The sequence below is a fragment of the Coffea arabica genome, chromosome 3c (assembly GCF_036785885.1).
Source record: "Coffea arabica cultivar ET-39 chromosome 3c, Coffea Arabica ET-39 HiFi, whole genome shotgun sequence".
In the NCBI taxonomy this organism is placed as follows: domain Eukaryota; kingdom Viridiplantae; phylum Streptophyta; class Magnoliopsida; order Gentianales; family Rubiaceae; genus Coffea; species Coffea arabica.
Window position 1 is genome coordinate 4,279,803 of NC_092314.1, and position 217,714 is coordinate 4,497,516.

A 217,714-nucleotide genomic window follows, 5' to 3' on the forward strand; every position below is an offset into this window, starting at 1 on the left:
GGTAACCTTCTATAGAAATCCAAATACATGCATTAGCAATTCGCACAGAATGCCATGGGAAAAAATGTAACTTAGTGAATAGCTGATACTTTCTGGGCGACTAAACATTAGACTAAAGCCTTGTTTGATAACCTAATTCGCTTAAACTTAATAGATTCAGATCTTAATATGTTTAAATGCGTTTGATAACCAAAAATTGAACATCTGCATTAATTAAGTGGGTGCTAAATTTCCTAGGCAAAACTTGCTCCAAAAAAATAAGTGATAAACTATTCATTTATCACTGAATGTGATATACACTCAAATATATTTGATTTAACATTTAACAATTTAATAACTTAATGGATTCAAACTTCATATTTCAGATTTCATTTTTCAAACTTCAGTTTTATCAAACGCACCCTAAGTATATCATCTAGTGGCTTGGTCTGAGGACCATAGGTCCATTAAAAAAGCAATGATACCTGAGCTTGCCCCTATGAGTAGTTAAAAGCCTAAGAATTCTATTCGTGCTAAAGCCAATGGAACCGAACCATGGATTACACAAAAGCAGTTCTTCTTGAGACCACTTTCAAAGAAAAGAGGATCTATGTGAAGCACAAGATTAACAAAAGAATTGCAGGAAAAACAGAACTTAAATGAATAAATTAGTTGTATCAAATTTACTCTTTTCAAAAAGCTGACTCGATCCTGTAAGCTCTCAATAGCTTTTTCATTGCCATGCTCGTCGACATCTCGAGAAGAGGAGGCCCTAAGACCACCTTCTTCAAGGTCATCAAACAGAGCAGCCCTGGAGGATCTCTGATCCCTGCAAACATGAAAGATGATTTTAGATCAATTGGAATATAGATCAATGAGCATGATAAACAGGAAAGTATCTCAAGCACTTGCTGATAATGGTACTAAATGTTTAAGCTGAAGTGAAATGGTGAAGATGTTGAGGAAGTGTTGCAGAAACTGATGCCGAGACTTCTCCTAGTAGAATTGATCCAGTCGATAGAGCTACCCAATGTTACTACCTAACACACTGTTTGCAGGACCAACCATTCAAGCTTCTGTGTGATCCCATACTTCAATCAATAAAACGAGCAAAGCAGATTAACGGAAAGGTATGTTATTCACATAATGAAAGGAAGACATCCATTTCATACAAGGCTTCAACCAATCATTTCACTTTAAAGCACTTTTTGGAGAAACTATTTGCCTCTCCATGTACCTTATCTCAACATGATCCTCTTTGGATCAAGTGCAAGGTGACCTCAATGGAAGCAGTTGGCCCTATACATCCAAAGCTGAACAGCTATTCCCTTTTCAATTCTACTTGCGCGCATTTAAAATCATTCTGTAAAATAAATGGAGGGAAGTTCCACTAGTTGTATTGCCTCTATGATATCTGCAGTACAAAATTTGATTGAACACATCAAGCTACAAAGTAAAACGACAAGAAATAGGTTTTGAACCAGATAGAATGTACTTCATGACAGTCCGTCAAGCAAAAGGATAAACTTATGCTGTAACACTATCACTTCTTCAGGTGCAGCTCTTCCTTTAACTGGATTTACACAATTCAAACCTCCCCCAAGCCCTATATAACTAAACATTCTTTTAAAACCTCTGTACAAATGTTCCCCCCCCCCCTCCTTCTTTTCCGAGGTTCAGACTTATCCTCAGCCCCATACGCTATGGGGAGCCATAATCTGTTCAAATCCAACCACAGAACTTGATCCAACCATAATGCATATAACCTCATTCAAAGTGCATTATCATCGACTTCATCTCATACTTCGGTACTGATTCAGAAAGTGAAACGCCCACTTAATCTTCTCTAAAATGGGATTGCCCTAAACCAATAACGGCTTACTTCCCTTAAAATCTCCAAAAAAGGACCTGCAATTGCTCTTGCATTTCCTTGCAAAATCATTCCTTTGCCTCAAATTATGTTACAGAAATGTCCAACTTCATTATACACAATGCAATTAAAGATTAAACGAGATAAAAAATTAATTTTCAAAAACAAATCCTCATAACTTAAAAGAGAAATTTACAAACATGAACTACAAATTCTCATCAGAATTGAGTAAACCAAAAAATATTCAGCCATGAAAAATCCTATTAGATTCCTAAGCAACTTGAAATGCACTGTCGAATTAACGGCATTGTTTCGGACATAAAACTTCAACCAAAATCACACAAGATAATAATATTCAAAAAAAGAAAGAAAGAAAGAAAGTAATGTAATTAGCACAGAAAGAAACTGATAACCAACCTTCGATGACTCATTGCATTTGCTATTTGTGGCTTCGCTGATGATTCAGTCGAGGTCGAAAAGTAAGGAAGGAAATTCAAGTGAATTGGTGAATTTTAAATTGATGGAAAAAAAAAAAAAAAGTGTCCAGATCTAAGATATACTTAATAATAAGGGATAATTTTGTAAACCTCCCCAAGGTTTCTGATAATTGCAGCCACTCACCTAATGTTTGAAAAATTATACTTACTTCCCCTGATGTTATAATAAGACTATGATAGCTTTTACAAACTTTACAAATTTTAAATGAAAAATGAGTTTAAAAGAGAAAAATGGAAATACTTCTTCATCCTGAAACTCTAACTTCATCTAATTTAGTACATTCTACTTTATTCCCAAATATTTTTTACTAGATTCATTAATCAATTTACAAAAAGTTGACCAACCAATTAAGGAGCCATTTATTAAGATAAATATTTCCAAAAATTACTTACCCAAAAACAAGTCCAATATGTCAAAATACGTGGTTTAAATTTTCTTGTAAAAATTTATTTTGAAAATTTCACCAAACGGATAATCGTGATAGTTGAACTTTTAGCATTTAATTTATTTTGAATATCAGAGAGGGATGATATTAGATATTAATTAGATTTTTATTTTTACTTACATCATTAATTGTTACCAAGACGTATATTTTAGGGAAGGTTTTCACAATTTTTTAAACTTTAAGAGAGTGACTGTAATTATTAGAAATCTTAAGAGAGGTTTTTGAAATTTTTCTTAATAATAAATTTTTAGGATAAATTTAAAAAAATAAAAAAAATATTATAGTAAAAGAATTGATCGGTTGAATTGTGGAAGAGAAATGGGTTGGATAGTTTGAAAAAAGAGAATGCAAGTGAAAAGATCCAAGTTCGGAGCCTCCCATCTAATATAAAATAAAAACTTTAGGGTAAAATATAAAAAAAAAAACCCCTTGATTAAGCTAACCTGTAAAAAAATCTCTTATGATTTCAAATCATACATTCCAACCCCTCATTGTTTGAACAAATTTGAAACAACAATGGGTCCGTTTGGATTAGCTGTTTTTGGGGTTGTTTTTCAAAAACAGCACTGTAGCATTTCGTTTTTCAAATACAAGTCCATTTGGATTAGTTGTTTTTGGGGTTGTTTTTCAAAAATTATATAAAAACTTTTACTGTAGATGTTTTATGGATTATTTTTAGATGTATTTTTAAAACATATTCTCGAGTATTTTTATAATTTATAATTTTTATATTTTTACAACAATATATAATTATACATTTATAAATATTTATAAATAAATAAATTTATATAAAAATATATAAATGTATTATATTATATATAATAAATAATATAAATATATTTATAAATGTATAAATTATAAATGAATATTATATAAATGTATAAATTATAAATTATAAATTTTATATTTTTATATTTATATACATTTATGCATTTATAATACATTTATTAATATTTATAAATAAATATATTTAAATATTTATAAATAAATATATTTAAATATTTATAAATAAATATATTTGTACTTTTATAAATAAATATATTCATATATTTATATATAAATGTATTATATTATATATAATACATAATATAAATATATTTATAAATGTTTAAATTTATATTACTATAAATATATAAATTATAAATGAATATTATATAAATGTACATTATAATTTATAATTTATAATTTATAATTTTCATGTTTTTATATTTATATACATTTATGCATTTATAATACAATTATAAATATTTATAAATAAATATATTTATATATTTATGAATAAATATATTTATATATTATTCTAAATAATTAAGTGTATTATATTTATAAATAAATTTATATATTATATATAAATAAATAAGTGTATTATATTTATTTATTTATTATATATTATATTTATAAATAAATATATAAATGTATTATAAGTGTATTATATTATATATAATACATAATATAAATATATTTGTAAATGTATAAATGTATATTATTATAAATGTGTATAAATTATAAATGAATATTATATAAATGTATATTATAATTTATAATTTATAATTTTTATGTTTTTATATTTATATACATTTATGCATTTATAATACAATTATAAATATTTATAAATAAATATATTTATATATTATTTATAAATAAATAAGTATATTATATTTATAAATAAATTTATATATTATATATAAATAAATAAGTGTATTATATTTATTTATTATATTTATGTTTATAAATAAATATATAAATGTATTATATTTGTATTTTATTATATATAATACATAATATAAATATATTTATAAATATATAAATGTATATTATTATAAATGTGTATAAATTATAAATGAATATTATATAAATGTATAAATTAATATATTATAAATATATATTAATACTATGTATAAATGTATTAATGTAATAAATATAACTGTATACATTTATTAATATTATGTATAAATGTGTAATTAATATTATGTATATCAATATAAATGTATAAATATATTATATTATACATAATACATAATATAAATGTATATTATAAATATACATAAATATATATATTATGTTTAAATGTACATTTATATAAATGTTCAATATATATAATATATATTATGTATGTATTAAATATATATAATATATAACATTTATATAAATGTATAATAACATATTTATAATATATATAATTTATATAATATATAATATTTATATAAATATATAAAAATATATTTTATATAAAGTAAAATATTTATAATATGTATAAATAAATATATTTAAATTAATATAATATATATATCCTATACACAATTGAAATATATAAGTTGAAATAAACATATTAAATATGTATTTAGAGTTGTTTTTGATATATTGTTTGGATATTGGTGTTTTTGGAGTTGTTTTTGAAATACACATTTACTGTAGCATTTGGATTGTGAAAAACAATTTTTTAAAAACAGGCCCAAAAATAAGAATCCAAAAATAAGAATCCAAACGGACCCAATGAAAATTGTCAAAACTAATAGAGGTGCACGAAATGGCACAATTACCCTAATATATATGGGCAAAAAAGACCGTAACAACCATTCTAGTTAAGCAAGAATATGGAAAAACACTTTATAGTTGAACAGACCTACGGAAAAACCCCCTATGATCACCTATTGATGGCATCACCATTCTCCACCTTCCGCCGCCACTCTCTTCGTCACCCAAACCCCCTCCCCCTTCTTTTTCCTTCTCTCCCTCTTTCTTCTTCTTTCCCTCTCTTGCACCCGCCTTCCCTCTCCTTGCAGCCCTTTTCCCATGCCTCCTCACCTTCTTCTTGTGACTAGATCTGTTGCAGGAGAAAGGGAAGTGTGGACGGGGAAGGGATGATCTGGTTGCAACCTCTTCCGCGCACCTCCTTGCCTCTCTCTCCCGCCACCAACTATGGTCATTGAAAGGAAAGATAGTGTAGGGAAGTAACCTTGAGGAGATAAGAAGGAGTGGGATACAGGGGAAGAGGAAAGGGAGATAAGGAAGAAGTAGAGTGATGATGGAAGAAAGAGTGGCGGTGGAAAGTGGAAAGTAATGGTGGCAAGAGATAGAGGTGGAGGTAGTGGTGGAGGAAGAGATGATGGTGGTATTTTATTTTTATTTATTTATTTATTTTATGTATAGAAATAAGGTGAATTGTATTTGGGAGTTTTTATTTATTTATTTGTGTACAAAAATAAGATGAGTTGTATTTGAAAATTTTTATTCATAAATTTTGCGTAATAGGTATATTTGAGAGTATAAATTTTGCGTAATAGGTATATTCATAAATTCACAAAAATAAGGTAAGTTGTATTTGAGAGTTTTGGATAGTTTTTGAGAATTTTATGAGCTCTGAGGGGTTTAATAAGTATATTAGCTAAAAATTGATTTAAAAAATTATTTCTCAAGTCAAGCACTTGCAATACAAGCGCATTTATCTCAAACTCGTTAAATTAAATGATTTTTTTTTATCATTTTCACATTAGTTCAAACCATTAAGTATCTGATTAGATGATTGGAAACCACATGGGACATTTTCTATATGTTTGCTTGACCACCAAAGCCTTTTTCTGCATTTTACCCTTTTATTTAATTCTAAGGGTATAATAGGTATATCAATTGAAAATTTATTTGTTTTCAGTACAAATACTAGCAAAAGAGGTGTGTGTACGTTAAATGTGTTAATTCACACGATTTTCGTCACTTTTTTAGATTAGTTCAAATTATGAGACACTAGAATGTATATTTTAAAAATATATGGGGCTTTTTTTTGTAGATTCGCTTAACCACAAGAAGCTTTTCTATATTTTATCCAAAAATTAAAAAAAAAAATGGGGTGAAGTTATTTTTCTGATGAATAATTTGCTCAGAGAAGGCTATCTAACGAGGTCGTTTTGCTTAAGAACTTCAACTCAGGGGGTGTGACTTTTGGGCTTCGCTAATAGCCTAGTAGAAATTAATTATCATGCTTAAACTTCATTGAAAAACCTAAAGAAAAATGAAAATTTGCTTAAAGTAAGTCAAAGTATATTAAAAATAAAAGAAGAATCTGGATATATGATCCGTTTGGATATCACAATCTAGAAAAAAAAAAAAAAGTTTTAAAGATTATTTTATTTACATCATAAATATAATTCTCAATTATCGTTTTATCTTACATACATCACATCATAAAAAGTGTTATATTATTATTTTAAAACAAAATTTTTCATATAATCTAAAACTCGTGTTTAAAATTTTTCAAAACTCGTTGTCAAAACAGTATAAAACAAACGATGTTGTTTTGTCCTTTCCAAGCATTCAATTCCAGCAATCCACCGCATTGAAGAATTCTTTTCAAAAGAGAAAAAAAATAACGCAAATTGCAGGCAGTTAGAGTATTTCTCCCTGACAACGGGTGAAAGAATAGTAATCTGTAGTGTATAATTCCCACCTCCTGCAAGCTATTAACGAAGTCTCTCTCATCTACTTGCTGACTGACTCAGCTCGACAGTTTGGGATAAAGAAGAACCTCAAGCAGAAGATTTGTGATTCTAATGGTCAATCTCCATGCTGCATATCCATTTCTAAACACCTGAGGCTGTAAACCACAAGAAATTCTTGGCGCATCCGACAATGTATTGTATGGATATGTGCAATATTGAGTTGTGGTTGCAAAAGTCAAAAGTGTAAATTCCTTGTAATTTGATTGTCATACTTGTAGTTTTTTGTGGTCTGACCTCACAAATATCAGAAAAGCAACCAGGAGATGCAACTTTAAAAGAGTTGAACTCAAGAATCAGAGAACAGTAGATAAAGAAGGAATATCCACTTTTATACGCAAAAGCTGCTACATACATCAAAGCTAAAGTACTTGAAAACAGACTTCCAATGTGGACCGTCATACATGTGAATCCGTTACTTGCTCCATTTTTGGGATTCATATTTTCTTTGATATTCACATCTGTTAAACTATCTTATACTTGTATTATACAATGCAGAAAGTTGAGAAATTACCACCTAGCATTGTACAAGTCAACCTATACTCAAGATTGAAAAGAAGCCCGAAGTTGCATTTGCCACTCCATACAGTCCTCAAAATCGAAACTGCTTGCACAATCCAACAGAGCATTTTGCTGATGCTCATAGCGGCATATGTAGTTCAAACCAACCAGTAGCTCACAGATTGCAGCCTCCGTCTTTGCCTGGTCAGCAAAGTACAAGGTTTGGAGCAACAGCACATTTGTCTTGGTAACAATCTGCTGCTGCTCAAAATTACGTTCGCTTTGCCACCTGATCATGTTATGCGCCATGGGGGCAAGCCACTTCAGTATCTCATCAAGCCTTTCCTTCCAATCATGGGCCAGAGGAGCATCATAGATAGCTAAGTCTTTCACATAAGCTTTCAGTTTACTCTTCAAAGTTTTTCTTAAGCTTGTTGGCAGCATCTGATAGAGGTCATCCCTGGCTTCCTCACCAACCAAATGTGGATAACGGAGCAGCTTCTCTATCACGATGATAACATTTGCATAATGCAGGGCTAGAGCAGAGCCTCCAACAGAGCAGTCAGGTGCATAAACAAACAGCTTACTTTTGGAGCCAAATTTTGCACCATTTGCCACATTACTTTGAAGTTTCCTTGGATCTCCACTGACGGACCAACTCAATAAACCCGAGAGTGCAGGATGCTCCCTCTTCAAACCATTTGCAACACTGCAACAGCTGGAAATTTGACTAGATCGATCGTAATTAACTGTATCATCATCGTCATCATCTACTTTTGAGGTAGAACTGCTCAAGCTAAGGCATTCCATAAACAACCTTCCAGGCCCTATCCCACAAGTGAAGTTAAAATCCTCAGGACTAAATAAGCCAGCTTCACTTCGCTGCATTCCAGCCTTTGGCCTATCATAGTTGACACCTTTATTCTCCAACACCTTCTTTTCCATCAGTCCAGAATGATGATTACCAACGCTCTTGCTCAAAGTTTGTTTCATCAAGTCAGTCCCTACCTGAACACCACACTCACCGTTTATCTGGCCCGATTTTGCTTCATAATCTTGCTTCATATGACGCAAACTCCCACTAAAACCAACCTGTGGCCCTGAAACTGTACCATTCAAAGAATCCCTCCTTAAAATCGCATCCCCAAAAACCAAAGCAATCCTTGCATAAATTGTACAAACAGTTCTAGCCAACAACTCTACAACCTTATCATAAGTCTGATTCCAAAGGGACACATCCTTCATATGCCTAACATCCTGTTTCTGCCAGACTAACTTCTGCTCAAAGGCCTTCCTACTCTCTTCATGTTGGTTCTGTTGAAACTTCTTAGTGGCAATTTCCAACTCATTAAGAACCTCCATTTCATGGTATAAATTAGCTGTAAAACTGACATATCTTTCCATTTTCCTCACTCTTCCCTCCATATCCTTAACCAAAAATCCCAATTCCTTTACATCAATCACCCCAGACATAATATCCCCATAAACATGCTCAAAACCCTGCAGAGCAGGTATTGTACATTTCTTTCCCAACCTAGATACAACACTAGCAACCCTTTGCAAATCATCAAGTTTTTCAACCAGGGCTAATTCTAAAAGCCTTGTTTCCTTATCAGAAACTAGTTTCTTTATCCCTTCAGAATTCAAGATCTCATTTTTAAGCTTAAAAATTTCACTATCAGCTAAAGATTTGTGAAGATAAATAATCTTAGACATCACATTAGCAACTTCAAATGAAAGAATCCCAATAATTTTCTTCTCTTGCTGGCCTTGTTTTTTATTACCAGAAGATGATTTTTTGGGATTTTCCAGAGCTAAAGAATTCTTGAAACTGCCACTTACCTGATTTCCCATCTTTATTAACCAAGGCTCCGCCACCATCTCGACCAATCCTTCTTCTGGAGAAGATCTACAAGCTCAAGTTTTTGTCTTTTAGATCTGACCAACAGCCCTCACCATTCAGAGGCTTCAAAATGTCCAAAAACAACAAATTCATGGACACACCTTTAGTTGGGGCTTGAAAAAAATGCAACACAGAGAAAAAAAAAGTTGGGATTTTGTTGGGATATAAGGAAGAAAACAAACTTATATTCAGAATGCTGAAAAGGGTCAATGATTTTGTGCTTAGAAAAGTGAGGACAATGCTCATAAGTAAGCAATAGGCATGGCTTCAGTAGTAGTACAGTGCATTCTTGCAAGCATGGTGAAGGTGCAATTGATTGATGAATAGAGAGAAGGAACTGTGGGAGAAAATGGAGGGAAAAGAAGTAAGAATTGATTGGCTTTCAGCAAAGCTTCGGTCTATATATGATTCTGGGTGTAAATTTCATGGATATGTCATGATGTTTTCGAAAAGGCAATTGGAAGTGTTTGAAGGAGGCCAAAGCGTTGTTTTATGGGGGTACCCGTACATCACGTCTGCACCTTTCGTTTTTGTTTTTGAGTTTGTCTTTCTGATTTTCCTTTACTGTGATTTTTTTCTGTTTTTGAGTGTTGGCTCAAATCAAATCTCTTTTATTGAAGGGCGATTAGTGTTCCTTGCGAAATTCTCCATTCAAAGTTTTTTCTGTAAAGGAGCTCCTTTCAAAGTTTCACCACATTTGTGAGGGTCAAACTTCTCGTGTTCAAAGTTTTACCACATCTGTGAGGGTCAAAATCCTAGTGGTCAACACTTTAACCAGGATAAAAAATTTTGAACCAGGACGCTGTTCGGGCATGCATTAATGAACACATGGTGAACTTTAAATAGGGGACTTGATAGGTTGGCCTATACCATGTTGTTTGGAAGTGACCAAGATTTGGAGTTAGTGAAGCGTTCATTGTATTTTGACCAAAAAAAAAAAAAAAAAGAAGTGTTCATTGTAAAAATAGTGAGAGAATCTCTAGGTGATGAGGACTTATATCTCTAGGTGTTGGAGGTTAGTTATATATCAAATTTCAACCCATAACTGACAATAATTGTTCGATAATTTTCACTTGTCAAACAAAAACAGACTTAATTGATATTTGTGTATATTTAATCACGTAGCTTCTGTCATTAGTACAAATTTTAATGAAATTATGATATTTATAAAAGTAAAAATAAAAACGGACTTTTTGATAAACCCTTGTTTGGTTGGCTCTTTCTCAATTTGTAGTTTATATGTTAATAATCAAATTTGTGTTAATTGTGAATTCTTAGCTATTTAGGGGCCATGAGTGTGAATGAAACCTAACATTCGCCTGGTATAGACCATTATGCAATGATGTCTTAAATGTTCTTGGTGAATTCTAGGCAGAGAGACATGTATGATGAAATATGACGAATTTAAGGTCATTCAGAGGCTGGAAATCTCTAGTATTTGGTTGGTAAGAGGGTTGAAAATTCTGATGCGCTTCTATTCTTTTGGGCGGGGTTGAAAAACATTCAATCACAAGTCCAACAGTTGGAAGAAGGTTGGTTCCAATTCCAAAGTCAAACGTGTACGCAGTTTTATCTTCTTCGAGAAGGATACTTTTTTTTTAGAGGGGGGAATTCCATCACGCAATCAACAAGAAGGTTAAAGAGTCCAACGGGTATCCCACGGGCATGCGTAGTTGGATTGGAGTGGCTGAGAAGTTGATGAATACATCCCTCTTTTTATTTCTTGTGAAATTTCCTAAGAAGAGAACCAAAAGCTGTTTGTTCCTAAAGAACGTGGAAAATGCTAGCTAGAACATGTTCGAATTAATGTTGAGGAGGAGAAACGAGATGTGAAAGGATGGAAATGGAAGGAAAGACTTTTACATCACTGTCAAGATTTTACCTTGAAAAGTATAGAGTAATTATGGGTGTGATTTTGGTTTTGATACTCAAATGTATAATAAGAGGAGGAACCAACAAAGAATAGATGGTAACAAGACTTTTAAGTTATGGGATGATTTTGTCAAAAGGTGACCAAAGTTGGAGTTGGTATCTTTGTTCTATATAACAAAGACAAATCTTTCTTCCAACCATGCACTCAAGCAAGAGATCCAAAGACAAAACACAGGATGACGAAAAGAAACGACCCATCCACTACACCAAGGGCACCTAAGCCAATTATCTCTTACTGTGGATTCGGATCAAACATCATGAGATGTACGTGTTTAGATAGACCCGGACAGAACATGCATTTTCGTATCCAGGCATGTTGACCGGTATTTATCCTACATGTTTAGAACAATAAATTAAGAAAATGGAATCTGGAAAGCGAACAATGTAGAGAATCAATCAAATGGAACCAATCAATTCAGTCTTGATTAGTACGTAGTTCCTTTTAACGTTTCATTAGTTGCTGCTGAGGAGCTTGATTGATTGGAATCAGAACATCTACTCTCTTTCGATCATGGGTCAAAGTAAAGAGGAATGTTGGAGTTGCACTGATCAAAGAAGGCTAGTAAATATATCGGCTCCACTACAGTGGGAAACCTGCTCTGTTTGGAAGAAAATTTTTTGTTCAAACTATAGTCGTGTTAAAAATGAGAAAAACGATGCTCAGAAAAGTTTTCCAGAGTTTGTTTATGTATTTTAATTAATTAAAATGCATCCCATTTTCTATCGGTAACATCTTAATTGAAGGACTTATAACTACCCATTAAAGAGGGATAGTGGAGTGGACTATCTCCTAAGTTTCACTTCACCATGCATATGAAATGGTATGGAATGAATTTTAAATCTTTCTTCTTTAATTATGATTCGCAGTGGTAGAGTGATATATTTCCTTTTTTGTTTTAATCAATTGTCAACTCCTACTCAACTCGATCCGTACTAGGAGAGAGCTCAGTTGCGTCAAAACAAAATTAGAAGGAGACGATCCTACCTCTAAACCAAAGAGATGCATTATTTCATATTCTTAAATTTTGCTACAGATGCAGAGATTTAAACCGCTGACCTATAGTCAAGCCTGCACCTTGCACTTCACCTAGGGGTAGAGCTGAACCAAGTAGCTCGGCCCGAGCTCGCGAGCTACTTGGTCAGCAACTCGAGCTCGAGCTCGGTTGACTAAGCTCGATCTCGAGCTCGAGCCGCTCGTTAGAGCTATCGAGTCGAGCTCGAGTTTGGAAATATGATACTCAAAAGCTCGACGAGCTCTATCGAACTTAGTTATTTTGTCTCGAGTCCAGCTACTCGACTCGACTCGACAGCAGCCCTAACTTCACCTTATTTCAATTCAATGTTTCAAGTAATATTCCCCTTCACTAATGCTCGAGTGCATCGACATTAATTTGGTGGACGCCTTATTGTAGATTTATGTCATTTGTATAGCTTGTAGCTATTGCAACTAACTACGAGGGCCTCAAGAGAAAATATAAAAAAAAAGTCTCAAGGTATGCAAAGATTAATTAATAGTTAAAATATAAAACATTTTTTTTATTACTTGGACCGATTTTATATTGAAAAAAAAAAATAGGGCGGCGAACCTAAGTATGTGATGTCAGTCAATGAATTATGGCCGTCTTCTACAAATCAAAATAGTAGTTAACAAACTTACAAGTACTAAGGAATGAAGAACACGATGATGGTTGAAGCGGTTTCCCTCCAAATATGAATGTACGTTTGCAGTTGGAATCATATCCTGAGTGGAGAATATAGGAGAAGGCTGTTGGGCTTGCCCCACGAGTCCTTTTTATGCCTCTAAAATATATACTACTAACTAATTTACAAAGCCTTGTCCATGTCAATATCGGCATGGAATTGGAGGGACGGTTGCTTTTGTTCTTATGTGTTTTGAAGTTTTATGTCTTGCTTTTTGACCAATTGTACAGCTTAAAGATTGATACAAAAAGTCATCAATTTGCCAACCACTATGTACCAACTAGTCAGTAGATAATTCATAATGGTAAACTTAAAGGATATGAAAATGTTGCTTACTTTGTGGGATCGGTTTGATTGGTTTTCAGATTAGCAGACGTCTTTTGATTAAAAGGTTGGACGCTTAAGTTGGCGTCTAGGACTAATTCGATGACAAAACAAATCAGCATCACGTTCGTAATCATATAAACCAAAGCTTCTATTCTTGTCCATGAGTATCAATGCAAAAGGTTCTAGCTAGGAATCCCCAACTTTTCTAAAAGAAAAACTCCCTCCATGGAGCTATAATAACCCTTGCACAGCTTTTTGCAGCATTTCAATTTTGAATTGCTAGCAGTGAACAACTAAGAAACATTAAATCAGAATATGTCACATATATATATATATATATATACATACACCAAGTTGTAAAACATATTAATTAAAATTAGAGTTGAACCAAAATTGGGTAATCATGTTGTGCCCAATGCTTCAGCTCAGGCTGCAATAACTAGCTTCTTACTTTCACCAACCCCTGAAAACAGCCTAAAGTCCTAAACTGCTGCTTTTAAGACCTTTTATGAAGTGGTCTCTCAGCATAGCATATATAAAGTTCCTGCCATCTTTTCTTTTCCTGAATCAAAAAAGCCAAAAATTAATACACAAAACATTACGAGACCTGATGTATTTAGGTATTATCTAGATGCAAAATAAAGTAAAAGGGCTTACTGAAAATGATGTAAAGCAGAAGAAAACAAGACTATTTAGCATTTTGAAGACCACCACCATATATATGGTCGGACCAGTTGGAGAAAAGAGATTTCAAGTCGGCCAGCACATGAATGTAAACTCCGGCAAAAACATGGCATGCCATGGTAATAGAACTCGTGTATATTTCGGAATGTATGTCAAAAACATGGCTAGAGCTTTCAAAAAAACCTATCAGGCAGCTGACCTAAATCAGAAAATTGCTTTCACCTACTGTTGGTTGCTGTCTAAACTCTAATATGATGGCCACTACGCCTGTAGCTATTTCTCTCAGCTACCTGACTGGTAAGCCCACCATTACGCTTGCATGTTCGAGTAAGTATCAAAAGGAGCTTTCAGATACAAACTTCTGATCAGCTTTCTTTTTATTTTTTAAGTAGAAGGTTTTGAATTCAGGAGTTTCTGCGTACAATCCCTTCTACTTTACTGCTGAACCCAACCCTCTTCCTTCTTGATTATCTTGCAAAGTTTACAGAAAAACAACCTCAATTATTTAACTTGGGGAGTTTTGGGTGGGGGGGGGGGGGGGGTGGGAGAGTAGGGAGTAGTTGTAAAGCTGTGCCAGGGGACATATCTTCTTCATTGACATTATTAAAACCAAACAACAAATTAAACAAAAAAGTGATCAAACAAGGGTACCAAAACAAGTATGAGACTATTGCGTAAGTTGACAAGGTCAAAAATTGACACAACTTTTTATTCTTTTACACGTTTTTTCTATTCCCTTCTATCTGATGCAGCCCATGTCGTTAAGTTTATTGTAAACGAATCTCATAATTTTATCAAGCTGTTAAGGGGTGATGCAATTTAGAATACAAAGAAAAATATGATTTTATTTGTTTGGACAAGAGATTATTTGCAAAATATTATTTGATTGCGTCATAAATACATTTAATTTATAACCACCTTTTTATATTTTTAATTATTTTTTTATCTCACATATATTATATCATAAAAAATAAAATAATACAGCGCTCATCCAAAATATTATTTCAAATAATCTCCTATCCAAACAAACGGAGCCTATTTTCAGACAATTATCCTGTGCTGTCATTAATTGGGTGCAGTTGCAAACAGTCTGACCCAAAGAGTCTGACCCAAATATAAATCCTAAACATCCCAAACACGCAGTCTGGACCAAATGTTAAAAATAATTCACCCGATCTTCCGAGCCCATCTTCGATATGAGTGACCACTTGCGTGTTCGTGGACCTTGAATTTCTGGCTTGCTGTCGATTGATTATTTTATTTGATTATAGATTCTGATTTTAAATAATTAATTTTGATAATATTTTAGTTTACTTGTGTATTCAAATTAAAAAATTTTTAATATCAAAAAAAATCTAAAATACTTAGTTAATCAAAGAATAACTTTTACTAATTCTGATTATTCTTTATAATTAAATTTTACAAAAATCTAAAGCAAACGAATTGCATCTGTTCAACTTTTCAGTTTGCCCAATATGTTTTTATTCTTCTATGGTTAGGATTGCCATAATTGAGATATATAATCATAACATCAATATGTGTGATCAATTTGTGATGTACAACGAGCTCAATTTTAATGTTCAAACAATTGAGACCGTGCATGAATATGAATATGAATATGAATATGAATACGAATACGTAGTAGTCCTTGCTTTTAATTCTTGCCTAAACTATCTCCTCCATTAGTGACATTCTAGGTGGGTAGCCTTTTTAATTTCCTAAAACTTAATTTTTCTTTTGGATGAATAATATACTTTTGGCTAAAAATATATTAAATATGCAATAAATTTAAATAGATTTGAAAATCAATTTACACAATAGATCTTAAAAATCAATAAAGACAACATTAAAATTCCAAAATATTTTGCTTTGAGAAAAATTTTGAACATCTTCTTTTGCAAAATCCTACCTGAATATTAATCAGACTTAACAATCCGAGACCTATTTAGTCTAAGGAATAATACCTCAATCAACCCAGTTTTAACTTTCTTTCATGACCTGAAATGTGATAATGCAGCATTTCCATCCATGGCTTTCATTAGGAAGCATTTTGTATACTCTTCAATGGTAGTCTCCCTGTAGACTGGAGGGTTTTCTTCTGACAATAGCTCCTTGATAGGTCCATATGGTCGCGAAACATACCCTTCACCGTATTGTGGCCTGAGGAAACTTGCCACCGAAATTCTAGGTCCGATCTTATTGGCGAGTACTCTATGACGAACACTTTTGAATTTATCATTTGTCACAATCTGCATCAAGAAGGTACCAGTTTTTTTTTTTTTTAATAAAAAAAATTGTGTAATTTCTCCAAATACTAAGCTATATTGTGGAGTAATTATGAAAGCAAAACTTGCCTGAAGCATGTCTCCCAGGTTAATTACTAAGGCACCGGGCAAAGGAGAGACATCAACCCATTCATCTTTATGTAAAACTTGAAGGCCGCCATGTTCATCTTGAAGGATTATGGTCAGAAAATCATTATCTGTATGATCAGCAGTACCAAAAGTCAGTTCTGGTTCAGGACAAGGTGGGTAGTAATGCCCCTTCACCACAAGTCCTTGAGCACAGCCAATGTTTTCAAGGAGCGTAGCATCGACTCCTACAGACTCTGAGACCAACCGTAACAGGATAAGGGCCAATTCCATCGCGCATTTCGAGTATTCAATTGATGTATCCCTGCAGCATAAACAAGTATAGTTAAAGCTTCAAAGAAGTCAAAGATCTGGCATACACGTAATGAAAAGCGTACATGCTGTATATCTATACATTTGTCTATCTCTAGAGCACATATTGATCAAGTGCTAGTAAGATTCCTAAAGTGTACAAGTTGAAGTAAATGTTATGAATATTTGTTTATAGCTTTGATCTGCAAATAGATTGGACTTCAGTATCTGTAATGGCCAAGTGAAATTTAGTACATAACCCTTGATTCCTCTTGTCCCAATGACTAGGAGTTCGTAGCATGACCTAAAATTTTAGTGGATCACAAGAGTGTCTAAAAAGTAGAGGTCGGATGCAAGTACAATTTAAGGATAAAGGAAATGGAATACCTTAATTAGGTTTGGGAGAATTGAGAGGTTGAGAACTCTTTGTAATTTTTACAGTCACGCCTGTAACTTTCTACTTTCCTAGCGTTGTGATAGGTTGAGGTCTTGTTTGGTAACTCAGTTTAACACTTAAATTTAATAAATTCAGATCTTAACATATTCAGACCGTTTGATAACCAAAAATTGAACATCTAAAATAATTAAGTGATACTAAATTTTCTAGATAAAACTTGTTTCCAAAATTAAGTGATAAACCATTTATTTATCACTGAATGTGATATGCTCTTAAATGTATTAGATATAACATTTAATAATTCAATAATTTAATAGATTTAGACTTTAGATTTCATATTTCAGTTTTATCAAAAGCACTCTTAAAAGCACTCTGACTCTCGAATGTTTTATAGTACTAGAGAAAACAAACGGAGCAAGAGATGCAAACCTGCAAACCAAGGGAATTTCTTCAGGTTCTGGTGGACAAGGAACCATTTTGAAAGTAATGGTATCTTTCCATACGGCTGCCTTTGAATAATACAGATCAATGTTGCTGTGATACACAACTTTTTTTGCCAGATCCCGGCTATAGTATTTCCTTTTTGCCTCAGCTTCTTGTTCGTGAAAGAAGCGCACCCCTTCCAGCATATTGCCTAGTGTAACTTCTGGTATTCCATGATTGATTACCTGAAAGAATCCCCAGTTTTCACATGCATGGCGTACCTGATTAACAATCTCGGAATGGTTAGTACCTCTCATGTCAATCACAGGAACGCGATAATCAAGCTTACTGCTACTGCCGGATTTCACTACAGGAATGTTGTGCTCATGGACAAACATACGAGGAACCTTAGTAACTCCTGCGTCGAATAGTCCCTTGACGCCGGCTTTGGAATCATCAAAGGCTTTCAATTCCCTTTCGCGATCATAACTGGGGAAGGCATGTGATTCATCTTCTCTGCCGCCCGCGACAACCATTTTGTTCCGCTCTTAAGCTGGGGCCTGCAAAGGCTGGTTAAGCTAGAAAAAATCAAAAGCCTGATTCAGTTTCGAAGAAATGTGAACAGGGATGTTGATCGCTGAACTTCAAAGTTCAAAGAGAGAGAGAGAGAGAGAGAGATGACTAGGCTTTGATGATTCATCGATCGATTAAATGCACAAATTGATCTGTCACACAATTTGATAATCACTTGTTTAAACACAAGTCTTGTCGTGCTTGAATCATGCATGTGGCCAAGAAATGGAAGGGGACTAGTCCTTTTTCTCGGTTAATATTCACCGTCTAAAAGTTACTCGTACCCCTATTTTAACTTATTCTGGGAGGATTGGATCACGAGAAATCAATAAAGATTAAACTATACCATCATTGTATCGTACCGACGTATTACGCGCATCTGAATTTAAGAAAATGCATATTATGTGGCAACTTTGATGAAAGATAAGATTTGAACCTTCATCTTCCGCACCACAAAACATACGAGGGCCACCTACTCTAGAGATAGTTTATTAGAAAGGGGCTAGTAATCGAAGATCCAATAAAACATAGAGATAACCATCTTACGCTACTGATGATAGGGCAGACGTTGTAAGCCCAACTAACACTAATTACACAACGCAAATAATCAAAGGAGACAACTGGAGCTTGGAAAGCCATGTTGCTAAGGTCGATACAATTTATGTCGATGATTATTTCTAATTTCTAGTTGATCCAGGACTGAGAGCCTTGAAATTTTTAGACCAACCCGGGCCTGTTGTTGAGGAGAGACACATGTTACAAAAAAAAAAAAAAAACAAATGTGAATATTACTACAACAAATCTGGTCAATAATCAGAAATTTTGTGCTATATACAGTTTCATTAGTCCAATTTTAAATTAAACGTGTCGGAATCATAGACTACACCATTTTCTAACAATTGGATAGTTACTCAATCCAGTTGGACGAATGGTCACAACAATTTGATATTATACCCTATTTTGATTGCACCTATAACAATAATTGTTTAAACCAGTTTGGAAGAATGGTCACAACAATTTTTGTAATATTTTATTTCACCTCTAACATTTTTTTTTTTTGTTTAAATCGACAAAGTACCTGCAATAGTGATGTCATGGCTATACCTATGAAGCCCAAATTTGTTGGCCCAAATAATTGTCTTAGGGCTATGTCTATGAGGCCGTTCCAACTTCTGGTGGGCCAAAGAAGAGGAATTGCTACAAAATTTTCTCTCCGAATAACTTCCATCTTATACACGAGCTTTTGTTGAAAACAAAATTCTTCAGTCTTCATATTATATGAACAATGCAGTGTATGACTTTAAGGTAAAACATGGTTCACAAACACCAGAAAAGGCCAAGCGTATAAAATGATTGAAGTAAGTGAACGATGTGATGTAAACAGTACATGATTGGCTTAAACAAGAAGTATGTCATATTTTACCTTCTTTTTACTATCAACCTTCTCTCCACTATTGTTCTTTCATAGGAGGGAATCTTGATTTCAAATCAAGGTCTTCCTTGCTCGTACTCTGTTGCTTTTGTTTTACGTTTAATAAAGTCTTTCTTAGCGTATCCTAATGAGCGTTTTTTATCTCTTAGTATTTATTAGTGAGAGTTTTCTTCTTTTTTAGAATATCCTAATGTGAGTTTTGTTTAATTTTTTGTTATTTTTACTCAGATCTAAGAATTTTTTTTTTTTTAGATCCATATGTTTCTTGAATCTTTTCATCAGATCTCAACATCAGTTTTAAACTTGAACTAGTTGGATAGAAAATTGAGAGAATAGGCATGCACAAATATTTATGAAGCGACTCTTAGTTAGATGTGATAGTTCGTAATTTACAATGTAATTTTTTATATTTTGTATCTGTTAAATCTAATGATCTTATAGATCAAATATATCTGTGATATGTTTTATGTATGTTGTCCATTAGTGCAACTATCTTTGTCAAGCAAATCATACGTGTTGAAGAATTTTAACCTAGTTTACTAATAATATTGACTTTTGTTTCATAAAAAATAAAAATAAATAAAAAAGAGGGATGTCATTTTTGGTAGAAGGAATTGTGAATAGGAGTTCAAGACCTCCCACTTACAAAAGTAAATAAATAAAACAGGTACATCATTTTATTTACTAGTCATGTAAGGAAAAGAATAGTTGTATTGTCTTGAAGTACAATGTGGAGGAACTTCCAAATGCTAGATAAGTGTATTGCTTTAGAGATTCAACACCAATCGTGTCAACTTGAAAAACCATTAATCAGATAGATAATTTTCATTAATCTGGTTGGGACAACAAATCTTAATTATCCATTTTTTTGCTCGGGCTTCAAATTTAGCCTTGTTTGGGAATCTTAATGCTGTTTTTTCCTTTTGTTTTTATTTTTCTTTTTTCCATTTTATTCTCAGAGCACAAAATGGGAAACAAACAAAAAAGTTTTTTTTTTTTGTTTGTTTGACGTTGTATGGGCATTAAATTTCTGTTGGCATTAAAACTGCAACATCCAACTCAAGTTTTGTGTCAAATTCATCTCATTCAAATACTGTTTGACCCGTGAGGCCATGACCTTCCCAAATTGCTTTTGTGAGTCAACAACAATCTTTAACATTTCTCCAAACTTTCCCGTGAATACGCTCAGTTACCAAACTCAAATCCAGGTAAGGTTGCTTCTGGGGTTATTCTTATATAGATCAGGTCTATATATATGGATTGCATCTCCAAAAAAAGAAAAAAGAAAAAAGGGTTTCATGTAGATTTTACGTGTGAGACGAGACACACAACATATAAAACAGGGTTTACGTAGATCGTTGTCCATGTGGACTGTTGCAGAGGCAAAATACAATATTCGTTGCACCAATGCATCCATGAATTGTACCGTGACAGATATTGGACTATTTGGGCTACATAATCCACAAAAGCATATTATAAAATTAGAACCAGAAGATCACAAGTCGTTGTAGCCAGAAAACAGCCATGTGAATCCTACCAAACAACTTTATCTGTTCTGAGAAAGTTTTAAAGAGGCCAGAGTCTCAGTATTCTGAACTTCCTTTGAAGATAGTGCATGACAGATTACGGCGTTCAACGTTGTAGTGCTATTTAGATTTTCTTTACAGGCAAAACACGTTTTGCATGAGTTGTTCTTACTGGCATTTTAGCCTTAGACCATTCAAAACCAGCAAAAGAGGTAGACGTCTGATATCAGTGCAATTGTTACTTGTGTGGAAGGGCGCTGTTGGCATGCTCTGCCGGTGGATAATGGGGCTACTTTTTGTTTGTCTAATTTAACTCTTTTTTTCTCTTTTGTCTCAATAAGTATGGATCTTTCATATTGGATTTACTCTAAATTGATTATTTTAGCTGATTATAGATTTTGATTTTGGATAATCGGTTTTTTGTGATATTCTCAATTGGTTTTGTATTCTAATTATAGATTTTCTAATGATTAAAAAGCTAAAATCTATAATCAGTTCAAGATCTAGTAGTTTTTGTTAATTTTGATCATTTTAATAATTAGTTTCTATAATCAGATTTTGTAAAATCAAATAAGGCCATTGTGTTGAACAATGTATCGTTCATTGATGTTTCACATTAATTTGGATATAGTTTATGCAAAAGTAATTGAATATAATTAAAATTTCCTACAACAATGAATGGAAACTTAAAATTCTTCTAAAGAGAACGTAAATTTCAACTGTTGGCCAAAGAAAAAAGAAATCAAGGGTAACAATCTTTGTGGAACAGATAAGGTCAAATTGTACAACTATTGCTAGGAATCATCCCTGCAAATCTAACAAAACCATCATCCCATGAACCAGAGACAAACCATATGAATCAGCATTGTGCCCTGTCCCAAATAAAGGTTGCAAGAAACTTCTCACTTCCCACTGATAAAGTAGGATCACTAGCAGAAGAAGATGGATGTCGTTATCTTCTTCTGTTGGTTACTGTATCTGTGGATGTGGAGGACAGTAATGGTGTAGGATAATGATTTTTTTTTTTTGTGGTAGGATAATTTTGTGGTTTAGTCTCACTCCTGAGCCAGATTAACCTGCAAACAAAAAGTTGATTGTGATATGCAGAGGTGATAGCTACGTTGCCTTCTTGCGTTTGGATTGCAATTTTCCAAAGAAAATTTGTTACGTATTTTTCAAACACTTTTTTACTTCACATATATCAAATCGTTGCAGTAAATTTTTACAAAAAAAAAATTCAGAAAAATGTTTCTTCAAGTGGCGGTACCAGTTTTAATCATTTCTTCAAGGTTACTAAGACTGTCGTATAAAATATAAGAAAATTATAGAGACAAACTCAATAGAAGACCTAACAACATAAAATTTTCGATTGAATTCTTGGAAATTCACGTCTTAAGGCTTGTAGCAGCGAACGAACAATTGAATATATGAATCAGAATATAATTTAAGTTTCAACACAACAGTTTTCCGGAATCTATTGACTTGAATTTAGACCAACTAAAATTGAATGTAAGTTTGAGCAGCTCAGCAAGGCTGTAGTCTCCCTCATCCTAATTAATAGAGATGGCAATTAGAGCAGGTGCCTGTATTAAGAGTGACGGGGCGGGGAAGATTTTCTTTCACCTATTCTTAAATAGAGCGTCACCCGTCCCATCCCTACATAAATAAATAAAATATAAAAAAGCATATATATATATATATAATAAAGTCGTATTCTCATTTTTATCATTTCATATTTTCTCTTTCTTACGTGGTTTAACGATACGGCAAGTAGTTTCACCACGCTCTATAAAATGACCTACCCTCTTCCATTTCTTTCTTCTGCTGTCTTTGTTTTCTCTTTCCTACGTGACTTACGTACTTTAAGCAACTTAAATCAAGATAAAATTACTTTTAATATTCTTATCAATATTTCTTTATATCCTTATCAATTCTTATTTCTTATACCTACACTACATGTAGCCTCTAATATATGAATTTCAAGCATCAAATATTAAAACCGTCCTTATCATCCAAGTATGACTTATAAAACCGTCCTTAGCATTTTGAGGTCTTTTTGTTGCGGCCCATTATCATTCTATCGTAATCATATATTTGCGGCCGATTGCTGCTCCTTTTGTTTGGATGTATATCAATTGTTATTTCCTATAAAAATTCTTACTATTATATGATTCTTACTTCCTACCCAAAGTTACATACTTTAAGCAACTTAAATCAAGATAAAACTACTTTTAATATTCTTATCAATATTTCTGTATATCCTTATCAATTTTTATTTCTTATGCCTACACTATATATAGCCTCTAATATATGAATTTCAAGCATCAAATTCATAGTTAGGTATTTTCAGTGCAAGCGGTTGGCACATTAAAACATCGATTTTGAGTTTCCACTCATCTTGATTATCAGGTACATCTTCCTTCAATATACATTGTTTTAAAAAAAGACATGTTGATCTTCAATTGTAAGAGCTTAGTAACATATCTTGAATTATAATTTGGAACAAGGTAGTAATAGATTTACAGTTACTAGATGGTTCCACTGTGATCTCGGAAGGAAAACGCATTTCATGCTTTCTCAGGTAATGTGCAATAAATGTCTCTTATGTTTCACATATTATATCTCACATAATATTTTTGCCTTTAATTTTGATAAATCATTATCAGATTGGTGGGAGCAACAACCAATACCAACCTAAAGTATCTTCTTCCCATATCCCAATTAGTATAACAGATGATTCTAATCAACAGCATTGCAATACACGTCATATGAATCATTCAACAAAAACTACAGAGGAAGGGAGTTCTCATAAAAAGATTTGCATGAGGAGGTAAATTTAATATACTATTTTACTTTCTTAAATTATAATCTTTACGTATTGTAATACACAACTTTAAATGTGATAAATCATTTTTTTTTATATTTGGTTATCCTGCTTTGCTATCACGCAGTGATAATGAAAAATCAATAAATGCTGATTTGCACAGACAAATCGAGAAGAATGTTCAAATAGAAAAAAAAAATGTTTCTGAAGAGTAGAATATTATTTGATACTATTTACTACACTTTTTATTTATTTTCAAATTTTTGAATATTATGGTATTGTTGAATGTTATTTTTTTCATTTTTGAATTATTATTCACTGAATTAGATGTTCACATTTATATTATAAGAATACTTTATATTACAATACGCACATAGTAATATACTTAAGACATGCTATAATAAATTATATATTAAGTTTGTATTTTATATCGACATTTTTATAAAATTGACTAAATAGTTTATTATTTTTCAACGATTCTCGTTCAACGAACGGGTGCAAAACTAGTTATACATACAATATAGTAATGAATATTATTATTACGCTGGCTTAATTACACCGACTCATATAATATACTCCCTCCGTCTTCCAATCATATAATCATGTTTGGGGAGTTCAACTTTTTAAAAATTGTGATTTAATTGTGATGTTTGTGTTTCTCTTTTCAATTTTACCCTCATAAATTCAAAAGTGAAATTTAAATAGCAACATGTATATGATTAGAAAAAGGGTTATATTGGAAAGAGAGATTAAAAAGTGCTTTGATATTTCTAACGTGACTAATGTTTTGAGACATCAAAAAATGGAAAGTACGACATTTTGAACGGCACGGAAGTAGTAGCATATATATATATATATATATATATATATATATATACACCCCTGCGGGTTTAATTACACTGGACACTAATGATTCAACTCAAAACTTTCGGTGCTTGGTTTTGCACAGGTCACTGGGTTTAGCCTTTCTCCTTTGATGATACCAATGCAGGGTGCAAAATTTTTTCAGTTCGATTGCAGTTTCTCGAAAAAAGTAGAACTGCAAAATATTTGGAGCTTTATCTGAGTTCATATGTTTTTGCATGTGATTAGGAGATAAGATCTGATAGTTATATATATATATATATAGATATTAGCTTGGATTCTCAAGTAAAAATGTGAGATGTTCAAATAAAGGTAATTTTCAAACCATGCCTGCATTTCTTTCCGGAAGCTTTTCTCCAACATGTCAATGCGTGTATTGGTTGCCATTACTACAGGTCAATTTTCAAACCGTCCTGTTGCCGAATTGCCATTCCCAGTAATCAGTAGTGTTGCTTCTTTCTTTCGCCTTCTTTTTATATATTATTTTCTTTCCTGACAAACTACCCTATTCAGACTTTCGATTTTGAAAAATAAATTAATTAATCACAACCAAATGCAATTCCTGTGTTGAATTGCAGAATGGGCGGCCGAACAAAGCAGCAAACAGTAGACCGGCGGCCACCCGACAAACAACTTGCGGTTTGATGAAAATGGGAAGCAAAGGAAAGTTCATTCAGACAGCATTCTAGGCCTATGTATGGTCTTCACTCCTCTGCATATCATCCTCATCCCAATTTTCAGTTTCTAGGGAAAAATTTGTATTGAGTTTGGTTGGCAATTAAAGTGTTGGAATTACTTACTGTATTTGTTTGCTGCTGTTGTTTTCATCCCAAACAGTCCTCAAAGTTAGTATAAACCTCTGTTTATACTCCAACCATTTGTGTTTTCTCATCTTCAAGTACCTGAGTGAGTTTTTCCCCTCCCCACATCACACACACACACACACACACACGCGTAAAACACAATAATTACACTAATTGTTGCACATCAAAGTTCTTCACTATTGATGTAAAAAAAAAAAAAAACAACAACAATCTTCTGAAACTGCAATAATAACCAAAACTAATCACAATTTTAGAAGGGGCAACAAAAATCAGACACCATGTATAAACTATTATGTCCAGTTAACACCACAAAAAATATACTTGCAAAATCACCCCTGCATTTATCCCCACTATAGAAAGTAGTATAACTCTTGACTCCGTTAAATATTTATGAACAAAGAAATGGTTAAACTCCATCTACTATGTCTATTCCTGCTATCTATCTACGCCAAATCCCGCGGTACAAACAAACGGCACTAACGGAGCTGGCTCATAACAAAACGGAGCTGCCGGATGCTGCCATTTCTTGAACGACGTCGCTGCACTAACGCCGGGCTGCAGCTTTTCCTTCTTCTCCGACTCCTCTACGCCACCACCCGATCTAGATTTAATCTCAGCCGTTAGATTGGTTGACCCGGGCGACGTCGGTGACGTAATCAACGGCGACAATAGAGGTATAGCGACGTTCCAGTCGGTCACTCTATTAATCTGAATTGACGCCGGAGCTCGCCGTTGTAACCGGCTTGGCTGGCTCCTGTTGCCGGAGCTGTTTCTTCCTTTTCTGTTATTGTCCGCCATGGCGGAGAGCACGGGCAGTTTGGGACTTTTGTATTGCTGAGAGAGAAATGGGATGGGTGTGAACGGGAAGGCTGGTTCAAGCGATGGGGGGCGTTGTAAGTTATAAAGGAGGGGCGTGTGGCGGACACGCGGTTGGTGAGGGCGTGCGGTTGTAACTTAAGTAAGTAGATTCAATCAAAGGGAGAAGGGGAGAAATTTTCTGCTTGTTCTAAAACGGCTCGGCTTAGCTTGAGCTGATTTTGAACTTTACTTCTTCATAAAGAGCTATCAACTCCGAATTTTTTCCATGGTTATTATTCACCCCCTTATTCATATGGAAGCAGCTAAGGCAGAAAAGCAATAGGATCATGATATTGTCCATCTAAGGATAATGGAGGAATCTTAAATAAAATTAAAATTCTAACATGTTAAGTGTCAAAACGGTTCACAATTAATTCTATGGTTGACACAAAATTACATTAAAAAAAGTCACTACTGTTTGGTTACAAAATTTGTATGTTATGCATGTGTTTCAAAATTAAGATGGTATCTACACCATCAATTTCAAAAATCAAAATGAAAGCTGATTTTTTTAAACATAGGGATGTATTAATAAACTTGAAACCAATGAGATGCTATTATTAAATTTACAATAATATTGATGATGCAAATATCGTCAAATTGACAGATAATTAGAGAAAAGTGAATAATAATAAATCCAAATTCTATGGAAAAAATTGCCTAGCTTTTTCATTTTTTTTTTGTGCCTCAAGTGAATTTAATTATATAAGTATGCTGAACCAAGAACAAATGTTGTGTCCAATTACTTTTCTTCCTTCGTTCTTGTTACAAGAGTTTCATTCTGCCATGTTTGTTGGTTTCCATTTTATAATTACAAATCATAGTGAAACTTCAAACTCTTCAATTCTAACACCTAATTTTAATTTTTTTTTCGATAGAAACATATACAGTTTATGTTATTAAGAAAGATCCACAGCAAGCAAGCAAACGCAGTACGAAATGAGCAAAAGATAGAGGGGAATCTCCACTCACAATAATTAGTGTGTGACTATCTTTCGTTTGGCTTCTTCATGCCAATTTTGTCGCCTAATTTGTCTTCACCTGTGGCTCAAATCACATTATTATCTTTAAATATTAGGGTTAAATGTAGAAAACACCCACGAACTTTCATGGAAGTTGCACAAAACACCCAGAAATATGTTTATAGGCATTTTGCACCCTGAAAAAACGACCGTTCACACATTTCACTGTAAAACAAAACGCGTGGAAGTCACTTTCTGTCCGTTGAATTTGCTGACAAAATTGCCCTCTTTCCAGTGAATATAAACGAGAACAACCTACCATCACTTCTCATTTTCCCCACTTATTTCCTCTTCTTCACATATACACAATTTCTACTCATATGGAACACAGTCCAGGAAGTTGCAGCTCAAGCAATGCACACCATGCAACAAACTTCAACTCAAGATGCAGGTGTGGAAAAAAAGCACCCGTACGCACTTCATGGACCATTCAAAATCCAGGAAGAAATTTCATAGGATGTTCCAATTATTCGATAAGTCCAAATCTCACATACAATTTTAGTGAACCAAAGGCAATAACAGCCACTTATTTTGGAATTTTGTTTTAAACAGAATAGTAATGCATGCGGGTATTTTAAATGGGTGGAACCTGAAACATGCAAAAAAGGAATGGAAATTGGGGAATATTTTCATGGCCGAATGGAAGAAATGCAAGCAAGGATTAACCATTTGCAGCAACAGAATGAGCAATTACAAAGAGCATCTGAAAGAGTGAATGATGCAAGAGTTGTTACTATGCTTCAAAATAACCAGCTAGTGACCAAATGTGAAAAATTCAAAACTATAATCCGGTCATTGCAAGAAAAAATGGCCAAGTATAAAGGGGCTCTTAAAGAAAGGAGGAGGACTGACTCCAAAGGAAGGAAGCTGATATATGTAATTGTAGTGGTGCTTGCTGTAGTAGTAATTGCTATAATGAAAGAAAAGAAAAAGGAACAAATGTATTTTCTGCCATGAACACCATGTAACATGAATCATTCAAGTTAGTATAAAATTATGGTTTGTCATATAAGCTGGCTAGTTATATGAGAGAGAAAAAAAAGCAATGTGAAAAATATAATCAGCAAAACAATGGAAACAGCAAAGCTAGTAACTTCATAAACTAGTCCATAGTTCATTGCATAAACTACCAGGAAGATCATCTTCCACTTTATTAATACAAAGTATGAAAATAGCATATCCTAGTGTTCAACCAAACAAAAAAAGCATGTTTTGATGCCCTTCAAAAGCATGTTTCCATTACAAAAGAGGAACATATCCTTTACGGGCTATATTATCATCCTAACAGTTAGATGAACCTTCATTAGGTGGTATCCGAGAGTCTTGATGCACATGAGTCCTTGTGCTGGAAGATTGACTGGAGAACAATACATCACCAAATCTTGTTGAATGCCTTTGGATCTGGTACAAATAAAACAAGTTATTGGTGATGTATATTTACTTTATCTTGCCTATGAATTGTATATGAATTGCAGAACAATATATACCTGAGTAGTGGGTATACTACCCTCATTTGAACTGGTATTAGTGCTCAATTGTGAGCCTCCGGTCAGGGGGTCATTTGTCCACTAGTTACACATGACATTAGTTAGTTCAAATGCAGCTGAAATTAAGCAAAAGTGTATAAAAATACAGCTGAAATACTTACCATTTGAACTGTCCGGGTTTCAGAAGTGTTATGAGATTGCATGGCCATCATTGCCACCTGTCATTAATGAGAAAGACATTAATACAAGTTAAAAATGAACCAGTTTGGAAATATATACATAATGCCTAAGATAATATTGAATCACCATAGCAGATGGGATGAAATTTCTGCCATCAGACATGCCAATTCCATTCCAATTTCCAAATCCAGAAAGCGGTGAAGGACATCCTGAAAATTCACCTCTCCCTCTTTTCCCTCTTGCCCCACCTCTAATTGAGGATTCCACTCCCCTACCATTACCTCTTCCCCTACCATTACCTCTGCCCCTTCTATTACCCCTTCCATTGTCACCAGTCATATTGACATTAGCATTCTGTGTGTTCATATTAACCGTTCTCGATCTTCCACCAACATTTTTTGGAGGGGTTGTACCTCCTCCCTTTCTTGTTTGAGTGGCACTTTCATCCTACAAAAGTAACTAAATTAGTAAATAAACTAAGGAAGGAAATTATTAAACACAATTTAAGGCATCATACACAACCTGTCTTGGTTGCTTGCATGTCTTCTTATTATGACCAGGTATATTACAGTTGCTGCAGTGGGTTATAGTACCCTTTCTGGTTACCACATCATTATTCACAAGCTCATCTGCACTTTTTCTTCGTAGCTTTCTTGGTCTGCCAGGTCTTCTCCTTAGTTTTGGTGGTTGAATAGGCAGGCCACTTGTTTGAACCCATAGACCCTTTTCTGGAATAGGAACTACCATACCCTTATAAGCTCTACAATAGTACTTTATACTATAATATGGATGGATAAGGTCTGCTGGTTCTTGATCAGAATCTATAATTGCTGCACATGCATGTACACAAGAAACACCAGTTATATCCCATTCTCTACAAGTACAAGTTCTTGCATTCAGGTTAACAACTCTGTGCCCTGCATAGCCTGTGATCTCCCATATGCCTTGACCAGCTTGAACAGCTTCATATTCCATTGCTCGTGCCTTAATTTCCTCCACTTTATCATGGATTCTTGGACAAATTTTTCCTTTGACTTTAGATATGAACTCTCTCTTTTCTTGGTATCTACACATAATCAGTCTACTAATTGCTTCAAACATAGATAAATTTGGCTCCTCCCTTGCCTCTTTAATATACTGGTTGAAGGATTCACTAACATTGTTACTCAAAAGATCACACTTTGATCTTGGATTGAACATGCACCTTGACCAAAGATTAGCTGGAATAGCACTCAACCAGTCATAAGCTTCCCTATTAGCAACCTGGAGTTCTCTCATCTTTTGTGACCATCCATCTGTCTCATATGCTCATGCAGCAGCCCACATGATATCCCTAAGTGTCTTGTCATTAAACCTCAGTTTAAAATTGGCATACATATGCCTAACACAGAACCTATGTTCCACCCCAGGAAACAGCACATCAAATGTCTCAACCAGACCCTACAAAATAGCAACATTATCAATCAGATTTGGTTTTATTATAGCAGTAATAAACTCATATATGAATGTTGGAAAAATTTAATGGCAAGTTTACCTTTTGTCTGTCAGAAATGAACACCCAATTCATGTCAGCTGATGATCCAATATGAGTAGTCAGAAGTTCTAGAAACCAATGCCAGCTTTCCTTACATTCAGATTCCACGCATGCCATTGCTATAGGATACATCTGATTATTTTCATCCCTCCCAACAGCATGCATTAGATGTCCCCCAAGTCTTCCTTTGAGATGGCAAGCATCTAAACCTATAACTGGTCTGCAGCCACTTATAAAACCATCCTTTTGTGCCCCAAACATAACAAACATTCTCTGAAATATGGGATTGACAGATGCTGGAACAACTTCTGTCATAACATAGGCTGCAGAACCAGGATTTTTCAGCATAATAGTTGCACAATAATCTCTTAGTCTGGCATAGTGTTTCTTATGATCCCCAAACATTTCAGAATGTGCATGTTTCTTGGCCCTATACACCTTCCATCTAGAAACTCTTAATTTGAACTTTCTTTTAATTGTCTTTCGAAATCCCTTAAGTTTCCAGTCAGGATCATCAGCCAATTCCTTTTTGAAGTGTTCAGCCAACCATCTTGAATTTGCACTAACATTCTTATAAGACCAAGGACATCTATGAGGGGTGCCTTTCAAGCTCTTCACCTGCATTGCTTTAGTTTTCCTATAATAACTCGCATATATTCTCTAACCACATTCTCCATTGCATATTGCAATGATTTTGTTACTATCATTCTTTTGGAACTTCAACTCAAAACCTTTAAGGATGGAATACATTCGAATTGCCTTTCTAAACACATGTGTGGTTGGGAAAATGAGGCCTACCACAATTTTATGATCAACCATGTCTCTTTCCTCATTAAATTCAGAAAATTGTTCTCTATTTTCGTCATCATCAGACTGAATGACAGTTTCAAGTACTTCAGCATCAACAATATTTTCATGCTCAACAAACTTACCCTCTTTCCTAGCCTTAACAAAGGCTCTATAATCACCACTAATTAATTCAGTATATTGTTGGTACTGTCCTAAGTTAATATTGCTATCCAGCCCACTAGTTACCTCAGTAGTATTATCACCAATATCACAGCTATCACTTAATGTGTCCCCATCTAAGAAATAATCAAAATCTGAGTCATATTCAGAAGATTGCTCACTTTCAGGTGTGTATGAGTCATCAGATTCTGTTTCTGATTCATTCACATCATGATCAACCTCTGGTTCAACATTATCATTCACCCCACCAACCCCTAAACCATCATTACCAGTCCCAACTCCCTGATTAGCATTTATATTGCTATTACCTACAGCTTCAACACCATCTTGCTGATTCCCATTATTATTTTCTACATCCCCATTATCATTTACCTCTCCAACATAGATATGAATGTATGGTTCATCCCTAAACATCCCAAACATATACATGACTGCTGCTTCACTATTAAGTAAGGCAAATTCATCATCTGGCATTTTAAAGCAAATTTGAGTGTTTATGGGCACGTTCAGTCCTTTTAGCAGCCCCCAGATCTCAAATCTTGACATATAATCTGGGTCAATATCATTGAAATGTTTTATATCCCCACCCACATATGTTAGTCCTGGATTTTTTACAAAATGGCCCCCATAATGGACTTCGAACGAGAACATACTTTCCAACAGTGATGACCACACTGGTACGTGACAAAAAAACAATAAATCTGAGTGAGGGACCACAAAACCACCTTTATTGAACTTAATTAACATACTGTAATTAGCAATAATAAACTTAAAAGACACTACCAACACCGACCCATGCTCAACAGACTAGAATCTTGTAAAGAAACCTATAAACAACACAATTATTGCATGAAAAGGACAGATAAGAAAATTTGGTCGCAATCGGCCCGACATGGAACCAACATAACGACCACATGCAATATATATTTTCCATCACAACCATACAAATACCCATTCTAAAACTAAAGCCCACTGCTTTGGGCATCCAGATCCACACAAAAAAGGGTAAAAGTCGATTAAATAAAGAAAAAATTAGGGTTTTGCATATTACCTGATTTGCTGAGATATTCTAAATATTCTACTTGTTTTTGGATTCTTCAGACCGTCTTTTGCTTTTGTCCACTTCTAGTTATCCTCTGCAGTCATTCGGCTTTGGTTCTTCCTCGATCGCAAGAAAAAGGCAAAAAATTTGGCAAACTCAAGATCAGCTTTGCCTTGTACTTTCTGCCCGACATATTGGGTTTGGAGGAGACGAAGGGTGATTTTGTCCGTTCAGTTATTATTTGAGGATAAAGTTGTCATTTGAGTCCTAAAATAAACGGTGTGTAAATATCCGTTACTTTTCAGTGGACCTTGGGTGCGTTCTGCCTATAAACATATTTAGGGGTGTATTGTGCAACTCATATGAGAGTTCAGGGGGTTTTCTGCATTTAACCCTAAATATTATGATACTAAGATGTTTGGTCATTAATTTTAAACATTGCGACTATAGAACTTAGGGTCCTTGGCAAAGCCAAACTAAGCCAAGCTTAGAGCTGGCGAGCAAAGCCAACCAACCCAACTTATATCATAACTACTTTCCAACCGAAAGGCTAAAACGTTGCGTCAAAGACCAAACTAGATCTCTACAACTACTGTTGACTGTCCTCTTTTGTTTAATCTAATCTTGTACCGCCTCCCGCCGTCAATTTCAACGGACCACCGCTAACCGAAGAAGAAGCCCATTCATCAATTTACCCACACCCATCTCTGACGGTGACAGACAGGTAGCATCACCTACTAGCCACTCAACTGAACCCACGTGTCATCATAGTCTTCTGTTCTGTTCATTAGTCCAACGGCCACGATCGAATTTACGTGGCCCTTCCTAATCCCATAAAAGCAATTCAAAGGTTCTTTTTTTTGTCAGAAACGCACGTTGGATCGAGGCCGTCTTTTTGCCCCTTTCCATTTCTTCCTTTGCTGTCTCTATTGTCTTCTCCTGACTTTTGTGGCATCTAATAGGCCCCCGGAGGACCAAGAAAGTTTGTCCTATCCTATGGGCCACTTGTCGAAATTTGCTGGTTTTGAGGCTAGAATAGTCATTTGGATATTGAACTTTCAACCCTTTTCTTTTTTAATTTCATTTCCTCAAGCAACCAAGCATGGCAACTGAACTTTCATTCTAGAGCCAGTCAAAAATGAATACTACTTTCGAACCGCCTTTGACAAGGAATATTGTGGCTGGATGGACTAAGATGACATAAACAAAAGGGGGAGAATCAAATCAAGAATGTGTTGTTGTTGCTTATCTTGGACCTTTTTTTAACAAAAATTTGAGGTCGTGAAATTGGCTTTTTTCATGCCAAGAAGAAAAGTCGTCTAGCCCTCTATTTAATTCTAGCATAGCATAATTTGATTTGATTCCCTTCCATGATTAGCAGTAGTAGCACTACTACTTGTATTGTATTTCACAAAATCAATTATTCAACGGAAGAGCATCTTGAGTTCTTCGATCCTCGCCGACCGGACTTCCTCGTCGGTGAGGGCTCCGGCGATCATTCTTTGTTTTCTGGCTTGGACTTGTTGCAACCGTTCTTCCACCGTCCCCTGCATACATTTCAAGCCATCAGCCATGTGGTGGTGGTAACTAGGTCAAATAATTCAGCAAATAGGAGGGATTAATGAGGATAGTAATTTGACTTGAAGCAAGGTAGTAGAGGAGATTATCCTTCTTATTTTAGTTTGTCAGTTCTTTGTATATTCATTTTTTGTTTCTGGTTAAAAAAAAGAGGCCAATGTCAAGATTTGAAAATTCATTTTTGCTTGAATAGTCAAATGCTAGTAGCCAGGGTCCCTGTTATCAGGATTGGATTTCTTGAATCCCTAAACTTTGATTAGAATTGTGACCAGATTTGAGAAAAAAAAGGCCAATCAATCAAATGATTTAGATGCTCATTGAGGAAACATATGCAGAAGGAGGCGTTTTACCTTGACTATAAATCTTCTAACTCGAACGGTCCTCTTTTGACCAATGCGGTGGATACGCATGATTGCTTGCTCCTCCACTGCAGGATTCCACCATGGATCCTGTATTTGATTGATAGGTTCGGATGCCATTCAAGAACTATCACACCGCAAGAGTTAAAAAAAAAAAAAAAAAAAAAAAGAGAGAGAAACAAGGAATGTACCATAAGGAACACATTAGAAGCTGCAGTTAAATTGAGGCCTACGCCACCTGCTTTCAGTGACATCAGTAACACCTGAAGAACATTGAAACAAATTTTAGATCCAGCAATTATGTCTGATTGAAGGATCAAGTGCATTGTGATCATCTTGAATTTGATGACAGCAAGCAAGAAATGCTTACCATCTTCTCTCCAGTTTCATTGAACTCCCTCAAAACGATTTCTCTCTGCTTCTGAGACAATCTTCCATCAAATCTCAAGAACCCAATTCTTCTCCTTTTCAAAGGTATCTCCAACAAGTCTAGAAATGAGGTCCACTGGCTAAAAACGATGCTTTTCTCCCCAGAACCTGACTTCCTTAGCCGTTCCAAGCAATCCAAGAGCTTTGAGACCTTTGAAGACTCCTTCCAGTTCTTCTCAACATCAACTCTGAACCGATTCTCAGACGGACACGTGATTATCTCAGTCTTTTTAAACACTTGCCTGCAAATTGGGCATGCCCCAGCTGTTGGAGATCGCCAGCTTGACAGAAGACATTCTCTGCACATTCTATGTGCGCATGGTGTGAGCACAGGGTCATCTGCAGACTCCAGGCATATGGGGCACTCTGCGTTTTCACCTTTCCGAATACCTTCAACAACCTCCTCAACATATGCTCTAGAAGGGATCTTCTGAGTTGCAGAATCAGGATTTGTGTCAAGGAACCTTCTAGCAAGCTTATTCAGGTCTGCAAATTCTTGTGTATCACTCCGGCTGCCAACGGTAGAAATTTGAAATTGTCAGATAAGATGAACTGCAAGAGGCAATTGAAAGGTAAACAGATTAAGACACCATTCTCACCTCATCACAAGAAAGGGGTGGTTGCAACATTGCCTTAATCGAAGTAACAACTCAAGGATGTTTGCATAGTTGTGAAGAACTTTGCCTTGTGCTACAAACTGGTCAAATTGAACCTGTCCATATTGCAAAATTTTGTGAAAATCCCATCCAAAGACAAAAAAAAACTATGTAATGTCTAAATTAACAATACTTAGCTTATTTTTAAACGATATTTAGTTAAGAGAACTCGAATAGTCAACCACAAATAACTAATTAGAGGTCCTAATGTGACAGACAATCTCCGTTGCTGCATGAGTAACACTAAGCTCACCTTAGATCTCCTAAAGAGGGCATCATAGAAATCATGCTCAGCTTCTGATTGTTCACACTCTATAATTTTGATATCAGTCGGGGGCAGAACCAGTATAGGCCTGATGATGGAGGCATAGAGCATGAAATTGTCACAAATATAAAAACAGGTCCAGTCTAAGAGAACCAAAAAAGTAACAAAGAAAGAAAGAAAGAGCAGTAATTACCTTCCTTCTTTGTCTTTTGAATCCTTTGTTCTCCTCAGCATTAGTGGCCTCAAAATAGCCTTGATCAGTTTCATCCCTCTATAATCACCACTCTCATATGGCTTCTGAATCAGTTTTTGCCACCTATAAGCAGTAACAAATTTCAGCATATGGGAAGAGCGAGGGAACAGGCTCATTTGCATCATAATGTTTGATTAAAAAAATAATAATAACAAAAAAAAATATTTGACCATCTTTAACTCTTTGAACAATTTTCCTGGGAATTGTAACGCAAAAACTGAATAGTAACAACTTGTTTTTCAATCATCTCAAGCATCAGCCATAAAATTGTCAACAAACAAAATTAAGCTCACCAAGCCCAGTTGCACCATGGTTCAACATGCAAGAAGCAAAGTAGGCTATAAAGGTCTTCCAACTTGTTCTGCAATAATTGATAATGACTTTAATTGATACATGCTAGACAATAGCTAGTGGTTTAATACCAATCAGGAAAACATTACTAGGGCATTTGTTCAACTAATGCCAGAATTCTTTGCTGCTGCCATACCTGAAGAGGGGTACCAGTAAGACACCACCTGCAATAGGATGACAATTTGAAGGCAGCCTGGGCACCTAGAGTTTTAGAGGACTTGATGGTATGAGCTTCATCCAAAACCACTCTGTACCAGTCAACTCTGTGGAAAATGCTATTCTCCCCATCCTGTGTTGAACATATAAAAATAGTAATCATTAACAATGTTTCGACAGGGGAAAAGAACAAGCAGCATTCTGGTGCTAGTAAAGCAATTGGATTTAAGTGGTGGAAACTAAAAAAATGGAAATGGCCAGCTTTTCATTCTTATTAGCTGCAAGTAAATGGATTTCAGTGGTGGAAAGCAACAAGAAATGGGAATAGCTAGCTTACATTCTTATAAGCTGCCGTTAAGACACCGTATGTGGTCAAGATCACGTCAGGTTCAGCAATCACTCTAGGGTCACTGCTCCTATCCCCACCATAAAAGACAGAAATGGAGATGCTATCTGGTTTTGAGTGTGTTTCAAGTTCGTCCTGTTCATTCAGAAAAATTCTTATTCAGAGAAGATGACAGTATATCCTTGTGCCCATTCATTAACTAACATACGATCAGAAAATCAGTAATGCAGTTTTAGAATGGTGTAGCTAAATCTTTTCAGAAATCAGAACGCATACAAACTCAGAAAACTTCCTTACCCTGGCTGAATCAAATATATTATAGGGACTCACCTTCCACTGGCCAAGCAACGCCATAGGACATATAATGAGGGTGCCGCCTTTCACTTTTCTAATAACTTTGTGATCAGATTCCTTTTTCTTTTTCTTGATGTACTCTGTATCACCCTCACTTTTGGCAATCGATTCTTGATCCTCGGGGGTACCTCTGCCTCGCCTTGCAAGAATCAGAGCAATAGTCATCACAGTTTTCCCAAGCCCCATTGCATCTGCCAAGATCTGCAGAACATTATACGACTTAGAATATATAATAATTAATGTTGATACTCAAAATGGACAATCAGTAACAGTAGCAAAAGAAACTTGCCCCTCCTCTTGCCATCTGTGTTGCTGTTGGAAGTTGTGTTGTAGCTTCCCCAGAGAAAATGTTAACATATATTGCGGAAGCCCTCCTGTAACAAATGATCAAATAGTAGCATAATCAAACTCAATGCAGTTAATGTCCATGGATTTTATAAGCAGCTGTTCCTTTTAATATTTCAAGGACAGAATACATACTCATCATATATACGATATGCTCCCCAACAAGGATGAAGAGTTTTTGCTGCTTCTTCAACATCTACTCCCTTCTCAGATTCTGTCATCCAAAAAAGGGCTTGCTTTTGGTACGGTCTGAGATCACACATAAGGGTTTCTGGGGGCTCCATTTCCTAGAAAGATCCAGTAGTTAAAATAGTTAATGTAACTGCAAAATCATCTCCCCTGTACCATAAAGTTTAAAGACAAAAATAAGGACAAGCATCCCTATGACTTGTACCTTCAAGTCATACGTATCTGCTGCACCAACAAGCTTATTCAAAGATGATTCTGAAAAAGCTTGCTCATCCTTGTTTTGATCCGGAAGTTGCGGGCAACCCTTTCTTCGTTTTAATGCAGGCAACATTCCCACACTTTCGTCACAATCATCCTGCTAATTTATAAAGATTTAAGAGGTTTCTTAGTCTAGCAACACACAAAAAAAAAATACCTGTCTTGCCATAATGCTAAACTTAGAATCCGAGCGTCAAGGTGGTAAAAGTGGTACTAAAGTTCAATTACAAGTTTCATCTAAGAAGCAGAATGCGCAAAGATTTAATTAAAATGTGAATTTTTATGTCTCTAAAGTGAAAAAAATGCATGTCTACTCTAAAATGAAAGACCAGATGAATTCGAAACTTTAGTGGAAGATATCTAAGAACGAGACAAAGAAATAGAAATGCACTCACTCCTAACTTCAGCGAGCGTTTTCGGGAGTCAAGTTCTTCTGGGGTAAATTCAGCCTGTAACATAGCAACAAATTAACAGGGCAAAACAAACTAGCCATAACTAAAAATTTTATCATTCAATTCACAATCAACTTATATTGTGAGTGGCAAAATATGTCATACCTCCTGAAATGGCTTCATTTTCAGCAACTTAAACAGAGTCAGCAGAGGATATGTCGTGGTGTCAATATCTGATGGAGAATCAAGCTTCCAAGAAGACTTATCGCCTTCTGTAAAGACTGAATGATGAATGTAGAAACTGCCAAATAATATGAAAATGGATGAACTTTTTACTATCAAAAGGAATATATACTCATTGCAAACATCTCAAGAAATAGGGAAAATACAAACCAAAGAAGTTCTTTTTGTCTGTTTTTTACCTCAAATACAGCATAATCTCTTGCATCAAGTGAAGATTTGTAGGGGCAGCTATAGATCGTCCAAGAACTTTAACTTTTGAAGAATTTACGAGTGGAGTGAGGCATTTTGACCATTCCATTGGAAGACGGCCAATCTAATTAATTCATTTGTTCAACACAAAAAAAGTTTAGTAACATATCATTCTCAATATTCCGATACCATGAAGCATTTACACAAAATCTAAAGTACTGTAAAAATAAGAGTTTACCTCTCCATTTCTTATGGTGGAAAAACGAACAATGGCTGACTTGATCCATGAAGTATTTCTGTCAGGAAATGCAATGTGCACAATCTCATTATTCTCAAGTTTCCTTCCCTTAGTAGTCGAAAGCCCCATGATAATATGCCTCCCAACCAACAACCAGTCAGGCTCTTCTGGAAAATCCCCATCTTCAATTAGAGTTGTGCACAGCATTCTATCCTCAACCTTCTCCTTCTTCGCCACCAATGACTGCCCAGTATCATTACCATTAGTACTCATTTGAACCCTCCGGAACTCATCATCAGACATTCGCCTAGCAGACAACGGTTGAACACACATTATCTCTTCCACCTCCTTTTTCACCATCCCTTTATTCTCATTTTCCATCTTAGGCACATCCAATCTCACGACAGCCTTATCATCAACCACCACATTTGGCTCCTCTTTCACTCTGCAGAGTTGAGAAGGTTTATTCTTTTCTTGTTCTTGAAGCCACTCTTCAAAGCTCAATCTTGATCTCCCTACCAATCCATTCGACATTTTACCATCGGAAATCACTTTCTTTTCATCCAAAACCTCTTTTTTCTCAAAACCCACATCAGATTGATCAAAATTCTCCACCTCCTTTTTCACCATCACTTTGATTTCTTCGCTGTTTTCCTGCTTAATCTGGGTTAAAATCCTAGCACCAGTGCTTGTAACGGTCCTCTTAACTGTAACTGGTGGCGATAAAATCCCAGGGGTGTCAATGAGGTAATTGATGGCTCGGGTGACATCGTTGTGGCATTGAGTAAGAGCATTGGAAATCTCCTCTTCCGATTTTTCAAGCCCAAAAACTGATTTGATCAACTTGACTTCCCTCCCTTCCTCTGCTTCAATTGGTCTTGCTTCCATAGCTCTGTTTAATTTTCTTTCTTTCGGGGTAACAAAAGAAGATTGTTTTACAACAAATAAAACAGAAAGCTGTTGAAAAGCAAAAATAAATAAGGGAAAAAAAAAAGGACTGAATTTTTGGGTTGTGCCCAAGAGAGATTTGAGGATCAAGAGTGGATTTTACAGGGCAAGTAACAGAGAAAATTGTAAGAGAGGGAGGAGATTATAAGTACGAAGAGGGAAATATTTTGGCGGCAATGGTTTTGACTTTTGAGGCTTGTTAAACTTGGCGCTTCCATTTTTCAATTGCCTCCAGGAATTTGTTTACCGTAGGTTGATTTTGGAAATTTTGGCGCGAAATGGTGGGTAAATATTTGTGGTAACAAAGAATTTTCACCACAGCAAAATCTTGTAGCTGAATTTTCAATTTTCATGGGAAATCTTGTACGAGACATACATTTTTGTAGTACAAAACAAAAGAAGTAATACACAGGCATCAGACGGCCCAACTTGAATCATGAATTGTAGTCAGATATAGGACGCTAATTTCTTAGATTATAGCCCCCCCCAAAAAAAAAAAGGTCCGTCAATTGTGGCTAATTCCTTAAAATATACGTATAAAAAAAAATTATCCGTCAAATGCACGTGTGACTGAGGGACTTTCTTATTCTATACAGGCCGTGCTGACTCAGCACGGCCGGATCACAAAAAAATCTAACCGGTCAACATCCAATTTGGGCTGAGCATTTGTGTCAGCGGACGTGCTGACTGGGCACGTCCGCACCTGACACAAACCTGTCAGCACGTCCCTCAATCTCTCGCTTTCTCTGTCTCATGTATATCATAGCAGCTCCTCCTCTGCTTGCATTCGTTCCTTCAGTTTGGCTTCGGATTCATACAGGTTAGTAATTTAAATTATTATTACAACATTTATTAATTACATTATTTATATTATGTTAATTAAACATGTTAAGTAATTATGTTAGTTATTTATATTATGTTAATTAAACATGTTAAATAATTATGTTAATTATTTATGTATTTACATGTTATATTATACTGTCATCAAATGACATTAATTAAACTTGTTTTCTGCATTGTGTGTTGTTGTTATAGTTTATTAATTAATAGTTAATGTAAAGTGTGATAATTTATTTATAATTTTACAATATTGAAGTGTTAAAAAAGAGTTAACTAGTGTATATAGTGATATAGTGTTGTCGACTACGACTTATTGTTTAATCGTATAATTTTTGGCCAATTACTATGTAATATAATTCATATAGAAATACTAGAAATAACTAATTAAAATTATTGCTTTTTACATGCATAAAATATATTAATTAACTAAACATAAGAAATTTTTGGATTGCATAAAAAAATGAAGTAATCTGCAAATATTAATAAAAAAAATTTTGGATTGATATTGATGTAGATGAATAATTCATGTACGTAGTAGGACTTTTGTAAGATATCATATATGTTGCGTGCAAGGTAAAAATATAGTTAAAATAATTATCCAAAATATAGTTAAAAATGTAGTTAAAATATAATAAAAATATAGATGCAAAAACGTTGTCTCGAAAAAATAATTATCCGAATTGGTTGTATTATTATGTATGCCAATCACAATCACAAAGTGATTATAATAATTAATTCCTGTTTATTAGAATACATGAATCGTTCGTTAATTAACAACTATTAAGCATTTAATAATGATTTAATAATAATACATGTGGAAAAGGCATCTAGGGACATGAATCATGAGGTTAGGTTAATGTATTTATTTTAAATATTAATGAAATGAAGTATATTTAGGATTACGGTTAAAATTTAGTTTAATCAGGTTAATTTGAAAATTAAAGTACCAAATTAAAGTACCCTAACTCTAAAAATCCTAAAGCCTAAAACTTTTTTTTTTTTTAATGTTATTGAGTCAGCACGTCCGCTGACACAAATGCTCAGCCAAACTAGATATTGATCGGATAGATTTTTTTGTGATTCGGCCGTGCTGACTCAGCACGGCCCGTATAGAATAAGAAAGCCCCTCAGTGTCAGACGTGCATTTGACGGATAATTTTTTTTATACGTATATTTTAAGGAATTAGCCGTCAATTGTTGCTTTAGTAGATGCATGTTCTCATATTATAAAAGCACGGCAGCCTTAATTTTTTTTTTTTTTTTTTAAGGTAAAGGCTAAGGACGGCATGCAATCTTCCCATTTGCTAAAGCTTTTGCGAAGGCTTCCCAAATGCTAAATTGGAAAGAATGGGCAACATGCGTTGGGAATCTGGGAGCTGGGAATGTGCCCAAAAAAATCAGGCTAGGCTATTCCCAAAATTTTTTTCAATTAACTTAGATTCCTAAGCAAACAAACAAATTCTATTTTTCTTGTCATGTCATGCAAAAGTTTAACTTATTGCTTGAATATTTCAAATTTTACATAAAAGCGTTATCAATACTTATTTTATTTTGCAAAAATAGTTTGAATATTTATATATTATCCATGAACATATTTTTCACATCTTTAGTAGCAAAATTTAAGTACGCAATTTCTCAAAAGATGTTTTCATTTCTTATTAAGTGAGCCAACACATGTTGATTTCTAATACTTATCCAATGGCTTGGTCTTTATTTGAATTGTTAATTTTTGTGGAAAAATTTTACATTTTTTGTGAATATTTCTTTTACATATTTTTTTTTAATCATTTTTATATCTCGTATATATTACATCTTAAAAAAAGTGTTATAGTAATTATTTCTCACATTTTTTTATAAAAAAAAATCTAAATAAGTATTTGCTAAATGTTATAGGTAAAATGGAAAGAAAATTATTGAGACTAGGCATGGGGGAGTTTATACTTTATAGTGTGCAAATAAGACTGACATGAACGCTTCCTTGTCTGTCTTTATTTCTTTTTAACTCTCTAGTTATATGGCTAATTTCTTAGAATATACTATAGTTGTCGCGCCTAGTCAGTATGACAACAACAACAAAAAAAAAAAAATTAAGTTGCAGGCTACCGTGCTGACGGTACATGGTGGGGGATTTTTTTTTTTTTTTTTGAGAGTCAGGCAAAATATCCCCTATTTTGAATAGTTATGATATTTCGAGAATCTCAAAGTCTACCTTTGTTCTAAAGTACTACTACTTTCTTTTCTCAACCAAACTAACTTTTGCCATTCTTAGTAATTAGATCCTTTTCTTCTTCTTTTTTTTCCTTTTAGGTCCTTTTCTTTCTTTAGTATGCTAATGACTTCTTTGAGAATGAAGAAGTGCTTGTACCGTGAAAACCAGGGCCGAGCTATACTTGGGCATATTGATTGCATGTTTACCCTGAAATTGAATTGATTGAAAATGTAATCAATTTATAAGACTTGCATTAATCTACTCGAGAATCACATTTTGGAGTTTCAAAGAATTTTCTCCCATCTATTATATATGTTTTACGTTTTGATGTATTTATTGTCATTAGTTTTTTTTTTTTTTTTGAAAAAAAATGGATGGCACTTTGTTCCCACTTTAAGGTTTTGATTTAAATTCTAATTTTGATGTTAGACATTTGAACAGACAAGAAAAGTTAAAGACGGAGAGCTTTCTCTAGAGGTTCAGTGGAGACGAAGATGAAATGGAAACTGAAGAAAATAAATCAAGACCATGGTTAAAAAATCTACTCAAAAGCTTATTCAAATTAGGGGATATTTGGTATGACTCTCAAAAAAAAATCTCCTACCATGCACAGTCAGCACGGTGGTGGACAACGACTGAAACCAAGTGGACAACGACTGAAACCAAGTTCTAGACAATACTACAGCATTTTTTTTGTTTTCTCAAAATTGCACTTGCTACCGTGCTGACTGTGCACAGTAACAAGCGGCCTTTTTAATAAAAAATTCGGCTGCAGGCAACTGTGCACTGCAACTTAAATTTTTTTTTTTTTTTTGCTGCTATAGTTTGGTACTAGGATCTGTCAATGCACATTTGATGGACATTTTTTTTTTTCAGGTATATTCTAAGAAATTAGCCCTAGTTATATCAACTGCAAATCCGGCAAGAATTTTCCAATTTAGCTTTTCAACTGCATCGTGGTTTCTCTTTTTCATATCAACCATGCGACATTAACGCTTGTTTCCCTTTTCCATTTTTTTCTTGCCACCTTGGAACTACCACAACAATCAGAACTGAAGAATATAACCATTAAGGCTACCGTGCTTTGTAAGCATGGCGGGCTTAGTTGTTGCAATTATTGGCATATGTGCTTAATCAGCATGGTAGCCTTGGCCTTTTTGGGGGAAAAAAAAATTTGTGGGTCACCTGCTCCGCTTAATCAGCACGACAAGTATAGTTTGAGAACATACATGTCAGAGCAACAATTAGCGGACTTTTTTTTTTGGTTATAATCTAAGAAATTAGCCGATATATCTGGTGCCTTTTTTTTTGTTTGTATAATTCACAGGTATTCGCATTCGTTCTACGGTCTACAACTAATCTTGTTCGAACTGCCTTTTTGGGGGAAAACTCTCCCAATGTTGTCTTTTTCCATTTTCATGGGTTTCAAACCTAAAATCTCATGGTTAAAAAATATAAGCCCTTTTCACTTGTACCAATGTTTAAGAGGAATTAAATTTTTATTTTTTAGGATATTCACGACAAAAAAATAAAGATGATACTTAGGTGGGAGGCGCAAAAAAAAACATAATCTTACTTGTTTTTGGCATTAAAATGGCATTATAGTTATATGAGTAAAAATTGCTCTAATAGGAAAATTAATTAGTTCTCTGATAATATCGCTAACCTTTGAAATTATACAAACCTAAGTGCGGATATATTTTTGTAAAAATTATGTCAAAATGTTGAGAAGCCCAAAATATAGAAAAACCAAAAGGAATTGTTCAATCCAATGTTGTTAGACTTGGACCAAGCCAACCTGTTCGATCAGTCCGACTGTGAACCAGCATTCTTCTCGAGAAGGTTTGTAGTACAAAATCAGCCAAAACTATAAAAAATCAACTAAATCAATGATCCGGTTCAACTGGTTGATCCGATTGTCAAATTTTTCTTTCTTATTTTCCGCAAACATAATTTGAGCTTGCTAAATTGTAATACTTTCATTTTAATATGAATGAGAAAACACCATCCACTTAGTGTAAATACAAAATCACTTGCTTTTCTAAATGATCTCTAAATCAAGATGTTTTCATCCCTATCACTTTAGCAATTTAGCATCAATAATTTCAACTTGTATTAATTTGTTTTATTTAGTTTTTCGTGTAGTTTTGGAGAATGGATATATTTTAATCATGAATTCACATTTTTATATATAATTATTAAGCGTATATTTGATTGCAAGTCTAATATTTTTGAAATATTTTTTTATAATTGATTGAATATAACTAAGAACTTAATTTCAATATTCCTGAAACTTGTGAAAAGTATGAAATAATTATGACGTCAGGTTGATATCAACAGATTTTTTTTAGATCGATCCAACCAATTGACACATAATTAAGTAGTTTAGCCGAATCGCTCTTCGACCCGAGTTTAATAACATTGGTTCAATTGGCATCAGGGAGGACTCCACATCCATCAAGCAAGTCAACTTATCCCAAATATTATTTCGCTTGCATCATAAACTCATTTTCTAACCCAACTTTTTTATATTCCCAACCATCTTTTATCTCACATACATCACATCACAAAAAATGCTACAGTAATTATTCCAAATAATATTTCAAATAATACCCTATCGAAACACTCCCAACGTGTGACGCGCTTTGATATTTGAGCGCTTATAGCCTTATACAAGTCGTTTGGCCTTAGAATAGTCAGGATTTGCTTGCTTGACCTTGAATCATGTGAAAAATTGCAAGTAGAAGGTAGGTAGGTGAAGTTCAAGGTGCAAAGCTCCATTTCCGAATAGTTGAGGAGTACAATGTGCATTTAACCCTTTATTTTTAACGAATCCACAACAGCTGAATACTAACAATTTAAGAAAAAAAACTCACATACAATAAGAGCTGAACTTAAAACTTGTAAATTCTAGATTCGGGATTATATAATTTATATTACAGTTGGGACTTTTAATTCGACTTTTTTGGTCTGCATGAAATTATGAACTTATTCGATCGATTGATATACACACCAACTTGGAAAAATTGAAGGATTGTTACTATATGAGAAGTGTTCAGGTTATCTGTTAAATAATAGAATTAATAGATATGAATAAATTATTCATAATATATTATTCAAACGTATACATTCACATTGTTTCTCTCTTCTGATATTTAATTAGTATTTATTTTGATTTTAGTCTTTTTTTTTTTAGAATTCGTTTACAAATGCTGAATTATTATTTGGATGGATAAAACCTATAATAGGATCTACAAAAATATTAGTACGAGATAAAGAACTTGGAAACAAAATTATAAAATACTGCACATTAAGAACACCACTGAAGAATTAATTAAGCAGTGAATAAAATAAATCTTAAAGGCTGCCACTGCCAAAAAAAAAAGAATAAAAAAAAGTCTTGAAGGTGGCTACAATTCCACCACTACCGGGCCATGGAGAATACGACTATATAACGCTCTGATCCCATTTCCTTCTCAAAGCTACCCTGTTTCGCACATCCCAAAGCAGCTTACATATTGTCCCGCCGGTCGGCCGCCGACCAACTTTTCAGCCGGTGATATGTGCACCTTAGAGAAACGCGGCAACATCTTCTTGTTAACGTTAACAGGTGATGACGAGCACCGGTTGAACCCGACCCTCATCGCCTCCATCAGGTGGGCTTTAGCTGAAGTCAAGTCTCAAGCCACCAAAGGCTCCGTTCTTATCACATCGGGTCAGGGCAAGTTCTTCTCCAACGGCTTTGACCTCAGGTATTTTCATCATTATCAACAAAGTAAGAAGGAAAAAAGAAATAAAAAGCCTAGTGGATAAAGTATTGGATTGTCGTTAATTTTATCATTTTTTTTTCTTTAGCGTGGATTTATATTTGGTGATAATTATCTTCTATTGATCTTGTACTAAATCAGTAGATCGTGTTATCAATCTATTCTTATGTTTAGAGAATGATTGTTTGATTTTCCGATTTTTAATTTATTTGTTAATATTCGATATAGATTTTTATTCATACTACGAAAGTGTCCCATTTTTCTTTTCCATAAACTTGATTGAGACCAAATTATGATGTCTACCATTTACTTTTTGCGTTGTCCGTGTCCAAAAAGGTTTTGGCTTTGTACAAGCGAACCATGTGATTCGATTGAAACGCTAGAGTAACAGATTCACCGTTTCGATGTGATTAGATTAGTGAAGTTTAATGAAGAGGAGGAATTGATGGATACAGTACAATTTAAATGTATGTATATATATGCACATCAGGTATGCTCAAGCTGCTGGTTCAGTTCAAGGTGCTAAGGATAGGCTTATGAACATGGTAGAGATCTTCAAGCCGTTAGTGGCTGATCTTATCTCACTTCCAATGCCTACAATAGCTGCCATCACGGGCCATGCTGCTGCGGCCGGCTTGATGCTAGCCGTGAGCCATGACTATATCACAATGAGATCAGACAAGGGGGTGTTGTACATGAGTGAGCTTGATATAGGAATGACTTTGCCAGACTATTTCAATGCCATATTTAGGTCAAAGATCGGCTCCCCCTCGGCTCGGCGTGCATTGCTATTGAGGGCTTCCAAGGTGAGGGCGGAGGAGGCGGCGGGGATGGGAATCATAGACTCGGTTCACAGTAATGGGATGGAGACATTGGAGGCTGCAGTGCGACTAGGGGAGGATTTGAGCAAGAAGAAGTGGGAAGGGAAGGTGTATGCTGAAATAAGGAAGTCATTGTATCCTGAACTTTGTGGCATTTTGGGATTGAAAGATGAAAAGGTTCTGCCTTCACGGCTTTGACAAGCAAAGAAACTACAATTCGTGTTTTCCTGGTTCACCTGAGATTCTTAAAGTCTTGCTATTTGTGTCTTTACTTCAACTAATTACAGGGCTTTGGATGAGGCTAAGCATGAAATTGAAGAATGACTGTCTTAACCCTTATGAGACTCTTTTGTGCAGTTTGGAAAGCAAACACGAGACAGAAGGACCATTTTGTTCAACATAAAATGTTATCCGTACTACTTTTTGTTTACTCTGATTTCAATAATGTAAAATGTGAGGAATACCGCGTATGTTAGAACTCATTATAGTAGTATAATTATAGATGATACGGTGCTTCTTTTGGCTTGCTTTTGAAGTTATCAACGTGACCTTCCAATGTTATTGATCATGGATGCACCTTGCATGAAAATTTCTTAAGAAGAACTAGAGCTGAATTTCGATTATGAGCTTGATGTACTATCAAGTTACCAACTACCATGTTGGAAAGAGACCTAAAACTAACACACAATGACGTTTCATAATCTGCAAGTACACCACAACTTCGGCGTGTTGCGTAGGTGTTGCCCTGTGTGATCATGTTTGGAATTTGGTCCCCTTGGAGTGTGGACCATGTGCTATCAAGTACATAACCAGTTCTTTGTTACCCAAGATGTCAATTTTTGGCATTGCAAATTTTCCAGGCAAACCACCGAACTTTGGTGTAACGGCCATAAAAAAGGGATTAAATTCTTCTTTAAATTGTGGATCCGGAGTTCGAACCAGTTCTTTATTATCCAAAATGTCAATTTTTGGCATTGCAAATTTCCCAGGCAAACCACCGAACTTTGGCGTAATGGCCATCAAAAAGGGATAAAATTCTTCTTTAATTTGTGGATCGGGAGTTCGAGTCTCATATATGTAATTCTTTAAATAGGATAAATTAGGTTAAATTATACAAATATATGTTACCGTTACAAAAAAAAAAAAAAAATTGCCCAGATAAATTGGCAATATGTCACATTTGGTCCCCCTGGCCTGAACTGGTCCCCGTACTGGTGAAAACTTCCACTCTTGATTTTCCAGAAAGGGCCTAAACTTAAAGACTTGAGAATGGAGGGTCGGCCAAGCGAGCCAACCCTACAGGGCTCCACAAATTATGTCGGCCATATGTCTTGATAGCCATACAGCTCTCACCAACGCGGGTAAGAGTGGCATATTTAGCCAACCGACCCTTTTAAGTTTTCTCCCGTTCCAACCCGCTTCATTTTATCTCCTGCGCCTCTGAATATACTTCTTACATATTCCGATGTGGGACGAGGAGAATGTTGCTCCATTAGTTCTACTAAATTCGAGTTAGACCCTGAATTTTGATTGTAATTAATTTTTTTGTTTTTTTAAACAGGTTATAATTTATCACAGATTATTTGTGCAAGTGTTTAATAAGAATGTAATGTTCAATTACTATTCACGTAAATTCACACATATCAATTGTATCATATTTAAATCGTAGTATAAACTGTACATTTTTTTTTTCTGACATTTTCTTAAGAAAACTTAAGAATTCGGCAATAAATCTACTTCCCCGAGTAACCTTCAAAAGCCGGCAACTTTTGAAGGCACCCGAGGGACTTATAACCCAAGCCACAAACCTCCCCAGTACCGATGTGGGAAAGAACCCCCACAGGGGCAAGCCCAGCAGGGCGGCTTCTACTAAGAGCTAACTAACCCCCACCAACCCCGGTATGACTACCCCAGCAACGATTTTTTTCTTTCTGACATTTTCTTAAGAAAACTTAAGAATTCGGCAATAAATCTACTTCCCCGAGTAACCTTCAAAAGCCGGCAAAAATTATTTGCACAGCAATTCACCATCAAACCGACATTTGCTGCCAACTAAACCATTCATTATTTTCGCTGTAGAAAGGTTTCTGTTGTTCCTACAAAGTTATTGGTATCTTAATTACAGCTTATAATTGGTAACTAATTTTCACCATGGAGAGGTGTTCTTTGTCATTGCCCCGAATGACCCTCAGACTCTTGATTGGGACGCAAGTGCCAAAAAGTTTCTCGAATCAGAGGATGTTAGACTGGTGTGATGTTTATTCGACTAGGGATGTTCAGCCGTCCCTTTTACTACTTTCAGCACTTTTACAGCAACCCATATGGTCCGATTCAGTTCCCGTCAGTTCCCCGTAACCTTATTGAGCCACTCCCTAGTATAGGTTAGAGTAAAAATAAGACTAAGTGCAGGTGTAAATGGTGACAATAGACCAAAAAACAAAAAGTAGCAAGCTAAACACCGTAGCATATCTTTGCTATCTGAGTAAATAGAAACTCCATTTCATAACAAGTGGTTTACCATTCTACCAATCTCTGCTAAACAGATTCAGAAATTCTGAGGAAGATTTCAGGGAAGGTAAGGAGAAGATTTAAGAGGGATATTACCCAGCTTTACAAATAAGTCCAAATTCCAAGCTGTCTGCTGCTAAAAATGGCGCTAGTGTGTTAGGTCATTAGTAAGGCAAGTGCTGCACGGAGTAGACTGCCTCCATCTCCTCAGGACAAAGGGTTTCATGCTTCTGATGATAACAACAGTTACGTGCTTTATTTCACTTTGAACGTTTGTTTGTCAGCAAAAATTCCACAATTTACTCAGTACTTTCACAAGTCTTGATACTCGCAGCTTCAAGCGTTAGTCTTTCTAGTAAATCAAAGTCCCATTTACAGCATGACGTAAACCTGCATGCAGGCCAGAAGAGTGAAAAAAAGGGTAGGGCAGAGGTTTCTGAAGATCACCATGTTTCACAATTATGATTACCGGAATGTCTCTTATAAACACTGTTTTGTATCAAATGCCTTGAGTAACCAAAATAAACAAACAAACAAATATCCAATAATGAATGTTCCATACCATGTTTCAGGAATTTATGTAACACATTGCTTGTGCCTGGAGGAAATAAGAGTCCTTGTATTTTCTGCCACTACCAATGTGAATCCCACTTCGAATCCAGTCTTCCCGATGTATCCAGGCATCTCGGCTGAAATCAAGTACCCCAAGTATCTACAAAGAAGGTGAATGCCATGAAAGTGAGAACCTTAATTTCATCTCTACCAATGGAGCTTTTGCACATACCATGTGCTTAAGATACTTCAAAATCCATAATGATATCAGAGAAGTAGACTTAATGATTCAACTACATGCAAAACAGTATTCTGAGTGGCTAAGTTATGTATTCTAAACTCATATGGACAAAATTATCAGAGTCTTCGCACTATTGTTAGAATAGATAACAAGAAGAGAGATCTACAGGGAAGTTAACCATAAGATAGCACCGTAACAGAAACTTACTGCTCCACCCTTCCATGCAACAAAGGTTGGATTTGTCCTTGATTGCAAAACCTAGATATGACAAAAGACAAGCAGAAGTCAACAACATGATGAATCATTAGGAACTGGAAAACCAGAACGATATTATAGAGCAAAATATCAAAAGACAAATCGAGGTCTTGAAGTCAGAAAAGCACATAATGCAACGAGATTAGGGTCCAAAATATGCTTCAACAATTACATGAAGCAGTGACATTAGTTAGCATTACCAAGTTCCACCATGCTATGGCATAGGAAACAAGACCCAACACAAGTACAGGTTACCATTTATAAAAAAAAATTATTTATTAACTAAACCAGAAAAGTATGAGATGCACACCTCCACAGTATCAATGGCTTCATTTGGGGGAATCGCATGTAACACCCTGCCCAGAAAAATATCAAGATAGTTGGATAAAAAAAAAATATGAAGGTTTTCCTGCCATGTACATAAATTAAGAAGAAAGCGTCCACCACAGAATGATAACAGTGCCAAATAACAAATATGACTCACAACAATTTCTTGCTTTCTCATTTAAATATTCAGCTTCTCCTGCTACTGCATGGCAATTTAAGTATAAATTTCACGAGAAATGAAAAACTATGATTAAAGTAAATCAAAGTTAACAACTTAGATAAATAATGATTGTTTTGTTTGAGTGGCTGCTCTTAGTGCTCTATCCCCATAAATCATATGTCAGTGCTGGGGCATAATGTGATCCTCTAGGCATCTACATCAGCAAATACTAAAGTAACCGCTTGTTCTTTGTTCACACTACTACATTTTGCTGTAAGTTAAGGAGCTTCATCACAATCATGTATGTTGTCAAGATTGAGAGAAGATTTTGAGAAGGAAAAGACAGCAGCTGGAACAGGAAAATAGTCTGAAAAAACATGGTCTACTTTAGATAACAGAAAAGAAGAATTTCAATCCAAAACATGGATTGCCAATAAAATGCTTCGGGACAGGATTGCAGATGGTGGCAAGTCCATTTGAAGCATAAATTGGAGAATAAAAATGATTGCAATAATTCTGAGTTTGGAAAGATGTACAATTTCAGCTGGGAAGTGCAATTAACTTCAGTAAAATTGTTATATATTCTATTTGCTTCTGGGTATTGCATATTATCTTTTCCGCAATTGTGTTAACAGTACAAGCCTGTCTAGGAGCAATTCCTCTAAGCAACTATGAGCCTAATCCATTTGTGTGTGTGTGTGTGTGTGTGAGAGAGAGAGAGAGAGAGAGAGAGAGATAGAGAGAGAGAGATTGAAGCAAACCTCTCCTCCATGGCAGGAATGAGCCCATCAATCAAAGCCACTCCACCAATCTGTATCATTGAACCATCTAAAATTATCGATTGACATAAACATTTGCGAGAAACAAATTGAGTATTTAGACCAAAGCTCAAAACTTGCCAGTTGCATGCTACAAAACAATTTCCTCTGCAGGTCTATACGCCCTGGGGCAAATAATGTGGAGAGGTAAGAGAAAAAACACATAAAGCTTTAACAGAGATAACTCAAATACCAAGTCAACCTGTTGAGAGAATGCTTTTTGTAATAGCTTCCGCAAGACCAATATTGTCCTCTTTCTTTGGCCTTGCCTGAAAAATTGGGTAGCTCTCCCACATTGGGAATGCAGAAGCACCGCTGGGGAAAAAGCCCTCAGTATGCCATGTATCTTCCAACATATCATCATAATCCTTGAACCTGGTGAAGCATAATACCATTTTGGGAAGTTAGATAATGTGCGAGGAGTTATTTAGTCAAAAAAATTATCAATGATTGGAAAGTATCCTCACCATGTACGGGGTGGTGGAGGATAAACATCTGGAACCAAAAGCATTGGGTAGAACAAACCCATTGGTGGAACCTGTTTAAAAACAATCAGAAGTACTAGTCAATCTAAACATGTTTTACTGTTGTGACAGTAAATGCAAATAGTTACAAGAAATAATTGCTGAGCCAAGCATTTAAAACTCAACCTTCACCGCATTAAATGACCAAATGCCTAGCTTAATTGTACTTGCAGAACTTCAAATTATTAGTCTACAGGTAAATGCATAAAAAGCAAATTATACCAACACAGAAGCATTAACTGAAAATAACTTTTTGGAAACAATAAAGGGAAATTTTGATCAAGTTATACATTACTTACACTCCCGACATTATCCTCTAGCTTTTACAGCTGTTATGTTAGCACCAACATATGTATGATCCCCTAACTCAATCTAAGAAAGACCTGAAGCCATTGGCACATTTAAAGACATCCCTTGTTGTATAGAAAATATTTGTCAAATTCATCGTAACTGTCATGTCAAAAATAGGGTAACTGTGCTTGGTAGATTTTTTGAAATATAGAAGTTAAAGAGATCTTTAACTTTTGCATCTTTCTTTATATTATATTCCCTCTTTTTTTACATTTTTTTTTGTGGGTTAATGAGAATGCATATCTATGTTAGAGCCTTTACGAAACCTTTTATACTGTAGTATGCTTCAATCTAATGTAGCAAATTGAATATTGGCAACATGAACTATTGTTTAATAAAGGGAAAGGAAGTTAAATGAGTTTTGATTATTAGAGGCATACATTCAAAGCAGTCAGCCTCGTCTTATGAGACCCAGGTGGCATGCCATCTTCATAAGAATGAACAACTGCAACAGTTTCAAGTTCTCCTTCCTGAATGTATAAAATATACTGTGTCAATGTATAAATGTCATATAAAAGGTCTCAAATGAAAATTTAGTAAAATCCAAGAAAAGAAAGCCTACAAATTATCAAATAAAAGTTGATAAACCACCAATTAGAAATCACAATTGTAACACACTTTCTTAAGGAAAGACAGATACAAATAAGTAATATTGGCAAGCCCAAGATAAAAGTTCAAAAATTTACTCAGCTTAAAATATATTCAGAGAACGCCAACCTTAACTGATGTAGTGGTGTTACACATGGTACATTAACAAATTACCAATATTGCAAGATGGAACCCGATAATTAACCACCCAAACAGCACGGTAGAAGCAGAAGACAAAGAAGGGTCCATTAACTATCATATTGCAAAAGCTAAAGAGATTTAGCTTCATTGAATATCAGCAAAGGCATTGTTTTATCAACATTGAGATTATGTGAATGTAAATTAACAATTACACCTGTACTCACACTGAGGAAAAGAATACTTTGCTGCCGGATAAAACAGATAAGCTGAACATGACATAAATACAGCATGCGATAGAGAAACAGCCAAAGCACTATAGAAAAGAGAAGTTGACAGAACTAAATAGTCGAATGGGTTATATCTGGTGACAAGGTTGAGTTCAACTACAAAGTTCAGTAAACATTGACTAAAGTAAAAGAGATACTCTAATATTTAGGACCATATTGACTAGAAAAATTTAACTTTTAATAAAAGAAATTAGATGACTCACTCTAATCGAGCAATGCAACTCTCTAAGCCTGTTCAACATCAACAAATCTACAGGCTTTGTCAGGGCATCTGTACGAACTGGTGGCCATGTTTGATGATGCCTTTGTGTCCAAAGCAAGCATCTTGATATATCCTGAAGTTGTTTCTTACCAAGTCAAAACATGACCTTTGAAAAGAAAGTGAAATGTTTGAAAGCAAACAAAGAATTGGAAAGGTCAACCTTAAAAAGAAAACAAATGCCTGTTAGTTCACACATCAGAGAGCATTTCATTGCTCTTTCAGATTCCTATGTTACGCTAAAAATGGTAAGGCATAACATTCAACAAAAACATTGAACAAGTTTAGACATAGCATTTCATTGCTCTTTTGCTTCAAAAGTTTTACTGTCCTTAACACACCAATTAATCACAAGCTGAAGCATAATTGTTACTAACTGGAGAAAAATCTATGGTAACTAGATGTCACATGGACTTCCTCACAGTGATAAGAGCTGCATAAGAAGATAGTAATCAAGTTGAAGAAAGGAAGCCATAACCCTTACCTCTCCACCATATCGCAATGTCATCTGTGTTGTAGGTAGGACTGCTCCATCCTAAAGATGAACAAAACTTTAAGTGTCATGGAGATTATCTACAAATGCAATGCCAATTTTCTCAAGCAAGATAAATACTTTGTCAATCCCTTCTGTTACATCATGGCAAAAGGAAGCTTAATCTCAGGAAGCTACAGATGAAAACCTAAACTGAGTGTTTTTCAAATGGCACTCAAAGCACCAGAATAATGTGTGCCAGAGGACTGGAGAAGATTGTGGCAAGTGATGCATTGTGCTGGTGAAGAAATTCAAAGAATTAGAAACTTCGGCACCAGAATTTACAATGAAAGTAGAGAAGTTGACAAAGGAATGCTGGTGGAAATTAAGTTGTTAGTCCTGTTAAGATGGTATTTTTCCAGCAGAGCAGTAATTTTTGAGGCAGTATAAGCAGTGGAGCTACCACAGGCAGTCAGTAACTTGGTAATCATGATTCTTTCTTTAACATGATTCGCATGAAGATCCAGATTCAATTCCTCTAGAATGATATTTGTTTGAAAGTCTTTTTCCTTCCATTGACCAATTATTGGAGTCTTCCAACTTACACCCCAGATACACTTCAAGAAATCATTTTGCATTATGAGGTAAAACAGCTTAATAAAAACATTAACTGAAAGAACCGAATTTCAGAAATATATAGAATATACCTCAACACATATTACCGATGTCACCTGGGCACCCAGATTTATGATGCATGCTGTTGACATACCATTTCCAAAAGCTGCAGCAAGGCCTTCCTGAATCAATTTGATATAAGCCATCTCTGACAAGGAGAGACTCAATGCATATATGGTACAGGACAAAATGCAAATGTAACACCACATTAAGGTTAAATTGATGCTACCATTTAAATTTAACCTAGAGATAGTTCAAAATTATAAGACGGAAGAGAACCACCTGGTGAACTACCGCTGAGCTGAAGTGCAGATCTCTTAAGACAATAGACAGCATCTCCTTTACTTCTGCACATCAAAAAAATCCAAACGGTCAAGCTGGTCACAATAAAAAACCAGCACGTTAAGTTTCCCATTTACATTTTCATAAACCCAAAGAAACACTTGATTTACTTATATCTTTAAATTGACGGATAAAATAGAGTTAGCACACAGAAAGCAAAAGGAAAGAAACCTAGATTTCCTAAAGTTAAAGGCCATATGTTGGGCTTATATACAAATATAGTATTGTCTTCCAAACAAAAGCTTACTTTTCTACTAATAAATGGAAAAGGCTCCGTTTTAGTATAAATCCATTCCTAAAATTTTCAAGTACATCAGATTTTTTCAGTTATAATGTGTCATTTCTCATCAATCTCTTGAATTTATCATTAGTATATTGTGATCCTTTCCAGGAAATGCAATCCATGTTTGATAGTTGGAACTATCTTTTAGCTTGTAAGATCACATTCAGATACTCAACAAATTAGACATGATTAACGGCCTTCTTAACACCTCCTGCAGGAAAGTCAACTTCATAATGCCAACTACTGGACAAGTCAGGCTTGAGTATATGTTGACCAAAAGTTATATTTTGGCTATTGACTCAGAAATTGACTTGACTACCAAACTCCAAGACAATATCAAGAAAAAGTATTTGCCAACAAGGATAAGCAAGCATGTGAATGATTCTAACAGATGAAATAAAAATACCCTAGAGTACACTGTCCAATTTACACATCAAGGCTCTAAATGCTTAGATTTTTGAAAAATACACGTCATTCACTGGGATAGATCAAAAACATTCATCATTACATTATTGTCCAAAAATCCTATTAACACTGAAAAAATCTTTAAACTTCAATGCAATGCTAGGCTTCGGCAGTACTGGAATTTAACTTAAGAAACTGGTCACGTTAAAGAACTGTAATATCTACCACAACAGAACTTGGGGCGTGGCTACTTGGTTTTAAACAATTGGTAACTTTATGTATAATCTACAATGTACAGATGAGTATGTGCTATAGATACATCTTAGCTCAATGCAACTGTAGTACAACTCTAAAAGTTGTAATGGACTTAGTTTAGTTAACTACTTCAACTACTATATTACTCAATTTGAACATCAGCTATTTAAGAAAAAAATAATTCTGTGGCTCATGATCTAATTATAACCTTTCTTAAACACCAACCAGTAAAATAAAATTACTCAGTTTCAACGTTGACAGATTAGGCAAACAAGAAACAATAATTAGTCACTTGACTAAAATCCGGCATCTGGAACAAAAAACAGGAGCATATAGTTACCACGATTGTCAAATGTCTCAGGAAGAACAAGAATAGCAGAGAATATAGTCCTTTCACTCAAGGGGATATGAAGTTTCTCGGTCAAAATCCAATCCCAAATTACATGCAAGTCTTCTAATACCTGAAAGATGAGCAGAGAGAAGTAAAAAATAGAGGAGTAGAATACAGACCCTGGCTTATCAAAAAAAAAAAAACTCTTATTTTACTTAAATATAAAATGCATTATGATTCAATAAGCTTATGCTACAAATGACGATTTGATATTACAGCAAGAGCCGCAAAAAGAATTTTCTTTTCAACAACTTCGTACGTAATTAAGATAGTACCTGCTGCATAGGATAATGTTGAGAGATGTTAAGATGACCCCTGCGGATAGGACGCCGTAAGCAATATGGTTCAGTTGGAGAGATTCTCAGAGCTTCCTCACCAAAAATGCACTCCCTATATCTTGGTTCACTTGAATTGTTCTCTCTATAATCGTGACCTTCCTTCTCAACAGAGGACTCATCATTTTGGGCATTTCTCAGTGGGTCTTCAGTTACATCAAAATAGAATTCAGCAACTTGAATGTTGATGTAACATTTTAACCGAATTTTCATTAATTTTATGCAACTGAAAATCATAATAAGAAACGAAGTCCAATATGAATAGCTTATAAACGGTGCTCCGATGGGCGGTACTCAAAGTATAGGAGAAGAAAGACCACACATCATTGAAATCCAAATCTTTCAAATAAGTTGGCTTACACAGGACTAAAGCAGAGTAAAAAGGTCTAAACCTCCCGCAATACCACAGTTGGGTTACATTCGATTGACCAGATTCATTTCTGACTCTCGGAAGTAAGTGGCATGACGTACAACTAATTTGTAAAACTCTTTGAAACCAAGCAAAAAGAAGGTCCTGGATCATGATCATGGACAGGTAAAAAGAACTTGATATGGCTGTGAGTTGACATCCCAAGCCCTAACATGTATCTAATGATACTTCGATCAGAAAAGACATGAGATTCAATGTCACAAGCTCATATATTCAAGATTTTGATTGCTTCCAACACTAGCAACATACCAGATGCAGACGATGGAATTGTCTTCTCATATACATCAGTCCAACTGAAGGCTGTCTCTTTCTTGTTAGTTTGAGGAGGGTATACATCGATACGACCCATCTGCATAGCAGTCAATTTTACCGAAACAAAAGATAGAAAACTCGATAAATGTGCATTCAACCATGCCAGCTATAATAATAAAGCTAAGATCATCTAATTCTGCAATATATTACAGATTTGGTTTAGCTCCTACAATTAAAAAAAGAAGAAGACGAAAGCAGCAAGAGACCAATTCTACCTTTCTGGGGAATGCATTGTTAGTAACCTCTTCATCCAAGAATGGAATTTTCAACAGGGATGCAATCTGGCAAAAAAAAAAGAACCATTTTTCATTTTAAAAATCAAACTAAAATCCATACTTGAGAAAAGCTTCAAGTCCTCTAAACTCACAATATCATATGCTTTCTCACGTTCCATGTGCTGCGCTGTGGTAACCTGAGAATTAAGCCCCTGAAACACATAAAATCACAAGGGCCCCCATAAAAAGAAGGGGATAGAGAAGGAAAAGAGACGAACAGTTTCATCAGCAAAGGAAAATTTTCTCCAAGCACATAAAGAATAAGTTAAAATTAACCAAAGAATGAAAAGTAAACCTGGTCTAGAACATTTTTCTTAGGGAATTGATTGGCACCAGTGGTTCTTCTAGCAATACAATGAGGGACGTTCAACGGGGCGTCTTGTCGAGCTAATCCTATTCTTATATTTGCAGAACCTAAACAATTCAAGAATCCCACTTCACAGATTAATCAAATTTCACCAATCACCAACAAAAAAGTAAGAATGCAACTAGAACTTTATATGCTGAAAATTGGCATACACAATTGTTGGCTAAAAGATTAGTAGTAAGGTGGGAGTTGAGAGGGACCTGGATTGATGACAACAAGATTGGAGCCACGTTCAGCAAGAAATTGAGAAGGGACTATTGTTTTCAGATAATCCTGCAAAATTAACAAACACAATTAAATAAAAAAGTTCACAACTTTAAACTATTTTCGTTAGAGATAATTACTGTGTGAGTGTGTGTGAAACAGAGTGATAGAGCAAGTGTCTACCATTGGGAAGCAAAGAGTTGGGAGGGCTCAGAGCAGTCAGCAGAGAGAGCCGAATAATACTCCTACTAGAAAAGAAAAAGTTTTTCCTTCGTGGGTTGGCTTTGTTGTCGTCTTTAAGCTTTGGAACTTCGGCCTTGGAACTGAATGAAGTCTTCAAATTAAAATTAGAAAAGGAGGACAATCAATGGCAAGAAAACCTACGCACATTATGGGCGCAAAAGGTACGTAAATAAACAAAGAAATGAATAATGTAACATGTAGTAATTTCATAAACTTAAAAATGAATTGCATTTTGTCATCAAAACTTCAAACGAAACTTCTTTGGTAGATGGGAATGATGAGAATTGACTTCTCGTCTTAAATTCTACCAGGCTGACAGGAGGTCGTGTTTGATTTTTCATTTTCTTTTTGTTGCATTAACATTTTTAATATCTATCTATATTATATATGAAGGTTGACAAAGGAATTTAGAATTAACATTGAAGTTAATATTTATCGTCACTTTATAAACTTTCTATTTTGCCCTTAAAAAAATTATTTTTACTTTTAACAATTTAAGTATATGCCTTTCCAACATAACTATCCCTAAATATTGTAACTACAAATATAAAATTATTTTGTGAAAAACATTAAAAATTGCTTCAGTAATAAATATTTTATTTAAACTATATAGGCATAGATATTATGTATTTTTTTTTTTATTATTGCACGCACATTGGGTGTGTATTGAGCACTACTAGTATTGACCGTAGATTAGAAAGTTTTTCTAAATGAATATCTTTTTTTCTTTCTTAACGAGAAAGGTCAAATGGTTGATTTTTTATCACTTATAAATTTATGTCAGAAAATGGCTAAATTTGGTTTTACCCAAAAATGTAGGGAAGGGTGAAGATGATTTATGATAAAGCCTACATTTACAGCAGTAGTATTTTGCATCTGATGACAAAGGAGTCTAAATTGATGGCTCATCGTCTGTTTTTGTAGCTGAGGCAATCATCAACCGGAAAAAAGGGGCGAGTTTACCAAGCTTATCATCCTCGAATAATAAGAAATGTACTAACTCTCATCGAATAGGAGCAAGAATTTCAGCACAAAAATGCATTTCTTACTGATACAGGAAAAACATCAAATGTTGTAATCCATGATGACCTTCTGAGCTTTGCTCTAATATCTCTCACCGGCTAAGGGTGGTTGGTCTCAGCAATGCGTCTCGTTTAAAGAGAGTATTCAAAAACAAAAAAAAAAAAAAGAGAAAGGAGATGGCCGGCCAACTACAGTGGAAGATCAAAGAAAATTCTCAAGAACTCCCAAAAGCCAAAAAAAAAAAATCCATTGTACGGATCCCTGGGAACTGTCTAATCCTCTGCAGCTTCTGCTCAGATAAGGCTAAGCTGTCTTTGGTTTGGGGGTCTTTTTCTTGAGCTGCTTCCTCAAAATTGAGTTCTTCATCCCAAGGAAAAATAGCAAGGCTCCAAAAAGAGCCACGCACTGCCAAACAATGCAAATCATCATCATATTAACCAAAAAACTCTATTCACGGAAAATAATAATAATAATAATTAAAAACCACAAGGAAGGTCAACCTGCAAAAAATCCTGCAGATGACTGAAAAATTCTGGTCCACCAAATTCATAGTTGTAGAAGTCATAGAACAGGGGAGTGGTGTACAGCAAGTGATACATCTGAATTTTAGCAAGAAACCAAGAACCAATTGGAAAATTGCTTCATAAGGTTAGCATCTGTGATTCTATACATCACCTGCTGAACAGCAAAGAACCAATAAAAATTCAAAAACATTAAACTGAAATGCAAGTTCAAACCAGTAGGTAAGCGCCCATTTTGCTACCAAACACAAATAGCAAGCCTCCCAACCCCTTCAGAGCAATTGATCCAGCAACAAAATGCCTAACCTGCATAGAGCACACCCCCCCCCCCCCAACATTATGGTGACAAAAACGTCCATTACAATAAAATGCTAAAAATAGAATATGTCACCTCAATCACAGAGTAATTAACAAACAGAACCACATCCTTACATCGATATTTGGCCCCCCTTCTCCAAACTTTGATTTCAGAAACTTCTGGATGGGAACCAATTTAGGAGCCCACGCCCTGGCTGCAGGCCCTCCATCATCACCAAATTCATTGAACCTACGACAATATACGGGTACTGAGATTTTGCAACACAGAGTTCTAATGCTACGTGACAATAAGTTCAATGATACGGTTGAAAGGTGCATCTAAATAGTTTTTAAGACAAAGCTTTTGTACAAGCAATACATCCGCACAACCTTAAAAGTTGGCAAAACTAGAATTTGCTCACAGCCGGGTTCTTAATCAAAGTTGACCTAAAAACTGATAGAAACCTTCTATAAATCCCCTCAAAAAGTATAAAGTGAATGACTATTAAAACTTCCTTGGAACAACATAAAGTGAAACAAGCTATATTATAAACCCATTTGGGCAATGCAATAATGAGTCCCATTGGAAGTCAATGCAATATCCAACGTTTGATACCGGTTATGGTAGCAACCAAATGAACCATCAAACACCTGAAAGCATAAAAGGTCAGAAAAAGAGAAAAGGGACAAACTTCACCACTCTAACTTAAAATATGCTTCTTTATATACAACCTACCTATAAATTATTCGCAAAAGGAGTGGGTGATGTGTCAACCAAATAAAACCATCAGCTAAGAAAATAGCAAACAAAACTGTTAAAACCAGTCATACAGAATGAATCTAATGTTTTGTAATAAAATTAGGAAACAAAACACAGATTAGATACCCCTACAGGCCACAACACTGGAAAAAGAAGGTTCAATTTCTAAACTAATTATAAAATACATGATAAAAATCTAAGACAACTGGAATACTAAATTGGTCAAATTTCAATGGCTAAGACAAGTGAAACCTCCACAAAAGCATGACGCTGCCATAAATTATCTCGTCTGCCAAACATATATCAATTACATTACTTTCAAAAACTTGAAAATAACGAGCACCCTCAACCTTGTGAGATACTAAATTACTAGTCCTATGTGTATTATTCATGATACATGTAATGTACTCTCCGCTACATTATATTCACAACGTTTAGGGGTAAAAGCTATCATTGAATCCACAAGGCATCAGCAAGCATACTCCTCACTCTAATGGTCTTTGTCATTCATACACTGATAGCAAATTCGAAAACCCCAACATTGTGTTCGTCATTTTCTCAATAGCCTCTTCGAAAAGGAATAATTAAGTGCATCCCCTCAAAGCCTTCAAACTGTTTAACATGGCCAAAATGCCATACTTAATAGAAAAGGACAAATGCAGTGATCCACATAACTTTAAGTACTCTAGGAAAGGAGGACTTACACATAGTGTTGGAACTGAAGAGGCATAATACCAATCCAGTTTATTATCTCGTTAAAATCTTATGTAGATAAAAATTCATACTCAAAATCTGCATGAACTCTCCGGGGCAGATCTTTATATGATTTCTTAACATAGCAATACAGTTCAACTAGAGCAGCTAAATCATTGTGGCATATAAAACTCTACTATCGAATGTTCAGTTGCGATAATTGGCCAACTAGTAATTCGTTAGCATGATATCATGCATGCATAGTAACATTATCATCATATCAGAATCTACTGGGCACAAATATCATGAGTGACGCTAGGAAGAATTTTTCTTCTTCATTTCTCTCTACTATGTAACAGAGGCAACATATGCCAAAATATCTTAGCTGCTTCATTCTACAATCTTATGGTGCATTGGCTCCAGAAAGATGCAACAACACTGAGCATTGGCAAAAAATATGCACAAAAAAAAGTCAAAGGTAAAAAGCTGAAGAAGTTAGATACTGTCCATGATTTAGCAATTAAAACTGAAATGCAAGACCAAGCTTTCCAACACTTGGCACAAAACCAATCAGAACTGATCTAATAGCCTTATTCTTTTACCACCTTATTTCAAAATTTAGACAAACAGATTTAAAGTAAGTCCACTGTTCCATAAGTACATCAAACAAAAGACAAAATAACCAAGGAGGTAGGTGGGGTCAAACCTTCCCAATCAGAACGCTGATACTAATTAATTAGGCACTGACATCAAAACTTAAGCTAATAAATCAATTCAACAACTAGAGGCTAAGCTAGATAGCATTCAAATGCACGACCCAGCCAAAACCAGCCAATCTATGAAATTTTGCTTGCAGAGAGGAAATATAAGCACCACAAGAAAAGTCGACCAAGACATCTCACCCAACAAACTCTACATATTCAAACTTTACATCAAGAAGAAAAAGGATGGGACACATATTCAAAAATGGATCACTTGACTTCCAATCATAGAGAAATCCCAGAATCCGCGTGACTCTACTACCTTTGAGGTGCTCCCAAGCAATAGCTTAACTTCAGCCCCACCCCCCGAGGGGCAACCCAAGTGAGCAAGTAACCAAAGTGAATACATCATACCAAAATTATCCATCTATTATGATTATCCAACTGCTTAGGGCATACACCAAAAGTGCAGTATGGGTTTATGCAAAATTGCAAATGCATCATTCGTACGAATCAACAAACATATTAAGCTAGATCTAACAACACACAAAACAAACTAACAGTTCTAGGGAAAAATGAATTACTTCCACTACTTCACAGAGACTACTCATTCAACAGATCTACAAGATTAAAACTTTGATGAGATGCAGTAGAAACATACATTTGCCAAGCAGCGAGGATGAAGATGGAGGCAAAAAGCACTCTTCCCAAGAAAGAAAAGAACCCCATATTTTGTTCTTTTTTGCTGACTGACCCTTACAGTAATTTTATCTGGGCTCAAAATTTTGCTTGAAGTAATAAGAGGCGGGAATGGATAGAGAGAGCGAGAGCAAATCTGGTGGGTTTGGTCTCGCTCTGTTTCTCTGCTTGTCTGCCTCTTGGGGATTGTGAGGAAATTGAATTTGGCTTGGTGGAGTCTTTCGACTTTGAAGTTGGTGAAATTGATCGTGTGTGGTTTCTTGGGTAGGGAGCTCTGAAGTAATGCCTATGGGGATTATGGGAACAGTACCATTGTTGTTCTTTTTTGGGTTTTTCTTCTTTAATTTGTCATGTCAACAATCTAATTTACACTTACTTTTACTCTTGTTTCTACTTTAGACGAGAAATGAGTCTAAAAAGACTTGTACAGGATTACGACAACCCAATCCCATCAGATCAAACAAGTACATTACTGTACTTTCTACAGAAAACACGCATATTTCTTGACCAATAAATCAAACAAGTATTACTGCACTTTCTACAGAAAACACACCAGCATATTTCTTGTATGATACACTAGGCACGGTTTCAACCTTTAATCTACTGCATGGGAAAGCAGGCGGCCATTGGACCAAGGTTGGACAATAATTATGGCCTTGTTTGGCAGACAAGTTTTTTGCGTTACAAGTTTTTTTATAATTTTAGTTACAGTAACCTTAATAAATTTATCAAAATTTTTAAACTATACACTTCAAAATATTAGAAAATTTACACGGTTCAAAAATTTTTTTTTAAAATTTCTACAGTAAGTTACAGTAAAATTTTAGACAAAATTCATAATTACATTTTTAATAACTAAAAAAATTTAAAATCTATAATCACTCAAAAAGTAGTTTTGTTTAGTCTGATTATCCTCTGTAATCACTTTTCATAATCAGATTTTACAAAATCTAAAGCAAACGAGAACAAGGCTCGGTGTACTTGTTAAGACCATGATGAAATTATATATAATTTCTTCTATTTTATACCCCAAGCACACTCATAAAGTTGTACTCTATTTAATGTGAGGGTATTTTAGGAAAATAGCAATCTAAATTTACTTTTCCAACAAAGTTAACTACTTTTTCTTAAATTATGTTAAAAAAGAAACAAGACTATCAAAGTGGGACGGAGGGAGTAGTTACTAGGCATAACACACAGTAATATCACATTTATGTGTTTACATTAATACATTAGAAAACATGTGAGTCTGATACATTTCAATTAAGAATGCATGGCTTAAGATCTAATTATATTTTGTTAATTAGTGTTCGTCTGAAGTAAAATGATGTTTCAAAAAAATTGTGTGTTTTTTAACCATATTGACAGTAGTATTAAAAAGTTGTTGGAGAGTGGTAAAATTTTATGCGCATTCCATGACCAATAATGCTTTTTCATGCTCTTTCTTTCTTTTCGGGCAGCGAACATTCCAATTATTTTATTGGCAAATGCAGGATAACTTTTTGACAAAATGTGGTACGAAAACAGGAAAAAGAAAAAGTTTAGAGGTTAGATTAGACTGCAACAAACCAACCTTAGACGACAAGATTGACTGTGTATTTATTTTGTAAACTTCAAACTTTAGTCACCGTCGTTTACTGCTATTTCCACAAACGACAAATGGCATTTCTTTTTCTATTCTGTCATTTGGGTTAATGAGTAGCGTGTTTCAATGGAAATGATTTGAAAAAAATAATAATTTGTTTCGCAAATGCCAATCACCTTTTTATCTTTTCAATCATATTTTTATTTCACATACATCACATCATAAAAGGTGCTACATCAATTATCTCAAATAAATCATCCAAACAAACTCCTATCCAAATTACTACTTTGGCCTTGTTTGAAACCCGAGTTTTTTGCCAAGATTATCTGCTACAAGTTTTTTAAAAATTTTAGTTATGGTAATCTCAAAAAATTTCTCAAAAATTTTAAACTATACACTTCAAAATACTTAAAAATCTACGCATTTCAAAAATTTTTTAAGAAAACTTCTACAGTAAGATACAGTAAAATTTTAGACAAACTCCCAAAAAATCACATTCCAAACGGGGCTAAAGTTGCTATAGAAAACCGGGTATTCATAAGCAATTGAGTTAACTAATTTTTTGAAAAAATATTATAGTAATTTTTTGATGCAATGTGTGTAAAATAAAAAGATAGTTGAAAAATATATTGATAATACAAGCAAATAAACTAAATCAATAGTTGACTAGCTAGATATTGTCTAAAGTTTTGATCATTCAATCTCTTGATTATCTCCCATAACCAGTATTTAATAGCCAAAGCTATTACGTTTCAAAAAGATAAAACACAACAAAAACCCAAGTCATTTTATACTCGGAAATATACTTTGACCCGTGCATTTTGGTTAAATTTGTGGTTTTGACTAGAAAAGTTGTTCGAACATGTAATATTATTATTATACATCAAGTTCATTTTTCATACTTATTAGGTACCCACTATTTGAGTTCTATACTGCTTGGATTGTTATTTTTAGAAATTTTTATAAAAAATACTATAATTATTTGATATATGTAAAGTGAAAAGATGATTAGAAAATATGTTCACGAAAGCATAAAAAAAAATTACGAAAAAACACAATCCAAACAAGGAGTTTTATCTTGCTCCTTTTTGAAAGAGCAAAAGTTGGCTTAAACAATTATTGCAAAAAAATTGTCAAATAATCTTCTATCCAAAAACAAAACAAAATTTTTTTTTTGGAACAAAACAAATGTCTATTACACGCAATTGGTCTGCATTGGCTCATGAACATATTGGCAGTTTCTTGGAAGCTTTGTCTTGAATTTCTTAAATATGCTGTTTTGCATACACTACTGTATTAAGTAATTATTGTAGATCTCATCCACCAACAATCTCCTTCAAATTGAGCTGTATTCTGTTATTTGCAGAAAACAAAGTACTAATGATAGGAATAATTAGACAATAAACATGTGATTCCCTGGCATGCATTAGATCAGGGAAAGGAATAAAGTGGAAGAAAAGGTTATAAAACTGCGTGCTTGCATATGACATTATTTCAATTTACAATTGCAAGTCAAGCGTCTCATCAACTAATTTATGCTTTATTAACACCTAGGGGTGGCATAATGAGAGCGTTGCCACTCTACTTAGTGACCCTTGATTACCATTAAACCTATTCTATTACAGTTAAAACTCTTATCTTTAACTTTAAGTGGTTTAAATGAAGTTGTTCATATTCATCGTTGGACAAATGAAAACTCGTGGGGTTGTATACTAAACACTCATGAGTATAGCAACAAATGAGAAATGATTGAGAAATGATTTATGAAGTTTATGCAATTCTTCGAAGACAGGAAAAAAGGAAAAATTGTAGTGCAATGCATTCGTTTAAAATCTAGGGCCTGTTTGGCAAGTAAGTTTTTTATTAAATTTGTCTGTTACAAATTTTTTAATATTTCTAATTAAAGTAATATAAAAAAAATTTCATAATTTTTAAACTATACACTTCAAAATATCCAAAAATTTATACACTTTAAAAAAAAATTTTTACAACTTCTTTAGTAAGTTACAGTAAAATTTTAGACAAATACAAAAAAAAAAAAGTAAAAGCTTATCATTTACTCTTCGCAATTGATTGGTAGTATAAAGCTGCGTAATTCAAGCAAGGAAAGCTATTAGGACAACATGTTCAATTGTCTCCGGAAAGTTATCTTCTTTTCATGCAAATTCTGTAGAACGTCGAAAACCAATTATGTATAGTTGCAATTAATAATTTGCGTAAGCCTAGACAATGCCATCCAACACAGTAATGTTGAAAAAAAATGAAAAATTTCCATTTACGAAATCAGAAAAATATGCTGCCACGTCCGCGCCTAGTAGATTTTGTCAATGCATTGTGAGCTTGTGATTGGTCCGCACGACGTGTCCCCCGTCAACTTCAACCTATAACACCACTATATTAACCAAGAATGAAAGGGTAGAAAAGTAGATGGTTTGGACTTGTTTGGATTGCATTTTTCTGAATTTTTTAATAAAAAATTTACTGTAACGATTTGATATATGTGACGTAAAAACATGATTGAAAAATATATTCATGTAAAATGTAGCAAATTTTCTTTAGAAAATTGCTGTCTGGATTAATCTTGATAACAGGATGTCCAATTTGAAGTAAATCACAAGGATAGGTAAGGTTATTTTTTTAAACAAATGGTAAGACCTATATTACACTAGTTTGGATTGCCATTTTCAAAAAGTTTTTTTACATTTTTTATAAACATATTTTTCAATCATCTTTTTATCTCAAATATATCAAATCGTTATAATATATTTTTCTATAAAAACTTAAACAAATAACAATCTAAAAGGGTTCAAAAGAACCTTCTAAACTATAGTCTACTTCACAATTGTTCAGAGATTACGGGCCTGTTTGGAACCTAAGTTTTTTGAGAGTTTGTCTAAAACTTTACTGTAGTGCACTGTAGAAGTTTTTAAAAAATTTTTGTAGAAGTTTTAAGGTGAAAAACTTTTTTGTAAGGTGGAAAAACTTTTTTTCCTTTTCTTTTTTTTTTCTTTCTTTTTCTCTTTCTCTTTCCTTTTCTTTTTCTTTCTTTCCTTTTTCTTTTCTTTCCTCCCCTTTGCTTCTTCTTCCCAGCAGCAACGCAACAACAACACAACGTAGCAACGCAGCAGCAACCTCCCAGCAACCCAGCAGCCTGCTCCACCTCCAGCACCTCTGCCAAGGCCTCCTCCAGTCCCTCCTCCCACGCATCCACCTGCTCCACCTCCGGCAACACCACCAACGCCTCCACCAGCCCCTCCTCCTACTCTCCCGCCTGCTCCACCCCCAACTCCACTACCAGCCCCACTTCCTGCACCACCACCTGCTCCTCCACCAGCACCTCCTCCACCGCCACCCCCCTCTGCGCCTTCGCCCTCTGCCTCGCCACCCCCTCCCCCGCCACACCCCCTGCAAATGCTCCGCCTCCCTCTCCCTCTGCCCGCAACCCCCTTCCCCCACCCCTGCAAAAGCTTCCCCGCCACCCCTCCCTCTCCCTCTTCCTCTGCCGCCACCTGAGTTTTACACATGAGTTTTGCAGCAACAAAAATGATTTTGCTGGCATGATAAGCAGCAACAGCCGAATGTAATTTTTTTTTTTTGTTGCAATTTTCCTTCTCCTCAAGCTGCGGGAGGGGGAAGGTGGCGGGGAAAGGCAGAGGGAAAGAGGGGAGGGGGGAGGGGGGAGGGAGAAAGAAAAAAAAAAGAAAAAAAAGATCTTGGAAACCAACATATCGGTCAAAGGGGGAGGGGAGGGAGAGAAAAAAAAAAAAAGAGGAAGGCCGGCAAAAGTTGGCCGGAATAGTTATCGGCGCCGGAAGCGGTGGTGGAGGTGGTGGCCGGTTGGGTAGGAGAGGAAAAAGAAGAAAAGTTGAAGGGAAAGTTTTTTTTGTATTGTTTTGAGGTTCCTGTAGCAAAAGTTATTAAAAAACTAGTAGCTAAAAAACTTGGCCAAAAACTTCACTTCCAAACAAGCCCTACAATTTAGAACAAAATGAAGGCAGTGTATTGGCAAGAATGTTAGACCATAAAGAAGTTATTATACATCTCATTTAAATTGGGTCAGCCTCTTTCTGAGATTTCATATTTCAGGTTTATGTTCATAATGATACCATTCTTGCCTTTGACACGAGAAGCAAATCTTGATCGAACCTATATTTTATGTTCATGATGATACCATCCTTGCCTTTGACACGAGAAGCAAATCTTGATCGAACCTGTATTTGCTCACGATAAAACTTCATATGGGTTTGACGTACTTTTATCTTGAAAGAGCGGGCCAGCATTCGATGCGGGATGAAGTTTTTTAATTGCAAGAAAATTTAAATCCCTAATGGCAAACTTGTCAATGTATGTTGATAGGCTCATTAGCTTCCGCCTTGTGTAATTTCGAAACGCAAAGAGACAAAAAAAAAAAAAAAAAAAAAAATCAAATGCTAAGGCGGCAATACAAAAGTTCACTTGGAGGAATTTCAAAAATTAAACCACGGTAAAAAGTTGTAGTAGTAACAACTTGTATTAAGTATACTAATTTTACGATATATCCGCATAAACTATACTTTTTTACTTCTTACAGACCTCTTTTACTACTTATTTTATTTTTTATTTGAAAAGTTCATTCACTATTTAATACTAACACAAAATTTTTATTGCGTGGAGGATAAAATAATATAAAACTAATAAAGATGATTAAGTACTACTACTAATTTTTCCGGCAATCAAGAGAGGAGTACAACACTCTTCCGGTTTCACCTTTCCGAAGCATTATAATTATAAAACTGGTCTACCATTAGTCCTCTATTTACGTCCAATACAAATTCCCGTGGTCCTGGGATTTGAATCTGTTTTCTCTGTCTTGTCCCGTATATCTAGAGAGAGAAACCCAAACGCGGCAGGCGCACCTGTAGAGAGAGAAACTAAAACCATTCCAGAAGCTGCCCGTACCATCACAGCAATGGCGTTGATTTCTTTCGTCGGAAGGCTTCTCTTCGTCTCTGTCTTCGTTCTCTCCGCTTACCAAGAGTAAATCTTTTCTCCCATTGATTTCAGATCTGCCCTGTTTTTTCTCTTTTTGTTTTTGACGCGCACTAGACCACTCTTACTGCGTGTTCTTAGATTTTTAGAAGCTTAGTTTATTACTGCTTTTTACTTAGTTTATGTTTCTGGGTTTTGTTTATTTTTTAGTATTTGATTTTTGTGTGATGTTTAGCTTGGATCTGCTGAAGTTGAATGCTTGGGAATTGAACTACACCTAGAATGCGATTTAATTTTTCTCACCCTGTTCTTGCCGAGGAATTCTTCTTCTTCTTCTTGTTTTTTTTTTTTTTGGTTTTTGTCGATGGAATTTGGGGTTCAGTGGTGAATATTCTTTACTTGGATTTTAAGTTACTAGGATCACTTGAGGTGAAAGAAAATCTGGGTCTGGCTTCAAAAGTTTAAATTTTTCTGTGCAGGTTTAGTTTTGATTCAAGTATTTTTTTGGCTTGTGTTTAATAATGAATCTGATTTTTTTTAATAATAAAAAAGGCCTCTCCCCTGATTGGTATGGTATGTGTTCATCATTGTTTGTTTTTGAAATTTTGACTACGTACACTATTAGATTTATGTTGATCATTATTGGATTAACTAAGGATTTTTGTTAGAGTGATCGCCTAATTCAGTTTAATGTGTTTATGCTGTTGGACTTCATGGTTGAGCTTGTAATATGGTGGGAAAGCCCATTGGATTTGGAACAAACATATGATAGTTGTTTGTCACAGATAAGCTTTCAATTGCTGGAGAATCATGCGTGTGGCTTTTGTATGAATGTTCAATATGTTGAGGCATAAACTTTTAAAACTAGTTGGGTTTCTGTGAACAAGAATATTGTCATTCGTGATGCTTTTGCAGCTTAAAGGGACCTTTTCCTTGATTTGTAGTAGCTATCATTGATCTTGTCTGTCGCTTGAAGGTATTGGAATGTCAGGTTAACTTAGCAACACTCTTTTTCACAGGAGTTTCTTTTGATTTTAGTCTTTGTGGATTGTGACCAAGTCATTGTGAAATATGTGATAATACAACTCAATTTTGGTCATATTTTTTTCAAGTGACTGTTTGAAAGAATTTTTTGAGTTACCTTTTATGCATGGTTATGTTTCCTTTTCTGTTATTGCTCTTTTTGGTAGTCTTTGCAGATAGATTAAGTTTTCAAATTTTCAATTGGCACTGCAGATGAGTTTCTAGGCATTGTAACTTTAGGAGGTGAAGTTGAGTTACAGTAGGATGATGTAGTAAGCTGAAGGCTTTATAAGAAATTTTTTGCTGCTAATTGGGATACCTTCTTGTTAATTGTCCTCACCCCTGCTGTCTTGTGATGAAGAATATAATTAAGAATGCTGCAATGCGATGAACATGTTGACCTTGGATAAAGCTATATTTTTAACATGATGTGCATGTAGATGGCTATTTTAAGTCAACATTTGGACTGATAGGATAAAAACTTAGTTTAACATGCCATACCTTGCACTTTTTTCCCCATAACGATCTGTAGGTTTCTCTGCTCTTTGAGTTACTTTTCTAAGTTGTCCTCTCTTCATCATAGGTTTTCTGAATTTGGCGTAGATGGTGGACCAGCAGCAAAGGCACTGAGCCCGAAGTTCAGTGCTTTCTCAAAGCATGTTACCAGCCAAACCGGGCTTCATTTGCCCCCTGTAGAAGTAAGGAGTACTTTAATGTGATGTCAGTTTTGAATATTGTTACCTATCAACTACATGTTACTAATTTGGAGATTTGTTACTTACAGATGAAACATTTAGTGTTGGGTGCTATACTCTTGAAGGGATTGGGAAGCTTTCTGTTTGTCTTTGGAAGCTCCTTTGGAGCTTATCTTCTGGTTTGAAATCAACATCCTAAGCATTTACTGAACTCTAATGTCAATTAAGTCATTGTAACAAATTTTCACTTCATCTGCTTTCTTGATGCAGCTTTTGCATCAGGCAATTGCTTCCCCTATCTTGTACGACTTCTACAACTATGATGCTGACAAGAAAGAGTTTGCTCAACTATTTGTCAAGTTCACCCAGGTTAGTCATTTACTTGTTTGTATGTTATGAAATCCTTTGAGTCAATGGTCTTTATGCAGTGATTCAAGATGAATGTTTTTGAAAAGTAATGTTCGTCTCCTAAGATGTTAAATTTGGTTCAGAATTTGGCTTTGCTGGGGGCACTTCTCTACTTTATTGGCATGAAAAATTCAATGCCGAGGAGATCAGCAAAGAAGAAGGCTCCGAAGACAAAGACAGTTTGAGAAGGGGTTCAGAGTTGCTGTTCTGTTCGGTGGATCATAGCCCTATTACAGAACCTACAAGCTCGCTGAGGGTTTGGTAGAATCGTATTTTTGCAGCTATACGCTCTAAAGCTTACGTCATCTTGTTCCTTCTCCAATTCAACATTTGTCTTACCTTTTAGGTTACTTTCAGATTTGAATATTTTTGATCTTTTGGAATTCCTGAAATCTGAGTTGCAATGCTGAAATTTGATTTATTATTGAAGCCCTGGTAGTTTACAATTTTTCCTGCTCATATTTGTTGAGATGGGAGCTTGCTCATCATTATTTTGCTGTTTAAGCGCGTACAATGGGATGGTAGGAGTAAGGAGCAATCTCTGTGAAATACTCACAATGGAAAGTTCTCTTGGTTGTCCTAAACTGCATCTGGGTATGTTTACAAGTACATAGGTATCTTTGTTGTGGACTTTGGTATGTTTACAAGTACACAGGCGTCTTGCCAGTTTGAATTTGAAGTTCAAGATTAAACGTCACCAATATCACGCGTCTTGCTCTAGGCAAAACATTTCCATGAAATTACATTTCCATGAAATTGTTCGAAGACTTCTTGAAAAGCTATATATTACTACAATTTTAGTTAGACACTTCCTTGTGCTTTTCTCCAAACATGTGGGGCTTGCACGTAGAAAGCGCAGTGGCCCCTTTTGGGTTGGAGAATTTCTTCTTGTCCTTGTCGTTGCTCCTATAATTTTGAAACAGAATTTTGTTTGGGATCTGTTTCCTTTTGTTTTTCAGTGAACAGCCACGTTATCACTTTTTCTTGCTGACGGGTAAAACTGTCGGAAAACAGATGCTGCAGGTATTTCTTGAAAGTTGAAATGGGTGTCAAGCACAGAGACTTAGACTACTTTCTTTATAATTGTTCTGGGGTGGAATATGGGTTTAACAGGAAACCCTCCCAACACGATGATGTTCATTTAAAATTCAATTTGTGATTATTTGTAAATTTTTTTTTTCTAGGATGGCTAAAGAAATCCTAGGCCAAAATGCTGCTAAGCTTGAATAATGAATTTTGAATTCCTGCTTCCAAGTTTTCCTCTCCCAAGTATCTTTGATCATCGATCACCAAAGATTGCTAGTTACGTGTGGATACCAATTATGAGAAGTTCCATCCATTAGTTGTTTGGCAAGTGGAACTCATACTGGAATGGTATGAAGTAGAGGTGGCAAAATGGGCGGGATGGGCGGGATTTGCTTGGGTTTGAGATGGAACCGAGTCATATGGGTTTGGGCCCAACCTTACCCATATGTGTTTTGGGACTAACTTGGGCGGGATCATTTTGGGATGGGTTTAGATTGATCCCGCCCAATACCCAAATTCATTTTCTACATATTTTTTTCCCTTTAATTCTTTTTTTATTTTTTTATATAATTTTAATATTTTTGATTTATTAAATTTCTTTTAGTTTTATTAAATAAACATGCAAGTGCTTTATACTCAAGATTCCCACCAAAAATTGGATTAACAAATAAAGGAAAAGATAGATATACAGCCATATTCCAACATATATCAAGATGGCCAAGGTCCTTAGGATGTTGAATATTTATCCTCATCATTGTCCAAGGATGACAGGTCTAAACTAACTGAAATGCTGGAAATTCTTGTGGATAATGACTAGAAAGACTACTAGATTATATTCGTTGGTATGATTATAAAAATTGTTAAAGATAATTTTTGAATCTAAGACTCCGTTTGGATTGACTATTTTTTCAAAAAATAAGTTTTTCAAATACAATGTTACAGTAATATACAATAACTCAAGAAACATCCCATCCATATTAGTATATCAAATATTTCAAAAAAATTTTATAGTAAAAATTTTTCATATACACGGCTACAATAAAATATTTCAAAAACACCTACCAAAAATAGCTAATCCAAACGGAGCCCTTGCCATTTGAGCCCAATGGGTACTGAAGTGTTTCCCATTCATTAATGGGTATAGTTGGGATGTGTCCCAACTTAAACCCAATACCAAATTATAATACCCATCCCGCCCAAAGTTCCTTTGGGCATGGGTAGCCCATTGGGACTTGGGACAAATTGCCAGCTCTAGTATGAAGGTATGCCTAAATGGATTTCATACAAGTACATTTTAGAATGATTGTATCAAATCCTTCAATCAATTCTTCCGATAAACGAAATGATTTTAAATTAATGCTTTTAACATTTAAGAAATCCTAATAAGTTTGTAGAAGTTAGAAAAATAAAAAAAAAATCCTGACGCTACTGGTTGGTGGAGTCTGCAGCAAGAAGCCAATAAATGCTCTCCGGTCTTCATGCCGAGGCCAAATCAGAATGGTACAACTTATACAAGACGTGCCAAACAAATCAAGCTAAGCTAAGCTTTTGCAGAGGTAAATAGTGAATTTGAGATCGATGTTTCATGAATACTGTTACCAGCTAGGGATGGACAAATAGCCCTGTATGATCTTTTTTTTTTTTTTTTTTTTTTTTTTTTTCCTTGATTGGTCAAGGACTGGGACGTCATTGCTTGGTATTTTCTTTTATCTCCTTTTTTTTTGGACCATTGTAATTGGTGAGATCAATCAAGTTTTCTTGACCAAATATTGAAGGGGGGAGGGGCAGGTCCCGGCAGCACACAAAGGAAATGAAAACAAAAGATACAACAATTAGTCAGAAATGAGAAAACCACCAATCTTTGTCAGACATCATAGCCAAAAGCTCAACGGAACCAGCAGAGTCAACTCTAATGGCCGTCCGGCCGGTAAGTTTTAGATTCTTTGATTTCCAGAATCTACAAATATTACTATAATATAGTCTAAGTCAAGACATTCATTGGTCTGGGATTGTGGATTTAAAATTCATAGTTGCGTCAAGATGATAATCACTATTAGTATATTGTGTCAGGCATCTAAGCTGTAACAACAAGAACGCAAATTTGTACCACTTTGCATTGTCCATTTTGCGCTCTAATTATCTGAGTGGAGAAGAAAATGGCAGCCAACAGCGTAGCTGAAGTTGAAGCTGAAACCACAAGCCAGCAGAACTACGACAGAATCAGTGAAATTAAAGCTTTTGATGAGACCAGAGGTGGGGTTAAAGGGCTAGTTGATGCAGGAATCACGAAGGTCCCCAGGATGTTTTATTCCCTGCCTGATGACTCTGTCAAGGCTTCTGATAACAGAAAGGCTGATGTTGGTATTCCAGTGGTGGCCCTTGATGACATAGATGGAGATCCCATTCATCGCAAGAAGGTGGTTGACATTGTTAGAGAGGCATCACAGAAATGGGGTTTCTTCCAAGTTGTAAATCATAGCATCCCAGTTGAGGTTTTGGAAGAAATGTTGGATGGTGTCAGGAGATTCTATGATCAAGATACTGAAGTCAAGAAACGATGGTATACAAGGGATGTTTCAAAAACGGTAGTGTATAATAGCAATTTTGACTTGTTCAGTGCACCATCAGCTAACTGGAGGGATACCAGTTATGTGAGTATGGCTCCAAAGGTTCCCAGGGCAGATGAATTGCCCAAGGCATGCAGGTATGACTTTTTTAGTTATGCTGCTGGTTTTTATTTTTTTTTGGGGGTCAGCCCTGCAAATTAGTCAAGTACTCGATTGATCTTGAAAGACCTTATTTGACTAAACAATAATGATCTGGATAACCTGAGAGAATTTTCTGAAGTCTCCTATATGAATCTGCAGTGATATTTTGATCAAGTATTCTGAGTACATCAAGAAGTTGGGTCGTTCTTTATTTGAACTACTGTCTGAGGCTCTTGGGCTCAAGCCAAACCACCTAAATGATATCGGCTGTTCAGAGGGGCTTGCTGTACTATACCATTGTTATCCAGCATGTCCAGAACCAGAACTTACCCTGGGAGCAACCAAACATGCTGACTATGATTTCATGACAGTACTACTGCAAGATCATACAGGAGGATTGCAAATTCTTTGTGAGAACCAGTGGGTTGATGTTCCTCCTGTCCCAGGAGCTCTGGTGGTCAACGTTGGAGATCTTTTACAGGCAAGATATCAATCAGTAATCTGCACCTGTTTTAAGCATATTATGTTGCTCTATGATGCACAATATCAAATTTGTTTATGCAAAATTTAAAAAAAATTTGTTTAATCACTACATGCTTGATCCTTAACACAAAATTGCATATCAAATTGGCATGAGGTGCTATACATTTTGTAGCAAAGAAAACAAGAATTCATCCCATCCTTGCTTTTGAAGGAAATGAAGAATGTTTTATACCTTTTGGACTGGAAAAGTAAATCATAGGTAGGAAATGAACTAGGATTGAAGTTTCTCACATCTGTGCCAGGACAAGAATATCTGTTTCAATAATCAAGCAATTGTACTTGATTTGAAAAATTTCAGCTGATATCAAATGACAAGTTCAACAGCAGTCAACATAGGGTATTGGCAAACCGTGCTGGTCCAAGAGTATCTGTGGCATGTTTTTTCACAACTGGACTGGCACCATCATCAAAGAGATATGGACCAATTAAGGAGTTGTTATCAGAGGACAATCCCCCAAGGTACCGCGAAACTACAGTGAAAGACTATTCGCTTCACTACAATGCAAAAGGACTCGGCACAACTTCAGCCCTGTTGGACTTCAGGATTTGAATTCGGGAAAATAATTATGTTGCTATCATTTGGTGGACGATGAAACTACTCATTCCTGTGTACCTAAGTTTCATCTGTAGACCCTCAGACGAAACTCATGGATACACACAAATCGAAAAGCATTAAATTCTTTTTTCTTTTGGACAAATTATGTACTCTGACAATCCAGGAAGCTTGATATGCTTATGGGGATCCCATTTCAGTACCAACTCAAGATATGCTTATGGGGCTCTATGTATTAACGAGCAGGAATCATCGAGGTATTTGTGTAAATAGATATAGTCCATGGAATTGCAGAAACTATCAAACTAAAAAAAAGTGACAATAACAACTATGAGTATATGAAAGAACCTTTTTTTTTTTTGTAATTCCTATGATGCAATTGGAACTTATCGTCAGAAACGAATCAATTTAGATAGTCTTTTGTGGTTCCAGTGGCGACTAGACCAACGCGTTATTACTTCAAGAGAAATTCCCGTTGAAGTTCACTATGAATATTTAGGAATTTATTATGAGATTTATGGACACTATCTAATAGTAAAAAGTACAATATTATAGATTTGGATGGTAAAGCGCAAGGAGCTTCAAGAATAGTGATCATTCCACACTTATTTTGAATGTCCCCGCAATTTTTGTCCTTCCTCATATTAGCTTGTCCTCAATATATTCTTCCTCTCCTATTTTTATTGTATTCTCTAGTGGAATGACCTGCAGATTATGCTCAAATTGTAGTCTGAAAGGAAGACATTTTAGTCTCCTCCTCTGAACTTGGTGTGAAACCTACTTTTTTTGTTTGAAAGTCAAACGTACTTTTGTGCGTGCGTGTGTGACTGTGTGGCGGAGGTTGGGGGTTACATCCTTAAGACACAGAAATTCTCCATTGACTGCATGGCATGCTCAGAATCACAAAATCCACCAAATCAAATCAACCGGTGGTTGATACATTATAAGTCTGGGTCAACTCCCAAGAGCAAGAAGCTTGATCTACATAGTTCCTTCATTGTTTGCCTGATTATTTACAAGATCCAATTCTAGTCCCCCAAGTTCTGAGTAACCTAGGGTCGAACAATGGAGGATGGTCTAACTGAAATTAGGGATACAAACGAACCAACATATGATCGGCGGAGAGAACTTGAAGCTTTTGATCGCACCAAGGCAGGTGTTAAAGGACTTGCTGATTCTGGGATCACCAAAGTTCCAAGAATTTTCCATCATCCACCAGATGAAACTAGAAATATACCCAAATCTGTGAAGCTCCAATCTGCTATTCCAGTGATAGACCTTGCTGGTGCGGGAAAAGCACCGATCTTGCATAAAGAGATAGTTGACAAGGTTCGAGAAGCATGCGAGAAATGGGGTTTCTTCCAAGTGGTTAACCATGGTATCCCAATTAGTACTCTCGAGGAAATGAAAGCTGGAGTTCATAGGTTCTTTGATCAAGATTTTGAGATTAGAAGCCAGTGGTATACTCGAGACGTCAAGCAAAGAGTGGTTTACAATTGCAATTTTGATTTGTTTAGTGCACCAACAGCTAATTGGAGGGACAGTATTTATTGTGTTATGGCTCCTAATCCTCCAGACCCACAAGAATTGCCTCTGGCCTGCAGGTATCTGACATTCCTTTCTCAATAGTATTTGTTTAGTGGCTGTGGATGTTTATGAATGAGCCGTGCTTTTCTCTGATATTGCTTACTTTTGATAAGAGTGAAGAAGTCGTGGTCCATTTTTTGTCTTGACTGCTCAGTGCTCTATAAGTTATGTAGACAGCGTGAAACAGCCCGCGCATGTCTCTGAGCAAAAAATTTAAGGGTTAAAAAGAAATATCCTCATGACCTTCAATTAATTGTTATGCGTGTAATTTTAGAAGAACCTGATGTGTTAAAAAGAAGGGGGCCATCATCATGACTTTGAATATTTGCTGTCATTTCCTTAGTTGAGAATGAAAGTTGTCATTTCCTCACCCTCAGATCCTCTCTTAAATTTGCAGAGATATTCTGATAGAGTTCTGTAAAGAAGTCATGAAATTGGGATCTACTTTGTTTGAAATATTATCCGAGTCCCTTGGACTTGATCCCAATCACCTGAACAGTATTGGCTGTGGTGAAGGCCTTGCTTCCCTGTGCAATTATTATCCTGCATGCCCTCAACCAGAGCTAACTTTAGGTACCAGTAAGCATGCTGATAGTGACTTCCTGACAGTGCTGCTACAAGATCATATCAGAGGCCTGCAAGTCCTGCATCAGAACCAATGGGTTGAAGTTCCTCCAATTCCTGGAGCTCTAGTAGTAAATGTCGGAGATCTTCTCCAGGCAAGTCTATAGGTTTCTATTAAACCATAGACATTATGATCCTTAATCTGCTTAATGATGGATAAATTGTTTTCTTTTTTGATGGGTTTATCTTGATTTCAGCTCATATCAAATGACAAGTTTATCAGCGTAGAGCACAGAGTATTGGCAAATAACGTTGGGGCAAGAGTCTCAGTGGCATGCTTTTTCAGACACTTTGATATGTCACCCTCTGCGAAGTTATATGCACCAATTGAGGAGCTACTAACAGAAGAGAATCCACCGAAGTATAGGGCAACTACTGTAAAAGATTATGTGAGCCACTTCAACAACAAAGGGCTTGATGGAACTTCTGCTCTGTTGCATTTCAAGCTCTAGACTTGCAAACAGAACAATAAGACTAGCGTGTGGATCTGTAAGAGAATATCAATTCATGAAGCCTTAAACTGGGAGTTTATTATGTCTGTTGAATGCATTGCATGCACCAGAAATTGGCAAAATAAATTCTGATTGATGTAATCAAAGTTGTTTAGTAGATGTTTTCAAGCTTATGCCATGAATTCACGGAGTTGAATTCCTCTGTATGATCTGTTTCCATTTCCCTCTTCAGACAATATGTAACATGAATTTCAGATAAGAAAATCAGAAACTTTTATTCTGATGAACAACTTATTAATCTTTACGAAGTTTCTAAGTATTGCATGGTGCTATAGTGTTATCTACTATAAATACCAAAAGCTAATCATGTGGAACAACTACTAGAATTGATTGCTTAACCACCAACGATTGCACATTTCAGGAACCTCTGCTCTACCAGATTTCAGAATTTGGAATCTCCAAAACTTTCTGCAAATAATTAGGAGATTTCTTATGCTTTACCTATTCCTACAGCTTTCATGATAGACGCACGCAAACATTCTCGAAAGCAATTTGTCTCATTCCTAAATTGGATTCCTCATATATGTCAGTTAAAAATCTTAAAATTCTTAAGAGGGAATACAGACACACCAATATTGTGTGGCTAAAATCCTTCAAGATGCCAGTCACACGTCATGTATTTTCTGCTCTAGTTCGACTCAACCTACAAATATAAAGAATATGACTTCTAAAATTTACTTTCACATATTACTTCCTTCAACATTTTGTCTAAACTTGTGTAATCTTCCTTTTGAATCATCCCCTTCTCTTAGCACAATGAAAAAAAAAAGTCTTGTTACTTTCTGCTTTGAGTACCTAAAAGTGGAGCCATTTTAAAATTTGACTACTAAAAAAATTCAGTATGTTGATATATCCTACTGTATGTGTATATGTAAAATGTATACTTTTCTTATGTCCCACACTCAATAATATCTCTTTTCGCTGAACTTGTGGGTTTTAGCTCAGCCATGTGTTTCTCATCAAACAAGTCTGCCCCTTTATACAGTAGCACACCACTTGTCCTGTATTATGAGGTTGTGGGATATTGTTAAAGCTTGAAGATATCCAGCTGCACAAAACAGTGAGAATAGAGAAACGCTGGCTACCATCAAATGTGAAGTTGATCTGATTGCACAAATTGAACCAACATTGGAGATCTTTTGCAGGCAAGCCTTCGATTTATTGATTTCCTTTTTTGTACTGCTATTTTCTTGAAATAAGGTTGTAACTAACAAGTGCATTATGATGCGGCCTGTTATGACATCATTTCCATTGTTTCGGTTGGTAGATTTTAGTCTTTGGTTGTGAGTTTTCAGCTCATATCCAATGACGAGTGTTGAACATAGAGTTCTGGCTAGCAGAGTCAGTCCTAGAGTATCAATAGCAAGCTTTTTTGCTACAAAGGTTTATGGACCTATCAAGGAGTTGTTATCAGAAGGGAAGGAATATACAGATTACGTCCGTGCCAAAGGGCATGATGGCACTTCTGCTCTTTTGCATTTCAAGCTTTAAACATGTAAACTAAACGACAAAGATTAGCCTGTGAATTTCTAAAGAAAGAGATTGTGTCTATAATAAAGATTGTCACTTCATAGAAACTGCCCACTTTGTGTGCTCTAGTAACTTTGAGTAAAATAAAAAAGTTTCTTGTTTCCAAGAAATTTTTTCGAGTTTATATAAAGTTCATAATATTAAGTTTCTTTCTCTCAACCGTACTCGTCTGTTACCCCATCCAGACACCTTTTTTTTTTTTTTTTTTTTTAAATTTTTTTTTTTACAGCAGGTTGGGATTTCAGAAGCAAGGAGAGGGCAAGAGGATTTGAACCCAGGATTCTATTTTCTATTAAACCAAAGATATCGTGATCCTTAAATCTGGTTATCGCGGGGCTACGTTGCTTTTAGCCCATATCAATGACAGGTATTCAGTGTAGAGCACAGTGTAATGGCAAATAACATTGGCCAAAGAATATCAGCTGCATGCTTTTTCTTTAACATTGATATATCGCCTTCTGCAATGTTACAAGGACCGATTGAGGATCTACTAACAGGAGAATTCAAGAAAGTACAGGCCAACTAACAACAAAGGACTTGATGGAACTTCTGCTCTGTCACATTTGAGGCTTTAGGATAGAAAAAGGATTCAGTAATTAGTATATTATATGCACAGTTTATGTGCGCAAGATTGTTAAAACTCTTTATGCTTCTTATTCATCCTAAAATAGTAAATTTTGAATGGGTATGACCTTGTCAAGTTCCTTTCACACATCACTTTCCCTCTCCTCTTCTGATTTTCTTGGTATGCAGACTTCCTTTGTCTTTATTTCACTTTGATGTATAATAAATTACTCTATTCTATCCAACTTGTAGCAGCTATGCAATCTCTTCACGGCAACAAAAATGAATCAATATTCACTATTATATTCTCTATCTTGCTGCTTACGCAAGCTAAATCACAGAAATAGAATAAGAGATTGTGTTTGTTTATTTGTATTCTATCAATATGAGAGTGCATTTTTACCTGCTCCCACTATTAAAGTTCTAGCTACTGCTACTTTATATGCATGATCTTTTCTCATGATCACGACAAAGGCCAATCTCTTCCATGACGTGGTCGCCCCACATTTGGCATAAATCTGAGCCTGAGAAACTGCAACCTTCTCAAAAGTAGAAGAAACTTCCCAAAGCAAAGAAAAATGGGGGCAACCAGCAAAGATGAAGCTGAAGTTGAGGGTGCAGTGGAATCCCAATATGATCAAGAGAGGAAATACGAGCATTTGATGAGACCAAGGCCGGGGTTAAAGGGCTTGTCGATGCCGGCATTAACAAGTTGCCTCGGATGTTCATTCATCCAGAAAGCAGCTTGGAGAAGAGTATCAATGCCAGGGAAGAAACTTTTAGCATTCCAGTGATTGATCTGGAAGGTATGGATAAAGATCCAGTAAGACGCAAAGAGATAGTTGACAAGGTAAGAGATGCATCTGAAAGAGGGGGTTTTTTCCAGGTGGTAAATCATGGAATTCAAGTCAGTGTCCTGGAGGAGATGATTCATGGTGCACGAAGATTTTTTGAGCAAGATACTAAGGTTAAGAAGAAGTGGTATACAAGGGATCGTACAAAGAGGGTGGTGTACAACTGCAACTTTGATCTGTATAGTCCAACAGCAGCTAACTGGAGGGATACAACTTATTCCGTCATGGCTCCTAATCCTCCAGCTCCAGAGGAATTGCCAATGTTTGCAGGTATTTTTGTGGCTGAACTCTTTCTGCTTCAAATGCAGCTATTTTGTATAAATTATAAATTTTTTAGCTATAGCAAGAAACTTAGTGAATGAAAAAAAAAAAAAAAAAACTCAGCCACCCATTTGGTGAGGGGGGTATCAGACTTATTAATGTTACCTATTCTTGATGTGCCTAAGTTCTTTGTCCTGCAAAAATGTCAATCTTATTCGACATTTCATAAATTTTTCTGCAGCGAAATATTGATAGACTACTCGAAGCAAGTGATGAACTTGGGTTGCTTATTGCTTGGGTTACTGTCAGAGGGTCTTGGACTCGATCCAAGCTACCTCGAAGGCATTGATTGCGGAGAGGGGCTTAGTGTCCTATGCCATTACTATCCGGCATGCCCCCAATCAGAACTTACCTTTGGCAACAGCCCGCATTCAGACAATGACTTCTTCACAATCCTTCTCCAAGACAATTTAGGTGGCCTCCAAGTACTTCATCAGAATCAGTGGGTTGATGTTCCTCCAACACCTGGAGCTTTAGTAATCAACATTGGAGATCTTCTACAGGCAAGCCTTTGATTTATTGATTTTCCAACACTTTTGGAATGCATAAACAATCTTTGTTATCTGGAGATTTTCTGGAGGTTGTTTTGAAGTATTTTTGGTTCTGATTTCATTTGGCTTATTAAATTTCAGATTATATCAAATGACAAATACAAAAGCAGTGAACATAGAGTTCTGGCGAACCGTGTTGGTCCTAGGGTGTCAATCGCGAGCTTCTTCACACCTGATGTAAGGGCAACTGGGAAGCTTTATGGACCCATCAAGGAGTTGTTATCAGAAGAAAATCCGCCAAAGTACCGCGAAACCACAGCAAAGGAATATACAGATTACTTCCGTGCCAAAGGGCTTGATGGAACTTCTGCTCTGTTGCATTTCAAGCTCTAAGCTTGCAAACAGAGTAGTAAAGACTAGCCTGTAAATCTGTAATAAAAACAACTATTCAGGAGGCCATAACTCATATTTGGAGTTTATATGCTCCTGTTGAATGTATTGCATGCTTTCCAAAATGTGAAGGATTCTGTCAAACTACATTTTGATTTGTGTAAACCGTGTGCATTAGTATCCGGGAGATGTTTTTGAGCTAAAAAGTCACTGAGCTGAATTTGATATAGCCAGGCATTATGGTGTTTAATGATTGGCATATCATTTCTCGGAATTGTCCATGTCTCAACTGAAACTGTCTCAACTGAAAAATTTTTCTTTCTCAAAGAAAAACACAGACATACCAATATTGTGTGGCTAAAATCCTTCAAGATGGCAGTCACATTAAGTATATGCTGCATTAGTTGGACAAATCCTAGAGACGGGATGATTATGACTTTTCAAGTTACTTTCACATATTGCTTTCTTAATCATCCTGTCTAAACTTCTAACTTTTTTTTAATCAGATCCTTTCTCTTACCACCCAAAAAAAAATAAAAATTAAAGTCTTGTTGCTTTCTGCTTTTAAGCACCTAAAAGTGGAGCTATTTCAAAATTTGACCACTTGAATAATTGAGTTTAGTTGATATATTTAACTGTATGTTTTTTTTTTCAACAAACGATATATTTTACTATATGTGTGTATGTAAATGTGTACTTTTCTGATGTCTCACAGTCAATAATATCCATTTCGTAGAAGTAAAGGGGAAAGGAGGGAAAAAAAAAAGACAAAATTTGAAAATTTTTTCTATTCAAAATCATAAAAATCATAGCAAAGATCATGCCAAAAAAGATGATTAGTCTATTTTACTGAATCTTGTGATCATTAGTATAGTTTTGTTGCTTTTCTATGTTATCTAATTTATTGAATGTGAACTTCTTGAGTGGCAAAATGTGTGTATTAATTATTCTAACTTTTAATTATTTTTATTTTTTTACTAATATAACTTATATAAATGCATAAGGGGTATTTATGAAATAAAAGTTTCATCTTTCTGTTTAAAGTACTTTTTCTAATTAGACTAATTTTGTTATCAAAACATTAACTTTAGAGGAGGTTTGAGTAATTTTACAAACTTTAGGAGTGGTTTAAGTAATTTTACAAACTTTAGGGGAGAATAGTGAAATTGTTAGAAAACCTCAGAGGTGGTTTTGAAATTATCCCTGTCCATTTTGGTTGAACTTGTGGATGCTAGGTTAACCAATCATCAAGCTAATATAATAACAAGTCTCTCTCCTTATAGTCCTCCACTTGTCCGTTAAGTTGGCAATTTTCAAACTTTGTATTTAGTGATTCTAGGATGTATATGCACGTATTATATTATGAATCAAACAATTTTAAAATGTACATACGTTGTGATAAATGTATATTCATTCATGAATTTTAAAGTATCATGAATATATTTATGTATGTGGAGATCATTAAATGTAAGGATAGATTCATATTTTGTTATTATAGAAACATGTGATGCATGAATTAAAGTACATGAATTTGTATACAATATTTTGAATCTATTCATACAAGTATTTATTAAATTTATTTATTTCTTAAACAATCTCTTTTATATAAAGAGATCAAGTAGAGAGTGATTTGCTGCAGAAAATTGTTTTCCTACTACTATGAATTCTCTGAAAAGCACTCCTTAGTTCAAGAGAGTTTGTCTTATTTTGTGCAAGAGTTTAAGACAAATAAAGTTTATCTCATCCTAAAAAATATTTATCCAAGATTTATTGCACGTTATACTGAACAAATAAAACTTAAAGAAAAGTGATATATAATCACGATTTGAAGCCAATTATTGTTACTATATTTGCCAGTTGATTGTAATACTCCCAACACTTTATTACGAGCTTCTGAAAGTTTGAGATACTCCAGCTACCTAGAACAGTTAGAATAGAAATATGGTGGCTACCAGTAAAGGTGAAGTTGATCTGGTTGCAGAAGAACCACATTATGATCGACAGAGTGAACTACAAGCATTTGATGAAACCAAGGAGGGTGTTAAAGGGCTTGTTGATGCTGGCATTACCAAGGTGCCTCGGATATTCATTCAACCACAATGTAGCTTAGATGACGGTCTCAATGGCACCAAAGGAATCTTCAAATTTCCCGTCATCGATCTGGATGGTATTGAACTATTGATACAGATCCAGCCAGGCGCAAAGAGAGAGTTGACGAGGTAAGAGATGCATCAGAAGTATTTAACGTGGTAAATCATGGAATTCCTGTCAGTGTCCTGGAGGAGATGATTCAAGGTGCGCGTAGATTTTTCGAGCAAGATACTGAGTTTAAGAAACAGTGGTATACAAGGGATTATACAAAAACAGTGGTGTACAACTGCAACTTTGATTTACACATTTCACCAGCAGCCAACTGGAGGGATACATGTTATTGCTACATGGCTCCTAATCCTCCAGCTCCAGAAGAATTGCCTGATGCTTGCAGGTAGATTTATCCGGGATCTTCTTTTCTTTGCCTTGTATGACAAATGTGGTCTGAAAATTACTAGAATAAGGGGCCAGTGGCTACTATTCTGGTGATTAGATGGTAGTAATTGACAATGAATCTTTAAGAGATATCTAATTTCTGGTTATGAAGTGGAAAAAGATTGAGCTGCTGGAAGTTACAATTAACTTAAATCAACTCTTGTTCCTGTTAAACTATATCTGATTACTCATTTGATGAATTCAACTACAGTGAAATCGTGATAGAATACTCAAAGCTAGTGATGAAGTTAGGCTGCTTATTGCTCGAATTTCTGTCAGAGGGCCTTGGACTCAATCTAAGCTACCTCATAGACATTGATTGTGCAGAGGGGCTTGCTGTCCTATGCCATTACTATCCACCGTGTCCACAGCCAGAACTTACCTTAGGCACCAGCAAGCATTCTGACAACGGCTTCATCACAGTCCTCCTCCCAAGGCAATTTAGGTGGAGTTCAAGTACTTCATCAAAATCAGTGGATTGATGTTCCTCCTACACCTGGAGCTTTAGTGATCAACATCGGAGATCTTTTGCAGGCGAGCCTGTGATTTATTGATTTCCTGTTTTGTACTGCTATATTCTTGAAATAAGGTTGTAATAAACAAGTGCATTATGATGTGGCCAGTTATGACATCATTTCCATTGTTTTGGTTGGTAAATTTTTAGTCTTTGGTTGTGAATTATATATTCATATCTAATGACAAGTAAACCTAGAATTTTGGCTAACAGAGTCAGTCCTAGAGTATCAGTAGCAAGCTTTTTAGCTACCGGTCCAAGGCCAATAACAAAGGTTTATGGACCTATCAAGGAGTTGTTATCAGATGACAATCCACCTAATTATCGAGCAACAACAGTGAAGGAATATACAGATTACTTCCGTGCCAAAGGGCTTGATGGCACTAATGCCCTGCTGCATTTCAAGCTTTAAACATGTGAACAAAACAACAAAGATTAGCCCGTGAATTTCTAAAGAATGAGATTATGTCTATAATAAAGATTATCACTTCACAGAAACTGGCAAAATAAATTGCTGTTTGAGTCAAATAAAAAAGTTTCTAGTTTCCAAGAGATTTTTTTCGAGTTTATATCAAGTTCATAGTATTGAGTTTCTTTCTCTCAACCGTACTTGTACTTGTCTGTTACCCTATCCAGACACATTCAAAAAAAAAAAAAATTTTTTTTACAGCAGGCTGGGATTTAAGAAGCGGGGAGAGGAGCAGACGATTTGAACCCAGGATTCTTTTTTCTATTAAACCATAGACATCGTGATCCTTAAATCCGATCTGCTTATTGACAGATAAATTGCATTTTGTGTGCGCGGGGGGATACATTGCTTTCAGCCCATATCAATGACGAGTTTTCACTGTAGAGCATAGTGTAATGGCAAATAACATTGGTCGAAGAATATCAGCGGCACGCTTTTTCTTTAACATTGATATATGGCCTTTTGCACTATTACATGGACCGATTGAGGACTTACTAACAGAAGCGAATCCAAGAAAGCACAGGGCAACTACCATGAAAGATTATGTGATTTACTTAAACAACAACAGACTTGATGGAACTTCTGCTCTGTCGCATTTCAGGCTTTAGACTAGAAAAAAGGATTCAGTAATTAGTAAATTATATGCAGCGTTTATGTGCGCAAGATTGTTAAAACTCTTTATGCTTCTTATTCATCCTAAAATAATAAATTTTGAATGGGTATGACCTTGTCAAATTCATTTCACGCATCACTTTTCCTCCTCTCTTCAGATTTTCTTGGTATGCAGACTTCCTTTGTCTTTATTTCACTTTGATGTATAATAAATTACTCTATTTTTATCTAACTTGTAGCAGCTATACAATCTCTTCACGGCAACAAGCTAAATCTCGGAAACAGCATAAAAGATTGTATACTTGTGCATTTTTACCTGCTCCCATTATTAAATTTGTAGCTGCTGCTACTTTATGTGCATGATCTTTTCTCATGATCACGACAAAAGCCAATAACTTCAATGACGTGGTAGCCCCCCATTAGGCATAAATATGAGCCTGAGAAACTGAAACCTTGTTAAAAGTTGAAGATACTTCCCAAAGCAAAGAAAAATGGGGGCAACCAGCAAAGATGAAGTTGAAGTTGAGGGTGCAGTGGAATCTCAATATGATCAAGAGAAGGAAATACGAGCATTTGATGAAACCAGGGCCGGGGTTAAAGGGATTGTTGATGCCGGCATTAACAAGTTGCCTCGAATGTTCATTCATCCGGAAAGTGGCTTGGAGAAGAGTGTCAGTGCCTGGAAAGAAACTTTTAGCATTTCAGTGATTGATCTGGAAGGTATGCATAAGGATCCAGTAAGGCGCAAAGAGATAGTTGACAAGGTTAGAGATGCATCTGAAAGAGGGGGTTTTTTCCAGGTGGTAAATCATGGAATTCAAGTCAGTGTTCTGGAGGAGATGATACAAGGTGCACGAAGATTTTTCGAGCAAGATACTGAGGTTAAGAAGAAGTGGTATACAAGGGACCGTACAAAAAGGGTGGTGTACAACTGCAACTTTGATCTGTATAGTCCAACAGCAGCTAACTGGAGGGATACAGCCTATTGCTTCATGGCTCCTAATCCACCAGCTCCAGAGGGATTGCCAGACGTTTGCAGGTATTTTTTTGGCTGAACTCTTTTTTTTTTTTTTTTCTTCAAATGCAAATATTTTGTTTAAATTATAAATTTTTTAGCTGTAACAAGAAACTTACCTATTCTTGATATTTGGAAGAGCTTTAGTGAAAATGAATCCTTTGGTTTGATTTACCAAATCCATGGGTTTAGTCATTGGCACAAAATTGAGCATCTTAACTTTTTTTTTTTTTAACACCACCATAATGACTTTTGTGGAAGGCAGAACGGTGGACTTTCTCTCCTTGCAATTGCAGTGAATGCCATTTATACCCAAGATTTAGTCACATCAGCTCAGTCCGATTTGGGCTAATCATTTCATTTTTTTTTATTTAGAAATAAATGACGTAGATGGGACCGAGCTTATGTAGTGCGATTGCACCCATGATTCAAAGTCACGGTCGCGGTCGCGGCCCGGAACGTTTCACATCGGTCTCGACATATCGGTCGCGGTTTCGGTGAGATGCAAATTTTAAAGTATTTAATATTCTAAAAATTATTAATAATATAAAAAAGTATGCTAAATAAAAATAATTAAAAAATAGCAAAAGAAACGGCCAAGTCAATTCGTCGCGGTGCGACTCGGCTGATTTCTTGTCTTGACTCGGGATAACTCGGAGTGACTTGATGTGACTCGGCCGAGTCAATCCGTCGTGGTGACAACACGACCGATTTCTTGACGAGTCAAGTATTTCGGTATCGTTTCGTCACGGTGTCGTATCGGTAGGGGCCGAAACGGTGACGACTCGGCCGAGTCGTCTCGATCTCGGCTGAGACTTCGAACCATGAATTTGCACCTGCAAAATTTGCCACCCCCTCCACCTAGGCTGCTGGTTTTAGTTGAAGGTGGGAGTCCAATAGTTGTAGCAGAGTATTAACCACTAGGCTATACTGCTTGTAGGTAATTGCTTGTATCCTAATCACCTAGTTGATAGCTGGTATTAAAAGATCTTTGATTCTTTCTATGGTTTTAAATTTTGTGATATTGTCAAAAACGAATTCTAAGGTAATAAACTCAAATGTACCTGCTAGTAAATCTTATTCGACATTTCATAAATTTTTCTGCAGCAAAATATTGATAGAGTACTCGAAGCAAGTGATGAATTTGGGTTGCTTATTGCTTGAATTGCTGTCAGAGGGTCTTGGACTCGATCCAAGCTACCTAGAAAGCATTGATTGTGGAAAGGGGCTTGCTGTCCTATGCCATTACTATCCGGCATGCCCCCAACCAGAACTTACCTTTGGCACCAGCCCGCATTCAGACAATGACTCCTTCACAATCCTTCTCCAAGACAATTTAGGTGGCCTCCAGGTACTTCATCAGAATCAGTGGGTTGATGTTCCTCCAACACCTGGAGCTTTAGTAATCAACATTGGAGATCTTCTACAGGCAAGCCTTTGAGTTATTGATTTTCCAACACTTTTGGAATGCATAAACAATCTTTGTTATCTGGAGGTTGTTTTGAAGTATTTTTTGTTCTGATTTCATTTGGCTTATTAAATTTCAGATTATATCAAATGACAAATACAAAAGCAGTGAACATAGAGTTCTGGCGAACCGTGTTGGTCCTAGGGTGTCAATCGCGAGCTTCTTCACACCTGATGTAAGGGCAACTGGGAAGCTTTATGGACCCATCAAGGAGTTGTTATCAGAAGAAAATCCGCCAAAGTACCGCGAAACCACAGCAAAGGAATATACAGATTACTCCCGTGCCAAAGGGCTTGATGGAACTTCTTCTCTGTTGCATTTCAAGCTCTGAGCTTGCAAACAGGATAGTAAAGACTAGCCTGTAAATCTGTAATAAAAACAACTATTCAGGAGGCCATAACTCATATTTGGAGTTTATATGCTCCTGTTGAATGTATTGCATGCTTTCCAAAATGTGAAGGATTCTGTCAAACTACATTTTGATTTGTGTAAACCGTGTGCATTATGATGTTTAATGATTGGCATATCATTTCTCGGAATTGTCCATGTCCATTTCCTTTTTCAGACGAAGTGTTATGTGAACTCTTTAAGGAAGTTTCAAAGTATAGCACGGTGCTGTAATATCCTCTAGAATCAATGCCAAAAGCCAATGATGTGCAGCAACTACTAGACTAAAATGCTCAACCACCAGTAATTTCACACTTCAGGAACTTCTGCTCTACAAGATTTCGGACTTTGGAAATTGGAATCTTAACAAATTTCTGCGAATAATTAGAAGATTATATATGCTTTAACTATTTCTGGGGCCTACAGGCTACCTGCAGCATGAAATTGTTTCCACAAACATTTACCTTTATTCCCAAATTGGATGCCTCGTATTAGTGATCTTTTCCACTGAAACTGTCTCAACTGAAAAATTTTTATTTCTCAAAGAAAAACACAGACATACCAATATTGTGTGGCTAAAATCCTTCAAGATGGCAGTCACATTATGTGTATGCTGCATTAGTTGGACTAATCCTAGAGACGGGATGATTATGACTTTTCATGTTACTTTCACACATATTTGCTTTCTTAATCAGTCTTTCTAAACTTCTAACTTGTTTTTAATCAGATCCTTTCTCTTACCACAAAAAAAAAAAAAAAAAGAAACAATAAAAAAAATAAAAATTAAATGTCCTGTTGCTTTCTGCTTTTAAGCACCTAAAAGTGGAGCTATTTCAAAATTTGACATCTTCTATTGTAAGTGTGTATGTAAATGTGTACTTTTTTTATGTTCTACAAACAATAATATCTATTTGGGATAATTTTAAAAACCTCCCTTGAGATTTCTAACAATTTCACTAGCCTCCCTTAAAGTTTATAAAATTACACAAACCTCCCCTGAAATTAAGGTTTTGATAACAAAATTAGTCCAATTAGAAAAACAACATTAAAAAGGTACTCTAAGAAGAGAGATAAAATTTTTATTTCATAAGCACCCCTTTTACATGTATATAAGTTGAATTATTAAAAGAATAAGAATAGTTAAAAGTTAGAAACAGTTAATATACATATTTCATCACTCAAAAAGTTCACATTTAATATATTAGGCAACATAAACAAGCAACACAACTACACAATGATCATAAGATTTAGCAAAATTGATTAGTCATCTCTTTTAGCATGATTTTTGTTATGATTCTTGTGATTTTGAACAAAAAAATTTTCAAATTTTATCTTCTTTTCCCTCCTTTCTTATTTACTTCCACGAAATTACTTTACAACTATCACAGTTTCAAGAGTAAAAAAAAAAAAATCCTTATGAACAACACTCTTTTGCTCTATATTTTTTTCTTCTACCAAAACCAAAAGCCTTCTTCTCACATTGCGTACAACTAATTTTTGGTTATTATCAAATTCTATCAATCACAAAATAGCATCATATGAATTGGTGTTATTTTATAATTGCAAGTCATCTTCATCATTACAGAAATTTTCAACAATTTTTTTCATTAATTAGTTATTAATAGTTAATTAATATTCTAATTACTTAATCATTAGATATTATTAAAGAAGAAAGGAGGGAAAACAAAAGCAAAAATTTGAAAAATTTTTCTATTCAAAATCATAAGAATTATAGCGAACATCATGTCAAAAAAGATGATTAATTTGTATTGTTGAATCTTGTGATAATTCGTGTAGTTTTGTTGCTTCTTTATGTTGTCTAATTTATTGAATGTGAATTTTTTAAGTGGTAAAACGTGTGTATTAATTGTTTCTAACCTTTAATTAGTTTTATTTTTTTACTAATACAACTTATATACATGCATAAAGGATATTTATGGAATAAAAGTTTCATCTCCTTGTTTAAAGTACATTTTTAATGTTGTTTTTTCTAAGGGTTAATCGCACTTTATCCCCTTTAAGTATGGGTCATTTCTTACTTTACCCCCCAACGTTTATTTTTCTTCAGTTTATCCCAAATACTAACAGTCAACTCTAACGGAGATTAACAGAATAATGAAAAGACAGTAATATCCTTAAGAAAATAATGAACAACCCAAAATACCCATATGTCAAAGGTTCATGTCTTCATGAAACGGATAAAAACAAATTTCCAAAATTGCCCTGGAACAATGGAGGAGGAAATTTCCCTCCATCGGGCACATGGGACAAGAAAAGGGAAACCAGAAGACAAAAGGTTTCCTTCCTCTTTGTCATTGTCGGTCAAGTCTCTCTCCCCTCTATCAGCCTCTTTCTTCTTCTGTATTCCTTGCAAAACCTCCAAAACCTCCATTAAAGAACATGAAACGACACCAGAAATAGAAACGGCACCTGCTTGGCGGGTCGGACCCAGGTGCAATTGACCCATCGGTGGTGAAATCTCAATTGGAAAGGAGGAAAGTGAAGTTCGTCGAGTGGATTGTGAAAGGTGACGACGAACCTCAGAAGAGAGGGGGACTGGGGCTGCTTGTGGTGGTAGTGGCGGTCGGCGTTGTGGTGCTGAAGAAGAAGAGCGGTGACGACACCAGTCCACCAGCCGTCCCTATAGTAGGCATCGACGACGTCGCCTAGGTCGAAATAGGGTTCAGAAGAAAGAGGGTCAGGAGGAAGCACAGGGCGGAAGAATTCGGCATTGACGTACTCGCGGAGAGGGACGTTGGAGCCCTCCTCGACGACGAGGGTATGGTACTGGACGTAGGCCTTACTATTGGAGTGGAATTTGAATTTGCGTTTCTTGGCAGAAGAAGCAGAGAAGGAAAAAGAATAAGCATATAATTTTTTGAATTTTATGTTTGTGAGAAAGCTTCTTGCACGTTTACTGGCTGATGCTTAGGTTAGTTTGAAACATCTGTGATTTCCTAATGGATAATTTCCTCCTCTGTAATTTTTTGCTCATATTCTGCTTTGCTCTGTTGGATTAGTACTCGTGGGTCTGCTAGAATAATCCAAACTGTTTCTAAAGGCTTTGAACTGTCATGTTAGCCTGAGGATTAGTTAAAGTTCACAGTATATTAGATAGCTGATTCACTCTGCTGTTCTTTGAAATCAAACTTTTTATGTTTATTCAAAAAGTGATAGTCTGAATCTTTGGAAGAAAAAAATCTCTTTTAAGGAGGAAAAAGTGCTAAGCAACTTTTTAAGTGTTCAACTGATGAAATTGAAAGAGTGAGGGTAACTAGGTGCTGGAGGAAGGAAATACTTAAGAGATTGTGAAAGTGACAATTCAACAGAAATATTATCAATTAGAAAACCATGCACCACCTTGAACTGCTGATGAAAAATGCACACATCCAACTCAAAAATCAATTTGCAATAACTACAGAGCCCTATTAACTACCCAATGGCAATTTCGGCATCTTGAAGTTTTTAACGTGCAATTGCTGACGGATGGGATAAACTGAGGAAAAACAAACGTTGTGGGGTAAAGTGAGAAATGACCTATACTTAAAGGGGATAAAGTGTGATTAACCCTTTTTTCTAATTAGACTAATTTTGTTGTCAACACATTAACCTTAGGGGAGGTTTGAGCAATTTTGCAAACTTTAGGGGAGAATAGTGAAATTGTTAGAAACCTTAGGGGAGGTTTCTGAAATTATCCCTATCTATTTTGGTTGAACTTGTGGATGCAAGGTTAACCAATCATCACGATAATAACAAGTCTCTCTCCTTATAGTCTTCCACTTGTCCTTTATTATGAGCTTCTGAAAGTTTGAGATACTCCAGCTACCTAGAACAGTTAGAATAGAAATATGGTGGCTACCGGTAAAGGTGAAGTTGATCAGGTTGCAGAAGTAGAACCACATTATGATCGACAGAGTGAACTACAAGCATTTGATGAAACCAAGGCTGGTGTTAAAGGGCTTGTTGATGCTGGCATTACCAAGGTGCCTCGGATATTCATTCAGCCGCAATGTAGCTTGGATGACGGTCTCAATGGCACCAAAGGAATCTTCAAATTTCCTGTCATCGATCTGGATGGTATTGATACAGATCCAGCCAGGCGCAAAGAGATAGTTGACAAGGTAAGAGATGCATCAGAAACATGGGGTTTCTTTACCGTGGTAAATCATGGAATTCCTTTCAGTGTCCTGGAGGAGATGATTCAAGGTGCGCGTAGATTTTTCGAGCAAGATACTGAGTTTAAGAAACAGTGGTATACAAGGGATTATACAAAAACAGTGGTGTACAACTGCAACTTTGATTTACACATTTCACCAGCAGCCAACTGGAGGGATACATGTTATTGCTACATGGCTCCTAATCCTCCAGCTCCAGAAGAATTGCCTGATGCTTGCAGGTAGATTTCTCAGGGATCTTCTTTTCTTTGCCTTGTATGACAAGTGTAGTCTGAAAATTACTAGAATAAGGGGCCAGTGGCTACTATTCTGGTGATTAGATGGTAGTAATTGACAATGAATCTTTAAGACATATCTAATTTCTAGTTATGAAGTGGAAAAAGATTGAGCTGCTGGAAGTTATAGTTAACTTAAATCAACTCTTGTTCCTGTTAAACTATATCTGATTACTCATTTGATGAATTCGACTACAGTGAAATCGTGATAGAATACTCAAAGCTAGTGATGAAGTTAGGCTGCTTATTGCTCGAATTTCTATCAGAGGGTCTTGGACTCAATCTAAGCTACCTCAAAGACATTGATTGTGCAGAGGGGCTTGCTGTCCTATGCCATTACTATCCACCGTGTCCACAGCCAGAACTTACCTTAGGCACCAGCAAGCATTCTGACAACGGCTTCATCACAGTGCTTCTCCAAGACAATATAGGTGGACTTCAAGTACTTCATCAAAATCAGTGGATTGATGTTCCTCCTACACCGGGAGCTTTAGTGATCAACATTGGAGATCTTCTACAGGCAAGCCATTCAAATATTGGTTCTCTTAACTTGAACTGCAAAATTCTTGAAACAAACGTAGTTGCACCGTGTTGGGGCCTTGTTTCAACATCATTTCCATCGTTTCCGTTGGTGATTTTTTAGCTTTTGGTTGTGAATTTTCAGCTCATATCCAATGACACGTACAAAAGTGTTGAGCATAGAGTGAAGGCAAACAAAGTCGGTCCCAGAGTATCAGTACCAAGCCTTTTCAGTACAGGTCCAAGACCAACAGCAAAGGTTTATGGACCTATCAAGGAGTTGCTATCAGCAGAAAATCCACCCAAGTATCGAGCAACAACAGTGAATGAATATACACAATACTTCCGGGCCAAAGGGCTTGATGGTACTTCTGCTCTATTGCATTTCAAGGTCTAAACTTCTGAACAGAAACAATAAAGGTAGCCTCCGAATTTCTAGAGCAAGAAATGAGTACGTCTATAATAAATATGTCTCTTCTCAGACGATGCCCATATTTCGTGCTCTAGTAAGTAGTATCTAGTGAATAAGTTGCTGTTTGAGTGCAAAAATAGTTCAGTGTCCAGTAGATGTTTCGAAGTGCGTGTCAAAATCACGGGTTCAATTTCTCTCTCAATGGTACACGTCTATTACCCTATCCTGATATATTTCAGCATGAATCTAATATAAGAAAAACAGAACATTTCATTTTCCATGAAAGAAATAGTACCAGCTCCAAAACTTGAACCTGTGGAACAGCTATAGGACTTGATTTACACCAAAAAGTAAGCAACTGGGCATCAGTTCTTTGGCTAGTTCACTTTCTTGAACCACTACAATCTCTTGCTGCCTTTTTCTTTGTACATTTTCCCATCATTTTTACTTCTTCTCGTTTTCTTCATCTCCACTCAATGTTACAACTTTTAGTCTAATTTTCGAAAGCTTTAACAACTACCGGGATCCGTAATAGCAGAAGTAGACCTGTAGATCCTGGGCACCACTTCAATTCATCGATGAAGAATATAAACCATTTCTTGAATTCAAAGGGAGCAACTTAGAGTGAAGTTGAAGGGCATTGGTTGAAGTTCACTGAGTTCACTCACGCTATGACCTTATGTAAACTTTTTTTACTCCTACTTAGCCCCCTAAGTTTGGTATCGTTTGCATTTTTTCACCAAACCTTAAATTTTTTTTCTTGAACTTAGTCCTCCTAAACTCTTTTTCGAATTAAAATCGTCATCTTCATTGCACTCAGACTAACTGACTGCTTATCTTGGGTTAAAAGCACTTAGGCTCCCTAAACTTTTTTCATTGTTGACGTAATAGAAAGTTCACAAAGTCATGATCTATTACTTCCTCATGCTGATATCTTTTAAGTGAAAAGAAGTACAACTGGAACAACATAAAGTTAAGGTGGAATGTGAAGGAACTTTTTTGGCGTTATTTAATCACCAAAGCAGCATTTTTAACACTAACGTCCTTTTCATTGGACAAAAATTTAGTTTAATTTATACTTGTTGTTTAAGTTTGTTTGTTTGTTAATTTTAAGGAGTTCAAAACTGTGTTTAAATTTGGCTTGTTTATTTATCCAAATGAATCCAAATAAACTTTTCTCAAGTCAAGCATGAGTCGAACTCAAATACCTTGAGTTTTTGCTATATAAATTTCAACTTTTAATTGATCCGAGCCTAACTCCACACTTTATTGAACATAAGAGTGTTATTTATGTTCGGGATGATTACTTGGCGATCAAATTTGAACGGATTCCTACCAAATCAAACTCAATTCGAGGATCAAGTAACTTGTTTGGTCTTTCATCCCGTGTTTAATTTGACAAAAGAGATGGTTCTTCATTAGAAAAGTCAGTCCACTCTTAATGATGATTGACTCTGGATCCGGTACACATTTAATTTGGTAAAGAGACCTAGAAAATTTACTAATTGTGTCTAGTTGCATTGAGGAGTAATGAATGGTACAAGACGTAACGCTTGAAATTGCCATTAACATAGTACATATACCTAATTTCTTATTAACATAAACCTAATTTGTTTTAATTTCCTTTCACAATTTAAGTTTTCTACTATTGACCGGGAGAAAAAAACTGTTACATGATGCAAGCAGAAAAAGTAAAATAGAAGGCGAGCAATGTATGAAGCTGAAAGAGAAATGAAGTTCTAATAGTCAGAGGGGAAGGGAGGGGCAAAAAAAACGAAAAAAGTTCCAAACTTCCAATAGTCAAAAGCTGATCTCTGCTTTGGGGATTAAAAGATTGTGTATTACTAGAAGTTAGTACCTTACTTGCAGGCTCTGAAAACAATCCCTCTCTGGACAGACAAACGGGCCGAAACATTCAAATTCCCATCTGGCCCGTTTTGAATATACCCCAATTGGATCTGGAACTTATCCAGCTAAATGGATCAACCACCGATTCCACGTATGATCTAGATCGGAATGTGTTGGAGCTAATTAGCTAAGCATTTAGAGTAGCCGAGATATGTTATGGTCACGCATTAATATAAAACACATGGGATTCTCAGTGTCGCATTTCAGTGGCAACTCAATAGTAAGTGGAGATGACATTGAATTTGACACTGGACAGTGATATTGACAATCCCAATTGTACATAAAAAGGTATAGAAATCCTTCATTAATGAGTAGGTTTTGAATCTTTGATTTTCTTCTTCAACAAAGACTATTTTCTTGCTTGATGTTTTAATTGGCTCAAGTTTTCATCCCCCACCAAACGAGCAATTCTCACATGGATAGTACATCCCTTGCCTTTAGAGCTGTTAATTGAACTGGATAGCTCGCGAGCCGAACTTGACCCGGCTCAATAAGAGCTCGACTCGGCTCGTTTACTGAGAGAAACGAGCCAAGCTCGAGTTCATCTTTAGGCTCGTTTAATAGACGAGCCAAGCTATGCTTGACTCGTTTAAGTTTGACAGGCTCGAATAGTAGGGTCATTAGCGTCATTTTATTGTATATTTGATACTTTTACCTAATCATTCTCCCGTTTCTACCCCTAATTTTTTCTTTTCTCTTTCGATCTTGCTCTAATGTTCATCTCCCAAACAAGCTCGAGCTCGAGTTTCGAGCTCGATAAGTTCGGCTCGATTTTGAACTCGAGTTCGAGCTCGAACTCGAGTTTTCGACGAGTACACCGAGTCAATCTCGAACAGTTTGTGAAGCTCGAATTACTAATCAAGCGAGCTTGAGCTAACTCGATTAGAGGTTCGAGTCGAGCTCGATTATCATGTGCTCGAGCTCGACTGGGCTCGATTAACAGCTCTACTTGCCTCGATGCAGCTAGTAGGCCTAACGGGATATACTATAATATTGGGAGTATGCTTCTCATGTTTCATATATTTTAGGAATAATTTTAGAAACTTCCCTTAAGGTTTCTCACAATTGCAGAGACCTCTCCTCAATTTTATTAAATTACATCTACCTCCCTTACTTTTACTGTTTATATAACAATATAGGTCCAAAAGGCTATATTTGTTTCTCAAAAATCCTAAACTACCCTTTTTGTACAAAAATAAAACAAAAATTATATTGCCAATTGCTTTCTTCCATATTTTAATCAAACTAACTATACTAACAAACTAGCCTAATAAATAGTCTAATTTCAAATTCTAAACCCAAGCAATTCCATTATCATAGTCATAAAATTGTTTCTTCCAAAGCATGCATTCAATCTTGAAGATTCGTTCCATTCTTCAAAAATATTCTCACTATATGGTTCCATGGAATGGTCAAATTCACAATTAACTGTCTTTACGTTTGAATAATCTTCAGCATATGATGCCATGATTTGGTTCCATATAAGTGGTTTAACTCCTACTACATGAGCCACATTATGGCCTTGAAGAAAATCCTTAGGCGAGATTTAGGCATGGATGTGATTAATCAAGTTTAAGAGAAGGAAAGATATCATTATGACTACAGAGATCTTCAAGAAATTCATTTTACCAAAAATAAAAATTCTATTTACAACTAATCACACCTCAAACTTCAAACCCAATGCCTGCACCTTCTTAAAACAAAATAATCTAACTTACCATTAAATCTCTAAACATGTTATCATCTTAAATACAGAGAAGAACCTCTATCTCCATAGCAAAACCGCAACCAACAATTGTCAAGTATAAAAAGAAATATAAATGTACTTATTAACATCTTAAAAAGTTTTTTGGGTGAATGATAGACAAATTATCAAATTTATCAATTTTAGTCCCTCTTCATCTTTGGCCAATGATTGCATTATTTGTTCCATTATTATTGTGTGCTTCTTCATCTCCTTTTTAGTTTGACTATGAAATCAGATTTTACTTCAACCATCAAACTAATCCCTCAACTAAACTTGTGATTTTGCAATTCCGAAGAGAAGAAAGGAGGAATAGGAATATATAATAGAGTTTAATGGATCACTTGTGGTGTGATTGATTGCAATTTTAGACAATGGTTGGTGGTAATTTGAGAGTGAGTTATAGGACGAAGGGGTTAATCCGTTGATGGATGAGAATAAAATGATAGTAAGTGAGAGAGAATCGTCGTTGGTTGCAACTTGTAAACAGGATAGACGAAGAGGTTAAGTTTCTTTTTCTTTTTTTAATCTCATATTATTATACTGTGAATTATTTATTAAGTGAAGGCCATTATAGTCATTTTATTGTGACAAGGGAGGTCAGTGTAATTTATAAAACTTGTGGGGAGCCAAGTGAAATTGTCAAAAATCTCAGGGGAGGTTTGTGAAATTATCCCTATATTTTAGTAGCAATTTGCTAGTAATTAAGCTACTTTAATTTGTTCAAGTTGTGAAGTGCAATTCAGTTTATTGGGATCCAGGTTTAGGGTTGACTTCAGAATATTTAATATCCGCATAATGAATCTTGATTGTTAAAAAGATTATTGGTGTCAATTTGTCTAAAAGAACTTGGATCAAATAGCAAGAACAGGGCCATATTAGAATCAACTAGCAACTTGCTTCTCATTCAATCTCCAGTAGTAACTATATACGGCATTGAGCATAGCTTTGCATTTCCAGTACTCACGTGCAGCACGTCCAATCTGCTCTCGCAGATCATGTTTCGTGAAGAAGATTGTTGCTGTCAAATATGGCAGAGAAATCGGGGTACCAAATTCATCACCTTTTTGCTATGATCGAGAGCGAGAATTAAGAGCTTTTGACGACACAAAAGCTGGAGTGAAGGGCCTATCAGATTCAGATCAATGGAAAAAGAGCCATCTAATAAAGAAGAAGCCAAGGATAATGAATGTGCAAAAAATGACAATAAAAGAAGTTTTTAAATAAAATTATTATTACATTAATAATTTTGAGTTTGTCTTTTTATGTTTTTCATGGAATATACATATCAATTGTACTTGTTAGTGAATTTATTTATTATTTGCTCAAAAAATTAAAAAAAGAGTAGATAAAAAATTTTAGTATTATTTGTGCCCCACTAAGATTTTTTTCTGGCTCCGCCCCTGGATTCAGGTTTAGCAAAGCTGCCTCGTATTTTTGTCCATGACAAGATTGACCAAGAAAAGAAGTCCCGGAACGGCAGGCTCCAGTCTAGTATTCCTGTCATAGGTTTGGAGGGTTCTGAGATCACTGACCAAGTTCGCGATGCATGCGAAAGATGGGGAATTTTTCAGGTTGTTAATCATGGAATTCCAGACAGGACAATGGACAAAATGTTGGAGGGGATTAGGATGTTTCGCGAACAGGATCCTGAGATTAAAGGGGATTATTATACGCGTGATTTCACAAGAAATGTTGCGTATTATAGCAATTACGATCTGTATGAATCAGCAGCAGCAGTTTGGAAAGATACAATTACATGCAAAATATCTCCTTAGTGTTCAAACCAGGAAGAACTGCCTGTAGCCTGCAGGTATGTTATGAACTCGAGCTTAGTTCATTTAATCCTAATCTTACTTTATTGGATTAGAAAACAAGACAGACGAGATGCAACTTTACTAGGAAACATTTTTTGCTTTTCTTGCAGAGATATCATGGTGGAATACTCTAAGTTTGTCATGGGATTGGGGGAGAAACTGCTTGGATTGGTGTCGGAATCTTTGGGACTTGAAGCAAGGCACTTGGTAGACATGGGCTGTATGGAGGGGCTTGGAATCAGAGGGCATTATTATCCAGCTTGTCCAGAACCAGAATTGACCTTGGGTATCACAAACCATACTGATTTTAGCTTCTTGACAATTCTACTGCAAGTTCAGATTGGTGGCCCTCAAGTCCTCCATCAAAATGAATGGGTTGACGTGCCTTGCTTGCCTGGAGCTCTAGTGATTAACTTGGGAGACTTGATGCAGACAAGCTTCTGCTTTCTGTGATTAGAATTTGTCCACGAATTACATGTCTTTACCATTCTACTTCTGGGGTGAATCGCATAATTGCATTGACTCTTGAGGTGTGGCACAATTTTAATTAAGAAATCCTTGTTTTTTTTTTAAAAAAAAAAAATTACCTCTCTTCAGTTGGGCTAATTTTATTGAAAGAGTCTATAATGCACTCTCTGTATGGATTGCTTCCATTTGGAAGAGCCATCAAAGCCTCCTCCCCTTTTGGCAGTCTGCAAAATATAAGGATTGCCCCCTAGGACTGGGAATTATATCATCCTGTGGAATTCTTGTTTTTTTGATAAACAACAAGATAATTTCATTAAAGAGCGAGATATATGTAAGGTTTGAATAATTTAAATTTTAAATTTGAATTCATATTACTTGATAATAATGTAAATTTATTAGTGTAAAAAAAAAAATTGTACATACCCGTAACACTATTCTTTATTAGCTTTTTTTTTTTTTTCCTGAGTAGGAGATCTTGAATCCATAACTTCTTATTTATAATTTTTTTCTGCACAAGTTAAAAATTTTGATTAATAGTTTCATCGGCAACCTCTCACTATTTTGCCTGTCACAAGCTAACAAACATTCTTTATCTGAAATGTTTAATATTGGCATGGCTTCTATACGTGTACTCCACCTAAAAATATGATTGAACAGTTTACTCTTAAAAATATGATTGGGTTCCCTCTTAAAGTCTTAAGGGTTAATTCCACTTTGTCCCCTCAAACTTTGGACGATTACCCACTTCAGTCCCTAAACTTCAAAATGGGACACTTAAGTCCCTAAACTTATAAATACCTCCCAATTCAGGAAAATTGTTGACAGAATCCTGAATGCCGTTGGTGGTCGAAGTGTCCCATTTTATAAGTTTAGGGATTTAAGTATCTCGTTTTATAAGTTTAGGGATTTAAGTGTCCCAATTTATAAGTTTTAGGGACTTAAGTGTCCCATTTTGAAGTTTATGGACTGAAATGAGTAATCGTCCAAAGTTTGGGGGTACAAAGTGAAATTAACCCAAGTCTTAATCCACATTAGTCTAATAGTTGTCCCAACATTAAAAACTTGGGTCCAAATTTCAAACCGACTATCCTGTCTAGAATTTTATGTTTGGTCTTCAGAGCCAGCTAGAGAATTACTAACATTTTATATGCACAAGAACAGAATTGATCAATTGAACAAAGAATGTCCCTTCAATTCAACAGTTACCTTTCTTCCAATGTGATTCCAACTAATATTTTCACTTGTTTGGTACGTGATTCAGCATTCCCATAAAGAACATTTTTGTTTACAATTGATTTTTATGAGTACTCATGTACGATGATTATTCCACGGTCTTATGCAATTTTTTTTTTTTTATCGCAACGGTAGAATTCTTATAATCTAATCTAAGAGAAGAGGGAGGAAGACTCGATGTGAGTAGAGACTCCATAGTCATATGCAATTGCAAACAACAAACTCGTGTTGTAAGCTGTGAAGTGAAAAGTAGATTAGTTTTCGCTTCAATGCACAATTTATGCTTTAGGTGTTAATACTAAAACAAGAAACTTAAACACAAAAACAAATATCTTCAAAGTCAATTCCGTCCATCCAATTTTAAATTAAATAAACGAATTTTAAATCCTAGTGAAATGTAACGTGCACAAGAGAAGAAATATACACTTGACTTTTTAGTACATTTATTTAATCAGAGGTCAAAATTTAGGTTCCTGAAACAGGAAGCAAGAGATTCGCTACAACCTTAGAATTTTGAAGGAAGACTCGTGCACTTCATATCTCCATTCCAAACTACTTGCAACTTTTTCTTCCGTATAATGTTCAACGAGGGTTTCTTGACTGAATCAAAAAAAAATATATATGCTGCAATTTCAACATCAGGATTCACGACTCTAAATTTGAATTTATCCAACTCAGTACCTAGTCTTCCAAAACTATTTTATACTTATTATTATCAAACAAAAGTCACCATTATATATAGATATATATGCATACTTGGTCGCTTATTTCTAACATCTCAATCCGTTCTTTGACAAATATATATATATATATACACACACACACACACACACACACACACACACTCATCTCTATGCATTAATTTATAAGCTTAAGAAACAAGGCATATTCAAAATCGCAATGTCGGCAGCCTTGCATCTCCACTCATATACTGCTCAGTTATTAGTTATTCATAATAACAAATGACTTTGAAAATCAATTCTGTCCATCCAATTTTAGATTAACGAATTTTAACCATTGGATGCACTTTAGAGGCCATGATCCTAGTGAAATGTAACGTACGCTAGTAGAAATATACGCTTGACTTTTTGGTTCTAAGAACCACTTACATGGACTTAATCACAGGTCAAAAGCTGGGTTCCTGAATGAGAAAGCAAGAGATTTGCTACATCGTTTAAAATTTGAAGGACGGCTCCTACCCTGAATATCTCCAAACCCTTCCAAACTGCTGGCAAGTTTTCCTTTCGTATAACGTTAGACGATGTTTTTTGACTGAATGTAATATGCTAGAATTTCAACATCGTGATTCATGACTCTAAATTTCAAGTCATCCAATTCAGTACTTAGCCTTCCAAAATTTACTTTATACTTGTTATCAAATAAAGTCACCATTTTATATAAATACATGCATACTTGCTTGCTCATGTCTAACATCTCAATCCGTTCTTCAACAAAAATTCCTCATCTCTATGCATTAATTTATGAGCTAAAGAAACAAGGCATCAAAATGGCAATGACCAGAGCCTTGCATCTCCACTCATATACTGCTCGGTTAATGAACTCCACACGAAGAAAAAGTTGCATAAGCAGACAGCACGTTATTAAGGTCGTCAAATGCAACAAAGAAGGTCCGATGATAATCTCGTCGGATCAAAAGATTCGAGAAAGAGAATTAAAAGCTTTTGATGATACAAAAGCTGGTGTGAAGGGACTACATGATAAAGGGGTGGCAAAGCTTCCTCGTATCTTTGTTCATGATAATGACAGACAGGAGGAGAAGTCCGGTAACAGCATGTTTCAGGCTAGCATTCCTGTCGTCGACATGGAAGGCGTGAATCAATTAGATCCCTTTTTGCGAGCCAAGATCGTGGATAAGCTTCGCGATGCTTTTGAAAAATGGGGATTTCTTCAGGTTGTTAACCATGGAATTTCAGTTGAGGTTATGGAGAAGATGATGGAAGGAATACGCATGTTTCATGAGCAAGATCATGAGGTGAAGAAGCAATACTATTCGAGGGATTCCACGATGAATGTCTTGTATAATAGCAACTATGATCTTTATGAGTCGACAGCAGCGCTCTGGAAGGATACCATTACTTGTAAAATGGCTCCAGTTCCTCCTAAACCAGAAGAACTGCCCGTCATTTCTAGGTAATGTATAACACCTTTGCTTCTAGCAGTAGCAGCATAATTATGCCTAAGTTAGATGTTATTTTATAATATGTGCTTAGCATGAACTAATTAGGTTAAGGACAGGGAATAGAGACGTACGATTGGTGGTCATGATGTGGGACACAAATTGATGTGTACAGCCTATTTAAATAGTACCTAAATATTACATTCTTGTTATTAAATTGTATATCTTTTCTTTTTCATGATGAATTACATTCTTGCTCATAATCTTTGATTAACTAGTACTGTTACTGTGGCAGAGATATTATGCTGGTATACTCAAACGAGGTTATGAGGTTAGGGATTACACTACTTGGATTGCTGTCGGAGTCTTTGGGACTGGAAACAGACTACCTTGTGAACATGGGTTGTGCTGAGGGGCTTTACCTGAAAGGACATTATTATCCACCTTGTCCACAGCCTGAGTTGACTTTGGGGATTGTCAACCACACCGATTTCAGCTTCCTAACAATACTCCTCCAGGATCAAATTGGTGGTCTCCAAGTGCTTCATCAAGATACATGGGTTGATGTACCTTGCTTGCCTGGAGCTTTAGTCATTAACGTGGGAGACCTCTTGCAGGCATGTTTCTACCAACTCAATCGGCTTCATATCCTTCAAAAAAAAAAAAAAAACACTTTAGCACTTTGTGCTTTAGTTTTTTTTCCCTTTAAAAATATAATCTTCCCATATTTTTAAAAACTATACATAATCCCCCATATTTTGAACTGAAACATCAAAGTGACAGATTATTTTTTGTGTTAAGCAGATGAAATATGAAGAGTACCCTTAGGTCTAGACATAAAATTTTTGTTAAGCATGGAAGCTTTATGTGTAAGTTTTGAAATTATGAGAGGGTCATGGGAAAAAGAGTTAAACTATAGAAAACTATAGTGGATCTGTTTGGACACCATAATTCGGAAATTTTTTTAATATTATTCTACTTGTTTCATAAACACAATTTTCAACTTCATTTTATTTGATATATATTATATCACAAAAAGTATTACATTGTTATTATAAATGATTTTTTCCAAATAATCTCCTATCAAAACACATCCAATGTGATTCGCCCTAAATATATACATCTTAATCACCGTAGTCATTTTAGTTTTTACATCAGTTTAACACTTCATTTCAAAGCATAATATGTATAGATTTTGAAACCATATACGGATAATGTAAAAAAGCGTAAAATTGTGAGGGGCTAAGTGTAATTTATCCAAAGTTTTAAAAAGTGAATGGTAGGAATTTTATCTTTTCGGCATAGTCTTGTTGTTTTAATGAAGGGAAAATGGTCAGTTTCATTCTTCACATTTCACAAAAATATTCTTTTCGTCCCTCACTTTTAAAACGAAGCAATTTCATCTTTGACATTTAAAAACTGAAGTTCCTACATCCCTGAACCCAAATTTCAATCTGAATCAAACCACCAATCAACCTGATTACAAATTTTGGGAGTGTAATTGGTAGATCATTTAGTTAACTCAACTTGATATTCATGTAAAATTTAATGAACCAAAAAAGAAAAAATAAAAAATTATAACATAAAAAAGAAAGATTAATCTTTCCTACATTATCATTGTATACACTGATGGTTTAATGTACCGTCATATCATTTCAATTTAAATTTAAACACCAAATTTTATATTTATGATACACATCTAGATTCGCAAGTGGATATACTAACGGTGTATTAAAAGATTTACCAAAAAAAAAATCCCACTATTCCAAGACAAAGAATGGCCTTTTATGTTATAACTTTTATTTTTTTGGTTTAATAAATGTCATGTGAATATGATAAAATTGACCGAGTGATCTGTCAATGCTATTTCCGAAATTTATTACTGGACTATTGAATGGTTTGATTCAGATTGAAAATTAGGTTCAGGGATGTAATAGCTTTAATTTTTAAATGTCAGGAATGAATTTACTTAATTTTAACAGTGAAGGACTAAAAGAATATTTTTGCGAGATGTGAAGGATGAAACATGTCATTTTCCCTTTAATGAACTATGTCCTCGCGTATTATTCTATCTCAAACATATTCTTTTAAGTACATCTACCCTCGAAATGAAATGGGCTCATATGTCATGTTTACTGGACTGTATATTATAATCAATAGATCATCGTTATGAACGGTACATAGAGATGCAATTTTCATTTTTCATCATTTCACAAAGGTTTTAAAGCTTGGGAAGCATCTTAATTTTTCACTTGGTTTTTGTGTTGAGTGCAGTTGATATCAAATGACAGATTCAAAAGCGTGTATCATAGAGTGTTGTCAAAACGGGAAGGTCCAAGAATATCAGTGGCAAGCTTTCTAAGACCACATTCTGGTGCAGGTTTTTCAGCGATGCTATATGGCCCAATCAAGAAACTTTTGTCAGAAGAAAATCCGCCAATCTACAGAGGGACGACGATAGAAGACTATGCAAAATACTTCTTCAAGAAAGACAAAGTTGCAGTTCAAGCTTTAAAGTATTTCAAGTTATGATTAACATTTTAAGGGTATCAAAAATAAATCATTGCTGAAACATATATCTTAATTATTCATCTGTTTAGTATTTCTTCCCGTTTTTTATTTATATCGGGCCTCAATGACTGGATTTTTTCGAGTTTTCTTCCCGTTTTTAAGTGGTTGTTTATCTCATCTTGCATGTTCGTAGTCATTATAGCCTCCACTGCACGTATTTGGAATTGGCTTCTGACATTTAATTTCTTAAGAGTCAGGAGGGAAATTGTTGAGAAGGACGAGATGAAGTATTGTGGTTGATTGAAGACTACTGCTGATTTGTTACAACTACTAGCAGTTTTTCCCTTCTGCGTTCATTGCAAAAATAAATACGGTCTTGTACATCAGAATTTGCACTGTACTCGAGCTTCTCTTCCAGCTAAGAAAATAGCAGTTCCATGACTCGGGCAGCTGATCACGAATGAACAATGACAAGTTCAAAAGTGAAAACCACAGGGTACTCGCGAAACAAGAAGGCCGAAGGATTTCAGTAGAAAGTTTCTTCGGGACACATTTTGATCAAGAAGGAAGTACATCAAGGCTCTATGGACCGATCAAGGAACTATTATCAGAAGAAAACCCACCACTCTACAGAGAGATTACAGCCAAACAGCTGCTTACACAGCGTTACAATGATAGCCTGCACAAAGCTCCACTTTTATCACATTTTAAGTTGAATGCAGCTACTTGGGAACCATGAAATATGCCGTTTTTGCAAGTTCAGTGTTTTCCTAAGCCTTTTGCGGCATTCAATATGCATCAATAAATTGATGATTTATCATTTGTATCTGTATGAGACGTGCTACTCTTTTTTCTTTTTATGAAGAGGATCAACATTGATTTCCTATTTATTTTTTTTTAATGACTCGAATCCATGATTTATCAGTTATAGGTGAAGCATCTTACCAATTAAGTTGCGTTTCATTGTCATGCTACTCGATCGATATTCAATATTGCTGATTATTAATCTACTTCATTGTTAGGAGGTTCTTGCTGCCTCTTCCACCCCCCTCCCTTCCCCCCAAACACAACACTAGCAAACTATTCATGCTATTCTAAGAAAAATATATAGCCTTACCATTACCACTGAAATGGGTGAAGTAGTTGGCCGGAAAAGAGAACACAACAATACTAGACAAAACATCAAACCAATTAAAATAGCCAATCAGCACTACACCAATGATTCTTTATTGATTACCATGAACTTTTCTGCAGTAGTTTGGCCAGCCATAAGTCGTTTTCTGACGCCAATTTTCTAGAGTCATTTGGCCAACCATTACTTCCTTTTCCCTGCTACATTTCTTCAAAGTTACCTGGACAGCCACAAATTTATACTGATTCCTCATGAACAAATTATGCTTTCAGTTCCAAAGTGAGTCAACTCTAAATATAAAAAAGAGAGGGAATATTGCCCAAAGAAAAATTAAGAAGACATACATGGTTAGCTTCTTCAATTTTCAACACAAGGGAGAATTTGATGTTACTAGTAGTATCAAAAACTATAGGCCCAAGAATGCCCAGAGAGAATGCATTCAAGCTTCTTGGGCCGATCAAGGAGTTGTTATCGGAAGACAGCCCACTAGTCACCCGAGCAACCATGACCCCAATAATAGAGATACCCCTCGCTATAGTGGCCCATTATTATCACAATTAAGCTGAAAAACACATAACAACCTTAAACATGTAATTTAAGAAATTGATGGTTTTCGAGTTTTGGTCAACTTATTATTGTCAAGATGGATTGTGCCTCCTGCAAAGCTTGCTAAAACTATGATTGTGCTGGAGTTTATATATATTAGTAAGAGTAAATTTTTTTATATTCTGTCAATGTATAATTTTTTTTATATTAAGTAAATTTAAATTGTACTATATAATATGAGTTCAAATTTGAAATTCAAATTATACACATATGATAATGATATGCATCTGTAGTTATAGCGTAAAAAATTTATTACACTATCGATGTATGAAAAGTTAGGATTGATCTTTCTTACATTGTCAGTGTATACACCGACGGGGTTGAATAAATGCCACATTAGTTGAATTTAAACATCAAATTTTATATATATGACATACATCTAGATTCACTTATGTATACACTTGTCAATACATAAAAGATTTATCCAAAAAATTAATCCTACTCATATTAATATTTCTTTTCATATACAAGGGTGAGATTCGGTTAGTGGTATTGGATTGCTACTACATATGGGAGTGGTGTAGCGCTAAGTGCTACATCGGCCTAAGGGTCGGAATTAACGCAAGAATTCGTACATGCTATCTTTAAAATCCTCCACAATTGAGTGGATGGTCTAGGTCATGACATTGGGTTGGACTTTGCGAGGATGCAAAGCCTAATAAAGAAGGGTGAATGTTATATTTTATTGTACATTGAAAAAGTAAGTGTTATAGATTAATACTTAAGTACAGTCTAAGTATTCAAGTTCCATTTTGGACGAACGAGAACGGAGTCCAAATATTGGGATTCGATTGCTAAAACTTTGGCCAATAAAAAATGTAAATAGTAATTTAGGATAAGTACGTTAGTATAACTAATCAATGATTTGTATTAGTATAAATATATAATTATTAATAGGATTAATAATATTATATATACATAATCTGATACTATATATATATATATATATATAGGCAAGTGATGAGACTGGTGTAGAATTCCCCATCCCTATACAATTTTTTAACCGGAGGAGAAAATGAACCCGCGCTGCCACCTCATTCGTATCCCGATCCGGAACGTGAGCTAAGCTACCGCTTTGTGGGTAGACTCTTCAGTCATTTTATCACACAAGGAAAGGCGTAGATTTGCTAGATGTCTTTTGCATCATCACAAAAAAAGAAGAGAGAGAAAAAAATCACTACAAACTGATGCCGGCAATGATGAAATTAAGAGAAGGGAAAAAACACTACAAAGAAAGAAAAGGGAGAAAAAGGGTCCAGATTTGATTGATGAGTTTCGCATCATCACAAATGAAGAAAAGGGCAAAAAAATCACAACAATGTTACGAACTGTTGCCGGCAACTAGGATTGCAAACGGATTGAGAGTTCGATCAATATCGAGCTCGAGTTGGCTCGAGTTGAAATCGAACTTGAAATCGAATTCAAAATATTAAGTTCATTAGACTCGCGAGCTCGAGTATATATATATATATATATTTTTTTATTTTAAGTATATATATATTTTTTATTTTAATAGTAAAATTACATATATTTTTTTTAATATTTTATTATTTATTAAGAAAAAAATATTATTTTATTTATTTTTTAAAAATAAATTTTTTTTTTCGAGCTCAAGGTCGAGATTTAAATTGGCAACTCGTCGAGCTCGAATTCAAGTTTGAGTTCAATAAAATTAAGTCAAGACTCAATTTAATTAGATCAAAATTCGACTCAACTCGATACGTTTGCAGTCCTGCCGGCAACGATGAAATTAAGAAAAGGGAAAAAAGGCCTATTCAGTCATAAAAAGAAAAGGAAAGGCAGAGACTCTTCAGTCATTAATCACATAACTAAAAAAATGTCCAGATTTGCTAGATGTCTTTTGCATCATCACCACGAACCGATGAATCCAAATAGTTAGATAGCTGATGCCGGCGATACCATGGAATCCAAACATAAAGTCAGACAAGAATGATGATGGCATTAGCAGGTTGGCAGGAGGAAAGAAACAGATCCAAGCACGTCTTGTCTGGTTGTCTATCATTTTGTTAGTCAACATTTAGAAATGCTTCGCTTTGCATCTTTTTTCTTTTTTTGGGAATTAATTGCATGGGAAATTAGACTAATTAATAGAACAAAAGATAATATGCTGTAGTAGATACATAGTAACTGGTTGGTTGGATAACTTTTCTTCCCCTGAAACGTTAGAAATTTCATTACACTTTAGGAGCAAAGGCTCCAATAAAGTTTATACAATCTGTGCACTTTAGCACTGAGGATTAAACCACTCCTCGTCACAAAAGATGTCTAAAGCATAATTACTAATTATTCTACTTCTATTTAAACGGCCCTACTTTGCTAGACAAAATGAGCAGCTCTGAAACTAGGAACTAAGGCTACGTTGGATAACCACTTATAGGAAGACCAACCACAGTAACAGTCTGTCCCATGTGTTGAATTTCGAGATAAATGATTCTTTCTGACACATCAAGAATCAGAATTTCACTCCAGCTTCTCTTCTAGCTAAGAAAATGGTTGGCTCAAGCAAGATTGAATTTCAGAGAGAAATTACTCCTGAGAATGATAGACAAAGTGAGGTTCAAGCATTTGATGAGACAAAAGCTGGTGTGAAGGGGATATTTGATGCTGGAATTACAAAGATCCCAAGAATATTTGTCCTTGAGCAGCAGCAGCAACAGCAAGAATTTGGAACAGAACCGATTTCAGGCATATCACAGGACAGAATCCCAGTAATAGATCTTCAAGGCCAGCGAGAAGAAGTTATTGCCAAAGTAAGTAGTGCTTCTGCAGAATGGGGATTTTTTCAGATTGTCAATCATGGGATTCCTGCAAGTATCTTGGACAATATGATTAAGGGTGTGCGCCAGTTTCACGAACAAGATACTGAGGGAAAGAAGCCGTACTACACGCGCGATACGACAAAGAAAATGTCATATAACAGCAATTTTGATCTACATCAAGCACAAGAAGCTAGCTGGAGGGACTCGATTTATGTTGTTATGGCTCCTGACCCCCCTGAGCCTGAAGAGTTGCCCGAAGTGTGCAGGTGCGTAAGGAATAAGGTGCTATGCAAATTCTAATTACTGGAATTTTCGGTGGAAGTAATCAAATTAAGCAATAGCTCAAGATGCTAGCCTTTTAACGATAGAGTGCAGTCAAAACTCAATACTAGATCAGCATAATAAGCAGCTATTGAACTTGTATCAACGTCTTAAATCTCAGGCCACATATATGCTACTTTTTATGGATAAATCTTTAAAGCTACCAGTTTTCTATCAACTTCGATGTTCATTCATTTCTCCAATCCTCAATTTAACACTTCTTCGGTACGCAGGGATGTAATAATTGAATATGCTGAGTTTATGATGAAGTTAGCGCATATTATGTTTGAATTGCTATCCGAGGCACTTGGTCTGAAGCCAGACCATCTGAAGAATATAGATTGTGCTAAAGGACTTTTCATCCTAGGTCATTACTATCCTCCATGCCCTGAACCAGAGTGCACCATGGGCTTAAGAGACCACACAGATAGTGGCTTCTTAACAATACTTTTGCAAGACCAAATAGGTGGCCTCCAAGTCCTCCATGAAGATCAATGGATAGATGTACCTTTCTTGCCTGGTGCTTTAATTGTCAACATTGCAGATCTTCTGCAGGCAAGTATCTCGTGCATGAATCACCAACCTTGTTCTATTTGCATTACTTTCGCAATGATCTGATTTTAACCAGCTATAACTTCCTCGATAACTACCCCTCCCTTCCTCCCCCCGAAGAAAACTGATTCCTTTTTTTTTTTTGTTTTTAATACTGAAACAATAGATTGTTATTGATTGAGAGCTAAACTGTACAATTCTCGAGCATAGGCATGTTGAGCTTTACAAACATGTACTAAGACACGGAGGAAACCAGCATTCCTCATCTTGTGTTAAACAAACAGCATAATTGCTAATCATTCTACTTCTTATACTACTCTCATTTGAGGACAGAATAAATGAGCATTTCAAAAACAGCAATCTTAATGTATGGATGTCCTCCATTTGAGCAAAAAGTCTAACATCCATAGTTTTCTTGGTCTTCAAAAGATGTAGTAGTAGCTTATGTGATGAAATTTCCAGTTTGACTGCCTGCCAGTGTTGCTCCATTGCTTTGCTCAGTGCCAGTTTAATGGCTTGTGCGTAATCCAGCAGCATCTCGCCCGTACTTCCTTCTCGCAAGGCCCAAACAACTTGTGCATTATCAGCCTTCGAGGCAATTATGCCTATCACTACCTATCCCTAGCACCTTGTTTTCTTTCTGGCTGCTGATTTCAATGCTTATGGACATGCAATTGCCATCATCAGTGTTTGTCTGCGCTTCCTATTCCACTGTTGTTGTTTTCTAAATGCTTACTCGTTTATCCATTTCCTGAGCTGCTACAAACTCTATCCATTCTGATTGAGCTTTCTGTACAATTTCACAAGGGTGCTGGTGTTTACCGTTAAAAATGCTATCATTCCTTGCTTTCCACAGTTGCCAAAGAATGTTGACTGTAAGCACTATGTGGTCAGCACCTCCCGTTTTGCTTTTAGCTTCAAACTGATTCCTCCCTTTTGCTATATTTTGGTTCAAAACTAAATTTCTCTTATTGAATATACTCATTTTTCCCATGACTCATGCAGCTGGTCACCAATGATAAGTTCAGAAGTGTAAACCACAGAGTTCTCGCGAAACAAGAAGGCCCTAGAATTTCAGTGGCAAGTTTCTTCAGGACACATCTTGATCAAGAAGAGAGTACGCTAAGGATTTATGGACCAATTAAAGAGCTATTATCAGAAGAAAACCCACCACTGTATAGAGAGACCACAGCCAAAGAGATGCTTACGCACCGTTACAACGATGGCCTGAATAAAGCCCCACTTTTATCGCATTTTAGGTTGAATGCTACCATGAAAACATGAAATTTGCTATTGTTCGTAAGTTCAGTGTTCTCTTAAACCTTTTGCTGCAGTGAAGATGAATCAATATGTTCTATTTTTTATCATATGCATGTCACTTACTACTGTATATTAAATCTTGATGATTACAACGACTTGTTTCTTCTACTGCATATCTAGGAGGTTCATGCTGCCTTGCTTCTCCTCCCCATTCGTAAATTGGCCATGCTATAATGGATCAAACGATTAGCTTGAAAGGCCAATCGTAAAACACGAACCAAGAACAATAAAGATCAATATCTACTACATTGGTTCGAATTTACAAAAGCAGAAATCTACTTCAGCGAAATATGAAACCGACTAAAATTAGCTTATGATCACTAGATCAGTGGTTCTTTTTTCACCATGAACCTGTCTAGAGTTGTTTGGCCAGCCTTTAGTCCTTTTTTTATCCCACACTTCTCCGGAGTCACTTGGTCAAGCATTACTGGCTTTTCCATGCCACATTTCTGCAGAGTTGTTTGGCCAGCCAAAAGTTTATACGGATTCTTCTTACATCTTCCCTTAAAATGATTCCACAAACCACTGGTTCCATTTTTGTTAGAGCAACAAGCATATTCAGCTCCACAATAATTGCAAGCAGCCTTGTTCCTATCAGATTCCAATCTAGTAAAATGAAACCATATCTCACTCCTACTTTTCGGATATACCTTCATCCTTTTCAGGGGTTGAGGAGGCAGAGGCGGTATAGGCCTGTCCCTGAACTTTGAAGTCGTTTGAGTACCTTCAGTTGAAGCAGCTCCAGTATTTCCTCCAACATTTGCACAAGAATTCTCTGAACTGCTCTGCCCATTCAGTTTGTCAACGTAGCTATTTATCTTTCCCTCCAACTAAGAGAAAAATATTCCATATGACAAAAAAAGAAATAAGTGGTTATGAAAGGTAATTGGCTTGAATAGCTTTGCATAATCAAGTGTTCAAACTCATATCCAAATTCCATTCTACCAAAAAGGGGGAAAAATCCAATTTTTATCCTATCAGGAGGAAGGGGGGGTGATTCCAGTAAGGAGAATTGAATAATAAAAGAAGGGCAAAAAGAAGAAGAAAAAAGACCCCATTTCTCTTGTCACTTCTGAGACGTTTATTCTATAATTGATAATTCAAGAATTTCATAGGATGCAAATGGTTAGCTACCAAGAAGGGAAAAAAAGAAAAAGAAAAACATTAAAAAATGAGAAGGTACCATTGATGGGGGGCTGGGGCTGAGACTGATACCGGCGGGAGATTCAGAATTTGACTTCTCTAGACTACTCATGATTCAGTAAAAGCCTTAATACGTCATTTTTCCTTGAGAGAGAGAGAGAGAAAGAGAGAGAGGGGAAGGAAGACGGGCGGTGGCGCTCGCCAGAGAAAGGGTGTCTCGGAGACTTGGCGGGCTGGGTTCAATTGGAAGTGAAGTTGAAGAATGGAGACTTGGCATTTTAGCACCTCTATGTCTTGAAAAAGGAAGAGAAACTTCGAAAAAAACGTTTCTTGAATCCTGAAAAAAAAAAAGAAAAGGAGGTTGTTCCCGCCTTTTCGCGCCAGTGTGGATTTCATTTCATCATCGGTTCACGGTTCTCGGTCTTCGGTTACCCGGTTCCGATCATATCATAAAATTTTGTAAACATCAACAAGTTTCCCGTTTGGCCGTTTCTGCATGACAACCACGAGAACATCCCTTGAGTAATTCTTTCCCTGCCAGCACAAAAAGACTCAACACCATGGTATGCATGAACAGCAGGGGAGATCATTCTTCAGGTTCAGGCAAGTTTTTGTTGGCAGTTAATTAGTAGTTCAAAAGCCATCTTTCTTTCTTGCTTGTTTATTAGTACTTTGAAAATGAAAGAGACACCAACAGGGGAATCCCTTTTACTGCCTTTTTATCATAACCATTATGCTGACGGACTAGGCAGCTTATATCCTCTCAAGGTATTATACTTTTGATGCAATTAAGAATTATCGTACCTTGACATCTGATTGTATGCCATGTGTCTTTCTGCAAATGCAACCTGTTAAAATATGATAAAGGGATCCAAGCCTCCAGGCTCCAACTCTTCCGTTGATGATCAAATAACTCATTTTGAGGTTAGTCAGATTGACAAGGGAATTCTTAATTTTGGAGAATTAGAAGTGCATTAGAAAAACAGTTGATTTTAAAGTTGAGAGACAAGCCAAACATTCTGAACTTTTTCTTGATGTTTTCACTGAATGACGACATGCAGTGGAACCTGAATCATTTTAACATCTTAAATCAAATGCTTTGGACAACATGAATTGGCTTAAGACTATTTCGATACAATGATAAGACAATTGAATAAAATGGCATTTACTACCTAAACTTTGGTTTTGCTTTTTGAGATTTGGAGCTTCCATTGAATTGTGAATGAACAGACCATTTTTATTATTTTGTACATAGATTAAGAAGTTCTTAGGGCTTTTCTTGGAGTGTTTGCTGGACAATACTTAAAGTTTGAACCTTAGCTTTTGATAATCACCTCTAGAAAAACAGTGAGAAGCGAGAAATGTTTCCACAATGTGAGTTTCATCGTGTAAAATTATGCTATTCTAAGTTGCTACAGCCTGCGGGTACATATTGTTTGCTCGCGAAGATTGTCCCTGAATCTTACTTGAAGGTTTCCTCAAAAAAAAAAAAAAAAAAAAAACTTGAAAATTAAAGTAGAAATTTGTGTTTGTTGAAGCATATATCTTCATAGAGATATAACCAGATCAGACCACTTGTTTCTTTATTTTTATTATTATTATGATCATGTTTGTTGTTGTTTCTTGTCAAAATTGATTAGCAATGCTAGTTTCTTCGTGGAGAATCCGCAGGTTTATCAAAACCTACTGTTCACTTTACTACAGAAAAATGCTTGATCGAACATCACCAATTGCCACATTTCAAGGTGTCTAAACGTATCACAGTATTCTCTCAGTTCCATTGAAAATATCATACTTTCCATTTTGAAATGTTCCTAAACAATTGTCGTGTTAAAAAAGTTAAAACACCTTTTAATCTCTTTTTTTAATACAACCATTCTTTCTAGAGATAATTGTACAAACCTCTCCTGAGGTTTCTAACACTAGCACTTGTCTCCTCTGTGGTTTAAGAAATAGCACTAGCACTTGACATGTATGTAAAAATTGAATTTCAAATTCAAATTTTATATAGTTGTCATTCATCCAACGCTGATAGTGTATATATTGTCAGTGTAGAAAAGATTAATCCAAATACAAAACCTATCAATTTTTCTTTCGTAAAAATATTAGTGTAATGCTTTTTCAATTTTAGTTACAAACATTTATTTATTTTGCATAAATTAAATGATTCAGAATAAAATGCCCATAAAGAGCCGATATTTTGTTCATGTAATGAAGGAAAGTCATAAAGAATTAATAATTTATATTCCATTTCTTTTCTTCTTTTTTTAATATTTAATTTGTATTAAATGGATAACCTACCGGTTTCCTTTTTGTAAGAATATTACTGTAATACTTTTTGAATTTTACTTACAAACATTGATGTATTTATCATAAATTAAATATTTGAGAATAAAATGCCCATAAAGAGTTGGTACTTTAAATATGTAATATCCATTTGCCCATAAAACTACACCCCTTAAAGTTTATTAATTGTTAATTAATTTGTATTGTTTTGTCATTCCTTTGCTAATGCTACTTGGCATGTAGCACAAAGGGCAAATCTGGCACAAATTTCACATCTCACCCCCCAAAACAATATTTTAATGGCGCTTTTTCTAACTTGGACTAAATATGTAAAGAATCAATAAGTTCAAGGGAGGCCAATGCTATTTTTTAAATCACAGAGGAGATAAATGCTAGTGTCAGAAACCTCAGGGGAGATTTCTGCAATTTTCCTTCCTTTCTAATCATATTCATGTTATCATTCAAATTTAAATTTTGAATTTGTGAAATTAACTTAGAAAGAGAAATACAAATATCACAATCAAAGTATTATTATTAAAAAATTAATTTTTTCAAATACGACTAAATAAATGGAACGAAGGGAGTATTAATCAGCACAACTACAACCGACAACAGCATTAAGTTTAACGCAAATTAAGAAATAATTGTACCAAATCCTTTTTCTCGAGAAATGGTTTTTCCCTCGAGATTTGGAGCCTAATCAGTGGACCAACCTTTTAATACTCTTTTGACATTCTTGCGGCTTAGCTTGCAAACAAGCAGATGATTTGTTGGCGTTACTACAGCGAAGTTGGCTACAGCCTACAAGTGCTACTGCAGCGAAGTTCGGTCTACCGTATTCATGACAACTTGCCTACCTCTTTTACTTCTCCAAACCAAAAATTATGTCATCCTTTCCTCATGGATTTGTCTAGCTATTTCATTCTAAAATCCAACTTCAAAGCCAAAAAGTGAAAGGGACAAATTACACCTCAGGGTATAATGGATCAATACAGGCTTTGATGACCTAAAGTTTTGATATTTACACCTTTAACATTGTCATGGAGTAGGAAGGAAATACAGAAGTCGTGATCCAGAATAACGGAAAGGCGTGTTCCAGCTTGAAGGAAGAGGAAGGCGTGTTCCAGTTTGTGTGAAAAGCGCAACTGCTTAGCTAGAAGAAGAAAGGCGTGACTTACAAATCACGCCTTCTACCTGATATAACAGAATTATGCTTCTGTTATGCGCAAGTGGAGCTGATGATTCCAGAACTTCCACACAGCCTCACCTGATTAGCTAGTTTAGAAGTTAGTTAGTCTGAAAATGCTATAAATGGCTGAAGAATCCGAGAGTTAGATTAGATTTTTGAGATATTAATTTCCATTGTTTGTAGCAGAAATTGGCTCTGCCAATTTCCCTCCCTTTTCTTTTTCAAATTCCTTCAAATCTTTCCTCTTCGATCCTATATCCGTGGATTCTATCTCTGTAATTGATTTACCAATTGTCAATCAGAATTGAAGTTCCAATATTCATTACCAATTCCTGTTCAACCAGAATCATTAAGGGTTAATTCTTCTTCTGCTGCAACTAAATCTGTCACCATTGCTGTAATTAGGTTCAATACCATAACAGTGGTATCAGAGCTTAGCTACGAGCCATTGGGATGTCAAAATCTCAGGAGGAGGCGTTAAAGAAGGATATCTCTGAGCTAGGCAGTGTGGTCAAGGTGTTGGGACATAGACAAGAAAGCACAGAAAGAACTCTTAAAAATCTAGACCAAAAATATGAGAGTATGATGGCTATGATGGCTCAGATGATGGCAAAATTTAATGACAGGGACAAGGAGGCAGAAAGCAGTAACTCCATCGAGGGACCTAGCAAGTTAGCAACACAGGAGGAAGGCTGTGGCAGATCAGAGTGGAGAGAAACCAGGTCCTACACCAGAATGCCTAAAGTGGAGTTACCTAACTTCACAGGAGACAATCCCAGGGAATGGATCCGTAAGGCTAACAAGTTCTTCAAAATCAATGGAGTGGAGGAAAACATGAAATCTGAGATTGCTGAGCTATACCTAAGGGACAGAGCTGATACCTGGTTCCATGGAGTATTCAGTGGCAGGGGAACCATTCCATGGACAGAACTGGCTACTGCTCTGTGCAAAAGGTTTGGGGAGGGTACACCAGAGGAAGCTATTGAAGAATTCAACAAGCTTAGGCAGGAAGGATCCATAGCAGACTACCTGGAAAGGTTCGAGCTACTCAAAGCACTGGTAGTCAATGAGGAAGGAAGAGAGACTGAACCTGAAGTTTTCTGTGATTGCATTGAAGGCAAAATTGGGGATGAACATATGGAAATCTCCATCAATGCTCTAGCAGGAGGTAGTGAGTACAAAACTATTAAATTAAAGGGGTTAGTAAAAGGGAGAACTATCACTGCACTTATTGACAGTGGTAGCACTCACTGTTTCCTGGATGCACAACTGGCTAGCAACCTGAAACTGGTTAGTAGTGGTCCACCCCTAGTTGTTAAGGTAGCCAATGGGAAAAAGGTTCAGTCCAGCAGCCTAGCTAAACCTGTAGTGTGGAGGATGCAAGGCTATGAATTTCAGCACCAGTTCAATACACTGAAGCTAGGAGGATGTGATATGGTGCTGGGAGTAGACTGGCTGGCTAGATTCAGTCCTATGGAGTTTGACTTCAAGGGGCTTAGTGTGAAGTTCAGAAAAGGGACACAGCAGGTGGAACTGAAGGGGGAGAGGGACCAGGTGCAGCTGAGGTTGATCAAAGGGAGTAGATTGCACAAATGGGCCAGGAAACAGGCCTATGGAATTATAGCTCAGCTCAGTGCAGTCCAGGAGGAGGTACAGGCCAATGCTACTACACCCCCAGAGTTGGAAGAGGTACTGCAGGATTTTGAGGAGGTATTCAAAGAACCTCAAGGGCTGCCCCCTGAGAGGGGTCATGATCATTCCATTACCCTTCAAGAGGGGTCCAAACCTTTCCAGATCAGACCGTACAGGTGTCCCTATATTCAAAAGACTGAGATTGAGAAGCTGGTGCAAGAAATGTTGGGAAATGGTATCATTCAGCACAGTAACAGCCCCTTTGCATCCCCTGTACTTCTGGTAAAAAAGAAGGATGGCACCTGGAGATTCTGTGTTGATTATAGGCAGTTAAAGGAACTGACAGTCAAAAACAAATATCCTATACCCCTTATTGACGAACTTTTGGATGAATTGTCAGGATCCAAATACTTCACCAAGATAGATTTGAGGGCAGGCTATTTCCAGATCAGAGTAAAGGCGGCAGACACTCCCAAGACTGCATTTAGAACTCACCAGGGGCTCTACGAGTTCAAAGTGATGCCATTTGGGCTCACCAATGCCCCTGCTACTTTCCAAAGTCTGATGAACCATGTATTCCAAAAACAGTTAAGGAAATTTGTGCTAGTCTTTTTTGATGATATCTTGATATATAGCTCAAGTTTGCAGGAACATTTGAAACATGTCACAGTAGTGATGAACATCCTCAGAGAACACCAGCTGTATGCCAAAAGGAGCAAATGTGCCTTTGGCCAAACACAGGTGGAGTACCTGGGACACATCATCTCTGCTGAAGGAGTAAAGACTGACCCTGAGAAAATTGCAGGTATGGTGAACTGGCCTAAACCAGCAAATGTGAAACAACTGAGAGGGTTCCTTGGCCTAACAAGGTACTATAGGAGATTTGTCAAGGGTTATGGTAGTATAGCTCGACCTTTGACTGCACTATTGAAGAAAGACAGCTTCCAATGGGGACCAGAAGCAGAGGAGGCATTTCAGAAGCTCAAAGGGGCCATGTGTGACACACCTGTCTTGGCTCTACCTGACTTCAACCAGCCCTTTGTAGTAGAAACTGATGCCTGTTACAATGGGATAGGGGCAGTATTAATGCAGAACAGGAGACCTCTAGCCTATATCAGTCAAGGATTAGGGCCAAGGAATATGGGGCTATCTATCTATGAGAAGGAACTATTGGCACTAGTTACAGCAGTTACCAAATGGAGGCACTACCTGGAGGGCCAGCACTTCATCATCAACACGGATCAACAGAGCTTAAAGTACCTATTGGAGCAAAGAATCACCACTCCCTTGCAGCAAAAGTGGTTGACCAAGCTCATGGGGATGAGTTATGAGATCCACTACAAGAAAGGTAAGGAGAATGTGGTAGTAGATGGCCTTTCCAGGAGGGGGGATCCAGGCCTGGAGTGTACTGCAATAACTACCATAGTACCGGAATGGATCAAGGAGGTGATTAATAGCTACCAAGGAGATGACTGGGCACAGAATATCATCAGGGAGGTTTTACTAAAACCAGACCTGATTGCCAACCACAGCTATCAGAATGGTATACTAAAGTTTAAAGGAAGGGTAGTAGTGGGATCAGGAGGGGAGATAAGGAAAAAGCTGATCAACACCTTACATGACTCCCAATTGGGAGGACATTCTGGGATTCAGGCCAGTTTCATGAGGGCCAAGCAGTTATTCTATTGGCCAGGCATGCACAGAGACATCAAAACAGCAATCCTGGAATGTGATGTCTGCAGGAAGTGTAAGGATGAGCATGTCTCCTATCCAGGGCTCCTACAACCCTTGCCAATTCCACAGTACCCCTGGAGCCACATCACTATGGATTTCATTGAAGGATTACCTAACTCTGAAGGGAAGGATACCATCATGGTAGTAGTGGACAGATACACTAAGTATGCTCACTTTCTGAGCACCTCACATCCTTATGATGCCCCAAGGATCACCAGGATTTTTCTAGATGGAGTGGTCAAGTTGCATGGAATACCCCAGAGTATGCTATCAGACAGGGATAGAGTCTTCACCAGTCAGTTCTGGAGAGAACTGTTTACATTCCTGGGAACTACATTGGACCACAGTACCGCCTACCATCCACAGTCTGATGGCCAGACTGAAAGGGTCAATCAGGTCCTGGAAATGTACCTCAGGTGTTTTTCACATTTGGAGCCACAGAAGTGGAATCATTGGCTGACTATGGCTGAATGGTGGTATAACACCAGCTACCATACAGCCATCCAAATGACCCCTTTTGAGGCTCTATATGGGCAGGCACCCCCCCAGTTAGCTATAGGGCCTTATACTCAGGCCAAGGTAGCTGTTGTTGGGGACTACTTGAGGGAGAGACACAAGGTTGACATCATGCTGAAGCAAAATCTAAAGCTAGCTCAGGAGAGGATGAAAAAGTACGCAGACGAAAGCAGGAGTGAAAGAAGGTTTGATATAGGTAATTGGGTATACCTGCGGTTACAGCCTTACAGGCAAAGTTCAGTAGCCATGCGAGGTAACACTAAGTTATCAGCACGCTACTATGGGCCATATGAAGTAATAGAGAGGATGGGGGAGGTTGCATACAGGCTCAGATTACCAGCAGATTCCAAGATTCATCCTGTTTTCCATGTCTCTCTGTTGAAAAGGAAGGTTGGGAACCAGACCACACCTGTCTTACAACTACCAGAAACAGATGGGAGGGGGCACCTAAGAATCAAACCAGTTGCAATGCTAGAACGAAGAACAGTCAAGAGGAAGAATGCAGCTGCTGTTCAATGGTTGGTACATTGGTGGGGAACAGATCCAGCAGAGGCAACATGGGAGTTTGCAGACGAAATTAGGAAGCAATTCCCTCATTTCCAATCTTGAGGACAAGATTCTTTAAAGGGGGAGGCTCTGTCATGGAGTAGGAAGGAAATACAGAAGTCGTGATCCAGAATAACGGAAAGGCGTGTTCCAGCTTGAACGAAGAGGAAGGCGTGTTCCAGTTTGTATGAAAAGCGCAGCTGCTTAGCTAGAAGAAGAAAGGCGTGACTTACAAATCACGCCTTCTACCTGATATAACAGAATTATGCATCTGTTATGCGCAAGTGGAGCTGATGATTCCAGAACTTCCACACGGCCTCACCTGATTAGCTAGTTTAGAAGTTAGTTAGTCTGAAAATGCTATAAATGGCTGAAGAATCCGAGAGTTAGATTAGATTTTTGAGATATTAATTTCCATTGTTTGTAGCAGAAATTGGCTCTGCCAATTTCCCTCCCTTTTCTTTTTCAAATTCCTTCAAATCTTTCCTCTTCGATCCTATATCCGTGGATTCTATCTCTGTAATTGATTTACCAATTGTCAATCAGAATTGAAGTTCCAATATTCATTACCAATTCCTGTTCAACCAGAATCATTAAGGGTTAATTCTTCTTCTGCTGCAACTAAATCTGTCACCATTGCTGTAATTAGGTTCAATACCATAACAAACATCTTCTTTCTACACCTTTTTTTCCTTCTTTTCTTCAAAATAATTTTTGAATCATTTGGTTTCTATTGGAAACTCTTCAAGAAAAAGTAATAAGTACTGCAATTTTCAAGGAGAACATGTGGGATGAGCCATATTACATTTTTATTGCAATAAGAGTTTTAATCTTGTGACAGGAGATTAGCTTCCAGTAATTGCCCAAATGGATATGCCATGTCCCTTTAGTTCCAATTCTTAAAGGAGGAAAATTTCAGCCTCTGCTAAGCATCTGCACAACTTAGTCTGCTGCTTTCTCAAGTTTCTTTCATCAATAAAGATAACAACCCGCAGTTGGTTTCTTTCCAATTCGCATTCCACTCCAGAGTTTCCAAGTTATCGATAGTCAAAAACTGCTGCTACATGTGACAATCTCCTTCAGTCCAAGTTAACTTTGAAAGATAAGTTAGCGGTCCTTCAAGATTATGTGTAGCTTTGCTTCAACAAAACAAGTTAGACTCTGTGTGTTTCTCCCCTGAGGTTCATGACGATTTCAATGAGCTCTCCCGTGGTTTGCAAAATTTCACCTATGTCCCTGATTTGATAGTTTTAGTAACCAAAACATTAAAATAATATTGATTTGGTTAAATTTTTAAATAAATATGCAAAATACCCTTGTGTAATGAGTTTTAATTTACTTTCCTATATAATTGTAAGATTATCTTGCATAATTATAAAGAAAAAGTGCCAAAGTTTTAATGTCTATATCTACTATTTTGAGAAACAACTATAATGATAATCTTATCACTTTGATCGGATACTTTTGATAGTATTTTATTATGAATTTAGATTTATATGGCCGAGAATAAAGTATTGAAATAATTGTTTTAGAGTTTGTGACTTTTTTGAGCAGTGAAATTATCATAATTTGGTAGCGAATTTGGATCATTTCTTTTTTATTTATTGTTGATTTTGACACAAAAAAAAAATAGAAATCAAAGATTTGGAAAAAATTGGATCACATATAAAGTTAATTCATCCAAAAAAAAAAAATTACTAGCTCGACATTTGGTAACAGTAAAAGTTAGATGTACTAATGGTAATTCTATAATTTTATTGGTGAAAAATGAAAAAGAGGACTAAGAAGGAAAAATAATAAAAATATAATTTTAAAACCCATTCTTAGTATAAGCATACCAAACAAGAGAATTTCATTAAAAAGTTTAATGATTGTATTGTTATTTTAAATGAAAACAGAGCTACATATAATTTTTAAAACTTTGAGGTTCAAGTGAAATTATTTAAAACCTCAAGGGAAGTTTCTCAAATTACCCCTCAAATATATCATCCTCCCATAATGGTTGACTCAAGCCATATCGAATTTGCAGCAGAGGCGATGACAGAATATGATCGAAGAAGTGAACTAGAAGGGTTTGATAGTACAAAAGCTGGAGTGAAAGGACTTGTAGATGCTCAGTCAACGAAAATACCGCGCATATTTGTTCATAATGAGCTCAAGCTTGAAGATAACTCAAGTCATGGGAACTGTCAATCGAATGTTCCTGTAATTGACTTTGCAGGAGTGAATGAAAACCCAGATTCTCGCAGCGAAATCACCAATAGAGTAAGAGAGGCATGTGAAACTTGGGGCTTTTTTCAGATCGTCAACCACGAAGTTCCTGTAACTGTTATGGATGAAATGATTGATGCTGTTAGAAGATTCCATGAGCAGGACATCGAGGTGAAGAAGCAATTCTATTCACGCGATGTAACCAAAAAGTTCTATTACAATTCGAATTTTGATCTGTACCAAACTTCAGCAGCTAATTGGAGGGACACTATATCTTGTATATTGGCTCCTGATCAACCTGATCCTGAAGAATTGCCAGCAGTCTGCAGGTAACATCTCCTGAAACAATTTTGAGGTTACTGCCTTTGTCAGATTTTCACTAGCAATGTTCATTTTATTGTGGTGGCAAACTACACAGGCAGCCTGTCTAGTGCCTACTAATTTGATTGGCTTACAAATTCGTCTTATTCATATCCTCTGGAAGTAAGATCACTACTTTTATGCAGTCTTTTTCTTCTCTTGATGCATAGTAATACAGGACGCTTTGGTTGGATGAATGGGTATAATAGCTAGAAAGCATTTTCTATACCAGGGAAGATCACTCTTTCTCCTCCAAATGCATCTATCCTCTGTTTAAGTCAGGAGAAAAACAATAACCAAGCATTTTCAATGGCCACATTGTTTTCTAGGAAAGCATACTCCGATTAAAAAGTTAACTTCAGCCCAAAGATGAGGAGAAAAGAGAAAATCAAAGGGGTTCTTTAACAATGACAAAGGTTGGGGTCTGTAATACATACTTCGAAGGCAGCCACAACCTATGCTAAAGAAGTTGTAAAACTTAAGTGCACAAAACTGGACGAGGTACCATAGAGCATAGAGTTAAACCAAAATATGCAAAAAACAAGACTAAGAGCATCACAAGACATCTGGAATTTGTCATTCCCTGTTAGTATAGCAAAACCATCTGAATAATCTGCAACTATTCTGTACTTGTAACTAATGGTTTCCAAATCTAACGGGTATAGATTGTTGTCAACACTTCCCTACTATGCATAATGTGGGTCCCAAAGTATACAGCTAAGATCACAGATCACCTACAGAGCAACAATTTTGATCGACTCATCCATCATCAGAATCATCTAGGTTTTGTTCTTATGAATTGTGCAGAAGTATTTAAATGCGATATGTTTTGTTGCAGAGAGATCCTCCTTGAGTATTCGAAACATGTAACCAAGCTTGGGCAAACTCTGTTTGAATTGCTGTCCGAAGCACTTGGTCTTAAACCGGGGTACCTGAAAGATATTGGTTGTACTGAGGGACTTTTTCTTGTTGGACATTACTATCCAGCATGCCCTGAGCCTGAGCTAACACTTGGTACTAGCAATCACACAGACAGTGGTTTCCTTACTCTGCTTATACAAGACCAGGTTGGTGGCTTGCAAGTACTCCATCAAAATCAATGGATTGATGTCCCTCCCTTGCATGGAGCTGTATTAGTAAATGTTGCAGATCTTTTACAGGCAAGTTTTGACGTATTAAATGGCTTAAAAACCTTATTCAAAAGACTATTCTTTCATTCTATCAATCCTTAGAGTTTCTTCTTGTTTTTTTGTCTCAGCTAATCACCAATGACAAATTCAAGAGCGTCAATCATCGAGTACCAGCAAAAAGAGTAGGACCTAGAATTTCAGTAGCAAGTTTTTTCAGAACACATTTTGGCGAAGGGTCTGAACAACGCATATATGGACCAATAAAAGAATTGATATCTGAAGAAAATCCTCAAATCTATAGGGAAATATTTACAAAGGACTACCTCTCACTTTACTACAAGAAAGGGCTCGATGGGACATCACCATTATCATACTTTAAGCTGTTGAAGTAGTGAGAGCCATGTTTCTGAAATAAAAGTCAGCTTTACAAGCTACTAGTTTCAGTTACATATGGTCTGTCCTGAGAAAGGATCATGTTCCTCAAACTTGATGTGATTTCCACAGGGTGGTGAGTATACAGCCACTCATCCAATTCTAATAACTTAAATATAGAGGTATGGTGGCTGTGTTTATTGCACTAGCATATGTGTGATAGCAGATTTTGGACTATGAATATATTTGCCTTTTCCCCGTGTCTCAATTACCATGCCTTTAGCTTCATTTTTTCCTTGAAACGTTGGGGCTTGATTTTATCTGTAATGATGTTGTTGCTTCTAATCCAGAAACCCATAAAAGTTTTCTGGAACTAAGAAGGAATACTTAATGGAGAACTGATCATTAGACCTTCATATCAAGTAATCCTAAAATTGTGTTTTTAACATAACAAGGTGGGGCTACAATATATCAATTATCAAAGCTAATATTTGGCAGATTTAAATGTTAGTTCTCTTTGAATATTACTAGTATAAGAGAACGTGCCTTGCACGCTGCTTGGTATCTTGCTTAGGGTTAAGTTTATAATTTAATAGTTATTAATTTGAAAGATTATTGTGTGTATACAAATTTTTAGGAGATGCAAAAAGAGATACTTGAAATATAAATTCCATTTTATAACAAAAAAAAAGGCAAAAATAGATGAACAATTAGTGTAATTAGCTAATTAGGTTTGTTTTTTCTTAGCTAACCATATATTTTAAAGAAAGCATATGTGCAAGTATTGTGCATGAATTAAATTATAGAAACACCTCAGAAGACCAAAAGAAAGTTATGGTTATGCTATTGATGTTATGCGCATATTAGGTTGGATCTTTTCTCTCCTTGATTTCATATTATTAAAAATGATAAAGTGTATTAGCATAAATAATTTTGCAAGATCAAGATTTTATTGTGATTTCACAATTTCTCAAATAAATTTCGGTTAAAGAATCAATATTCTCATGTTAGTCTACTTGTTTAATTCTTGTTTTAGATTTCAGTCTTGAGTTTGTTTTGAAGGACAATGTTATTCATTTTGTAGCTTACATCTGCCCAATGTAATGATATTTTTAATTAGATATTTGTTCTATAATCCTATCAAGTATGTTAAAACTAAACAATCAAAAGAATTGAACTTCATTTTTATTAGTAGTCATACATTAAAGATTTGGATGTCAACAAATTCAGCAAGCTTATGATGCTGACAAGCATTACTATGGTTGTAATAATGCAGTCGGTAATGATGCCGGGTCAAATTGTAATACTAATTAATCCATTTTTTTTATATCAGACGTCCCCAGTTGGTGCTGCACTGCTATTTTCTGCCTCATGGCTACATTAGAGGGACGAAGTTTCTATCAAAGTTTTTGGTTTTTCACAAATTGGCCCTCATATCTGATAGCACAATGCCCTGCTATCCAAAAGCAGGTTTAAGGATCCTATAAAATTTTGGTTCTTAGTTATATGTTCCAATCTCAGCCAATACGATTTTCATACAAAAGTTTCAGAATAAATTCATTCTGAAGTGTGAATAAGTACAATCATAGTAATTTGCTAATATGCCAATTTTTCCAAATACAAACGGGTCAAATTTGAATAAAACTTCAAACTCGTCAAAATTATACCCATATTTGGCACACTTTTGTTGATTATTGAGCAACTTATTCGATATGTTGCTCAGTGATGCCTCAGTTTACTTGTGAATTTCCGAACTTTGAGAAAAGACTCAAAGAACAGCCCACCTCAATAGTTCGTCAATCCTAGCACCTCTCTGGAGAAAAAAAATATGGTGGTCACAAGCAGTGTTGGAGAAGTTCAACCCGTGGTTTCACCTGACTATGATCGAGAACATGAATTCAGAGCATTCTTTGATTCTAAAGCTGGTGTGAAGGGAATAATCGATTCAGGTGCGACAAAGATTCCTCGAATTTTTGTCCACGATTTTGATAAGCCTGAGGACAAGCCGTGTCCTGGAAACTCCAATCTTTCCATTCCCGTCATAGATATTGGAGGCATCAACCAAGATGCAGATACGCGCTCAGACACTGTTGATAAAATTCGTGCTGCATCTGAGGAATGGGGGCTCTTCCAGGTAGTTAATCATGGAATTCCATCAACTGTGATGAACAAAATGGTCGATGCAGTACGCCAGTTTCATGAGCAAGATGTCGAGATCAAGAAGCTATATTGCACCAGTGATCCAAAAGCTATGTTCAGATATAATAAGGGCACTTTTGATCGTTCCCAAATGAAGAAATCAGTTGCCTGGGGCGATTGTATTTCTTGTGAATTTGATCATCTTCCAGCTGACTTTCCAGAATTGCCAGGGGAGTTCAGGTATGTGAAAGCTCTATTAATTACTTCACATCACTTAAGTTTGCCAAGTCAAATTTTTAAGGCAACGCTTTTGCCTAATAAATTCTTATGATGAATAAGAGTACACAGAACAAGATATGAGGATCCAACCCTTTTGTTTTGCTAGTACATCATTTAACATGTTCATTGCTTCATATAGTACAAGATGACTTGCAGATGTTTCTTTTTGCCCCGGCCTTATCAGATTACTGTTTACTGGTGCAGGAATCCAATGAGCGAGTACATGAATTGTGTTAATACATTAGGTATGACTCTATTTGAATTGCTGTCTGAGGCTTTGGGTCTAAGAAAAAGTTATCTGAAAGATATTGGCTGTGCTGAGGGGCTTTACTTCGTTGGGCACTACTACCCACCTTGTCCTGAACCCGAATTAACTCAGGCGGCTATTGCCCATAGTGATTTAGCCTTCCTGAATATGCTCCTACAAGATCAAATCGGTGGTCTTCAAGTGCTTTACCAAAATGAATGGGTTGATGTCACTCCCTTGCCTGGAGCTATGGTCGTGAACTTTGGAGACATGATGCAGGTAAAGATTTACGTGTACTTTGAGCTCCAAGCACAAGAAATTTTGTAATTGCATATTTAAACATGATTCTATTCAAGCGTGTGTATAGATTGAAGATTCATAGCATGCCGTACACTTTGGCTAATCTTGCTGTATTTCCCAAGTGCAGCTGATCACAAATGATAAATTCAAAAGCAGTAAGCACAGAGTACTGGCGAAAAAGGTTGGCCCTAGAATTTCAGTGGCAACCTTCATGAGGCCCGCGAGAAGTGAAGCAGTTACATCGCGAATGTATGAGCCAATTGAGGAGTTGCTATCAGATGAAAATCCCGCAATCTATAAAAGGACAACGATAAAAGACTGCATGGCCCAGCTCTACTCGAACTTAAGCGCCGGTGATGGGAGTTCTGCATTGCTACATTTCAGGATCTGAAAGGCAGTGACAGAGGAAATTTCTTTTGCTGCGTCTTGCCATGTTGATTGTGTTCGTGAAGATAACGACCCGTGTGAAAATTTGGGTTCACCTAAAATAACGATTTTAGCTATACGCTTAAACGACATATACAAACATTGAAATTCCTAGAAATAAAAGGTGGATTATCTTGTAATTTATATCTATTGTCGTCTGTTGTCTGAAGGATTTGTTGTGTTATTACAGGTGTATCATACCTGAGAACTTGTGGTATTCCTACAGAAATATATGCCCAAAAAAGAGTTGCTTGATTTTTCATTTCCCTCGTACAAGTAATAGTAGTAGTTGAAGCAAGAAATGAGTGAGACCCTCTACAAAATTCGGCCATGGCATTCTGTAAATGGTCATATATCAATGGATTGGCATTGGATCGTTAAGTTATTATCTACGGAGTACAAGTAACCTTCCAATCCCTCTTCCCGAAGATTAAAAAAAAAAAAATAGAGGTTTTATTCCTTCTTTTAGGTTAAAGTCATTTAGGCAAGAAAGTCCCAAGATAGTAGAAGTAGCTGGCCTTGGGATTTGTACCGCTGCTTCAGTCTAAAATATTTTTGCTTCCAAATGAGCTTTCTTGAAATGCCCGTCTACTCTAAAAGAGTTATCAGAGCGCTTCTTTGATTTAGTCAGTTTCTTATAAGTGCTGCACCAAGTCTAACACAAATTAGTACAACTATGTGATACTAAAAGTTAATATATCGATATTTCTAGTTACTTCTTTTGCTTTTCCTTTTTCCATGAAAAATAAATTATGATAAAACCACTGAAATTGTTTGATTTTTAATTAGCTATATGACCAAGTTTTAAATTTTCTTTTCGAGTTTGATGGTCTAAATTTGAGCAGTAATCAAAAATTAATTATTTGCTAGCCATTGCGGTTGGCCCAATGACTAAGAGAAGGCTATTTTATTATGTAGTAATATTCTCTCCGTCTCATTGAGAATATCCTACTATCCATTGCAGGATGTCCTAAAATATGTGTCCTCTTTAAAAAGTCAAAATGCCTTTTAATCTTTCTTTCCAATATATAATCCCTTTCGCTAATCATATGCCTGTTACCATTCAAATTCAAATTTCGAATTTGTGAGAGTAAAATTAGAAAGAAAAATACAAACATCACAAACAAAACCACTACTCTTAAAAAGTTGGATTCCTAAAACAAAGCCAATTAATTAGGGATTGAGGAAGTACTAATGATGAACCATTATTTTCTTCTAAATCAATAGATATGATATAACGAATTTCAATCATCATAATAAATTAAAAAAAGCATAATTTGAAACTTCAATCATTAATTATTAAGGTATAATTGAAATAACAAAATCTAAAATTACAATGATGCTATGGATAGGAGATTATTTGAAATAATTACTGTAACACTTTTTATGATGTGATGTATGTGAGATAAAAAATTAATTGAAAAGATAAAAAAGTATGTTGAAAATTATATTTATGATGCAAGCAAATAATTTGAAGCCAAAAAATGGCTATCCAAACATTACAATTATTTTATGAGGAACTCTATAATGCAAATTTGTCGTTTCTGTATACCCAAGATCGATGGCATCACGTTTCAATTGCCGTTTTTGCATGCCCAAGATTGGTATGCCCAAGATCGATGGCATCACGTTCCAATACTGACAGATTCATTATTTACAATTTCATCGAGGGATAATTTGAGAAACCTCCCCTAAGGTTCCTATTAATTTCACTGAGGCCCCTGAGATTTGAAAAATTACACATACCTCTCTTGTCATTTAAAATGACAATACTACCCTTAAATATTTTAATGAATTCCCTTGTTTGGTATGCTTATACTTAGAATGACTTTAAAGTTATTTTTTCATTCTTATTCCTTTTTATTTTAATTTTTTGCTCATAAAATTGTAAAATTACCACTATTATCTCTAGTTTCTATTATAACCAAATGTCGAACTAATGATTATTTTGATGCGTTAACTTTATACGTAATCCGATATTTTTTTGCTAATCTTTGTTTTTTATTTTTTGGCATTAAAATTAACAATAAATCAAAAAAAATTGCTCAAAATCACTGCTAAATTATAATAATCCCACTACTCAAAAAATTCTTAAACTCTGAATCAATTATTTCAAAATTTTATTTTCTATCTTATAAATCTAAATTCATAATAAAATACCATCAAAAGTATCCTATCATAGTGATAAAATTATTATTATAGTTATTTATCAAATAGTAGGTATAGATATGAAAAATTTGCCACCTTTTCCGTATAATTACATAAGATAATTTTATAGGGAAGTAAATTAAAACTCATTACACAAGAGCATTTTTGGGTATTCATTTAAAAATTTGACCAATTCAATTTTATTTTAAGGTTTTGTTACTAAAATTATCAAATGAATGGAGGTACGTGTAATTTTTCAAACTTCAGAGGAGTTCAATGAAATTATCAGAAACAGCAGGAGAGGTTTGTGAAATTATCCCTTTCATCAAATGCAAATTTGTCGTTTCTGGATGCCCACAGATCCAACACGCTTCAAATTTTCTATACTGACAGATGCATATTATTTATTTATTGATATCTTCCCCAGCGGCAACGACTGGCCCACCATGATGGACTACTTTTACCTGTCACGAGCATTAGAGATAGAAGCAATGTTTTAAAAACCGGACCGTTAATCGAACCGGTGAAGTGAAAGGGTCGAGGTTCAACCGGTCAGACCGGTTCAACCTCGGTTCAATGAATTTTTTAAAAAATAATTTATATAAATATATATGTGCACAAAATAAGACATGTAATGGATAATTTAATACTTTATATGATGAAAAGTTTACTATTTTTGAATAACTTGGATTTTTAAAAATAAATTTTTTAAATTATAAGTTAAAACAAATAAATTTCATCTCAATTTCAATTATATCTACCAAAAAAATCTTAAATATAATCCAAAAATATCACAATATTTGAAATTATACAAAATTCACGTCTATGAGAATTTAGACATTGTGAACTTAAATTTTAATTTACATTTTGGAATTTAAATTTACAATTTAAAAAAGGAAATTTGGAGTTCGAAGAAAATCAAGAGAATTGAAAATAGAAATGCAAATTTGATAAGAAACAAAAAATTAGATAAAAGTGAGTGGTTGTGGTATTAAATAAATTGGGTTAAAGAAAAATAATTCTTTTTTAACTTTTTTAAATTTAATGGACAAAAACAAAATTAAAATATGGAAGAAAACATCAATAAATTAAAAATAAAGAGGTTTGATTAAAAAATGAGTGGCAAAAGAAAAGATGATAGAGAGAGAGTGTGTGTGTGTGTGTGTGTGTGTGTGTTGAAGATTAAAAAGAAAGAGTCATGAAAGGATGATATTTTGTGAAAAAAATGGAACAAAAGAAATATGAGTGTTTATTTTATATAAATAAGTTATCAAAAAAAACTAATAAGATGTGATAGTGCAACGGTTACTACATTGGTCTTCTATTACAAAGGTCTTGAGTTCGAATCTTGATAACTACATTTTGCAAAAAAAAAAAAAAAAAAAAAAAGGAAAACTCAAAAACCGGAAATAACCGGTTCAAATCCGGTTCAACGGTTTAGCGGTCCGACCGGTTTTTGACCGGTTTCTTGACAAAGTCAAACCTGGCATTGAACCGGACCGGAGCCATGGCCGGTTCGCGGTTCAACCGGTCGAACCGGCCGGTCCGGTCCGGTTTTCAAAACACTGGATAGAAGCATGACAGCAACAAGGCTAAAGTAACAATGAAATAATTAGTCACATTCCTCCCAAACAAAAAAGGAAAGAAATAACTAGTCACAATGCCATGGACCACAAATAGAGCAATTCATATTTAGTTCAACATTGACCCACATCATAAAATTGTTTACACTCAGACCAATAAAATCATAAACGTTACAAGAGACTTGTGTGTAAGGGACTAGTCGGTACAAAAACTTGAATACACCTCCTTGAATTTTTGTCATTGCAGATAAAGTTCGAACTCCCGATCTAATGTTTAAAAAAAGAGGGACTTAGACCCTTTTTAGCGGCCATGACCCAAAACTGGTTGCAGGGCATTGTTTCCTGGCTGCAGCCCAAATAGATTCCTGGCTGTAGGGCATTGTTTTCCTGTTTGCTCTAACCGGAGTGGGCACTGATGTGGGGACATAATCTTCCTTACTATTTTTGGTAGAAGACGAAATTGGAGGGCTCTGGTCCATCAAAATTAACCGACAAATTCATTATTGGTCCATGTTCAATATCTGGGGAAGCTAGAGCTTTATTTTTTTTTATTACTAGTAAAATGTGCCTTCAGCATATATATCGCATCTCTTCTTTGTTGTTTTTTAAACAAACGCACGCAACTTGGTAAGCTGCCATGTTTCTTGTCTCTCTTTTTGACTAGAAATTTTGCAAAGGCTTTAGAGACTGCCAATTAAACTCAAAATTCATTTTTTTTATAGCTCGAGGTTCTGTTTTCTTTTCTTTTTTTGAGGTTCATTCACCATTGCATTTTAATAGTAATATTAATTAAGTAAATTCCTGGCAAGCATTGGGTGATCTGATCTGAAACTATGGTTACATATAACCATTCTTTGAGAAAAGACTCAAGGAACAGCCCACCTCAATAGTTCGTCAATCTCTGGAGAAAAAAAATATGGTGGTCACAAGCAGTGTTGGAGAAGTTCAACCCGTGGTTTCGCCCGACTATGATCGAGAACAAGAGTTCAGAGCATTCTTTGAATCTAAAGCTGGTGTGAAGGGAATAATCGATTCAGGTGCGACAAAGATTCCTCGAATTTTTGTCCACGATTTTGATAAGCCTGAGGACAAGCCGTGTCCTGGAAACTCCAATCTTTCCATTCCCGTCATAGATATTGGAGGCATCAACCAAGATGCAGATACGCGCTCAGACACGGTTGATAAAATTCGTGCTGCATCTGAGGAATGGGGGTTCTTCCAGGTAGTTAATCATGGAGTTCCATCAACTGTGATGAACAAAATGGTCGATGCAGTACGCCAGTTTCATGAGCAAGATGTCGAGGTCAAGAAGCTATATTGCACGAGTGATCCAAAAGCTATGTTCAGATATAATAAGGTCACTTTTGATCGTTCCCAAATGAAGAAATCAGTTGCCTGGGGCGATTGTATTTCTTGTGAATTTGATCATCTTCCAGCTGACTTTCCAGAATTGCCAGGGGAGTTCAGGTATGTGAAAGCTCAATTAATTACTTCACATCACTCAAGTTTGCCAAGTCAAATTTTTAAGGCAACGCTTTTGCCTAATAAATTGTTATGATGAATAAGTACACAGAACAAGATATGAGGATCCAACCCTTTTGTTTTGCTAGTACATCATTTAACATGTTCATTGCTTCATATAATACAAGACGACTCGCAGATGTTTCCTTTTGCCCTGGCCTCATCAGATTACTGTTTTACCGGTGCAGGAATCCAATGAGCGAGTACATGAATTGTGTTAATACATTAGGTATGACTCTATTTGAATTGCTGTCTGAGGCTTTGGGTCTAAGAAAAGGTTATCTGAAAGATATTGGCTGTGCTGAGGGGCTTTACTTCGTTGGGCACTACTACCCACCTTGTCCTGAACCCGAATTAACTCTGGCGAATTTTGTCCATAATGATTTAGCCTTCCTGAATATGCTCCTGCAAGATCAAATCGGTGGTCTTCAAGTGCTTTACCAAAATCAATGGGTTGATGTCACTCCCGTGCCTGGAGCTATGGTCGTGGACTTTGGAGACATGATGCAGGTAAAGATTTACGTGTACTTTGAGCTCCAAGCACAAGGGATTTTGTAATTGCATATTTAAACATGATTCTATTCAAGCGTGTGTATAGATTGAAGATTCATAGCATGCCGTACACTTGCTAATCTTTCTGTATTTCCCAAGTGCAGCTGATCACAAATGATAAATTCAAAAGCAGTAAGCACAGGGTACTGGCGAAAGAGGTAGGTCCTAGAATTTCAGTGGCAAACTTCATGGTGCCTGCGAATAATGAAGTAGTTACATCGCGAATGTATGAGCCAATTGAGGAGTTGCTATCAGATGAAAATCCCCCAATCTATAAAAGGACAACGATAAAAGACTGCATGGCCCAGCTCTTCTCGAACTATATCAGCGGTGATAGGAGTTCTGCATTGCTGCATTTCAAGATCTGAAAGGCTGTGACAGAGGAAATTTCTTTTGCTGCGTCTTGCTATGTTGATTGTGTGTGTGTAAGATAACCACCCGTGTGAAAATTTGAGTTCACCTAAAATAACGATTTTAGCTACACGCTAAAACGATATATACAAACATAGAAATTCCTAAGAATAAGAGGTGGATTATCTTGTAGTTTATATCTATCGTCGTCTGTCGGATAAGTCTCTGTGTGTGTCTGAAGGATTTGTTGTGGAAGTGTATTGTGTTATTACAGGTGTATCATACCTGAGAACTCGTGGTATTCCTACAGAAATATATGCCCAAAAAAAGAGTTGCTTGTTTTTTCATTTCCCTCTTACAAGTAATAGTAGTAATTGAAGCAGGAAAAGAGTGAGAGCCTCTGGAAAATTCGGCCATGGCATTCTGTAAACGGTCATAAATCAATGGATTGGCCTTGGATCGTTAAGTTATTATCTACGGAGTAGAAGTAACTTCCAATCCCTCTTCCCCAAGAAAAAAAATAGAGGTTCTATTCCTTCTTTTAGGTAAAAGTCATTTGGGAAAGAAAGTCCCAAGATAGTAGAAGTAGTTGGCCTGGGATTTGTACTGCTGCTTCAGTCTAAAATATTTTTGCTTCCAAATGAGCTTTCTTGAAATGCCCATTGCAAGATACAATCCACTAATATGTTTCCATAATCATTCTGCTGCTTTTCTATGAGTGATCAGGTGGGTTTAATCATATACAGGAACTTCCAATTCTGCTACTGAATATGATAAAAAGAAGAGACTGATATGATGCCTTCTTTTTCACTTCAACGAGCTAGACTCTGTTTTAATTCATTGTCAAAGAAGAAATTTGTGTCAATCTGTCTTAGTTTGTATTTAGTCTATTGTAGCGTGTAACAACTTGGGCCCATTTAGATTCATGAATTTTCTTTCAATTTGGTCACTCCACAATTATTTCAAAGGGCTGAAGCATTCAATATTCCAACTTCCACAACATACAGGAATGACTACTAGAAGACTTTGATGCAGAAGATGTTAACTATAATTTTGGACTTTTAAAACTTCTTAAGCGAAAACAATTAACAAGTAAAGAGGTTCTACTGTTCCATGTCTCTTGGTTGCTTAAAAAATGCTCGTGGATTATATACTTGATTCATGTTACATACGAAAAAATTTAATTCGCAAAATGATTAATACATGAGCAAGTATTTATGCTTGTTGTAAGCATCTGGTTGTCAATCTTTTGTCTTCAAAGCAATCAATACCAAGTAAGGAAAATTTTTTGTTTATTTTAGATTTCTTAATCATACATATTCAGTTTGCTTCTGCGTGAATTATTGTTGCAATTGATGACCTATAATTTCCTCAAAAGGCTTGCAATATTTGTCTCTACTGCAAAATACTAGCTGAAAGGTTTTGAAAATGCGAAGTTACACAATTCAAGTTCGTCAAGTTCGAAGGTACAGAATCCAAGTAGGCCTGTATCTCCGCCCTGTTTCGTTGGAAAATTTCTCTCTTCTGCAGCTGATAACAAATGGAAAATTCAAGAGTGCTGATCATAGAGTAGTGTCAAATGGAACTTTAGTGGCGAGCTTTCTGGGACATCAGCACGGGGAAGTATATAAATCACGAATATATGGGCCAATCAAGGAGTTGACATCAGATGAAATCCCCCAGTTTACAAGGAAACAACTTTGAAAGACTACACAGAGTTCTACTACTCAAACCTGAAAAAACAAGGATGGGATTTCTGCACTAGAACACCACGAGATATGAAAGGTTTTGGCCACAAAAGAAGATCCATTGCTGCTTCTGTAAGAATTATATAACCCGTGATAGCTGCTCCGGAATTTCAAAGTCTGCAGCTTAATCTACATCTAATTGTTATTATTATTAATAAAAGTTCAGACGTGTGTTCAATTTGATGTTTCTTCTTCCATGGAGCTATGCGTTATTTGCAAAAAAAAAATATATATATATTAATAATAAAATAAAATGCAAACGATTGTGAGGCTCTGAGGGTTTGTACTTGATATAGCGAGCCCTCATGCCAACACAAGGCCTAGAAGTCACAAAGTAGGGTAGTGCTCAGACTTTTGAATGCGACCTTTCTTCAAGAAAGTTCAGAATTGAAGGTCAAATTCTGTACAATATCTTCTAAAGTTATTAACATGTCTCATTATCTTTCTTTCCACAAAAAAAGAAAAGCAACCAATCGAATTAATAATTTGTTTGACAATGGATAGTAACACGTGGTTTACAAATGAAGAGTCCAGCCAAAGGACTTTCTGTGTTTTTCCCGAACGGATTTCAGCCTAATTACTATCTTGCGTTGACGGATAACACACGGCCATTTTTCGTAGAGGCCCGTGTTCAGAAGGGTTTGAATTGTTGAATTTGGTTCCTCCACAGAAAAGGATTGTTGAATTTGGAAAACTTATCCAATTTGGAAAACTTTCCATCACCCACCACCACCACCAGAAAAAAGAAAAAAGAAAAAAAAAACAAAGGGAGGGTTCTGTCATGCACTGATCACTACTAAGCTTGCTACCAGTTCTCCACATGGAAGTCGAGCAAACGCCTAATTTTGATAGATTACAGCAGCTCAAAGCCTTTGACGAGTCACAAGCAGGAGTTAAAGGTGTAGCGGACGCCGGAATTTCAAGAATTCCAAGCATTTTTGTCCGGCCGGCAGATGAGCTCGCCGGAGACTACCCAGTATCGGAAACCAATTTGCAAATTCCGGTGGTGGACCTCGCTGGCCGGAGGGAGGAGGTGGTTGAGAAGCTGAAGACGGCTGCCAGGTCCATGGGATTTTTCCAGGTGGTGAACCATGGAGTTCCCGCGCGGGTGTTGGAGGAAATGCTGAGCAGGGCGCGCGACTTTCACGAGCTGCCGCATGAAGAGAAGCGCGTGTATTACACGCGCCAGACAAGTAAGAAGGTCCAGTACACCAGTAATTTTGATTTGTACAAGTCTAGGTCTGCCAACTGGAGGGATACTCTGTTCTGTGTTATGGGACCTGAGCCCCTTGATCCTCTTCAGTTGCCTGAGGTCTGCAGGTACTGATGTGCTCTTGCTTATGGTTTCTATTTTTGTATTTAGTCATGCATTCACTGAAAATTAGTTAGATTATTCGCTGAATATGTGATGTTGTTGATTCAATAGTGTTACAGTTTCAAGAATATTTCAATATCACTCTGTAGATATGACTCTACAAAAGTGGAAGGCACGGTTTTTTGTAAAATTTGCAAATGTGGAAAGTGGTATTCACTGAAGGCACCTGGTAGATTAGATTAGAACTTGGAATAAAAAGTATGATCAACCATGATGGGTAGAATAATTGTCCTTAATTTGCCTAGGCTCTCTTGCAAATTGTCGCATTAGCTATGAAACTCATTGAGGTCTACGGCTCGGAATACAAAATTTTCTTGCTTGACATGGTAAATTTTGTACTGCACCAGTCTTTCAAATCGAATGATCTGGCCTACTTGCTAATAGAAATACTTGGCGTGATGCTGCTTGCTGGAGTTGCTTAATTATCAATGGAAGCTTCATGTGTGAATGTAGAAATGTAGCCACCAATTTCAAGCAATTAATGTGTATTCTTTTGCTCTGTGTTTTCTCCTCGATTGTTTCTCTGCTCCTGCAACAAACTTTGTTTTATCCTTGGCAAGAAGGTAATCTTTTTGTAAACGTTCATGTTCATTTATAGACAATGCCTATATCCAAAAACCTAATTCTGCTTATCTTTGTAGAGTAATGAGCCACTAAAGGATGGGGGAAAGCTTTCTTGCTTCTTTAGCATGTTTACATTATCAACATCCTTAAATGTGCAACTTATCTAGTTTCAACAATTGAAGTTGTTGAGTTGTTGGATTTTGTGTTTCACGTTACGAGTAGAGACATACTCATGGAGTACACTGAGCAAATGAGAAAACTTGGGACTGCTCTATTTGAACTATTGTCGGAGGCACTTGGGCTCAAAAGTGATCATCTCGTGGGCATGGATTGTGCAGAGGCGCAGGCAGTCTTGTCTCACTATTACCCAGCTTGTCCTGAGCCTGAACTTACTATGGGCACTAGCAAACATTCTGACCCTGATTTTCTTACAATTCTTCTTCAAGATCATATTGGAGGACTTCAGGTACTTCACCAAAACCACTGGGTGAACGTTCCTCCTGTAGCAGGAGCTTTAGTAGTGAATGTTGGTGATCTCTTGCAGGTATGCTCTAGTCACCTATCATATTATCTTTCAGCATCAAGTCGATTTCGTTTTTGTTGTTGCATGTGCTATTTGTCTACATTGAACTGTTTTACTTGGTTATTGTGATTCCCGCATTTATAGTTTCAAATGCTAATCTTGTGGATAATACATCCTCTATGCGTGTAAATGTATTTGTTTCTGTAATACATCTATTAGAAAAAGCTTGATGGGCATGATGGAGTAGTATATGTGAGCATAATACACCATTTCTTAGCAAAAAGGGAGTAGCATACATCTCCCTTTTATACTGGAGAATGGCTTCCTTATAAATTTGTGCATTATCCAGCATCAGAAACACAAAAAGGTTAAAAAAGAACAATGAATAGTCGGAGAAGTAAGATTTGACATTAGAAATCATGTACAACAAAAACACCAAAGAAGGTTAATAACCTTGCCCATTTTCTACAATTTCTCACTGTAAAATCATTGGCATATGTTCTTCTGGAATGTGATCTTTCCAAAGGGTTTGCTATTACCGTGAGAGACTATCTTGTTCGAGAATTTCTTAGCATTTTTTAATAACCGCCCCCCCCCCCCCCCCAAAAACCCCCTTGCAGCTTATTTCCAATGATCAGTTTATAAGCGTAGAGCATCGAGTTCGAGCAAACCACGTCGGGCCAAGAGTATCCATAGCATGCTTTTTCAAGCCACATCTTTACCCATCAACACGGTTGTATGGACCGATGAAGGAATTATCGTCAGAAGATAATCCTCCAGTTTACAGAGAGACAACAATGCAAGAATTCGTTGCCTACTATAATTCAAAGGGACTGGACGGTGTTCCTGCTTTGCTGCATTTCAAGTTGGAAAGAACATGATGAAAATTGTACTAATTATACTGATCGAAGTTATCAATAAAGGGTTTGCTCTGCTTTCAAGTAGTAATAACAAGGGGTAAATGAAATTCCATGTTATGCTTTTTTGTACTGTCTTGATGATAGTTTGCATTTTACCCCATTTATTCTGTAATTTATGTATCAGATGTTACATCCCTATAATTCTCGAATATAAGAAGTTCTTTAGCTTTCCTTGTACCAAGTTCTCGTTTTCCAGGTTGTGATGCTACCATGGGTAATAGGATTGCAAATGAATCTTTGTCCACAGAACTAAAATTTGTTGGGAACTAAAGCGAACACTTTTTATTTGTTAGGAACTAAAATTGCGCATTTTGATTCTGGAGAACTAAAATTTCACATTAGTAACCTATGAAGAGTGATTAGTGCAATTCTTCTTTCAGTTATCTTAAACCAGACTGTAAAATATAAAGTCACACTTCTTTCCAAGCGTTAGAATATAAGCAGTCTAAAGGTGATTCATTAAAGTCAAACCTCCAGGCAATTGCTGACTAGAAGCCGACTCAATGGATCTTAAACACTCGCACTTCTAAAATATTAAAAATATAGACTGGGTGCCTATGCTGAGGTCATGTAGTACAAGATTAAAGTTGGTGAACGCAATTGTATCAGAAAACGGTATATTTTATCGAAGCATCATAAAACCAGTCAATTGCTGGTGCATATCCCTATATGATTTCAGCATTGTTCATGCCTAATTAAGGTCCAATCTGGTTGCGTTTGCGTCCATTCCCATGCTACATGGCAAATGTGGATGCCTGAAGCATGCACAGGCGTCAAGTATCCATTTTCGTTTATACGGATGAATACTGATATGGTTGCGAATTCAAGCTCGGTTTATATGTTTAATTGATAGAGAAGGCATGATCTTTAATTATAAGTTTAAAATGGGATTTTTTTAGTGTTTTGTTGTAAGGAAAAAAAACAAAGAAAGTTGTGATAGGTACTACTGGTTAATATATATATATTTTTTTGTTGGGTGCAATGAGAGGTTGCAAACCTAACACAAAAGGGAAGGAGGAAAGGAAGTGATTGATGGTCAAATAGGAGATTTCGAAATTACTTACCTAATGTTCTTACAAATTAAATTAGGTTGTGAGTACCAAGATATGATTATCTACCATTTAGAATATTGCTGCTAATCAAGAGGGTGATACAAATTTAAAAAATTTTAGAAAATCAGAAATCTTTGTCCTATATAGAGATGCAAGTTGACCAAACCACTCGACTTGATCTCGCGAGGAACTCAGTTAACTGCACAATCTGAACCCGATGTTGATCGAATTTGAGTCGAGTTTGAAGTGCTCAATAATATGTACAAGTCGAGTTCGAGTATTATATTCCTAACTTCATAGGTTCAACGAGCCCAATCGAACTTTCAATATATATACACACACACACACATACATATATATATATATATATATATATATATATATATATAATTTTTATATTTATTAGTGTGAAGTGTCAATTATATCCTATTTTTAAAATTCTTATTAGGTGAGTTCAATTAGACTTGACCTCGAGTAAGGCGAATTGACGTCGTGTTCAGGCTCGACTTCAAAAAACTTGACGTGCTTAAGTTCAAACTCAGTTTTTTAACTTAGACCGAATTCGAGTAATGTACTACTCAAACTTGACTTGAATATATCCATAGTCCTATATCCTCAAGGGCGTTGAAAAACATAAGAAATTATTTCCGTTCACAGTTCATATGGAGTATCCCCTATTGTGGTAAAAACATTTTGTTGGCAAAACTAGATTCATCTGCTTCTAGTTTTAAGCATAGAAAAGACATTTAAAAAGAAAAACAAAACAAAAAAATAAAGGAAAGGACAAACAAGAATTCAAAACAGGAAAAATGGACATACCCTGATTGCTCAAGACATTCAAGTAGTCAAACTGGAAGATTCAATGGGAGCGATAATTGTTTTAGGCAGTGCAATCTAGCCCGTTTCTGTTCATAGGGTTTCTTGCAATTTATGCTAGAAGTGAGTGGAGTTTACTAGAGTCCTCAAACTCATGATTTTCATTTGAAAATCCCAAAGGAAGATCCTAAAATTAAGGTATATGTTAAAGAACCAAGAACTGGTTGACATTGTAAAATTCCTTACTTCGCGTTACGATCATGAATAACTTTAATCGGCTTAGTTCCTTACTGCAGTTTTTCACCTGAAGAATTGTCAAAGCTGCCGTAGTTTTCAACGGAAATTAAAAATGCCTTCTGCAACTGATGATGCATTTGACAGAATATTTCTAATCAGTGGCCGCCCGGAAACACTTAAAAAATATGTCTATTCAGTACTATGGTTGGAATTGTACCGTATTGTAGACAGTTAACATGTTAGGCTGTAATGAAGAAGTATATATACTTGAAGCCCGAATTGGAACTATCAAAGAAATCTTGTTTGAGAAAAGCTTGATTTGCTTTGACCTGGAAAGGATGGATAACTCGAGTGCCAAAGATATTGCAAATCATTTGGCTGCAGATGGTGATCGCTTCAAAGAACTCAAGGCTTTTGATGATTCGAAAGCTGGTGTGAAAGGACTTGTTGATGCAGGGGTCAAAAGTCTACCCAAAATCTTCATTCGGCCACCTGAAGAACTCCTGGAGGAGCTAAACCTTGGCCGTTCCCAGACAGAATTTCCAGTGATAGACCTCAGTGGCATACAAAGTGGTCCTGATCAAAGGAAGAGTGTTGTTGATACACTAAGGCGAGCATCGGAGGAATGGGGGTTTTTCCAAGTGGCAAATCATGGGATTCCAGCAAAACTGTTGAATGGAATTGTACATGGTACCTGCGAGTTTCATGAGCTAGATGCTGAACTGAAGGAAAAGTACTATTCTCGTGATCTGTCGAGAGTAGTGAGATATTCTAGCAATATTGATCTGTATCAATCAAATGTTGCTACTTGGAGAGACACTTTGACCATTAACCTGATGACTACTTATCAAGTTGAACCCGATGAATTGCCTGAGGTTTGCAGGTAAGCTTCCCTTCATAATCTTGTCAACTATTAAATTTGATAGGATTGTCCTCTTTATCTATATTTTACTTTCTGCATACGAGAAGTCTAATTGGCATTCCTATTCCAAATGACAGAAATGCAGTCATGGATTACATAGATCATGTAACCAAGCTTGGAGAAACTCTGTTTGAGTTGCTATCAGAAGCTCTTGGCCTAAAACTAGATGACTTAAATGCCATGGAATGCGCAAAAGCCCGCAATTTTGTTTTGCACTACTATCCAGCATGCCCAGAGCCAGACAAAACTCTAGGAACTAGAAGGCATACAGATCCGTCCTTCCTTACCATTCTTCTTCAAGACCAAATCGGTGGCCTCCAAGTCCTGCGTGATAACCAGTGGATAGACGTGCCACCCGTCCCAGGAAGCTTGGTGGTTAACATTGGAGATCTTCTTCAGGTTTGTTTAAGCAGGATTTAATGTGACTCTGTTAATAATCAAAACCCCTCCCAAGTCCCAGCCCTCCCTTTTTTAATCTGGCAACTAACTTTGTAAAATGCAAATATTGGTCAGATTGTCTCGAATGACAAGTATAAGAGTGCAGAGCACAGAGTCCTGGCAAACCGTATTGGACCTAGAATATCAATTGCTTGCTTTTTTTCTGGTGTAATTGCACCTCCAAAGATCTACAGTCCAATCAAAGAACTGGTTTCAGAAGAATGTCCAGCACTCTACAAAGAATTCCAAGTTGGAGAGTATCTCAAGAACTTCTACTCAAATTCACTTGATAACTCCCGCCTTCAGAAACTGAAAATCTGATGAGCCAGCAAATCCATAGCTCTATTCCATACTCTATGTGGAACACACTACACTAATAAGGACCATGTCATGTGTACTTGTACTTGTTTTGTCATTCCTAAATCTCTGTTTTCCAAGATAGCAGCACCGTTCGTGCTGCCTTTATTTTGCTAAGTTGAACTTCGTTTTTGGAATCATAATTTGCAATTTAAGTATTCTGAGAAGAAACTGATATTCACACACTCATAGATCATGCACCTGGTTGAAAAATGAGCCTTCCATGAAGTACAAGTTAATGGTGGCTTAAAAAAATTGAAAAGCAAGGTTGCTCCTGGCTGTAAAGGCCCGTGGACATACTAAACAAAGTGAGATTTCTTGCATTTTCAACAAATAATCATAAAAAGTGCAGAACAATTATCCGATCAGCCTAGTTGATGATTATCTTTAGTCCTATTCACTACACAATTCAAAATCCAAAATCAAATCACTAGTCAATTCAATTGGCTTAATTAATCTAGAGCCACTGAAAAACAAACTCGACTAGGAACACACCTTCCTTTTCCTCTCTCTTTTTATTTGATGAAATTTCGAAATTAGAAAAACTACTGAAAATATGTAATCCTTCCGCCCCATCATTTAGCTTTCTGCAAACTTGGGACAACTTCATTTGTAATTTTCACACCAAGACAGTAGAATGTAATAACAGTGTGTGGAAATGGGAGAAACTTTACTAGAAACACTTGATAAGAGGCAATAACATCGCAATGACAAAAAACAGGAAAGGATAACGCCAGCTATTGAATACTAAACAAAAAGAGAATCTTTTGTTTTCCTTCAATTTTTTTCTCCCTTCTTGATAGCCCTGAATATTTTTTGTTTTGAGACCTCTGTTGAATAATTTTCTTTCTTATAAAGGCCTGAATATTTTATGTTTTGAGGGCTTCCATTAAGGAATTTTCCTTCTTTGCTCACTTGATATTAACTAGTGCCCCATTGTCGAAAGTTGAATGAGATTACCATACAAGTTGTGTCAGTACATTGGATGGTCAATACCCTCCACAGCTGGGCATTGGCTCTTAAATAAGGTGAGTAGAAGAATTCTTTTTCAATGGTTTTTCTTTTAAAAAAACACTTCAAATATTTCAAAGTTATTAAGAATGTCAAAGACTTGTAGGTAAGGTACTCCCTCCGTAAAACACTGTAATCCAATTATTAATTTTCTGCTTCAAAGCAATTTGACTCAGTTTATATTACTGAAAGCTTATGAGCTTATGACATAAAAGTTCTAGATAGGGCACTTTGCAGGTACCATTATACAGTTTGCAGTCTAAAGTATGGATGAGTCAAGTGTCACAGAGACTACAACTCAATCAGGTGTAGATGATGGTAGAATAAAAGATCTGAAGGCCTTTGATGATACAAAAGCAGGGGTTAAAGGACTAGTTGATGCTGGAGTTACTAGTCTTCCTGAAATCTTCGTTCGGCCACCGGATGAGCTTGTTGAGGAGTTGAACCATGGCCATTCCCAGGCAAAAGTTCCAGTAATAGATCTCAATGGCATAGAAATCGATGATCAGCGCAAGAGTATCGTGGATGGATTAAAGCGGGCATCAGAGGAATGGGGATTTTTCCAAGTGGTTAATCATGGAATTCCATCCAGTGTCTTGGATGGAATGATAGATGGAACCCGCAAATTTCATGAACAAGATGCAGAGCTGAAGAAAGAGTACTATTCTCGTGATCGAATGAGAAAGGTAAGATTTGATAGCAATATTGATCTGTATCATTCAAGATCTGTCAATTGGAGGGATACTTTGACCATCAATTTGCTGTACTATAATCAAATTGTACCTGATGAACTGCCTGAGATTTGCAGGTATACCATTCTCCTGCATAATCACCAATTTACTTGACACATTTTACTAGTTGACTTTCATTCAAAGGCAATCAAGATTCCAGCTATAACAAATCTCCTTCGTACTTGTATATCAAATTGCAGAAGTTCAGCAATGGATTACATAAATCATGTAACCAAGCTGGCAGAAACACTATTTGAGTTACTCTCAGAAGCTCTTGGCATGGAACTCAACAACCTAAGAGCCATGGAGTGCGCAAGGGGCCGGTCATTTGTGTGCCACTACTATCCAGCGTGCCCTGAGCCAGACCTAACTCTGGGAGTTAACAGGCATACAGATCCTGCTTTTCTTACCATTCTTCTACAAGATCATATTGGTGGCCTTCAATTCTTGCATGATAACAATTGGACAGATGTGCCTCCAATCCCGGGAGGTTTGGTAGTCAATATTGCAGATCTTCTTCAGGTAGGTCTCCAAAAGATAATTTAGCATCTACATTAATTAAACCCCCCAACTCTGAAATGAATCTAATACGGCAACTAACACTTTTCAATCCAAATATTGGTCAGATTGTATCGAACGACAAGTTTAAGAGTAGGGAGCACAGAGTGATTGCAAACAGAATAGGACCTAGGATTTCAGTGGCATGCTTTTTCATCGGTGTTGCTGTGCCTGAAAAGATCTATGGTCCTGCCAAAGAGTTGACAGCAGATGAAACCCCTGCAGTTTACAGGGAGTTTACAGTTAAAGAATATATAAGTGGCTTGTTCTCAAGGCCAATTGACAAGTCAGGCCTTGACAATTTTAAGATCTGAGCAGCAGTGTCCACAAGAGTTAAAGAATAATCTGCACTTCTGTATCTCCCGCAGCATTGTTTTGCAAGAGAACATCACATTCCTGTTGCTAATATGTTGCTTCTTCGTTGATTATCATCAATGAGAATAAATAAGTTACAAAATTATGCAGACTGAGAAAGTGGAAAGCAGTCGCAAAAGATGTATAGATTCATAAAACGTGTAGCCTAAACATGAAGTCATGAACCAGTACCTTAACTAATTGAATTGGCATATCTCAACATCTTTTCTAGAACGTATGAAATAACACATCCCTGTAATTGAACTTCTAAAATGGCTACTTTACTAGAGAAATTCTTTACCTGCATTTAAAGAAGGGAGGGGGTGGGGTGGGGGCGGGAAGAATACCTTTTACCTGCATTTACAGTTTCAAATAGATAAATTGAAGCTTATGATGAATGAGAAGCTACTGAATATAAAATGATAATTATGAAGAATACTCGTGGTTTAGTTGTTTCATGTTCGCCTACTGAAGAGAAATTGAATCCTAGCCTTGTCAATTACGTTTGGCAGCTGAGACTGGAGAATTCTGTCTCTCCTTGTGTAACATTTGGGTAGACCTCTGTGTTTATGTTTGCTTCCAATGTAGATAGATACATAATTTCACGTTGAGTAGATGCTGGCCCGCCTGTTTTCTTGTTCTTTTCTGAGGTGCAAATTGCTTCCCACCAATGATGTGGATAGACAATGGGGTCAAAATGAAACAAACATATAAAGACGAGGTTGATCAGTACAAGCAAACTCAGTGAACGTTGTCTTCCTTTGTTTGGTGAGAAGTCCTTGTGATAACAGAAAAAAGAGCTAGAGGGAAACAAAGGTTTCTGCAAGCACTTTTTATGTAGTACTTAAAAAATAAATGAAAACAGAATATATTCATATCAGGGTTCCCTGACTGAATGCCCACAAATCTTCGAACAAAGTATTATATGCACTAAAACAAGCTCCAAATTGGGCTGCACCACCAAAGCCAGTTCAACCGAGCATTGACTATGGACAATGCTAAGGGCCAACTGCCAACCATCTCCGCTTCTCACGCTAGCTTTGAGTATTTGACCATTACATGTTGGGTCCGGTGGACATTTAATTCTCTTTGACAATTGGCAAATGATTGTTCCACCCACCCGTTAACTTGCGTATTTCATCATTGCTCTGTTACACCTTTTTTATTTTCTTTAAAACCATTGGCAAGATTGGCATTTTCTTTTTCTGCCCCTAACCTCTTAATTTCATCCCTTACCCATCTGAAGGATTGCCAATATCAGTTTACTGGACAAAAATTTTGAACAAAATTAACAAAGAGATGGGATCGGCTAGTGAGAGACTCATCCCACAATCGAACAAGAAATGAAGCAAAATGAGTGCTCTAGTACTGCTTTTGGTCTCCTTGCTGTTGCACGTATTCCATCATAGTCCCTCACGTTTTAATTTGGTGAACCTCAATGTAGCAGTATCACACTTCAAAAGACTTTTGGAGAAACTAATGTAGAGATTGGAAGCAATAATTATGCCACATGGACGATATTAGCACCTTACAAATAAGCAATTGATCAAAATTATTTGTATTTATCATTTTATTATGTTACAAAACTCTTGTCGCATTCAGTAATATACTCATTAGTGTTAGAATTACTTTCATATAGGCTTGTTTTGTTAAGTGGACTATATTAGTACTATCTTACTACAAATAACTTGAGAATCATCAAATCTCCCCTTTTTTCAACCTTGCTTCTTATATTTTACGTCTCCCCCCATTAGGAAAATAAAATTCGAATAAAAATAATTTGGGAATCAAGATGGCAAAACTATCAAGTGATGAAACTGTGGGGACTAAAACGGCAATTTGCTCTTACACCAATAAGCGTTAAGCAAATTCCCATTATGTCATTTTTTTTAAAGGAAAAAAAAGGAAGAAGAGAAAAGGACGGAAGAAAAGAATTTGTCACAAATTTTCTTTGATCATTCCCTCCTAACTGGGGATGACTTCTCCTGCCTGTATCAGAACTGAAAGTGGGTCAACAAAAAGATCTGAACTTTTTGGCTTGCTCCTGCAGAAAAACATAACTACTGCAAAATCCCAATATTCTGCCTTTTGCTGGGGAGGAAATTAAGGTGGCTCTCTTTTTCAACATTTTCTGGTTTCTTCAGCTTACAGAAGATCGCAAGTAATGATTTTTCCAGTGTTGTTTATCAGGAAGTACATTTTTGGATGATTGACTTAATGGTTGTGCTAGCCCTTCAAGATTCTCAAATTTGATAAGAGTAAGGAGGGATAATGAAGGATTTTGCAGGGACTCCTGGTACTTTGACTAGTTTTGTTTTGAGAGTAGCCCAGTGTTTCTTTGCAGCTGGTTCAATTACTTCTATGGCAACCACAGAATCCTTCTTCAATGTCACAGCTTTCTGGTTTTCCTTCTTTCCATGTCTCAACTGAGCTTCATATCTTGTACACTATATATTCTTTAAGCATCTTTAGCTTTTTAGTTTAATAGCAACTGTGCTCTGATGGCTGGGAATTAGTTGTCTATTTAGGAGTGTATTTGTTAGTAATTGCTTCATTTGACTGGTTTTGGGATTAATGATGATGACCAATTTTAAGGTGATCTGATTTACTGGAATTGAGTGCATAGTTGAGAACAGGATTAAATAAATTGGCTTCAAAGAGAGTGGTTTTATGAGGTGGTTATGCAAAAGACTGAGTGATCGGTTTGGTTTTTGTAGCTTGGCATTGATTTTCAGTGTGGAGCTGTTGATGATTAGATATCATCAAACAGGTTGCTACTTTCAAAAAACGACCATTTTTCCTAAACTGAGCCATTCTTTTGCTGAATGAAGTACGGAAATCTATTTCAAAGTCTAAAATCAACTGAAGTAGCAACTTACCAAAAGCTATGTGTTATGCAGCCAAAGCACATTTTATTTATTCTCTTGTTCTAGGAAATGGGACAAGACTTAATGTTCTGCTTAGCTTCTTAGGAGAAACCTTGCTTGTCTCTGTTTTGCGTTATATGCTACAACCGAAAATTTGAAGTCCTGTAAAAATCTATCCTTCTCTGATTCTCTCAAAGACTGATAGATTATGTGAGGCTGCCCGAGGAGCTGGCCAATAGGACTTTATGAATCATGGAGGTCTAAGTTTACTGTATTTCCTGCTGAGGTGAAACTAGAGCATCTATTTCCTGATTTTTTCTACAATGTGGAATGTTGTTCATATGTAAAAAGTTGGTTTATCTATTCTGTGATTGACAAGAGTAATCTGAATGAAAAGCATACTGCAGATTATGCAGACTGGTAATCTACATTTGTAAATTTCCCTCGAACCATTAATTTACCCTTGAACCTAAATTAATCTTACAACAGGGGCTTCAAAAAATTGACAGAGAAATCATTAGTCTCTTTAGGCCTCTCCACTGTTGTTACCTTGCTAAGGCAGTTGTGCTGAATTCAAAGAGTCTCAACCAATTATCTGAGACAGTACTGCAAAGACTGTTCCTTACAGTTTGGCATGTGATCCTTTCCCTTGAAAGAGAGCCAAGAAGAATGTTTTGGAGCATTTGTAATGAAATCCATATTTATTTTTCAATAGTACCTTCTCTAGCTAGAGTTTAACTCTTTCATATTTATTTTTCAATAGTACCTTCTCTTGCTAGAGTTTACCTCTTTACTGCTGCTGGTTGGGTCTCATGGGTAACTCTTAATAAAGTCCTCCTCAAACAAACCTTTACAGCTACAGATATTTATTACTAAAAGAACAGCTAATAAGGAAGAAGATAAGTAGTGGAAGACAGGAACAACGTTAAAATGGAAAGAAAGAAAAGAGAAGAAAGTGAGATCCCATTCCTGTTGTTCAACTGGATTCTTCTTTAGCAAGCCCTTTTCCTATGTCCTTAAGACATTTTAGATCTCTGTTTGTTTCATATATTTCAAATATAAGTCATGGGGCTTTCTAGAGTGTGTATTTGTACACCTTCATAATTGGTTTTCTAGCTTAGTTGACCTATTGGTCTTATCTCCGTATTCTGAAAACTTATGTAAAATTTAGTTTAGGCCCAAAGTTTAGTTTCAATTCACATTCCATTATTATCTCATCCAAATGTTTAGCTGAGCAAAGAATTAGAAAGAGCTTTTTAACACACATATTTACTGTATTTCAAAATAGACATTTTTGTTATTTATGTTATGTTAGGATCTCTGATGTGGCTGGCATACCCTTGAGTAATTGCAAATGTGTTAGTATAACATAATAAAATTTTAGGATGGTGCCTCAGCTTGTCTTGTTATTACAGCTACTTAATTGCCTCAATGGGTTTGCAACTCATCTGGAGCTTTGGACTTGCTTTGTTGGATGGCTATGCCATGGCTAGGAAGAAGATTCCCCATAAACCTGTTTTAGTGAGCCTATTTGTTGTTGGTGATTGGGTCAGTATACATATGTATTCATTGGTTTTCGAAGCAAAAAGGACGTTCTGTTCTTCTTTATGGATAACCTTTTCTCCTTTTGTTATAGGTCACAGCAACACTATCGCTTTCAGCAGCAGCTTCTTCAGCCGGTGTTACTGTCTTATACTTCGGTGACATGGGAAGGTGTAGTCTTGGGGAAGAATGCACAAAGTTCCAAATGGCTGTGGCTTTGGCCTTTCTGTGTTGGATAACAATAGCCATATCCTCTATAATCATGTTTTGGCTTTTGGCAACAGGTTAGGCTAATTGCCAACTGAGGTTACGCTTATGTAATTAGTCAGTAAGATTCTTTTATGACCTTGGAAGTGTGAATATAAAGAAAATATAGGGAAGGAAAAACAATACAAGGATGCTTCACACAAGCTCTGTGTTCACATCAAACACGTCAAACTGTAGTTGTAATGAAAGAAAACTCGGATTGAAACAATTTTGCTTTCCTCATGACTCGGTGGATCGTACAATAACTTGCTATCGAATTCGAATAAGAAATTCAAAACTAGGCTTTTTGGTTGGGGATGAACCATTTATCTGTCTTCACATCTTTAAAATTCAGCTGTTGCAAATTTTGTCATGTGAAAGTCTATAATTGTTGGTCTGTGGTTCTGTTATAGAAAACTGGCTGTTTCTTGAAAGGTTCCTTCAAGGCGACTGCTTGGCAATCTTCTGTTTTATAGAGTCTATAAGAACTTGGCTCATATTAGCATAAGAGAGGCTGGCCTTTTATTTTTGAAGTTCCACCTTATGCTTTCCGTTACAGTTAAATATATAATGATGGATTTAATAGTTTTCCGAAACAAGTGTAGTTGACAAGTCCATCTTCTAAAGATGGACTTAAAAAAAAAAAAATTCAGTCTCTTCCCCTATCTCATGGTGACTCCACAAATAGAACCAGCCCCACCATGAATGAGTGCAGGAATCGAATTGCAACCCATGGCCTTTTCTTATAGTTTTTGGCAGGGAGTTTCTGTACAAATTTTTATATGCTGATTGATAGGGCTTTGAGATGTAGTCAAAGTTGTCTCTACAGCACATCTAAGAAGAAGGCGGTATGATGCTTCACGAGTTTCCACATTTGGAATCATGTTGGAAGTTCCAAAAACTATTTGGGTACTCTTAATCATGATTTATGTTTAACATTGGTCCCTGGTGATTATCAGGATAATTCTTTTTGATTGCTTTGAATGTTTCTGCAATTGAACTCTGTAGTTCTGATTAAGATTGTTCTGACTTAAAGTCTAAAGATCGAGTTTTCTGGTTTTGTAAAGCTAATAAATCCATCAATATTAGTTTAATTTTCTTGTAAAAAACCCCAAATTTTGAGTAAATAACCCATGTTGCTAGAACATGCTGAGTTAATTAGCTGTCTTGTCCCTTGTTAGCATGTTTACGATGATCACAGGTTCTATGAATGAAAAAGCTGTTTCTTGCTGATGTATGAATGAAAATTATTGCTTGTCAATGTCAACAGTTTGATGTCTGATCTTGTCTCCTATTTATATTCTATGAAGTGGGAGTAAATTGGTGAGGTGGATCATTTCTTTTGAAAAGTTAAAAAAAAAAAAAAAAAGAACAAGAATCTTGGTTGGAAATGCTTTTTAGCCATTTACATGAGAGAATAGATTTGCTGGATTCCTTCTGCTGCAATGAGACTCGGAGGAAATAAGATTCCTGATCTCATGCCCCTGTCAACTGCCAAGATGAAGAAGTTGATGACAAAAAGCAGGGCCATCACAGATCAATGGTCCTCAATTGGTTTTCAAGGGATAATGGACCGAAACCTTGCTGATAAGTATCATTTAAGGGTATAGTAGAGCTAGGACAACTGACCAAAACCATGAGATACCATCTTGAAAATGAAAATGAATGGTTGGCTAAGGTTAAAATTTCAGTTTTCTTCCTATGGCTGTCTGCAGAAGGAATCATCAAATCCTGCCCAGAATTCCCAGTAGAATCTGTCAAATCTAACAAACATTCTGATTGGACGAAAAGATGCCTCACAGTCTGTAACTACACCAGCATTACCAAGAATATGTATCTTCCGGTTTGGGAAATTCTTCTTAGCGAATAACTGCATCAGGACTGCCCAGCCCGGATCATTAGATGAGAAAACTATTATTACCATTGGACACCAGATGAATGCTTCCATATCCAGAAAAGAATGTGCTTGTTATTCTCTGTCAACTTGTAGTGATAAACAATATTCCAAGATGCCATAATTTAGTACGTACTCTATACATACCGTCTGTTATAATATGCTCTATTCCAAACGAGTCCATCCTCCTCCACTAACTTTTTCCTTAATATTAAATCCTTCACCATTACTCTAACTTTAGACCTTTCTTTTTCTTTTTGTACGAAATGGTAACAAGTAATGGAAGACGCATCAGTAAAGCTAATTTCTTTCATGTTTTGGGCCAAAACAGCTGAGGGGAGATAAAAGTTTGGCGTGATCATGAACTCCTCTTTGCGGCTGCCACCAAAAAATGACAAAAATGAATATGAAATCCACACTCAACAGAAATAGGAAGGAAAAAAGATACCTCGTGGTGAGTTCTGCATGGTATTTGTAATAGATTCAAGTCCCATTGATAATAAATCGAGTTTAGCCAAGTAATCATGGAATTGCCTGGGTTGTAGTGTCGCAAATACACCTCCTCTGCAACGGCAAAACAGAATCAAGTCAATCAACAACGTCCCACCTGGGAAACTTTTAGTGAACTACACTATCAAATTTTTTAACCCCTCTATCTTTTGAGCGTGTTTCGACAGGAAATTATTTGAAATAATTAGTGTAAACTTATGTAAAATGAAAAGGTAATTAGGAAGATGAAAGAGTGTATTAGAAAATGTGTTTGTGATATAAGCAAATATTTTTTTTGGCAAATAACTGTTATCCAAAACTCAGTGAACTACACGTCAATCAATTACCTTTTAATATACCAATATCTTGAGTTGATCATGTATGCAAATTTTGGGACCCCTTGTCAATGCATGCAATAGCAGAAAAGGAGGGATGAATATGGAAATAGTGTGCCAACTAGGGATGAGTGTGATCCAATTTGTGGTCTTGAAGCAAAAAGTCTTTTAGTCCCGAGCCGGATAAGGAAGGGGGTAAGTGCTTGGCAGAAACAAACAACACTAACCATATACATAAGAAGCTAAAAGCACTTGGCAGAAATTGAGGGATGAGTGTGATCCAATTTTTGGTCATATAAAGTACTTAGCAAACGGCACTAACCATTTACATAAGAAGCAAAAAGAAATTTCGAAAAGAAGCGAAGAGTTAAAAGTAACACGTTTGAATTGTTTATATGTAGTCAAGTTTCAAAGAATCACGCGCATATAAGCATATATTTCAAGGGAATATTTTTGTTTTTATTCTCAGTTTCTTTCCTTTGAATCTGTTCCTGTTTCAGTTTACTGTCTGGCTATCCGTGGGGATATGATCCACAACATGACACCATATCATAAACATGCTATAAGAATCAAAACCCAATTCTTCAATGTTCCTTTTCTATATTAACTGGCATGCTAAGCAGCCAATTCAGTTTCTATAGTAGTAGAAAACATTCCTTTGCTATGGCAATGAAGTTATGTTCCCTTGTGGGCACCTGCAGGCGTTTTCAGCCTCACATTCTTATGGTTTTAGCGCAGATTGTCTATTCTTTTCTGTATTTTATAACAGAAGCTTCGTTTGATCATGGCATGAATCCTCATGTTTACATTACTTACAGACATACACTGGCAGGAATTATGATGCTGCCTTTTGCGTACTTTCTTGAAAGGTAAATCAATCAACATTGCTTCCTGTTGCGTACAAGTTACAAACACACCAAAACTTTTCATAAGCATTGATAGAGCAATATTGATATGCAGAAAAATAAGGCCAAAGTTGACGGTAGCTCTTTTCCTGGAGATTTTTGTTCTCTCTCTTCTAGGGTAAGTTTACATACATAGCTCAATACTCTTTCTATCTTTTTTGTCCGGCAGTTTAAGTAACACTCGTTCAATAATTCATTTGCAGAGTCAGTTTGACTTTGAACATGTATTTTGCAAGCTTGAAGTTCACCTCTCCTACATTTCTTGCATCAATGATCAACACCATAGCTTCCGTGACTTTTGTACTAGCAGTTATCCTCAGGTATTGTTAGAAAAAATAAAGTTAAATTTATGAAAAGAAATGAAGAAAATCGTGACAACATTTCATTCGTGAATCTTGAGAAAGAACCTGATCTTGCAGGCTGGAGGTCATCGAACTTCGAAACCCTCGTGGTATAGCCAAGGTACTCGGAACTTTGGTTTCCTTGGCTGGTGTCATGACCATGACTTTATTCAAGGGGCCTATACTGAAGAATCTCTGGCGCCCTATCATCCATCTGCAAGGAGGCAACACAGTCATCCAGGATGATTGGCTGAAGGGATCTGTTTTAACTGTATCAAGCTGCATAACATGGTCCATATGGTATATAATGCAGGTCTGTTGGCTCTACCTCTTACTGATGTTCTTGCTGCATGTGATGTGACTAATCTGTGAATGTTATTCTTGTATAGAGCATCATGTTCATCTGTGGTAATGAATATTGGCAGGCATACACATTGAAAAGGTATCCAGCACAATTGTCGCTGACTACATGGATGAATTTTGTTGGAGCTGCTCAATCAGCAGTATTTACAGTTATTGCACATCACAAGAGAGCTGATTGGACGATTGGCTTCAACATTGATTTCTGGTCTACCATTTATGGAGTAAGTAGGCTACAATGATCAATGATCTAATTGCAGATTTTCTTAATCATGCTTCGTTTCTTTAGTTAATTAACTTTTTGTGTCTTAGTACAGGGGGTTGTCATTTCTGGTATGGTGACCTTGATTCAGCTGTGGTGCACTGGACAAAAAGGACCGGTTTTTGTGACAATGTTTAATCCACTTTCGACATTATTGGTGGCAATTCTGGCCTACTTTGTTCTTGGAGAAAAGTTGTACCTAGGCAGGTAAGTTAAAGACCAATCAACCATTTTGCACACTGCAAAGCATCCTAATGCACCATTATCTGCATAACGACAATCTTAATGACAATCGAGCTTCCAATTTTACATTCTAAAAACTCCTAATATTCGTCATTTTCAGCATAGTGGGTGGAGTTATTGTGATTTTTGGTCTTTATTTGTTGCTGTGGGGCAAAAAAAATGACCATGAAGCACCAATGTCCGCGGATGAGGAAGGCATCCCACAGCTGGAAGACCCAAAGAAGCTAAACTTCTCTTCAGAGGCAAAATACGTAAGCGGAGAACCTTAAGATTACTCCACTTCCTCCAGGGGAAAAAATAATTACACGCTGTTATAGCACAGACAGATGATTCAAATGCTAGGAGGAAGATAGAGCATCAAGTACAGGAAAGAGACTTCGACAATGGAGGCTTCCCAAAAAAAAAAAAAATGGAATTTTACAATTTAATGAAGCAAATCTCTTCGACAGATTCTATCTCAAGAAGCCAAAGAGAATAAAAGACTTTCATGGCAAAATATCTGAATAACCTCCTGATAATTTTTGCCCCTATGAGCTAGTCTATCTCACACATGAAATGAAAGATCTTGCTTAATTCTGAACACAAGTACTGCTGTGTCATGCCTGCTCTGCTTTGTTCCATTTTTCCTTTTCTTGCACCATAATCTATGCACTGGCGATGGGCTGGGGAGGTAGAGAAGGGAACCGAGAGAGGGGTTTTTAGCGAACCTGCCATAATGTAACCTCAATGTATCACAAAATGGTCCGTCCAAATCCCTGAAAATCTAAGCATCCCAAGTCAGGATTGTGATCATCAATGTCAAGTAGACAATGTCTCTCAAGCCTTACTGTATTCTTGTTTCATGTTTACCTTCACAAAGTAATGATGTTATACTACTTTCGAGATATCTGAACCCTATCAACTTTTTCCAGTCAGGTCAATATGTAAGTTTATCAGCAATGCCTTAAATTTGTATAAATTTGTACCATTTAATGAGAAATTAAAGCACTAGAAGCAAACGAAATAAGAAGGAAACTTCTAAAAACATCGCGTCCAACAAATTTAATTGTTTTTCACATCATCATCAATGTAGCCCTTGATGAGAGACTGAAGGTGCTGGTCAAAAGAAGGAAATAACATAAAAAGGCAACTGGACATGTCATAAATATTTACAAATGCAAGGGTGCAGGGTGTTGCTCAATTGCATAACAAAGCTTCTAAATATGCTGTATGCCTTCTTGCAGGCATGTTAAGCAGCAGGAGGCCTGAGCTCATGATCTTGAGATGTATCACGGGCAGATGGTGGGAGATACTGCCACATTGGCACAAAACTATAACCAGGGAAAACAGGCATCTTGTTTAATCCAGGTTGATAAGCCGCTGGATGAGGTGCCATATACCCTGGAGGTGGAAGAGCCATGGTTTTCAGTTGTTGCTCCATCCTCTCTTTATCTGCCTTCAGTACAAGTTTCTCTTCACGAAGTTCATTCTTGTCTGCCTGTTTCAGAGATGAAAAAAAAGTCAAAACACATAGTGTACAGTGGATTCCACAAGGGACCAAAAGAGCATACAACAAACTTCTTTTGTCTCTTACTTTTACATCACTGGGGAAAGGGGAGGCAGGAAAGCATATAGAGTGGCACTGAAAGTTTTCGAGTCATGACTTGAGGACCTGATAATCTCTGGACAGAGTAAAATAGTCCAAGATAACATAGAAATGACCCCAAATGGATTTCCTATATAACTGGCGTGGGTCTTCAAATATTTTACCATTGTCTTAAGTTGATAAAATTGCAAAATACAGAAAATTTTCTCTCTTATTCCATAAATTAGTTTCACAGAATGCATTAACACTTCATAAATATGTATTATTGGAGCATACAGGTCAGATCCAATTTTATCATTTTCAATTTGCTGTAGACATGGATCCAGCTCCACATATGAGCAGATTCTGCAATCAAGATCTAGATATTGAACTTTTGATCATAATGCCAATCAACAGTAAAGTTACATGTGAATAGAACTAAAACTGCTGTAAAGCGAGCAGAAATTCAGCATTCAATTGTGAATCAAACAATACAGTGTGGAAGATAATCTTGTCAATCTGGCCATAATATTTGTCCGATCTTTTGCTTTTTAACATTTTGAGGATACAAGTATGATCTTTTACTTTTTGAAAAACATCCTATGAACTTTGGACAACACCAATATAGAGAAGCTCTGAAAACCAACCTCCCATTATTGAAGAAACCAAAATTGAATAACAAACAAAAGAAGTGAGATAATCTAAATGTCACCAAGGATTAGAATCTATCTAGTCTTGGACTTGCAAAATAAACACTAAAAAAGAGGTTATCATAATCTGTGTAGTGATTATTCAACATCACACTGCAAAGGGTTTATCCCCAATTCACTTTGAACATAGAGATAGAACAGATGTAATAACTACATGAAAAACTAAAGCGGGGAAAATAATAGACATGCTGCAAAAGAACATGTAGAATCAATGGAGGAAAGAAAAGGAACCAACAAAAAAATCTCATGTCACATGCTGCAAAAGAACATGTGGTATCAATGGAGGAAAGAAAAGGAACCAACAAAAAAAATCTCATGTCATACAAGTGATCCTACAATTCATTTTGTATAATTTTGATCCTCACAGACATGATTCTCATTTGTCTGCCACTAGAAGCAAACTCTTTGGTCAAACTATTCTCAAAAATCAAAGGTGGAACTCTTCAAGAAAGAACAGGAAAAGAGCAGTGGCTATCTTACGCAATATCATATTCCATTATCAGGAGGCTCAACAATTTTTTATACCCAATATTACCACACACAAACCGAACATCGCACAAATGTTTTATAGGACCATCTTGTGCTAACCTTCAAAGTCTTGATCTCTTCTGACAACTTCTCATTCATCTCTTTATACTCCTGAGCTTCAGACTTTAGCTGGTTCAAAATTCTAATTGCGTCACCAAGAATTGCTAGTTTATCAGTTTTCATAGGTCTCCCAGGTTCCAATATAGAACAAAGCTCTGCAAACCTGCGAGGAGGACAGGAAAAGGCATTTTCCATTAGAAAAGATTTCCGCTTACCAACTGCTAGTAAAAATAAAGCATCTTTGTAATAGCTTTCATAGGAGTTACAATTTAATGAGGTTAAGGGGAGATGATTTCGAGTGGCTGCATGAATACTATAGAAAACGTTTTAGAATTCTGTTCCCAAGAACTATTCCTTAATAGGATAACCTGTCATTCAATTTCTCTCGCCTTAATCTCTCACGGCAAGCTTTGCTTCCAAGTCTGCTGCAAGAGTCAACACGTCCCCTGTTCATCATCCGTTAACAAAAACTTCATTAAGAATGTGGAAAATCATGGATTTAGTTGCATTTAAAGTGAGACAGATTCAGAAACTACATTTACAATCTGCCACAAGACCAACTTTTATTCAACAACTGTAAGTACATCAAAACAAAGAGTAAAACCTTTTATGCCCTTCATCATCTTTTGCCAAATTCCAAACTAGTTATTTAAAGAATCATATTTCTTTTCCATATATCAAGATGTCAATTCTGTCATCCCCCAGCTCATTATAATCCACCCCTTTCTCTACTGATCTCCGCCCTAGCTTTTGTGTTGACATCTTTTTTATTTCCCTTCACCTTGAGGTCTCAGCGCACCATGTACCTTTAATAACTGTGGGCAGTCCCTCCAATCAATTCAACAAGGAATCTCGTCTCAAATATCTTAAATTCAAGTTGTAGTATCAGAAGCATTTATCATAAGCATATCAAGATTATTCCAGAGAAGAAAATAAAAAAGTGTAACTCATGACATATAACTAATTCTGCTTCAGTAAACTGATATAAAACTAGTTCTGGTTCAGTAAACAAAGCAATAACAGGAAAGCACCAAGTCAATGACGTCAACAGAAAAATTTGTGTTTTCTCAGCAACATAAATATCAAACTCCTTAAAAAGATAAGATAGTACAAGTTCATAAGCTTGCAGAGAAGAGGGACCGAATAGCTATTCTAAAGAACACAATTCTATAGTGAAGCACCTCTTTCTCGGGCATTCTACTTCCGCGCATTCCTTTTCTTGGGATGTAGCACAAGTAAGTGATGCATCAAGCTCCGCTCCAGTGCTGCAAGCAAGTAAACATGCATAAAGTAACATTCCAGAATCAAGCATTCCTCGTGGAAAATGCATAAATCCAATTAGCAGGTTCCAGGTGGAGAATGACAAAAGAAATAATTACTCATATTTGCAGCTACTTTTTTTTGGGTAGAAAAAGAATAAAGATCAGACATACCTCGTGGAAAAAGTATTCATCCAATTTGCAGATTCCAGAGGGAAAATGACAAAAGACTGTGTATCGCTAAAACAAGTTATTACTCATATTTATCACTACTTTATCATAGATAAATTCGGCACAATTGCAAACTCAGTGGACGAGGGTCATATGGTGAGCTATGCTGACACTTGTCTTCATACGTAACCAAGAAGGTTATTTTCATCTCCTGAACCTCCATTTCGAGGTCATATTTGAAGCACCCAACTAACTTTAAGGCAAAAGCAAGCAAATCCTTAAAAACTAAGAGGCTCATCACCGTTGCACACCTTTCCAGTCACACATATCAGTCTTGTAGAAGAATATACAAAAAAGAATAAAAAAGAAGCATGCAATAAATTCTTTTCCGCTCTGTTATTATTTTCCAATTTGCATTCCAATCCAAAACAAAGTACAGCTACAAAACTTCCAAACAAAACTCAGATGAAGTCATTAAAAGTCATAAAAGACTCAACCTTTGAAAGCACTAAACCAGATACCAAACCTAAATCATACTAATTCCTAATAATTTAATATACATGTTCCTTAATAAAGTCCACTACTAACAAGCCATCAATCAGTCCAAAGCCCACAAACTAATCCCAAAAACCCCTGTTTTTCTCTTTTTCCCATTTTTCCCTAGGTCTCCTTCCTCAAGATGAAATTGCAGAGGCTCAAAAAAAAAGATAAAAAAATAAAATTGCAGAGGCCAGATTTTATACAAAATCGCAAAAAAAAAAAAAAAATGCCACCAGAACCCGGAAACATTAAAAACAATATGAAACAGCATCTCCATGGCCTAAAATCAGAATTCAATCACGAAAGTACATGCAACATTGCGTGCCATATAACAAAATAAAAACCAAACAAGAAGAATAACAAATAAAGGGATTCAATGAAGATTACCTTTGAGGTGGCTGAGGCTGATTCCAATAAGCATAAGGATGATCAGTGTTAGCCAAACCAACATCATCAATAAAACTGTTGATATCTATCAAGTCAATATCCTCCCATGCATTACAGCAATTATTAATGCTATTCCTCTCCATCTAGACAAAAATCAGATTAAATTCCTCAACCGAGCTGTGATTTTTGCCACGCTTAAAAAAAATCCAGATTTTTATCAACTAAGACTACAAAGAATCAAGAAAAATCAAATCGTTGGGGGTGGGGGGGGGGGGGGGTTTTGACCCTCTTTATTGGTGGGCTCAGCTCAGTTTTCATTCATTCATTTGATTTAGACTGTTGCGCTGACGCAAGATTCTGTTTTTTGGGAAAATGAATTGGACTCAATAGCGGGGTGGAAAAGAGAGAGAGAGAGAGAGGGGGGGGGGGAGTAAATAATGCTGTACAATGATGAAGAGAGCGAAAAATGGAGGGTCACGAGGTTGGATTCGTAGGTGAGGAGGCTGTCCAATGAGAATGAAACACGTGGGAGAATCTGGTCTATTTTGATGGCTTCCGTTGTTAGTGCTCTTTACAAGACTTTTGTACTGAGTGTCGCCGCAGTGATGAGGTGACGGGTGGGATCTTTGATAATGACGATTTAAAGGTCCGGATATACGAATAACAGAAATAATTTATCTAAATATTTTGTTCAACAAATCATATTAATTGGTAACTTACTAATTTTAGAAGAGCCCTTTTGAATTGTTATTTTTTGAAGTTTTTATTAAAAAAAAAAAAGTACTGTAATGATTTGATATATGATAGATAAAAAGATAAATTGATATATGTGAAATAAAAAATTAATTAAAAAATATATTCATAAAAAGTGTAAAATTATTTTGAAAAAAAATGGCAATTCAAACAAGATTCAGTGTCAACCATGAAAATAGTTTTAAAAACTTGGAATGATTTAATTGTTTTGGTCTATCCAAAAGTGGGCGAAAACGGAGGAGGGAAAGAGCACCTCTTTGTGTGGCAACTCTCTCCTTAAGGGTCATAATCATCTAAAAGATTTGTTCAAACAAAAAAAACATTTATTTTTTTTTCTCCTGAGGATGAGCTTCACCAAACCCCACTTTCTGTGGTATTCTTCTACACCCAGCCCTGTAGTTGTACAATTCCGACTCCAACTGCTACTATTTCCTCGCATGTGGAAAACAGCTATTAAAAGAAAGAGGGTCGCCAATGGTGGGCAGGCAATGTGGAAAATAACTTCTAAAAGTAAAAGGGTGGCCACCATGAGGCAGGCAAATCTGATCTACCATCTGTCTGTCAGATGATTAAATTTAAGTGTTGAATTTGATTATCAAACAAGGCCCTGATTAATCTCAAAGCAAACAGACTCCTGTGATATAACAGTAGCAGTAAAGCAAACAGACTCCTGTGATATAACAGTAGCAGTATTCGTTTTTCTGGCCCTCTTACACGTTACAGAAGAATGTTCCTCAAAGACTAGCTGCATTGGTATTTTGCCAGCAGCAACAGAGAGGCACTATTAGATGAACAAATAGAGATCAGATTTTTAGTGGAAAACAACTTCCAGTTCATCTGATGCCATTGATTGCATGGAAATCATAATTCCATGAACGGGGCTGGCTACAAAGATTGAAGAATTGTTACCAGAAATCTAAGATCACAGAACTTGCACATTTAACGGAAGCTTTTCACTGTACAGAAGATACGATTGATTAAGAAGGAAGAAAAGGGACTGTTAACTGCTGCCCTCAGATTTTAAGACGGAGCCTTCAGCCAATTACTGTCGCGGAAAGCGATTTAACATCATCAAACGACGCGTGCTTCATTCTTAAGCTTGTCAATCAGCTCATCTACAGAGGACACGAGAACTCCCGTTTTTCTCTTAGGAGGTTCAGTTACTTTAACGACCTCTATATCGGACTTGATCTCGACTTTCAAATCCTCTGGAGTAAGTTTCTTTATGACCTTTGACTTTGCCTTCATTATGTTAGGAAGCGTTGCATATCTTGGCTGGTTCAATCGCAAATCAGCACTGCAGAAGGGAGAAGTAATGCAAGTGTTCAGAAGCAAGGACAAAACCAAGTGATAAAATGTTGGCAAGCACAACCATGGTTCATATGAAGTTGAACGGTATAATGATTTCCCTTCATCTGTGTTAAAGGCTCTAAAGTACAGAAACTGCTCAAAGCGATGATGGAATAGCTTTATAATTGTGATAGAGTATGCCCTGATTCCATGAGCAGAACCAAAGGATATAATCAGCATAGGATCACGACCTGTGACCTGTCATGCACTTCAGGATTAAAGAATTAAGCGCATCTGCCAGCAATTCTTTCTTCACACTAGTCTAGAAATGCTCCATCGAAAACAAACAAGAATAAACATAACAAACTGAATCACGACAAGTCAGTGTTTTCAGCTTTCCTTTGGAACTCCTGTCAGTTCCTCTAAAATGATTCACAGAAACAGCACAAGTTTCTCCTTTAGGACAAAAAACCGCAGGAAAACAAAACACACACACACACACACACACATAGACATACATGTGCTTTTCGTTTGTCATGTGAAACTATTGTGTATGGTCCTTTAGAAAGAAGTATAAATTATAATCCTCAAGCCACTCATAAACAGCTCATTTTTCTCATAGAAAATTTCCTCTTATCACCTCACAATTCAACCATGTGGCAGCTAATTCCAATTTGTCACAAAGAACAGTAAAAATGCTAGAGCACCAATGCTGACACTTCAATAGAAGAAAACAAGGAAGTTTGCATACACACCCAAATGACGTGAAGTTAAAAAACAAAAAAAGTGGAACTTCAAACAATAAACGGCAGAACTACAAGAATAAGTCAATCTGCATCTTTGGCAACCTCAAAACCCTTAATCTAAATTTAGTTCACGCCTTTGTGGAAACTATATTCATCAGGCCAATTAGCTAAATTATGAATTCTATCTCTGCATGGGAAGATTACTGTTCTTTGATCAACCACAAAACAACTTTATTGCAGCATCTACTGTTGAAAATACGTATTAGCAAAAGAGAAATGAACTGTATCAAGATTGAAATGCCATCTTTGTAGTTTAAAATGCTTGAACTCCTTTTCATTAACCATTTAAGATTCTAGAAAAAATGCTTTTTCCATTTTTCATCTGCAACACATATTCCTATGAGTCAAAAAAAATGAATTTTCATAGGATTCAAATATCATCAGTATAAGGGGTAAGTCGAGTTAATCAGAGTAATACATAATCTTCAGGGAAATTATATTCATCAGCATCTAGGGATGGTGGATGAATTTAACACTCAAGGTCAACATCTTCTATCTTCTTTTTTTTTTCTGGGTCCATCATCAATTTTGACCTCTCATACAATACATATCCTAAGTCCATAAACGCGATCAGACATTGTCAGTTATGTCCACCAAAATTGACATAATGTTATACTGATACTCAAAGCTTTAATATAGGCCAATGCTACCCAGACTCGGGTAGGAAGTCCCACCAAATATGGCTACTCTAGTAGTGCAAAAGAAAGAGCCAAACACGGGTACGACAGGAAAGTGAAAAGCCCGGGTAACACAGCTTTAGCGAAATGAAGAGTAAAACTAACTCACGTGATCACTGCCGGCAAATCCAAACACAAGGTCTCAAGGCCACCATCCACCTCTCTGTCCACTACAGCTGTTTGTTTTTCCTTGTCCAGTACAACCTTGGGGAAAAATAAAAAAGCATCAGTTCGTTGAAATGATATAAATCAGCAAGTACCGCACAAGGTGACATCAACAACAAGAATGCCTAAAGAGATAATTTCAAGTATAGTAGAATGAAGGAGATGCACATTATGGAGAACAAGGATATAAAGCAGAAAAGCATGCATTCTCATGTTTACTGCCTCAATGATGGATGAATACCAAAAATTTCACAGCCAGACTTTTTGTTGTGTGTGTGTGTGTGTGTGTGTGGAGGGGGGGTCAGTATCAAACAAGGAAACAGGTGAGTGAAAAGTAAAAGCTAACATCACAGTATATTGCATTCCAGAACTAGTTCTTTTTGCTCTAAGCATTCTAGAAGTTCATCTTGTCCAGCAAACTGCACATACAAACAAAGAGTTATTGCACAACAAGGCCAACCTTGGAAGCAAAGGTCCCCTGTGGCCACTTGAGAAGCCCCGCAATCATTTGACCTGTCTGGTTGCAATCATCATCAATTGCCTGCAAAAGTTTATAATTATCAACTACTACAATCCTAGAGAAAGTTATAAGTTCTGCAAATGTATTAATTTAATCCATGATTTCAATTATGATCACCAATTGACATGGAAAACATATACAAGTGCTTAAAATTCACCCCTAGCAAAAGAAACAAAAGTAAGAACAACCACTTTCTATGCAACAGTAAATAATCAATCTAAAAGCACAGACAACAAGATTACAAGTAACATTTCGCTCCATAAATCAATTGCGAAAAGTCTTATCTGATTGTCCCTCCACTTCAAGACTATTCTACTTCAACAGCAACTTGCTATTTTAAAAAAAAAAAAAAAAAAAAAATTGCACTATCATTAGAGCAAACATGCTCGTATAATGTTATTGTGCGAAATGTTTCTTGATCAATAAACAAAAATTGAATCCAAGGTATCAATGGTAGTCCCATAGAACCAAAATCTTTGCCCAAGAACTCGGACAACAAAATTCAGCCTAAAGTTAAATGAGTAAACAATCTACCAAAAATCAAAATAAGCATCCAAAACAACTAAGAGGAATAGAACCTGGCTAACGAAATCATACTCAGCACAATCAAATTTTAGAACATCACACTTTGAACCTATATATTACCCGAAGTCCATCAAAATAATAGCATTCTAAAAATAAAAAATAAAAAAAAAAAAGCTAAAAACACTCGTCAAATACCCCAAAATCCCGTTTCAATCCTTCAACTTATCTCCTGTTAAAAAAAAACCCAATAACAAACTGAAAAGCAGGATATTACTAAACAAAGATGGCATTTTTTTAACTACGAGATGAAACAACGGATGAAAAGCAACAAAAAAACCTGTTTGCCGAGAAAAATCAGCCCAGGCTTCTCAATTTCAACAAGGGCTTTAAGAATTTTTGCAACAGACAGAGGATAAAGAGTTCCTGGATAGTCCACATGGATAGCCCGATCAGCACCCATCGCTAAACCGGTTCTAATTGTATCCACAACTTGGGTTGGACCCATGCTGACAGCAATGACCTCTGAAGCCAGACCCGATTCCTTTATTCGGAGCGCTTCTTCCAATGCTATTTCACAAAATGGGTTCATTGACATCTTTACATTATTCGTCTCTACACCGCTCTGCAAATGATAACAATCAATCGAATTTGACAAGCAAAATGGACGAATTTAGGATTGAGCTGGTTTAAAAAATTTAGGTAGTTTTCTATTTCTTTTTCCTCTCTTCACTGACCTTATCGGGTTTAACCCGGATTTTGACGGCATAGTCGATAACCCGTTTGATGGCTACCATGATCTTCATGGTTGCTCCGCTACGCTACTCTGCCTGTGCCTGTGTATTTTACAGTACTCGACAGTTGTGACCTTGACGAGGACGGTTGGTAAATGCATGGCGGGCTTTTTACGGTCTAGATCGAGCCACATCAGCAAATCAGCCGGTCATGACCAAATTTGACTGCTGAGGAGAAGGGAAAAAAATATTTTTGACTTTGACAGTAACTGGCCCCAATCCAAACGATTAACCGTAAAGTGCAAACAATTAAGGGATTTGATGATGGTTGATTTCTTGAAATCTAATCATGGTTAATTGGTTATATGCCCACAGTTCCACCTGTCCATGGTCCAGTTTAGGGGCGAGGGAAATTTAGGATGGTATCGATTAGGTATTTTTGAAGGTATTTTTTTTTAAAAAAAAAGTATATTATATATTTTAAAAACTCTTCACTATTTTAGGGGGTTTTTAAAATTTGAAATTTTATTGAATATTTTTTTAAAAAATTATATAATCTTTTACCACCACTCATCATACTGCATCCATAGCTACCATTGCCCCTTCCTACTCCTTCCTTCTTCCACTTTTCCCCTCTTTCTCCTATTTCCAACAACCCTCTTTTCCTTTGGTCGTTGCGACCAATTGATCAATTATTTAATCAGCATAATTAGGATATAAATTTGAGAAACAAATGATGTTAGAATTACCAAAAAAATTTAAAGCACTCCATTTTGGCTTTAAAAGGAGGATGGAGTGCCTCAAACATTTTCAAGAGTGCCAATATCCTCTATATATATATATATATATATATATAGGAATTGTTGTATGATTTGGGTGATTTTCATCTGAGATTTGTGGGGCATTTTGGAAATGGTAAAATTGTAATAGCATTGATTAAGCAAAGCGCACAGTGCACAAGTTTCTGCTAGCTAATTTCGCATGGTTTACCTACTATAAACTTTGATGGCTAATGGTTTGGCTGCTTTGCCATTGATTTAGCAAAGTGCACAGAAAAAATGAAATGAACTTCTCTCAAATATGTTCAGCTAAATTGACTTATGCAAATTAAATGCATGTAAGACAATATTAGTACGCTAAAGGTAAATATGAATGCTTGAATTGTAACTGTAAAAAGACTGTCTTCTTCATACTTAAAGCTCAAGAACCATTGGTTTAGCTCTTGCAACAAATGGCACTTATTTGAATAAGTAATTGCAGCACGTTGATGAGACCATTAAAGTGTGAAAAGTGAAAAATCATTTGGGGTGAATGTTACAAGAGTAACTTGAGGACCTCCTATCTTCTTTAGTATTTGCTCATCAATTTGTAAAGTAGATTACAATAATGGCTGTTGTTAAGATACAAGATTATGGATTCATGGCGTTGTTACACAAAATCATAGTTGGGTTTGTAGATGTATGCTGAATTTTGCTCTTGCTTTCTGGTCTATAGGGTGTATAACTTCCATTCAACAATCGAAATTGTGAATAAGCCTCTGTGCTTGCTATTGTAGGAGGGTGAAGTATGGAGAGATTTTGCTCTTAGATTTTGCACTTTGTAACTCAAGGTATAGGGTAACTCTATATTCCCACTTGATGCATGTCATTTGTTGATAAAATGTGATTATAAGTGTACTTAATCGACTTTGAATTGTGTGCTCCAATAAACAAGTGTGTGAATGATTGTTCCACTTTGAAAATTATATTGCAATTGATGCAATTTGTTGGTTCAATAGTTAAGTGACTCAGATGTTGTGTGTGGATAAAAATTGCCATTTGAATAGACAAGTGGCTATATTTACATGCTCAGTTATTTTTGTACTGAATTTCGTAGACTTGATAATTGCTTGATACAAGTTAGTGTTTGTAATGAGAAAAATTAATTTCCCCTCTAATTATTTGTAGATGCATGTTTTGATCAAAATAATGATTTTTAGTTGTAGTAGTTAAGCAAACAAATGGTATATTTAGATTTCTTATGTTTAACTTAAGGGCACGTGGGTTGAAATTTAGGATGGATCGAACAAACAATATCGATAAACTTAATGCTAAGAAGCAACTTCAAAATCAAAAAGTAAGAAAAATATATGCATTGTTATCAACGGAAGAAAAAGATAAAGTACGATAAAAATAATGAAAAATAAGCATAAAACGTAGAAAATACAAATTCGATCTGTCGAGACTATTGAACAGAACAATGGTCTCGACTCAACAATCCAACTTTATTTGAAAGATTAAATGTATGGAAAAAAGATACATATCACAACACCATCAGCTTCCATTTGTATTAGACATTGAAAAGAAAGGTAGGAGACCATGCCAACAACCTCTAGTTACTATGTGATGCAAAAGTATGTGACGCCATTTTATTTAACCACACCACGGCATCAATCTCGACGCTTGGGTGCGAGACTTCCCTCTAGTCATCTTTAAAAAAAAAAAAAAGACATTTTGTTCAAGAATGCAGTTTCCAATTGTTAGTTCGACACTGATAATTCCGGTAGCCGTTGGCGGACCTTAGCTAATTTAAGACTTTGGGCCGAAGTGACGAATTGTTGACGCTCATGATATTAATCATCCAATTATCCCGTTGACATTATATTGCCCCATTTGCGTAAGGCCACATTGGAAAAGCCTTTGGATCGCCCTGGCCCCTCGAGTTTACTGCGCTGGTTTGAAGTCCAATACACAAGCAACAGCCGCAGACGATATCAAGCTAACTGAAAAATGGATGTTTGGATAGGACAATATTCGGAATAATATTTTAACAAAAATGTTATAACACTTTTCTTTTTTGATGTGATGTATGTTAAATGAAAAAGTGATTAAAAATATATTCACAATGCAAATAGATAAATTTGTGTTAATAATTTGCTATCTAAACTTACACAAATGCTATTCAAGAAACAAGTATCAATTTCAGCAATAAAAGAATTGGAATTAGTTCCACAGACCTACGTTACACGTGTCAAATTTTCGGTTTCCATAATTCCACGTAGTTTCGATCCACAATTTTTCTACCCAACACATGCTTTGACAATCCATCTAACAATTCATGGGCTACGTGTAATAGTGCATACACAATCAGTGTATAAAAATTATTTGTTTTCAAGATATATAATATTCTTTTGGAAAAAAGAAATTTTGAAAGTCGTTTATGGATGGCCAAATTTCTTGTTGAGGTAGGGTCCTTGTACCGTTGTACAGATGAACTGGTGTTGGCTGACTTTGACTTTTGGATGCCCTATTTTAACTAGTACTAGTATTCCTGTTCGGTTTTGCAAATTTGTAGTCTCAACCAAATGTTGTCTGAGGGTGGATTATTCCACAGGCTGGAAAAAATAACCAACTAAAGCGTTCATCCACAACTAATGTATCATATTAATAGTTTGAGCCACCAACATAAAAATTTTTTACTAAAGAAAAGAAGGTTTGGTGGTAGCATCTTTCAATCATAGTTCCAGTAGGAAGGGGGACCCTAATTATCTCTATCTCCCATACAAATGGAATCAGACAAGCCCTCTATACTTTTTGACAAGTTATTTAAGCTTTTGCTCTTAAAAAAGAAATGATAATTTGGTTCAATTAGGATAAAATTTGAATTTGGAAAACGAAAGGAGCCATATAAAGGTGGTTGAGGCAATGATGCATATAAATCATTAATCATTGCTGTTAAGTCAAATTACTGATCAGCAGTGGTCCAAACCCTAATGCCGTTAGTGACATGCAAGAAAAAAAAAAAGTCCTAAGAAAACTAATTGCATTTATGAAACTATAATATATATGGTACCCAACTTTATTATTTTAGTGAACTGCAGAAGAAAATTCGAATTGATAAAATTCGCTTGACAAAAATTTCATCTCCAAGTAAAAAAGGGGGAAAAAAAAAAGGAAATTTCCCATTTCATTAAATAGTATTGGACAACATTCATTAACACTCTCTTAATATGTATCTACTTTACAAACTACCACTTCTATAGTCTTGAGATCAATTTTAAATCTGTATAACTATGCTATGCTATTTCTATTTGATAGTAACAAACTAAAGAAAAAACAAAAAGAAAAGAATATGCCTAGAAAAGAAAGGGATGAAAATAATGAAATAGTCCTGGTCTTATGGCTCCAAATGAACTGGTAAAACAGCACTTCTTGATGTCCTGCCATGCCCAAAAGAAAACAATAATGATCTTCTGACTCTGCTGCTGCAGCCTTCACTAGCAGGACTAATAACATCACTGATTTGCCTCTGCTGCTGAATTATTTCTTGAACTGCTAAAGAAAGGTGGAGATCAGCTGCTGAGTTCATGGAGAAAGATCTCCTTATAGGCTGAATCACAAACTGCTCATCTTTTTTCCTGATGTCAATGCATTCATCCCCCATACTTGATACATGATTGAACTTTTTCTTCTTCTTTTGGGATACTTTTTGTTCTGGTAACTTGGTTGGTGAAAAACTAAAATGTTCTGATAATTCCCCTGAATTCAATCTTTCTTGAGCTCTAAGCAATGACTGATCAGAACGGTTTTGTTCACCGATTTCAATGACAACATAATCTTCATCCCTGCCTGTGAAATTGTCCCTGTACCTAGTGGGATCTCGAGGAGAGAAAGAGATTGGAGCCATGATTTGCTCCAAGGGAAATCTTGTTGTGACTGAAATGCTGGTTCTGCAAAGTGGACAGTTTGCATTGTTCTGAAGCCAAACATCGATACAATCTATATGGAAGACGTGAGCACAATTTGGGATAACTCTTAGCTTCTCTTCTTCTTGAAATTCATTCAAGCAAACCGCACATTCACAAAAGCTTCTTTCTCCAGGTTCACCTTTTCTGGTAAGAAATTTCTTATATTGAAATATTGGGATGGAACGGATTGCAGCTTCATCAAGTCCTCGATTTTCGACTGCTGGAGAGTTAGCCATTAAAGGGTCCTCAACTTGCCTCCTCCTGGAGAACGAAAATCGCCTCAGAAGATCAATACGGTGCCAATTCAAGCAGCACTTGATCACAAAAATGTAGTAGCCGACCAGCAAGAATCCTGTGGCCAAGATACCGATAATTGCAACTGCTATAATTGGAAAACCAGAGTGGGAAGAATGCAGAGTTGAGCCAAGAAGTGAACTTGGAGGAGTTATCATGGGAGGAAGAGTTTGTGACGAGTCATGAAGACTGTACTTTTGGCTCAGCTGATCCATCAGAGAAGTTAAAAAAGTTGGATACAGATGTTTTGCCTTGGATCTTGAATGCACATGAACATGTCACATATACATTGCAAAATTGTCAGCTAAAACGTGGGCATGGGAGAGGGATAAAAGAACTAGAAGAAACAAAGTTCTGTCAAGTCAAGATTGCACAGAGGCTGCGGAAACGAGTATGCCAACTTTGAATTCAAGGAAAAAGTACAGGATGAAAAGTGGGAGGATAATTTAGTCCTCCAAGAAGGGGAAAAACTTGGGAGAAACCTTCAAGGTATGAACGGAGAGAAAACTTGGGGTGGATTTAATGCGCACTGTTTCACCAGAAGACATGTAATGTTTTGGAATGGAAAGGTTGTATGCCTGTCCTAACTTTTCCAATGTAAGAAAAGGAGTGAGTCCAATTAAGTCAGAGGTTAGATATGAAGTACCCACATTGACATCTTGTTCTTGAACTCTTAAAGAATAAATTACCTAGTTAATTAGTGGAATTTTTTCTTTGGAAATTTTTATAAATGCAAGAAACTAGGAAATTTGACAGTTGCAAGATCAATCCGCGTAGTTGGTAATGTGTCTCGCACTCCAATAAGAAAATTTTGGGTGGTAAGAAGATATTAAAGTCATTTTTCCAGAGTATTCTTGTGTAGTTCATACAACAGCATGGCGTGGCCTAACAGTAGTATTTAATTGGCGGAGATTGTATAGAGCAGGCAGCGGTCCACCGTCCACAGTCTATGATTGATAACAGGCGTATTATATATGGGCAGAGAAGGTGTAAGACAAGGTTTCCCATACTTAAATTCTTGTGGTCCATTTTGCCATCTCTAGTTTAGCACTGTGGTCCGCCTATTAAACAACCGCAGCAGATACAAACGGTACAGGATAATGCAAATAGCTTGCCTGGTACATTTTGTTACCTTTTACACTCAAGTAAGCTTTGTTTTGAACCTAGAAAAGTGCATGTATTTAAGAAATTTGACCTACTTGAAATGTTTGTCTGGTGCATTTGGTATAAACTTTGAAAGGGTAATCCAAACTTATCTTGTCAAGAAGCTGAAGGGCTGTGCCAAATGATTTGGATTGTGATAGCATTTTGTTTCTTGCTTTGAATAATGTATTTCTAGGCGGCAAAATTTGTGAAAGTATTTTCTGAGAAGTGGAATGTTATGTAACTTATGTTAGATGGGAGTATGGGAAAGAATGGCCACAATATTTTTATATGTCTGTATTGAAGAAGAGGTTGAGTTCTTGAATAAAATAGTAGCTTTACGAAAAGAGCATGAGAAAGTGATCATTAAACTAGAAAACAAGTAACAAGGAGCACAGGTGTATGAATGGATTTTGCACTTAGTTGGGTTACTTAAATGATATCCCAAGCTTTACTGTTAACCTACTCTAGTCTAGATTAGTAAAGCAGCATTCCGTTTTTCATCTAATTCTATTGATTAGTTCATACCAAACTTCTTACCTGTCACAAGATATCATGACACTTACGTGGTTAAGGATCAATAACAAGATAGATAGATAGATTCATTTGATTAACTCCTGTTCATGCAAGAAGAAAATGATTGATTCATTTGATCACTCCTGTTCACATTTTCTGCAGGTTGCAGCTTTAGGGATAGAAGAATATAAATTCTGGCAAAATATCAATTTCAAAGCATAAAATATCCACACTCTTTTTACTAAAAATTGTTTGACATGATAAAGTATATATACATTGGTTAGCATTTCATATCAATTATTGTTGTCATCGATCGTAGGGTTCTCCTGTCACTCTCTTCAAATAATAAATAGTAGATTAAATCAGCTGCTCGGCAGTTGGTAGTCACTAGTCCTTCATCACTGAGATACACTGCTCCTTCGGGTCCATTTCTTCCAGAAAGCCTGAGCATTCATAAGCTAATCCAATCTTAATCATCAAAGTAGATGTCAAAAAAGTTCCTAATGCACATGTAACCCATAATCAAAAATCCTAATCAAGTGGGCCAACCCATCCTGCTAGGCCACCCCCCGCCATCACCATTTCAAGCTGGTTCAAGAAATAGCCAAGAAACCTCGACACGTTTGGGAGTAAATTCAGTTGGGTCCCAAGTCCCAACCCCAGAAAGCAATCGTCAAGGAAAGGCAGATTGTGCGCACGAAAAGTCAAATCTGTATGGAAAGAATCCTATAAAAAGTGAATACAATAGATTGGGGGATTGAAGGACCGACACCTTCCATACTCGGATTTTTTTCTGGCTACAGAAAGACAAATTCAGTAAATCAGCAGTGGGTGGGTGGGAGGAAAATCAATCCTTCTCTTGCTTCATGTTCAGTGTTGTCAGATAGTCAAAGGTTGGGGCCTGAAAATTGGCAGAAAAACTTGGACTTTTTACCACCAAAATCGTGTTGAAGCTGTGCATGCAGCCCGCCCCATGATTCATGTTATTAACTTTTTCAGTGTGATTTCGAAATGCAAACCAATTGCAACAACCTTCTGCTTTTAGATGGCAAAAAGTGCCATAGACAAGCCTGGATTTCCAACCCGTTTATCCGCAACTCTTGCGTCCTGGTAGATATATTAGTCAATTGATTTGTTACTTTAAGGACATCCAGTAATTAAAGCTTATGTAGTAGCTTAAGATGAAACTACGATTTTACTTTGAAAGAGTTTAGGTTGTGTTTGGATTGCATTTTTCGTTATTTTTTATGGAAAAATTACTATAGCGATTTGATATATGTGAGAAAAAAAAGTGATAGAGAAATGTAATCACGGAAAACGATAATATTTTTCGACGGAAACAAGCAATCCAAGCATGACCTTTAGTATTTCTACAATTTTGCCTAAAAAAGCTACTTGCCATTGGAGGATCATTCACGTAAAGTTCAAACAATTATGGCTAATAACTTTCTGCATCTTCAACGCATGGACCAATCGGACAATTTTAAAAAATATATATATAAAAGTGTTCCATTAGATATTTTACTAAGCAGTATGGTGTCAGGAGTCCCAAACAAAAATTATTAGAAACCCATAAATACACAGTCAAACTGTCACACTAGATTATTCTAAGTAATTAAGTGTTCAGAATCCTTTAATAACAAAACCGAAGCAGGTCTTGGTCTCCAAGTTAGTTGACTTGCATTCAACAGTGCATTTATGATTTATGCCAGTGGATGATAGATGATACCTTTCTTGTTTTCCACCTAGAAGTCAAGACCCTACTGGGTTTATGTGGTGTCTGTGTCATTTCACCCCAAAAAATAAAATAAAAAAAAAATTCTGTAGACTACACTGCCCCTGTAAATAAGACATTCTCCCTTGCATGTAATTTTGTGAGTGCAAACAAATTTTCTGCGATTGTTCCATTTGAGTTGCTATTTGTTGGAATTTTTTTTTTTTTTTTTAAAAATGAGCTATAGCAATGTGATGCATGTGAGGTAAAAGGATGATTGAAAAATGTGTTTATATACATGTAAAAAAAAATTTCTCAGAGAAAAATTGCATTTCAAACAAACATGTGCATCATCAAATATGCATTTGGTGCATTATACTTCTAATTAAATGTGTATATGTAGATAGTCATATTGGCTATCCAACTTAATTAATTATTTGGGTAAAATATAGAAAAATCCCTTGAGGTCAAATGAATATACTAAAAAAATTCTTTATAGTTTCAAAACATACATTTCGGTGCTTTATAGTTTGAACTAATTTAAAAAAGTAATGAAAATTATTTGAATTAACGGATTTAAAATACATGCGCTTCTTTTGCGGGTATTTGTACTAGAAACAAACAAATATTCACTCTTCAACACCAAAAGCCCACGACAGTTAGGAGCACTTGAAATTTGAAAACAAAATTATTACATCTTCAAGTATTGGTCTTGGTGGGATAGCATAGACGAATTAGCGACGTACAGCCCTCCCCTTGGAGCTTAAATTCCCTTGACTAAGAGCTTGATCACCACTAATTTGTCAAGATATCCAAAATTTATACAATGCATTATATAGTCAAGATCAAGAAGAGCACATGGGGAACTAGACAGGAGCTGATAATTCAGACAGTATACTTGGGAATCGAGTCAGAAACATCTTCTGATGTTAATAGTCTTGGTTTGCATAAGGTTGTACCTGTCTGTCAGTCAGCATAATATGCATGGTCCACTTGTTAATGAGCTTACATCAAATTTAATTACATTTCCCGTGATAAAACAGGCATATTTGCATGCATGTCCTGTGCATGTAAATTCTCTTCTTCTTCTTTTTCTTCCTTTTTTTTCCCTTTAATAGTTTCCTTTAATAGTTTGTTTCTGTAAGATCTATTTCTGACTGCCATGTGTATTTTGGCACAGAAATATGCATTTGGTCATGTGACTGCTTACATCCATTGGGGTGTTGTCACGTGACAACACGAGCTCTGTGGGAGAAGAGCCAAACTCCGCCATGTCCCTAATTAATGAGGATTAACTAGGCCTGTCAATCGGGCCTAATGAGCCGGGCTTTGATGTGTTCAAGCTCAGCTCATTTAATTTGAGACATTTTCGCGCTTCGGGCTATGAGTTTCGGGTTCGTAAATGTGAAGCTCATACTCAGCTCACATAATATTCGGGTTGTGAGCCTTAATCGGGCTTAGCCCAAGCTCACTTATTACTCCTGAATTTTCTTAATATAATTACTATAACTATTAAGTTGTAAAACTAATTTAACATTTACAAGACTATAATATTAAAACTAAACATGAACAAATAATAGTTCTTAAAAAGTATATAAACCAAAATTTTTTCAACAATATTTATATGTAATCTGTTTAAAATGCATGAAAAATAGTAATAAAACATGCAATCATAAGCCAATACATCTTTAAAAGTTGAAACTTTTTTTTATAATCTTGTGATTTAAATCCAAATATGCTTGATGATTTTTGTGTTTGTAGACCAAAAAAAAAATCAACCAATAATATGCCAATACAAAAAGTTACTCAACCAATAAGAAAAATTAGAGATTTAGTTATGCATTACTAATATTGGCTCTCAAGAAAGCTCATGAAAGAGTCTTTAGATGTGTTTTTGTGTTTTGTAATTTATATATATATTTAGTATTTAGCAAAAATATATTTGGATATATAATTATACATAATATCAAAATATAAATATTATATATATAGGTAATTAAAGGGCCGGGCCTATATCGGGTATGAGCCTAATAAGGCCCAAGCTCGACTCACATTTAATTCGGGCCTAATTTTTAGGCTCAAGCTCAGACCGGCTCACTAAATGATCGGGCTCATCGGGCTTTCTATCGGGCCGAACGAGCCGAGCTCGGGCTGGCCCAGCCCCATTGACAGTCCTAGGATTAACTAAGCTAAGCAGACAACAGTGACAACACGAGCTCTGTGGGAGAAGAACCAAACTCCGGCATGTCCCTAATTAATGAGGATTAACTAAGCTAAGCAGACAATAGGGTTAATTTGTTTACGTGTTCGATGACTTTGGAAAATATGTTCATGAAAAATGTAAATTTTTTTTTTTAAAAAAAATTAGCAATCCAAACAAGACTGACATGAAGCGGTAAGCCGGCCGCTACATTTTATATTCTCATTCTCTGATGTATATTAGCTCCGCCGGACCTCCATATTTCATTAGCAATGAATATATGTGTCTTAATACCTGAATGTTCTGGCCTACGCATGCTGGAGTCAATTCTCAAATGGTGGTGAGTTTTGTAAAGAGTTCTCAAATGATGAGACTTGTGGAAGAACGTATTTAAACAATGTGAATACAATTTTTGAGAAATAAATGTATACAAAAAATCAAACAATGCATTCTGTAAATATAACTTTTAAGAAAACATATTGCATTCTGTGAATACGTTCCAAATACTTTCATTCAAATAAAGCTGCACTCATGACAGCAAATACATCAAAATATGTAACAGACACAATAAATGGAAGAAAGTTAACTACAACTCTGAAATATGAATTGAGCAGAATCAGGATGGAAAATTATCTTGTTTGATGTTAACAGGCACAATTTGCGATTGGAGGTCAGTCAGGAAAATTATCTTGTTTGATGTTAACAGGCACAATTTGCGATTGGAGGTCAGTCAAGAAAGTTTAGGCTGTGGCATGTGGTATCACGTGGTGTGATGCCGCTCAGGCAAGTTTTCATTCTTTTTTCTGTCACTTTTTTTGGTTTTCACTTTATATATATATATATATACAGCCAAACAGTCAAATATTGACAAGCTAATCAAAATAATTAACCTTTCTTACAAAACTACAAATGTGTCACTAATCATGATTAGTTTCCAGTCAAAAGTGGTAAAGAACAAATTCATTAATATCCCGTGATTGAAACCCCCGTTATGTACAATTAAGCACAATGCTGTTGCTCCATCCTTATTCCCATTTAGATTGCTATTTTTATGAAATTTTGATTAAAAAAAATATATTGTAGTGATTTGATGCATACAAAGTAAGGATTAATATTTTATACACTGATAGCATATACACCATCACCATTAGATGCACGACAACTCATCTGAATTTAAAATAAAAATTCAAATTTTACTTATATGTCATACATCCAATTGTGATAGTGTATGCACTGCTAGTGTATGTAAGATTTACTCATAAAGTAAAATAGTTATTGAAAATTGTATTAACAAAAAATGTAAAATTTTTTTGACATAAAACTCCAATCCAAACACCATTGTACCCCCCAATTGACACTAGTTACATTAAGGAGCATGCAAGGGTACATGCATGATGTCTAATGCATACGAGGACATTAACCGACGGATTTTGTTGGTTTATTTGGACGGTAGTTGATTGATTGGTGGGACTTGGGATGATAGTTGATTTACTTTTTGTGATTGGCTAAGATCTTTGTACTCAATTGTGCAGTGTTTTGGTTCTTGTATTCTTTTCTGTCTGCATTGATAAAGAAATTAAATAGACTATGTAAAGATTTTTGGATTGTGGAGTCATGATTTTATTTAATTATTACAATTTAGTATTTTTATTTCATCTCTTTTTTTTATTATTGAGAAAGATAAATCAAAAGTGCAATAGTTGAAGGCCTACTAGTACTTCGGAAGGTAGCTGGTAAGTATGAACAACATATTGTTGCGCCCCATTTCTTGAAAAATAAATTTAGTGTTGAAAAAAATTGAGTTTTAAATTTTAGAGAACAAATAAAGAAAAAGGGCCTTAAATGGAATTTAAAATATGCGACGGTTTGGGCCTAAAATAATAGTTTAAAAAGGATTTTTTAAGAAAAAATAGAAGTCGTCATTTAGTATTGAGTTTTGGTGTACCAAGTCACCAAAAAATATATTTTAAATAAAAATAAATAAAAATAAAATCCTTTTTTAGATGACTCCAAGTTTTTGAAAACAAGAGAACAGAGTTGGGGAGTCATGGTTGAAGAAAAAAAAGACAAAGATTTGATAGGTTTAAATCTAAGGCACCATTTCAACCTAACCAAGGTTAGTTGCGAGATTTAGTTAAATTTTTTTTTCTAATCTAACATATTAAACTTATCACATTAAAATGCTTTTATATGGATGTAAATCTACACCTAGGGGGTATCGAGAGGGTGGGAATGCTTCTTCAAACTTTAATTGGTGCAAATCACATTAATTGCAATGTCCAAAAGTGATTCTTTATAGAGGTCACGAATATGCAAAAAATGAAACTCAAAGAAAAGAAAAATTATAATATATAAATATACATGACCTAAAAAAGATGAATGCAACACAAGGTATGAGAAACTAAAATTCATTACATAATTTTCCTTCTTATAGAGGGGGAAAGAGTGTGCTAAGGCTAAAAAACTATACTCGTTCATTTCCCATATTTGAAGGGTGACTCTCCTAATCTAGTCAAACAAATGAAATAACCTATTTTAATTTTCTAAAATAAGATACAATTCTAAATGATATGGTCTAAACATATAAAAGGTAAGAGAATAATAGTAGGGAAAATATCATGCAAATGAAAATAATCTAAAAATAGGAAAAAATGCATGAGATGCAATAAATGCCACACAAGGTATGAATCTAGCGCGAAAACGGTTTAAAGGATCTAGTATTGGACTAACTCACGCCTATAAGTTCTCATTAACGTTGGACTAGTGAGAAATCGGAGAAAAAAATCACAACTAACATTGGACTAGTGTGGTGACATCATGCATTTATTATAAATAAATAAATCATATAAAACATAATTAAAACAAATAAATACATAAAACATATAGAACACATAACACACAAGTATAATATCTAGATGTAAAATCCTAAAGAAAGCGAGTAAACACATAAGCACACAAACAAAAAAAACCCATATAAAGACTTAACTATTAGGGGAAATTTGAAAAATAATAACCTAACTATTACATTCATCTAAGTAATTGCATTTTTGGCAAAATTAAAATCTATCTATTACATAGCTTAACTAAATACATGTCTTAAGCATCTATCGATTACAACTTGGCATTTAAATGCTCTCCAAATAATCATCAAAAATTAAATATAATAAATAAAAATTTAAAATGAATAAAAATGAGTAAATAAAAGTGCTCAAAATATGCAATTACACATAAAGAATACATTGGAGCACATAAAAGAATTTAAAATAATATTAGAAAGTACCTCCCTTGAAGTAATAGTTAAGTGAGGTCGGAAGCGCCCCACTTATACTCCAAAATTAACAAAATAGTTAAGACACTAATTTAATTAACAAATAAAAGAAAATGCAAACATATAACAAATTCACTTCATTACTATGAAGAAATATAAATAACCCTAAAATTCCTAAAATTTTACTAATTAAATGCATATAAATGAGGCATGATTAACAATTAAAGAAGATAAACAACTTATACTTAAGAAATCAAAACCATTAGGGATCTAATTACAAAAATTAAGAAAATTTTAAGGGTTAAATTATAATTATTATAAAGATTAGGGGTCAAAATAAAAAAATAAAGTTTAGGGATTGAATTGCAATTATAATAGGGACCTAATTGAAAGAATCCAAATATTTTAAAGTCACAATAAAATTACTCAAAAGAATAGGGACCCGATTGCAAATTTTGAAAGGGCACTGCGGCCATGTTTTGTTTATTCTTTGGGCTAGAAACCCTTGGCCGAATAAAAAAATCCAAAGAGAAAGAGTGGGCTAGCCTGGCTTCTGGTCCAACTGAAATGCTGGGCTTTGGGCACAAAGCCCATTTCTAAACCCATAGGAGAATAAAATCAAAACCCATATGCCAAAACCCAACAATATAACATTTCCCATTTTCCTAAAGCGGAAAAAAAAAGGAACAAGCCCATATAGGAGATTAAACCTAACAAAATTATTTAAGCCTTAATTTCATCTTAAAACCCAGAAATAATTTACTCAAAATATACATAAAATATGCAAAAGAAGACGAAAGCTAAAAAAAAGGAGATGTGATTCACTTTTCACATCTTTTTGGGCCCTTGTGCCATTATTCGAAAGTCAGAGGGGCAAACTGCAATTTGTCTTAGATTTCATCCAAGCTATTCGAAGCATTCTGCAATCTGGAAGCTCATCATCCACCAAGAAATTGTGCCGGATGATTTCTAAGCACACAATATCTTATTAACACTAGATCTAAGCATCCGAACGCTACATTATGGGATGGAAATCTGAGCTAACAACTTGCGAAAAGAAGGAGAAAACCACAAAAGAAGAAAAACCAAAAAAACAAACATGTGCAGCAGCAAAATTTTAACATTTTTTATGCGAATCCTATGATATACGAACTGAAAAAGATTACCTTCGGTGCAAAACAATGCATTGAACTATGAATGAAATGGATCCAAACGTGGAAAATCGAGTGTGGAAGCCCAGCTTTGCTACAATTTTTTTCAAGGGCGGACAACCCCGCTACTTTGGGTTTTGATTCGTCGGTCTTGGAGGTGTTTTTCCTGAAAGTTTTTTGAAGAGAAGTTGCTCCTCTATTACCTTAGATAGTGCAGAAATGAAGAAAACATCTAAAAGACTAACTTTGTTATTAGATTTTGATCGAGAAGTGAACAGGATGCTCAACCCTGGCTCAAAAGAAATTTTTTCAGAAACTCTCTTTTTTCCTTCTTTCCCTCTCGCGTTCTCTTTCTTTTCTCCCTTTTCTCTGTTTTTTGCCGCTCTTCACCCCTCCCTTGTTCCTTACCCTAATGGCTGCTTTTTTTTCTCTCTTTTACATGAAACAAAAGCTCCTAACCCTCACCTCAAAGGTAGGGATGAAAGCTGACTTATTTGGGTCATTTTGAGTCATTTGATCCTCCCTCTTCCAGAATTTTCTTGATGATTCTGGTTGGGGTGAGGTGGCTCTCGTACTGGAGAGCTTGGGAAAAAAGAAAAGGAAAAAAAAATCGCACCAAATTGGCTCAAAAATCCAGCTGCAATTTCTGTACTGGTGCGCTGCTTCTTGTTCGAAGCTTGAAGATGCAGCTCGTGTCTGATGAATTTTTTTTTCTTTTCTTCTTTTTCTTTCTAATTTTCTGCAAAAATAAATAAATAAAAATGAGGTGATGATTTTTTAGAAAAAGTAAAATAAAAAAATAAAAAAAGTAAAAAGAAATAGAGATAAGCAAAATAAATGATAAAAATGATTTATAAAATTTTGGTGTCTACACATATTGAGTTCAATGAAGTTTTGAACTTGACATAAACTTGATTATATTAGCATACAATTTAAAATTTATATGAAGAAAGTTCAAACTATTTGAATTCAATTCGATAAAAGCTCATTTAAATTTGATTCGAAATTTAAATACAATTTTAGAATTATTAAAGTAATCAACAAACTCAAAAAGTAAAGTGTTGAAATTGATGAAACTTGTTTCCGCCGTTTAAGAACATTAAGATTGGAGTTAAAGAATCATATGTATCGGTTAGGGATATAATTGAACTGAGTTACTCATGAGCAACTTACAAGTAGCTCGGTCAAGAACTCAACTCGCACTTGGTTTTGACTGAGTGTGAGTCAAGTTTGAGTGGTTTGATAGTACTTCAATCTGAGTTCGAATATTGTTTTTTAGGCTTAAAGGCTCATTGAATCTTATCGAGCACCGACTAATTAATTAAATATTATAAATTTAGTTATTATATTTTTATTCTTTTAGGTTTGGGAGTTATATAAATTACTAGATTATTGGCTATGACTTTAAAATATTTATAGGTCATATAGTTATTTCATATGAAGAAAAATAATTTGATAGGCAAAGAATAAAATTATGCATTTTTGGAATTGGATAAGGATCTCGAACTCGAGTACCTGACTTGAACTCGATCATAATCACAAGAAAATCAAACATAATCAAATCGATCTCGAATTTTCAAACAATTTTTCGAGGTCGAACAATGCCTTCCTAGTGTCGAGTCGAGCTCGACTCGAGTACCACAATACTCGAGATCGGTTCAGCTCGATTACAACCCTAGGACTGGTACAATATGTTTGGGCTTAGTTAAAGCACCAATTGTAATTGTGATGTTAAAGCAACAATTTTAAGTGATTAAAACCCTCGTGATTTTAAAGCCCCAATTGTAAGTGTGAGTATTTCCCAGAAGTTCAAGCCCAAAATCCGATTTCTTCCACCGTTAGAGTGGGCTTGAAAGCCCACAAACCCTGCAGATCTTATATCGCCCAATATTGCTGCCTAATGAAATACTCCCGCCTACAAATTGTATGGCCGAAGATTTATAAATTTGTAAAGTTTTTCTTCTTGTTTTCGACCTTTTAATTTGTTATTTAAATTAAGAACCTTATCAATTGAAATTAAATTTACTACGAAAATGAGACTCAGTAAAAACATGCCATGTATCTTTGCCGCACACGAATTTGTACCATTTGGTGAATTTAATGATCATTTTTACAAGCCTTTTTATGTATCATGATATTCTTGAACTTTCAAGTTTCAATATACACAAAACCACGTGGTTATATGCAAGTATATGTAAAAATCACGTAAACAGTTAAACAGAAAACTTTGATTATAATGATTTTCTCGACAACGAAGCATAGTTTAGTTAGTAAGATGTGTTCACCTGTAATCGAAAAATCACGAGTATAAATCATCACGGGGATAAGTGGGGAACTACTTATTGATCCTCTTTAATTAAAAAAAAAAATCGTATAGAAAAGATCTTCTCTAGTTTTCTCCAGAATTCTGAAAGAGAGACAAATCAAAATATGGCTCTACTAGTAATCTAAACTTAGTTAAGTTTTTGCCGAAAATCTGATGACGACGATAGATCAGTTTGATTCTTCTGTGATTTTTACAAACAAGTATTTGTAAAAAACACATATATAGTTAAACAGATCACCTTGAATCTTATGATCTTCATTAGTTTTCCCCTGAGTTCCGAAAGGGAGACAAATCAAATTAAGTATACCTTTACTGGCAATATAAAGCTAGTTAAATCTGAAGTTAGTTAAGTTTTGCTGGAATTTTGATGGAACAAGGAACGTAAATCAGGTCTCAATCAAATAACATCTGTATTCTTATGCAACTAATGCCCAAGTCTCAATCAAAACAAATGTAGGATTCTGAATTCTTTTCCTTCAGCTGCCAAAACTGGTAAAAGTCAAGCTTTTTTGCCGTTAGAATAGTATTAATTTTATTGCCAATTGTTTTTGTGCCGAGCACCACATGTAACATGTATAGATATGGACCCCAAAGTTGCAGAAAGTGGTGCAAAATTTGAACTCCACAAGTTAATAACATACAAAGATTATTTTTGAATATATTTGCATATCATGCCAATATATATTTTCTGGTTCCCCTCTACTTCCAAAAAACAGAAAAAACTATAACCATAACCAATTTACGTATGATACGTCATTTTTGGCAAGTACAAAATTTCAGCCATATATACTCGCCCGTGTGTGTGTGTGTGTGTGTATATAGACATATAGAAATGCTAAAACATTGATTATCAAAAGTTAAGTGTGAAAGATAGAGAAGAGTGTATACGTGAGATTTGCCTTTGTGCATGGAAATGAAGGGAAATAAATCATTGGGCATAATTACTTATAAATTATTAAATTGGTATAGATTTATATTTTACGTAGCCATATATGCATTCATGTAGACTCTTTATTCGATCATTGTGTTTTTGCATGCAATGGCAATTAACGGCTAATGAATTTCATTCTGGTAGTAAATTAAAACCCTAATCAATTTGTTAATCTTTGTCGTTTGTGACAATGCCCCACAAAAACGCTGGTTTGACTTTGATAATTCTCCTCAATGTAGAGGGAGGGCTCCAAGAAACCGCATCACATATAGTTTGGTAACTAATTAACGCAGCTAGGTGGGTAAATGATTTGTTAATTAATTAATCTCGTGAGGGATTCTGTTTTAGCTTTTTCTCCACTAGGAAGAATAGATTAAGAGAGTGCTTAGTCACTAGGAAAGCATGCAGTAATGGTGGCCTTACGTCGCTATAAATTAAATCCGAATTCTGCTCATGAGACCTATGGAAATTGTCTTTGATAATCTTTTAGACCAAGTCAGGTCTTTGATCGAATAGAATTACAAGGCAATTCTACTACTGCAGTCAAATTGAATATTGACCTTCAATTCCATGGAATGAAAATACGCATTTCTCCTTCAGGAATTGTTCTTTCATTTCGATGGCTTCATGGTAAGTCAATTTTTTTTTTTTGGCAGGATTATTTTGTCAGAGTGTACAACCATAAATCTGAATCCATAAACTTGCTTATTCAATAAACGTGAAAAAAACCACTTTTTTTTTTCTTTTGTTAAAAGAAAACGCATGATGAAGTTGGGATGTATGATGGTTATTATCGACTGTCATTTATTTGCTATTGGAGCAAAATAAATCTAGCCAATGGTGGATAAATTTATTTCAGTGTTTAGATCATGATTAAACCTAGGGGCACGTTTATATTTAATCTATGGGGAAAAAAAAACTCAGCAATAACCATGGTGAAATGCATGTAAATGTTGTTGTTCAGATTTTTTTTTTTGAGCCAAACGTCTTTCCTTGAATACTACCGTATTCTATCTCCTAAAAATACAGCATACTAATATATAATAGGTTACATGGCTTTCAGATTGTGACCACAATATTCATTCTCACTTAAGCAGAAAATATAGGAATTATGACATTATCTTATAATGTTGTAGCTAGACAAGTCGATCTCTTACCTTTTTCTTTTTTGTTTGTTTGTTTTAAAATACCCTATCTTAATGTGGTGGTGCGTTTGGTATAAACCCTTATCTTGAAATCCTTGTGAACAGGAAGCAGTGGTCGATTAACACCTTTAGATGCTTCAAAATAATACTCATCACCTAAAAAGGAAATGTTGGATGAGTATTACAAGAAGTTATAATTAAAAAAGGGCGAAAGCACACTAAGAGGTTTCCTTGTGAAAATACTAAATTTCATGTGGGGAAGCAGCGGCCAATTTACTACTTGATCAAGAAATGTTCTAATATCTGCATTATTTGCATAACTATATCTACAAAGTTTGATCCAGAATGCAAATATGTACAACAACTGCACTAATTAAATTGCGCAACTTACAACCCCTAATCCAGAAAGTGTTAGTATTATTTTGAAACATCTAAAGGTGTTAATTAATTTGGACTCCCTATTGTATCATGCCTGCATGCAATTTTATCTTTTTCATGTTCAAGGGAAAAAAGTAAGCAAATGAGTGAAATGACATCACCACCAAGATCCAAAACGTTCCTAAACTTTCACGTGCTTGCATTTTACAAAAGGCTCTCCTGTTTGAACTTTGAAGAACAAAACAAAACGTAACACATCTTTCATAAATCCAAGTTTGCCAGAAAAGGATAACAATAGTAATAGTGGTAGTAGTAATAATAATAATAATAATTATTATTATTATTATGATTTAGACAAACAAATGCAAAAGTGATGGAAGAAGAAGTCGCAAAGCCATCGGGTTGACCCATCCCGATACACTGCATACTGGCAATCCGGTCACCATCGAAGCTTCTCTACCACGTGTGAAGCCTGGAATTTCATTCCTTGGATCATCCAGCTGGCAAATTCCTCACCCTTCCTTCTTGCCAAACTCAGCACTTTTTTCAAAAAATTTCCCTCCTGTATATATAGGTAAGCCCCACGATTCCACCAGCAGCGGGTCACTTTGCAATCAAGAAATATTATGGAAGGTCCAGGTGACCGAGGAAGGGCCAGAGATGAAGGAGGAGAGCCCAAGTATCGGGGCGTCAGGAAGCGTCCGTGGGGGAAATATGCGGCAGAAATCCGGGATTCTGCGAATCATGGAGCCCGGGTTTGGCTTGGAACATTCAACACCGCGGTGGAGGCGGCTAAAGCGTACGACAGAGCTGCTTATGCAATGAGGGGACATTTGGCTATTCTCAACTTTCCTGAGGATTATAATTTGCCCAGCAGCTCATCCCATTTTGCTTCTGCCTCCTCATCGTCTACTGCTGCTTCTACTTCTTCATCAGCAAGGGAGGGAGTTATTGAAATCCCGTATTATGATGATAAGCTGTTGGAGGAGCTGCTTGGTGCTGAGGAAAAAAGCGGAAGACAAGATTGAAGTTCGTTGCTACTTTCTACTTCATTTCTCTCACCTTTTCTTGCACTGTTCTGTTGTTTTTGCTTTATATTTTTGGCAAAACAAACAGCTTTTTTTTTTTTGGGTTTTTTTTGGTTGGCTAGAGGAATGAATTTCTCTTGTTGTATCTAGTTGATAGTTGCACCCATGGATGCTTTTTCAGAAAGCTATTGGTAAAGGCCACGAGTCCTTATTATGTATGAATAAATGATTGTAGATGAAATGCAAGGTACAAAGAAAAAGAAAAGAAATTAACTGTCTGAGATTGCACATATGTGGTTTCTGCAATGTTCGTTTGAATTGCTGGTAGAAGTAAAATTTGGCCAAAAAGCAAAAGAAAAGAAAAAGATGAAGCAAAAAGTTTTACAACTAAAGAACTAAAATGTGTGCTATTTGTCCTTCTGTTCAGAAGATATGCTAATATGCCTACGACTATCAATTTTTCAGTCATTTAACTGAAGGAAGGAAATCAAGTGGCCAAAGCTTCAGGTGCAGGATATACTATTTCGGTGCAAATTAACTCCAGGCGATGAAGTGGATAAAGCTTCTAGGCAGTGCTATTTTGGTGCTTTGGTGGTTTTAGTGGTTGACTTGTGTTGACTTCCAGCTATATTTGTTTTACTCTTTGATGTGGAGATATCAGGTACTTCAGTTGACCCTTTTTTCTTTCCTTTTTGAGTGACATATGAGATAATATTAGCTCGTGCAATTTTTGTGCAAGATGTTGGATTTATGCTTGTCTGCTTTTTAGGGAAAAAAAATCCATGCTTCTATGAAGATAGACGGTAATTGCTAGTGGAGATTCAAACCTGAATGACACTTTGCAATATGCACTGCCCAGGAAGGCCATAGTAATTTCATGTGTATCTTTTTCCACTTTATTAGATGTCTCTATTGGAATTTTATGTATGAGCATTACTTTTATGTGCTTTTATGCATTGTAATACAGCCTTTATGAACTTTAAGATGTGGGGTTCTTTTTTTTTTTTTTCCTCTTGTAGAGAATGGGTGAAATTTAAAAACGGAAAGAGACAGTGAGATTTGAACTCAAAACGTTTCAAGTTCTGAAATTTCAATCTTGGCTGTTAGCTCAATGCCTCATCGGCGAAGATATAGGATTCTTAAACATTTCGTACCTCAAATTATGCTTCTGTGTGTAAAATCAATACCTGTATTTCGATTTCTATCACTTGGAGTAGGATAGTAGTTAAATCTTAATTCTTAGACGACTATTATGTACTTGCATGATTGTAAATTTCGTCATATCAAATGTTCACATTCCTATTGGTGTAAACTAAGATCAATATGTAGTACTATTAATGTGCTACTGAGGTGGGTAATTGTTCTGAAGTCACGGTTCAGGATTAAGGGTTCGGTGGCAGACGGGCACATGACCATACTCGACTCTTCTCATATCCCACCACAAATTTGCATAACTAATGTTTTCCAATCTTATAATTTTCCCCCTTATAAATTAGGCATAGGTTGTCCGCAAAAATAATAATGCTTGACAGGATTTCTGAGCAGTGGAGTGAAGCCAAAGATTAAACACACGAGAATTTTTTTTTTTTTTTTTTTTTTTTTTTTGGGTTTGAAGCAGCACTCTTAAAAATTTTATCATTTATTTTCTTTGGTGCTAGAATTTCACACTAGAGAATCATGAGCCAAATAGTTTGGTGGATTTAAAGTCAAAGTAGTCAAATTTGAGGTCAATTTTATTCTAGTTGCATTTTGGTCAAATCTCTATTGCGGGCAAAACCTTAGATTCTAAAGTTGGTATGACGTCAGGATGGAATCAAATTTGAGGTACTTGCATTTGTCCTCCTAAAGCCACAGTGATGTTTAAGGACAAAATCCCTTTCCCAAATTAAATCTAAGAGATTCTACAGTCTATGCTATACTGCAGAATCAATTCCTAGCCCACCAGTTTAATATAGCCACACGTAAAAACAGTTCTCACCATTCACTCATACAATAAGGTCATTTCCTAATGTTGGAACACTAGTACACAAAAAGCTTCGAATGGCATCAACACTAGTGCTAAGGTTCTTTTTCACGTTGCAAGTAAATAAGCTTCTTCCTTTTCAATGTAAACTCAAGTTGCGGGTCTGCTCATAAACCATATTGTGTATTTTAGAGCCACATGATCATAATGATAGTCATATTATATGACATATTCTAAATATACTGCATGATTTTGCAAGTATCAAGTCGGTCCCAAAGATTTTATGAGTTGCCAATAGAGATGTTTATAACCTTTGGCACCTTCTTTTTCAGTGGCTCGCTTATTGCTATATTTTTATACCAGACAGATAAGTGAATCGGATGAACTTTTGGTTATATCGTACAACTGATTCAAATCCAATTCAAGAATTTTAATTTTTTTTAATGTTAAATAACTAGCATAGTGTTGAAATATAAAAAAAGAAAAGAAAAAATTTAGTAGGGCCTAGTTCAAAATTCAATGTTTTATCGGTTTTGATATACAGTTATTGACTGGATTTGATCGATTTAATTGTTGTTTCCGAATTTACTAGCGACTAGGATCAGTGCTACGGCTGATTTACAGTTCATTCAATTGGATCGATAAATCTAATCCAGTTATTATTCGGTTGAACCGGCTAATCTGATCGAGTTTTAAACCAGTGGCTTGGAGTACATGCGGCAGGCATCTCAGATGGGTTCCCTTTTGCATAGTTAGGCAATCTAATCTGGAAAGATGGTCCAGAATATAAATCTAAGATTAGATTATTTTCTTCTCTGAATGGATTACTCATCTTAAGTCGATTATGTGGATCGAATTAGTCTCGTAGAGATATGGCCGATCAATGATCCCTAGAACAATTCCTATTAGTATTGCTTCAAGTCAAACCCTCTTTTACCATTTGCAAAGTGTAATCGCATCCATGGATGATCTTAACCTTTATTCTTCTTGGATTCTTTCATTAATCCTATCGAACATTAACTATCACTGGCCGAAAAGCAATTGGTCTAAAAGTGATTCTCCCTTTCGATTAAGCAGTCTGCCTTTGCCAGATTTAGTTCGCTGAATCTAATTAGCCAAAACTAATGTCCCAATTATCCAATTATCTTTCCTCCTCGTTTATAATTAGTGAACTGAATTTTTTTCTTTAATTTTTACATTTTACACACACACACACACACTTTTGTTTCTTGCAGAATCAAAAAATTTCTATTCTTTTTAACCTTTTGGCTATTTTCATTCAGACGAAGCAATGAAGTACGTTTGCCCAGAAGAATTCAGTTTTTCCAGAATCACAAAATGTACCAATTAAGGAAATATGATAGTACTAAGGTTAACTCAAGGGTTTCACCTGGCCATGCCTTATTACGAAGGGAGAAATTAACAAAAGCATTTCTCCCCTATTATTCCCTGAAACCTATAGTTGATTACCAAAATAAGCTGGTAAAAAATTCGAAAACATGATGAAGGTTTCTAAAAAACCCAAAATAAAAAAAGGTAATTGAGAAAACAAGAGGTAAGCTACTGCTTATGTCATCACTCCACAGTTTCATCATTTTCCGTTCTTTTTCTTTTCTCCAAATTCAAGAAGCTCCTCCAACAAACTGTCATCCAAATATTCAAGCTCAATAACTTGTTTCTGTTGTCCTGTTGATGATGATGAGGAACTTCCCCTCTGATCAAAACCCTGAATAGCACCAGAACTCGAAGATGATGCTGATGATCTTGATAAAAATGAGGAAGAAAAAGCTGAAGACGGCGAAGAAGAAAATGGCTGATAATGAGGTGGGCTGGGAAGCTGAGAATAATACTCATTCGGAAAATTTAAGATAGCCAGATGACCCCTCAAGTTAAATGCAGCTTTATCATAAGCCCTTGCTGCTTCTTCTGCTGTCTCAAATGTCCCCAGCCATAGCCTTGCACCTTGCCTAGTTGGATCACGTATCTCCGCCGCATACTTCCCCCACGGCCGCCTTCGGACACCCCGATATCGGACGTCCTCTTTCTCTTTCTCTTCCTTCCCTTGCATGCCCTTACCCCTAGAAGAAGAAGAACCCCCGTCCATAGTAGTATTACTACTGATGTTTTCAACTTCTCTTAAGCTTCTTCTCTGGTTTCAATTTTCTAAGGCAAAAGTCCAGAAACTTTGTTGGTCAGAAATATAAAGGCTGCTATGACCAATGTCAATCTATATATGGGTCCTATGACGGTGGCAAAAAGTTGTTATTGGACAGCATTTTCGCCCCCGTGGGGGCAGAGGGGGGGGGAGGTTGGGGTTGGTGCTCAATTATATATATTTGATGTAGTATTTGCTAATAATCTATAGGTTGCACAGAAGTTTCAGAAATGATTGTAACAAAATTCGGTTTGTCCGACCAAATCTAGTATCATGATATTCAAAGGGATGATTCAATTTCTGTTTTACTCCAAAGCATCACATCTAAATAGTTCATGGCCTACGAATTGGTCATTATTGATGCCAAAGTTATACTCTGTCTGGTCTGGTATGCGTATGGACTTTCGAACAGTTTGAATTGGTATCTTTGAGTTGGATATATGGACGAATAAGCTTACAGGATCATTTTCCCAAAAAAAAAAAAAAAAAAAAAAAAGCTTACAGGATCTAATACTACTTTGTATGAGTTGATTTCTTCCCCATACCATAGGCCGTAGCCATCGAAAAGCAGACAAAAGAGAACGCGCTCTACTGCGTCAGTACTTCCGATGGTTTTTGGCCTATTTGGATTTTACTAATAGCTGGCTTTCATGTTCGATGATGTTCTGACTGAGGTGCAATTATTATATCAGCCTTTGACTTCTCTAACACTTTGGGTTAAATTATACTAGAAGACCCCTGTGTCCTTTAGGATTTGCTAATATTTATTTCTGGTCTACACATTGATTAGTTTTTTGGTAAATTTAAATAGAAAAAGTAACATTGAAAGTTCCCAAAGTTAAGAAGATGGTTTTTTTTTTGGAACTCCTAATATTAAATTTCGTTTCCATTGCATGCTCAAATGTCAAATTGGTTTTGTAATAGTTCTTGATCCAAGACGCTAGCGGATTCATTTGCAGTGTGTTTAACATGAGGTAGATGATTTTTTTTTTTCTTTTAAACGGAGGAGAGATAGAATTCAAGAAATGAGAAGAGAAAAGGAAAATCAGAATTCACGACCTCTAAGTCACGAGACTCACGATACTTTTATCTGTGTGTTTACTCCTGAATTCATTCTGTCTCCAAAATACTATATGTATGTTTGCTCAAATGTTTGAAAATCGATGGATGCCAAAGAGATTTCATTAAAAAAAAAAGAAAGAAAGAAAGAAAGAAAAAAGGCATAAGCCGTTAGGATGAGAGGCATTTTTATATATCCTAAAAGTGATATTTCACCCCTTTTCGGGTAGATTGGACAAGAACGAGTTTTGAAATGTTAAGGTTGTGTTTGGATTGCATTTTCCGTCATTTTTCATGGAAAAATTACTGTAGCGATTTGATATATGTGAGGAAAAAAGATGATAGAGAAATGTGATCACGGAAAACGACAATATTTTCCAACGGAAACAAGCAATCCAAACAAGGCCTAAAATCTTCGAGATCGAGTTTGACGGGTTGATTACCACTTACAACAGAAAAAACACAGATTGATGGTGACGAACTTTTGTTAGACACAATTCTTAACAAAGTTAATTTTCAATTGTAAAATTTGGTGTGAACCAAGATCAATTGAAAATTATTATTAAAATTTTGTTTGCCCACGAAGAAATGGAAGGCATGGGGACTATCTTCTCTGAGACCCAATCAGCACACAGAGATGAGAGTTGCAAATAGGTCATTCCCATCATGATGCTACCAGGAATTCACACTTCTAAACATTAGTACTAAGCAATCCTTTCCCATAATATTTTAATGACAACGTTGTTGGGTATTTCAATAAACATGATATATGTGATGACAGCATCATTGGTTCACTAATGACCCACCACATGAAGAATTACCTCAGGGACAAGCTAATTAACGTCTGCTATTGGAATTGTGATTCCCATTTCATACATTTATTAGTATGTCCTTTACAATCAAAAAGAAATACAAGGAATTGTTAAAGAAAGAAGAACAAAGAAGTTGTGATGTGACCTGGTATAGTTAATTTCCTGTCCGCAGTGGGAATTCTGGCGGATTAACATGCAAACTGAAACAATAGGACTGGCCTTAGACATTTAAGATGACTACCTTGAGCAAATATGCAGTAGCCATAGTTTTTTGGATAAATAACGAAAAAAGTCCTTTGTGGCAAATCTAATATATGGAAAAATTCCTCGTAGTTTTAAAATGTACAATACGATACCTCATACTTTGAATTAAATTGTAAAGGTAACGAAATCTGTTAAAATTAACAAAAATGACTTATTAGAACCTAAAAAAAAAATTTGTATACCTAATTTTTAACAAATATACCTATTCTACCCTTTAACCCCCAATACTCTTTCTCTAGAGAATGAAACAAATGATTTTGTTGAGCTGTCTTTGGTTTAATTATATCAGGAGTATTGTGAGAACCATGCCGACCATCTAAGGAGTTGTGGGTGAGGAATGGATTTTTGTTTGAAATACAGCATTTTAGGAAATGATCCCATATCCATTTCGTCCCTGTTAAGTTTAATGTATTACATCACCTTTACAATTTAGTTTAATACATGAGGTATCATTTTGTACGTTTTGAAACCACGAGAGACTTTTTTGTATATTCGGTTTATCACAGAGGACTTTTTTGTTTTTTATCCTATTTTTTTTTCTTTCATCTCTCCTCACACCCTTCTTATTTGCAGCTGTTAGTTATAACATTCGAATCTTGAACCTGATAAGTAGGAGGATTCTAAGAGGCACAGTTAAAGTAATTGAAACATTTCCATTACTCACCAATTCTTCTAATAATAACAGTTAACTATAAAGTACTCCTTTCTAAAATTACTCATTTCTCACTTCTCCTCACTGTCTAATTGGATCAAGTTCCTGTTTAAGCCCTTGTATGCTTAAATTCGGAATAACATTTCGGCTCTACATCCCTCAAGTTCAATTTGAAACAGAGTACTTTATCAAAAATTAGAAAGGACCCTACAGTTGTTAGTCATAACTGTCCTTTACAATACATATGTCAACATAACAAATTTATACATAATACAATAGATGTATACAGTAAAAAAGCATTTTATGAGATTCAATTTCTGGAAACATGTAAGAACTTATTATTATTTAGCACAGCAATGGCTCATCTCACGATGAACACTTGAACAGTACTATCCTCCTATTATTTAGCTATAAAATGGACTAAGAACAGAGTTTGGATTCTAAACTAAACCTTCTCGAAACGGCTATAAGTCTTTTTTACTACAGGTATTGATTCATTATATTTGTCATTCTAAACCTTTGGCGCACATAAAGAAAGAATACCAGAAGCAATTTTCATTTGTCGTAATTCATAGGGCAGTTGAAAGTAAACAAAGGATTCAACTAATCGGGACAGATAAGTACCAGCAAATAGTACACTCCTGTGCTTTTCCTGCTGTTATATAATAAAATAGGAGTATTTTCTTCTGTAACGTAGTTCAATTCAATGCCACAATAATAATACGTATCATGTTGAATTGAACAGAAGCTACTAAGGAAAGACCAAATCTCGTGATTAGTTGAAATAATCTAGATTTTATTTTGACTGAGGAAAGAAATAATCTAGATTTTGCAACTCCGTATATTAAAAACCTACTAACTTCTCATTCATGTTCTTACAACTCCATGTTCTGCACTTGGAGTAATGCGGGTACAGACTGTACAGTAGCTTTTTAAAGTACAAAGTTCTTGTCATTAAATGAAGGGGCAGTTGCCCTGATTCATAATTAAATCTTGTATTATCAAGTGTTAATATATATATATATATATATATATATATATATATATATATATATATATATATATATATATATATGATGTTGCCATTCGATATTAAAAATAAAATAAAATAAAATAAAGGGGGTAGTAAAATTTTTCAGCCTATTGAAAATTTGAACCATGGTCTTTCTGATACTTTGAAAATTCATGTAGAGAAAAATATTGTTGAGACGGTTTAACGGCAATTAAAAACTTGTTCATCTTAGTCGTGTGTGATCCATGTGGCTGTGTAAATAATTGAGGCGTATTAATTAGGATTGCATAAATTATTGGGATAATTTCAGAAACCTCCCTTCCCTTGAGGTTTCTGACAATTTCACTCGGCTCCCCCTAATTTTAGAAAATTATGCTGACCTCCCTTTGTTCAGTAAATTGACTATAATACCCTCTATTTAAGAGATAATTTACCACATATGTGGGACATAAAAACCAAAGCAGAAGTAATAGAAAAACTAAAAACCTGCAACAACTCATCACCATCCCTAACCCTGCTTTAATTAAGAGTAGCTTCTTTTTTCTTTCCTTCTTTTTTTTTACCTCTTATGATTCTCTCCTTCCTGCCTATAATCCTATAGTCTCTTCCACCCATCAACTACACCATGCAAACCTACCCGAAGTGTTTGTTTCTTGCCTACTTCTCTCTTTCCGTGATACTTAACTTATCAGCTCCTCTTGTTTATTTCTTCTCGTATTATAATTTGCATACATTAAAGAATTAAAATTTCCAAATTTACAAATTGAGAGAGCAAATGAAAATTTCATGGTTAAATTAGATGGAGATGATGAAGATGGTTGTGATAGAGGGGGAAAATGAAATTAATGGGCTATGGTTGGAAGAGAAAAAAGGACGAATCTGGATTATGCTATTATGTCTATTACACACTAGAATCTAATATCTTCATTTGGTTTTATTTTTGTTTGATTTACAATTATTGGTGATAGTTTGTCACAAAAATTAGCTTCTCTATTCCTGACGCCATTGAAATATGGGGTTGCTCTTGGCATAGACGTCAGTAGTGATTGGCCAGGTCCTTTTTTATTCAAGGAAGGTGATAGGTGATAGGTGTGGGGTTCATAATTTGAGGTGTGAGATTAGTCAATAAACAAAATATAGCGTTAATTTGGGGCAGGAAGATTTTTAAGGGTATTTTAGCTGGTGTTGGTGGTTATGGTTGATTTGTAAAGGAAGTGATTTGGGTAGATTTTGGGATTTTGATGATGCCGAAATTGACAGAATTTGGGAATTAAGTTGGAGTTCGCTTGAACAGGTTGATGACATTTTGGGTTTACAATTATCGTGGAAGCATAGTAAGTCTGGATTAAAGTGTTTGTTACTTTTTTTGGGTTACATTGATCACTAAACCTTTTTTTTTTCACTTTCTTTTGATGTATGATATTGCATAAGGGTATTTTAGGATACTTAAATATAATTCTAGCCTAATGGGTCTATACTGTTACTTAAATAGTAAAAGTAAGGAAGATCAATGTAATTTTCTAAAATTGAGGGGAGCTGAGTAAAAATATCAAAAACCTCAAGAGAGGTTTCTGAAATTATCCCTAAATTATTTGCTACAGGTGAATATTCTCTATTGTGTTGAAGAGTCAAATGTCTGCGTTGTTTGCCTTTTTCGTTTAAGAGAAAGATAATTTCATTCAATAAATCTACATTAATGGTAAAAATACGTCATATCAAATATGACGCATATATATATATATATGTATATAGATATGAAATCAATAGATACAACAAATTTGAAAAATCAATACAAATAAAAATAAACTCTAACATATCTTCCATCTAAATGAATCATTTTAAAAATTACAAATTTAAGAACGAAAAAAATTATAAATTTAAGAAACTAGATCTACAAAATCTCAAATTTCACATAAAAAAAAAATAAAAATTGAAACAGAACTCTCACAGGGAAACTGTTTTCGGCACGAGGTCACAATATGGTATAGGAAGTTAATTCCGTTATGACATTCGATTCCATTTTTTGTGGCTCAAAATCAGTTGGAGAAAATTGATGTTCAAAATGGACGTGGGTCACTCTCAAAAAGGAGCAAGAAAAAGAATCAATTATTGGGTCGAACCAAAATAAACACAGTAGTGTTCAATTTTGTTGGTAGTGAGTGTAGTGACCAAAGCCACACGCTGGTTAGGTTGGCCCATTATTATCTTTGAACTGACCAAATTACACGTAATCCTCCGTTTAAGTTCCTCGTAATTTGCGTTTTTGCTTACCTCATCAAGATTAAGACCTGGGAGGGAAGAGAAATTAAGACAAGGTTTTGTTTAATTGACCAAGAAATATGTGAGAAGAAGAATGAGCAATAAATATAGGCAGTCAAACATACTTTGTGGACAAGGTTTCAAAGTGCCCTCAAGGTTTCTCAAGCCTTCATACTTATTTTCAAAGTGATCTGAGGTGTGGTAATTGGTACGAAACTTCGTATGTCTTGTCCTATCTTTTTCAATTCTCAATCTTCAAGTTCGATTTTGTCTTTTCCATTTTCTAACTTCTAGTATCTTCTTATGTTTTTCTTCATCAACTCCCCTTGCAGACAAACCTGTAAACTCACGGAACGAGGGGTAGTCAGTCCTTTTTGGCAGGAACTGCTGATGGGAAAAAATGCATTTGCACGAACAAGCCAGCGCAGTATCTTCTTGAGCTGGTGAAATACTGGATATTTAGGTATATATGGCGCTGCTAGAAACTTGGTGGCCTAACTCTGCTTTATTTGTGAAGAAGAAAAACCACTTTTGTCAGATTTTGATAATTTGTTTTTGGTAAGTGGGAGGTATTCTTTCGACCCATAATCAGTTATTTACGGTCCATCTTATCTTACCACCCAACTTTTTTACGAAAAAAAACCACTCAAAACCGCTTCAACTGCTTGAAATAGTAGCAGAAATAGGCACAAATTTATGCTTTTACTTAATTCTCTTTTGAGATTTCTAAGGACTAATGCGCACCAATTTTTCATCGTGTTTTCGTATACAATCAATAATAGTGTGTGCAATAACAGTTATCTAAGATAAAACAGTAAATTTAGAGCGCAAAATAAAGTCTGTTGTACAATCTCACTACAAGTATAGTTACTTAGGGTGTAAAGTGTCAAGTAAAATGTGCAAAATCAAATTGCTGTTAAATTAGGGCTGCAAAATGGAATCTGTATTGTGACAAATACCTTAGAGAAATAGAAAGCTACTATCCCACTTGCAAAAAGTTTTTTTTTTTTTTTTTTTTTTACATTTTAAAGCACTTACATATTCAATTTGACAACCAATAAGAAGCTCCCACATTTTAGTGTTTGCACATTAATAGAGCGTTTACAAGGTATAGCAAAATTTACATTATTTAGTTCTCAACAAATTAAACATCGGTTAGAGCATTTGCTAATTATTATTTCACTTAATTTTAGCACACAATGCATGTTTAGTGAGTCCCAATCGTGAAATAATAATAGATGCCACATTTTGAGTTATTTTGGAAACTTATAACATGAAGAACTATGAAATCATGGGTTGAATTCCAAAAACAAAGAATATGACCTCAAAAAATATTGAAACTCTAATAATCTAATGGATTTTTAATTTCACTCATCAAGATTTGAAGGTTTTTTTTTTTTTTTGTAATTTTTTAAAAAAAAATGTTGAAGCTATTGTTGGATATCAAGTGTTAAGGTTCTATTAACCCATCAACCCTGTATCGAATTGCTTAGCTATCCAACATTTATCCACCAGATAGTTGTGATGTTGCGTTTACTTGTATTTTCTTTTCCATTGTGTTTTTGACAGGTACGAACTCCTATTAAATGCATCCAATTTCATATTGTTTTCATCATTATTTCCACAAAATTATCTTTTTATTGAAAACAAATGCCTTTTTTTTTTTGGTTGGAAACTGATGGAGTACGAAATATAAGGGAAGGGACATAATGAGGTTGGACCCTAACGCAAGATCATGGTCAATTCCTAAAATTCCTTGTATACCTGGTGAATGACCTGCTTTCAGGGGAAATTAATGAAACACCACAGAAAGAAATCATGATTTAGTTGAACATAAACGGTGTGCAATTTCTGTGAAGTAATCTCAGGGTTTCCAAATATCTTCTGCCGTTGGTGAAACAACAACATGAAGGTGTAACAATTTATGATTCATATTGCGGATATCTCTCCTAGTTTTCTATGATTTTTTGGAAATTGCTCCTGCGGCATATAAAAAGAGTTAATGAACTGCTTCACTGCTAAACAATATTATGTCCCCAGAAAATGGTAATACGGCTGCAAAGAACCCACAAAATTCTTTTGTTTACATCAGCTAATTTCTTCCCCATGATCTAATAAGCTACTTGAGAATAGAGCTGCTACCTGTATCGAAACAGTTAAAGAAGAAGGTGATATACGTAGCTAGGAAAGTTGCAAGAACTTATTAGTCAAATGGAAATGAAGTATACTCAAGTAAGCAGGATTTCAATGTGAAGAAGCTCCATGAGCTTAGCAGACCAATGGCAAAGAGTTGAAGGATCATTAAGAGATCTTCATAGAGCAGTCTGTATTGATTGTTATCAAAGATATTCAGAAAACTGAATCTCAACAGGCTACTACTTTCTAGTAAATGGATCTTCAACTAGTAATCGTAATTTTTGTGGCTAAATACTTATATTCTTTGCCTGTTTCATATTGCTAAAATTCTCTAAATTGTTGACACTCGTGGCATTTCTGAACTTGTTAATATGTATATATCTAGTCCTCAATTAATTCTCTTCCCCAGATGTGCTGCCTGATAAACACTAGTTTATTTTGGCTATTCATAATGAGAATCATTTAAACCTGATAGGCAGCTGTACATAATTGAAAATTCGTGAACCAAAACCAGATCTTATAAAGAAGCATAGTCCCTCTAGGATGAGGGGCACTTTTTTTTTTTTTTTTTATCCTAAAAAGTGATATTTTATCTGTTTCACTTTTCTAATAGATTGAACAACAATGACGCTGCTTAGGCCAGCCCATTATTTTCCTTGAACTGACCAAGTTTTTGGGTTGCTCTCAATTAAATTTGCTATAATTAGTGTATTGGCTTGCTTCATTCCGTTTGAATTACTATTTTTTGAAATTTTAATTACAAAAAAAATTTACTGTTGCGGTTTGATATATGTAAAATAAAAAGATAATTGAAAAATATGTTCACAAAAAATATTAAAATTTTTCTTTACAAAATAAAATAGCATTCCAAACGTGGAGGCTTGAGAGAAGGGAGAAAGAGACGAGGTTTTGTGGATTGACCAAGATATTTGTGAAGGAGGAGGCGGAGGAGGAGGAGAACCGAGAACGACATGAGCAACATCGTCAAAGTTCCTCGTGGACAAGGTTTAATTTGGTATAGTAATAGGGTCACGTGAGGTGGACCTATGGTTTGAATTTTCCTATCAAGTGTTGATTTCTTTCTCTGAATTTTCAATCTCCAAGTTCGATTTTGTCTTTTCCATGTTCTAGTTTCTAGTATCTTCTTACGTTTTTCTTCGTCAATTCCACATACAGAAACAAACACATGTGAATTTACGCACTAACACATAACAGTACGTGTGTATTTCTTTTTTTTTTTTTTTTTTTTGTATGAATTAATAACGAAAACAATTCGAAGAAGAAGAACATGCAAAGTTGCATTTGCTCGTGTCTTAATCCACGAGTATCATACTCTTCTTGAACTTGACAAGTACTATGGGATATTTGGCTATATTAGCGATAGAAATTTTGTCACATTTGAACTGCAATGCAATATCACTTGTACTTGTTCAAAATTGTGTCCCCATGCCTCTATTCTCATATTTTCTTTAGTATTTATTAAGGCAAATGTGTTCTCCAAACCCTAAAGTGAGTGTCACTTTGTAAAGGCAAAAAGAAACTATAAATATATTCTCTCACTTAAATGGTAAATCACAATATCCATCATCAACTCCCATACGTTGATTTTTCGTTTTAATTTTGGAGAATAATACATATCTGATTGGCTTGGCTTGGTCGTCGCTTCAGCATCCCATGTTATCGGTTATCGCTCTTTCCCTTTTTTTTAAGTAAATATAAAGTTTTGATGAGTTTGACTCCGATCACCTCTATGGGTCAAAATATGCTTTCGACGCCACAAGTCTATTATGGAAATTCTTATACGTCGTCTGTCAATTCAGCCTTTACATTAACAGTAAGATTAGAACACACACCTTTTGTTTGTGACGATAAGAGTGTCATACTCTGTTTTGCTTTTTATCCAATACCCCTCACATTATTATTGCGGATTAGCTTAAGGCACATAAAGTGGTACTTCTTCTTTTTTTTCCCCCCTCAAATAGGGATAATAAAAATGAAAAGTATTTTGTTTTACAAGTTTTTCCATGTGTTAGATATCAAACTGAATGCTGAGTCTTACTTCACAAGGAGAAGATACTATTTATCTCAAAGAGGTTTGCAATGATCATTGTGAAAACTGGAAACACTATTGGTTTTATTTGGCGAAAAAGAGATTATTGTGGATTCAGAATATCACACTTAATAAAAAAAAATGCAAAATTTTTTATTCACACTGGAAAGCCAGCGTCCCATTTTACATCATTAACTAGCTTACTTGCAAATTTAGCTAACCTATGACAAACACCATTTCCTGATCTATGAACAAAAGAGAAATTGTATTTGATCAAACAGCTCTCTCAACTCCAGTATTTTTAAGTGGGTAAGAAAATTCCTTACCTTATTTGGTAGAAAATTTATTTAAGTGGGTAAGAACTTGGCACCATATCCATTGCTGCCATCCCTAATTACGCTGCTTTTGTTTTTGTGTTGTGAAAAGACTAGTGTTTTCTTTCAACTCTTTTTTCTTGATGTCCAAGTGCGTGTGGAAAAATAATTTTCATCTTCCTGTGGGCTCTCTTTCTTGCAATTTTCTTTTCCTCGATTCAAACAGAGCTTGCCCGTCATGATTCTCAAGCTGGGCCTTTTGGTCGGCCCATTGTTTGAGTAAATGGTCTTCGCAGGTGCACTTTGTGAATCTGTTTCTTCGTGTGGGCTTACTTATTGGGTCATCGTTCTCACTTCTTACCGCCGCTTTTCGTATTACCTGCCGTAACCAAAACTGAGTCCACTTGGTTCATAAGTGCAAGTAGGCATATTTTACAGTCGGACATAACTAAAAGAACTCAAGAAAACTGAAACCAATACCGTGAGAAGCTAAATGAATATCCGGATGATAATTATATGCTTGAGTGTGACAACAATAAGTGTTAAACGAGGGGCGAAGTGATGCAAAAGAAAAAAAAAAAAACTCTAGTCAATTTTGTAGTCTATCTATAAAAGGAGATCCTACGAAAAATATAACCGATTCTTTGGGCCACTGGCCATTTGCCGGGAGTTTTGGGTTTTTTAATACTGATATTTTATCAACAAATCTAATAAATCTAAGTGTCGTGCCTTGGTGTATTGATCTTCTTTGGAAAGGGAGCGTGTGCGAGTTGTTTATTTCAAGAATAGGCTAGATCCGACCAGCTATACCCCCCCTTTTCGTTATAACTAGGAAAGAAAGGAAAATGTAGTATCAGCGGAGACAAATCAAGATGGCAGCGGCTGTGGATGAAGTTGACCGTTAAAAATAAGCTGCTGGAAAGGAGAACAAAGATTGACCGAAAGAGAATAACAAAAAAGAAGCCACAAAAGATAAATTAGAGGAGAAGAAAAAGCCTTAAATGGAACCTTTTTTTTTTTTTTTTTTATAAATGTTCCACAAACAAGGGATTGAAGAAGCGAGGAGGGGTAGGGGGAAAGGACCTCTAATTCATGAGATAGATCTTCAATTTTAACTACTAAAAATAAGAAGTTCTAAGTTCAAATATCTTCTTTTCTACAATTACTGCAGTGCTTTCTTTTGTCCAACAAATCGCGTCGGAACTAGTTTATTAATAATATTGGCCTCTATTTTATCAAAAAAATTTTAATAGATAAACTTTTCGATAAGAGTTTAATCTAATGACTAAGATTGAGGCTTAAAAAATAAGAAGTTGTAAGTTCAAATATCATCGTTCCTTTTTACTAGCCCGGGCGTGTTTAATAAAAAATGCAAACGAATTATGACATTAAAAATTACAGTTCATTTTTACTAGTCCGGGCGGGTTTGATCCGCCAGCCAAAAGTTTGATATGGTTTAATATAATGTACACGTGTCTTTAATCAGGATGTTTTGCCAGCTGATACAAGGTGTACCCTCAAATGTGGTTACTTACCTTTCCTCACAAATGGGTTAACAACTGGATTTTTCCCTGTACTCGAGAAATGATTTATATTAATTCTTCACTTTTCTATGTATACACTTCCATTTTCTTGTGTGTGGTGAAAAGACTAATGTACCCATGTGTTGTAACACTTCAAGATTTCATACGAAAATAGTGAATTCGAATGAAAAGGGTTTTCTAGTCTAACAAACGAAAATAGGAGTGTATGAATCAAAAAGTGCAGTATTTTAATAATTACCCTATTTAATAATGATCAAACCATCTTCCACCTGTCCTATTTCTGTTTATTTTGTCTTGATTTAACACACTGGACCTGTTGCCTGGCCCGTGAGTGTGAGTAGGTGGACTTGGCAACAAAATGTGAACGATCTTGTCCTTCTTGTGGGCTTAATAATTGGGTCAACTCACTCAGTAAATCAGTTTCAACTGCCTAGTTGGAGTCTGAAAAGCTGGAGATAAAATTTTTTTTTACCGCAATTCTTTGGATCTATTAAGTATTATCCAATTGACCTCTTTCTCTCTCCACCAAAGTTTCTCTGTCTTCTCTTTTGCAAGAGTTCTTCCAATAGTTTTTTCCTCCTCGAAGAGAGATCTTGGTCTCAAGTTAAGGTTTCGTCCATGAAGAGAGGTTTTATTTTATGTTCAATAAAATCTCTCTTAGAGTATTCTAACGAGAGTTTTTTCTCTCCTAATATTTATTCGTACGAGTCTTGCTCTCTTCTAGAGTTTCTTAGAGAGTCTCTCCCAGGATATCTTGGTGGCATGGGATGAATATTATAGTATTTTATAACATAAATATTATCTAATAGTATAACTGCAAGGTGTAGATAGTTTCTTTTTTTTTTTAAAAAAAAAAATCTACCCCTTAATGCGGATGATAATCACAAAATGAAAACAGAAAATAGAAACAAAATGTGGGCCTATAATAAAATTTTGACATTATTTTCAAATTCCGCCCCTAAAGTAGGTGTAGACAATAAGACACCGAACCGACCTTTTGTGAATTGAAGAACCCACGTAAATGGCAAAATTAGCCCAGCTTATAGAAATTTAGTTTATCTCTACTGTTAAAACTTATCAATGCATACTTTTAATGGCAACTTATACTTTATTCCCTGTGATTTAGTGTTTTTTACATAATGTACCTATAATTTTAAAAATTATACATAACCCCCTCTTGATTTGGATTAAAGTATCAAACTGATGAAATATGCATTCCATAATAGAGTCAACTAAAGTATTATTATATAAAGTTGAAAATTATTTATTAATAACAGGAGAGTTATGCATATATTTTGAAAATTATAAAGAGGTTATGTGGTAAAACACAATTCATGAGAGGTTAAAGTATAATGCATATTATGTTTGTATATTTTAGTTATTTCAATCATTTTAGTTTTTAAACAAGGGTAATCTCGATATTTCTGTGGGTTTTGTTATAGAGGATTATTTCTGTTAGCTTGATACTTTACTCCAAATTATGAGGAGTTATGTACAGTTTTTGAAATCACAGGGAAAGTGGATTTTACCCTACTTATAATTGCACAAAAAGGACAGCCAGAAAACTGGAAAGGACACTGTGAGAAGATAAATGAATATCCGGATCATTATATGCTTTGAGTGTGACAGCAGTAAGTGATACGTTGTTGCAAATGTAGCATCAGTCTCTCACAAAAAAGAAAAAAATGGAGCATCAGCAGAGAAAATCAAGATGGCAATCGGTGGGGTGTTTTTGTGGGCCGGGGGCCGGGGGGACGAAGTTGACTGTTAAAAATCAGCTGCTGAAAAAGGAAAAAGATTGACCAAAAAGAACAGAACAAAAAACCAAAAAACAAAAAGAAGCTACAAAAAATAAATTGGAGAAGAAGATGTTTTAATTGGAACCATTTAACAGTAGCAATACACACGTGAAATGGAGAAGAAACGGACCATGTTCTCTGAATCTGTAAGCATCCTAGCCTGCCTAACCAGTTAAAGATATGATAATGACTACTAGCTAGCTTTCTTGTCTAAAGATTGATGGATGTAATTAGGCTCTTGCGATTATTAATTGTGTTTAGTTATCGTCAAGTGGCTGCGGTATATGTTTTATTTTGAGGTCCCCTCCCGCCCTCGTGTTTCTCAAAAAGATTAGGTGCTTTGTTAATTACAATTTGGGAAGTTGTTCCATGTATCATAATCCAGCTTGGGCATTGTTTTGTAGATTACGTGCACTATGAATGTGGAAACTCATAATTTCCACAAGAATAAAGTTTAGGTGCTTTGTTAATTACAATTTGGGAAGTTGCTCCATATATCACAATCCAGCTTGGGCACTGCTTTGTAGATTACATTCATTATGAATGTGGAAACTGGAAACTCACAATTTCCACAAGAAGAAATTTCTTAGGAAACGTGGCAATAAAATAATGAGTGCTTTCGAATAGCAAATTGTTTACACAAATTTATCTGCTTTCATTATAAACATTGCTAAATTCATCCGCGAAGGAGTATGTTTCACGTTGATTCGAGAGATAGAAAAAGAGTAATTAATATGTAAGTAAAGGTTCGAGATCTAACAGTTTAAACTTTTGGATCAGAGTTGGGTTCTTGACTTATATATTGAACTGTTTGATAGCTTCTCTTGAGACGCTTCTACCTAACAAACACTTTCCAAATATTTTTTTATCTTACGTACATCATATTATCAAGGTACTACAGTTTATTGATATTTTTTTTATCTCACATACATCATATTAAAAAGGTACTACAGTATTACTGAGCTTGAAACTTTAACTGATGATACACAAAATGAAGCTGCTGGTCACTTAGCTTCCTAATTTAGATTCAAGAAATTAGAACAAATGGTGAGATGAATACATATTTTTATCTCACATACATCATATTAAAAAGGTACTACAGTATTACTTAGCTTGAAACTTTAACTGAACCTCGTGATGACACGCAAAATGAAGCTGCTGGTCACTCCAGCTTCCTGATTTAGATTCAAGAAGTTAGAACAAATGGTGAGATGACAACCAATATAAGTTGGCAAAAACTGAGATACAGTGAGACTAGAACTTATGACTTAATTTGAAAATTTTGAAGAATTTGAGGAATGAAAAACTAATCAACTTGTTTTTGGTCTAGTTGAAGTGACGTTGTTTAGCACTTAACGTTCACGTATGCTTTAGTTATTCGTCAAAATTAGTTGTCGTTGTGTGGCAGTGCTACATCTTTCTTGTTTGGTCGCCTCTCCCTGGCTTTGATACCTTATTTTATTTTCTTTTTTAATTCCACAATGGCAGGAAGAACTCACATTATCCACAAAAGCTTGAGGACTCGAGTTTTTGAAACGTGATGATTTGTAGTAGAATACTGCTGATTTTGGATAAGCTGAATTTGCTAACCACATTGAAGTCGCTGGGCACCTTCCGAGTTTGGATTGAAGAAGTAAGAAAGAAACAATCAGTGTATTTACCTATGGCAACATCGGCTAACCTCAATTTAATTGGTTTCAATGAGTTTAGGGGCTTGGGACACTGTTTATTGTTCAATGAATTTGAGGGTTGGAAATGTAGTGAAATTATATATGCTTTTTATTCATCTAAAGTAACATGTGTCAGAAATGAATTTTATTCAAAGTTAGATACTACACTAACTTGTAGAACACAGCTACCAATTCTGCCACTAACATAGAATTACCACGTTTCATGTTAAAATAAATATAAAATTAACTGACAAATTGAGTTGCCTTCTTTTGAATCGGTATTTTTAGGGGTGTTTTTGAGTAAATGTTTTATGTGTGACGAAAGAGTAATTAAAAAAGGGCAAATTATACTTTACCCCCTATAGTTTAGTATTTTTACATAACCTCCTATGGTTTCAAAAACTATACATAATTCCCTCATGATGTGAATTAAAGTGTCAAGGTGACGAAATTTGTAATTCATAACAGAGTCAACTAAAATATTAAAAATACCTCTATGTAAAGTTGAAATTTATTTATTAATCACGGGAGGGTTATGTATATATTTTAAAAATCATAGGGAGGTTATATGGTAAAACACTAAATAATAAGGGGGTTATATAGTAAAATATAAAATCATATGGGGTTAGAGTATCATGCACATTATATTTATATATTTTGGTCATTTCAACCATTTTAGTTTTTAAATAAGGGTAATTTCAACATTTTTATAGGTTCTGTTACAAATGACCATTTCCATCACTTTGATACTTTAATCCAAATTATGAGGGAGTTATATATAATTTTTAAAACTACAAGAAATTATGTAAAAATTAATTATACCATAGGGGGTAAAGTGTAATTTGCCCTTAAAAATGTACAATTGGAGTTTTGTGGAAGTATGTCCTAGGCAAATAACTTCATCTAAATCAGTGAAAAAGTAAACAAGCATGCAATGATGTTTGGTTTGTCAATCGTTTTTCTTTCTGGCTAACTAAAAGGACAACGATAGGTGGATGAATAAAATTCGTGAGTTGTTTATTCAACAGTCCTTTTCGGCAACCTTCAAACCCCCTCTGCTTCCTACCGCCTTCCTAGAATGGACTTTGGAAGTTAAACGCAAGAAAGCCCCACTAGGTATATTTCAATTGAATAGGATTATTCCTTGTTAGATTGTGTTTGCGATCTCTCTCTAGAACTTATTCTCTTTTCGCTCTCTTTAAAATTCCTCCACTGCCTCAGCGGGAGAGAGTCCAAATCTGGTGGGAGAGAGACGTCTGATCTTTTTCTATAAGTAGGGATCCTTTTCCTTTGTTTGAATAAATTCGGTTCCGTAGTAACAAGTTATTCTCTCTTAGAAGAGTTTCTAACGAGAGATTCTTCTTCCCTAAATTATTTTAATGGGAGTTTTAGGGTGTGTTTGGATTGCATTTTCCGTCATTTTTCATGGAAAAATTACTGTAATAATTTGATATATATAAGGAAAAAAGATGATAGAAAAATATAATCACGAAAAATGATAATATTTTTCGACGAAAGCAAGCAATCCAAAACTCCAATGAGAGTTTTGTGAAAGTATGTCCTATAAAAGATAAATTTGGCAAAAAACTCAAGTGCCAAACATGATTGGGTAATGTCAGTGGACACTTGTTGAAAAAATCCTAATATTAAACTGGATTGGAAAGGAACCCGTTTGGCAGAGAGAGCAAAATGCGGCGCTATCCATTTTTTTCTTTTTTCTTTTTTTTTTTTTTCCGGTAGAAGCGCCGCTATCCATCGTCAGGTTTGGTCATATAAGGACAAAACTGTAGGCCGTTTGTATCAAATTAGATTAGTTATTAGACTAGTCACCTTGACGAACGTGGCTGGAAATTTTGCGACAGAGCAGAGAGAGGAAGAATCAGAGTGGTATTGCTACTTTTTCGAGTTTTTATTAAAAAAAAATGTATTATAATGATTTGATATATATAAAATAAAAAAGTGATTAAAAAATATTTTTATAAAAAATATAAAATTTTTTTGAATGAAAATAACTTTTCAAAGAAGATTAAATCGAATGTTTACTTCTAACGGAGGGGAGAGAGAGAGAGTAAATCAAATATTAAACTGAGTATTTATATTCTATCTACCTAAGATATGATTTGCCTGCGGCAAACAAAGCTTTTATTGGGGGACAACTTAACTAATATTTTTAATTTAATTAATTTTCATTCGGATTTTTTAGTGAGTGATTCTCATTTTTTAGGATAACGTATCTTTTAGAGATAATTTATTCTCTCCTACATCGTTCTAATGAAAGTTTTGTACTCTCTTAGGGTTCTTCCTTGTGAGAGTTTTGTTTCAGTTTTATCTTTTTCTGTGAAATTTGAGATTTTACAAATCTAGTTTCTCAAATGTGTAATTTTCTCCGTTTATTATTGTCAGGTCTAAACATCTCTTTGGACTTGAACCAACTTTTAATTAAATCTAACCATTAGAAGATATGCACAAATCTATGAGTCTACAATGATTCATTGGATGAAAGATATGGTGGAACTAATTGTCTTTTTATTTATACTGATTTTTCAAATCTGTTGTATCTATTAATTTCAGATCTGTACGTATTTATATCATGTTTGATTTGATGTATTTTTGCCATTAGTACTAATTTATTGAATGAAATTATTTTTCTTTAAACAAATATTGAATTCAATGATGTTTTTTTATTAAAAAAAAAATTTCAATGATTGATACCGTTTAGCCTCAATAGTTATCAAACACACTAGTCAGAAAAGGAAGATATTTTGTTAGCAATATCTCAAGAGCTGAAAACATCTGGGCAGGGTATCCAATAAGGCAATTGCACATGCAAAGACAAGGGAGGAGGAGGGGTGTTACATTTGTCTTTCACAATGTAGATTCCTTTGACAAACGTAGAAAGCAAATCTAAACATTTCAATGCTTTTCATCTTAGTGAAAAAATGTGCTCTATCTTTCTTGAAGGAAAAAAGATGTAAAAAAAAAACCCATATTTGGCACGCAAGCCATGAGTTACTGTAATTTGGATTTTGACATGTAGAATGCGAAATGTTTGTAATTTCGTCGGAGACTGCTGAAGTAACGTGTCACCCACTAAGGGTCCCTCGGATTAAAAATCAATCTGATATATGGCGACAAGTAACGCATGAAATTCTCAAGTATATGCTTTAATTTATGACTTCTTGATCGAGACCACTGGGAAACAAAAATTCTTAATGCAAAAAAAAAAGACATTAATTTATTGGTGATTATTTAAAATTTTTATGAGGCTTATGAATGGGAGTGCATTTTTTAATTCTCTGAAAAAACAAAGGGGCTATTTATTAGTGTTTTTTTTGGAAGTTCTATTCTACTTCAAGCTGCAAAACAGTGAAAGTGGGAAAGACAACAATGCATTCACGATGCTCAAATGTGAAAGATTATGTGATTATATAGTACTGTATCAAGCAGGGGTGAAATTGAAATAGTAAACGAAGACACCGAGACTTTATATATAAAGGGATATATAGAAATTGTCTTTTCCAACACTTTTAACTGAAAAAATGTGTAAAATCATTTAAAAAAAGAAATGAAAATTGCAAAATATAATAATTGTAAATACCCTGCGAACACCCGCACATGCACCTGTGTCTGTAACTATGCATGTGTGATCTACGTGTGTGTTTGTGCACAAATAAATATTTTGTCCTTAACTGGGAAGAAAAACAGGAACTTCAGGTAAATTTGCATGCAATCCTTTTTCCTACTTCCACCTGGCTTTATCAGACAAAGTAGGTTATAGGGTAGAGTATGCTACTAGCAAGATAAACGTTTAGGGCATGGATTAATCCTTAATGGTCCTAGTGAAATTTAGAAACATCAAGCCACCATCTATTTATAATTGACACTTAAGCTTCTTGAACCAAAATCGGTAAAATAATAATAATAATAATAATAAATTGAACATCGTCTTTTCCACGTTGATATGAGTTGAAAATACGAACTAGGTCGAGGTGACGAGAAAATAAAAAAAAAAGGTTTATTGCTCTAAAATGCTAGAAATAGTTGATGTTGAGGGCCAGGGTGGCAAAACTGCAATAGTTGGAGGATGCAAAGTGTATTAACTCAAAAACTAAAGGAGCCAAATTTTTTTCGCAAATTGCCTAAACATAACTCCGCCGTACATTTTATTAACGTATCAGAACGGTCCAAAGCAACGAGAAAAGGCCAAGAGATGAGTGATGGTTTTTGTCTCAATTGAAAGGGTTATGATTGGATTACGTTAGTATAAATACATATATAATCAAATTACAAGAGACGCCCAGAAAAGTAACAATCGGGTTCCTGGAAATTTCTGTGGAGAGCGTTGAATTTCATGGACACCAGATGGGGGTCTCACGCTCGATCGAGAGGTCACTGTCTATAGCTACGGTGTGCATTCTTGTTAGAGGACTTTCAATTCAAACCTCCTCTCAAAATGCAAGCCCCTCTCTCTCTCTCTCTCACGGTCTTGACGACTTTATTAACCTTTCTCCAAGAGGGTGCTTCCAAGGGGTCTGTATCTGGCCATTTATCCGTCTGTTTCAATGACCATCATAGCTTGGCTTATTTGGTCCAAGGATAACGATATAATATAAAATCACAATCGTTAATGTTCCCAAGAAACCAATGTACGTATGTGTTCCTCCAATAGGGCGGAACCCAAAATTCCCCAGTTATGGGTTCAAGCCTACAATCGGCTCCGAATTTGAGTTTCAACATCTTTCAACTCGAATGTTAGGCATCAGTATGCATCTGGAGTAGACTAGTGAAGTCGCTCATGCAATATGTGGCTTCTTTCTTAGTTACTAATCATATTAAAACAAAACTGATCAGAACCAAATATAAAAATGTTCCCGAGAACTAACTCAGTTTCAGTTGCCCAGAGATATTAGTCGAATGACCGTAAAGTGAAGCTCGGTTCGTAATTTAATTCTCAAGCCCTCTCGTCTATCTCTTGCAAAGTTCAGAATTTCCCTTAAACCAACATAATTAATCTAAAACATCCATCACCATGTTGATTGAATGCAGAGGAGATTTCCTAAATAGGTAATGTTAACGAAGGATAGAAGAGGAAAACAAGTGTCTCATGTCTTGTAAATCATCCCATATCATTTGTAAAAGGTGTTGTTATCAAAGCGTGCGTTGGCTTTGCCAGCGAGCAGAGTTGCGTACGGGAAGTTGGCAGCATTATATGCGATTATGGCTCTGTGTAAGTTCACATGAATCCCGATGTTTAGAACAGCAAATTAGGGAAAGAAGCCGAGGATCAGAAAGAAAATTCTGATAAAACACGCAACTGATTCGGATGGATTACGATGATACCTCCTTAGTCATTCCTTTGATTTTCAAGTAGGACAGGAACTATATATGACAAGAAGAACATAGGGTTGTGTTACGACCTAGGCACATAGGGTTTTCTTTTCTTTCTTTTTTTCTTTTTGGAGGGAGCACATGGGCTTTTCTAGATTAACAGGTGGCATTAGCTTAATTGATTAATTCCTCTCGTTTACTTTTATTTCTTGAAATCGATCGATGTTCAAATTTCTTATGCTGCTGGTACAGGATTTGCGAGGTGTGACCATTCTAGAACCATTTTCCCTAACAGTACGAGCGTTTAATGCAAACTGGTCAAAATACATACTCATAGATAAATTGTGCTTGAGAGCTGAACCACCATAGATATTGCATGAAACAAAACATTTTACGGCAATATATATATGCCTGTATGGTTTATTGACCGAAGAAGTGCATTTCAACCAATCAGAAACGGTGGGAATTAGATCATAATTATTTTTGTTAGTAATGAAGACAAAAACGAGGCTACTTCCAGGAAATGGATTGAGGAGAGTTTAGAATTTAGAACGCATTGCCCATGGAAAAGGAGGATTTATATTATACTTAATTTTACTTAGAAAAGTTTTAGGTTACTGGTTGAATGTTCTTTGATTCTTGCGTCCCCATCGCAATTGACAAGTTGCTGTGGGAAAGGGCAATATCCACAGTCCGAGCCAAAGATAAGGCAACTAGTGGGTGTCATGCTATGCTATCAATGACAGAGATATTTGCTTGTAGGCTAGGCCAGTGTTAACGTTTTATGCCCTCCTCAAGGCTGACCAAATTTTTCATTTGGATATGGATTCTAGTAGTTATTATGTCCCTGATATCGGTCAGGTTGGATTGCGATTCCAATTAAGTGAGCAAATCACATACCAATTAGTTAATAAATGACATTTATTTGTCACAAATGCGCATACTCTTTTTTTGTCAAATCATTTCAGCAAGAACAAACAATACGTATCTAAATCTTGGGATACTCTTCCAACCAACCAACCAGTCGAGAACCTACCTTTATCAAATCGTTATAATATGTCTTTTTTTGATAAAAAAAAAAAAACTTCAAAAAATAGCAATTCAAACGGTCGGCCGTATACATCATCAAAGTCTCAGAAAGTACTACTACTACTGGTGCAGTCCACTGGGCAGAGGGCTGACTGGTTTTCTTGCATTAGGGCTAAGCCAGAGCTGTTTAACTCTAGCAGTATTTCAAGGACAAGAAGAAAGCAGCATGAGAATCCCTTGAACGCCTTCCTTTCTTTCATATGATTATCTTTCTCATGAAACAATCCTGTAGCATC

At 35.6% G+C, this 217,714-nt stretch overlaps 31 protein-coding genes, 2 long non-coding RNA genes, 1 other non-coding gene and 2 pseudogenes across 44 annotated transcripts in view; 21 read left to right on the forward strand and 15 right to left on the reverse strand.

Moving 5' to 3' along the window:
• The window catches only part of LOC140037562 (bet1-like SNARE 1-2), a 4,010-nt gene extending 1,625 nt beyond the window's left edge, over positions 1-2,385 (reverse strand). Inside the window, exons 1-2 of the mRNA XM_072081955.1 lie at positions 2,267-2,385; positions 667-808 (exon numbers count right to left, since the gene is read on the reverse strand). Coding sequence (XP_071938056.1) covers positions 667-808; positions 2,267-2,280 — 156 coding nt within the window. The 5' untranslated portion in view covers positions 2,281-2,385. The remainder of the gene's footprint in view (positions 1-666; positions 809-2,266) is intronic.
• Positions 2,386-7,593: 5,208 nt separating this feature from the next.
• LOC140037563 (uncharacterized) lies at positions 7,594-10,285 on the reverse strand. The gene has a single exon (XM_072081956.1). It carries the CDS (start codon positions 9,662-9,664, stop codon positions 7,826-7,828), a length of 1,839 nt encoding a protein of 612 aa, XP_071938057.1. The 5' UTR covers positions 9,665-10,285; the 3' UTR covers positions 7,594-7,825.
• Positions 10,286-13,949: 3,664 nt separating this feature from the next.
• On the reverse strand, positions 13,950-18,579 carry LOC140003834 (1-aminocyclopropane-1-carboxylate oxidase homolog 11-like). The gene is made up of 4 exons (XM_072081957.1): positions 17,820-18,579; positions 16,685-17,006; positions 16,295-16,579; positions 13,950-14,208 (listed from the first exon to the last, which is right to left on the reverse strand). Exons 1-3 carry the CDS (start codon positions 18,347-18,349, stop codon positions 16,322-16,324), a joined length of 1,110 nt encoding a protein of 369 aa, XP_071938058.1. The 5' UTR covers positions 18,350-18,579; the 3' UTR covers positions 13,950-14,208; positions 16,295-16,321.
• Positions 18,580-25,087: 6,508 nt separating this feature from the next.
• LOC140037564 (uncharacterized) lies at positions 25,088-26,941 on the forward strand. Of its 2 annotated transcripts, none has more exons than XR_011841476.1 (2): positions 25,088-25,475; positions 25,611-26,941. It is a non-coding gene; the product is annotated as an uncharacterized lncRNA (long non-coding RNA). The 2 variants fall into 2 exon arrangements; XR_011841475.1 differs by having other exon boundaries at positions 25,088-25,427.
• A 1,869-nt stretch (positions 26,942-28,810) lies between these two features.
• LOC140037565 (uncharacterized) lies at positions 28,811-33,416 on the reverse strand. Of its 2 annotated transcripts, XM_072081958.1 has the most exons (7): positions 32,958-33,416; positions 30,938-32,580; positions 29,926-30,843; positions 29,530-29,850; positions 29,385-29,441; positions 29,224-29,304; positions 28,811-29,137 (listed from the first exon to the last, which is right to left on the reverse strand). In XM_072081958.1, exons 3-7 carry the CDS (start codon positions 30,679-30,681, stop codon positions 29,018-29,020), a joined length of 1,335 nt encoding a protein of 444 aa, XP_071938059.1. In that variant the 5' UTR covers positions 30,682-30,843; positions 30,938-32,580; positions 32,958-33,416; the 3' UTR covers positions 28,811-29,017. The 2 variants fall into 2 exon arrangements, with proteins under 2 accessions (XP_071938059.1, XP_071938060.1); XM_072081959.1 differs by lacking the exon at positions 30,938-32,580.
• On the reverse strand, positions 30,712-31,561 carry LOC140038175 (uncharacterized). The gene is made up of 2 exons (XM_072083272.1): positions 30,938-31,561; positions 30,712-30,843 (listed from the first exon to the last, which is right to left on the reverse strand). Exons 1-2 carry the CDS (start codon positions 31,559-31,561, stop codon positions 30,712-30,714), a joined length of 756 nt encoding a protein of 251 aa, XP_071939373.1.
• A 693-nt stretch (positions 33,417-34,109) lies between the features above and the next one.
• Positions 34,110-40,613, reverse strand: LOC113734249 (DNA repair protein RAD5B). Of its 2 annotated transcripts, none has more exons than XM_027260678.2 (18): positions 39,550-40,613; positions 39,302-39,435; positions 39,045-39,180; positions 38,883-38,936; positions 38,435-38,587; positions 38,176-38,327; positions 37,985-38,069; positions 37,672-37,896; positions 37,333-37,476; positions 36,976-37,128; positions 36,782-36,849; positions 36,429-36,551; positions 36,224-36,323; positions 35,914-36,026; positions 35,256-35,826; positions 35,077-35,148; positions 34,877-34,975; positions 34,110-34,495 (listed from the first exon to the last, which is right to left on the reverse strand). In XM_027260678.2, the coding sequence occupies exons 1-18, from the start codon at positions 40,435-40,437 to the stop codon at positions 34,373-34,375; spliced, it is 3,393 nt and encodes a 1,130-aa protein (XP_027116479.2). In that variant the 5' UTR covers positions 40,438-40,613; the 3' UTR covers positions 34,110-34,372. The 2 variants fall into 2 exon arrangements, with proteins under 2 accessions (XP_027116479.2, XP_027116480.2); XM_027260679.2 differs by having other exon boundaries at positions 38,435-38,584; positions 39,550-40,612.
• A 6,322-nt stretch (positions 40,614-46,935) lies between these two features.
• LOC140037566 (enoyl-CoA delta isomerase 2, peroxisomal-like) lies at positions 46,936-48,702 on the forward strand. The gene is made up of 2 exons (XM_072081960.1): positions 46,936-47,298; positions 47,804-48,702. Exons 1-2 carry the CDS (start codon positions 47,108-47,110, stop codon positions 48,330-48,332), a joined length of 720 nt encoding a protein of 239 aa, XP_071938061.1. The 5' UTR covers positions 46,936-47,107; the 3' UTR covers positions 48,333-48,702.
• Positions 48,703-49,403: 701 nt separating this feature from the next.
• On the reverse strand, positions 49,404-49,530 carry LOC140038196 (U11 spliceosomal RNA). Its single transcript, XR_011841991.1, has one exon. It is a non-coding gene; the product is annotated as a U11 spliceosomal RNA (small nuclear RNA).
• A 645-nt stretch (positions 49,531-50,175) lies between these two features.
• On the reverse strand, positions 50,176-60,296 carry LOC140037567 (actin-related protein 9-like). 3 transcript variants are annotated; one of them, XR_011841477.1, is made up of 22 exons: positions 60,075-60,284; positions 59,888-59,960; positions 59,616-59,734; positions 59,413-59,472; positions 59,261-59,326; positions 58,983-59,082; positions 58,244-58,449; positions 57,918-58,038; positions 56,575-56,639; positions 56,325-56,414; positions 55,630-55,680; positions 55,090-55,221; positions 54,251-54,340; positions 53,463-53,533; positions 53,198-53,370; positions 53,077-53,120; positions 52,939-52,988; positions 52,001-52,046; positions 51,643-51,693; positions 51,205-51,354; positions 50,739-51,032; positions 50,176-50,506 (listed from the first exon to the last, which is right to left on the reverse strand). XR_011841477.1 is itself a non-coding variant. In XM_072081961.1 (21 exons), exons 1-20 carry the CDS (start codon positions 60,075-60,077, stop codon positions 51,211-51,213), a joined length of 1,755 nt encoding a protein of 584 aa, XP_071938062.1. In that variant the 5' UTR covers positions 60,078-60,284; the 3' UTR covers positions 50,579-51,032; positions 51,205-51,210. The 3 variants fall into 3 exon arrangements, 1 of the variants encoding a protein (XP_071938062.1); XM_072081961.1 differs by lacking the exon at positions 50,176-50,506 and having other exon boundaries at positions 50,579-51,032; XR_011841478.1 differs by lacking the exons at positions 50,176-50,506; positions 50,739-51,032 and adding an exon at positions 52,175-52,219 and having other exon boundaries at positions 51,257-51,354; positions 60,075-60,296.
• Positions 60,297-61,157: 861 nt separating this feature from the next.
• LOC113734253 (uncharacterized) lies at positions 61,158-65,211 on the reverse strand. The gene is made up of 5 exons (XM_027260685.2): positions 64,791-65,211; positions 62,111-62,225; positions 61,895-61,984; positions 61,658-61,756; positions 61,158-61,562 (listed from the first exon to the last, which is right to left on the reverse strand). The coding sequence occupies exons 1-5, from the start codon at positions 64,856-64,858 to the stop codon at positions 61,461-61,463; spliced, it is 474 nt and encodes a 157-aa protein (XP_027116486.2). The 5' UTR covers positions 64,859-65,211; the 3' UTR covers positions 61,158-61,460.
• Positions 65,212-71,151: 5,940 nt separating this feature from the next.
• LOC113734257 (uncharacterized) lies at positions 71,152-73,936 on the forward strand. Its single transcript, XM_027260688.2, has 5 exons — positions 71,152-71,429; positions 72,988-73,102; positions 73,189-73,278; positions 73,370-73,468; positions 73,591-73,936. Exons 1-5 carry the CDS (start codon positions 71,362-71,364, stop codon positions 73,690-73,692), a joined length of 474 nt encoding a protein of 157 aa, XP_027116489.2. The 5' UTR covers positions 71,152-71,361; the 3' UTR covers positions 73,693-73,936.
• Positions 73,937-75,945: 2,009 nt separating this feature from the next.
• LOC113734255 (1-aminocyclopropane-1-carboxylate oxidase homolog 1-like) lies at positions 75,946-78,589 on the forward strand. The gene is made up of 5 exons (XM_027260686.2): positions 75,946-76,089; positions 76,309-76,460; positions 76,604-77,237; positions 77,401-77,722; positions 78,083-78,589. Exons 3-5 carry the CDS (start codon positions 76,690-76,692, stop codon positions 78,332-78,334), a joined length of 1,122 nt encoding a protein of 373 aa, XP_027116487.2. The 5' UTR covers positions 75,946-76,089; positions 76,309-76,460; positions 76,604-76,689; the 3' UTR covers positions 78,335-78,589.
• A 608-nt stretch (positions 78,590-79,197) lies between these two features.
• Positions 79,198-81,290, forward strand: LOC113734256 (1-aminocyclopropane-1-carboxylate oxidase homolog). Its single transcript, XM_027260687.2, has 3 exons — positions 79,198-79,941; positions 80,322-80,643; positions 80,746-81,290. Exons 1-3 carry the CDS (start codon positions 79,403-79,405, stop codon positions 80,998-81,000), a joined length of 1,116 nt encoding a protein of 371 aa, XP_027116488.2. The 5' UTR covers positions 79,198-79,402; the 3' UTR covers positions 81,001-81,290.
• Positions 81,291-81,433: 143 nt separating this feature from the next.
• On the forward strand, positions 81,434-85,335 carry LOC140037568 (1-aminocyclopropane-1-carboxylate oxidase homolog; annotated as a pseudogene).
• Positions 85,336-87,151: 1,816 nt separating this feature from the next.
• LOC113734259 (1-aminocyclopropane-1-carboxylate oxidase homolog) lies at positions 87,152-88,662 on the forward strand (annotated as a pseudogene).
• A 1,061-nt stretch (positions 88,663-89,723) lies between these two features.
• LOC113734258 (1-aminocyclopropane-1-carboxylate oxidase homolog) lies at positions 89,724-92,267 on the forward strand. Its single transcript, XM_027260690.2, has 3 exons — positions 89,724-90,370; positions 91,454-91,775; positions 91,894-92,267. Exons 1-3 carry the CDS (start codon positions 89,823-89,825, stop codon positions 92,143-92,145), a joined length of 1,122 nt encoding a protein of 373 aa, XP_027116491.2. The 5' UTR covers positions 89,724-89,822; the 3' UTR covers positions 92,146-92,267.
• Positions 92,268-94,430: 2,163 nt separating this feature from the next.
• On the forward strand, positions 94,431-97,805 carry LOC113734260 (1-aminocyclopropane-1-carboxylate oxidase homolog). The gene is made up of 3 exons (XM_027260691.2): positions 94,431-96,597; positions 96,850-97,171; positions 97,316-97,805. Exons 1-3 carry the CDS (start codon positions 96,050-96,052, stop codon positions 97,565-97,567), a joined length of 1,122 nt encoding a protein of 373 aa, XP_027116492.2. The 5' UTR covers positions 94,431-96,049; the 3' UTR covers positions 97,568-97,805.
• Positions 97,806-102,379: 4,574 nt separating this feature from the next.
• On the forward strand, positions 102,380-103,504 carry LOC140038176 (1-aminocyclopropane-1-carboxylate oxidase homolog 5-like). The gene is made up of 3 exons (XM_072083273.1): positions 102,380-102,425; positions 102,648-102,954; positions 103,162-103,504. Exons 1-3 carry the CDS (start codon positions 102,380-102,382, stop codon positions 103,502-103,504), a joined length of 696 nt encoding a protein of 231 aa, XP_071939374.1.
• Positions 103,505-106,198: 2,694 nt separating this feature from the next.
• LOC140003839 (1-aminocyclopropane-1-carboxylate oxidase homolog 1-like) lies at positions 106,199-109,421 on the forward strand. Its single transcript, XM_072083274.1, has 3 exons — positions 106,199-106,903; positions 107,185-107,506; positions 109,164-109,421. Exons 1-3 carry the CDS (start codon positions 106,260-106,262, stop codon positions 109,419-109,421), a joined length of 1,224 nt encoding a protein of 407 aa, XP_071939375.1. The 5' UTR covers positions 106,199-106,259.
• Positions 109,422-113,290: 3,869 nt separating this feature from the next.
• LOC113734262 (deacetoxyvindoline 4-hydroxylase-like) lies at positions 113,291-116,158 on the forward strand. Its single transcript, XM_072081962.1, has 3 exons — positions 113,291-114,184; positions 114,473-114,794; positions 115,797-116,158. Exons 1-3 carry the CDS (start codon positions 113,649-113,651, stop codon positions 116,073-116,075), a joined length of 1,137 nt encoding a protein of 378 aa, XP_071938063.1. The 5' UTR covers positions 113,291-113,648; the 3' UTR covers positions 116,076-116,158.
• Positions 116,159-116,262: 104 nt separating this feature from the next.
• On the reverse strand, positions 116,263-117,919 carry LOC140037569 (uncharacterized). The gene is made up of 2 exons (XM_072081963.1): positions 117,295-117,919; positions 116,263-116,941 (listed from the first exon to the last, which is right to left on the reverse strand). Exons 1-2 carry the CDS (start codon positions 117,364-117,366, stop codon positions 116,432-116,434), a joined length of 582 nt encoding a protein of 193 aa, XP_071938064.1. The 5' UTR covers positions 117,367-117,919; the 3' UTR covers positions 116,263-116,431.
• A 9,213-nt stretch (positions 117,920-127,132) lies between these two features.
• LOC113734266 (deacetoxyvindoline 4-hydroxylase) lies at positions 127,133-129,498 on the forward strand. Its single transcript, XM_027260697.2, has 3 exons — positions 127,133-127,697; positions 128,567-128,888; positions 128,987-129,498. The coding sequence occupies exons 1-3, from the start codon at positions 127,156-127,158 to the stop codon at positions 129,248-129,250; spliced, it is 1,128 nt and encodes a 375-aa protein (XP_027116498.2). The 5' UTR covers positions 127,133-127,155; the 3' UTR covers positions 129,251-129,498.
• A 1,113-nt stretch (positions 129,499-130,611) lies between these two features.
• Positions 130,612-132,883, forward strand: LOC113734263 (deacetoxyvindoline 4-hydroxylase-like). Its single transcript, XM_027260694.2, has 3 exons — positions 130,612-131,609; positions 131,853-132,174; positions 132,323-132,883. The coding sequence occupies exons 1-3, from the start codon at positions 131,059-131,061 to the stop codon at positions 132,584-132,586; spliced, it is 1,137 nt and encodes a 378-aa protein (XP_027116495.2). The 5' UTR covers positions 130,612-131,058; the 3' UTR covers positions 132,587-132,883.
• Positions 132,884-136,876: 3,993 nt separating this feature from the next.
• On the forward strand, positions 136,877-139,123 carry LOC140037570 (deacetoxyvindoline 4-hydroxylase-like). The gene is made up of 3 exons (XM_072081964.1): positions 136,877-137,819; positions 138,062-138,383; positions 138,530-139,123. The coding sequence occupies exons 1-3, from the start codon at positions 137,269-137,271 to the stop codon at positions 138,791-138,793; spliced, it is 1,137 nt and encodes a 378-aa protein (XP_071938065.1). The 5' UTR covers positions 136,877-137,268; the 3' UTR covers positions 138,794-139,123.
• A 1,815-nt stretch (positions 139,124-140,938) lies between these two features.
• LOC113734267 (1-aminocyclopropane-1-carboxylate oxidase homolog 1-like) lies at positions 140,939-144,087 on the forward strand. The gene is made up of 3 exons (XM_027260698.2): positions 140,939-141,844; positions 142,686-143,007; positions 143,607-144,087. The coding sequence occupies exons 1-3, from the start codon at positions 141,345-141,347 to the stop codon at positions 143,865-143,867; spliced, it is 1,083 nt and encodes a 360-aa protein (XP_027116499.2). The 5' UTR covers positions 140,939-141,344; the 3' UTR covers positions 143,868-144,087.
• Positions 144,088-146,285: 2,198 nt separating this feature from the next.
• Positions 146,286-147,865, forward strand: LOC113735385 (1-aminocyclopropane-1-carboxylate oxidase homolog 1-like). Its single transcript, XM_027262396.2, has 3 exons — positions 146,286-146,894; positions 147,011-147,332; positions 147,447-147,865. Exons 1-3 carry the CDS (start codon positions 146,350-146,352, stop codon positions 147,690-147,692), a joined length of 1,113 nt encoding a protein of 370 aa, XP_027118197.2. The 5' UTR covers positions 146,286-146,349; the 3' UTR covers positions 147,693-147,865.
• A 120-nt stretch (positions 147,866-147,985) lies between these two features.
• LOC140037573 (deacetoxyvindoline 4-hydroxylase-like) lies at positions 147,986-150,492 on the forward strand. 3 transcript variants are annotated; one of them, XM_072081972.1, is made up of 4 exons: positions 147,986-148,756; positions 148,965-149,547; positions 149,671-149,992; positions 150,097-150,492. In XM_072081972.1, exons 2-4 carry the CDS (start codon positions 149,006-149,008, stop codon positions 150,340-150,342), a joined length of 1,110 nt encoding a protein of 369 aa, XP_071938073.1. In that variant the 5' UTR covers positions 147,986-148,756; positions 148,965-149,005; the 3' UTR covers positions 150,343-150,492. The 3 variants fall into 3 exon arrangements, with proteins under 3 accessions (XP_071938073.1, XP_071938074.1, XP_071938072.1); XM_072081973.1 differs by having other exon boundaries at positions 148,977-149,547; XM_072081971.1 differs by lacking the exon at positions 147,986-148,756 and having other exon boundaries at positions 148,830-149,547.
• Positions 150,493-152,278: 1,786 nt separating this feature from the next.
• LOC140003843 (CASP-like protein 5B3) lies at positions 152,279-155,362 on the forward strand. 2 transcript variants are annotated; one of them, XM_072081966.1, is made up of 4 exons: positions 152,279-152,490; positions 152,573-152,784; positions 154,665-154,797; positions 154,886-155,362. In XM_072081966.1, the coding sequence occupies exons 2-4, from the start codon at positions 152,654-152,656 to the stop codon at positions 155,078-155,080; spliced, it is 459 nt and encodes a 152-aa protein (XP_071938067.1). In that variant the 5' UTR covers positions 152,279-152,490; positions 152,573-152,653; the 3' UTR covers positions 155,081-155,362. The 2 variants fall into 2 exon arrangements, with proteins under 2 accessions (XP_071938067.1, XP_071938068.1); XM_072081967.1 differs by having other exon boundaries at positions 152,292-152,490; positions 152,560-152,784.
• A 1,624-nt stretch (positions 155,363-156,986) lies between these two features.
• LOC140037571 (uncharacterized) lies at positions 156,987-157,570 on the reverse strand. The gene is made up of 2 exons (XR_011841479.1): positions 157,380-157,570; positions 156,987-157,309 (listed from the first exon to the last, which is right to left on the reverse strand). It is a non-coding gene; the product is annotated as an uncharacterized lncRNA (long non-coding RNA).
• Positions 157,571-158,124: 554 nt separating this feature from the next.
• LOC140037572 (WAT1-related protein At5g07050-like) lies at positions 158,125-161,665 on the forward strand. Of its 3 annotated transcripts, XM_072081970.1 has the most exons (8): positions 158,158-158,481; positions 158,574-158,624; positions 158,716-158,778; positions 158,864-158,980; positions 159,080-159,314; positions 159,427-159,585; positions 159,679-159,830; positions 159,967-160,451. In XM_072081970.1, the coding sequence occupies exons 2-8, from the start codon at positions 158,593-158,595 to the stop codon at positions 160,133-160,135; spliced, it is 927 nt and encodes a 308-aa protein (XP_071938071.1). In that variant the 5' UTR covers positions 158,158-158,481; positions 158,574-158,592; the 3' UTR covers positions 160,136-160,451. The 3 variants fall into 3 exon arrangements, with proteins under 3 accessions (XP_071938070.1, XP_071938069.1, XP_071938071.1); XM_072081969.1 differs by lacking the exon at positions 159,967-160,451 and adding an exon at positions 161,090-161,665 and having other exon boundaries at positions 158,125-158,624; XM_072081968.1 differs by having other exon boundaries at positions 158,149-158,624.
• LOC113734269 (transcription factor bHLH104-like) lies at positions 160,870-165,487 on the reverse strand. The gene is made up of 5 exons (XM_027260701.2): positions 165,086-165,487; positions 163,910-163,993; positions 163,097-163,174; positions 162,729-162,891; positions 160,870-161,343 (listed from the first exon to the last, which is right to left on the reverse strand). The coding sequence occupies exons 1-5, from the start codon at positions 165,226-165,228 to the stop codon at positions 161,095-161,097; spliced, it is 717 nt and encodes a 238-aa protein (XP_027116502.2). The 5' UTR covers positions 165,229-165,487; the 3' UTR covers positions 160,870-161,094.
• Positions 165,488-166,492: 1,005 nt separating this feature from the next.
• Positions 166,493-170,735, reverse strand: LOC113734272 (electron transfer flavoprotein subunit beta, mitochondrial). Its single transcript, XM_027260704.2, has 5 exons — positions 170,556-170,735; positions 170,159-170,443; positions 169,237-169,317; positions 168,721-168,815; positions 166,493-167,135 (listed from the first exon to the last, which is right to left on the reverse strand). The coding sequence occupies exons 1-5, from the start codon at positions 170,622-170,624 to the stop codon at positions 166,910-166,912; spliced, it is 756 nt and encodes a 251-aa protein (XP_027116505.1). The 5' UTR covers positions 170,625-170,735; the 3' UTR covers positions 166,493-166,909.
• A 3,739-nt stretch (positions 170,736-174,474) lies between these two features.
• LOC113734311 (RING-H2 finger protein ATL16) lies at positions 174,475-176,154 on the reverse strand. Its single transcript, XM_027260802.2, has one exon. The coding sequence runs from the start codon at positions 175,785-175,787 to the stop codon at positions 174,708-174,710; it is 1,080 nt and encodes a 359-aa protein (XP_027116603.1). The 5' UTR covers positions 175,788-176,154; the 3' UTR covers positions 174,475-174,707.
• Positions 176,155-190,957: 14,803 nt separating this feature from the next.
• LOC113733803 (ethylene-responsive transcription factor ERF096-like) lies at positions 190,958-191,523 on the forward strand. The gene has a single exon (XM_027259975.2). It carries the CDS (start codon positions 190,971-190,973, stop codon positions 191,370-191,372), a length of 402 nt encoding a protein of 133 aa, XP_027115776.1. The 5' UTR covers positions 190,958-190,970; the 3' UTR covers positions 191,373-191,523.
• A 3,403-nt stretch (positions 191,524-194,926) lies between these two features.
• Positions 194,927-195,403, reverse strand: LOC140038022 (ethylene-responsive transcription factor ERF098-like). Its single transcript, XM_072083210.1, has one exon. It carries the CDS (start codon positions 195,401-195,403, stop codon positions 194,927-194,929), a length of 477 nt encoding a protein of 158 aa, XP_071939311.1.
• Between the last annotated feature and the right edge of the window lie 22,311 nt (positions 195,404-217,714).

What these genes read in the sequence shown, in the direction of transcription:
- LOC140037567 (XM_072081961.1), bottom strand. An exon ending in TGAGACATTTGACAATCGTG is followed by an intron (nt 56,640 to 57,917) that starts GTAACTATATGC and finishes TTTGATGTGCAG; the next exon opens with AAGTAAAGGAGATGCTGTCT. An exon ending in TTGCATGGAAGGGTGGAGCA is followed by an intron (nt 51,355 to 51,642) that starts GTAAGTTTCTGT and finishes CCTTCTTTGTAG; the next exon opens with ATACTTGGGGTACTTGATTT.
- LOC113734266 (XM_027260697.2), top strand. Translation starts at nt 127,156, where the DNA reads ATGGTTGACTCAAGCCATATCGAATTTGCAGCAGAGGCGATGACAGAA. An exon ending in GAATTGCCAGCAGTCTGCAG is followed by an intron (nt 127,698 to 128,566) that starts GTAACATCTCCT and finishes GTTTTGTTGCAG; the next exon opens with AGAGATCCTCCTTGAGTATT. An exon ending in ATGTTGCAGATCTTTTACAG is followed by an intron (nt 128,889 to 128,986) that starts GCAAGTTTTGAC and finishes TTTTTGTCTCAG; the next exon opens with CTAATCACCAATGACAAATT.
- LOC140003839 (XM_072083274.1), top strand. Translation starts at nt 106,260, where the DNA reads ATGGCAATGACCAGAGCCTTGCATCTCCACTCATATACTGCTCGGTTA. An exon ending in GAACTGCCCGTCATTTCTAG is followed by an intron (nt 106,904 to 107,184) that starts GTAATGTATAAC and finishes TTACTGTGGCAG; the next exon opens with AGATATTATGCTGGTATACT. An exon ending in ACGTGGGAGACCTCTTGCAG is followed by an intron (nt 107,507 to 109,163) that starts GCATGTTTCTAC and finishes TGTTGAGTGCAG; the next exon opens with TTGATATCAAATGACAGATT.
- LOC113734311 (XM_027260802.2), bottom strand. Translation starts at nt 175,787, where the DNA reads ATGGATCAGCTGAGCCAAAAGTACAGTCTTCATGACTCGTCACAAACT.
- LOC140003834 (XM_072081957.1), bottom strand. Translation starts at nt 18,349, where the DNA reads ATGGTTGTCGCGGGCGGCAGAGAAGATGAATCACATGCCTTCCCCAGT. An exon ending in GAAATTCCCTTGGTTTGCAG is followed by an intron (nt 17,007 to 17,819) that starts GTTTGCATCTCT and finishes TTTATGCTGCAG; the next exon opens with GGATACATCAATTGAATACT. An exon ending in ACCTGGGAGACATGCTTCAG is followed by an intron (nt 16,580 to 16,684) that starts GCAAGTTTTGCT and finishes TTCTTGATGCAG; the next exon opens with ATTGTGACAAATGATAAATT.
- LOC140037573 (XM_072081972.1), top strand. Translation starts at nt 149,006, where the DNA reads ATGGATGAGTCAAGTGTCACAGAGACTACAACTCAATCAGGTGTAGAT. An exon ending in GAACTGCCTGAGATTTGCAG is followed by an intron (nt 149,548 to 149,670) that starts GTATACCATTCT and finishes ATCAAATTGCAG; the next exon opens with AAGTTCAGCAATGGATTACA. An exon ending in ATATTGCAGATCTTCTTCAG is followed by an intron (nt 149,993 to 150,096) that starts GTAGGTCTCCAA and finishes AATATTGGTCAG; the next exon opens with ATTGTATCGAACGACAAGTT.
- LOC113734255 (XM_027260686.2), top strand. Translation starts at nt 76,690, where the DNA reads ATGGCAGCCAACAGCGTAGCTGAAGTTGAAGCTGAAACCACAAGCCAG. An exon ending in GAATTGCCCAAGGCATGCAG is followed by an intron (nt 77,238 to 77,400) that starts GTATGACTTTTT and finishes ATGAATCTGCAG; the next exon opens with TGATATTTTGATCAAGTATT. An exon ending in ACGTTGGAGATCTTTTACAG is followed by an intron (nt 77,723 to 78,082) that starts GCAAGATATCAA and finishes GAAAAATTTCAG; the next exon opens with CTGATATCAAATGACAAGTT.
- LOC140003843 (XM_072081966.1), top strand. Translation starts at nt 152,654, where the DNA reads ATGAAGGATTTTGCAGGGACTCCTGGTACTTTGACTAGTTTTGTTTTG. An exon ending in TTCAATGTCACAGCTTTCTG is followed by an intron (nt 152,785 to 154,664) that starts GTTTTCCTTCTT and finishes TTGTTATTACAG; the next exon opens with CTACTTAATTGCCTCAATGG. An exon ending in TATTTGTTGTTGGTGATTGG is followed by an intron (nt 154,798 to 154,885) that starts GTCAGTATACAT and finishes CTTTTGTTATAG; the next exon opens with GTCACAGCAACACTATCGCT.
- LOC113734272 (XM_027260704.2), bottom strand. Translation starts at nt 170,624, where the DNA reads ATGAAGATCATGGTAGCCATCAAACGGGTTATCGACTATGCCGTCAAA. An exon ending in TGATTTTTCTCGGCAAACAG is followed by an intron (nt 169,318 to 170,158) that starts GTTTTTTTGTTG and finishes AAACTTTTGCAG; the next exon opens with GCAATTGATGATGATTGCAA. An exon ending in GATTTGCCGGCAGTGATCAC is followed by an intron (nt 167,136 to 168,720) that starts GTGAGTTAGTTT and finishes TCCCTTCTGCAG; the next exon opens with TGCTGATTTGCGATTGAACC.
- LOC113734263 (XM_027260694.2), top strand. Translation starts at nt 131,059, where the DNA reads ATGGTGGTCACAAGCAGTGTTGGAGAAGTTCAACCCGTGGTTTCACCT. An exon ending in GAATTGCCAGGGGAGTTCAG is followed by an intron (nt 131,610 to 131,852) that starts GTATGTGAAAGC and finishes TTACTGGTGCAG; the next exon opens with GAATCCAATGAGCGAGTACA. An exon ending in ACTTTGGAGACATGATGCAG is followed by an intron (nt 132,175 to 132,322) that starts GTAAAGATTTAC and finishes TCCCAAGTGCAG; the next exon opens with CTGATCACAAATGATAAATT.
- LOC113734269 (XM_027260701.2), bottom strand. Translation starts at nt 165,228, where the DNA reads ATGGAGAGGAATAGCATTAATAATTGCTGTAATGCATGGGAGGATATT. An exon ending in CAGCCTCAGCCACCTCAAAG is followed by an intron (nt 163,994 to 165,085) that starts GTAATCTTCATT and finishes ACTTGCTTGCAG; the next exon opens with CACTGGAGCGGAGCTTGATG. An exon ending in AAGAGATCAAGACTTTGAAG is followed by an intron (nt 161,344 to 162,728) that starts GTTAGCACAAGA and finishes TCTCTGAAACAG; the next exon opens with GCAGACAAGAATGAACTTCG.
- LOC140037566 (XM_072081960.1), top strand. Translation starts at nt 47,108, where the DNA reads ATGTGCACCTTAGAGAAACGCGGCAACATCTTCTTGTTAACGTTAACA. An exon ending in TCCAACGGCTTTGACCTCAG is followed by an intron (nt 47,299 to 47,803) that starts GTATTTTCATCA and finishes TATGCACATCAG; the next exon opens with GTATGCTCAAGCTGCTGGTT.
- LOC113734257 (XM_027260688.2), top strand. Translation starts at nt 71,362, where the DNA reads ATGGCGTTGATTTCTTTCGTCGGAAGGCTTCTCTTCGTCTCTGTCTTC. An exon ending in CCTTTGGAGCTTATCTTCTG is followed by an intron (nt 73,279 to 73,369) that starts GTTTGAAATCAA and finishes TTCTTGATGCAG; the next exon opens with CTTTTGCATCAGGCAATTGC. An exon ending in TATTTGTCAAGTTCACCCAG is followed by an intron (nt 73,469 to 73,590) that starts GTTAGTCATTTA and finishes AATTTGGTTCAG; the next exon opens with AATTTGGCTTTGCTGGGGGC.
- LOC140037572 (XM_072081968.1), top strand. Translation starts at nt 158,368, where the DNA reads ATGCTAAGCAGCCAATTCAGTTTCTATAGTAGTAGAAAACATTCCTTT. An exon ending in TTTGCGTACTTTCTTGAAAG is followed by an intron (nt 158,625 to 158,715) that starts GTAAATCAATCA and finishes ATTGATATGCAG; the next exon opens with AAAAATAAGGCCAAAGTTGA. An exon ending in CCATATGGTATATAATGCAG is followed by an intron (nt 159,315 to 159,426) that starts GTCTGTTGGCTC and finishes GAATATTGGCAG; the next exon opens with GCATACACATTGAAAAGGTA.
- LOC140037565 (XM_072081959.1), bottom strand. Translation starts at nt 30,681, where the DNA reads ATGAGAGAACTCCAGGTTGCTAATAGGGAAGCTTATGACTGGTTGAGT. An exon ending in ATTTCATCCCATCTGCTATG is followed by an intron (nt 29,442 to 29,529) that starts GTGATTCAATAT and finishes CATTAATGACAG; the next exon opens with GTGGCAATGATGGCCATGCA. An exon ending in AAACCCGGACAGTTCAAATG is followed by an intron (nt 29,305 to 29,384) that starts GTAAGTATTTCA and finishes ATGTGTAACTAG; the next exon opens with TGGACAAATGACCCCCTGAC.
- LOC140037570 (XM_072081964.1), top strand. Translation starts at nt 137,269, where the DNA reads ATGGTGGTCACAAGCAGTGTTGGAGAAGTTCAACCCGTGGTTTCGCCC. An exon ending in GAATTGCCAGGGGAGTTCAG is followed by an intron (nt 137,820 to 138,061) that starts GTATGTGAAAGC and finishes TTACCGGTGCAG; the next exon opens with GAATCCAATGAGCGAGTACA. An exon ending in ACTTTGGAGACATGATGCAG is followed by an intron (nt 138,384 to 138,529) that starts GTAAAGATTTAC and finishes TCCCAAGTGCAG; the next exon opens with CTGATCACAAATGATAAATT.
- LOC140037569 (XM_072081963.1), bottom strand. Translation starts at nt 117,366, where the DNA reads ATGAGTAGTCTAGAGAAGTCAAATTCTGAATCTCCCGCCGGTATCAGT. An exon ending in GCCCCAGCCCCCCATCAATG is followed by an intron (nt 116,942 to 117,294) that starts GTACCTTCTCAT and finishes TTTTTCTCTTAG; the next exon opens with TTGGAGGGAAAGATAAATAG.
- LOC113734249 (XM_027260678.2), bottom strand. Translation starts at nt 40,437, where the DNA reads ATGGAAGCAAGACCAATTGAAGCAGAGGAAGGGAGGGAAGTCAAGTTG. An exon ending in CCACCATAAGAAATGGAGAG is followed by an intron (nt 39,436 to 39,549) that starts GTAAACTCTTAT and finishes TGAATTAATTAG; the next exon opens with ATTGGCCGTCTTCCAATGGA. An exon ending in TAACGGCAGCTTATAAGAAT is followed by an intron (nt 37,129 to 37,332) that starts GTAAGCTAGCTA and finishes TGTTCAACACAG; the next exon opens with GATGGGGAGAATAGCATTTT.
- LOC140038176 (XM_072083273.1), top strand. Translation starts at nt 102,380, where the DNA reads ATGGAAAAAGAGCCATCTAATAAAGAAGAAGCCAAGGATAATGAAT. An exon ending in AGAAGCCAAGGATAATGAAT is followed by an intron (nt 102,426 to 102,647) that starts GTGCAAAAAATG and finishes CCCTGGATTCAG; the next exon opens with GTTTAGCAAAGCTGCCTCGT. An exon ending in TATTATAGCAATTACGATCT is followed by an intron (nt 102,955 to 103,161) that starts GTATGAATCAGC and finishes CTTTTCTTGCAG; the next exon opens with AGATATCATGGTGGAATACT.
- LOC113734260 (XM_027260691.2), top strand. Translation starts at nt 96,050, where the DNA reads ATGGTGGCTACCGGTAAAGGTGAAGTTGATCAGGTTGCAGAAGTAGAA. An exon ending in GAATTGCCTGATGCTTGCAG is followed by an intron (nt 96,598 to 96,849) that starts GTAGATTTCTCA and finishes ATTCGACTACAG; the next exon opens with TGAAATCGTGATAGAATACT. An exon ending in ACATTGGAGATCTTCTACAG is followed by an intron (nt 97,172 to 97,315) that starts GCAAGCCATTCA and finishes GTGAATTTTCAG; the next exon opens with CTCATATCCAATGACACGTA.
- LOC113733803 (XM_027259975.2), top strand. Translation starts at nt 190,971, where the DNA reads ATGGAAGGTCCAGGTGACCGAGGAAGGGCCAGAGATGAAGGAGGAGAG.
- LOC113735385 (XM_027262396.2), top strand. Translation starts at nt 146,350, where the DNA reads ATGGATAACTCGAGTGCCAAAGATATTGCAAATCATTTGGCTGCAGAT. An exon ending in GAATTGCCTGAGGTTTGCAG is followed by an intron (nt 146,895 to 147,010) that starts GTAAGCTTCCCT and finishes TCCAAATGACAG; the next exon opens with AAATGCAGTCATGGATTACA. An exon ending in ACATTGGAGATCTTCTTCAG is followed by an intron (nt 147,333 to 147,446) that starts GTTTGTTTAAGC and finishes AATATTGGTCAG; the next exon opens with ATTGTCTCGAATGACAAGTA.
- LOC113734256 (XM_027260687.2), top strand. Translation starts at nt 79,403, where the DNA reads ATGGAGGATGGTCTAACTGAAATTAGGGATACAAACGAACCAACATAT. An exon ending in GAATTGCCTCTGGCCTGCAG is followed by an intron (nt 79,942 to 80,321) that starts GTATCTGACATT and finishes TTAAATTTGCAG; the next exon opens with AGATATTCTGATAGAGTTCT. An exon ending in ATGTCGGAGATCTTCTCCAG is followed by an intron (nt 80,644 to 80,745) that starts GCAAGTCTATAG and finishes TCTTGATTTCAG; the next exon opens with CTCATATCAAATGACAAGTT.
- LOC113734258 (XM_027260690.2), top strand. Translation starts at nt 89,823, where the DNA reads ATGGGGGCAACCAGCAAAGATGAAGTTGAAGTTGAGGGTGCAGTGGAA. An exon ending in GGATTGCCAGACGTTTGCAG is followed by an intron (nt 90,371 to 91,453) that starts GTATTTTTTTGG and finishes ATTTTTCTGCAG; the next exon opens with CAAAATATTGATAGAGTACT. An exon ending in ACATTGGAGATCTTCTACAG is followed by an intron (nt 91,776 to 91,893) that starts GCAAGCCTTTGA and finishes ATTAAATTTCAG; the next exon opens with ATTATATCAAATGACAAATA.
- LOC140038175 (XM_072083272.1), bottom strand. Translation starts at nt 31,561, where the DNA reads ATGCAGGTGAAGAGCTTGAAAGGCACCCCTCATAGATGTCCTTGGTCT. An exon ending in TCATTTCTGACAGACAAAAG is followed by an intron (nt 30,844 to 30,937) that starts GTAAACTTGCCA and finishes GCTATTTTGTAG; the next exon opens with GGTCTGGTTGAGACATTTGA.
- LOC140037563 (XM_072081956.1), bottom strand. Translation starts at nt 9,664, where the DNA reads ATGGTGGCGGAGCCTTGGTTAATAAAGATGGGAAATCAGGTAAGTGGC.
- LOC113734262 (XM_072081962.1), top strand. Translation starts at nt 113,649, where the DNA reads ATGGTTGGCTCAAGCAAGATTGAATTTCAGAGAGAAATTACTCCTGAG. An exon ending in GAGTTGCCCGAAGTGTGCAG is followed by an intron (nt 114,185 to 114,472) that starts GTGCGTAAGGAA and finishes TTCGGTACGCAG; the next exon opens with GGATGTAATAATTGAATATG. An exon ending in ACATTGCAGATCTTCTGCAG is followed by an intron (nt 114,795 to 115,796) that starts GCAAGTATCTCG and finishes TGACTCATGCAG; the next exon opens with CTGGTCACCAATGATAAGTT.
- LOC113734267 (XM_027260698.2), top strand. Translation starts at nt 141,345, where the DNA reads ATGGAAGTCGAGCAAACGCCTAATTTTGATAGATTACAGCAGCTCAAA. An exon ending in CAGTTGCCTGAGGTCTGCAG is followed by an intron (nt 141,845 to 142,685) that starts GTACTGATGTGC and finishes CGTTACGAGTAG; the next exon opens with AGACATACTCATGGAGTACA. An exon ending in ATGTTGGTGATCTCTTGCAG is followed by an intron (nt 143,008 to 143,606) that starts GTATGCTCTAGT and finishes ACCCCCTTGCAG; the next exon opens with CTTATTTCCAATGATCAGTT.
- LOC113734253 (XM_027260685.2), bottom strand. Translation starts at nt 64,858, where the DNA reads ATGGGGTTCTTTTCTTTCTTGGGAAGAGTGCTTTTTGCCTCCATCTTC. An exon ending in ATCCTCGCTGCTTGGCAAAT is followed by an intron (nt 62,226 to 64,790) that starts GTATGTTTCTAC and finishes ATATTGTCGTAG; the next exon opens with GTTCAATGAATTTGGTGATG. An exon ending in ATCTGCAGGATTTTTTGCAG is followed by an intron (nt 61,563 to 61,657) that starts GTTGACCTTCCT and finishes ATTGTTTGGCAG; the next exon opens with TGCGTGGCTCTTTTTGGAGC.
- LOC140038022 (XM_072083210.1), bottom strand. Translation starts at nt 195,403, where the DNA reads ATGCAAGGGAAGGAAGAGAAAGAGAAAGAGGACGTCCGATATCGGGGT.